Source organism: Ochotona princeps, chromosome 11 (assembly GCF_030435755.1).
Source record: "Ochotona princeps isolate mOchPri1 chromosome 11, mOchPri1.hap1, whole genome shotgun sequence".
In the NCBI taxonomy this organism is placed as follows: domain Eukaryota; kingdom Metazoa; phylum Chordata; class Mammalia; order Lagomorpha; family Ochotonidae; genus Ochotona; species Ochotona princeps.
The window spans coordinates 35,022,293-35,310,650 of NC_080842.1; the positions used below are offsets into that span (position 1 = coordinate 35,022,293).

At 39.1% G+C, this 288,358-nt stretch overlaps 3 protein-coding genes, 1 long non-coding RNA gene, 1 other non-coding gene and 2 pseudogenes across 18 annotated transcripts in view; 4 read left to right on the forward strand and 3 right to left on the reverse strand.

Annotated features, from left to right (window-relative positions):
• Positions 1-2,053, forward strand: part of LOC101518996 (histone PARylation factor 1) — a 23,597-nt gene extending 21,544 nt beyond the window's left edge. The window contains exon 8 of the mRNA XM_004579049.2: positions 1,826-2,053. Within this exon, the coding sequence (XP_004579106.1) occupies positions 1,826-1,957 (132 nt within the window). The 3' untranslated portion in view covers positions 1,958-2,053. The remainder of the gene's footprint in view (positions 1-1,825) is intronic.
• On the forward strand, positions 598-704 carry LOC118760094 (U6 spliceosomal RNA). The gene has a single exon (XR_004996570.2). It is a non-coding gene; the product is annotated as a U6 spliceosomal RNA (small nuclear RNA).
• A 5,575-nt stretch (positions 2,054-7,628) lies between the features above and the next one.
• Positions 7,629-97,046, reverse strand: CLCN3 (chloride voltage-gated channel 3). Of its 6 annotated transcripts, none has more exons than XM_058670000.1 (14): positions 96,799-97,046; positions 84,906-85,081; positions 50,152-50,309; positions 44,702-44,801; positions 42,908-43,095; positions 39,704-39,826; positions 38,458-38,664; positions 32,216-32,296; positions 30,898-31,443; positions 28,063-28,249; positions 24,730-25,128; positions 17,142-17,358; positions 12,251-12,326; positions 7,629-10,550 (listed from the first exon to the last, which is right to left on the reverse strand). In XM_058670000.1, exons 2-14 carry the CDS (start codon positions 85,063-85,065, stop codon positions 10,392-10,394), a joined length of 2,601 nt encoding a protein of 866 aa, XP_058525983.1. In that variant the 5' UTR covers positions 85,066-85,081; positions 96,799-97,046; the 3' UTR covers positions 7,629-10,391. The 6 variants fall into 6 exon arrangements, with proteins under 6 accessions (XP_058525983.1, XP_004579107.1, XP_058525984.1 ...); XM_004579050.4 differs by having other exon boundaries at positions 96,486-97,046; XM_058670001.1 differs by lacking the exons at positions 84,906-85,081; positions 96,799-97,046 and adding exons at positions 68,693-68,736; positions 68,931-69,304.
• Positions 97,047-102,956: 5,910 nt separating this feature from the next.
• On the reverse strand, positions 102,957-105,381 carry LOC101520152 (WW domain-binding protein 11-like; annotated as a pseudogene).
• A 3,255-nt stretch (positions 105,382-108,636) lies between these two features.
• Positions 108,637-241,098, forward strand: NEK1 (NIMA related kinase 1). Of its 8 annotated transcripts, XM_058670009.1 has the most exons (35): positions 108,637-109,218; positions 113,945-114,093; positions 114,501-114,597; positions 119,255-119,352; positions 121,505-121,588; positions 124,619-124,686; positions 124,795-124,881; positions 125,941-125,995; positions 128,143-128,343; positions 131,968-132,028; positions 135,889-136,040; positions 147,197-147,256; positions 147,573-147,626; positions 147,713-147,760; positions 147,910-147,984; positions 153,736-153,893; positions 153,974-154,105; positions 170,127-170,229; positions 175,421-175,504; positions 175,908-175,991; positions 176,155-176,232; positions 176,771-176,866; positions 181,250-181,387; positions 183,654-183,719; positions 183,803-184,022; positions 194,175-194,327; positions 204,740-204,901; positions 209,797-209,917; positions 219,981-220,069; positions 221,002-221,249; positions 227,914-228,065; positions 233,682-233,890; positions 235,084-235,214; positions 235,337-235,469; positions 240,850-241,098. In XM_058670009.1, the coding sequence occupies exons 2-35, from the start codon at positions 113,977-113,979 to the stop codon at positions 240,861-240,863; spliced, it is 3,828 nt and encodes a 1,275-aa protein (XP_058525992.1). In that variant the 5' UTR covers positions 108,637-109,218; positions 113,945-113,976; the 3' UTR covers positions 240,864-241,098. The 8 variants fall into 8 exon arrangements, with proteins under 8 accessions (XP_058525992.1, XP_058525985.1, XP_058525986.1 ...); XM_058670002.1 differs by lacking the exons at positions 227,914-228,065; positions 233,682-233,890; positions 235,084-235,214; positions 235,337-235,469; positions 240,850-241,098 and having other exon boundaries at positions 108,637-109,014; positions 109,095-109,218; positions 220,999-221,817; XM_058670003.1 differs by lacking the exons at positions 183,654-183,719; positions 227,914-228,065; positions 233,682-233,890; ... (1 more) ...; positions 235,337-235,469; positions 240,850-241,098 and having other exon boundaries at positions 220,999-221,821.
• An 18,522-nt stretch (positions 241,099-259,620) lies between these two features.
• Positions 259,621-260,212, forward strand: LOC101530427 (large ribosomal subunit protein uL6-like; annotated as a pseudogene).
• A 6,660-nt stretch (positions 260,213-266,872) lies between these two features.
• On the reverse strand, positions 266,873-270,490 carry LOC131481438 (uncharacterized). 2 transcript variants are annotated; one of them, XR_009246334.1, is made up of 3 exons: positions 269,111-269,139; positions 267,780-268,119; positions 266,873-267,224 (listed from the first exon to the last, which is right to left on the reverse strand). It is a non-coding gene; the product is annotated as an uncharacterized LOC131481438 (long non-coding RNA). The 2 variants fall into 2 exon arrangements; XR_009246333.1 differs by lacking the exon at positions 269,111-269,139 and adding an exon at positions 270,181-270,490 and having other exon boundaries at positions 266,874-267,224.
• Positions 270,491-288,358: the final 17,868 nt, after the last annotated feature.

Below are 288,358 nucleotides of genomic sequence, written 5' to 3' on the forward strand. Positions count from 1 at the left end.
GAGGTAAAAATTAGGCAATAATGTATAGTGGCTGTAACATGCTTCTGTTGCTAAATTGATTGTAAGTCACATCTTCCCCCAGCTGTATTTCCTTGCTTGTCACATGTGTGCATATATACATGCGAATCAGTTAATTCATGGAAAGAGGCAAATTATCTTCTCCAGGTTCACCAAGAGTAGGGTGTCCAGCTGAGTAGCCCCCAAGCTGTGAAGTGGCTGTTAATCACCTGGAGGTACTGTTGAGGGCAGCCTCTGTTTCAGCAGGTCTGGGAGGAGGGAAATCTGAGACCATGAGGCTGCCTGGTGATGGAAACCTGCTGCTTTACCAACCACACTTTGACCAGCAAGATTAAACCAATAGCGCCCTCACTGTGCTGTGTTTCAGCAACATGTGGAGAGCAGGTTCAGAAATTGGGGCTTCCCCCCAGTAAGTACAGATGTAAAATGTGAACCAGCAAAACAGCAAATCTGATGTGAGAATGAAAGGTGTATGAGTTATGGAAAGGTTTAACGCATGGTAAATATTAGATGCTTTTTATCAACAAAAAAGTATAGCATTGCTTGTTGTTCTACCAGTAATCCAAAAATCACTTGATAGTGCTCGCTTCGGCAGCACATATACTAAAATTGGAACGATACAGAGAAAATTAGCATGGCCCCTGTGCAAGGATGACATGCAAATTCGTGAAGCGTTCCATTTTTTTTTCCTCTGCACACCCCTCCCAAAAATGTTCACCTAAACTGTTGACATATGTCCTGTTAAAGTTATAGAGTTGGACAAACAACAGAAAAACAACCAGGTTCAGCAAAATCATGCTTCAATGCTCTAAAATGCTAAATACTAACATTAAAATAGACAAGAGACAGCTGAATAGCAATCTATAGCCATTTTAACGTATATAGAACATGGTTGAATATAAACCAAAATTGAAATGTCTATGAAGAAGTCACAGGTTGTGGTTGAGAACCTGCATTTCCCTAGCAACATATTGGTTAATCAGTACCATGTCAATTAATGCCATAATGTCGTAAATGGTTGTAAATATTATGTTGGGTTTTTTTACCTGATTGGGATGATACTCTGCTGGTTCTACCTTCAGACCAGAGATGGTCTCACCAAGAAGCCATTGAACTTACCAGGACAATAAGATGCTGGACTTTATGATTGGTCAAAACCTCCAATGAAAGAATCTCAACTGAATTTGAACTATGGAAATGCAACAAGGTGGAGCAATCCACCGTGGGGGGGGGGGGCGGGCGGAAGGGTTTGGGGAGGGGCGGGGGAAATCCCAGTGCATAAAAAAATGTGTCACATAATGCAATGAAATTAATAAAATAAAAAAATATCACTTGATAAGCCTAAGTGACTCCTAGAAAGGAATGGTGGGGTATTGTGGTGAGGAATAAGACAGAGTAATTTGAGGATAGAGGACTGATTTGAAACCCAAATTCAACATTCCTACTCTTCTGGAATCAACAAAGGAAAATAAATCTTAACATATTGCCTGTTAGGAATATAAAAGAAAGGGAAAGAAATTATTTGAGGACATAGTTGGGATGAAGTTGAAAAGATTTCAGGGAATAGGGAAGTTGATTTTCTTTGGATTTTCTTCAAGTATGCCATTGGTCTTTTAGAGTAACAAGATTGTCCTTGAATAGAATGCACAGTACTTACCCCAAAATGCACTGTTCACTGATAAGTTGAGTGAATAGTTAAAATGATTTGGAAGTATATTTTGTTAAACAAGTGCTTTTTCAGTGTGCTTTCTGCTACTTAGGACATTTGCTATATTCTCTGCTTAATGTCACTTTTATTTTTCCCCAGTACTTTCATAAAGTTGCTGGCCAGCTTTTACCTCTTGCATATAATCTGTTGAAGAGGAATCTGTTTGCAGAAATCATTGAAGATCATCTTTCAAACAGAAGTAAAGAGAATGTAGACCAACTTGTCGCATGAGTAAGAGTTGGCTTGTTTGATGTACAGCATTACTTTTACACCTTTTTTTCTTATTACAGGAAATAAATTGATGGAAACATTTACTAAAAACTTTTATAAGGCTCTTCATCCCTTTCATGTGCAAAAAATCATCTAAATGGTGATATTTAGAAAAACTCCATATTTTGGAAAATAGCCAAAGTGATCCTCTAAATGTCAAAAAATATCCCTAATGCTTCTAGCTAAGCAGCGTACCCTCTCCCTCCAGGAAATCCTTTTTTAATATTCATCATGTGGGCAACTAAAAATTTATTTCACAGTTCTGAGTCTTGAGTTAATAGCTGTAGCTTTAGGAACTAGGTTTATGAGAGCTAAAAAGGAGACACCGAAGAAAGAAACACATGACGGTGTGACTAGCACTGTCCCAGAGTACCTGACCTCAGGCCTTCCCAGATGAATTTTAACAAATCTTCAAGTGACTTATAGTATTCCAACAAATAGTAATCCCATGAGAAACATCCTTTAAAGCAATTTTAAGTTTTCTGAGTCAAATGAACGAATGTGGTATATTGAAACAGTACATAGTATTCTAGTACAGCACACTAATCCAACTGGTATTTAGATGTTATTTTCCATTGCAAATTATTTGATTGGATCTGTAGTACAAATCTGGGAAGCTGCATTTTTTCCAGCTGCAGACCCTCCTTGACAAGATGGCCTTCACCTTGAAAAGTACACAGCAAAGTATAAAATACAGAGTAGCAGTTTTCATGGATCAGGCTAAAGAGCTTTCATAGGCTTTACAGCCTTTCTCCTTCCTATGAAGTTCAAAATAGAAAAGCTTTCAGGTCAGTTGATGGGACCTCCACATTCTGTAAAGCATCGGCTTACCCAAAGAACTTCAGTTGTAAAGAACTTCAATTGTAAACTCGGCTGTCTTCTTAGAATAGATTTGAATAGTTCATTCTTTTTCATGCAAACTAGGTTTAAGTAAACTATTAGCAACACTTAAGCTTAGATTTTTAAATGGGTAACATTTAAAGTAGCTGGAAAACTATCCTAATGAGATGAATTAAGGATTCTCAACTTTTCAAAAATTTCATTTGCCAGACCCCAGATCCATTCATTCTCTTGCTGAGGCCCATGCCACCCTTGTAGAGAGCTGTTTTCTTCAAGGGAGGTGTAATTTGTGTAATAGCCAAAATGAACCTTCATTTACACAGGAACATTCACGTTCTGACCAGGGAGGTGTTAGAGAGCTTAAGGGACTGTCATCTTAGTTACACCTGGAGCTCCAGGGCCTAAACCTATTGGCATGCATTATTAACTGCTTGGTATTAAAAGTTTACAGAAACAATTAGCTCACACTTTGATTAGGAAAGGTAGCCAATTCACACTGGTTAATACTTCAGAAGGTAAGTTTTCTCCTCATATTGCTTTAGTCTCAAGTGTTCCCTCACTGTTTCTAAATTAACATTCTAAATGATTCCAAATTTTTAAAATTCAGTTATCTTTGAGATACGCTTCATCAGAAATAGTGTTTTATTTCTGCATTTAGTGATCCAGCAGTCTCAAATACACAATTTGATTTTTATATACAAAAGGATTTATCAAGGAATAAATGAAAGGATACAACAGGCTACTTTTCTTCCATTCCTTAAACCTAATAGCTGCATATCACTTTCAAGGCAGAGATGAATGTCGTAACAAGATTATGCCAGCTATAAGTAGATAATATACTTGGAGTTGTTACAGTGTTTCCTGAAGGCAAGTAGTGTAGATTTGCAATCTCAAAATCCAGCCAGTTGTGTCCAAGGGCTAGTAATATTTTTCAAGTGGTAGTAGTCTTCCAAGACTAAATGTTAGTTGAAGAGCAAGCCCCCTACATTACCTTACCATCTTCCTTAATGGTCATGGCTGTTTATTAAATATTTTTACCTGTGAAGGACCTGGAGACTCAAATGCTGTAATAGCTCCAAAATGGGACTGCTTGTGTTGTCTTGAGAACACTCATTGCCTTAGCACTTTCACGATGACAGATGTTGACTCAATCAGGATTTAACCAAAATATTGCGGCTCATCTTAGATTTAAACTTGGAGCACAGCGCAGAAATTCTATCGAACCTCAAAAACATGGATATAGAATGTGATAGAGGAAAGGAAAACTGAAAGATACCACCATATAAAGTACTTGGAAATGACATTATATCCTTGCAGTCATTTAAATGTTGACCATCCTGGCTTAATATTCTATCTAAACTTTAGTCATAATTTTTGTTCATTTCAGTATATATATTGATGAGCCCTCTAATACTCTGGCCTCTCAGCTCCTTATTTTCAGTGATGTAGGTTAGGAGGGCAAAACTAGTACCTTACTAATCCCAGTAATTGAAACTTACAACTACTATCTGGACATCATTACCCATCTTTCTTCTAGCGTCCAGCAAATTTTTAATTGATCATATGCTACAGATTATTGATATAACCACTCTATTAATTTTGCACCCACTGTACATTTCACTCTTTCCCCAATCTTCAGCTTTCCATTTCCCAATTTAGAATCACTCCCATATCCTCAACTCCATTTGTTTTATTTACCTGTTAGGACCATCAGCAAATCATATTGCAAGAAAAAAAATGCTTAATCCTGGCAACTGGAGAAAACAAAACAGAAGCATGATGGCTGGCCTTCTGTTAAGTTGGCCATACAGGATAACCATCAATCCTATTTATGCACTCCCATCTTCTTTCACTGAACAGTCAAACTCTCACCATCCTACCAACTGTCCACTATACTCTGCCTTCCCTCGGCTCAATGAGTTTTGTGTCATGACCCACTTTGTGTCCTCTTACCTTCTCATGGGTCTCAGAGCTTTCATTTCCCCTCTCAAATATTCGAAGCAGCAGCAAGAGCTATAAAACCCTGCAATTTATTTGAAAGAAAAGAGAGGAGAGAGCCCTAACAGCCAGAGCCAGACTGGTCTGGAGCTGGGAGCCAGGAGCTGCTCTGGGTCTCCAACCTGTGTGCAGGGGCTTAAGCACTTGAGCTAGCCTCTGCTGCTTTCTCAGGCACATATACAGGGAAAAGCACTGACACTGAGCCAGCCAGGACACCAGCTGGGGCTTATGGGAGGCCAGCACCAGGTAAGCTTAGCCTGTTATGCTTTAGCACCAGCCCCAAGTCCTTTTTTGGAAAACTTCATAGGAAGAATTATAAGCTTCAGTCTATTTGCAGTCACCTTCAAATCCACTCCAAGTTTTCACCTGAATCCACCCTGACAACTATTCACTGGGCTTAAAGCAAACTTCCTTAGTTTAATGGTGCTATTTATCACTCTATCACACTGGTGACTCTTGTACTGATTCTGTATTTCCCCAAATCCACACAAATATGCATCAATGCTCAATTCTACCTCTGCCCCGTGCCTAATTCATGGTTATCTTACCTAGCCTCAGAATGGTACCTGCCCTGGATAGCTGAGCCTGAGTTCCAATCTCATATATACTTGGACCTGACACATCCACTTGGAAAACAGAAGTTATTTAAAATTTGTCATTTTGTTTTGAGAAGTAGAGTATGAGATCTTATCTGTTGGCTCACACCCCAAATGTCCACATAACCAGGGCAAGGTCAAACTGAAACCAAGAATCTAGAAGTCAATCCAGGTCTGACACTGGGAACAGGGATCCAACTCCTTGATGCAGGCGCTACTGCCCTCTTCACTCTAAGGCAGAAGGAAGCTGGAGTGAGTCAGGAGTCGGGGCCAGGTGTTGAGCCCAGGCACCCTTCTGTGGGACATGGGCATCCCAACAACTGTCTTAATCACTAGGCCTCATGCTTATTCCAGGCATTTATCACGATGTCCAAAGCCAGGATTTCTCACTACACTTCCTCAAGTCTAGTCTTTCTGAAGTCTCCCAGCTCAGTGCCATCATGACTAAAACCAAAAACTTTTAGACACCTTTCCTTTCTCAACACCTTCCATTCAGTCCATTAGCAACTCTTATCTGGAATTAAACCAATTTTTGCTACTCCACTGACTTCAATCAGGTTCAAAGCTGTTATAAGACCTGCATTATTCAAAGAGCCTTCCAACTGGCCATCCAGCTTCCACATGGTCCCCTGCCATTTTTGCCCAATAAGGAACTCAGACCATTTTACATCAGATTATGCTGCTGTGTTTTTCCCATTTTTATTTAGAGTAAAATCAAACCCCAATACCCTTTACCTTTGTGACATGATTTACCACTCTTTCTGCTTTCTAGTCATGGGGACCCACCTGCTGTTAGCGGTTGGTTGGCAGTAATGTTCTACCTTGGAATGTTTGAACACAGAATTTTCTCCTCTCAGAATATTGTTCTCGCAGAGGCCATTCCGTTTAGGTTTCTGCTCAAATGTGACCTTATTCCGGAGGCCATCCATGCATGTCCAACTGCATGTACGTTATGTTTGTCCTTCAGATAACCTCTATTAGAATGGAATGTTTTTGTTGTTTTGGTTTTTTTAAAGATTTATTTTACTGCAAAGTCAGATATACAGAGAGGAAGATCTTCCGACCGTTGATTCACTCCCCAAGTGAGTGCAGCGGGTCATCCTGGACTGCTTTGCCAGGCCACAAGCAGGGAGCTGGATGGGAAGTGGGGCACTGGCATCCAGATGGGATCCCAGCGCGTTCAAGCAAGGACTTTAGCCGCTAGGCCACGCCTCCGGGCCCCCAGAATGGAATGTTATGTTTGATTTTGTATGCTTTTCAGTGTGTAACATATAGGAACCTTTGGGAATAAAAAAACAAATAAAACCTGGGCCCAGCACAATAGCCTGGTGGTTAAAGTCCTCACCTTGCATGCACTGGCGTCTCTATGGGCATTAGTTCATATCCTGGCTGCTCCATTTCTCATCCAGCTCCCTGTTTGTGGCCTGGGAAAGCAGTCAAGGATGGCCCAAAGCCTTGGGACTCTGCACCCATATTGGATACCTGGAAGAGGCTACTGGCTTGGGACTGGCTCAACTCTAGCATCTACTTAGGGAGTGAACCAGCAGATGGAAGATCTTTGTACCTGCCTCTCTCTGTAGATATGCCTTTCCAATAAGAATTTTAAAATATAAAAATTTTAAAATTGAAAAAAAATCTGCTTAACTGATACTATCATCTGATACACAAATGTTTCTTCATATAAGATTGTCAGCTTCAAGAAGAGAACAGGCCTGGCCACAGGAAGTATTTAATAATTAGTGAATGAATTATCCTTTCTGGATCTTACCCTGAACTTTTCAAGTTATGCTTTTTACTAAAAGTTCAGTATTAGAAAACCACTGAAATCTCATTCAAATCTCACTTACTGCCCCTTTTTATAAAGGCATCCCTTTAGCAAATTTCCAAAGTATATTTTTTAAAGCCATAATCATTTATCTGTTTTTTTTCCTTCATGCTAATACGACAACCTCTAACAATCATATTTTTAAAAAGTGAGCTTTAAAGCAATCATTCTGCTGATTTTGCAGGTAGTCTGTTATGTTCTGCTGCTCCACCTGGCACCTTCCTCATTCGCAGTCTAGAAGTGGCTTTTGCAACCTGGGAGAAGTGTCGTAGTCACCACCCCTTTGAGGCTGCGTGTGCCAGACATGGCATCCTATACTGCGTAGGGCAGTTGTAAGGGGGAAGGACTGCTACACAGTAAAGGCCAAACCACACATTGTCATAGAGATTTTAATAGATTTTCTGATGAACTCATCACAGTAATCATTTTTACTGTAATGATATGCAACTTTACTACACTAGTTTAAATAAAAACAGATAAATACAGCTCTAGGCAACATCACAGAATAACAAACTAAGCATTCTTCAAAAACCAAAACTGAAAACAATGTTAATAAGAAGAAATGCTGACACCCTTGCCCATTCTCATCATACCTTCTCAGAAAGGGTACTCAAATAAGGCGCTATTCCTATGTTGGTCAATCAGTTTGCCAATTATTCAGGCACATGTATTTCATGGTCTCCGTTACTTCATCATTTGGCTGAAAAGCAGACACACTCCACTGTTTCAAAAAGGAAAATGGAATAGCTAGTAACATCAAAGAAAAACTACTGAATGTGTTGAAAATGCAGCACTTTTTTCCTGTATTTTGGGCATTTAGACACACAAGGGCTAGAGATCACTTTTAATATACATCCTGAAATGTCAATCTCTGAACCAAGATGGTAATGAAAGCAGGACCTAAAATCAATAAGCGGAGACGTGGAAAATGAAGTCCATGTGCAGGTTAACTGGTGAAGCTATTTGTAAAGAAACCGGTTTGTCCTCAGAAAGCCTGCAACTCGGCACAAGCCTCAAGCTATCCCTTGGCCACACTGAGGCGTGCAGACCCCCACAGTGCTCACAGACTGCAAAAACGTTTTAAGACAGGCAAAAAACTGCCATGCAGCAATGATTTCACTTGGAGGACCAAAATTACTTTGAAAGGCTACAAAGACAGCCAAAGGGAGTGAGTTACAAGGGCAAAGCTTTCATTTTAGGCAGACAGCATGATAAAAATGATACGTCAAACTTCTAAATTTTGCCAAGCTTTCAACTACTATGTTACTATGGCTTTATGATCTCCTAAATCTTCACAATATTACAGATCTTATGTGATTTTACAGATTTCCAAGTGTATTATGAAGAACCAGGAAGTGAAGAACCATGGCTCATTACCAATTGCTTTTCAGAAAATTTCTGCAAAAAGTCATTTTGCTATCCAAAATGCATTCTCTTAGACTATTTAGGCAAGTCCTTAGAATAAACTGCCTTTACCAACAATGACTTTAGAACATGACTGAAACAGACATTTCAAAAAAAACCCCAAAAATCCCAAGTAAATGCCAGTACACTGTAACTCATCCAGCACAGTACATGCTCTGTTCATATTCAAAGCATTGAGGAACACTTCAAATATGGATGGGACCTATCTCAAGACTTAAAGGTTACCCTGAAATTAAAACCTAACTGCTATCGTTGCAATTCTATGCTTTCAATTTTTTGGTAGCTGATTTAAAAAAAATGGTTAACATTGCTTAGCTTTTGGTTTTAACCTACACAGTAGTAACCTGTAGTGTTTACACGTTCCAGTTAATGGGTCAAAATGAGATCAGAAGACATAAATCAGGGGATGATAGTGAAAGATCAGAAAACACTTTATGTACAACATTGGATCATAGAGAAATAATCACAACCTCTTAAACCCTTACTCCCATTGTAAACTTTGTTCATATCTCCATATTTGTAATTCTGAATTAGTCTATAAAAATCACATTAAAAAGGTAAAGTTATTCAAGTGCGATATTAACTGATCTGTATTTTATAAATTTTAATCCATAAAAATATAAATAAGAATGGTAAATTTTTAAGAAAAGAATTATACATTTAGTGCAAGTTATGAATTACATTTCTTCTTCAGTGTCAGCAGTGAAATATCTTGAGGAAAGAAAAAAATCATTGATCTAATTTCAAGAGAAAATTCCAGTGTTTTAACATGCAATTGAGAGCACATACAGCTCAACAGAATACTTTCTTATCCTTACTGTCAAAGCAGCAGCATTTTGTCTATGCGGAACAGCACTTGTATCTCATAATAGTTTCAGAAATAGAAAATCTGCGTAAGACCAGATCACATTATTCATACAGTCTGAGATGGGGAAAAAATCCTGCTATCCTTTAACAATTTTCATTGCTTTTGATTCTAAATCACACAGCACAGAGGCTGAGAGATTTCATTCATGCTTGAGATTCTACCTGTTTGATCAGCCTTTGACGTGGTGCATGTGTGCTGTTCCCAGCAGTTAGTGACGATACAAACTACATGGTCAACGGCACAAGAAACACTCCCTTCTTGTGATGAAACCTCAGTAAAATCACAGTACATCTCAATATGAGAAAGGACTGCTTCAAAAGGGTACACCAATTTAAAGAGGCTTTGTTACAGCTCAGGGGTAGGGGAGGGAGGAGAGAGAGAGACGGAAATAAAAGCTCTTCTGGAATGTAGAAAGGTAATGCTCAACTGTACAATTTCATGGATTAAACAGAACAGTTTTGTTTAAAAAAAAAAAAAAAGGGCAAGACCTTGCAGTCTTTTAGATGGCTCAATTCAAAGTAATCCCTCCAGAAATAGGGACTGATAACGTGTCTTTGCAATGGTGGAAGCACAGGCCAGGTGCTCCAGGACTCCAGTATCAGGGTGCCATCTCCATCGTGGTTCAAGCCTGCACTATCATGGCACAATCTCAGGTGAATGCATCCAGTGCAGAACAATAGGAGTCGATCGCTGCTGTCACTTAGAGATAGAGCTCTTTCCTTTCCCTCCCCAAACAACTCCTCCATTCAACCAGCACCTTTGCAAACCATGTTGCAAAAGCCTGGTTTTTATATTTCCTTTTCTTTTGTAAAGAAGGAAAAAAAAAGTAGACGAGTCCTCCGGTTAAACAGTTGTGCTATTCAACAGATGAACTTCCTCTTCTGTTTCCTCTCTCTCCTCATCTATGGGATTCAGTTGAACATTATTGAAGCGGGGTCTTGGTTTGCCGTCTGGGCCATATGACGGAGGATATCTTTTTTTGTTATAATGCCAAGGAGGCGCCTGGAAGGGAACAGAACATTGCTATTAAAATAAATGAAAGAAGAAAAAAAGAAGCCAAATCTATAGCTAGGTTCTTTTTGTTGAGAGGAATATAGAGCAAAGCAAGCAGCCTGATTTTGTATGTTCAAAAATACTTTATTGGTAAAGGTAACAAAATTATCCAGCAACCATCCTCTGCTATGAACAGTTTTATGGTCACTTCCAGTCTACTGTCCTTTCCGCTGAGCCTAAGGGCTATGTACCTCACTGAAGTAGAGCTATTTTCATTAGTGTATGCCAACAAAAAAGTAACAAATATGGGAGAGTGGATGAATGGGAAATGATACTGATCCCATTTGATAAGGGAACATTCATTGTCATCACACCAAGGAAGCAGCAAAATGCCTGATGACCAAACCCACTCAATAGTTCATTTTTTGTTAAACCAAAACTATTTAGTTTAAAATAAAATATAAAGATTACCCAGTTGTATGCAGAATTTTCATGAAAGCACATACAATTGAAAAAGAAATGCATTTTAGAAGGTCAACACTAAACTTCTATTCCAAACTTCAAGACCCCAAATATAAATCTGTACAATTCAAGTTTCTACTATACTTCTCAATGTTTTCATTCTGTTATTTTGGCCAAAAATTAAGATACAGTGCTTTTATGAGAGTCTTAGTTGTTAATGCTTACATTAAAAGATAAGTGGGAAAAAATCAAGCAGTCCTCAAAGATTACTGGTGAAGCAGAAAGCAGAATGAGTGAGCAACTACCATATTAATCTGGTTAGTAGTTTTTTAAAAAGGATGCATGAAACACTTGTGAAATATTAGCATACAACAGAAATACATAATTGGCTGTGTACTTCAGCAAACTGGGAAAGATTTCATATAGACATGACAATTGCAGGATAAAATAATTCAGGCATTAAGTGATAAAGCCAGACAATTTTTCTGTTATATAGTAAATATAAATAACTCAAAATTTATCTGTAGTTATAAAACCACTAGGACATAAAAACAGTTAAAACAAATACATTTGACTCCAAAAGCTACTTATAGCATTCCAGAGATACCATACAAAAGGGGTACATACATGATCTAGATACAATTCACTAATGAGATGGCAGGACACACATTCTGACTTTGAAGTTATGCAGGGCATAGCAGAACTAATACTATGATCACAAATACACAGACATCACATGCTAGGAGTGTGCCCGCTAAAGTAATCATCAAAGTGTCAATGATTCTAATTGCTAAGCTCAGTTAAAGTCATTTAGGAGCTTAGATTTGACTACAGAACTACCACATATTAGGAAACAAAAGAGAAAAAGGGCTTGGGGCGACAAGCAAGACATTGTTAACCAGTCAGGAATCTTCCAAGACTGGAGCATTGGCTTAGTAGACGGATTAGTTGTGTTGACTTCAAAATGTCCAACAATCTGTTCTCCTTCAACTACCAAACTGTTCACAGTTCTTAAGTTGTAACCAATGATTCTGATGAGTGATGTTAACCTTTACATACTTCCTATAAAATGAATTATACACATGCTAATTTAACCTTACAGACACATCAGTACAAATGTAACTGGCAGCATAGTCGGTAAGACTGGTTTTTGTTCAGCAGGTATCTGGGAAAACTGAACAGTTCACAAGTTTCATGCTTCCTGACTTCTAAGGTGTCTAATGAGGAGATCTGATATATCTAATCACCAAGGGCTCCACGTGCTGCTTTAGTTGCTCGAGATGCTCTAATATGTTCTTCTTTGTGATGATCCCCAAGACAATCCTGAAACAGATTATTATGCTAATAACTGTGTGAGAAATCAAATTAAAAGAGGTTCCAATCATAATGATAAAGAATGAAAAAGAAAAAAAACATGAACTATAAGAATGCTTCTCATGAACTTTAGGAAAAACCAAAAATCTAAAATTCCAGGTTCCTTCTGTATAAATTCTACTTCCAAAAGTGACAACATCAATACTCCTCAATACTGTTGTACCATTTTCCTTAACTTTAGAATTAAGATGACAACAAGAAAAAGAGTAAAAGAAACTTAATGATGACCACAGTATAAGCCTCTGAAATAGTTTCATTTTTAGTCTTCTCAACTTGGAGATAATGCAGGAGCTATTAGCTGAATCCATGCCAGCAATACCAAAGGCTTATTTACTCATTTAATGTCTATTTAAAAAATCTCCTGAATTCTGCCATTGTTTGACATTTAAACTTAAAATAGTGCACACTAAATAAGTAATATTAAAACTCCTTAATTTTCAGGAACCATGAGTGCTTATTATAATAGAACATATTTATTAATAAGGCTCAAAATGACTTATGCTTTGCTTTCCCCCCATATCTTAATGAGTATTTCTTTCTTGACATGTCATGACATGAAGCAAAATGACAGACATTAATTTTCAAGAAGATTACCTGAAATTAAGCAAAACAAACAAAATTCTGGTCACCGATTTTATAATGGAAATTAATTAATTCAATTGCCATATGTAGCAAGACAAATGTAAGTCAACAACTTTTTAAAGCAGCACTTTAACCTTTAAACCCTGGAAGCCCATTCAGAATGTCCTTTAGGGTAACTGGGCATGTTCCTGATGAGCTGGTTGAGGCAACCTTCCTGTTACGCTACCCTAGAACATTCTAACTTTTAAAGAGCAATCACAAGGGACTTCCAAGAGTCTGTCTTAATAGACATATTCTTTATTAAATAGTTCTTTAGATGGCAGCTGGGATAGGATTGGGGAAACATACAGGACAAAGAACTGGAAAAACAGACCTAAGCTGTTTGGTCACATTTTCTCATTATTTTTATAAAAACGGTGTATTGAACCTTCAGAATAAGTTGAAAAATTCTCAGATTATGAGAATAGCTTCCTCCTCGAAAACACAGTTTATAAAAAGAGCAATCACTCAGTATAGATATACTTCCCTCACTAAAACTTTCAGGCTTAAAACAAACAAATAAAAAACTGTTGATGCACTTAATTTCATGGTTTTCTAGAGCCAGGAAAAGTAGAAATCTTCGCAATTATAACTCCAATTTAAGTCTTAGACTTTTCTATCTAATTGCATGGACATAGTTCTAGTTAACCACCTGAATTAGTAAACTCTGGAAGATCACATATATACACAGTTAATGAAGGCAGTTACAGACTTGTAAGAACCAAGTTGCAAATGTAGAAATTTAGAAAATAATCTGTGAATTTATAAAGCAATAGCTCTGAAAAGGGAGAATTACACATTGTTCTCAAAAGGAAAAGGAAAGAAAAGAGAAAAAAAGTGATTTGGGAATAGATGAGGTTCAGAGCTTCATCTATTTTTTAGTTTTTAAAACTTTTGCTTTAGCTTTAGCAGGTAGAAAGAAAATGCAAAACGTGACTCACAAATGGGGGACTGATTTTACCCAAAACTCAGGAATTAAGCCAAAAGGTGAAATAAGAAAGTTAAATAAGCTTTTTCATCACATATCATAATATTTTCACAGAGAATAACATTTACATTTGTTAGTGCATAACAAGGCAAACTGGGCACAAGTGTTTAGTCCAGCTGTAAGATACTCAACACCCCCTCTCCCAGAGTGCCCAGAAGATAGTCTGGACCCTGGCTCCTGCATCTAGCTTGCTGACTGCCAACAGCAGAGGGAGGGAGGGAGGAAGAAGTGATTTCCCAGCTACTGGCTGAAGTCACCTGCCCAGCCTCATCCTTTGTAGACAAGAATGAATCAACAAGTTTACCTATAGCTCTGTCTCAATAAAAAGGAGGATGTATACCAGACACAGAGAAAAACTAGAAGCAAATACCTTATAACAACCAAGCACAGATTCCAACTGAGCTACTTAATAATTAAGGGCCTAAAGATCAGCAAGGCTCTATGAAGTTATCCCATTTAAATAATAATTGCTAAATTTCTTAAAACAATATGCTTTGATAACATTTTAAAAAATGAAATATTAAAATAGGGACAGCAATATTTTCTAACATGTATCTCGTCCTGCAGTCAGTATCTATGATATCTAATAATCCCAAACTCCCTATTAATTAAGAGAGTTATCACATGAATATCTGAATTCATATTTCTGAAGTTAATGGTTACCATATTAAAAAAAAAGCCTAAAGCATGCATATAGTTCTCTGTTTATAATTACAGAAATACAAATGTTTCTATTACATTTATATTCCTAACACAATATATTCTAATACATTGGTTGAAGAAAATATTTTATGGGCCTTATACAATATCTCATTGGCTAAATCCCTGCCTTGGATGTGCCTCTATCCCATATGGGTGCTGGTTCATGTCCCAGCTGTTCCACTTCCCATCCACTTCCCATCCACTTCCCTGCTTCTAAGGCCTGGGAAATTAGTAGAGGATGGCCCAGAGCCTCGGGATCCTGCACCTACACGGGAGACCCAGCAGAAGCTCCAGACTCCTAGCTTCACCTCACTTCTGGCCATTGTGGCCACTTGGAGAATGAACCAGCAGACAGAAGATCTTTCTCTCTGCATCTCCTCTCTATAAATTCACCTTTCCAATAAAAGTAATAAATTTTGAAAATATTTTATTAATTTTTAAAATCACAGAGTCAATCAGTGTTCAAAAGAACAGCAAAAGGATGGATTTTAAAAATGAACTGGGGCCTGGCACGATACTCAAGTGGTTAAACCCTCGCCTTGCATGTGCCAGGACCCCATATGAGCACTGGTTTGCGTTCCTGGCTGCTCCACTTCCCATCCAGCTACCTGCTTGTGCCTTGGGAAAGCAGTCAAGGACAACCTAAAGCCTTGGGACGCTGCTGCTACCGTATGGAAGACCCAGAGGAAACTCCTGGCTTTGGATCGGCTCAGCTCCAGCCAAAATGACCACTTGGGAGTGAATCAGCAGATGGAAATCTTTCTGTGTCTCCTTTTCTCAGTAAATCTGCCTTTCCAATAAAAATAAATAAATCTTAAAAAATATGTACTGTATTTATTTAATAGGCAAATACATAAAGAAAGGGAGAAACAGGCAGAGAGATAGGAAGAGGAAGAAAGCGAGTGAGAGCTCTCATCTATGGATTCACCCTTGAAATGCCCGTTAACATTCAGGGACTGGACCAAGCTGAAGCTACGAGGCAAAACTCAGATCTTCCATGTAAGTGAGAAGGACTTCAGTACTTGTGCCATCACCTATTGCTTTTCAGGGTATACGTCAGCAGGAAGCTGGGATCATGAGCGGACACAGAACTCAAACCCATGCACTGTTAAAATGGAATGGGTGGGTCACCCAAGAGCATCGTAGCTGCTGAGCCAACTCCAAGAGACTGGGTTCTAAAGTAGGAAGACACTTTGATCCTAATTTACTGACTGTATGACTTTTGCCAAACGACTAAATCTTTTTGGGTTTCAATTATTACATCACAGGTAGGGATATCACCACTGACTTTGCTAAAGTTCTGCAAAGGTAAATGAGTAACATGAAGGTGTCCAATAAACACAATAGCTTCCTTCCAGTTCCTTCTCTCTGCCTTTCCCTAGACATGGGTCATGTCTCATCACCCATGTAATGAGGTTAAGAAAAACAAAAACGCCTTTGTGATCCTTTAAACCTTTTTACCCAGCTTTATGTTGTTCAGGGAGTTTATTGAAAATCCAAAAATACCCTGTGTTTCTCCTAAGGATGTTAATAAGGAAAAGTAATAATGAGAACAGAGTTCTAAAAAAACAGTGTGTAGGGAAACAGTACGTAAGTCCAGGAGAAGAGGTGAACAGTGGAGACAAAGTTCAAGTATGTTGGCCCAGGCATCTGAGCATTAAGTCTCTACAATCCCTCTGGTATCTGTCACTTCCCTATATTTCTAATCTGCAAGAACACTGCAGTTTAGGGGCAAAAGACAGGAAAACTGATTACCAGTGCATACATTCAAAATACCAGTGTTCGTCATTGTCAGTTTACATAAATATTTGAGAATGACAAAGGTAGAAACAAAACAATGCATTCTATTAAGGGAGGTTTTTAATTAATTTACAGAACATTAAATTATTTGAGGGACTTTCAAAAATTCATGGAAATTATTTAAGAGATACATTTTGGCATAAAAACTTGAACTCCATGTGTAAATTTTTCTCTTAATATGCATATTCTATGATGTTTTTGAAGAAGCCTTTTCTTGTCTACATAATAAACTAAATATTGGATAAAATGCGAACAGAAAAATAACTGGAAGGTTAACAGTATGCTCGAACATTTTAAACCAGAAATAAAATACTTGCAAAAACAAAGAAGGTTCTGCAGTGCTCCATACCAGGTAGGTGGACTCTTCTCTAACAGCAGAAACACTCTGCGCAGCAGGCTGCTGTTCATGTTTTGGCACCCCTTTTTCCACACTGAAGTACAGCATTTCTTACGCTTCAGCAAAGGGCAGACAATTGGCATCTTTCTTTTCATTTGCTAAGTGTGAAATTTCACTGATCCTTTATTTATGACCCCACTAAATGACAAGACTTACTTATGAGGGAGTTCACACATTCTTCCCTAATAACCACATGAAGATTGCACTAACAGAATTATTCTGCTGAGTGAACCAATTTCTTCAGTACCAAACTTACCCATTGTGAGTTACAAGGCACTGCCTCAGACCCAGCTTTCGGAAGATATCCACCACAATCTCCATTGGGGTGTGGTCTGTCACTGTGAAAGGGCTCATGTCAAGAATGCTTCGAAGTTTGAGGGGCCGAGGACTTTCAGCTGGAAGAGATGGGGTGTGCTGTGCAAAGCACACTCGAGAGCTACCTACAATGCCTTCTTGTTTTTTTCTAGCACTTTCTGAAAGAGAAAAACAAAAGATCAAAAATTCAGATTGCTACGTTTTGCTCTTTTCGTGGATAACTTATTTGTTTGGAGACACCAAATAAGTATTTACTATAACTTCTAGTCCTTCTAATTTTGCCTATCTTCCCCTTAAAAAAAAAGGTAACAAGTGAACAGCCATTTACCAATTTCCTGTATTTGAATGAACTGTAATCCACCAATATAAAAAATCTTCATATAAATATTTTTGCTATTATTATACACTGGTACAAATTTTATTTCCTGGGACTAAGGTTGTTTTCTAAATTTATTTAAAGATTTGGGTAGGGCTTTTTTTTGGGGGGGGAGTGGAGATTTAAGGAGAGTCCACTCCCCTCTCTCCAAGTAACCACAATGGCCAGAGCTGGGTCCTATTGAGGTGCAGGTGCCCAAGGACTTGAGCCATCCTCTGCTGCTTTCCCCCGCCATAAGCAGGAAACTGGATCAGAAGTGAGGCAGTTGGAACTTGAACCAGTGCCCGTATGGGATGCAGGAGACACAAGTGGAGGTTTAGCCTGAAACGCTACCATGCTGGCCCCAATACAGGGTTTAAAGCCATGTATAGATTACTATAGGTAACCTTCACTGAATGAAATCTACAAACAGTGTCACTCTACATGTGAGACTACCAAAATCATCCTCCTTGCTTCTTACTATGATGCAAACCGCACCCTTCTGCATTAGTTAGCGCCTTCTCTTTCCCAAAGTTGAAGTATAATTTTCTAGATGAGAAATGAACATTACAGAGTGGTCAAAACCACTACTACACTTCATGGACACAGAGGGTTTTCTGGGCTTTTAATTTGCAGAAGTGCTGCTAATTCCTCCATCTTCTCTATGTTCTCTGCTCTGATTACTTCTTTATTTTTTCTCATTAAATTCTTTTTATCATTATTAATTATATTGCATTATGTGACACAGTTTTATAGATACTGGGATTCCCCCCAAGGTGGATTCTTTCACCTTGTTGCATTATCACAGTTCAAGTTCAGTTGAGATTCTTTCATTGCAAGCATATACCAAGCATAGAGACCAGCACCTTATTGTCCAGATAAGTTCAACGGCTTGTTGGAGAAATCATCTCTGGTCTGAAGGTAGAGCCAGCAGAGTATCATCCCGATCAATTAAAAGCCCCAACATAAAATCGGCAACAATTTATAACGTTATGGAATTAGTGGACATAGTATTGAGTAACCAATATGTTTAAAAAAAATGCAAGTTCTTAACCACATCCTGTGACTTCTTCATTGACATTTCAATTTTAGTTTATATACAACCAGGTTCTATACACCTTAAAATGGCTATAGATTACTATTCAGCTATCTAGTGTCTAATTTCATTACAGTATTTAGCATTTTATAGTGTTTAAGCATAATTTTGCTGAACCTGGCCTTTTTTCGGGTAGTCTAGACTGGCTTATAACTCTAACAAGACATGTCAACAGTTTAGGTGCAGAACAGTTATAGGAGGGGTGTACAGAGAAATCTTCAATACCCCAGTGAGGAATAACTAATCTTTGTGTCCCACCTAGTAAGGTATAAGTGAATCCACGCTGACCATTTCCTGTCTGATTCTAAGCTTTCCTTGTTGTTCTCTATCTATTCTAGATTGTTTGTTTGTTTGTTTTGAGGGGTTTCCGGAGCGATCCTGATGGTACTTCTGTACCTCCTCTCCTTTCACTCCTACCTTTAAAAATGCTGGATAAGAGACAGAGAAGATAGGAAAGAAAGGGCAGAGACCACATGAATAAGAACGCCCACAAAATAGAGAAAATAGAAACAAAATGGTCATTCAATTTTAAATTTGTTTTTATTCAACATTATTTTGTATAATCTAGTGACTGTGGTAGTGAAACATTTTAATTTGAATTTTGCAATAAAAATACTTAAGCAAAATACTAAGCATCAGTCATAACTGAGGAAGTAGCTATTGCTGCAGCCATGCTTTCTACTCCTTGTGACTAATGCTACCGTAACACCGTCCAATTGGAAGGCTCTAAGTGAAGCTCCTAACAGCTAGCACTTACAGACTATCTTACAAACATGACAATGGCATGGAAAGAAGTCCATCAGCAACTGACACAAATGATTTTTGGGAAATACTTATTAGATGATTATATCCCAGAAGATAATGTAGCTAATGAACTGTGTCTGACAACTGAATGGTAGAGTATAAAATCTGTTAGCATGAATCTGGAATGGGTACACAAAATAAATTGTGAAGCAAAACACTGGTGACATAAAACATGGAGAGTTAAAAAAAAAGAACAAAAAAACTTTTGTATGTTAACAAAGCTGTCATCAGAAATACTTAGGCAAAACAAATTTAAAAGAAATAATAAACATATAAGCAAATCAGAATATCCTCCACGTTAAGAGGGGGCCTGGGAATCCTTTTAAACTCTTGTATAAAAGTTAAAAGACAATAACAGATACAGGGCAGAGGACATTTGGCATAGTAGTTGAGTGGCTACCTGGGCAATCAAGTCCCTTACTGGTAAGAGTGCCTGCCTGTCAATCCCGACTTTGTTCTCCATCTTGGCAGGAGGCAGCAAGTGATGGCAGCCACTCACATTCAAGACCTGGACTGAGCTCCTGGCCCTGCTTTCTGGCCAGCCCAGCCCTTACCTTTGCTGACATTGGGGGATGAACCAACACATAGGAGATCTCTATTGGGCCATTTGGCTCTCTGGTGTGCTTTCTCTGTTTGTGGGGCAGGCAGCAGGGGAGTCAGTCTTGACCTTTCAAATGATTAATTTAAAAATTTTAAAAGATATACCTATTATAATTCGCTGGCAAATACACATTTTATTTATCAAAACTATTAAGTATTTAGCTATAATGCACATTTAAAATGCTATCTTTAAAAGGCTATCTTAGGGCACAGAGTGGTAACCTAGTTACTAAATCCTCAACTTGCATGCGCCAGGATCCCATTTGGGCACCAGCTCATGTCCCGGTTTACCACTTACCACCCAACTCCCTGCTTGTGCCCTGAGAAAGCAGTGGAGGATAGTACAAAGACTTGGAACCCTAGATCAGGGACTCCTGGCTCCTGATCGGCTCAGTTCTGGCCGTTGTGGCCACTTGGGGAGTAAGGCAGCAGAAAGAGGATCTTTCTGTCTCTCCTCTCTGTAAATTTGACTTTCCAATAAAAATAGAAATAAATAAAAACCTTATTTTAAAAAGGCTATCTTAGAAAGTTGAACTATTAAGTAAAAAAACTGATCATCATCAATCCTAAATACTCATCAAATAAAGAATATTAAAAAGATTTGTAAAATAAACAAATAAAATATTTTCAGAAAAATATTAACTTTCTACTGTAATTTTTCTTTGACATACAAAATAGCAGCAGTGAATATCCAGCCTCTCTGAATTAAATCTATTTTTAACAATATCACTTACTCAAGTTTGTTTGTTTGTAAGGTGGTGTAATAGGGAGAGAAAAAGGGAAAGAGCTCTTTTATCTATAGGTTCATTCCTGAAATGCCCACAAGAGCCATCCCGGGGGCTGGTGCTGTGGCTCAACAGGCTAATCCTCCACCTTCAAGTCAAGATCCCACATGGGCACTAGTTCTGGTCCTGGCTATGCCACTTCTGATCCAGCTCCCTGGCAACAGAGGAAGGCCCAAGTCGTATGGAGCCTGCATTCACATGGTAGACTTGAAAGCGGGCTCCTGGTTCCTTTTCAGTCAGCAAAACTCCAGCTGTTGCTGTTATCTGGGGAGTGAACCAGTGGATGGAAGATCTTTCCCTCTCTGTCTCTCCTTCTCTCTTTAAAAATGTGCCTTTTCCAGTAAAAATAGTTTTTTTTTTTTTTTTTAAAAAAGAGCCATACTGGTGCAGATCAAAGCCAAAACCCAAGCACTCCCTCCTGATCTCCCACGAGTGCAACAGCCTGAAGTATTTGGGCCATCTGTCGTTGCCTTCCCGTGTACACTAGCAGGAAGCTGGAATGGAAGGAGTACAGCAGGGACTTGAACTGGCACGCCAAAATGGAATACTGATATCAAAACCAGTGACCAACATGTTGTACCACAACCTGGCTTATAAAAATTTCACTTTTATTTGAAAATACCTAGAAGAGCATATTTTAAATATTCACTCCCCCTCCAAAAGCATGTAAGATATTAGCTGATTTGATAATTCCAAATGCATCTGGACATCAAAATTTATAATTTGTGTGAATGAAGATTTTTAAAACCCAGTATCACTTTTATATGAATATAGTAATCACGATTTATTCAGTTCTAAAAAATCATTATTATTGCTATTTATTTACTTGAGAGGCACAGGGACGGGGCGGTGGGATGGGTTGGGGTGGGGAATGGTCCCATCTGCTGGTTTTTGCATGAATTGCCTGCAGAAACCAGGGACCAAGGGTACGACCCAGGACTCCCGGGTGCAAGGAACCAAGCACGAGAGTCCTCACTGCTGCTCTCCAGGATATGCATCAGCAAGGAGTTGGAAACAGGAGCAAAGCCAGGACTCGAACCCAGGTATCCCAATATGAAAGCTGGGCACCCCAAGCAGTAGCTTAATTGCTATAGCAAATAACCATCAGACTTCTTAAAATTAGTTTTGATGCCAGTCATTCAAAGGTCTTTAAAGCAAACAGTATCATATTTTTCATTTTAAAAAGATTTATTTTTTATTTTGAAAGGCAAATTTTACAGAGAGAGGTCTTTCATCCACTGGTTCAGTCCCCACATGGTCCCAACAGCCAGAGTTAAGTTGATCTAAAGCTGGGAGTCAGGAGCTTCTCCCAGGTCTCTTACATGTCTACAGGGCTAAAGGATTTGGGCCACCTTCTGCTTTCCCAGGTCTTAAGCAGAGAGCTGGATGGGAAATGGAGCAGCTGGGACATGAACTGGTGCCCATATGGGATGCCAGCATAAGAGATGGAGGATTAGCTTGCCAGGCCATCATGTCAGTGTCAGTTTTCATTTACTGATGGGATTCAGACATTGAGTAAAGCAGTCCTGGGACATGGGCATCCCACATGGGCCCAGCCAGTTTCAGTTATGGCTGCTCTAGTTATAGTCCAGCTTGCTGATACTATGCCCGGGTAAGCAGCATAGGATGCACCAAGTGCTTGGAGGCCTGCATCCACAGGGGAGACCTGAAAGAAGCTCCTGTCTTCTTGCTCCTGGCCTTGGACAGGGCCAGCTCTGGCTGTTGCAGCCATTTAGGGATTGAACCAGCAGATGGAACATCTGTCTCTCCATAACTGTGCCTTTCAAATACATAAATAAATCATTTTTTTAAAAAAGTCCTATCGCTGGCCCTTGGTCTTACAACTGTCAGGATCCCATATAGACACTGGTTCATGTTCTGGTTGTTCCACTTCCCATCCAGCTCTCTGCTTGTGGCCTGAAAAAGCAGTAGAGGACGGCCCAAAGCATTACGACCCCGAATCCCTGTGAAAGATCTGGAAGAAGCTCCTGGCTTGAGATGGGCTCAGTTCCAGCCACTGCAGCCACCAGTGTCCCAGGTAAATGTGAATAAAATAATCTTTCTGTCTCCTCTCTGTAAATCTGACTTGCCAATAAAAATAAATCTTGAAAAAAAAATCTCATCACTTCTGCTTTAATGACGTTAAGCAACCTAAAATCTCTTGTTTAGATTTGATATTCTATAAAATTCTGCTCTGGTATACAAAGAGAATTGCGGGCTGAGGGTGGGGGAGGAGGCAGACTTGTAGCATAGCAAGTTAAGCTGCTACCTGCACAGTTGGCATTCTTCATAGGAGAGCCAGTTAAGAGTCCAAGCTGCTTGGCTTCTGATCCAGCTTCTTGCTAAAGCCCTTACGAAAGCAGCAGCTGATGGCTCAAACACTTGTCCCTTGCCACCACTATGGGAGACTACAACACAGTTCCTGACTTCAACTTGGCCCAAACTTGGTTATTTCAGAGATATGTGGGAGTGAATCAGTGTGTGGAAGACCTGTCTCTTCCTCTTTCTGTTCTTCCTTTCAAACAAATACCTAAACCCAGCATGGGTAACTTATATGATTTAGCAGACTTCAAAGATCTTATTTTGTGAAACAAATACTACTATAGCTATATCCTCTTTCTAAACTGAAGAGGATTTTCACTGTAGCATCTTATTTTCTCCTATTCTCTTCTCTGCTTTAACCTTGATTATCACATACAAATTGAGTTTCCAGTTTGATTTCAGAAATATTCCATCTGTAACTGTGAAGTCTTCTCTCTCTAAGTGGCACAAGAATTATCTTATGATCCGTTAGCAATGATCACAGAGGTAAGGAAAGGAGATGCCAGGCCCACAGGAATGCCTTATAGGGACAGGTCAAATGTTTGACATTTCCCCCTCACTGTCCTGTACTAGATACTGGGAAGTAACAAAGCAATTACTTGATGGCTGTACTCTATATTAGTAGCAGGAGGAGTGTCACATCATATTGAAAATGAATGAGAGGACCTCTGCTGTTGCATAGCAGATAAACTTGCTGTCTGAAGTGTCAGCATTCCATACAGACACTTGTTCAAGCCCTGGCCTCCCTGCTTTTGATACAGCTCCCTGCTAACACACCTGGAAAAAAGTCAAAGATTGTGCAAAGGCTTGAGCCTCCACACCCATGCAGGAGACCCAGGAGACCCAGAAGCCCCAGGCTCCTGGCTTAGGACCAGCCCAACTCCACTAACTGAGGCCATTTGGGAAGTGAACTGCTGGGTGGGAAACCTAACTCTGCCTTTCAAGTAAGTAAATAAATCTTAAAAGAAGAATAAAGCCTTACCAGTATTCTCTTCTAAATCACAGGACTGTTTCTTTTAATTAATCTTTAAATAATTACATTATTTGAAAAGCAGAAAGACCATGAGATCTCCCATGTGCTGGCTCACTTCCTAATGCCTGCCAGCTAGGACTGAGCTAAAAGCCAATAGTTAAGAACTCAATCCAGATCACCAACCAAGTGGCAAGGACCCAAACAACTCAGCTACCACCTGCTGCTTCCTAGCCTCAAATCAGGAGTGGACCTGGCAATTAGGCCCCACATTCCATTATGTAATACAGGGGTCACAAGCAGTAACACAGCCTTAACCGGATGCACATAATGTCTATGCCTCTAGCCAATTTAAGTACAAAGAAAAAAACATTTGCCAGTAAAACAATGCAAAACAGCATAAATTCCTTTCCTAGAGAACATGAGACATTCAGGGACATAAAATAACATCCCTTGCCCAGCAAATTCAACCTTTTCAATGTTATTCCTTTCTTTTCTTCCACGGAACTATCATAAATACACACATACACGACACACACACACACACACACTCTCACTCTCTCTCTCTCTCTCAACAATTTTTTTTAAAAAACGTACCAATTGCAATCGTCAGATCTCTTCTGAGAGCAAATCCCACTAATCTCTGAGACTCCTTTGACATTATCACAGGAAAGCCATTGTAGCTGGTTTCATTGATCATGTTTTCTATGTCATCCACGGTCATATTGTCCTGTGTCAGAACTGCCAAGGGTGGGTCATTCCGTCGAGGTCTCATGACATCAGCAGCAAGGGTAGTATGAGTGAATTCTTCCTTTGCATCCAGGAAAGGGTATCCATTTAATCGGATGTGAGCTTCATAAATGCCTTCCCTACCAAAGGCATCTCCAACCCATTTACTTGTCATGACTGCAGCCATGAGTGGAACAATATATTCCAAGCCCCCAGTAAGCTCAAAAACAATAACCACGAGGGACACAGTCATCCTTGTCACACCACCTGAAAAAAATAAGCACCCACTAGTCAAAGGAGGATAGGAGCGTCAGTATTACATGTTACAGAAGCTTCACACCACAAGGCTGAACTTAACATTGCAAACAGAACCTAGTAAAAGGTGTTATTATCAAAACACTATTCCTCCTCCCTTTGCACAACAGTAAAATGTAGAGAATTACTGACTTTGATGTATAACATTGAAATTATTAAAATGACATTCTGAAACTCATTTATCTCATATGAAAAAAAATCTCAGCTAACCAAATTAGACACATTGCTATTCTCATTTACTGTTGTGGCAAAAGACTTAATTTTACCCAACAACAGAGCTTATTATTAATTTCTAAGGAATCTGATGGATAACTTGTATGATATAAACTTAAAAACTAAAATCACATCCAGGTAGATCATGAATGAGTAATTTCTCCTAGTCTTTACAAACAAAATATTTCCATACCTTGTGATTTATATAAGCAATGTAAGAAATAATCCCTGGTCTCACAGAAATCTTATTTAACAAATCATCACTCCTGTATATGATCTCTATGGCAATGCTTCCTTGCCCACATCTTTCTACTTATTTTGTTTTTGTCTGATGTCTTAGATAATGAATATCATATATAACTGTTGTGTCTGTTTCAATTTTAGAGGATTTCATGACCCACTGTCACAGAAAGTATACCATGCACTTAAAACCAAATTCTTCGTTTTCCTCAGAGATACTCATTCCAGCTTTCCTGAGTCCAACATGGGGTATCTCATTTTACTAGCAACCCAGATAGTCATTCTTGGTTCACTCCTTTACTTTATTCCAATGTCTACATAATCACCTAGTCTCATCTGACTTCTTCTACTAAATACTACCCATGTTCTGTATCTGCAGGATCTGTATTCACAAATTCAACCAGCCCTGGACAGGAAATACTAGAGGGAAAATCCATCTTGTAGTAAACATGTATATACTATTTGCCATTGTCTCCTTGATACTCATTGTATTTAGTATGTATATTGTATTAGCTGTTATAAATAATTCAGATAACTTAAACCACATGGGAAAATATGTGTGGGTTATCTGCAAACACTCCTCCACTGTGGATTTCAGCATCCTTGGATTTTGATATTTGCAGGGTCTTCCAACAAAACCCTCAGAAATACTGAAAAATGACTATTTGTCTCCATTTCCTTTTCTCAGTATTCTCCCTGGTAAGGGCCCAGTCCAAGACCTCAACACTTTGTTCCTTAATTTTAATACCTTTTAATATTACCTCCTTCACTTCAAACCCCATTACCTTCAATCCACTTATAAGCATGTTCCCAAGTTAAGCTTTCCTAAGTACTACTTTCACTATGTTGCTCCTTTGCTCAAAAGCCTACCAGGACTTGAAAGTTCATACTGTATTAAGCTTAAACTCTTCCTTTTTGTTTTTTACCTAAATACAGAAGGATAAAGGGCCTACTATATATTATGTAACTATTCTCTTCCTAGCATGTCCTAGTCAGCATACAAAGGCATTTTAACTAAGCACTTATTTTACTATCAGACAGTACTTTAACAGCTACACATAATTTTTATTCTATATATTCGTAAAAACAATCATAGGGGATTAAAAAAACTGTTATTTTCAATGTAAAAATGAGAAAACTAAACATGAATAAAGTAAAGAAACTTTCCCAAAGTTATCAATGAGTCTAAATACAAATCCATCCTAATAGGTGTCTGATCACAATCTGCTTCTTCTCACCAATCCAAATTCATTTCAGAAAAAAATATAATAGTCTCTTCTACTTAAATGTAGTTTCTTCAAAGCCCAAGAACACTAGATTTATTTCTATTCAAATTCCTTTTATCTCACGTTATAATCATCAACAAATTTAAATTCTACTAAACATTTCAAAATTAAGCTCACATTCTATCTTTCCTGAACAATTTCACCTCCTTGTTCCTCTGGATTACTACAGTATTTTCACCATTTTAACACCATGCATCTTCTCTGTATATTGCCGTCGTTTTCTCTCTGTTCCCAAAATGACTATAGTTGAGGTTGGGCCCATGCTTGTATTTCTTTTTGTATCATTCACTGTGTCTAGCACAGAGCTAACAAGAAAGTAGATGCTTTATAATTACCTACTATGGTAAAAAAAAAAAAAAAAGATTCTGTACTATCATTTAAGACTACACTTTCCAAGATAATTATATAATTGTAATTCATTGAAAAAAATAAAGTCAAGACACCACCTATTGCGTATTATAACCAAAGTTTAGTTGAAATTTTAAATAAAGAAGTTACTAATTTCCACATCAGAGAGGACAATAAATACATTTGTAAATATTCAATGCAGTCATTTTGCTTTTCTTTCCATCAAAATGAGTAGCGACTTTCTCTTTTTCAAATTCACACACCTTAGATGGTGTTAATAGATGGAGCTTAATAAATATATATATGTTTATATATATAATATACACATTATGTTATATGTTTAGTAAATATATATTATGTGTGTATATATAATATATATACATATATTTACTAAAGATTAACAAAAAATTACTTTAGAGCCCAAGGTAAAACAATTCTGAACTGTTTTAATGCTACTCATAATAAGAACCATGCTAAACTTGTTATAGGTTCAGTCGTGATGGTTGGCAAAAAACAAAATCAGTAATCTCTTTAGACAGCATTCAGATATGTTCTAAGATGGTTTCTGTCATAAGGCAGCATGTGATACTGCCGATATGTTAACTACTATCAAATTTTTGGATTAACAAATGTTCTGAGATAGAACATTAAAACTTGCACATGGTCGAACTACCATTTTATTTATACTACAGTCCCTCTTCCCTTCTTCTGCCATCAGCCCTATCATCAGACCTATCATCAACTGCTCATGAATACAGATGGGCAAACATCCATACATGACCACACACAATTTCATTACCTAAGCATGCAGCAGCCCCAACCATGGCATACAGGCCAGGTGTAATGCAATCAGCCCCGACTTCACACCACTCCTTAAATATAAACCAATCGTGGTGATAGTAGGCAAGCTGCTCCACTGCAATCCCCACAATCCTCCCAGCAATTGCGCCAATGGCCATGCTGGGGATGAACAGGCCTGATGGAACCTGGAACAACAAGGAGATCTACTCACATGCCCGAAGCTTACAAATCCACAGATCTGTCCAACATTTTTTAGCTTTTTCACATTTTGTTCAAATAAGATTTCTAATACAAATAGAACTAGCAAAACTTAAACTAACACCTTAGCAATTCCATAAATTCAGTTATAAAGTAACAACTACAGTGTGTAGAACAAAGAGAAAATAATTTAAGGATTATTTATCTTTTGCTATGGATTCCCTAACGTCAGTCTGTAACAAAATTTCCATTAGTCCATAACGTATCAAGACAAATAGAGAGGACAGTATAAAGCAATTTTAATAAAAGCACATCAATTCAAATTATTACACTTTACTATATTTTAGTGTGCTCTTCTTACATATAAACAAATGATGGTGACATTTATATAATATATATATAAATTAAAAATAATAATACTTGATTAAATGTAGCAAGGGTAACAGGAATAGGGAACACATTAAGCAAGTTCTGCAAGACTAACAACTCCACACTATTCTGGATATGCAAATAAGTCGAGCCCAGAATGCAGATGTAAGTGAGTATTTCAGGATTACTAAGGAGTCACATCATTGAAAGGATCAACGAATGTGCTACACTCTCCTGCCTGGTATGTATGATCTTTTAGCCAGTATAACATGAAACTGAACAAATGTCTATCAACTACTTCCAGTTTCCCGCAGTTCATCTGATAATGAAAATGCTGCAGTTAACAGAAAAACAACTTTATATAAAAGGATCTTTAATATCTCCTTTAGCTTGATTTATTAAAGAAAAAAGGTAAAACTCCAAGGTTTTTCTATTTTTTAATCATAATACTTAGCAAACTAAACAAAAAACAAATCAAAAACTAACATCACTCCAATTTCACTGAAATAAAGACGTTATTCCTCATGACATATCTGTGAAAGCACACACCACCAGCATATACTAATACATGTACTATAAGCATAATTTAAAAAAGAAACTGACATATACTTCCTCCTACACATCACTGATAATCACAAAAGTAAATTATATTTACTAATATATAATCAATGAGTGTTATTCCCTTTGTCATAAGTTCAAGGGAAGCCGAGTCCCAGAGGATAAGGCCCAGTTGGCTTCACTTCTTGACGGAAGAAGCTTGAGTTTCACAGGTCTAGTAATGTAATGTAAGTCTGCAGCAAGCCTTCAAACTTTAACGAACTAACTGCCTAGAGCAGTATGACAAGTTCTCCAGAGGCAGCCATATTCTACTTCCTAGAACTTGTAACCTGTTGTGTAATTTGGCAAAGAAAAATTAAATTTGAAAGAGATTTAAGGTTGCTAATCAGTTGACCTTAAAACAAAAGACTATTCTATATCATCTACATGGCAATCAAATAATCACAAGAGTTTTTATATGTGGAAGAGGGATTTTGCAAGTGTGAAGAGACAAGGGAAAGACCTGACCAAGCATTTCTGGTTCTGAACATAGAAGGAGGAGGTCATGAAGCAGGGAATGTAGGGTCTTCAGAAAATGCTAAAGGTGGGGAAAAAACCACTCATTAACATCTTGACCTACCCTTTTCAGACCTCTGATATCCAGAACTATTAAGGTAATATATTTGTGTATGCGTATTTCTATAAGATTGTTTTTTAATTGGAAAGGTAGATTTACAGAAAGAAAAATACAAAGATCTTCCACCCGCTGGTTCATTCCCCAAATGGTCACAGTGGCTGGAGCTGAGTCAGTTCAAAGCAAGGCGGCAGGAGTTTCCTCCAGGTCTTCCATGCAGGTGCACAGGGTCTCAAGGACGAGGGCCATGCTCCACTGATTTCCCAGGATGTAAGCAGGGAGCTGAATGGAAAGTGGAGCAGAAATGACACAAATTGGCGCCCATGGGGGTTGTTGGCACTTGTAGGCTGAGGATTAGTCAACAGAGCCATTATGTGCTGCCGCCATTTGTGTAGTTTTTAAGCCCTATGGTAGTGGTAGTTGATTGCAGGGACAATAGCGAACTAATACATGATTATGCAATTGTTTATGCTTCATTCTCCTGAACCTAGCTGGGTAATTCTGAGTATCTCAGTAAACACAACTGAGTATCTCAGTAAACATTATTGAAAGGGAAGTTACATGATAGAACTCCTTTACCTAGGGTAGAATCAGCCATCTGGGACACCTGCTTTTAAGACCCTGTATTACTATGTAAGACATACAAGTATCCTGAGCACATTAAGCTGGAACACCCAAAGAGACAAAGAAAGAGAACATGAGAATCTATGGGACCAAATGTTCCAGCCTCAGTTGTATGAACCTTCTCAGCCCAAGCAATGAAGATACAGGAATCAAATCATGAGCCGTAACCATGTCTGATGATGAGATTACCAGCAAGAATACCTGGTTGGTGGACCCTTTCCCAAATCATTCACCCATTATCAAGAACAAATTAGTTACCTTCAGCTGCTACATTTTGCAGTAATTCGTTGCACAGCATCTTCAATAGTATAGCCTAAGGAATGATTTTTCTTACATAAAATTAGACTCCAAGATAACAATCTTTTCAGCCTACATTCAGGAAACAACCTTCAGGTAAAAAATCCATCTCTCATTTTACATGCAAGCTTTGAACATATCAAAATTACTTAAACATCTCACATTAGCTCTTACCTTAATCCCAAAAGTGAATACTGTCATTATGATTTTAAATATGAGTGCTAAGCACAACTGCCATATAGCTGAATATACTCCAATGCCCGCTGGACGATCAGGAATATCATCAACAATTTTACTGGCATTCATGTCGTTTCTGTAGTCACAAAGAGAAGACGATTCCAGGGGGCCACAGTCTGTAAAAAGCTCTTTAATCAGTTCACTGGTGTTGAGCCTAGTGTATGGATTAGGGAAGGCGATCACAGCTGTAATGGCTGCAACAATAATGACCTCAAGAACAGGATACTTTCCAAATTTCGTGGATTTACGTCGACGACACCAGGCAATATTTGCCCTAATGAAAAAGGCTCCCCAAAGCCCTCCAAATACCCCTAGGAGAATAAAAGGAAACAGTTCAAAAAGGTACCATGGTGTGTGATACTCCACATAAAAAAGGACCAGACGACTGTTACCAAATGGATTGATCGATCTCAAAACAAATGCAGCCACTAAAGCAGCAAAAAATGATCTCCATAAAGTTTTGAGAGGAAAATAATAGCTAACCTAAAGAAAAGGAAAAGAAAAATGTGATTAAAAGGTTTTTCCAATATAATTTAACCAAAATTATGATGCAGGTAAAATTTACAGTTAGTGGATTTCATACAAGTAAAAATATTTTAATACATTTACCTATTACATTACCACCAATTTATAATATCAAGTGAAATTAGTGTCTAATAATTCTTTACAATATCTAGCATTTTGAAAATGAGTGTCACATCCATTTCTAACAGGGAAATTAAAAATAAACATAATATCACCAACTCCTGCTTACTGCAAAGGATGTATCTACTTCTATACTAAAGAAAATACAAGAAATTGGAACATAACAGTAAATTTGAAACTATTTCTCATGTTTTTGTATACATATTTTTAAGTCTTCACACCAATGAAAACTTAAAACCAAACTAATCTACTGAAGCAACTACAATGATTTCCTTAAACAATAACCATATCAGAAATTATCACTCAAAATAACATTAAGACAATTCATTTGGCCACTAAACATAGATGATAAAATTCTCTTCGATCTTAGTTTCAAATGCAAACAGTGTAAAATGAAATTTTTAACTACTACGACAATTTACACAAGAACAGATTCAAAATTTTCTCTGCCGGGCACAAAATCCATATAGTAACTTTTAATATAAAAATGAGTGGAAACTTTCATATAAAATTTGAAACAATAACAAAATCTGAACCTATTAAATGAGCTATAAAGTTGACATGTGTATATTAGTAGTAATAATATATAACTGCTGTACTTTTGACCTACCTCCTCCAGACTAAAAAGAACTCCTCCAATTGGTGCTCCAAACGCTACAGAAACCCCTGCAGCAGAGGCAGCTGATAGTACCTAGAAAAAGGATATGGCTGATTTCATACTTTCTTATAAGTCAGAAAGAGCAAATAAACATCCTTCATCTACTTGAATTTTTCAAATGTCTCTTCTAGATTTGATTTACATGTCTCCTTCCTCCCCAAGCAAAGAGCAAGTATTCATTCCCTCTAACAACATTTTTCACTTTTCTGCTTTAATTCAAAGGTCTTTCTTACTTTCAAGATTTGGTCAAGACATTAGTGCCACACATACCAACTTGAACATAACAGAAAGAAACCAAGGCAAGGGAATACAGACAACATTCAAGATGTTATGTTATGTGGCCAAGAGAATAGAGTATTAACTGGGATTTGGGGAAGAGTTTTGCTTACTTAAAGGATATTGTTTCTTCAGATTTTAGAGCACACTATTCGAACATTAATAATTATTCTAAATCCCAGCAGGATTTTCAGAGAATTAAAACCGATTCCATTTCCTTGTATTTTTATTATCCCAATCCTCTGAAAACATGCTATTGTCAATACACAGGGTCTCATTCTGGAAATATAAAACATAGCTCCTCAAGGTACAGTTTCATCAACTGAAAGAAAAAGAAACATCCACACACTCTTCTGGACTCCAACTGCACAGTCTTTCCCTTAGTCACTGCCTTCATCCCAGCATTACAGCATCAAGCACAAATACAACTTCAGTGAGCATTGTTTGCAATGACTTTCTAGAGTCTTTAATCCTTCCAATACTTTAAACCAGACAAACATCTGAGGCTACCTAAAGCACTTTTTCATATGGCACACTTTAATATTTATGAAGGAGAAATCAGAAATAGTAAAAATTAAGCTGTAAATGACAAAGAGCAGGAACTCCATAGTCAAACTGCTGTGTTACAAATCCTGGCACTGCCACTTGCTAGTTATTCAACTTCATGCTATGTACCTTGGCTTCTCCTTCTCTGAAATGGCAATGTGATATTACTGAGCCCATAACAGTGAAATAAATGCATACACAGTGCTTAGAGCAGCACCTGGCATTCAGTAAGCACCTCATCAAGTCTGGTAAATCAAAAATTAACTGGAATTTGTTTTAAGTGCAACTTATTACAGACGAGGGTTCTATTTGAAGCAGGAAAGGAAGCACATTTAACTTCCACTTTTCTCCACCAATAGGATCCCATACAAAACATTTATTGAATGTTCTAAATTTATACTTTGATACAACGGAATTCTATAATCAAGCCAATAGCATGTATCTATAACTCACACATGTTTGAATTTGCTTCAAGTTTAAGTAAGAATCACTTTTAAAGCAGGTCAAAGTAGGTACGGAAGCACATCAAAATATGGGGCCTACATGTTTTCAACAAGTAAAATCTTGCCATTTGTTTACTACAATGATTAACAATATCATAACATTAATTGATGAATATACAGCATACACACTAAATTGTAGGTATACTCATTTAACTTGTGTAACTTTTTCTAACAAATTACATTTTAACTTTTAAAGATTTATTCATTTATTCATTTACAGACAGATATACAGAGAGGAGGAGAGACAGAGAGGAAGATCTTCCATCCGATGATTCACTCCCCAAGTGAGCCGCAACGGGCCGATGCGCGCCGATCCAGAGCCGGGAACCTGGAACCTCTTCCGGGTCTCCCACGCGGGTGCAGTGTCCCAATGCATTGGGCCGTCCTCGACTGCTTTCCCAGGCCACAAGCAGGGAGCTGGATGGGAAGTGGAGCTGCCGGGATTAGAACCGGCGCCCATATGGGATCCCGGGGCTTCCAAGGCGAGGACTTTAGCCGCTAGGCCACGCCGCCGGGCCCCATTTTAACTTTTATGACATTAAAAATTATTCACAAATATTTCAACATGAAATAGGAGAACCGAATTGGGAAAGTAAATGCAACAGTTTTAAGCAACAACAAAAAATACCCACACAGTTGTAGCAGTATGGTAATGGTAAAGAACAGAAACTGGAGTAAAGAAAAATTAATTTGAATCCATGTGCTGCCACTAACCACTTGAGACCTTTTGGCAAACTCGTCCAACATTTTAAACCCTGGCTTTCTAATCTATGAATAACAATGCCACACTACTAGAATTGTTATGGTATTAAATTCCAAATTGCAAGTGAAAAGTAACTTTCATAGTACTAGATACATAGTGAGTAGTCAATAAGGACGGCTATTTTTGTTACATAGCAAAGTACTGGAATCAATTATTTAGAGGTAGTACTATGATGCTCTGAAGTGTTCCCCTTCTGAAATATCTACCATCAATGCAAGGATGATACATTTATGCTAATTTTAAAGAGTAGCAGAATTATTTCAACTGAAAACTTATTTTTATAAAACATCCACCTTTTGGCTGCAATACACAAAGAAAACCATCAGTCTGAGAGGTTCTATGCTGGGTCACACACCTTTGAGTTGTCTCCCTGAGATAAATAAAACATCACACCTTAAGAACCCAAAGATCTCTGCCCCACAAACGGAAAAGCAATTTTTATTTATTTATATATATATATATTTTTTAAAGATTTTATTCATTTTATTACAGCCAGATATACACAGAGGAGGAGAGACAGAGAGGAAGATCTTCCGTCCGATGATTCACTCCCCAAGTGAGCCACAACGGACTGGTGCGCGCTGATCCGATGCCAAGACCAGGAACCTCTTCCGGGTCTCCCACGCGGGTGCAGGGTCCCAAAGCATTGGGCCGTCCTCGACTGCTTTCCCAGGCCACAAGCAGGGAGCTGGATGGGAAGTGGATCTGCCAGGATTAGAACCGGCGCCCATATGGGATCCCGGGGCTTTCAAGGCGAGGACTTTTGCCGCTAGGCCACGCCGCAGGGCCTTATTTATATTTTTTTAAAGATTTTGAAAACTGGGCTGGGCACAGAATCCTACTGGCTAAATCACTGCCTTGCATGTGCTGGGATCCCACATGGGCACCGGTTCATATCCTGACTGCTCCACTTTCCCTCCAGCTCCCTGTTTGTGGCCTGGGAAAGCAGTAGAGATAGGCCCAAAGCCTTGGGACCTTGCACCCACATGGTAGACATGAAGGAGGTTCCTGCTCCTGCCTTCAGATCGGCTCAGTTCCGGCCATTACAGCCACTTCAAGAGTGAACTAGAGGATGGAAGATGTTTCTGTCTCTCCTCCTCTCTGTAAATCTGACTTTCCAATAAAAAGAAATAAATCTTTAAATTAAAAAAAAATAATAAAAGATTCAGAAAACTAAAAGGTATGGGTTCTTTAAATACACATACGTGTATGTACAGTATATATACCATATACATATAATATATATGTATAGTATATATCATATGTGTATATGTTGGAAAATGAGTTACAGAGAGAAAGAAAGGGGTGGGAGATCTTCCATCTACAGTTTTACTACCTATATGGCTGGCAACAGAACTAAGCCAGGCCAACCTCAGGAACCAGGAGCTTTATCCAGGTAGCTATGCAGGGACACAGGTACTTGGCCCACTCACACTGCTTTCACAGGCACACTGGCAGGGAGATGGATTAGAAGTGAAGCAGCCGGGACATGAATTAGCACCCAAATGGGATGCTAGTACTACAAGCAGTGGCTTTGCTTTCTGTAGCACAATGCTGGTCCAGGTACTGGATTCTTGAAACCTGGACCTAATGTAGAAAATGTCAAGAGCCCACTTTCTCCTAGAAAACTTTGATCAATTGATAAACATAGGAAAGTCTATAAAATATATGCAAAATTTAAAGACCTACATTTCAAGCTGGTCTTAAGAAACAACAATGAAGAAAACTGCCTTAAACAGCTGAATAAAGAGGATTTCCAACATCCCTCTTAATGCAAATGCTGATTTAAACTCCAGGAGGTCCTAAAGGTTCTGAGAATGAGCCACTGTTGCGGCATTGCTTTCTACATTATCACACACCACCTCCACTGGCCTTAGTCACTATCAGCAGGACAAAAGCACATTAAAGTTTCCCAATCTTGGAGATACACTAATGTTGGTAAAGAATACTAAAAGTGTTATGCTTGAAAGCCTGTCAGAAAAAAAAGGTATGTAAGGCAAAATCAAAACAAACAGAAAAGATCTTTGTAAAGTTTACCTATAACTCGACAGGAATCAGCTAATCCATCCAAAGCTTCTCCAAAATACAGGGCAGACACTAAAGGAACTTATATTCCCAGAGAGGGAGATACATCCAAGCAAGACTGAAAGATCAGCACTCCAAAGCCACTCATGAGACTTCCCCAATCTCAATTCCAAAAACCCCAGTAAACTGAATGGCCCTAGAAAATCCCCAGCCGAACTCTCTTACCAACATAAATGATTCCAACATGAAACTGATACAACAGGATCCAGCTACCTTTGGGCAAACAGAACGCTCTTTGTGACTCCTCAGCCACACCTTCATCAACATGCATGATCCCAGCATGTATTTGACAGCACAGGATTCAGCTAACCACACAACGCAGTAGTAGTATGAAAAATGCAGCACATTTCATACATTAAGAGCATGAGAAGAACTGAAGGGTATTTTATCAACTGAGTCATGTGCTCAAAGAAAAGACTCCAGTAGGAATTAGCCTTTGAAACTTAACATAGGGGGGTCAACAAAGCGATTCAGAAACATGATTCTGAGGAAGCAGCAATAATAACCACTAATGCAATCAAGCCAGATCTTTCCAGCCAAGAATATGCAACCCTTCACTCAAAACCTTCGCCAATTATTTTTTCCTTCACAGCCCATGCTTTCAGATTTCCAAAGCTATCTTCCTCCTCAGTCCAAAACTTCCAATTTGGTATGGGAGTCTGTCTCCACTGAAAGTCACACAAGTGATTTCTATATGCAAGACTCTTATATATAGAGTTGGCAGCCTCAGCACACACTTTGCACTAAAATCGTGCAACTGCAGTGTTCCTGATTAAAAGGAGATATCCAGATAACCAGTTCTTCCGTGTGTGTATCACTGTCTCTCACTCACAAGGGTCTACCCTGAAAGAGTCCTTCTCTCAGCATTTTTTAAACTTTTTTTAAAAAGATTTATTTTTATTGGAAAGTCAGATATACAGAAAAAAAGGAGAGACAGAGAGGAAGATCATCTGTCCGTTGATTCATTCCCCAAGTGGCCACAACAACCAGAGCTCAGCCGACCAAAGTCAGGAGCCAGGAGCTTCTTCCAAGTCTCCCACACAGGTGCAGGATTCCAAGGCTTTGGGCTTTCCTCAATTGCTTTCCCAGGCCACAGGCAGGGAGCTGGGGAATTAGAACCAGCTGGGGATTAGAACCAGCATCCACATGAGATCCTGGCACATCCAAGGTGAGGACTTTAGCTGCTAGGCTACCATGCCAGGCCCCTCTCAGCACTTTTGTTTGTCCAACCATATGTCTATCTCCAAGACAAATCTGGTTATTATCACAAGCCAAGGGTTTGGAAGCCTACAGTCTAAGACATAGCATGGAATTACAAAAACAAAAAAACCCCAGCAAGGTAGACTTTGATTTCTGTGATCAAGTAACTAGTAAATACTACACTATTTAGGAAAAGGTAAATGAACAAGTAATGTATAGAGGTAACTGAGCAGTACTGGAAGAGAATTCTAAAAAGACATTAGAAATTATTAGAAAAAGAACCATAAACTAATGTCAAATGTAATCTTCAATCTAAATAAAAATTTAACCAAAAAAGCAAAATGCACTGTTGCATGAGGAAAGTCTTTTTAAAAGTTTTTTAAAGGTTTCTTTTGTTTTTATTCATTTGAAATGCAGATATCTACTTAAAATATATGTATATATAAACATAGAGGGAGAGAGGGAGAAAGAGATTGTATACTTCCATCCAATCGTTCACCTCCCAAATGCTCACAATAGCTTGAACTGGGCCAGGCTGAAGCAGGCAGCTTGGAATTCAATCAGTGCCTCCCACAGAGCTTGCAGGCACCTCACCACTTGGACCATAATCTGTTACCTCCCAGGGTGTGGTCAGCAGGAAGCTGAAATGGAAGTGCAGTAGCCAGGATGCAAACCCCACACTCCAGTATCGGACATGGGCATCTCAGGCAGTGGCTTAACTGCCACATCACAACACTTGTCCCAGAAATTCTTCACCAATATAAAGTCTATATGACAGCTTTTTTTTTTTTTGTCAATGAACAAAACAAAGACACACTTACCTCCCTTTTTTTAGCTTCATTTGTGCTATACTTTGGGAAGAGGTAGGAAAAAATATTTCCGCAGCAACAGGCAACATGGACCAGGGGACCTTCTTTTCCTAAACTCAAACCTGATGCCACAGCCAATACTAAAGTGATGGTTTTAATCATCAAAGTCCATTTTCCCAAGTAACCTCTGATGATGAATCCACTCAAAATGGTTTTAATCTACAAAATAAATATTAAGACAGATTAATTTCCATTAAGAAAAAGGATATTCTAACTAATCCATATATATAGATTATATATATAACAAATATGTTTATATATACGTATTTACATTTCTCATAAAACTGTCTTGTAAATTTTGGCAAACAATGGGAAAATTCACAATTTTTAAAAAACTAGTTTGCTACATATAATAAGTGTATCATGTTTTCATTCTAATGAACAAAATCTAAATATCAAGCCATGTTAAAATGAATACAGGCTTTAATTAAAAGGGTTATAATTATACATCAGGAAGAGTCAAATATGAATACCTGTATTATAAAAATAAGCATGCCATAATTACATACATTTCCTATACTCTGTGTCAAAAATAAAAACATAACGCCTTATGTAATTATTTTCTACGTATCAAGAAAGACAATAAATGAGTATACACGATACTGATCTTTATTAAAGATGCTAATATAGCCTTTAAAATTAATATAATTTAATATTAGACAAAGAACTAGTAATTTGTTCAAGAACAGAAAAACAAAGAAAGCAATTCACATAAAGTTCAATCCTGAGTAAAATCCCCTGTTGTTTTTGATGTAAAGTATAACTCAAAACTTGGCACTATTAATCCAATAAGATCAAATGTTTCCTCAAAATATAAATTCAAGAATCATTACCTTATCTAATCAGAAGATAGTTAGAAAAAAGACAAGGAATGTATTAAAATCAGGCTTCTAATACGAAAACATCAAATAACCCATCAAAGCACTCAGGACAGTTCTTTTCCAGACCCTTTCCTAAGAATCTGTTTAATCATGTGCTAAATGACTGGTGAGAGGAAAAACAAAGCAATCTCTAAAATAGCGATGAAATAATTATGGAGAAAAAATTTTAATGACATCAACAACCAACCAGCTTTTACTTTTGAAAATTTTCTTTTGCATATTACAAACCAACCATCTTTCCAAAACTTGTTTTTTTCTCAAAGGCCAAAAGTACAGTGCTATAACAATTATGGTTCAATGACACTGAAATGGCTTACCTCTGGAATCCCAGAGCCACAGGCATATGGAGCAAATACTTTTACCAGGGAAACTGCAAGAAAGGCAAAACTCAAGGCCCAGAAGATGTACATTATGTAGTTCATGATGTAAGAACCAGGACCCTAAAAAAGCAAATAATTCAATAGTTTTAATTGAACTTACAGAGTAAGCACTCTAACACAAGTGCTTGCCAGGTAAACTATGCATATGGTTTGTTTCTTCTTTCCTTCCTTCTCCTTCTCTTTTTTTAAAGATTTACTTGATTTATTTGAAAAGCAGAGTTACAGAGAGAAGTCTTTCATTAGGTTCACTCCCCAAATTGCTGCAAATTCAGGGCTGGGCCAGGCCAAAGCCAGGACCAAGGAGCTTCTTCCAGGTCTTCTACCTGGGAGCACAGGTACCACGCACATGGGCCACCTTCTGCTCCTTCTCCAGGCACATCAGCAAAGAGTCAGATTAGAGGTAGAGCAGCCAGCACTCAAACTGGCACCCTTCCAGGATACACTTAGAACACTACCCATTAGTGTCAGACCCAAGGGTCCTGTTTTATTTACAGAAGAAAAATACGTACACCTCTGCTTATCTACAAACCATTTTCTTGAAACAGTTGGAGGAAAAAAGTTGCACTGGCACTCAAATTTCATTCTACTGCAATTCTCCTGAATACCAAAAAACTAAATTCAGTTCAGGTAAGCAAGATGACAAATAGCACACTACACATCTCACCAGTAAATATATTCTTGTTCTAAAGCTTAGATCACAAAAGTTTAAGTACACACATATGATCATGTAATAGTATGTATTATATTCTGAATTCTAATATATTTTCATTATACACCATCACAAAAGTAAAATAATCACTAAGTATAGTATACCACAATGCAAAACATCTTAATTTCTTTAAGATACATCTATTTAGGGCACCAGTGCCAAGGTGTAGCACACTAAGCCTCTGCCTGTGGTGCTAGTTCATGTCCTGCCTGCTCTACTTCAGATTCAGTTCTCTGATAAAAGGCCCAGCAAGCATGACAACAAGTCCTATTAGAAGTTACAGACCTGGAAGAAGTTCCTGGCTCCTGTCTTTAGGAATGGCCCAGCTCTGGACACTGCGGCTATTTGGGGAGTGAACTAGAAAATGCAAGAACTCTCTCTGTATTTCCTTTTCTCTATATAACTCTTTCAGACAAAAATAAATGAACCTTTAAAAAATAATAATGAACAGATATATCCATTGAGAAGGCTTATTTTAGGAATGAGAATTTTGCACAAGACTGAAGAATCTGTTTGGGACACCCACATCCCACATTAGAGTGCCTGGTTCAAGTCTTGGCTCCCCTTCTGTTTGTGACTTCTTGTTATCCCCAGCAGGTACCAATGATGGCTCAAGTGTTTGGGCTCCTGCAGAGCAGAGACCTGGACTGAGTACCAGCTTTCTGGTTTTCCTGGCTCAGCCCCAACTCTTGTAGGAGTCTGAAGGTGGTCTCTTTCTATCTGGTCTCTTTCCATCTTTCAAATAAACAGAGTCAGAGGCAAGATGGCAGCTTAGGGTAGAGACACATTTGGTGTGACGAAGAATCTTTAGACAGGGTAAAGCTCAATAAAGGAAAAAATATCTGAAAATGAGGGAGAGACAGAGATCTTCTATCCACTGGTTCATTTCCTAAATGGCTGCAACAGCCAGGGCTGGGCCAAGCGAAGAAGTCAGGAGCTTCTTCCAGGTCTCCCACATAGATAGAGGCCATACAGATGGCCTAAAGTCTTGTGTCATCTTTCACTGCTTCCCAAGGGACACTAGCAAAGAGCTGGATCAGAAATGTAACAGGCAGGACATGAACTAGCACTCATTTAGGATGTAACTACACAACACCAACCCTCAACATTTTTTACAAAGGGCTATTCTAACTGACTGACTCATAATGCATATTTCCTAATTTTAGGGATGTAAAGTTTTTTTAATTATTATTTTTATCGGAAAGGCAGATATACACAGAGGAGGAGAGACAGAAAGGAAGCTCTTCCATCTCATGGTTCACTCCCCAAGCGGCCGCAACAGCTGGAACTGAGCCAATCCGAAGCCAAGAGCCAGGAAGGCTTTGGGCTGTCCTTGACTGCCTTCCCAGACTACAAGCAGGGAACAGGATGGGAAGCAGGGCTGCCAAGATTAGAACCAGCGCCCACACGGGATCCTGGCGCATTCAAGGAGCTGACTTTAGCCGCTATGCTTTTACGCTGGGCCCGGGACGTAAAGTTTTAAAAATGGGACTTTATGTTAACTTTACACAGATATTTGCAATATATCCAATGAACTTATGTATATGACTATGTGGTTAATAATAATAAAAAAAACTTGAGGGTCCAATGTGGTGGCTCAACAACTAACCCCTTTCCTTACAAGTGCCAGGATCCCATATGGGCACCAGTTTGCATTCCAGCTACTCTATTTCCCATGCAGCTCCCTGCTTAAGATCTAAGAAAGCAACAGATCGCCCAAAGCCTTGGGGCCCTGTAACCATGTGTGAGACCAGAAGGAATGTCCTGGCTCCTGGCTTTGGATCGGCTCAGCTCCAACCATTTCAGTCATTTGGGGAATGAACTAGCAAATGAAGGTCTTTCTGTCTCCCCTTCTCTCTGTAAATCGGATCTGCCCTTCCAATAAAAAGTAATAAACCTTTTTTAAAATGCTTTTTGAAATAATACAGATTGAGTATCCCCTCTTTAAAATGAGTAACAATGGAAATGTTTTAGATATTTTTTCTTATTTTGGAATATTTACATATATATACATCAGATATTTTTCACAAAAATACGTTCATTTATGAAATTCACTTGTTCTATATATATTTCCTAGATCTGGCCTGAATGTCATTTACACAATATTTTTAGTGTATATGCATTTTGACTTCAACTCTTCACATAGGTAAGGTGTGCAACTTCCCACTTGAGGAGTCACATCAGGATTCAAAAAAATTTAAATTAGGGAGCATATCAGATTTCACAGTTTTCAAATTAGGGATATCTACTTGTGCCATTTCTTTCCCATTGCAACGTATTTTCATATTTTCCGTTCTATTCTGGGTTTCTTGTTTGTATTTTTCGTTTAATACAGGTTACAGTCACTATAATATGTGGGTTCCATAATTAAATGATTTGGAGACTCTGCCATTGTCAATTATTAATTTATCTAGAGACAAAGCAAGTCTTACCTCTGCTTGGCCTATGATTAATTCTGCCCAGGTTTTCCACTGTGGACATTTATCTCTCTCTTCAAATGTTGTTTCATTAGACCCCCAGCAACACTGTTCATGGTTGTACCATAATGCACTAAGGCAAATGCCCTCCTTCAAGTCAGTCATCCAGTCAGCAGCAATATCTATTAATCCAGCCAAGGCCCCTATAAAGACATGGTAGAGGTGGTAAACTATTAACAACAACAAAAAATCCAGTTTTGTGGTATCAATGATCTAGGTAAGAAGCAAAAAGCAAGCGAAGAATTCCCTATAAGTAAACAAAGGGTCATTATGAATTGTTACATAAATTGAAAATTTTCTATATTAATTTAAAATCTTTATATGACTTCTTAAAACAGCAAGTAGGTATTCTATTTCCTGTATATTCCTTAACTGTAAACAGTTATTTTTTGGAATAAAAATCAGCCAAATCAATCAAACAACTTGCTATTTTAAAAAGGTATTTAAAAGGCACTAAAGTAGCTATGAAATGTTACTTAGGAGATTCATAAATCTAGCAAATTTTAATCCAAAATCCAGTTAACAGAATAAAATTTAATGTCTATTAGAAATAGTCAATCATCTGGGATGATACTCTGCTGGCTCTGTCTTCAGACCAGAAAGGGTATACCTAAGAAGCCGTTGAACTTGACTGGACAATAAGATGCTGGACTCTATGTTTGGTATACGCTTGCAATGGGGGAATCTCAACTGAACTTGAGCTGTGGTTATGCAACAAGGTGGAGGAATCCACCATGGTGGGAGGGTTTGGGGAGGGGTGGGGAGAACCCAAGTACCTATGAAACTGTGTCACATAATACAATTTAATTAATGAATTAAAAATAATAAATAATAATTTTTAAAAAGAAATTAAAATAAATAAATAAATAAATTTGACTGTCCAATAAAAAAAAAAAAAGAAATAGTCAATCACAACATTCAAGAATTACTGTGACAGATAAGCAGTTTTTTCTTAAGCAGCAAACCACAAAGACAGAGATTATTTTACTGGTAGAATCCAAAAGATACATACAAACTTCTTATCAAATCTGGGTCCTTATCACATGAAAGATTCATGGTTCATATACACAAAAGCTATAAAATTCTTAGGTATGCCAATTACTACTTCCTTCCATAAAAATTTAACATTTCATGTTCTTCTGCAGTCTTCCACGATGGAAGGTGAAAGTCACTGAAACCATCCTTAATATTTGCTTTCAGATACTCAACTGCTGTTTCTTATAGTCTCAAAAATAGTGACATCGTGGCCACTCTACATAACATGATGATTAAAGGAGCAGGCTCTTGAGCCAGACTACTTGGGTTCAAGTTCTGCCACAGCCATTCACTAGGTATATGACCTCAGCTGAGCTATTTATTTCCTTGTCAGTTATTTAAATCCTGCTCCAGTCTCTGTATCTGTAGGATGGTTATGATGGTACTTCTACCATAAGATCACCATGAAGTTTACATAATGCACATGTGAATTTTTTAGAACAGTGCAGCTCAAATAAATTATTTTAGTTTGGAGGTTAAGGCCTTTAACAATCAATCAAGTTGTTTTAAAAAAGAGATCTGGAAACCTCCCACATTGTAGTCTTACACTTAAGATTTTTTAATGGAGAAAAACAAATGTTTTGAAATCCAATAATAAAAATAGTGATTTTAAAAAAGATTCAACAGTACTTGAAACAAAAAGAATTGTGTGAGAGGGAGAACTACTTATAATTACTTTAATTAAAAACAGATTGCTTTTACATTCTTCTTTACCTGATGCCAATCCCGTTAGTGTTACTACTAGCCATCCCGACCACGCATCATATAAGCTCTTTGTCATTTCCCATGCTGATTCTTTCTTTTTGCTGTTGATCTGAAACAAGAAATGTTCATGCTTCATTTTTCAAACTACAAACAGAAGCCACAACTCTAGAATCTAGCAATTTGTCTCAGTTTTTAGACTAAAAGCAGTATTTTCTTTTTTTATATAGATCTATTTTATTTTATTTTTTACTAGAAAGTCAGATACACAGAGAGGAGTTCAGACTGAGAGGAAGATCTTCCGTCTGCAGATTCACTACACAAGTGGCCGCAGCGGCCAGAGCTGAGCTGATCCAGTGCCAACAACCAAGAGCCTCTTCCAGGTCTCCCATGCAGGTACAGGGTCCCAAGGCTTTGGGCTGTTCTGGACTGCTTTCCCAGGCCACAGCCAGGAAGTTGGATGGGATGCGGGGCGGCCAGGACTAAAACCGGCGCCCACATGAATTCCCAGTGTGTGTAAGGCAAGGACATTAGCTGCTGGCTACCACGCCAGGCTCAGATGCAACATTATACAGAAAAAAAAAAAAGATGATTAAAAGTATACAACTGTTTTATCTAAGAAACTAAAATGAATATGTAACAGGTTTTCTATGTATAATGGAGGGATAAAGCATTAAGCTGGAAATATAAATCATTATTTATAAATGGAGGAAGACAATAGGTTGGAAGGAACAGATACAGAAATTTCTTTTTATCAATTTTGTACATTCAACTTTAAAAGCACTGAAATAATTTTTATATAACTATCGAAACTAAATCTGAAAATAATGCTTAAAACGGTAAAGAAAATTAAATGAATATAAAATGCACCAACTGGTAACATAATGACAGTCAGGAAACTATTCCATGAGATTTTTGTTTGTTTGCTTTATTTATTTTGATTAGAAAGTCAGATTTATACAGAGAAGGAGAGACAGAGAGGAATATCTTCCATCCACTGGATCACTCCCCAAGTGGCCACAATGGCCAGAGCTGAGCTGACCAAAGCAAGGAGCCTCTTCTGCGTCCCCCACGCGGTGCAGGGTCCCAAGGCTTTGGGCCATCCTCGTCTGCTTTCCCAGGCCACAAGCTGAGAGCTGGATGGGAAGTGGGCATCTGGGACATGAACTAGAACCCATATGGGATCCCGGGGCATGCAAGGTGATAACTTTATCCACTAGGCTACCCCACCTGGCCCATCCAGGGGATTTTAAAACAAAATAATTTCCATTTATAATCAATATCGGAAAAATGCCAGACATAAAGTAAAATAGAAAGAGAAAACTTAAACATTTTGGTAAGTACAGTGTTGGTGATGGTGGCAATCCATGTCAGCTCAAACATCCTCCCTTTAACAGTATTGTGTGTACTTCAGGAAGTCAAATATCTGCTATAGCAGAGATTCAGCCTATCATCATCCTGTGAAGTACTGAAATAATATGTCAATTTGCTTCAAAATCATCTTTGAGTGGAGAGCTACAATTATGATAAAAGCTTCTGACAGGACAGACATTAAACCTAGAAGTGAAGAGGCTCATGGGCCATATCGGAGAGTGTGGGTTAAGCATCAGCCTCTGGCTCCTGACTCCAACAGCCTACTAATGAAGATCTCTGAATGCAGGAGCAATGGCTCAAGTAATTGGGTTCCCACACCCACTTGGGAAACTTTATTGCTGTCAGCTTCAGCTCAGCCCAGCCATCGTGGGCATTTGGGGAACAAACAGCAGCATGGGAGCTGCTTATCTGTAACTGCCTGTCTTTCAAAAGAAAAGAAAAGCTCTGACAAATAATAAATAAGTAAACAGATAAATAAACAGATGTTAAATTAATAACAGTAAGAACATAAGAAACTTCTCAGCATTAAAAATGATTTACATTTATATAATCAAGAATCATAAATTTTAATAACTTCACTAGAGTCGGTACTGCTATGTGGGATGCCTGCATCCCATGCTGGAGGGCCGGTTCAAGTCCCAGGTGCGCTGCTTATTGTTTAGGTCCCTACTAGAGCACCTTGGGAGGCAGCAAATGACAGCTCCGGTACTTGGACTTGCCATTGCACGTGGGAGACCTGGATGGAGCTCTGGGCTCTCGGTTTTGGCCTGTCCAGCCTTGGTTGTTGCAGGCATTTTGGAAGTGAACCACTAGAGTGAAAATGCCTCTGTGTCTCTGTTTCTCTATCTCTCAAGTAGATGAAAATTACCATTTAAAAAAAAAGAAACTTGGCTATGCACAGATGATTAATATGACTAGTAAAGGCACATAATTGATTAGGTTACTTCATAGATTGCTATACTACTTGGAATGTTTTCAAGGACTGTAAACAATCAGAAGAAAGGAATTTTTTTCTTTCTTTTAGTCTCAATTTTCTCTTAAGATTTTGTAGACACTTAGCCTAACAGTCTCAGGGCACCACACTTTTTTTTTTTAATCTTACTTAGTTTATTAGGGAACAAAGTGTCAAGGGCTACAGGGTGAAAGTGGGTAATACCATTGTTTCCACAGCAATATCATTTTACCCTGTATCTGGGGTCAGGGAAAAAAACAAAGGGAAAAGCCCCACCCAACCTCCCTCCCATCCCAGATCCCAAACGGGAGGCACGCTCTGAGGGTCCTGCTCATACAGTTTTGATTGTTCATCAGTTCTGGACTGCTGCCAATATCTCAGTTCCAATCGCAATGAACCCTATTCAGAATCCACTGGCTAACAGTCTCTTCATGGTTGGGGTTCTAAGATCAGCAGTTCAGTTGGAGGGATCTCCAAAGAAACTTTATCTGAGATGATCCCAGGCCTGATTCTTGCGCGAGTTTGCTAGTACAGAGTCCGACAGCATCCGTCACACCAATCAGCTTTTGCTCATGCTGGTCGTTGGGATTACTGGGTTCGTTCTGTTTCCAGCCCTGTCTTCCTCGTGAACCAACGGGTGTTGTAGTCCAGTTCGATTCTGCCCACTTCATACTTGGTCCTCACACAAACCGGTTGGAGCTGCAGCCTAGTTGGGGTGACTCCCCATAACTCCCACCAGTTCTGCCCCCTACCCTGGTTCCCATGGTTGCCAGTACACACCGCAGGCTTGTCAAGTCTGTCCCACATCCTGCTTAGCTCTCGCACGTATCGATGGGCATTGAAGCCCAGCTCAACCCAACCAACCTACTATCCAGCCCACACACCTATGGGCAGGAGGGCACCACACTTTAAAACACATTTAACCATCACCCCGAATATCATTAATGCCTCCGAATGAACACTTACACATACAATTATATTTACTTTTTAATCACAAAAGACAAAGAATTTACATTTTGTCTGACCTCAGCACTTTGAATTAAAACAACAGCTTCTCAAAGTGTCCCCGAGATCTTGTAAGGAATCTGTAAGATCAAGACTCGTCACATAATTACACTAAGATACTATGAGCCCTTTTCACTGTGCTAACATTTTTACTAATAACAAAAAGCTATGACAGGGCCCGGCGGCGTGGCCTAGCGCCTAAAGTCCTCGCCTTGAACGCCCCGGGATCCCATATGGGCGCCGGTTCTAGTCCCGGCAGCTCCACTTCCCATCCAGCTCCCTGCTCGTGGCCTGGGAAAGCAGTCGAGGACGGCCCAATGCATTGGGACACTGCACCCATGTGGGAGACCTGGAAGAAGTTCCTGGTCTTGGCTTCTGATCAGCGCAGCACCAGTCCGTTGTGGCTCACTTGGGGAGTGAATCATCGGACGGAAGATCTTCCTCTCTGTCTCTCCTCCTCTGTGTATATCTGGCTGTAATAAAATGAATAAATCTTTAAAAAAAAAAAAAAAGCTATGACAAAACGTCTAGCTCCTTAGGATAAATCAGGTAGTGGAATTTAAATGTACTGGTACTTGCTGCACTTTGGACTGCCAGGCCTCCAATTTCTGTTTGATAAAAAGCCAATTTTACTTAAAATCACCTTTATGAAGCAGTGAAAATTATACAGTTCTTGTCTTTTTAGTATTAATAGTGTTAAATATAATTAGAATAAGAATTACACATGTAGCACCTTTGCTGCCTACAAACATGACATCCCAAGGAAAATGTGCTTGTGACTTTTGAAGTACAAAATAAAGCTATCCAATTAGTGGAAACTGTATGTTAACTTAAAGAAAAGACTGAAACCGACTACAGGTCTTCTGACTTGAGAATGGGACAAACTAAACTACAGCTCTTCTACCTTCAGAATCCGACAGGCATCTTCTTAGTAAAGAATCAAGTAATTCCATGTTTCAAGCAACCTAAATATGTATAATCATGTACATGCTACTTAATAATAGAACAGATATGTATTTGTTTCTAAATGACAGAATTTGAGCTTTCAAATAAATATTAAGATTTTGGGGCCGGTACACTGGCTCAACTTAATAATCTTCCACTCCAAATATCAGCATCCCATATGAGTACTGGTTCGTGTCCTAGCTGCTCCATTTCCTACCCAGCTCCTTGGTTGTAGCCTATGAAAGCAGTAGAGGATGGCCCAAAGCCTGAAGATCAAAGTGGGAGACCAAGAAGAAGCTCCTGGCTCTTGGCTTCAGAATGCTGCAGTTCCAGCTACTGCAGCCATTTGGGGAGTGAAGCAAAGGATGCAAGGTCTGTCAATCTGTCTTTCTAATAAAAATAGTTAAATCTTATATATTAACATTTTTTTGGAAAACTTGCAATCATCATTGTGAAGATGCTAGTTTCCCAATATTTAGCAAACTTACTAAAGAGATTAGAGGTAATAATGGTAGCTTAATATTAAAATCAGTGATTTTTTGACATTATGTGATGGTATTATATAGTGAAAATTATCAACATTTGAAATATCTACACAAAGTGGTGACTCCCTGCTTATGGCTTGGGAAAGAACTGGAGGATGGCCCTAAACCTTGGGACCTGGCACCCACATGGGAGACTTGGAAGAAGTGCCTGGCTTCAGATCAGCTCAGCTCTGGTCATCTGGGGAGTGAACCAGTAGATGGAACATCTTTCTATCTCTCCTTCTCTCTGTAAATCTACCTTTCCACTAAAAACGAATAAATCTTAGGAAAAAAAAAAAGGAGCTATGCATGAAGTTTCCTCTTTTATCTTAGCTTCTGGGCTGCTCAAAGACAAAAAAAAAATTACTTTCAAATTAACTTGATCTTTTCTAAACTTCTATTTTGTTTTCTCCTTTCCCTCCTATTCTGTCTACTTACTGGATTTGTTTCTAGTCACTTCAAATCGTTTCCAGAAAGATACTGAGTTATAAACAATAAACACAAAAAACATAAAGAAAAAAAATTACGTATGAAATGTAAAACTATCTAAAAATACTTTGATTTGTAACATATACATTGGTAACCTGAGAGCACTAGCAGAATTACATTATTAAATGAAATAATTACATATTATAGAAATAAGAAGTATAGAAAACACTTACACGTCTATGCCTTTCTCTGTCTTTACATTTTTCTCGTACCCAATCAATAGTATGGAAGTCATCATATGTACCAACACCTGGAATTGGTTCATCCAAAAGATCCAGTAGATGTGTAGAACTGTTAATGCTGCCTCCATTTGTCATTGTATAATGAGTTCCTACAGAGCAATAAGGGAAAGATAAATATATTTTGTGTGAGACAATAGTGAGCAATGTAACTTTCTAAAAGTTCACTTTTAAGGCACAGAAATATAATAACACCATTAAGAAATAAATAATAAAGCACTAAAAAAGCCATCCAAACACTGAAAATAAGGCAAGATCATCACATCCTTTCAATGTCACAGTAAAGTACTAACATTGTCATCTCCTACGCTGGGGAAGACAATGTTGTGTGGCTCACTCTTTAGTAGTAACTAGGGGATAAATTCCACATATTTTAAAAATGCCTTGTAGAAGACAAACAGAAAATGGTAATTTTCATATGTCAAATGCAAATAATGAGCCAGGGTAGACACATGGTACAATATCTCATACAAAAGTGCCTGGAGCTCATCTCCACTCCCAATTCTGATTCCAGTATTCTGTTAATGTATACCCTAAGAGGTGGCAGGTGATGACAAAAGGACATGCAGAAGACACAGACTGAGTTCTAGGCTTTGGACTGCCCATTACCAACTGTTGAGGGCATCTGGGGAGTGACTCACCAGATGGAAGATATTCTCTTTTAAATTTCTGCACTTCAAATAAATATAACAAAAAATACCAACCAACAGATTGTACCCAGTAAACAGTTAACACTTAAAAGATGATAGTTTGAGTCTAGAAAAAATTCTTTCACAAACAATATACATTTCAATCTTACATATTATCGACTTTATCACTGTGATGTTCTCATTAGAATTGAATCAATTTTTGGGCCCGGCGGCGTGGCCTAGCGGCTAAAGTCCTCGCCTTGGAAGCCCCGGGATCCCATATGGGCGCCGGTTCTAATCCCGGCAGCTCCACTTCCCGTCCAGCTCCCTGCTTGTGGCCTGGGAAAGGAGTCGAGGACGGCCCAAACCTTTGGGACCCTGCACCCGCATGGGAGGCCCGGAAGAGGTTCCTGGTTCCCGGCTTCGGATTGGCTCGCACCGGCCCGTTGCGGCTCACTTGGGGAGTGAATCATCGGACGGAAGATCTTCCTCTCTGTCTCTCCTCCTCTCTGTATATCTGACTGTAATAAAAATAAATAAATCTTTAAAAAAAAAAAAAAGAAATCAATTTTGACAAATGTTCTTGGCATATCCAATATGAACACAAAAACAAAGTTAATAGCAGAGACAATAAAAGAAAACTTAAGGAAAAAACCCACAAATGACTTCTAAATACAAAAGTTTAATCCAGCACATACAAACATAAATAAAACCAACAGCATAATTTTTCTTCATCAGATTGGTAAGAATAACCAAGTGTGAGTGCATGAGTTAGCTATGTGATAGAGAAAGGGGACCTGTCACTAAGTAGGTATAATCTCCTTGGAAAGAAAAAGGTACCAAAATTAGTATGCAGATACTTCCCCCCACCCCCAGCTAGCAGGATAACTTTGAGGAATTTCCCTGCAGCTTTGCTTGTGCATATTTTTGAATAAATATATAAATCATGCAGAGTTTGAGTAAAACACATTACTATTTGCTCTACAAAGAAAAAATATGCATTAATGCCAAAATGATTATATTCCAAACAGGGGGTAGCATATGGTCAGAGTAAATACTTCAAATTTTGGAAGCCATGCAGTTGCAATAATTCAATTCTATCACAGTAGCACAAAGCAACTCACACACAATATATGAATGAATGAGTATGAATATATTCCAGTAAAAAATTATAAAAAGGGTATGAAGGGCAGGATTTGGGGTACAGTTTGTCAATATATAACCTAGAATCTGCCCAGCACAAATCAAAATGAATAAGACATTTATAAAGAAGACATTTATCATTTTTAAGACATATTAAAACATTTATTATCATTTTAACATAAATGATACTCTTCTATATAGTATATGATACCAAGACAATCAGAAAAAAACACTGTCCCTGACTTCAAGGTACAAGTTCTAGGTTCCTGTTCCAAATTATATTTTAAAGCAAAGTTCTAATACTGAAGCACTATAAAACTGTTAGCTGTCACACGTTTATTCTATTGCAAAGAAATCTTAAGACCGTAATATCTAGGATCCAGGTGGGATTAATTTAAAACATCCTTAAAAATGCAAATTTTCAATAAAAATTAGACTATGACTTCACAATGAGAATGACAGCTACATATTCTATGTCAGATATCTTTATGCCTGTTTCTAAAAAAAAATAATGTGAACATGATTGTATAGGATAATTCCTATTACTATTAGAAAAGAGTACAAAGGAACAGAAAATAAAAGTTCAGGTAAAAAAACACTGTATTTGCCAGTCAGGAGAAAGACAGACTGAAATAGCTATGGAGGCACAACGGAAAAGATCTATCAAAACATATTTCTACTTTTTAGGAATTGATTCAATATTTAATATTTCATGGAAACATTATTTACAATAATGAAAATTCAGAGCAAGAAAAATGTCCCGTCCATTGATGAGTAACTTCTGTACTCCATTCCATGGATGCCGTGGAATACGTTGCAGCAATTAGGATGACGTGGATTTAATGTGCAAATAAAGAAACTGTATGTAACACATTACAGTTTTAAAAAGACCACGTGTAAATCAGCGTGTCTAACATGACACAGTTTCTACTATTGACTCCCCCTCACATGCTAGCACATAGACCACGTTCTGTTTCAAACCTTCCTTATGCCTACATGACCCTCAGTCTTTAAAGTGCTTTGCTGTTAATAAACTTCAGCTATTGACCATGAAACAGTAGTCCTTGTGTATGATGACTGGCTCCTTGTACTAAGTTCCTAACTGCTGGACAGCGAACAAATACAAGGAAAATCACTTTTCTAAATGAGGACATAAACCATATTTTCACAGGCTCATGAAAAGGACCTTGAAAATAGAGAAATTTTAGTAGCATCAATCATCACACAAGCGAAAAGAGCAAAAACTGTTCCCCTAATACCCAGACTCCACTTTGGGGCACTTGAGTGACGTTGGACAATTCATCTTTAAATACATCTGAGAAGTGAACCCAGAGATCCAAGTAACCTCTCCCACCACTGCATATTTTTGTAACTCTGTCTTTCAAATAAAGCTTTTTAAACATTTTAATAACATTCTGAGACATAAATGATCTAACAATATCTTTTTTATAAGATTTATTTTAATTGGAAAGCCAGATCTTCAGAAGAGAGACAGAGAGAAAGATCATCTGTCTGATAATTCATCGCCCAAATGGCTGCAATGGCCAAAGGTAAGCCAATCCAAAACCTGGAGCCAGGAACTTTTTCCACGCAGGCGCAGGTTCCCAAGTTTTGGGCTATCCTCCACTGCCTCCTCAGGCCACAAGCATAGAGCTGGATAGGAAGTGGGGCAGCCAGGGCTCAAATTGGCGCCTATCCAGAATAGGGGTGCATGCAAGGCAAGGACTTTAGCCACTAGACTAAGTGGACCTCTCTTAAAATATTTAAAAGAGTTGACTTACCAGGAAATCATATATGGCTCTTCTAAAAAGGGGTTCTAGGAAACAAAGATTTTCCAAGATGAAAAAAATAAATGGCAACTTCACTGCTTCCCTTATTAGACCTTTCCGTGAACTGGGCTAAAGTTATTTCACAGCTGAATTTAACTAATTTTAAATGAGTGCATTTACTGTGCACATCTCATTTCTTAAAAGAGCTCTTGGGCCCGGTGCAATGGGCCAACAGTTCAATCATCCCCTTGCAACCACCGGGATCCCATATGGACATTGCTTCATGTCGTGGCTGCTCCACTTTCCATCCAGCTCCTGACTAACGGACTGGGAACGCATAAGAGGATGGCAAAAAATCCTTGGGACTTTGCACTCACACAGAAGATCCAGAAAAAGCTGCTGGCTTTGGATCAGCTCTGCTCTGAGCATTACAGCTATTTAGGGAGTGAATCTGTGGATAATATATCTTTCTGTCTGTTCTCTCTGTAAATCTGATCTGCCTTTCCAATAAAAATAATAAATCTTCAAAGCAGCTCTCACTCACTCACTCGTGATGATGATGATGGCATAACACAGAATTTCCTTTGCAAAAACAAATCAAGGTTCCTAAGCCTGCCTATATTATCTCCTTACACTTTCTGGCAACATTCTTTCAACCCAATTCAGTCAGAGATATCCATTAACACAGGAAAGGAAATGAAGAGCAAAACAGAGAGAATAAGATTTTACATTCCAGCACACACACAAATCTGAAATTTAGGCTCTAAAACCTTTAGAAAAAAAAATCCTTTTTAAAAAATCAGCTTGTACATTTGAAGACATGGATTTTGGGGCTGCAAAAGGCTTTAAGTAAATGTGACTTCAAAATAAAATAAGCCAGAGGAAAAATCTATTCTACCCATCTACATGAAGCTTGCTGACAGAGGAAGAAGAGAGAACTAAATAAATGAGTAATAATACCGGCACTAGTATCTCTTATGAGCATCAGTTCATCTCCTGGGCCTGCTCTAATTCCCAACCAACCTCTTGCCAATGTGCCTAGGAAGGCTTGGGCCACTGCATCCATGAGGGAGACCAGAAGATCCTCCTGGTTTTGGACCAGACCACCTCCATCCAGCTTCTACATCATGTGGGGAATGAAGCAGTGGATCGAAGATCCATTTACCTCTGCTCTCTCCCTCCCGCTCTCTGATTTCACCTCTCTGTCACTAACTCTGCCTTTCAAATAAAGAAGCAATGCTTTAAAAATTAGTCAAATTGGTGAATAGTTTTAGCCTTTTCCTTTAAAAAAATTTATTTATTTTTACCAGAAAGACAGATTTTACAGAGAAAGGGGGAGAGACAAACCGTATCTTCCATTCCCAAATGGCTGCAATGGCTGGAACTGAGTTGATCTGAAGTTAGGAGCCAGAAACTTCTCCAGTGTGTCCCACGTGGGTGCAGGGTCTCATGACATTGGGCCATGGCCCACCACTCTCCCATGCTATAAGTAGGAAACTAGATGGGAGGTGGAGCCACCAGGATACAAGCCAGAACCCATACGGGATGTTGGCAGCTGGGCAAATGTACCAGCCCCACACATTTTTTTTTAAGGATGAGGTTAGTTACTGTGATGTATCAGCTGTTTTTATGAATCAATGAAGTATTTTTTTCATTCATACTCATAAAAACCACTATGGTCATTAAATGCATATACATATATTCAGTGACTTCAGATGGATCCATCATAATTTAAACCATTAGGCTGGTTCACTTTAAAATTTTTTAAAAATTTATTTTATTTTTATTAAAAAGTCAGATATACAGAGAGGAGGAGTGACAGAGAGGAAGATGTTCCATCCAATGATTCACTCCTCAAGTGACCACAACAGCTGGAACTACACTGATCCGAAGCCAGGAGCCAGGAACCGCCTCCAGGTCTCCCACATGGGTGCAGGATTCCCAAGGCTTTGGGCCAACCTTAACTGTAACCCAGGCCACAGCAGGGAGCTTGATGGGAAGTGGGACCGCCGGGATTAGAACCGGAGCCCAGTTAACTCTGAGGTTGGCATAGGTTTTGCTCCCTTGAAGGGGAGTCTTCGGTAATATTCATTGTGCTTTTGTCTCTTCTTTTGCTCTTGGTCATTGCACTTCTGGTTAGCAGAATCTTGAATTCCTTGGGGCAGGTTTACAATGCGATTTTACTTATTGCAGTTGGTACACAACTTTTTCCTTGCAGCCACTTGTGCCACAACCTCCAGCAAGTTCCAGGTCTGGGTTCTTACGTCAGATTTCCACCGTGGTCTCCACAGCCCCAGCTCTTGGCTCACCACTCTCCACCTCCTGTGATACTGTGCTGAGGCTGCACTGTTGTCTCTGCAACCTTTCTCCCACTTCCGGATGGAGCAGGTCCCAGGATTAGAGAGACACCAGATGTCCTACATAATTAGGTTGTTGGTGGCGCTGATCTTGCTGGAACCTGTTGGACTTTAGGTCTGGGTACCACACGGACCTATTTTGACCAGTATGCTGCCAGAGTGAGTATTATTTTCCTGTGCGACCAGTGCAATCACGGACCTCAGCAAGTTCTCACGAGATCAGCACATGCGAGGTTCACTATTGTCCTCTGCAGTCCCAAAGCTATTACCACAGTGCCAAAAATGGCGCCTGATATACAACCACTACAGTTCTTGATCTGCTGGCCATCAGATCCGAGGGCTACCCAGACCTGTCCTGGGTGGAACCCGTAGAATGCCACGTCGTTGCAGTTCACTGAGACAGAAATGAGCTCACTCCCAGCTCTGCGCATGCTCCGTCCCTTTCCTTGCCCTTTCCTCCTTACGCAAAATGGCGCCCAATTCAGCTCTAGGGGGCTGACTGGGCTGTGAAATCCATTCTGTTCTCGCACTGCCCGTCTGAGATCAGCTGCTCTGTCTCTATTCCTGGTCAAATTAAACAGACCAGCAGAACGGACAGTTCTGAAGACATCGAGAAAATGGGGCACACAGAATCCATAAGACTCATTTTAAAGATTCTGATCAACAATGAGAAACACAAACAAGAGTTCAAAGAATTTAAGGAAGCAATAAAGCAAATCAAGGCTGGTATATCAGAAATTAAGAACACAGTAGAGCAAATTAAAAGTACAATGGAGAGTCTCCAAAATAGAATGAAGCAAGCAGAAGAAAGAATCTCAGAATTGGAAGGTATTTCCTGTCATCAGGGGAAGCAAACAAAAAGCTGGAAGCAGAGCTGGATCAGGCCAAAACAAGTATTCAGCAATTGAAAGACACTATTAAAAGGCCAAATATAAGAGTTATGGGAGTCCCAGAAAGTGCAGAAAGAGAAGCTGAGTTTGCAAATGTATTTAATGTAATAATAAAGAAAAATTTCCCTCATCTAGAGAAAGACTTGGGAAACAAGTTCCAGGAGGGGCACAGAACTCCCAACAGGCTTGATCAAAAACGATCTTCACCAAGACACATGATTATCCAGCTCTCTTCAATCAAACATAAGGAAAAGATCCTGAAATGTGCACGTGAAAAAAATGAATTGACATATAAAGGAATGCCAATTAAGCTCACAGGAGATCTCTCACAGGAAACTCTACAGGCCAGAAGAGAATGGAGTGACATATTCCAGATTCTAAAAGAAAAAAATTGTTGGCCTAGGATAACATATCTAGCAAAGCTTTCTTTTGTCTTTGAAAATGAAATAAAATTCTTCCACAGTAAAGAAAAGCTAAAAGAATTTGCCTCTTCCAAACCTGCCCTACAAATGATACTTCAAGATGTTCTCTTGACAGAAAAGAGGAATAGCACCTACCAAAACCAAAGGCAAACGGGAAGAACATCCCAGTAAAATGACAACAGAAGACTAAACCAATGAACAACCCATTCCTAAAATGACAGGATCAAGGTAACACCCATGTATATTAAACTCTGAATGTAAATGGCTTAAGCTTAATCAACGTCATAGATTAGTAGACTGGATTAAAAAACAAAACCCATCTATTTATTGTCTTGAAGAGTCACACTTCACCAACAAAAATCAATGGAAACTCTATCTCATGGGTTTTGTTATTTTTTGTTGTTTTCATCTCTTCAAAACACTTCCTTCGGATTAAATCATTCAATGACTCATAGATCATAGAGTAGAATCATTTTCTTCAAGAAGGTTCTTGATTTACACATTAGTCATTTAATACCATGTTATTTAACTTCTTGATGTTATTAACTTCTTTTTTCTCCCAGATGTTGATTTTGTTTTGTGGCTCTTCATTTAAGGGGATGTATAGTAGCCGTGTAATGGAGACTGTCATATCTAGTAACATGTCATTTAACTTCAGGCATTGTAAATTTCTATTTTTCTTTTTATTGTTGATTTTGTATCATGACTTTTCATTTAAGGGGATGAATAGTAGCTGTGTAATGGAAACTGTCATATCTAGTAACATGTCATTTAACTTCATGGCATTGTAAATTTCTTCTTTCTATTGTTGATTTTGAATAATGACTTTTCATTTAAGGAGATGTACAGTAGCTGCGAAACTGAGATTAACATTCAGATGTGAGGATGTAGTGTGGTACGCATTTCTACTTCCAGACAAAGATGGACTTACAATGAAACTGTTTACTGTATCTTGACAATAGGATTCTGGACTTTCTGCCATTGTCTATGCCCGCAATGATAGACATATGACTGAGTATGAAGAACTGTATGTTAGTAATGATATAGAGGAACTTGGGGGGAGGGAACTGGGGAGGGGATAAGGGAATATGAAACTGTATTATAAAATAATAACAATAATAATAAAATGTTTAAAAAAATGAAAAAAAAAAAAAAGAACCGGAGCCCAAATGGGATCCTGGTGCGTGCAAAGTGAAGACTTTAGCCACGAGGCCACTGAGCTGGGCCCTAGACTGGTTCACTTTCACAAACAATAGCTGAAACATGTACCTCTTTTACCCAGGGTGGGGGGCCTCATGTTACTGACCCTGGTCCTTGTCCCGCCCGTGAGTAAAAAGGACATATCTGTGGATGCAGACCCGGATGCACAATGGAGAACATGGCAGCCATTTGGTACCATCGCAGAGGAAGAACAGAGCAAATTGGACAACTACCCTTGCAGATGACGACAGCAAAAATCTGGGTGAATGGAGACTTGAGGTTGACTACGTCAGCCAATGGACACTGGGAGGACTGCATCACCCTTGGATCAGTGAAATCGACAGCAGTGCAGACCTGTCCAAACCACCTGATCAGAACCCTCGGAACATGTACTATAGTGGGAACCTGGGCTGATATCGGGTGGTAGTTCCCCATCCCTGGGTGCTGGGACATTTGGGAGGCCTAGTGTGGGCTCCCTCTTTGTCTCCCCACTCCCCTCAAAGATAAGAAGCAATGGAGGCAATGATTTCACCCACTTTTCCCTGAGTCTCGATCTTTCCCACCCTGGCCAACTGTAATTACCGTCAAATAAATTTTTAAAAAATAAAATAAAAATTAATTAATAAAAAACAATATCTGAAACATGTATTTGTTAATTCGTCTGCTTTTCCTGATTAAGTTTTAAAAATTGTAAGGATTTTCTTAATTTTTCTAATCCCCCTCCTATATATTTAATATTAACAACCAACTATAATTCAATATAAAAAATAACTTATTCAATAATTACACTCAGTGTTACTTGTGTAGTGAGCCCTTAAATTATTATTTTTTAAAGATTTATTTTAGTTTTATTGGGGATTAGAACTGGCACCCATATAGGATTCAGGCGCATGCAAGGTGAGCACTTTACCGCTAGGCTACTGCGTTGGGCCCTACTGCATTTATTTTAGGAAACTTTAATCCCTCACAGCATATAATTTTGTTGTTGGGGTTAATCCAGGTCCTCTCTTCTCCCCAACTACTAAGGAAAAGGCACAAATTCTAGCTCCTGAAAATGAAAATCAGAGCATAGTGACACAAAGACAGATGGAGCCAATTAAGTGCTGCAATGGAATTTAAAATTTTTTGCTACATAGATCCACAGATTTTCAGACAAAAAAAAAAAAGGTATGACCTAAATGTTAGTATTTCAACCTTATTTTTTGAAGGATTATCAGATACCAGTGACTGTCATTCCTCTCATTCTACTTCCTGGCCGAAAAATAACAAAAAGACTGGAAACAAATGTCACTTTCCTTCAAGATAGGTCTAGGAAAGAAACTCAAGGTTCTTACCACAACTTGAGGTCAGAAAGACCTAGAGTCAAACACCAGCTCTGCCAACTATTAGCTCCAGCACAAGCTACCCACTAACACCTCTGGGGTACTATAGTTCTCTCAGTCACTTTGAGTTAGATGTACAGACTGAAAGTAAAGCTTTTAACACTATATTGGCAAGCAGTAATCAATGAACACAAGCTATTCCTGCTCAAATACGTTAGTGTTTAAAGTCTCAAGGCTTCATTATATTATTCATATATTAATCTTAACCACAATACCAATAAAAGTCAAAGACAGTGGAAAAAAGGTATCATAAATTAAGACAGTATGTTTTTCTTATAACTCTATATTGCATTAAAAAATGCTGTGGATTCCTTTATCCCAGTAATGGACACAGAAATAAATTCCTAAATGCATAGTAAATACAAGTTTTCATGGTTCTTGTGTCACTAACAATAAAGTATTTCAGTAAGTAGGCAAAAGATTTAATCAATGAAGGGTAACAAGCTTGAAACTGTCTCAGAAACAGTAAGAAGGATTGCATACCTGTTTTTTTTTTTTTTTAAAGATTTATTCATTTTATTACAGCCAGATATACACAGAGGAGGAGAGACAGAGAGGAGGATCTTCCGTCCGATGATTCACTCCCCAAGTGAGCCGCAACGGGCCAATGCGCGCCGATCCGAAGCCGGGAACCTGGAACCTCTTCCAGGTCTCCCACACGGGTGCAGTGTCCCAATGCATTGGGCCGTCCTCAACTGCTTTCCCAGGCCACAAGCAGGGAGCTGGATGGGAAGTGGAGCTGCCGGGATTAGAACCGGCGCCCATATGGGATCCCGGGGCGTTCAAGGCGAGGACTTTAGCCGCTAGGCCACGCCGCCGGGCCCGCATACCTGTTTTATTATTGTCCAAAAAGAAACTTAAAAAATCAATCATATGCATAGAAATATAAACCCACTATTTACTGGATTTGTTTTATTATAATCAAAAGACTTAAAATGTAGAAAAATAAGTTTGAAATTATTCAACATACTTTTAAGAAATATTTTACCCAAGAGAAATATCATCTCAATAAATGATGCTGGGACCACTGGCTATCCACATTAAAATAATAGACCTGGACCCGTTCGTCATCCCACACATTAAAGTTAACTCAAAATGGATCAGACGTGAATACAGGAGCTAATACTAAGAAATTCCTAAGATAAATGTAAGACTAAATACTTGTGACTTTGGGCTAGGCAATGATTTCTTAGATTTAACACAGAGAAAAATCGACAAAAGATGAATAAACTAGACTGCACCTATATTAAAAATATTCTCATCCACAGAGGACAGATGCTTCAATCTAGCTACAGACAAAATAAATAACTAATATTAAGTATTTATGTGCCAGACATTGTTCTTAGTATGTTATATAATATTAGTTCACTTAATCCTCACAATGACTCATGCAATAGTAGTTTCACCTTATAAATTTGAAAAACAAAACACAAATAATTAGCAAACACGCACAGGGTCACACAGTCAGTAAGCAGTGGAACACAAATTCAAATTCAAGCAATCTGAGTCCATATACATGTCTTAATCCTTATATAATAAAGCCTAAGAATTCATTCCATGGTAGGTTTATGTGTATACTTTAAGCTAAGTTGATACTCATTTCTTAGAGTGGGTTAATGTTTTAGTTGATACCTTATCCCCTATCAAATGTTTGTGTGCCCTGCTTTTGGACAATACATACAATTTTCATCAATATTCCTCTTTGCATCTGGTTTTAGAGAACTTTTTCCTATACTACTTAGGAAGCTGAAATCACATTCTGTCAGTAGCCATGGGCACTCTGTTGCTCCATCACTCACATTCCTCTGCTTTAGCAAAGACCACAACAAGGACACACCGCTATTTTCACTCTCACCTAGATTAATCTTACCCCACACACAGAGTATCTTCACCCTAAGCACTGTTAATTCCCAGTCTAAGGATATACTTAGAAAACTGTTTTCACAAACTTTTATGACTGTGTCCCACAATCACAAAGTCTTCTTTTTAAAAATAAACTGATCAGCATTCAAATCAGTTCATCACTTTTTTTTCCTTTTTAAAGATTTTTTTTAAGGTTTTTTTTTTTTTTTAAGATTTACTTTTACTTATCTGAAAGACAGAGGGAAAGACACAGAAAGGTCTTCTATTCACAGATTCACTTCTGAATGGCTGCAACCGGCAGGGCTGGGCCAGGCTGAACCCTGGAACCAGGAATCACCTCATCTGTGTCTCCCACAGGGTGCACGTGCCCAACCACCTGGGTCACCCCAAGTGTGAATCTGAGCATAGTGACACAAAGATAGATAAAGACAATATGCCAGTTTTTCCAGGCACATCAGAAGGCAGCATGTTTGGAAGTGGAGCAGCCAGGACTCCAAGTGACACCTTTAGGGGATACAAGCACTATAGTAGGCATTACTCATTATGTCACAAAGCCAGTCATAACAAGAAGCATTTCTTTTTGACATTGTGTGTAAGAGTGCTCCCAGGTGGAGTTAAAGTTCAGAAACAAAATATTCTTACTACTTAGTACATATTTTACTTCCTATTTTCTTTCTGTTTTAAAATATTGGCCACAACCAAACTGATTTCAAGACAAACATTCTTTTAAACCTTCAGCTTGAAAAAAGACTGAAATTAGAAAAAAGCAAACATTAATGAAGCTATATGCTCATCCATTAAAGAAAAAACCTTTATATACCCAACCATTAACCCTTAACATGTACTTATTGAATTTTTAACAATTACTAAAATTTAAACTAAGTTCCTCAGTAAATTTCTCATCAAAGGAAATATTGTTTTGCATGTAAAAACAAACAAAAAAAAGGGATATGTAGTTCTTTAGTAAGACTGCAATTTACTAGCTCTGAGATTAATCTCCAAAAACTAGGAGTAATGATCTTGATCTTAATCACTGAAGTTCACAATACAGATTACAGTTCTCATACAAACGTAAAATACATGCATATTCTTTTAAAAAATGATGAAAGAAGGAGGGCAAGACTCAAAGTTCTAAGTACTTCCAGACAATGTAGTTGCTTCTCTAAACTAAGATCAGGAAGCCTAGTCCCTACTGAATATATTCTTTCTCCATCTGGGCCCTTACTGATAAGAAATTGTCGTCCTGGTACTGGAGGGGAAAAGTAAATGGTAAAAATTGATAGTGAGGACAAGCCTGAAATGCCAGCATCCATTGTGGGCACTGATATGAGTCCTGGCTGTTCTACTTTCTATCTAGCTCCCTGGTAATGTGCCTGGGAAAGCAGTGGAGGGCGGCGCACATGCTTGAGTCCTTGTACCCTACAGTGGAGATCCAAAAATACTCCTAACTTCTGGCTTTGTACCAGCCCAGATCTGGCCAATGCAGCCATTTGGCAGAGAACCAGCATATACAAGATCTCCCTCTATCTCTATGTATGTGTCTCTCCCTTCCTCTCCCTCTCTCTCTCATAATAGTGCCTCTCAAAAAAAAAAAAATTAAAACTAAAAAAGCTAACTTTGGGGGGCTGGCATTGTGATATAGGATAGGTTGCTAGCCTAAAACAACACCATTCCATATGGGTACTATCTGGAGCCCAGCTACTACGTTTCCAGTCTAAATCCCTGCTCATGCACCCAGGAAAGCAGCAGAAGATGGCCCAAGCACATGGGTCCGAGCTACTCACTTGGGAGAGCCATGCGCAGCTCCTGGCTCTTGGCATCTGCCTGGCCCACCTGGCTGTTGCATCCACTGTGGAGTAAGACAATGGATAAAACATCTCTCTTTCCCTCTGTGTCTCTCCCTGTTTCTTTAACTCTGCCTTTGAAACAAATCTTCTTTTTAAAAATACTATCAAGAGCAATGGTAGCTAACGAAAATGAACTAAATAAGACAGTGCAAATGAAGTATATGATGGTCTCAATTTTTTTGACACACACAGTCACATATAACAATTTAAACTGGAGAAACTTGGAAGTTCATATCAAATTCCAATGAAGCTGACCAAAGATACAATCATTAGGAATGCTGAAGCCATCACCCAATCCACAGTTTTCTTTTATGTTCTATTGTCATCCCCAAATAAAAAGCCACATTATTTGTTAAAGATAATAAAATAGGTATCAGGATGGCTGTATAACAGAAACAAATTCCAGGTTCATTTATTATCCCCGCATATAAGATGATAAAAAATTCACAGTATTTGTGAAATTAACTAATTTCAACTAGCAGAGTTGTAAAGGATTGCCTAAAAAAAAATCTGGGAATTAAACTAACTGGAAAACAAAACAAAACCAAACTTGAAATCTGGGAATTAAATTAACTGAAAAACAAAACAAAACGTTAAAGTATAATTTTAGATATTTATGTAAGTACAATGCAGAAAATCTCAATGCTGGGAAAATAGCCAGAATCATTAACTTAATCAATATTTACAGGAAATCACATCATATTTTGGGATCTTGATACACAATGTTTACTGCAAACCACAAGATGGTATAAAATTAATCACAGTAAAGTATAATCTAGGAAAATACAGCTAGGAACAGTAAAAGATTTTACTAAAAATTTTAAATTTAGATTCTGTAGGTAAAATAAATACGGTTCTTAAAATGGTCTACTTATTTATTTGAAAGCCAGAGGGAAGGGCAGACAGAGAGAAAGAGAGATCTTCTATCTATTGGTTCATTCCCCAAACAGCCTCAACAGCCAAGTCTAACTGACCAGACTCAAAAGACAGGTCTCTCAGCTGGGTGGCAGGAGCCAAAGTACTTGGGTCATTCTCCACTGCCTTCCCAGGTCTATTAGCAGGAAGCCAAATAGATGGGACTTGAACCAGCCCTCCTTACACAGGGTGTCAACAACACAAGCAGCGTTTAACCCTGCAAGCCACAAGTCCCGTATGTAAAATAAACGTAATGGCAATGTCCTGTTTTACACTACTGTTGTAGAATATAAAGAATTAATGAAAAAAAAGGAAAAAATTAAAAATACATATATAAAGAATGTCTAACACCAGTAAAGGACCATTATTTGTTCTTTTAATTAGACACTTAGATGGATCAGCTTTTAGAAACAGGCTTAACTTTCTGCTTGAAAAATGGATAAGAGAAACGCAACAGAATTTGAGTCCTAAAATGACTTAACAAAGAGCCTACAGACAATGTCTCTTGTATAACTCAACACCACGATTTCCAAGTAGCATGCAAAAACTACTGCTACTAAAAACACTACTGACACTTCGGGGAGAGAAGAAAAGTGAACAAATTCATCTATGTGTACAAGAATAAGAAAGCTGGGTCTGGCACAGTAGCCTAGTAGCTAAAGTTCTTGCCTTGCATGTGCACTGATCCCATAGGAGCGCAGGCTCATATCCCCACTGCTCCACTTCCCTTCCAGCTCCCTGCTTGTGGCCTGGGAAAGCCCAAAGCCTTGGGAACCTGCATCCGTGTGGGGGGAACCTGCATCCGTGTGGGAGAAACCTGGAAGAAGCTCATGGCTCCTAGATTCAGATCAGCTCCGCTCTGACTGCAGCCACTTGGGGAGTGAACCAGCAGATGGAAGATCTTTCTGTTTCTCTCTCTGTAAATCTGACTTTACAATAAAAATAAATAATTTTTTTAAAATGAGTAAGCTTTATTTAAATGTATCATCTACCTGCTGAATATCAAGAAATAACTTCAAGTGAAAATTTGAAAGAATACTATCCTAGCCTGTTATTTCAAAGGCAAAGCAAGGCTGCCCCTTTGTGGTTATGACCCCATTAGAATCTGGCACATTTTATCTTTCTGTACTATTGTCTTTACTGACTCACAACAAAACTACCGGGTTGGTTTTGTTATATCGAAATTGTTTAGTGAACAACATACAACACATTTGCTCTCCTCGGGGCAATATTCACTCCACTATCTGCCAGCAACACTGTCCTATCATATTCCTGGATGTACTTGAAAAAAATCCTATTTTAATAACACTTGTCAAAAAGAATTTTATCTCTTCTCCCTCTAAAATCTCACAGAACATGTATCCATAAGATTCACTGAAACTGATTAATTTCCTTGGGGTTTTATTTCATTGTTTTCAACTTGGGAAGCCTTCTGCCACTATTTATCTTCAAACTTATTTCAGAAATCTACACACAGTAAGATGCATTATATCCTCATAACAGAAGCTAAACATTTGAATGGAGTCCTAACCTTTGCTTTACATTTCTTTATCTCAGTTTGGGCAACTGAAACAACAGAAACTGTAACAGGATCTAATACACAAGTTGTGATAAGAAATTAAGATGATTTGATACATTTAAAGCACCTGAGTTTCTGACAAACACCAAAATTCTACCAATAGTCATTACTACTGTTGCTCTTATTCCCAACCATACTCTCTACAGTGTCTACAATAGTGACACACACACACACACACACACAAGCTCCAGAAACACTTTGAATAAAATATTCAGTTTTAAGACCCTTCACAGAATATATGAAGGTTCGAGGCCCAAAAGGGTTGACAGAAGAAAAGAATTCAACCCCTCAAATCACTTTAAAAATTACAAAGAAATGACTGAGAGCTGCATATAAAACTCAACAATCCAAATAAACTTAGCTCATTTTTAAATTTCTGCTAAGAAAGAAAGAGTTGTTCAGTGAGGCAGCCTTCCTATTTCTACACAGGAAACTTCATTGCAAAGATGACTATTTCCAAAATATTATCTTATTTTCCAATTTATCAAAAAATATTGACTAATTCTATTTTTAATCTACATATGCTTCCATCCTCTATATTATTCATTAAAGTAACAAGCTTCATTACTAACTATCTTACCTAGAAAAAGCAATGGAGTATTAAGTTTAATTTATCAAAGGTAATTGCTTGCTCTAACACTTACGGATTTAATAAACACAAACACATTTACTTTATTGATACTATTTACAATTTTATGCTGTATTTGTCCGTCCCTTCACTATCACACTAAAAATCTATTTCTCATCACTGAAGTTTTGTCCTCCCAGGAAAGGTGCTTGGCTCTCTTGATTAATGTTAGCTGCCTACCTTCACACCACCAGTTCTTTGTGTTGACCTACAACTACAATGGCTCATAAATTATGGAAAACAAACCATCTCTTACCCATAGATATCAGGATACTACAGTATGTTTCAGGTAATACAGTACAGTCAAGCAAACCTGGTAATGATCTGTACTACAAATACACAGTGCTACTTTTAAATAACGCTAACACATTAATAGGCTAGGCCTCATGAAGTGATACAGAGTCTATCTAATGTGCCAGGAATATAGGTCTGACCTTAAGCACAATTCCTACGTGCTCATTTATGTAAATGCAACACAAATAAAAACACTGCGTTATGGTAATTACCAGTAATCATGCTGACTCTCACTTAAGTTTGGCTTATTTTACTGCGTTCGTTAAACAGAGATCTATAAGTTCTGCCATAGATTCTCCAAAGGAATTTGAATTTCTCAAGCTCAGGTCTCGTGGCTTCTCATTATTAACAAATCGATGTTGTAATGGTCAGAGAAAACTCAGCCTGGCCTGTTTCACAGTTTAATCACTGATTATCAGAAAATATGACATTTGAACCGTCACTACTCATTCACCTGGTTTCCGGTTCAAGGAAATTCCTGGCAGAAAACTGATGATCTAGATATGATCAAAAAAAAAAAAAAAACCAGAACCTATCGTCACAATAGTAAGAACTAAAATTAAAAGACAAATTCTCAGCGGGGAGATAAGAAATTATTTTCTTCTTTATGCTTTTAGGTGTTTCCCCAAATGTTCTAACACAACATATTGAAATTTCATAAAGGCAACACTATAAGCAAAAGCACAATATATAAAACCATCTGCATAAAATTGTTTTTCAAAACATAAAGAAACCTTTTCTAATTATAGAACATCACAAGATAAATATTACAACTTTTCAGAGGCTAAAATAGTATCAAGCAGATACAACACAACCAAAACAGGTGTCGACTTCATTAAAACTTTAAAATTGCAAGACGTTAATAGTTTTAAATCAATGTCATCAGAATACAAAGCATACTGGAAGTACTCATAAAATGGAGTAAAAATGTTCAAGTAAATCATGACTTCCTTATTTACTTCATAAAGTTTACATTAAGCCATAAAGTTTATAATATCACAAAGTAATTCATAACTATATGGCTTGTAAAGTTCAATTGTTTTCCACAGTAGCAAATGTCAGTCTATTTTTGGAATAATCAATTTAAGAAAATGAAAAACCAGCAGTCTAAGCAACATACAAGCAATGTCTGCCAAGATTCACATCTGCACTGGGTGCTTTTCCATATTTCATTTACTGACTCCTATTTACTTGTAATGTGTACAAGTTGACTAAATGTATTTCATCATATCAAATTTCACAAGATACCTGAAATGCATATTAGATGAAAAATATTAACATAAAAATGTGTTCATCTTTATTGTCATTTTTTAATGTTCTCAAATGTAAACCAAACTTTCACTACAAATTTATTTTGCGGTATAAAATCTACAAAGTAACTGGCAGCAGGTAAAATATAAGAGTACACAGACACTTGATTTCTCTTTAAAGGAAACATAAGTTTTCTGAAAGACGAAAAACATGATGACTCTTTGGGTGCCAACTGACACAACTTCGGTTAGCTGTAAAAGCAGATTAATTCATTTTTGTGGTTAAACAGAAAGAGGATTTTCTCACAGAAGATGGAGTCGGAGGCCGATGTGATCTGAAGCAGTACTAATCTGCACAGAGAAAACAATCAGGCACTATAGCGCCGGTTCTGACGCTTGCATATTCCCCTCTGCTAAACAGCCTGGGCAGGCAACAACCTACTGCAGTATTTAAAAGACAAACAAGAACCTCTTTAAACTAGAGACCCGCCCAGCCGCATGCAAAACATACCAAAAGAGGATTCATAGCAAGGGGATGGTATTACCTCTTTGATGTAATTCCCTCAGGGGAATATTGTCTCCTCCCCCGTCATAAGGCAAGTAGGGATCAGAAGAAGAATCCATGATTGGAATTTTTTAAAAGGAAAAAAAAAAAAAAGGAAAGAGAAAAAGCCTGCTAGTTTAAGAAGACAGTGGCATTTCTTCCAGCCCTGCTGCAGCAGGCAAGGGAGATGCCATATTTGATGTGGGTTGGAACTGTAGTTCCACACGCTGAAGCAACTGGGTTCTTCCACAGTGAATGATGTCATCAAAGGGAAATTATTGCAGCCTGGTTGCTAGTGGCTACAATCAGGCAAGGCTTAGAGGCAGAATAGCCTTCTTAATCAGGTCCTGCTACGTAAGATGATGACTAAGCTCCAAGTATAACACACAAAACTGGTTTGAGAATTTTAAACCATTCACAAGGTAGCTTCTATAGCCTGAGTAGGAACAGAAATGAAACAATAGGAACATTCTTTCTTTTTGATTTTTAGATAAATATACGGAAACAAAGTAACATAGAAATGTAGAAAGGAAATTCTAGAGGTAGACAATGCCCTTTTATATTTTCTAACAAGAAAACAGGAACAACACTCTAATAAGGTAGAGAATTTGTAATATAAGTACTAACTTTATACAGTAATGGTAGGAGTAATTATGATTAAAAACTAGAACATTTCAAAGAGTTCTCCAGAGAATTAGTTTCTAATAATTCTAATTCTAATAGAACTAGTCTATTCATCTCAAATGTACAGAAGGTTCCTACTGAGGATTAAAAAAAAAAGAAGAAGAAATAAAAAGCACTCCTGAATAATCAGGAAGTGAATAGTGTTTTATCTCACTCACTAATCCTGTCCAGCAGCCTCTTATTTCCTTCCTTCAGGAACTATTCAGTAAGAAAATTATTGCTTTTAAGTAGGAAAAAAAAGTATCAACATACCAACTAACCTGTGGTGTAAGGCAACTTTGCAAAAAAGATTGATTAGATCTTTCTTTCTATTTTTCAAAGATTTGATGCTTTTAAAAACAACTTTCACTAAAAACTCTGAAAATGAAGTACACCATTGTATCACTGCTAGAAATTCTTACAGGATAATGTAAGCATAATTCCAAGACACACTGACACACATACGTAAGCTCATAGCTCAGAGTTTTACAGATACCTCTGAGGTGATTCCTTTACATTTTCTCTTCCTCAAACGCCTATTAGGCAGTGCCACTAAAGAAAAAAGCGCTGTTCAGCAAAAGTAAAAGCCAATTCCATAAACTTAGGAGTCCTGCAAAATGTTTTCTTAAGTACTGCTTCAATTCAATGCAATAACTTAGAAGTTACGCAACTTCTAAGGTCCACTAAAAGTCAAAGAATTTACAAGAAATTATATGACAATTACAGCTGAAGGAAGGAAAAAGAACTCAGAAGACAAGAAAAAGAGCAATTCTACTTCATTCACTTAAGTACATTTTAGTTGTCAAGAATTTTCACAATTGTATACGTTACATGAAGTTTCTGTATTTGAACCTCATAAACATAGCATAAGACAGGGCTAACAATTCTCCTTTGGGCAGCACTTATCGATAGGTTTTTGTCTTTTGGATAAGAATAGAATTACTGGCACAGGAATATTCTGTCTAATCCTGATTGTAGTTATTAACATGTATTACTGAAAAGCAGGTTGACAAATTCTTTTTCTAATTCCAGGAAAGAGGGCATTTAGGACTTGGCAGGAGGACTCCACCCACATTCCACATCCAAGTAGATTTCAGTCCTGACTCTGTGCTAATGTACACCCTGGGAAATGGCATGTAATGGTTCAACCACTTGAATCCCTGACCTCCTGTGTGGGAGACCTACACTGAGTTCTCATATCCCAGCATGGGATTGTGTCAGCACTGGCTATTTTGGGCATCTGAGTAGCAAATCAGCAGATGGGAGATTACTGCCCCTACTCTTTCAAATAAATAAATTTTACATAATATAAGACCAGGAGAAGTTTGTTTAAAAGAGCTAATTCAACACATAATATAGACATTTATGGTTCTTTGGTATATTCTCAAACTACAAGATTTCTCTAAAAATATATATTGTGTGGCATGTATAAATGATTTGTCATAACTATTTTCTTTCATGCCTTAACATAAAATAAAGATCTATCAATAAGGTTTCTGAATCTTGTTCTTCCTGACCCAAAACTGGTAACTCATAACAACGGTGGCTAGCACTAATAGCTAAAGAGGATTACAATAAAGTCCCAGTAAAACACACAGACAACAATTGCAAAAGGTTGAACTCCTCTAAGAATGTCCCCTACAGGAATGTGCCCTTGAAGAGACAACACCCACCCTCTTATCTGTCTTACTGCAATGTCGCCTTGCCAGTCTTTTATCAAAAGTAATTCACTGAATGAAGAGAGCGGTACAGCTGGCCCTACAAGGTTCTAATCAACAGACTACAGAAGTCATAGGCTTATCCAAAAGACAAAAACTTGTAGACCAGTACTGCCCAAAGGAGTCTGTTTAAGGGAATTCCAGGTATAGACAAGGAAATGCCAGATCTGGTGTAGATGGTACCTGCCACTAGATGTAACCCCACACCCTGGCCACAGAGCAACTGAAACTCACCTGGCCATCATAAACATTTAAGAGCATGGAATCAAAGGAAGGTCATGAGCATCTCTGACCAACCTCGAACTTGGACACAAGCTGAACACATACCTCTCAGCTCCAATTTCAATCTGAAGGAACCTTTACCTCTAACTCAGGAATTAAGCAATAGGTACCCAGCTTCTTGCTCCATGTTAATGACTGGCTTCCAGCATTTTCAAAAAGCTGACACACATTTGGGATCCTATAACAACATTTCCAATTAATCTAAGGGGTTCTTTGGCAACAAAAATACAAATATTTCGTAGCCACATGTGAATCAAAACCGGTGAATATACAGATTTGCATTTTTATGCAAAAAATTTAGAATGAGATCAGTCAAATCCAATAATTCTTATCACTGAGGAATGAGCTAGAAGTGGGAAGAAGGGGTACATTGTTTATACAGTTCCAAACAGTTTTAATTATTTTTAAAGACATTATTCTTGAAACCAAAATATGAACTTTTTTTACAATTTCTAAACACATCTCTCATATTTACAGGACCCACAGGCACCACTTTCAGGAGACACAATCATTGCTCAGCTTAAAATACCTTCTAACTACATCTGGAAACAGACAGCATATATAGAAGGTGTGGCAAATACACTTTGACATAGATTCCGTCTTACAGGGCCAATAAAATCATTACAGTGAGGGTGAGGACGGGGCTGAAGTGGAAGGAGAGCGGAAGGCAAATTCTAAAATTCCTGCGCATAGCTCCAGGAAAAATATTCAGGCTGGATCCTCTGAGCAACCAAAACCACTGACATGATAACACACAAAAAGGAACTGAAAATTTCAGAGCAAAGGCTGTATCAACTTACAAATGCCACCACGATTATAATTTCAACTTCATATCACATTCTGGATAAACCACAATCTATTTGGCATGTACTTCCTTATCTCTTCCCTATCTGTAAATGAGTGAGGCAAAATATATGACAATAGTTCAATCTTGAATCTGTAACACTTAAACCTAAATAAAGAAAAGAAAAATGAACTTTGGATCTAACTTCCAAATTACAGTAAATACAAACACAGAGAGGGATGTTAAATAACACCAAAGGAATGCAATCAGAAAAGCTAAAAAACAAATTAGGAAGCCAATCACCTAATATCCTACCAAAACAAAACAAACAAACAAAAAAACCCTCTTTCTTTGAAAGTGAGAAACAGAAAGAATGAGAGAGAGATTTTTCACCTACTGCTTCATTCTCCAGACAGCTATCATGGCTGAACTCTAGCCAGGACTCCAGTGCCTTCCCAGGTATACTAGCGAGGAGCTGGATTTGAAACGGAGCAGCCAGGACTTGACTGCCATATGGGATGCCAGTGTGACTTATGAACCACCCCTCATGGGATGCCAGCTCTCACAAGGGACATGATCACTTGATCCACTCTGCCACAATGTTGATGCCTCAAAGGCCTAATTTCTTTCTTTTTAATATTCTTTTTATCTTGATAATCTTACATAGTTGATTAGGGCACAAAGGGTCAAAGATTATAGGAAAGTGGGTAAGACCATTGTTTCCACACTAATATCATTTCTCCCCCTGTATCTGGGGGAAGGAGAGAGACAAGGAAAGCAGCCACACCCAGCCTCCCACCATCCCAGGTCCCCATTGTGGGGCATGCTCCGAGGGTCCCGCTCAAGCAGTTTTGATAGTTCAACAGTTCTGAATTGCTGCCAATCTCGCTGTTACAATCACGATAAAATCTCTTCAGAATCCACTCGCTGACACAGTCTCTTCATGGTTGGGGTTCTGAGATCAGCAGTTCAGTTGGAGGGATCCCAAGAAAAACTTTTGTCTGAGGTGATCCCAGACCTGATTCTTGTGTGTGCTTGCCAGTACAAGGTCTGGCACCGTCCAATCGCCCCAATCACCTTATGCACATGCTGATGGCTGCAATTGCTGGGTCAGTTATGTTTCCAGCCCTGTCTTCCACTTGAACCAATGGGGTGTTGCAGTCCAGCCCACTCCTGCCCACTTCATACTCTGCCCTCCCGCAAACCTGTGGGAGCTTCAGCCTAGTCAGGGCGACTCCCCAAAAGCCCCACCAGGCCTGCCCCCTACCCTGGTTCCCATGCCTGCCACTATGTACCACAGACTTGTTCAGTCTGTCCCACATTCCATTTAGCTCTCGTACATGTCAATGGGCATTGAAGCCTAGTTAATCCAACCAACCCTACTCTATCCAGTCCACACACATAGTGGCGGGTGCTCAAAGGTCTAATTTCTTCAAAAAATCAAAAGGGGAGAGGAGTAAGAAGAACTTACAAGGGGAAAAATGACTTAACAGAGATATCAAACAATTCTGATGTATAAATTTTAATCAAGCAATTAGCAAGATGTGAGATGTTTGATTTTAAGGAATTACTCATATTTAGGTATAACAGTCTTTAAAAGAAATCTTGATCTTTTTGAGATTTACAATGAAATACCTATCTACCTATATGGAATATGAAATTTCAGATTTACTTCAAAATAAGCAAGGACAGGAAGAAATAGTTAGCTATGAATGATCATTATTTAAGATAAATGATGAGAACAAGAAGGCCACAATGCCTTTCTCTATATTTTTAAGATTTCAGTAATAAATGTTTTACATAATTTTACCAATAAAATCACTTGAGAAACACATTAATAAAAATCATACCCTTATTCTTCAAACTAAATACATTGCTAGAAGTGGCAGGTTAACAACTGTGACTTATTGTCCTAAGTATAGCTGCCTCACACTTACATTTGGACATACTGTTTGGCACTATATTCTAACTTTAATTCAGTTATTCTCACCTAAGAAAAACAACAGGAAGGTAAAAAGGGCAGAGAGAAGACATAGTGAAAGTTTCAAGAGCAATCAACACAAACTGCACCATTAGCTGTAAAGCCATTATAGCACTAAGAAAGAAGAGATGGGAATTCTAAGAAATGAGGAGCCAGAAAATAAATTCAAAAGAAAAAAATGGTTTTGCAGAATTTCTACTTCACACCCACAGAAAGTTTTAATTCACTGCTTGGCTGCCTAGTTACCAGAACAATATATCACATGGTTTAACTATATGAAGACTTTTTTTCACAAACATCACAAAATGCTCACTTTTTAAAAATCAAAACCAAAAAATACCCAATATCTTTAAAGCTTAAACAACATCATCTCAAACAATATGTCACATAAAAAACACTCAGGCAGTGCTGGCATTACGCACAGCCAAGTTAGGCTACCCCAGCAATGCCAGCTTCCCATTTGGATGTGACTTCAAATCCTGGCTGCTCCACTTCCCATCCAGTTCCTTGCTATTGCGACTAGGAAATCTTTGAAAGAATACCAGAAAGGTGGCATGTTCATCATATCGCATATCCGGGATACATGATATCCATTTTACATCACTGGTGATACTAATGATCATCCTTTGGTTGCTAATAACATGCTGGCCATGTTTCTTCACTATAAAGTTACCTTTTTTATTGTTTTTCCTTATTCCTTGGTAATGAGTCACTAAATCAACACTGTTTTTGAGGAAGAAGGAGGTAAAAACTAAGCTTCTACACAAGGATATATACATTGTATTATTTTAAAAGGGAGATTTGTCTCTTTTGCCATATGTATTTCTTCAATATTTTTTGGTCTGTTATGGGTTCTTTTTAGACTTTAGGTTATAATTCACACTACATCCTTAAATTTACTGCTTTGATTAATCCAGCTTTGACAAAAGAACTCTTGCTTTCAGGTTAACTCCTGTTTCCCACTTACATGGTTCCATCCCTTCGTCCTCTAGCACTTCTTCCTTACTTCTGATGCTGCAAGATACTCCAGACCCATCTTTTGTTTTCTCTGTTCCAGACTCATTCATTTTTACAAACCAGTTCAAGTCATAAGTTCTGAAGTTAACCATAGATTGCTAAGAATCCAGGATAATGTATCTGAACAGCATGATATAATCTTTTGATGGATCAAGAAAATAAATGCAAGTTAAACCTGAGCTCAATGAAAATTGCCACAAAGATTCTTTTGCCCAATACCACTATTACTTTTATCATATTCCTTTCCAGATAGGAAAATGAAGTAACAGAAGTGATGGCAACGGTTACTATCAGGCAGTTGGGTATTAGAACAGCCATTACCTTCTGTAGCTTTTCTCCTTCAGTCAAGCACACTGCTTTTCCTGCTGGAGTATGCAGGTGTGTCTCTGTCTATATAGTTACAAATATACAGGAGTGACATAACTCACGCTACTCCAGTAAATATTCTACCAACTTCATGAGTGTTCAGTTAAATCAAAACTTTTCTCAGGGCCAGCACAGTAGCATAATAGGCTAATCCTCCGCCTGCAGCACCAGCATCCAATATGGATGACAGCTCCTGTCCCAGCTGCTCCACTTCCCACCCAGCTCCCTGCTTAGGGCCTGAAAAAGCAGCACTATATAGGAAATCCAGAGGAAGCTTCTGGTTCCTGGTTTCAGATCAGCTCAGCTCTGACCACTGTGGCCACTTGTGGAATGAACCAGCAGATAGAATACATCTCTCTCTAAATCTGTCTTTCCAATAAAAAAATAAATCTTTCAAAAAATTTTTAAGAAAAAGACTGCTAAAGGCTATAAAATGTGCTGAGCTAATATGCTAAGTGGATGAACATTTTATAAAATAGCAAACTTTGAATGAGCTCCTACTGTGTGCCTGCCAATGTATTCATTAGTCACTGTTAAGAAAGGAGGATAAGTGAACAACAAATGTGGCTGCCTAGGGTGCACTAACATTGCTTCCCTACAGAGCCTGGAAATAAGGAAAACAAGATCGCTCAGACTGAATCAGAATGTGCAGTTAAATCATAATGGATCAACTTAAACTATATTATGAACTTAGAACAACATAAGACCAACAGGGATTACTAAAATTCCACTAAGAAAGAAAAAAACTGTCTGGCTTATTATAGGAGAGTGGGCTAAAAAGAAGACAAGAATAAAGTAAAGAGAGCCAACACAGTAGAAACACAGTTTATTGGGCCCAGCGGCGTGGCCTAGCAGCTAAAGTCCTCACCTTCAACGCCCCGGGATCTCATGTGGGCGCCGGTTCTACTTCCGGCAGCTCCACTTCCCATCCAGCTCCCTGCTTGTGGCCTGGGAAAGCAGTTGAGGACGGCCTAAAGCCTTGGGACTCTGCACCCGTGTGGGACACCTGGAAGAGGTTCCTGGTTCCCAGCATCGGATCGGCGCACCACCGTTGCGGTCACTTGGGGAGTGAAACATTAGACAGAAGATGTTCCTCTCTGTCTCTCCTCCTCTCTGTATATCTGACTTTATAATAAAATAAATCTTTTTTTAAAAATTAAAAAAAAAACCACAGTTTATCAACCAGGATATCTCTTACCCCCACCTTGAGAAGTAAGATAAGGATTCCTAGAGAGGCTGAGGGCCAACTTGAGAAAAGTACTTGGGTATTACACAGAAACATGTACAACAAAGACCTGGAGGAACAGCAGTCAGGCCCTAGGAAGTCAGTACTAAAGAAGACTCAGTCGCTGTGAAGTTAAATACATAAAAGTTATAAATTAACTTTAAAAACTGTTAGCAAAGTATGTTCAATCTTCCTACACTGATAACTATATTTTATAGTGATCCAGAAGCTGAGATTCCAGCCACACTGCAGTCAAACTGTTGACAACTTGAAAAACACTTTTAAAAAGTAAGAAAAAAAATATTTTAATTTTGTCACCAAGAGAAACAAATTATTTTGTTATGTATCCCTCCAATTTTTCTTGGTCATGTGTGTTAAATTAACACTTAAAGAAAACTGAGATACAGACTTTACAATTTACATACATCTTCTGCTCTTAAATATAAATCACCTTATTCTGCTACCCAGTATACATTTGGCCAGCTGGGTTACACCAAAAAAGAATTCTCAATAGTAGGGTTCAGTTTGATCTGTAGTCATACAAACTCTAACATCCGGAGAGTTTTTTTAGGGGCTCTGTGAGGTTAACACATTTTCCAATTACAGCAAGGTATTCCTATCAGTTTCCCAAAGCTAGTGTAACAAACTTCTTTTCATATGGCACTACAGACTAGCAATCCAATGTCACAGTGTCAGCAGGGCTGCACTCATTTTATGAGTTTCAGAGAACAACCCACTTCCTTGATTGACCCAGCCCTGGGACAGGGGACAAAGGGGAGTGCACCAGAGTATGGAAGGCCTGTCTTGATCCATCTCTGCCTTTCAAGCAAATTTGTAAATCTAAAAATCTTGAGAAAAAATGCCCTCTTGATTTTTTCTAATAAAATACATGAACCCTAGAAAGATCTGCATAGATCTGCTACTACAGACTAAACTATGTACCGTCCAAATTAATACCGTAAAGCCATCACTTCTATTACTCAGAAAGTGACTGTATTGGGGAATAAGGTACAAATTATCACTTTTAAGAATTCTCACTTCTTAAGTGAGAATATTAAGGTGGGTTCTAATCATACATGATTGGCTTCTCTTAAGAGGGTATCACAAGCATACACAGAGGAAAAAACATGCAAAACTCAGGGAGCAAATGGCCATCTATAAGACAAGGAGAAAGACCTGAAAAAAAATCAACTCAACTCGAGAAGTATGAGAAAAGCTCGAAATGTCAATGAAGAAGTCACAGGATGTGGTTAACAACTTGCATTTTTTTTAAAACATATCGGTTACTCAATACTATGTCCACTAATTCCATAACGTTATAAATCGTTGCTGATGTTATGTTGGGGCTTTTAATTGATCGGGATGATACTCTGCCGGCTCTACCTTCAGAACAGAGAGGGTCTCCCCAACAAGCCGTTGAACTTATCTGGACAATAAGACACTGGACTGGGCCCGGCGGCGTGGCCTAGTGGCTAAAGTCCTCGCCTTGAAAGCCCCGGGATCCCATATGGGCGCCGGTTCTAATCCCGGCAGCTCCACTTCCCGTCCAGCTCCCTGCTTGTGGCCTGGGAAAGGAGTCGAGGACGGCCCAATGCATTGGGACACTGCACCCGCGTGGGAGACCCAGAGGAGGTTCCAGGTTCCCGGCATTGGATCGACGCGCATTGGCCCGTTGCAGCTCACTTGGGGAGTGAATCATTGGACGGAAGATCTTCCTCTCTGTCTCTCCTCCTCTGTGTATATCTGGCTATAATAAAATGAATAAATCTTTAAAAAAAAAAAAGATACTGGACTCTATGCTTGGTATATGCTTGCAATGAAAGAATCTCAACTGAACTTGAACTGTGGCAATGCAGCAAGGTGCAGGAATTTACCATGGAGGGAGGGTTTGGGGAGGGGTGGGGGGAATCCCAGTACCTATAAAACTGTGTCATATAATGCAATATAATAAAAAGAAAAAAATTTTTTAAAAAAAATAATTAAATAAATAAGAAAGAAAAGCAACAACATCTGAAATCCAAAATGTTCCAAAACCCAAAACTTTTCAATGGTGACATGACACCATAAATAAAAATACCTAACTTCATACAATGGGTTGCAGACAAAATGCGTGCTTGAGTCTTGATGACACGCCTGCATCCCACATTGGAGGGCCAGCTTTGCATCCTAACTATTCCACTCCTGATCCAGTTTCCTGTTAAAAACGTGCATTGTGGAAGGCAGCAGAGTGGGTCCCAATTGAACGTGTGATATAAGTAGACTGAGTTCCAGAATTGAGGCTTCAGCCTGGCCCAGACCAGAAGTTGTGACATTTGGGGGAGGTTTGGGGAATTAATCAGTGGATGGAAGATGTACTTATGCCTTTCAAATAAAGTGAAAACAAATGAAGCTTCAACAATGATCATCAGATTACGTATATGAAGTATATATATGAGACATAGATTAATTTTATATTTAGATTTGGGCCCTCATATTCGAAATACTCCACAACACAAATGCAAATATTCCAAAATCTGAAAAAAAATCCAAAATTTGAAGCACTTCTATCATGCTTCATACTTCTATGCTTTTGGATAAATGATACCCACAGCGTATACAGGAAATAGTGTAATCACCTATGTAATATCTCTGTGATCCATTCATAGTTGTGATAATCCCTAAGATCTTTAAAAAATTACAACAGCTTACATTTGCATTTTACCAGTTTGGTTTATTTGTTTGTTTTAAGGCTATCTGTTGGCCCCAACACAACGACCTAGTAGCTAAATCCCCAACCTGCTGGTGCCAGGATCCCTTCTAGACATCAGTTTCTGTCCCGGATCTTTCTGTGTCTCCTTTTCTCTGTGTATCTGGCCTTCCAATAAAAGTAAATAAATAAATCTAAAGAAAATGCTATCTATTGAAAAATAATTGAAATAACTACAAGTGGGCTCTTCAATACAATCTTCCCTCTCACATTTCTCTCTGCCTACACACACAATCTACAAAACAAGGAGTGATTCTATATACTGTCAAACATTTAGGACAAGAACAAGCACTACAGTGGCCTAAATTTAAAACTTGTTAAAATAATCATGTCTAGTCAGGTTCAACAGCTTCTTAGGGAGACCCTCTCTGGTTTGAAGGCAGAGCCAGCAGAGTATCATCCCGACCAATTAAAAGCTCCAACATACCATCAGCAAAAATTTTGGACGCTATGTTTGGTATATGCTTGCAATGAGGGAATCTCAACTGAACTTGAACTGTGGTTATGCAACAAGGTGGAGGAATCCACCATGGGGAGAGGGTTTGGGGAGGGGTGGTGAGAATCCCAGTACCTATGAAACTGTGTCACATAATACAATGTAATTAATGAATAAATTAAAAAATAAATAAATAATCATGTCATATGTCACCAACAAAATTTAACTATTGAAAGCTGATGAGCTGACTAGCTTTCACTCCATCAACTTCAGTAACTTCTTCTATTTCACCCAAAGTCAGAACTAAGAATAGCTCCAAAGTTGAACTTATCAAGTCATGTGCTTCGTTTTCACTATGGCAAAAGCCATATGATCCTCCCTTCCTATTACCTGCAAGGAAAATTTTCACATTTTCCAAAGAATCTAAATTCTTAAAATGACTAACTCAAATTAGATAATATAAATGCATACCAAGTCTAAAGTTTTCAGCTTTTCAGTAGCTTAAATCTTTGATTTTATAATGAGTCATCATCAAAGATAAATTCTAGTTTTTAAATGATAGTTTATTCTGACAGACTGAATCCATTATGCTTTGTTGATGTTGTTTTGGTTTGGTTTGGTTTGGTTGTTTTGTTTTGTTTTAAAGATGTATTTATTTACTTGAAAGGCACAGTGAGAGAGAGACTTCCATTCTCTGGTTCACTCTCCAAATGCATGTAGCAACCAGGGCTAAGTCAGAACAGGCTGAAGCCAGAAGCCTGGAACTCCATCTGGGTTCCCCACATGTGTGGCTGGGACCCAAGAACATGGGACATCTTCCATTCCCTCCAAAGTACATTCGCAGCAAACTGGAGAGTAGATGTAGCACATCTAAAACTCAAATTGCACACTTTGATAAGGGATGCAGGCATCCCAAGCACCAGTTTAACCCACCACAGCATGCATGAATGCCAACTGACTCCATTTTCAAGAGTACATTTATTTTCAAATAGGAGCTATGCAATGAACAATTCATGTAACTATAGGAGGCAGTGGAGTTAAACAAATAAAGTTGTTTCTCTGATAGCCTAAATCCACTTGTCATATCTGAGAGTTGAATCTATACTCTTCAGTAATATTAGAAATCTACTGACATCTGACAAGAATGACAACGTAAAAGGCAGTATCTTACATGAAAGTAGGGTGGAAAACAGAGTTTAACATATTCAAAGGCAAAGTCATACAAAAGAAATTGCAAATAAATATAAATACAGTTTTCTAAGTTCTCACCATGAACCACTCTCCTATGGATTCTATATAAATCATTTATATGTTAAGTTCTATACATGGGTTGGAGTTATGGGCAGGTTAAGCCACCACCTGCAACAGTGGCAACTCATACTACACTGCTGTTGAGTCCTGGCTGCTCCACTTCCAACTCCTTGCTAACATGTCTGAGAAGGCAATGGAGGATGGCTTGAGTACATGGACTCCTGCCACTCACAAGGCAGACCTGAATGGAGTTCCTGTCTCTGGGCTTCAGCCTGGCCCCGGAGCAACTGTTACAGCCATTTGGAAAGTGAATCAATGGCTGAAGGATCTCTTTCTCTCTGAACTTCCTTCTGTCAGTATGCCTTTCAAAGTAACACACTATATAGATATATACAGACGTCTACATACACTTAATTCGCACAGCAATAAATTTTGTATTTTTTTTTAAAGATTTATTTATTTTTATTGGAAAGCCAGATATACAGAGAGGAGGAGAGACAGAGAGGAAGATCTTCCGTCTAATGGTTCACTCCCCAAGCAGATGCAACAGCTAGAGCTGAGCCAATCTGAAACCAGGAGGCCAGAATCTCTTCTTGGTCTCCCACGCGGGTGCAGGGTCCCAAGGCTTTGGGCCATTCTCCCTGCATTCTCAGGCCACAAGCAGGGAGCTGGATGGGAAGTGGAGCTGCCAGAATTAGAACCGGCACTCATATGGGATCCCAGCGTGTGCAAGGCGAGGACTTTAACCACTACATTATCATGCTGGGCCCTGTACTATTTTTTACACTGGAAAAAACTGAGACAAAGTGACTTGCCAAAGTTTCCAGAGCTAGTTCACTGACATAAATTCAGATCTCCAACCTGAAAGCCACTCAACATCACAGACTTCCTTCAAACACATAAACTAAGAACATTATTGGTACTTTCCCAGTAACAGTCCTTTTAGGGGATGAGGATGATATGCTAAAAAAAAAAAAAAGCCGACTGCAAAGTATTTAATATTCAACTACTGTATTAACTCCCTATTTCCATCCTCCCCAGATATCGAATAGAACTGAGAGCTCTTGCCTTTGATATCATAGACTATGATGCTATACCCAATTTGAATTCTCCACTTTTCCCAAGATACTCTCTAACTGGTTTTATTACTCTTATTACTTCCCTTTAAAGGCAGATTTTACATGGAGGGAAGGAGAGACAGAGAGAACGGTCATCCATTCACTGGTTCATTCCCCAAATAGGCACAATGTTCAGAACTAATCTGGTCTGAAAATGGAAGCCAAAAGATTCTTTCCAGTCTCCCACATGGGTACAGGGGTCAAAGGACTTAAGCCACCTTCTGTTGCCCTCCCAGGCCATAAGCAGAGCTCTGGATCAGAAATGGAGCAGTCAGACACAAACTGATACACTTCTGGGATGCCACCATCAGCAGGCAGAGGATTAGTCTACTATGCTATAGTGCTGACCCCACCTGCTACTGTTAATGGGACTACATCAGCTATGTTGAAAGAAATAATTTTCACTAACTTTTTTTTTAAAGGATTTATTTTCATTTTATTAGTAAGTCAGATATACAGAGAGAAGAGACAATGATCTTCCTCTGTCTGCTGATTTACTCCCCAAGCAGCTGCAACAGCCAGAGCTGCGCCAGTCCAAAGCCAGGAGCCAGGAGCCTCTTTCAAGTCTCCCACACAGGTGCAGGGTCCCAAGGCTTTGGGCCATCCTCAGCTGCTTTCCCAGGCCACAAGCAGGGGGCTGTATGGAAAGCGGAGCAGCAGGTATACATACTTGCACTGGTATGGGATTCCAGCACATGCAAGGTGAGGATCTTAACCACTAGGATACCGCATGGGGCCCAGGAATTGTCACTATCTTTCAAAAGAACATTCAAAGGGCCTGGCACTTTAGCCTAGTGGCTAAAGTCTTCTCCTTGCACATGCCAGGATCCCATCTGGGCAACGATTCTAATCCCCGGGTGGCCTGGGAAAACAACAGATGATGGCCCACTCACATGGGAGACCTGGAAGAAGTTTCTGGTTTCTAGTTCTGGATCAGCTCAGCTCTGGCCATTGCGGCTGCTTGGGGAGTGAAACAGAGGACAGATCTTTCTCTCTGTATCTCCTTCTCTCTGTAGATCTGCCTTTCCAATAAAAATAATAAAAAATACATATTCACTATCTCACAAACAATACATATTCTCAGTGTTATGCCTCATACCTTATCTCCCATTGTATAAAACAATGTTTCTAATTCTAAAGATGTATCAAAATAGCACCCTCTTTTTCTTGAGTTATAACAGTTACAGTCTATGCCACCCAGTTTTTAGTTGTTGCCAATTGCTGTTCTGCAGCTGTATCTTCAGCTACAGTAACTTCGGATGTAGTGGCAGGGAAAACTTTGAACCTATATAGAAAATGCCAATGTTGAGAAAAGAACCTTAATTTTGTTTGATGGATAATTTTCCTAATTCTGTGGAAGAACTTAACGACTATCCTAACCAATCCTAATCCTATTCCTCTTTGCTTGTGATCAGTATTATTGAAGGCATGTGACCCACCTCTGGTAGGGTTCTATGAAAATCACCCTTTCTTGTAAGAACAACACAAGAAGATCCTTTTTGAGTCTTGTTCCATCCATCATGTTTGGCATACTCCCCTTTCCATGACTATCAGTGAATACATCACCACCACAAGATGGCAGTGGGCAAAGAAGAAAAAAGCTAAATGGTATCTCCTTCCATTTCCTCTGCAAATAAAGAGATCTATTCAAACACAGAAAAATAATGCTTGCTACTAACTTCACCTGACACTTAAGATTTCAAAACCAAACATGATTTTCTGATTTATCACAATGTCATCAAAATAGGGGAAAAGTATCATTAATGCACACAATAAGGGACTACTAATAATGAAATATACATTGTTTATTTATTAAACCAAATAACATTTAAGGATATCAGAATCTGAGGCACCAAGATTCCAAAAAGGAGTAAAGCAATCATTTTTGTCTTGAGCTAATTACCGCTTCCAAGTAGAGTTTATAATCGGGAGGTTTGGTAAAGACCGAAGCTTTAAACAGCATCAAAAGGTCAAGAAGACAAAATGTGAAGTTCAAAACCACCAATGCAATGCGGACTTGAATGAGAAAATTTACTCAATGTAGCTTTTCTCCTAAAAAATATTTATGATTCTTCAAAGCCCTGGGCATAGGCTCAGAAACTAGGAAAATGCTTGCTAAGAGACTAAAACAATAAGCAGGCCTGAAACCAGATGTATTGGTGATTATGTTAAATGTAACTGGGCTACAGGTTAAGAAAACATGAATTTAAAAAACAAAACTCAAGTATATAACAAATATCACTGGAATTTACAAATCAAAATATTTAGTTGTCATGTGATCCATCTCAGGTTAAAAAAAAAACAAAAAACTAAAGCCAAAAACTAGCCTCAACAAAAAAAATTATGAAATACCCACGACTAAAAAATTGAGTTTTAACATGGAACTTACCAACCACTGTATCACCATCTAACAAATTGTCATCTTCAGAAGTCTGAAAGTCCATAATAACACCTGCTCCATCTAAAAGTTCCTCATCACTACTTGCACTTGTTATACTGTTGTAGCTGTTTCTATAGTATCCTCTATGGAACAGCTGCTCAGACTCCATTTATCTTTCTGATTATCTGAAAAAAAAAAAAAGCAAAAAAATTGTTTCAATATTTTCCTAACATATAATAAAAAGCATCCACTTTAGCGTAACAAAAGTTAAAATCATTTTATTAAGAGATACACTGTTCATTCACTGTATAACTATAGCTACTTCTATTAAGTATTTGAATGATTTAATAACTATAGTCTCACGATGCAACAGCAAAAAAGAAAGAACTCTTGAGGCAATAATATAAAACAATTTCCAAGGGGAAACGTTAAGTTTACAGTGCAGAACATGAAGGCCAGCGCAATGGCTCAGCCAGCTGGATCCTCCACTTCTAAGTGCCAGCATCCCATATGATTGCAGATTCATTTCCTGCTGCTCCACTTCCCACCCAGCTCCCTGCTTGTGGCCTGGGAAAGCACTCAAGGATGGCCCAAAGCCTTGGGGCACTACACCCACATGGGAGACCCGGAAGAGGCTCCTGGCTCCTGGCTTCAAATTTGCTCAACTTCAGCTATTGAGGTCATTTGGAGAGTGAACGAGCGAATGGAAGCTTGCTCTCTCTTCGTCCATCTCCTTCTCCCTGTAAACCTGCCAATCAAATATATAATTTTTTTCAATAAATGCAGAATACACAAAAGCATATATAATATAGTAGAAGATAGGTGGGTTTTTACTCCCAGAAAAGGGAGGACAGAGGGTATAGAGATACAGTATGTAATTACTCGTGGATGTACAAGCTATCTCCAGATAGTTTTCCAAGATAGCTGCCCACAGGGAAAGGAATAAGGCTACTGAAGTACCAGGTTTGAAAAGACTATTCCTTTTAAATATTTTACCACGTGTAAATACTACTTAATTTTTAAAAATGAAAAAAAATACTAATTTCATTTTCCTTTCACCATTTTAAAATCTGTATCTTCAGCGCCTACAAACATAAGCCTTGGAAAACATAACAGGTAACTTTCTAGTTTTTCAAAGTCAGTAAGAGCAAATAAACATTTTCATCGTTCTCGTTCTCTAACAACAAGATAGGTAGTTCACTTTTTAAGATACACCTACTTACTTGCTCAACATCGAAGTAAGAATTGAGCGTAAGTACAGTGACAACAGCAAAACACCTGAAAAGTACAGGTCACGAAAGTAGTCAAACCAGCAAGCCTTGTAAAACAGGACTTTCTAGGCAAGCCATGTTAAATATACACTTTAAGATAAGAACAAGCACACTGCAATTCTAAAGTTGAACTCTAACTGTGACTTATAACACTGAATATTTAAGACAATCTCCTGTCCTCAGTCATGTTCCCTCCTGCATGTGAAAAAAAAAAAATACCCTCAAGGAACTTAAATAACGAAAAAGCAGTTACAAAGCTTTTACAGTTTTTTTTAAATTATAAAATACTAAAAATAAGCCTTTTCAACAGAGTCATTATATAAATTTCCTAAATAAAAATCATCCTGAAGAGACCGAATTTTGAGAGCTGCTTCTGAGCACCCTTCTATTCTCAGTATCTGGCACAGGAACTGTAATAGTATACAGTAATAAATGTCAAACTGTTTATTCCATCAGTGAGGTAATAGAAAGCAGGGTGGGAGGAGAGTCTGGCCTACCACTAAGATCCTGGTCAGGGCATTCATGACCCGCATCAGAGAGCCTATGTTCAACTTGCAGCTCTGGCTCATAATTCCAGCTTCCTGGTAATGCAGATTCTGGGAGGCACTCAGTTCCTGGCTCCCAGCTTTTCCAATTTAGCTCAAAGTCATCCTTTGTGGACATTTAGGGAGTGAACTGAACCATAGGAGCTCGCACTTCCTGCTTCTCTCTCCAGCGTTACCTCTCAAATGTGAAAAAGAGAACACATTCAATTAAAAAAAATTCTTCCTTGCATCAGTATCAAACTAATCTAGAGAAAATAATTCATAATTAGAATATAAATCATAGAGAACAAATATGTACTGATTTGAAAGAAAGAAGGCTTTATAATTATCTCTACCAAGGATAGATTATAATACGCTGAGATTTGGTAGGGCACATTAATTAAAACAAGTGTTATTCATATTTGAGTTAGACGTTAAGATGCTAAAATAGAAAAGTAGGAAGATACCTGTTCATGCTAAAGTATTACTGAAATTTTTTTCTGATTTCTTTAAAGAGACAGAGAGAGAGAGAGATGCCAGCTGCTATTTCACTGTCCAAGTGCCCATAAAGGTTGGAGCTATACTGGCCCAGATGAAGCTGGGCATCAGGTACTCAATTCAGGTCTCCTACATGTACGGTAGAGATAAACACTTAAGTAAACATCAATAAGACTGTGAAACCAGAAGTAGAACTGAGACTTGAACTCAGGCCTAAAGGTAGCTAGAACTCAAACCCAGGTACTCTGACACAGGCTACAGGTATCCCCAGTAGCATCTTTAAAATACATGTGGGGATGTGTGTAAGTGTTACAAAGAGAAAGACTTTCCATCTGTTGGTTCACTCCTCAGACGACTCAATGGCCAAGCTTGACCTAGCCAAAGCCAGAACCCAGGACCTTCATCCAGGTCTCCAAAGTGGGTGGTAGGGGCCATGCACTTGGGTCATTTTGTGCTGCATTTCCATGATACATAAGCAGGGAGCTAAGCTGAAACAGTTGGGTCACCAATGAGGCATCCTAGGATGTGGCTTTACCTGCTACACTACAATGCTCGGTGCCATAATAGCATCTTCTTTTTTAGAAGATTTATTTTTTATTATTTTTATCATAAAGTCAGATATACAGAGAGGAGGAAAGAGAGGAAGATTTTCCATCCGATGATTCACTCCCCAAGTGACCACAATGGCTGCAACTGCACCAATTCAAAGCCAGGAGCCAGGAACTTCTTCTTGGTCTCCAAAGCAGGTGCAGGGTCCCAAGGTTTAGGACCATTCTCCACTGCTTTCCTAGGCCACAAACAGGGAGCTGGATGGGAAGTGGAGCTGCCGGGATTAGAACTGGCACCCATATGGGATCCTGGCTCATTCAAGGCAAGTACTTTAGCTGCTAGGCCACCACGCCAGGCCTAAGAAGTAGCATCTTACAAGCTACCTAAAACAGTCCCTGCTAAGAAATCTGCAATTCTATAAAATCAACTAAATTAACCCATGAATAAAAACTGACTCCTGAGTAAACAACCAAAAGAATTCCTTAAAAAACACTAATGTTCTCATATTTTATAACCCAAGAATGACTTGCACTTTGAATTATCAAAACCATGTTTGCTAAGATTTTGCAAAGAATACACATTATATCCTTCACCTCTTAACACATAATACAGGTGACAACATATTTCAGTGAACATGAGCTACAGGTTTACATAGCATTGAGAAATCTCTCTAAAATAAACCTTTCTTTTTACTGAGATCTCCATCAGAAAATCCCGTCATATCTCCTTTTATTTCAACCCTAAACTACTCTCCCACACCAGTAAATAGTAACTAGAAATTTAACTTTGGGCCCGGCGCAAAGGCTCAATGACTAAATCCTTGCCTTGTAAGTGCTGTAATCCCATATGGACACCAGTTTATGTCCCAGCTGCCCCACTTCCCATCCAGCTCCCTGCCTGTGGCCTGGGAAAGCAGCTGAGGACAGCCCAAAGCCTTGGAAACCTACACCCACATGGGTGACCTGAAAGAAGCTCCGGGTTCCTGGCTTTGGCTCAGCTCTGGCCATTGCGACCACTTGGGGCGTAAACCAATGGATGGAAGATTTTTCTGCCTGTATTTCCTTCTCTCTATAAATTCTATCTGCCTTTCCAATAAACATCAATAAATCTTAAATAAGTAAATTTAATTATTTCAAACTATTAAAAAACAATTTCATGATACCGCTGAGACTTTCAGAGTTTCAACCTTTCTTTATAACAGCACACAATCCCAGTCCAAATAAAACTCATGCCTTGGTTATTATTTGTATAAATCTGATAGCTTAAAAAAATAAAACGCTCATTAATCCAGAAACGTTTAGAGCTGTTTGACACAGCAGACTTCTGAATCCTTAAAACATAGCTAACACACTTGGAAATGCATCTAAGTACAAAATACCTACTGGATTTCAAATATCTTATTAACAGCTTTATATTGACTGTATCTTGAACTAATGTTTTAGATATCTTCAGTTAAATAAAATACATTATTAAAATGAATCCTGCCATTTTCTTTTTACCATTTTAATGTTACCAAAAAATTTAAAATTACACATGTGGCTCACACTTGTAGTGCAAATATTTTTATTGAACAGCACTACTATAAAACATTCAAATTTCTGTGGCAGTATAAAAGACATATGACAGAAGCAGGCCTGAATATGGTGCTAAATCTCTAGATGTGAAGCGGAATTCCCAAGCTTGTCCATAAAAGGCTATTTATTTAAAAGAACAAGGCAGCCAGTTTTGCACACTTAAAAAAGAAAAATATTAAATCACCTTTTAAATTGTCAAAAAATACACCTGAAATCATTTCATAATGCTCTAATACATACACAGTAACCTAAAACATATTGTTGCAGCATTAAGAAGACGGGCAATAACAGAATTTTCCAGAGATAAAGCCTAGGTTTTCCTCAGTAAATTGCTAAATGATCTATGTACAATCACCTTGCCCCTGTAATCTGATCTTCACCATGGTATTCTGAAAAAGCAAGTCAGATCAGTAGTCTAGCTCCCACTCCATGAAGTAAAATCTTCCAATCCTTTCTCACCTCCTTAGTAGATACAGTCTCAGAAAGTAGTCTGGACCCTGCCAGGTTGCTGTTTCGCACTGCAGTGTGAACGTTCTTTAGTTCTCCAAGCTCACTCATCTTTCAGTCTCCATCCAACCACCCCTTCCTCCTTCTGGCTTCTTGCCCCAGGCCACTGGCACAGCACCCCTCTTCATCTGCTAACTCTAGTACTCATTCTCCATAGGTTTTGCTGTTTGTTTAAAAAAAAAATTCTCCTTTTAATTTGTGACAGATAGTGATGGAAATTTCCCATGCACTAGAGCACACCCTCAAACGTTCACAGCAGCCAGGAGGCTGGGGGTGGCACTAAAGCAAGCATCCTGCAACTCAAGCAGGTTTCCCATGTGGCTGGCTGGACATGCACACCACAGCCCTCACCGCTGCCTCCCAGGGCCTGCATCAGCACGGAGCATTCAGGAGGCAGAGCCACGGCCTGAACCCAAGCACTGACAAACTCTTACAGAGGTCATCATATACTGGGCAATATACCAAGTGCTTTACAACTTCTTTTACTTAATGTTTGTTAGTATAATCACAACCTTAAAGGCTAGGTGCTACTATTATTCCTGCTTAACAGCATCGGTCATTGAAAAACGTATTTTTCCTTGCAATGAACTGTTTTTGAGCCTTTTGCCAAATATTCATCAAAAATATTTACATATACCTACATGTAAAAATCTACATATATCCAGTTCTGCTTTGTGCCACTAGGTCATAGGCTTAAATCTATATTCATAAAGTCTTCATTATTATAGCTTACAATAAGTCTTCAAATACAGTAGAATGCTTTCTCACATATTTTTCTTTCAAAACTATTCCTTAGCCATTCTGGCTTCTTTGCCTTTCAATTAAATTTTAGAATAATCTTGATTTTATCTTCAAAAAAAACTTGCTGGTTTAATTCAATCTATATCATGAGTCAATAATAGATAAATGGTAATATCTAATTGGATGTTATATGACTACGTAAATTCTGTTAGACTTAAACATACTTATCTGCCACCAAGTGGCTTGCCCTCCTACTTTCCCTGTTTTTACTGGATCACCACTTACCTACCTAATATCACAGCTAGCTGTTGGTGGGGGGGCAGTTGTTAATTGACTCAACAACCATTTACTGAGCACCTACTATGTAGCAGACATAAAGTCAGGTGTAAGATGCTATGGTATGAATACTTCTTCCAAAACTCATGCTTAAAATTTAATTATCATGATCACATTAGGAAGAAGCAGAAGCTTTAAGATGTGACTAGGTCACATGCTCTGCCTTCATGAATGATTTAATGTTGCTTCTGTGGGAAGGGATTAGTTATAGTAAGTGGGTGCCTAATAAAAAGGATGAGTTCCTCCATTTTTCCTTCTGCCTCATGTGAACGTGCATGTTCTCCCATATTATCATGCAGTATGCACCCCCAATAAGATGCTAGTGTCATGTTCTTTGTCTTCCCTACCTCTAGAACCTTGTGTCAAATAAATTTTTCCTTCATTAATTACCAATCTCAGAAACAATGGAAAACAGACTAACACTGAAGGCAACAAATGACTGTACACTGTGGTATGGCAGGGAACAGTGGAGAGCTGTATGTATATACACATACATATATACACATGTACTCATCTATACACATGGGAAACTATTAAGGGTTTAAAAAAGAAACCACATGATCAGATAGGAGCTTTAGCAAGCCAACACTAGCAGCAGTATGGAACATGGGTTAGAAAGGCCACAGACTGTGGATAGTGGGAGGAGTCAGGTGTGAGCAAAACATTGAACAATTCTGAACATGAGATGATGAAAGAACCACAGAAATAAGACAGTGCAATACAGAGAAGTAGATAGAGTTCTGAGAAATACTTACTAAGATTTGGCAATTAATAAAAGATGAGAAATCATAAGAAATTTATTATGGCTACAAGTTTCCAAATTGACTGACTGAAGGCTAGCAGAATCAAATTTTAGTCTCCTACAAAACTCCTAAGACTCTAGGTCAAAATGTTCTTTCTAACTTTAGGATTGTACATCCAGGCTTTAGTTTCTATTTCAAGATCTGATTATCTTTAAAGGTGTGGTTACCTTCAATATTTGGACCTAGCATAAACACTAAAACATAATCACACCACCAGAATAGGGTGGGGTAGGGGAAGGGGAGAAGAAACAGAATTACTCAAGAAACAGCTAAGGGACACACAGCATTAGTAGGCACATTAACTTTTCCTGGTTTTAAACAAAGTTTTCATTCTCCCAGAATGGAAACTTGGTAGAGCTGAGGATCACAGCTAAGTCTAAAGGTGTGTCAATCAACTGGGAAGATCATGGATAATATGACTTAAGAAGAAATGAAAACCTTCAAATCTGTAACTACAAAGACAAAATATCACATGAGCAATGACACCAAGGAAGTGAAATTCAGACTGATCCAGCCATTAAGGGGCATTCTCATATACATGATGTAAAGACTGCGCTAGCGCCCATTGCAATAGCCTAGCAACTAAAGTCCTCACTGTGCTTGCAATGAGATCCCATATGGACACTGGTTCTAATCCTGGTGGCCCTGCCTCCTATTCAGCTCTCTGCTTATGGCCTGGAAAAGCAGCTGAGGACGGCCCAAAGCCTCAGGACCCTGCAGCTGCGTGGGAGACCTGGAAGAGGCTCTTGGCTCCTGGCTTGGGATTAGCTCAGTTCCATCCTTTGTAGCCTCGTGGGGAGTGAATCAGCAGACAGAAGATCATTGTCTCTCTGTCTCTCCTCTTCTCTGTATATCTGACTTTCCAACAAAAATAAATATTTAAAAACAAAAAGACTGTGCTAAGTACTAGTCACAGAATAAAATGTCACGATAGATTTCAACATAATCACTATTCATTTGCTGATATCTTTGTAACAGATATGAATTATTAGAAATTGTATTAAATACGTAATTTTATTGTATGGATCCCATTGTATTCATATATGCAGACCACTTACAGCTTTCAATAAATTTCAGGATATATTACATACTGTCCTCAAGCAAGATATATTTTCCTATAATACATATTCCTATAATAAAAAACACGTGATAAATGTAACAAAACACACCAAAATAATTGCAATAAAAGCCCAGGAAAAATATCACATCTGTGATTGATGATAAGAAACATTTATTGGAAGAAATATTCCCAAATCGAAGCAAAAAACATACATGGGGTTTTTGATGGGACAGAGATGGAAGAGGAGCTTATGTGAAGCAAAATTAATGGCATGAGTCAAGTTATGGACTGATAAAGCAACAAAAATATCTGTAAGTCAGTAAATATGTGTACAGAACACTAGTTCTATGAAGGGCTTCACGGTTAATAAATTTGAGTAATACATCATACTCCTGTTTAGAATCTGAAAGCTAAGAGCACAAAAAAAAGGTTCTTGAGAAAACTTCAATAAACATTGATTTTATAAAAAACAAGTATGGAAAGCTTCTCAGATTCACTTTACCAGACAATGACTCTTCAACTCATAAAACCATCTGTTATTTCCTATGGCACTAGTACTGCTTAGGATACATTTGGGAATTCTAGAACCACATGACCATGCTCCAATGCTCAGGTAAGGATGCAGTGAGAAAGCCAGAAAAAGAAATGAAAGCCTAGCCTTGAAAGAATCTGACAGATTATGGGGAGCCAGGGCTGGTTAAGCAAAAGAACAACAGAGGCAAAGCTGGGCTGTAAGCAGATAAAGTGAAATTTATGTAAGGAATATATCAATCAGAGGAAACTAAAAACAGAGATAGTACTTAGAAGTATGGAGCTGTTTCAAAAAGAAATAATAAGGTATCTAATGCCACAGAGAAAACAACAGAACATATATTCAGGGGTCATAAACAAGATCAATAAATCTGAATTTTGACGTACTAGAAAATGCATCAGTGAATCTAAAATTTGTGATACTTTCTCTACTTCTAACAAGAAACTCCGTGTCTCTGCAGAAGTTGGAAAGTCAGTAAAAAATGTTAGTTGAGGAAAAACGCAAATCAACAGACATGCTACACATGTGATGATCTCAGGGTACTGGAGAGAAGTACCTACACAGCAGGCAGCTGGATCCAGCAGATCCCCATTCCAAACAGGAACCATTTAGTTTTTCCCATCAGATCTCATAAAGAAGGAAAAAAACTCTTCTCCTTTCTTAACCAAGTAATAACAATGCAAAAGAGGTGTTTAAGATAAAATCAGAGCTATTCATTAACACTTGATAACTAAACAAAGCCAGAGGAAAACCAAAATATGTCTAGTAACACACATTTTAAAATCTATATTCGAATTCATTTGAGATGTATAAAATTGATGAGGCAGGCAGCAGAGTTTGTAAAAAGTATGTATATGTAGCTGAAGAAATGTAATTCTTATATAACCTAAAGACACTCTAAAACTGTCAGTTGTGGGAAAAAGTGAATTCTAAAAACATATGAAAAGACAGACTAAAAATGCTCTATTATGTCACAGGAATGAAGTACGGTTCACTGATTACATCAGCACAGAGCTAGGTCCACTTTAAAACAAGCCATCAAAATAAAATTAGCATAACTAATACATCTGTTATATTGATCCTATCTTAATTTCTAAATGCTTATTCATTTTTCTTCTTTTACTTATTTGAAAGAGCAACAAAGAGAGAAAGAAAGAAACAGAGAGAAAGAAGACAAAAGACAGGGACACGGTCTACCTTCTGGTTCACTCCCCACATGCCCACAACAGCCAGGGCTCAGGCAGGCCAGAAGCCTGCAGCTAGGAAATCTATCTAGGTTTCCCACAGGGGTGGCAAGGGTTCAAGTACTTGAGCCATCACCTGCTGCTCCTAGTCACATTAGTAGGAAGCCACTTCAGGAGCAAATGAGCTGGGAATTCCGACTCCAGTCTGGTCTACATTCCCTAATCCAGCCAATGCAGCCATTTGGCAAGTGTACTAGTACATGCAAGACACTTACCCCTCTCCCCCCCCCCGCCCCGTGTGTGTGTGTGTGTGTGTGTGTGTGTGTGTGTGTGTGTGTATTCTTCTATTTTTAAGATTTATTTATGTATTTCAAAAAGTTACAGGGAGAAAGGAAGACACACACATACACACACACACAGAAATCCAGGCTTCTCTTACTTCAGACAGTGTGCTGTGCAAATCCTTTATGCCTCAGCTCCCACATCTGTAGAATGGAAAGAATGAAGGACCCAATTCCCTGCGGGTGGCATGAGAATCGAAACATTCCGCTTAGATGCTTAGAAAAGAGCTGAACCATAGAATATACTATGTTTCTGTTTCCTGCTGACAAATTTGACATAAATGAAGTTGGAAGTTCTACAAAGCAGAGACAGTGGCAAAAACCCACAGGAAGGAGCTTTGACATATGACCCTCCGCAGAGATCAAATCTAGCTTCCTGAGTGGTCTGAGAATTATTAACCAGCATGTCACAACAGGAAATGGAAAGCTTATTCATCAAGGTAACCTGGAAAACAGCCAATTCACTAATATCCTAAAGCCATAATCTCAAAAAATCTGTTTCCCAAACTACGTACATCCAAAACTAGATTAAAAATTTACATTCCTAACAAGGTAGGCACAATTGCTAACACACTAAGTAAGGCTCAATTTTCAAGGAATGTTGTAGGTACTATAAATCCACAGATTACACAGAATAATCTGACTTAGAATTAGTCTTTGAGGTGCAGCAAGAGAAGTATGTTTGAGGAAAGGTATGTAATCTGCCATGGATTCTGGCCACAGCATTGTCCCTAAAAACTGCAATTTGGGCAAAGAACTACAGGTCACACACATGGTTTGTAAGCCCTACTAGTAACTACAGAGCCATCAGCAGCACCTTGGAAGCCAGCCGGCAACAATACTTAAGCATTTTCACTCGCCTATATGGTTAAGAACTAGTATTTTGCAGAGGTGATGAATGGGCAGCTTAAAAATATTTCCAAGTTGATCTTATCAAGAAAACAATCATCTCAACTAACTCATCAGAGATGAAGGGAAAAGCGTTTCTGGAAAGACTCAACACTCAAAAATTCAAGCCATAATAATGATGCTGCATTAGCTGAACTACACGGAACTAAACTGCAAAACTGTAGGAGCTAGACTGTAAAACAAGCTCACATCTGCACACGCGAACTTCTGACACACACGAGATAAAGGTGTGGTCACTGTTGGTTCCACCATCACAAAGAGGAACCTGACCCAAAGGAAAACAGAAATCTTGATCTCTCTTGTGCATCACGTACATGTAATTAGGGCCACATCAGTATCGCATGTCACAAGCGAAGTTCATTTCTGGGATTTTAAAGGAGCTTCTGCTCCAAGTTTAAGACCAATATGCAAATATCTTAAGTACCCAAAATATTTATTGCATATACATTTAAATCCAAGGAGAAAAAAAACTGAATGTTATTTGAAAGTTGGGGTAAACTGAGCATAAAGTAAAACCCACTCCCTGCGTTTACAATGGATCTTTTCTTGGAACCTACTTCCATTGTACTCAAAGGTCCTTCCACGGTTCCTGAGGGAAATCGGTGAAATTCTAATGAATGACCGAGGAGGGTATATACAGATACATAACCAGGATGGGCTTAACACGTAGAAACATGACTGAAGAGAAACCAAGATGAGAACCCTGGCCTCACAGTTGACCCGAAATCCGTGAACATGACAACTAACGAATACAACTCACCTCGCAGCTCAGAGGCATAGCAAAAGCGGTGGCTGGTTTTTGCGCTGCCTTTGGATTCTGCATCTGTTTTAAACCTAAAACCTAGCTACGCTCGCAGCTTCCCCTGAAAAACGCCAGACACACAACGAAAACTACCCCGATGTAAATGCACCTGGTGTTTTCTACCAGAGGTTACATAAATGTTGCCAGGTGGGGCTTTTTTTTTTTTTTTGTCTTCCTTCAAACACGGGAACAGCATTAAGTTAAACCCTCTTGCTTGGGAGGGCCTTGGAGTACCTGCTTGTGCCCAAAATTAAAAATAAAAAGCTCCAACCTCACTTCTCTCGGAAAACACTCTAACTGGATCCATGCTCCAAGCCTGGAGGAAAGCAGGATGGCTTTCAAACACCACACTCTCCTTCCTCCTCCTCCTCCAGCCCGATTCCGAGCCGCGGGCGTACTAGGACTCTGACACGGCGGCCGTGGCTTTCGCACCGCGCCAGCCCCAAGCCACGGAACGGGAAGAGCGGCTGCAGGAGTCCGGAGCCCGACAGGGACGTCCCCAGCGTCAGCTCGTGACGTCACCGCGCAGACGTGAACGGCCGTTCGGCGTGCGGCCGCCCAGGCTCCGCCTCCCAAGGCCGCGCCGGCGCCCATTGGGCAATGGGAAGTGGTGGGCGGGCTGTGGTAGGTCACGTGACGGAGGCGGAGCCGAGCCCGGCCGCGGACTCTGAGGGCCGTGCCTAGGGAGCGGCCTTCTCCGGGCGATTGGCTCACGTCGCTCACGCGCCCCCGTGTGCCCGACGGGTGACCTCGCGGAAGGACGGGAGGCCGAAGGCGCGCCCTCCCCAGGGCCCTTGCCGAGCTTCAGTGCCGCCGGCCGCGTCGGCCTCCCGAAGCGTCGGCGGAGAGACCGGCACCCAGTACACCAGTACGCCCAGTCCTGCCCGGTGCGTGTAGGTCGCGGGCAGGGAACGCGTGTCTGTCACTGTGCCTTGTGTGTCGTCGTCGGTTGCAAACAAAATTCAGCCATCACGCCTTTTTTCACAGAGAACGCGTGCAGATTCATGATTTTGCAGAAAATACGTCATTTGAGGTTTCTACAACGGTCGGAATTGTGTTTATATCCGTTAGCCTCACATGAGCGATCTCCTATCCCGTCAGTCCTGACCCTGCATGGCCAAGGTTCTACTTACAAGTCGGGGTGGGTAGACAGATGGTGTAGGAAGAAGGCCTGGCGAGCCAGTACAGACTAGATAGTTTGAATGTCACCACTAGGTGGCAGCAGTAACACCTTTGATTACTTACTGTCTCCTGTATATTTAGTATTTAGTGAATATATACTGGCATAAACATCGAATGCTTCTTGTATACTTAATGTCTGACGAACATTAGGTATATCTGGGTCTTTCCAGCCGTTTCTATGTATATTCGCATGTCCCGCACACTTTAGTCAACAGTTAGTGACTTAGGTGTGTGTTTCACACTTGAGTTAGACCCATCTCTTATTATTTCTTGGGCAGAATTAAATGTTCACAAGGCGATACAATCCTAACCTTCAGAGTTGCTGATGATGCAGGTCCTTACATGTGCTGCCAAGCTTCTTCCGACCTGTTACATTACTTTTAATAGAGTGGAATTTGTCCAACTATGGTCATATTAAAGAATGATTTTCTATGCCCTGGGACACTAATGGGAAAGTTTCTCGGGCCTTTCAGAGGATATTAGAAACCAAGCAAAAACATTTCTAAACAAAGAAATGTACACAACAGATTTGCACACATCATATTTTGTTTTGGAAAAAGGAACATAAATTTGGAAAACCATAAACTAATCACAGCGTGTTAGCAACTTTTATTAGCTTTCTATGAAGCTTAAAAAATTCTTTTGCAGTATTATCTTAATCCTTTGTGAGGGGTTATTCCAAGAGTCTCTTTGAAATGGAAAAGGAATGTTTGTGTATTTGGTTTTACGTAATATTATTTACATTTACAATATGTACTACCATATCCCTTTATGAGAACTAGCATGTTTTAATACTCATGGTTTCTGGCATCCATAACCCTTGCCCCAGTAGTTCTCAGTCTTCACTTTGCATTAGAACTCTCTAGGGAGGCTCCATTTCCTGAAACTGTTTTCCTTATTTCGAGGTTGAGCCTGAGCATCCCTGTGTTTCATTCATCCTAGCTGGGGTGTGGAGCTGAATCAGAGACACTGCATTAAACATGGTGTGACTTCTTTAAATAAAGTGCTGCATGATCCCTTAGAGCTAAAGCAATGGATTGCATCTGGGAAACAGCTTTGTTTGTGATTCCTACGATATTTTTGTTAGAGAAGTTGGTGGTGTTAAGATTCATCTTCATCAGACTTGGTACAAGGAAGCATAACCTCCAAGCAACAAAACCCACCAACTCTCAAGTAAAGGGGGAAATAACCACATTGAGAAGACTTCACCTTGTCCCGCTGGATTTAGGATGCCACATGCTCACTAGTCCTGCTAGGGTACCCTGGCAAGTACAGAGAAGTAGGTGATAGGCATTACCTGGGAGTGGCATGGCATAAACCTGCCTCTGTGCCACTCTGGGGTGGTATGTGGTTAGGTGCTATTTTTTAGACCTGGCAAAAGAAATCAAAACGTGGGACTCATTTCAGTTTCTCCAAGATTCTTACCTTATGAACCCAGTCAGGCTGATTCTGTCTTTCCTTTGAGGAAGGGGAAGGAGAAAGAAGAAAAAAACTTTAACATACGTAACAACTTTTTAAAAAGATTTTTTAATTTTTATTGGAAAGTCAGATATACAGAGAGGAGATACAGAGAGAAAGATCTTCCAACCAATGATTCATTCCTCAAGTGACCACAATGGCCTGAGCTGTGCTGATCCAAAGCCAGGAGACAGGAACTTCCTTGGGTCTCCCACGCGGGTGCAGGGTCCCAAGGCTTTGGGCCATCTTAGACTGTTTCCCAGGCCACAAACAGGGAGCTGGATGGGAAGTGGGGCTGCTGGGATTAGAACCGGCACCCAGATGTGATCCTGGTATGTGCAAGGGGAGGACTAGTTTATTGTGCTGGGCCCAAAAGTTCTTTTTCTTAAAAATAAATTCACAGGGCCCAGCAGAATGGCCTAGCAGCTAAAGTCCTTGCCTTGAATGCGTCAGGATCCCATGTGGGCGCTGGTTCTAATCCCGGCAGCTTACTTCCCATCCAGCTCCCTGTTTGTGGCCTGGAAAGGATGGCCCAAAGCCTGGAGACTCTGCACCTGCATGGGAGACCTGGAAAAGGTTCCTGACTTCAGATCAGCTCAGCTCTGGCCGTTGCAGCCACCTAGAGAGTGAATCATGGGATGGAATATCTGCCTCTCTGTGTGTTCTCCTCTCGGTATATCTGATTTTGTAATAAAAATAAGTAAATCTTAAAAAAAAAGAAAAAGAACTTTTTATGCATATCTTTCATACGGAAAATGGAATGAAAGAAATCAGGATGTTTTCTTGGTGAAATAGTAGGTAGTTCCAGTGTAGAATTTCCTCCTGAGTCCACCAACATCAGAGAAATGGTGAAAGATGTCCTTTCCTTGTCCTTGTCCCAGAAGACAATGTGAACTTATCTCAGGTTGTAGTTGAGGCCCTTCATGTGCCAAACAGTCTTCCAATTGCGTGTAATTCTGTCCTACAAAATGTTCGTACCTAAGCTCAGAGAGCCTTGATAGTCTCTGAGTTATTTCAACCAATCAAATCCTCAGCGATATTCCATTTTGAAAAGAAAGGCCAACACCAAATTTTTAGTCATTATAATAAAACTTGGATATTCAAGTTGGTTATAATGTTATATGCTTTTCAGCAAGAAAAAAATGAAAATTCCTTCAGACATTGTTAGTAACAGTAGTATAATATGGCAAGCAAATGGACTAGCTGATCTGAAGCCAGGAGTCAGGAGCCTCTACCGTGCCTCCCACGCGGGTGCAGGGTTCCAAGGCTTTGGGCTGTCCTCGACTGTTTTCCCCTTATAATATACACAGTTGAAACCATGTGGAACAGAAGAACCACAAAGGAGAATGCTGCCTGATTCTCTGGCTACAAAACTGTGTGAGACAAGAAGGTACAATTGGTGTAGACCATTTTATTAGAGAGTAGTTTGTTAGCCTAGCTGTATATAACCCAAACACAGGAATATTTGTTCAAATGAAAAAAAAATGGTTAGTTCTATTTCAGAAAATTTACTTTTTTTAAGATTGATTTATTTTACTTGAAAGAGCTAGAGAGAGAAATCTTCCATCTTACTAGTTCTCTTCCCAATTCCTGCAGCAGCCAGGGTTTGGCCGGTCCAAAGTCAGGAACCAGGAACTTCCTCCGAGTCTCTCACATAAGTGCAGGGTCCCAAGAACTTTAACTAGCCTCCACTGCTCTCCGCAGGGAAGCAGATAGGAAGCGGAGCAGCTGTGACTCAAACCAATACCCTTATGGGATGCCAGCACTGAAGGCTGAGGACCAGCCAGATGAGTCACTGTACCGGCCCCAGCAAATTTAATTTTAGGGATCACAGAGAAATAGTATCGTTGGAAATACTAACTACTGAGTGGCTACTGTTGAATAGATTTTTGAGTACATTCATCTCTTAGAAAATTAATATTATTGGCAAGACTGAGTGTTCTCTGGTGAAATGTTTATGATAACATAATTTTTTAAAAAGTATTGGTTGCTATTGCAAGCATGTGGCTTAGCATTTAGGATGCTGTGGGGGATGCCTTCATCCCATATCTAAGCACCTGGGTTTGAGTTTAGCTCTAGTTGTTGATTCCAGATTCCTGCTAATGCACACCCTGGGAGGCAGCAGATGATCGTTCAAGTAGCTGGGTCCCTGTCCCCACTAAGGGATACCAGGATTGAGTTCCAGCTCCCAACCGTAGCCTGGCATAGTATCTGCTGTCAATAGGCATTTGGGAAGTGAAGTAGCAGATGGGAAACCTCTGTCTCTCATTCACATTCTGTATTTTAAATAAATAATACAAGTTGCAAATAATTATATAGTATAATTCCATTTTAAAATATTAAGACAACACCCAGCTCAGTGGCCTAGTGGCTAAAGTCCTTGCCTTGAATGTGCCAGGATCCCATATGGGCACTGGTTCTAATCCCAGCAGCCTCGCTTCCTATCCAGCTCCCTGCCTGTGGCCTGGGAAACAGTCTAGGATGGTCCAAAGCCTTGGGATCCTGCACCCACATGGGAGACCCGAGCAAGAAGTTCTTGGATCCTGGCTTTGGATCAGCACAGCTCAGGCCTTTGCGGTCACTTGGGGAATGAATCATTGTACAGAAGATCTTCCTCTCTGTCTCTCTTCCTCTCTGTATATCTGACTTTCCAATAAACATAATTACATCTTTAAAAATATTAGGACTAATATATATTGAAGGTCTATGCTATTATTATAATGTAGAGGAAAACAGGGGTGTGGGGGAAGAGGGGAGGGAGAGAGTAGAAAGAGAAATCCCTGAGACTAATGAAATGCATCATGAAAGTTAAAGTTAAATAAAGGGATGAAAGGAAAACAAAACCAAATCAAAAAGATCAATATATAAATCCTTATGTATGCTTTTATAATCTTTGAGAAAAATGTACATGGTGTTATAACATTGTTAATATTAGTTTTGTAGAGGTGTGTACAGAGCAGTGAGCTCTGGAGACTGGAGAACTGGGCTGCCGCACAAAGCAAACATGCTTTTGTTCCAAAGAAAATCTAATGCAATTTTAACAACAAGACACAGAAACGTTCTTGTTGTAAAAATTGTTTAAAAAACTGCATAGTCTTTTAATAGTATATGTATAAAAAGACTTCTTATCTTCATACAAAGCTAATAAGACTAGCTGACAGACTGTGATTACAGTTTACTGTTTTCAAAATTTATATTCCTCAGCTTGGTACAGTAACCTGGTGCCTAAATCCCCGCCTTGCATGCACTGGGATCCCATATGGATGCTGGTTTGTGTCCTGGTTTCTCCGCTTCACATCCAACTCCCTGCTTGAAGCCTAGGAAAACAGTAGAAGACAGTCCAAAACCTTGAGAAGCTGCATCCGTGTGGCAGACCCAGAAAAAACTCTTGGCTCCTGGCTTTGGATCAGCTCAGCAACTGTTGCAGCCATAGGGAGTGAACCTCCACAAATCTAATCTGCCAATAAAAATAAGTAAATCTTAAAAAAAAAACTGTATAGAGGTATATAAACCAGAAAGCAGAATCATTCAGTAATCCTCTTTTTTTTTTTTTTTTAGGTCAGCAGCAAATAATTTTAATCAAAGACTTGTACATTTTCTTCCCATATATTTGCATTAGGAAATGACATTGTGATTCATTTTACTACAAGTAAAATATTATCAAATATTTGCAGGAAATTATTCAATATAACTTGAACAAAAAGGCAAATTCAGATACATTGATTTTCTGGGAGTCTCTATTCCAGTGGCACAGCACACAAAAGTCAGAACAATGAACTAAGATTCCCGTTACAGTAGCCCTTCGATCTCTTTGATGAAAGCCTCATAAACAACATGTCAGTTTGTGTGGTCACAGGAGCAGCAGGACCAGACTTGGGGACTACTTTGGCAAGAGGTACAGTAGCATCATACTCTGAGATTTTTTTTTTTTAAGATTCATTTATTTTTATTGCAAAGTCAGATATGCAGAGAGGAGAGACAGAGAGGAAGATCTTCCATCTGTTGATTCATTCTCCAAGTGCTTCAACAGCTGGAGCTGAACTAATCTGAAGCCAGGAGCCAGGAACTTCTTCTGGGTTGCCCACACAGGTCCCAAGGCTCTGGGACATCCTCAGCTGCTTTGCCAGGCCACAAGCAGGGAGCTGGATGGGAAGTGGGGCCAGTGGGATTAGAACCGGCGCCCATATGGGATCCCAGCGCATTCAATGTGAGGACTTTAGCTGCTAGGCTACTGTGCTGGGGCCATCCTTTGACATTCTTTAGGGAGCAAAAGCCCCTTTATTCTCCTGATGCATTCTCAGTGCAGTGGGAATAAATAGAGTAATTTCTGCCTTCCGATTATATATTTCTGGCTTGGCACTGATGGTTGCTCTGGCTTTCTTACTGGTGGCTACAGTTGTATCATCTGCCTTGGGTTGTTGAATCAAAGTGGGTGGGGCACTCAAAATCCCTGAGTAGGTCAAGGAAGCTGGTGGGAAAAGCTCAGGTGGGGCAGGTCTGAGTGGAGGCACCAAAGGTGGGCCCGTCATACCAGGACGAGGTGGAGGGATTCCTGGAGGTGCAGGGGAAGGTAGCATTGGTAGGGGTCCCTGAGTCGGAGGGACAGAAGGATGACCTGGAGTTGGAAGTGGGGGTAAAAGTTGGGGTAAATGCCCTTGGAGTCCTGGTATTGCTGAGGAGCCCCTGGTGGTGGCCAGTAGGTGGTCCAGAAGGTCCTAAGCTGGGCAGATGCTGGTCCAAGAGGAGGCAAGCTGGCATGAGAGAGGCCTGCATCTGAGAGGGAGGAGCCTACTGGAGAGGAGCCTGCTGCTGAGAAGATGCGCACATGCTGTCAGAGTGGGAATCTTCTTCACGTTGTTTTTGTAATTGCTTTTCTGCTGCTGAATCATCAGAATTATCTTCACCATCATCCTCTGAATATTCCTCCGCTTCTCTCCCTCCTTGGGGATTTCCTGACCTGCCATTTGGAACATCATGGCTTGAAGTGGCGTCAGCTGCTTCATGTTCTTTTTCTTCCTCAAATTTCCTGGTGTATCAGCAAATTGTATACTCAGACTTGATTTTTTTTTTTTTTGCACTGTTTCCTTGTTCATTATCATCATGTGCGAATTCATCCCCCCGACTCTCTCCATCTGATTTGTCAGTGTCACTGTCATCATTTTTATCTTGACCAATGTCCTCAGGACAGCCATCTTCTTCACTCACGCTGGAAACATAGTCATCGTGACCCTGCTGAACAAGTTCAGGGCTATACAACATATTTTTGTCTCACCTACGAGGGGGAAGATCCAGGGCAAAGCCCATTTGGTGGCTTACATCTGTAAGACCTGAGGTGGCAGTGGACCTGGGGGAGGGCCAGGAGGTTTCTACAAGGGGACAAACATGGATCATCAAGAGGCATTATAGAAACTACCCAGGTTGGATGTCCATAGGCTGAAGTTTTCTTAAGGATGGAGGGTGGTTTGGCACCAGGGAGTAGACTGTCCTGGATGAAGATGTTGGAAGGAGCATGTGGCATATCTGGCAAGGGAATATTCTCCACTTCCACATGCCGAGAGTTCGTAACAGCAGCAAAATACTGGCTAAGTTGAGCCATTTTTTGTTCATATTCTACTTGTAGTTGTCACAATTCTTTACATATATATTTTTTTTTCATAAAGTTGGAGAATACATTGAAAGGTTTCACAGCTTTTTACGCTTGTCTTTCAGTACTTTCTCATTTAACTGTGGCTGTTTCACTGGGTTAAACTCCATCTTGTACAATTTTTTCATGTCCTGGATAATCTGCTTGGGATCCTTCATCTTCAGAGCTGCAGCTCGCACCATCATGCATTTTTTGCTGTTGTTGCTATATTTTATTTTGAATTTTTGAATTTTGTGGTACAATTTTGTATAGACTGGGATTCCCCCCCACCAAACTCCAACCCCCGACAGAATTATACTATTATTGTTACAATAGTATAGTCCTTCATAAGGAGTCATAATTCTATCAGTCTCTTATTTAAGTGTGCCCCAATATTGCTGGTACAGACAATGTCAGATAGTCCAGCATCCGTTGTTTAGATATGTCCAACAGTCTCATTGGAAGTCCATCTCATCATGCATTATTTTTTTTGGTTTTCTTTAATTCTCTCTTCCAGGCTTCCTTTCGGGCTTGGTCTGTGGGGTTCATAAATGTTCCACTTTTGGTGGATGAGATAGATCTTTGTCCCATATTGGCAATATGTATGGGTTATGTTTTCACTCTGTGGGGGGTCTCTATCGTTGCATTTTCTATCTGTTTTTAAGTCCCTATTCACAGGTGAACTTGGTGTATCGAGCCAAAAGTCTTATGTGTGGAGCACTGACTAATGGTGAATAGCCAAGTGTTCCTCCTTTTTTTTTTTTTTTTAAGATTTTATTTATTTTTATTGAAAGGTCAGATATACAGATGGGGAGGACAGACAGAAGAAGATCTTCCATCCGATGATTCACTCTCCAAGTGGATTCAGGAGCCAGGAGCTTCTTCCGGTTTCTCACGTGGGTACAGGGTCCCAAGGCTTTGGGCCGTCCTTGAGTGCTTTCCCAGGTCACAAGCAAGGACCTGGATGGAAAGCGGGTCTGCCAGGATTAGAACCAGCGCCCATAGGGGATCCCAGCGTGTACAAGGCATGGACTTTAGCTACTAGGCTATTGTGCTGGGCCCAATGTAATCATCTTAATTTGGGTAGAACAGGCCACTTCCTTTACTCAATAGTGTTTCAAAGGGATTCTTCGCAATAAATATGAAACTCACTTATTTTAATTGCTTTTGAGTATCACACATTTGCACTGCTTCTAGTTTTTTTGATTATATGCAATAATGAATATCCATGTTTATACACATTTGCCTTGTTTAATTGCTGACTCAAAGGATATTCATATTGCTAGGACATCTAGAAGCTTTGTAATCATGTATAATCCCACCAATAGTTTATGACAGGAGGTTAGAGTTATAAGATAAATGACTAGTCATCATACTACAAACAACAAAAATGAATGTGCTTACATTAACAATCAGCAATAATTTTTGTGTACTTTTATTGTGGAAAGGGTTGTAGATAGAATGAGAGCTATTGTGCATTCAGATGCCAAACTTCCCACTCCCTGGGAGTGGGTGAGACCACAGAAGGTTAGCCTATGGAAGGAATAAGGAAAATAAAGTCTTTATACTTGTCTGGAAAATGAAGGGAAGAACACCCTGAAGAGCTGCTCCAGTTTGCCCAGCTGGATGACTTGCAGTGCCTCCTTCTGGCAAAGAAGCCAAGAACAAAACTCCTGGGGTAGGTGTCAGGGGTGGGGGGAAGCCTGCATCCAACATCAGAGGGTCTGAGTGGAGTCCCCATTCCACTTCATATCCAGTTTCCTACTGGTATGTCACCTGAGAAGCAGCAAGTGGCGAAGTATTAAGTACTTGGATCCCTGCTACCTATATGGGAAATGTGGATGGAGCTCCGGGCCCCTGGGCCAGATCTGGCTGCTCTGTGCATTTCCAAGTGAACCAGAGGATAGGACATTGTCTCACCATCTCCCTTTCTGCCCTTCAAAGAAATAACAATAATTTTTAAAAACCAAAAACCCTTTTCAGTTTCTACATTAATGTCACTGGCAAAGGTTGGTGGGTTCTTTCCTTGGCTTAGTATAGAAATAAAAAGCCAGGAAATAAGTACAAGCATAACAGAGTCTATTCAAAGCAAAGCACTGCCTCATGAAAAAGTAAGGTAGTGGAGTGTCCGACTGGATGCTGGCTTTAAGGAAACGGCTTGGGCTTTTTCAAGTTTTTTTTTTTTTTTCCTTTCATTGAAATAGGAAGGGGCATAGGAGGACCTGGGTGTCTGGGCTGATATAGAGGTGTCTTCAGTGAGTATTCAAGCGACTGTCTTGTGCAGTTTTGGAAACCTGGCCTGACTCTCCAACTCCGTAGGTCTGGGCAGAGAAACAGAAAGGAAACTCCCTTTGCTTGGGTGTCTTGGCAACTCCAAGGTCTTGTTTTGCACAGCCAGCTCATCTAGTATGTGCAGACAGTAAACTGAGATGGGGCCCAGTGACTGTGCACCCTTCTCCAAGGCTGTGGACCCAGCTAAGTTGGTTATAGAGCATTTCCTAGTACTACAGCTAAACCAAAGACTGGCATGAAAAATCTGGTAAGTTGACTTAGGTATGTGGTGTGTTGGTGAGGAAATGGATGAGAGGGAGGTAATTTTTTTCCTATTATTTGTATCAAAATAACAGATTTCATGTATTTCATGTGTACAGGTTTTTAAAAATATATTTTTTTAAAATTGGAAAGTTAGATATACAGAGAGGAGGAGAAACAGAGAAGATCTTCTGTCTGCTGACTCACTCCCCAGTGGCCACAATGGCCTGAGCTGAGCCAATCCAAAGCCAGGATCTTGAAGCCTCTTGCAGGTCTCCCACACACGTGCAGGTCACAAGGCTTTGGGCAGTCCTTGACTGCTTTCCAGGCCACAGGCAGGGCGCTGAATGGGTAGTGGGGCCACAGGGAACATGAATTGGCATCTGTATGGGATCCCGGTGCAGGCAAGGCGAGGGACCCCAGCCACTTGGCTACTGCTCCAGACCCATGCACACAGTTTTAAGAATATAGTGATACTTCCCAACCTCTTCCCTCCTTGCTTCTTCCCATTTTTGACAATAATATGCTTTTCACTTACAACGAGAAGCTTAATTGTCCAACAAATTAAAAAAATGAAGAAGCAGAAAGATCACTGTTCAGCAGGGAGATTTCTTTGAAGCAAAGATCCTAATTTTGATGTGGGTTCTCTCCACCTGGCTACATCTAACAGGTGTGCAACAGCTACAACGCCAAGCGCAACTAAGTCACTCCTTGGCCTTCAGCGTCTGTTCAGATCCTCCAGTGTTGTGGGGTAGGCAGTCTGGCAGGTGTAGGGCAGCTAGAAGCTACCTCATTGAGAATGCCTCTAGAGACTTGATTTCGGTGCAGCTTCAGGGAATGTTCGGCAGGAGGCAAAGCCGCCGCTGGCCCACACTGCGGAATGCAGACAAGTAACGTCTGTACACGTTGGATGTAAAGCGCAGAAAACCATATGAGACCTTTTTGTCTGTTTTAAAATTTCAAGCCTTAAAAATGCTTGCTTATGTCATCTACCATGACATGCACAACAGTAAGAAAATGGCTTGCTTTTTAGGGCAAAAGCCCTTCTCAAAAAAAAAAAAAAGAAAGAAAAGAAACAGTGGCAATCCCTCTTGGCAGAAAGGAAAGTCCTTCCCTGCGGAGAATGTAGGATATGCCTCATCCCAGATTCATTTCTCTCGATGAGCTCTCACCATTTCTTCCCGCTCCTGGAGTTCACCTTCTCCCACTCTCTCCCACTTGCGGTGCCCAGCTCGCGCAGGCTCCGCCCAAGGCCCGTCCCCGACCCCTCCAGCTCCGCGGCGCGCTGACGTCACACGCCGGCGCCGGGGACGCGCCAGCCGCTGCCGCCCTCTCACCCGCCCCTTTCTCCGCACTTACTCCGCGCTCCCGGCTTTGGGGACTGCTTGCGTGTGGGGTCCTCATCTCAAAGTTTCGAGCGGCAGTGCCTGCATGCTGGACCCTAGGGCTGACTTTGCGAGGAAGGAGTTCGAGGCAGTCAGGGAGCGTCTGAGACCCAAGTGCTGCCCGTCCCCTTCCCCGCCGAGGCCCCGCGACCTCTGCCAAGTTGGACAGAGGCGGTGACCAAGGCGCTCTCGGGGCCTCCACCCTCCGTCTCCCAGGGGGTCGGGCAGCGGTCGGTTTGTTTGCTCGGGCTGCGGGCGTTGCGCGAGGCAACCCCGGAGCCAAGTGTCAGCCACAGACGAGTGTCAGGTGTGGGAGACTGCGTGCCCCCCTTCCACTGGGTTGGCTGTGAGCCGCTACTGGTTAGACAGTCTGGGTTTCTCTTTCAGGACGTCTTTTTCAAAATGCACAATAGTGCCTCCGCCTCGTTAAGTGCCGTAGGAAGACTGCAGTGTCTAGACTGATGCGTCTTGAGCATCACCGTTATTCCTACTAAAGTCCCGTATTCTTGAGGTGAGTTGTATTTTGGGGGAAGCAAGGACGGGCAAAATAGAGGAGTCGTACTGGACATGAGGAGTCCTGCTGGTTCAATTGCATGGGTATTTTAAGTGTTTGCACGGAAAAGGCCTTCCTGTTCCTTAAAATGTATTTATTGCCAAGTAGTCCTTGGCCAGTATTTGAAAAGCTAGAGTGAAAATAGAATTAGAAAGTATTTGAAATGCTTCCCTGATAGTTGTCTTCTGTGGTGAATGACATACTCCTGTTCATTAACAAGGGATGAGTAGCTGTGAACTGGTTAACTTGTTTCAGTCTTTCTGAGTTATGGTTTGCATATTTAAGGCGTTACAAATTGTCCTACTTCAAGAATTCATTTTAATATTTGTTCACACATTCCTTTTTATTATTCTCTCCTGTAAGATCTCCAAGTAGCAGAATATTTTTTTATGCTTCGATAAGTCGTGGTAGAAATGTTTACGAAGGTTTAATAGTAGTATCTAGTCTAAGCTGATAACGACGTCTCATGATGCAGCATTATTGTGAGATGACAGGGGTGAGCCAAAGATGAGGAGAAGTAGTTCTCTGATTCTAGTGTAGATTGCATTGATCTTAGAAGATCAACAGATCTGTTTCGTTGCCTGTTCTTGTAGGTGAACAGTAAGAAGACTGTTTTGTGGGAAAACAGGTTTTTGCACAAAAGAAGTCGCTGTCAGGAATCTAGTAAGGGTTTTGGAGCTTGAACACAGTTCTTTTGAGGTCATGATAATAATACATTGACACTGTATTCCCTTCTCTTCCCATCTAAGTCATGAATGTGACTCTTTTCACAAATATGACTTCATCTTTGACATGTTAAAAAATTTCTTTTCTTTGAAAGATGAGACATATTCTACACACCCTCTCTCTCGCTCTCCTGTCTGCTGACTTACTGACCAGATGCCCCAGCAGCCAAGGCTGGGCCACGCCTTAACTAAAGAGCCAGAAACTGTGGCTGTATCGGCTTGAGCAATCACCTGCTGCCTCTGAGGATGCACATTAGCAAGAATCAAATTGGGAACGAAACTAGAACTTAAACGCAAGTACTCTGATAATGCAGTGTGGCTGTGCCAAGCAGCGTCTCAAACCCTGGGCCGCACCCTTGCCCCAGTTCTTTTTCCACATGGCGGCAGTGTCCATTACAGAGCCCATCCATGTCATGTGAATGGATTTGAGAGAGGAAGAATATTTTGTGCAGACACTTGGAGGGCAGAGACATTTCTCTCTCACCCACTTTTGCCACCTGACCCTCCTCATCCCTGAAGGTAGCCCATGGATATCTGTGAGTGCCTAACACTTTAAATAAACTTTATAAATTAAAAAAGTCTGATAATATAAAAAAGAATGGTTTGAAATAAGCCTGATACAAATCTCATTTTTTTAAAGTGAGAAATAAAGAAGGGACTTTACACCATGAGAAGTTACACCAACCTAGTCCCATGATTGAATTTGTGTTGATTACTCTGGAAAAACTGCATGAATGGATTATAGCTGCAGACTACCAAGGCTTTTTGAAATGGGTTCACATTGCTCTACTGATGCTTCCTTCCAGGATAACGTGTTCATCTGACATCCGAAAGAGCTGAAGCAAGCTTAATGGCTGTCAGCATGTGTTCCAGTTTTATGAGACAAGTTCTTCATTCACATACTCTGACATTTTTCAAATGTGAAATACAAATTTTCATTTTATCAAACATTGCTGATCTGTGGCTTTGAAGAAATTCTTAGTAAAAGCTGAGGAAACATGTCTAATTTGTCTAGAAACTATTTTTTCAAGATTTGTCTATTTTATTGGAAAAGTAGATTTATTTGGAGGAGCGAGAGAAAGATCTTCAGTCCACTAGTTCACTTCCCAGGTGGCCGCAACAGCTGGAGATGAGCCTATCTGAAGCCTGAAGCCAGGAGCCAGGAGCTTCTCCCTGGTCTCCCATGTGGGTGCGGGATCCCAAGGATTTGGGCCTTCCTCTGCTGGTTTCAAGCAGGCCACAAGCAGGGTGGGAGCTGGAGCATTCAGTACTTGAACTGGTGCTCATGTGGGATCCTGGTGGTTGCAAAGTGAGAATTTAGCCACTGAACTATCCTACTAGACCCAAGCTAAGATTTTTTTTTTTCTGGAACAGAGTTTACATACATGAAAAGAAGATTGATGCCATAGAAAAACTTAACATGTAAATATTAGTGGCCAGTGCAATGGCTCAGTGGGCTAGTGCTCTGACTGCTGGTGCCAGCACCCCTTATGGTCACTGGTTCATTTTCTGGCTGCTCCACTTCCCTTCCAGCTGCCTGCTTATGGCCTGAGAAAGCAGTAGAGGATGCCCCAGGCTCACATGGGAGACCCAGAAGAAGCTATTGGCTTTTGACTACTGAGTTCAGGTTAACCTGGCTATGGCCATTCTGGCGATTCAGGGAGTTGAACTAGCAAATATAAGATCTCTCTCTCCTTTCCTGTCACTGTCTGTAAATAAAGAAATCTTTAAAAAAATGTAAAGTTCAGGAATTTGAAAATGGGGGACTGTTCAAGGATTTTAATCAGATCAGCAGTTTTAACTAGCATTCTTATTGTGTTTAAGTTTTATTTCATTTCTAGTTTTAAGTAGATAATATGGCCCCATACTTTTAGAATTCAGAAATTATGAATGGTTAAAAAACTGTTTGTACTCACTTCCCTTCCCTGAAGACAATTAGTATTGCCAATTTGTTGTATTACCCTCCAGACCTATAATTATACAGTTACATGTATGCATGCAAAAATATATAAGTAAATATCTATCTATTTATGTATGTATGTATGTGTGGGTGTATATATATATATATATATATATATATATATATATATATATACTCTTTTGCCACTTATTGATAGTATGTCACGTTTGGTATTCTGGTTCTTTTAAGAAATTTAGCAATTTTTTTTTAGGAATTTGCACAAATAAAATATTTGCTTTTTTGTTTGTATATAAACTTTGCCATTGGAAGCTGCTGCAGAGGATAACTTCATGTGTCACTTTCATACAGTTAAAAATATTTGTAGATTAACCCCACACCCATTTAAAGATTTACATGTTTATTTATTTGAAAGACAGAATGACAAAGAAATCTTCCACCTGCTGATTCACTCCCTAAATGACCTCAGTGGCCCTGGTATGCCAAAGCGAGAATGTGATCCAAGTCCAGGTACTTGGACCAAGTACCTGGAGCAGCATTTGCTGCTTTCCCAGGAGTATTAGCGGGGAGCTGGCTCAGTAGCAGAGCATCTGAGCCTGGAACCAGCACTCCAATGCAGGTTGTCTGCATCACAGGCAGTGGGTTATTAATCTGGCTCCACAGCATCTCTAATAGGGTGAATTCCTAAAATGAAATCACTGAATCAGAGGGTACATATATAATTTTGGTGGACATTGTCCAACTCTTTTCTTTAGTATGATTTAATTTGTACCACCATCATATTGTTTCCTATTTAAAATCTGTTGGTCATATTGTACAATGATAAAGTTCATCGATTTTGCCATTCTGATAGGTAAAAAAATAATATCTTTTATTATGGTAACATGTACATGATGATTTTTTCTTCCACCTTGTTATTATTTCTAACTAAACATCTTTTTAAAAAAGGTTTGAGAAGGAGAGAGAGAAAAAAAGAGACAGAGCTCCCATCTGGTGATTCAGTTCCCAAATTTCCCCAGCAGCTGGGGCTGGGCTAGGACAAAGCAGGGAGCAGGGAACTCAGTCCAGTTCTCGGATATGGATGACAGGCTCCCAACTTCTTGAGCTGTTGCCTCCTGCTTCCCACAGTATGTGCATTAGCAGGAAGTTAGAATCAGGAGCAGAGCAGGACTCAAGTACAAGCATTGTTCTGTGAGATGCATTGTTTGAAAGCTTGTGTATTAATTTGGAAAGCAGAATTCCAGAGACTGGGGAGAGACAGAGATCTTCCACCTGTAAGTCTGCTCTCAAAGTGGCTGCAATGGCTGGGGCTGTGCTGGGCCAGGCTAAAGCTGGGAGTCTACTTCCCTGCCGTAAGCAGGGAAGTAGATGGGAAGTGGAGTGGTCAGAAGATGAGCCAGTGTCTGTATGGGATCCTGGTGTTTGCAAGGAGAGAATTTAGGCAGTTGAGCCATCGTGCGAGCCCAGAGAAATTTTAAAATTGTTTCAGTAAAAGCTCCTTTTCCTAAGGGGGGAAAAAAAAGATACCGTTGGAAGCCTACTTGTTATGAATAAAAATAAATCATAGTGTGTTGGGCAAATGAACTGTTTTGGATTGACATAGTGACTTCATGTATGTCTGTAACAACCATGGTCTTTTCAGTAGGTTGTGCAGTAGGTTGCTTTTATGACTTTCTTGCTCTTTGCCCTCTACTACCCAGCACATTGTACTGTATTTTCTCCTGAAACTGCCACTATCCTGAAATTTACTATTACTAAAGCTACTAAGTGCTTTAGCTATTTTTATATAGTAAGGACCTAAGTATGATACTATAGCAGAAATATTAAGAAAAAATGAACAAATTTGTTGCTTTAGTTGTAATTAGATTAAATGAGTAAAATTGAGACAAAGTTGACTTAATTTTCAATAAAAATGTTAAATATCTTTTTTAAAAAGTTGGCAAATCACTAAGAAATTAGAATTTGAGTGAAAAATTATTATAGAAGAAGGCATACTGTACCTCTTGTAATGGCTACTCTTTTTGTTTTTTAAAATGTCTAGCATATTTATAAAGATGCCTTAGAAAAAGAACCATGGATAAGTATGTTAAACTGAGGAAGATTGGAGAAGGTTCATTTGGGAAAGCTGTTCTTGTTAAATCTGTAGAAGATGGCAAACAATATGTTATCAAAGAAATTAATATCTCAAGAGTAAGTATGTTTTTACTTTGATTACAAAAGTAATTTGGTAACAATAGGGCTAATTCTTACAGAATTTTTAAAATAAATTTCTTTCCTAAATTTAAAGTGAAAGACTGTCATAATTACAGAATACCACTCATTGCAGAATATATCCTTTTAGGTTTTTATTTTTCCCCTATGATGGGTGCTTGTGTGTGTGTGTGGTTTTTTTTTGTTTGTTTTTTGTTTGTTTGTTTTGGTAGGAAACTTAGTTCGAACATCTTACAATGTTTAAAATTATATTTCACTAATTCTTTTTTAACTTCTAGGTATATATTGTACATTTGTACAGTTTCGTTTTAACCACTGTCTATTTGATGGACTTTTAGTTGGGGTATCAGTTTTCTAGACTATTACTGTTTTCCTCCCATTTTTAGATGTCCAGTAAAGAAAGGAAAGAATCAAGGAGAGAAGTTGCAATGTTGGCAAATATGAAGCATCCAAATATTGTCCAATACAGAGAATCATTTGAAGGTCAGATATATTTTGCAAGAGCTTTCAAAATAAATTCTAAACCATCAATGACTTTTGGATATTCTCATTGTAGAACTTATGACTTGTATTCTCAGGGAGCAAAATGAATGTGTTTTTTTTGTTTCATTTATACACATATGAATATCAGCTTGATTCTGTTATAATACTGATATCACACTGTCCCTGGGTTGTTTAATAGTTTCTCACTATTAATGTTTTTCAAAAGGAAGCGGTATAGTAAGTGGAAGAATTTGGATAAAGATAGTAACTTACATATTTTTATTTTATTTATTTTTTTATTTGAAAGGCAGAGTGACAGAGCAAGAAGGAAAGGGAGAGAAAAAAAAGGAGTAAAGATGTAAGCTTGGTTTGCTATGCCACAATGATGACTCCGACTTAACATGTTTGTTAAGCCTAACTCCCATTAAGTTAAAAATACTATTATCATCTACAGCCATACTACCCTGAATGCACCCAATCTCAATCTCATCTGATCTCGGAAGCCAAGCAGGGTCGGGCCTGGTTAGTACTTGGGAGAAACACTGTTATCACTGAGACAATGTTCTAACTTTTACAAAATATCCTACTCATTAGTATTCTCTCTTTAATGGTGAAATATATTGAAAGTTTTCTCAAGTTGTTAAAATGTAGGGTTCTAATTACTATTTTGAACTATATTGTATACTACATTTGATAATACAGGAACTAAGACAAGGCAAATATAAAGGTAGGACAAAGTGATTTACTGTCATTTTACTCCGATATCATTCTTACTATGATCATAAACTTTTATAAATTAAAAAACAGAAAGTTAATCTAGACTGAAAAGAAGAGGAATGTGTGGCCTACATGACATATAAAGCCTGCAAAATCATTTGTTCTGATCCTGCCAAGACAACTTCAGGGACTTCAAAATTCAAGAAATCTTTAGTAAAATTCAAGAAATCAAAGCTACTTTGGGGGTTGGGAATTAAGTCTTTACTAGATAGTTACTGTGGTCCTGCAGGGTCAGCAGAGTACAGCAATGGCCTGAAGAATGCTGGTCTCTGTTGAATACAGTAAATAGGATTGATCAGAAAAGCTGAGAAACTGGGACACTCACCCCTAGTCAGGAAGTAGAACTAAAAGGCCTCAGTCACATGCTGCTTCTACACCTCCAGGCTAATTTTTAAGTTGATAATTTTGTGTGATGTTAGAAATACACAAAATTCCTCACCCCTGTTAGAAGGTAGTTGAAATGACTCTTTCAGGATCTTGCCACATACCCGAGTTTGAATTGGGCCAAAGTTACTTTTTCCCCTTAGTTGAGCATGATATTGAAGTTAAACATACTGTGTTAAAAATATGGCTTTCATATTGTTTGTTGTGGTAGTGTATTAGGCTATTTCTCTGCCTGCAGTGTTGACATCCCACACAGGCACTGGTTCGTGTTTTGCCTGCTCTGCTTCCAATCCAGTTCCTTGCTAATGGACTCAGAGGCAGTGGAGGATAGCTCAAGTCTTTGGGCCCCTGCACCCACTTGGGAGACCCAGAAGCTCCTGACTCCCAGCTTTGGGCAAGCCCCCAGCTCTGTCTGTTGTGACCATTTGGGGAGTGATCAGCAGTTTAAATATCTTTTTATTATTATTATTAATAGTAGTAATAGTATTACTTTTTTTTTTGATTGAAGGGCCAATGTGACAGAAAGAGAGAGAGAAAGATCTTCCATCTGCTGGTTCACTCCCCAGGTGGCCACAAAGGCCAGAGTTGAGCCGATCTGAACCCCAGGAGCTTCTTCTGGTCTGGGTCTCCCAAGTGGGTGCAAGGTCCCAAGGGTTTAGGCTATGCTCAGATGCTTTCCCAGGCCACAAGTAGGGAACTGGATGGGAAGCAGTCGGACATGAACCTGCGCCCATATGAGATCCCGGAACATGCAAGGCAAAGATTTAGCCACTAGGCTATCATTCTGCGCCTAGCAGTTAGAATATCTTTTTCTGTGTTTCTCCCTTTGTTTTCTCTGTATTTCTTTCAAGTAAAATAAATAAATTAAAAAATATACATATATGGTTGGCACAGTGGGTTAAGCTGCTGATTGCAATGCCAGCATTCCATACTTGAGTGCTAGTTGAAGTCCTGGCTCTTCTACTTCCTATCCAGTTCCTTGTAAATTCTCCTGGGAAAGCATCAGATGATGATCCATATACGTGGGCCCCTGCAGCCCATGTGGGAGACTAGGATGGAATTCCTGAATGATGACTTTGACCTGGGCCGGGCTTGACTGTTGTAACCTTTGGGGGAGTAAACCAGGAGACGAAAGTTACGTGTTTCTTCCTGTTTCTGTTTCCCTGCTATACAAATAAAGTTTAAAAAAATCTTAGAAAAGGATTCTATTAATACATTATATTATAAAGTACTCAGTTCAGATATTTTTTAACGATGGCAGTGAAATGTCGATGTATGTCTTACATGAAAGAGATATATGTCTTACATATTAAACTTTCCTTTACAGGGTCTTGAATTTCCTTTTTTTATCTTTCTCCTGCTATCTGACTTAATTTCTTTGTTCTTTTCCTTTTTTTTAAAAAGATTGATTTATTATTCATTTGAACGGCAGAGTGATGGGGGAATGTACAGAGATACAGAAGGGAAGAGAGAGAAATATCCCCCATCTGCTAGTTCATTCTCCCTAAAAGGCCACAGCAGCTAGATTGGACTAGGCCAAAGTCACATACCAGAAACTTCATCCTTCTCTCCTGTTAATAGCAGGGCCCAAATCCTTAGACTGTCATTGCCTGCCTTCCCAGGTGCAGTAGCAGGGAACTAGACCCAAAACAGAGTAGCTGGAATCCATCTGACACCCCTGAGTGACATACTGCATTCTAATAGGAGCTTAATCTCACTGTGCCATAGTGCTGGTCCACTTCTTTTTCTTTTTTCATCACCAGTATTTTATTATTTTAAAAGATTTGTTTATTTATAAACAAACTCCCTCAGTGTCTCCCACATGAAGGGCCTATTCCCAAGTGCACTATGGTTATTTCCCCACCCTCCTAGGCTCTTTATCAGGAAACCCTATCAAAGTGGAGTATTCCCTCCCCCCCCCCGCCCCGAAAAAAAGTAAAACAAAACAAAACAAAAAACAGGGCAGAGCAGCCAGGACTCAAACTGGCACTCTGACATGGGACCCAGATATTGCAAGCAGTGGCTTAATGGGCTGTGCTCCTCAAGTTCTCTAGCTGCAGCAAAGGAGTTCATTATAAAATTCATATTGGTGTAGGGACTAGCATCATGGTACAGTAGTTTAAGCAGCCACTATCCCATATCACAGCATTGGTTCAGGTCTGAGCTGTTCCACTTCTAATTCAGCTTCTAGCTCATGGATCTGGGAATGCAACAAAAGATGGTTCAACTCCTTGTGTCCTAGATCCTTGTGGGAGACCGGGAAGAAGTTCTACGATCTTGGTTTCAGCCTAGCCCAACTCTGGCCTTTGGGGTATTTGGGGAGTGACCCAGGGGATAGAAGATCCGTGTGATGTGTGTGTGTGAGACAGAGAGACCCTATATATAATAAATAAATAAATATTTTAAAAAGTTACAAGGCATAATTTTATCCGGTGAATATATATTTTGTCACAGTCCCTTCCTAGTACCATGATCATTTTCTCTGAACTTCTGTTTAAATTTTTTTAAAAGGTTTTGGGAATTAACTAACAGAAATACTTAATTACAATCCTCTTGAATAATTAAAAATAATTTATACAAGCATTTAAGATCTAAAGTAAAAATAACAGTTTAAAATGCAAATTTTAACATTATTTTGAACATCTGTCAAAAGACAAGGAAGTTACTTTTATCTTGGCATTACTAAAAATATATGTATATAGAAACAGCAGCTGTTGGGTTGAACCTATTCTTTCAAGGTCATATCGATTTATTTAACGTCATTGGTGGGCCATATAAAATTATCAACTTAAGGATTACCTGTTGCAGATTTATTGAATTTTAGTCCCACCTGCACTTGACTTGGCAGCATCAGCTGAAGTGATTTGGTGGGCTTCATGTGTTTGCATACCAGACATTCCCCACTCCTGCTTTATTCAGCAAGCAAATGCGAATGCTTTTCTTGGAAGCCGTTTTTCAGGTTTAAAGGGCATTGAAATCAAAGAAAACTTCATGAAAGTAGAGATTGTGCCTTCTCACTGTTGAATCCTCAGAAGTTTTTCATAGCATTTATTATTTTGCTTGATAAATAATTGATTAAACCAGGTTAAACAGTGAGGAAATAAATGATCATGTGGAAATTAAGATAACCCATCTCTGACTGGTTGGTAGAGAAACATGATTTTATATATGACATTTAAGGAAATGTACTATTGGTTAAGGTAAAGTCTATCTGTACGTTTTGTCCTCATTCCAGACATGGAGGTCAATGTGAACACCTCTATCTGATAGGATGGCATGTTTTTGATAGAAAAAAAATCATTGCTGATGGAGTTTCATATTAACCTCAGTCATTATGCAGATAACATAACTGATACATTTTGTACCCCATTCTTCTGAGTATGGTTCAGTTTTTTCTGTTTGGTTGCTGCTTTTTAGAAAACTCTGAGTGCCTTTAATTCAGTTATGCTTCTAATATGTCTTTATTTGTAGAGAATTTTATGATTATGTTTTGCAGAAAATGGTTCTCTGTACATAGTGATGGATTACTGTGAAGGAGGGGATCTGTTTAAACGAATAAATGCTCAGAGAGGAAATTTATTTCAAGAGGATCAAGTAAGTTAAAAATGTGGGAGGTTGATTGCTAGTAGTTAAAGTATTTTTATTTGAGTGTGCATTTTTAATCATAAATGCTAATTATTTGAGCAGTTTGGTGACATGTCTGAATCTTGGTCACATTTCTGTGTAGCTCCCTCCTTTGTTCAGTTTTCCATCCTTCATTTGTGCTATGTAGTAATGAATGGTAGATGCACATGTATGTAACTTAATTATTCATCATGACTGGTTATTTATTATGTATCTTATCTTGTCAATCTAACTTATTGCTAACAGATCATATCTTCCTAAAATGAGGCTTTGCTTGTTAACTCTATTTTTTTTTTTTTGAGATTTATTTTATTTTTATTGAAAAGTCAGATATACAGAGAGGAAGAGACAGAGAGGAATAACCTCTGTCTGCTGATTCACTCTCCAAGTGGCCATGGAGGCTGGAGGTGCGCCGATCCGAAGCCGGGAACCAGGAACCTCTTCTGGGTCTCCCACGCGGGTGCAGAGTCCCAAGGCTTTGGGCCGTCCTCGACTGCTTTGCCAGGCCACAAGCAGGGAACTAAATGGGAAATGGGGCTGCCGGGATTAGAACTGATGCCCATATGGGATTCCTGCACCAACAAGGCAAGGACTGTAGTTTGGGCCCACTTGTTCAGAATTTTTGTAACTACTCATATACTGTGATTGTTTTCATCCTCTAAATTCCTAATGTATTTTCCATTTTTAAAAAAAATCATTGTTTTTTTAAAGATTTATTTATTTTTATTACAAAGTCAGATGTACAGAGAGGAGGAGGAGAGACAGAGAGGAAGATCTTCCTTCCGATGATTCACTCCTCAAGTGAGCCACAACGGCCGGTGCTGCGCCGATCCGAAGCCGGGAACCAGGAACCTCTTCCAGGTCTTCCACACGGGTGCAGGGTTCCAAAGCTTTGGGCCGTCCTCCACTCCTTTCCCAGGCCACAAGCAGGGAGCTGGATGGGAAGTGGAGCTGCCGGGATTAGAACCAGCGCCCATATGGGATCCTGATGTGTTCAAGGCGAGGACTTTAGCCACTCGGCCACGCGTCCAGGCCCGTATTTTCCATTTTTATTGTTCTTAATTTAGTTGCCTGCTTTTTTCATCCAAGGAAAGAAGTGCTGAAATAGAAGTGCAATGCTCATTCTTTGCCAAATGATTAGTTTACCTTCTCAGAACTAGCATGTGAAAAGTTTCATTTTTTCATATCTTGCCAGCGTCGTATATTATTTCATTGTAGTTAAGTTAAAATGATACCCTGTTTTAATTTGGAGGGAGGTGTGTATTTTGTGTTTGTTTGTTTTTTCCTTTTCTACACTTCATATTTCTGCTGCCAGTATTTCTCTCAGTGACTTGGAAGAACATTTTCATATAAAAGAAATAGCAATATATCAATCATGTTGTGAGTTCTTTCTCCAATTATTATTAAACTTGATAATTTTGTCATGGAGATGTTTTAAATTACATGTCATCGACTTTTTCAGTCTCTTTCATGAGATGTGAATGATTGCTGTCATGCTTTGAAAGTCCTCCTTCAATCAAAGATTATAGGAAAATAATCCTTATTTTCTGTTTGTTCATGGTTTAATACTTATATATATATAGAAAAGTCATCCATTTGGAATTACTTTGATAATGTTTGGTTTTGAGTTAGATATTAAGTCTTTTTACTTTCAAGTTACCACTTCTTCAAAGTGTTTACATATCATAAAAATGGAAAAATAAAAACATTAGAGATGTTTACAAAATGTCAAGCTGTAGTTTTTTCTGTATTTTGATTTTATTTATATTTTTAAAAGTGTTATAGAATTCTATTAATGAAGAGTCACCTACTGTCATATTGTTATAAAATTTCCATTTTTACTCTTGAAGGTCTTTTGTCTTATTTATAAAAGATGCATTTTACCTTTAGTTTAGATTTTTTTTTTTACACTTAGTTTAGATTTAACCACACATTGTTTTGGTTGGCTAGGAGATCTTGCTAATGTTAGTGCTTACAAAATAAAAGGAAATCAAGCCGAATCTTTTTTTTTTAATCTCGTTCCCTTCAAGCCCAAATATACCCAAATCATTTTAATGGTCAGAAAGGTTGCTGTAAAATGTTAATGTTATGTAAAATTACAGATCTGATTTTTCTCCTATAGATTTTAGACTGGTTTGTACAGATATGTCTGGCCCTGAAACACGTACATGATAGAAAAATTCTTCATCGAGACATAAAATCACAGGTATGTGTAATTTTTTTACAAGATTTATTTATTTTTATTGGAAAGTCAGATATACAGAGAGGAGGAGAGGCAGAGAGGAAGATCTTCCATCGGATGGTTCACTCCCCAAGTGAGCCGCAACGACTGGAGCTGAGCCAATCTGAACCCAGGAGCCAGAATCTCTTCTTGGTCTCCCACACGGGTGCAGGGTCCCAAGGCTTTGGGCCGTCCTCGACTGCTTTCCCAGGCCACAAGCAGGGAACTGGATGGGAAGTGGAGCTGCCGGGATTAGAACTGGCACCCATATGGGATCCTGGTGTGCAAGGCGAGGACTTTAACCACTAGGCTATCATGCCGGACCCAGGTATGTGTAATTTTATCATTGAAAAACTTAGTCTGTGTTGCTTTGGCCACAAGTTTGAAACTTATTCTGTATCTGTCAGATGACCTGTCTTCTCTTTCCATTGTTTCTCCTAGTCCTGGAAATCTTTTTCATATACATCATTAGATTTTCTGCTTGTTTTTCACATGTTCCTCTTGGTTTACTTCCAAACTATGTTAGAGTAGGTCTGAAAAATAGATCAGCATATTTTTGGTAATTTTGAATGTTTAAAGATGACTTTATTTCATGCTCTCATTTTATTGGTCATTTTAATATAAATTTTGTAGAAGATTGCCTATGGAGTTTTAAAGATACAGCTGATTTGTCTTATGTGTTCCAAAAGCCATTATGATTTTTAAAAATGTTTATTTATTATAAAGGCAAAGTTAGAGGGAGATGCATAGAATCTGTGTGCTGTTTTACTGCCCAGATGGGCCAGATGGAAACCTGCAGCCAGGAGATTCATCGTGGTGTCCCACAGGAATGCAGGGGTCTAGGTACTTGGACTCTCTTTCACTGCTTTCCCAGGCACATTAGGGAAATGGATGGGAAATGCAACAGCCCTGGCTTGAACTGACACCCATATGAGATGCTAACACAACATACAGTTGCTTAACTCACTGTGACACGATGCCAACCTGGACATTCCCTCTATCGCCCCTCCCTCATCTCTCCCATTGTGATTTTTTCCCATGTATATTTTCAGTGGAGTATTTTGGGAACTTCTCTTTGTTCCCATTAAACTGAAATTTCACGGTGTCGTGCATTGGTGAGGCTTGATTTTCAGTCAGTGTACTTTTTTTTTTAAAGATTTGTTTATTTTTATTTGAAAGGCAGATTTGCAGAGGGAAGGAAAGAGAGAAATCTCTCACTGATTCATTCCCAAATGACCACAGTGGCCAGAACTGAACTGATCAGGAACCAGAAGCTTCTTTGGGTCTCCAGAAGCTTATTTGGGTCTCCTACATGAGTGCAAGGTCCCAAGGACCTCAGGTATCTACCACTGCTTTCCCAGTCCACAGGCAGGGAGCTGGTTTAGAAGTGGAGCAACCGGGACTAGAATTGGCATCCATATTGGATGCCAGTGCTGTAGGCTGAGGATTAACCTTTTGAGTCACTGTTCCCCGCTCCCAGAGTATTTTTAACATACCCAGAAGAAATATCTTACTTGTTAGCAGCCATAGCTCATTATTCATCCATCAAGACTGTGGCATCCATTAGGCTACTTTTTCTGTGGATTGCCTATACTGGAAATATTGTATGAATGGAAGTCAGTGTGTGCTTTTTTCCTGTTTCTTTTAATTTATTTCAAAGACAGTGATCTTTCTTCCTGGTTCACGCTGCCAATACCCTCAAGGGTAAGAGTTGGGGCCATGCCAAAGCTGGGAACCAGGGACTGGATCTGGGGCTCCCACAGTTTGGCAGAGAGCCAAGTACTTGAGCCATCAGCTGCTGTTTGCCAGTATGTGCATTAGCAGGAATCTGGAATCAGAAACAGAACCAGGACTTTAACTCCATACTCTGATGTGCAATACAGGCAACACCAGCCATGTCTGAACGACTATGCCTGCTGATTTAAAAAATTGAGTTGTTTGCATTTTTGTTGTTGAATTTAGGGTTGTTTTTCTGGGTGCAGGCATGTGGCATAATGGGCGAGGCTGCTACCTATGTTGCCAGCATCCCTAATGAGCACTGGTTGGAGTCCTGACTGTTCACTTCTAATCTGTTGTTGTTACTTGTTGTTGTTTGTACTTTCAGTGTCAACTGGAAAAATTACCTAATTAAAGGGCTTAAATCTTTATTCCTGTGTTTTCCTCTGGAAGATATATTGTTTTCCTTTTAATTTTTAGAGCTAGAATCCATTTTGAGTTAAATTTTTGTGTATGGCTTGAGGTAGAGAATAATGCTTCTTTGCATGTAGATATTCAGTTATTCTGACATTATGTTTTTAATTTTCTTTTCAGTTTTGGGGATTACCAAGTAATATTCCCATAGAAGTTTTAATTATGTTTGTATTTGTTGGATAGGAAGAGACAGAGTGAGCTCCTGGTCAGTGGTTCACTCTCTGGGTGCTTCCTGTTAGCCACAGCTGGGCCATGGGCTGGAGAAAGGAGAAAGTGGTGTAAATAAGGTCTCAGATTTGTGACAGGAGCCCATTTACTTGAGTCCATCACCTTTGCCTTCAGGGTTTGTGCTGCTAGGAAACTTGAGTAAGGAGTCAAATCTGGGAAATGAACGCCAGCCCTCCAATATGAAACATGAGCATGTTAACTGGTTCGCTAAACACCCTCTCCTATTTTTTTTTTAGGGCTGTAGTGCAGTTTTTCAGCACATATATACTACATAATCTGGCAGTTGCATAAAATGCCAGGCAGTTAGCCATTTTCTTTTCTCTGTGTTTGAAGCCCACCAGCTTCTCTCTTCTAGTTCTTTATGCTGAATTTTTATACTGGATACTTTATTATGAACTGTAGTCCATGATGCTATGCAATACCAGAATCTGTTATCTAAACCTGGGTACATTTTGATGCTCATTGGCTTGTGTCCTGTCCATGCTTCACTCTCCAGCATTATTTTAACTGGAATAATGTTCATGAAAAATGTTGTTGACTGAGGCCTGGACTATGGCAGTATTATTGTGTGTGTTTTTTTGTTTTTGTCTTCCACAGAATATATTTTTAACCAAAGATGGGACAGTGCAACTTGGAGATTTTGGAATTGCTAGAGTTCTTAATAGGTAACATATCATTGTATGCTTTGTTTTGAAATGCTGAAATTTTAATCTATAATGGATATGTAATATCTTTTAAGTATCTTAAGCTTCTCCAACAATTTTCTGTTCTAGTACTGTAGAGTTGGCTCGAACTTGCATAGGGACTCCATACTACTTATCTCCTGAAATCTGTGAAAACAAGCCTTATAATAATAAAAGGTATTTAAAATGGTATCTATTATATGATGCATTTCCTTTTAATCTTTTGTACTATATTTATTAATCTTTAGAATACTAATATAAAAATGCTGTCTTAAAACCAATAGTATGCATATGTAGGCATATATACCTGCCTAAAATATTTTTTATATATAATTACCCTAATTGTCAAAAGGTTTTCTCTTGCTGATGGAACTGTAGAAAGAATCATTACTATATAAGTTATAACTGGAAATAAGAGTGCTTTCTTTGGACTTTTCTCATTGTAACAGTTAACTTTCTGTTGAATTATATGTATTGTGTACTAAATATTTAATATATTCCAGGCACTGGTGTGAGTATTTTTTGTGTATTAGCTCTTAATAGTTACAGTGTGAGATGTAGCCATGAATCATTCCTCTTTTCGTTAATGGAAATTCGGCTGCAGAGCACGGTTAAGTAACTTCTTTTTAATTCCTCAGCCCAGCAAATGATAGAATCATGTATAATCTACAAGAGGTTGCTGGTTCTCAAATCCATATTCCCAGGCAGCCAACTGATAGTATGTAGGAAGCATTCAGTATAGCTGACACATTATGGGATATGTGGGTGGAAGAGCAATGCTCTATTGAATTTCTGTCACTCTTTAATTTTCTGTCTCTTTGGTTGAAAAATCCTGATCAAGAAGCATTTGTCTGTTGACTATTGCAGGTTTCTTTCAAATTTGATTTCAGTAAGTTAATATGGTTGCATTAATTAAAATATTATATTGCTAACATAATACTTTTGACAGTAGAATTTTGCAAATAAATGAAGCAGTTTGATTTCTGCTAAATAAAAATTTTCATGTTCTTTCGAGTATCGTTTCTTTAATAAAACCTTACAGTAGCTGCTTGAGCAACCACCACTTTTCTTTTCTTAGGCAGCTGTTTTTAACATTGGTTATGATTAAGATTTTGAGTGTTATAGGAAACGTTTTTTTGGAGCACATATTCTAAAGTATTTTGTGCTGTTTATGTTTCCTTTAAATGAAAATCTTTTAAAGTAGATCCTGACAGGGAATTTCTCTGCCTCTTTCAGTGATATTTGGGCTCTGGGATGTGTCCTTTATGAGATGTGTACACTTAAACATGCAGTAAGTACAAGTTGTGATACATTTATAATTATTTTAAAAAGTTACTTCCATATTTTTATAATTGAAAAAATTATATCATCTTTCAGATGTCAATATGTGCTGGAAATTCTTCTAGGTCAGTTTTTAAAATTTCTTTTTTGTTTTCCTAATCAATGTCAGGTAGTTATTTGACAGTATTTCACAATTTTACCCAAAATTGTTCCTGGGAAAAGTAAATTTGCTGTCTTACTGTTAAATCCATTTATGGGTTTGATGTTTAGCTTAAAAGGTTTTTTAAGTGTGGAATTTAAGTGACTTAAAAAACTTTGTGCAACATACCCATCTTGGCATTTTATCAGTTAAAGACATCATAATTTGGCATATTTAAAAATTTTTCCTTTGAATCCTTTTTGAAGTAGCTAAATGACATGAAAAACAGAACTCTTTTCTTAAGTATGTTAATCACTTTATATTTGAAAATTTTTTATGTTTACTTCCATTAAACCATGTTTTCAGTATATAAAAATTCAGAATATACATAAAATATGAAGAAGAGAATACATGTTTTTACTGATCTATCTTATGCATATTTGTGTTTTCCTTTTCTTATTTTAGTTATTTGAAAGAATTAGTCCATTTTCTGTAATTAATTATTTTCTTAAGTCTTTATTCTTAAAGATTTATTTCTGTTTATTTAAAAAAGCAGAGTTTTAGAGGGAAAGAGAGTGAGATTCCATATGCTGGCTCACTCCTCACACTCCTGCAGTGACAGAGTCAAGCCATGCCAAAGAGCCAGGAATTCCAGGTTTCCCGTGTTAGTGACAGGGGCCCAAGCAATCTGGACATCTAGCAAGTTTGGAAGGCTAGCAGCTGAGACTTGAACCTGTGTCCATATGGAATGCCAATTTTTGTAAGTGGTTGTTTATCCCACTGCACCACGATGCTGGCCCCTAAATATTTTTTTATCAACGTTGTTCTGATACCATTGCTTCTGAATTTTGGATTTTTATCCGTTAGTGGACACACAAAATTGAGTAAGTTACCTGCCTTTCTGAAGAACTAATCGCTTGAGAAACAAATCAAAGATCATTAGAGTAAGGGATTAAAGAATCATCTTTCCTGCAGTTGGGATTCCTTTTCTAGGCAAAGAGATATTTCCACAAGATTGAATTTATTCTAAAATTTTTATGAATGGAATGAAATTTTAAACATGTTGAATAGTTTAGCATGTAACAGCTGCTTTATAATTGCAGTAATCATTGTAGCCTAATTTATAGCAGTGTGTTTTCTTAATGTGTATATTGAGAATATAGTAGCATTACATAACTGTTTACTACTGTTTTAGTAGAGGTGTGAGAGCATGATTTCATATTCTTTCAAACTGACATCTGACATCTTTAGATTTTAAACTATCTCATCTCTTTTTTCTTTTATTTCCATTAGAATTTATATATTGCTTAATGTTAAAATATGTATGTTCATGCATTGCTTCTATGTTCTGTCTGATATACCACAAACTAAGTCACCTCACTGTCATTCAGTGCTAAATGTTACAGGACCACTGTTGTCTATGTGGTCTGCATTGAGAGACACATCATTTTGGGGTACGTGACTAAAATGCTGTTGATAAAATGCTGTTGATCTTTGGAATATTTTCTCTGTTGTTGATACAATAGCTTTTAGGAGAATCGTATGTAAATAATAATAATAATCACTATCTAAAGGAAAAGCAGTGGTTTTATTATGTTTTGCCCAGTTCACTAGTTAATTTCGTGTTCTCATCATTAGAATAGGGGCACAGGTCAGTAAGTCATAAATGAAGACTTTTAGGTGGTTGTTTTTGTTTTTGTTTTTGTTTCCTTTCTTGTGGTGCTTTGACCCTAATGTTGACTCTAATTTTTATCATAATGGCTTATAAGTTCTTTAATTAATACTTGCATGCCATCTTTCAGCATCATGAATAAATAGAAAATACTCTTATGACATATTAGAACATTGTGTTTTTTGAGGCATAATAGTCTCTGTGAAATACATTTATAAATAACCAAATACCTTGCTGTAGAGAATAAATATTGATTATTTGGAAGAGGATTGTATTTCTCATTGCTGAAATTCCCAGTTTCAATTTATGTGTGTTTCTTATATGTTGATATATTTCTGCATTTTAGTTTGAAGCTGGCAATATGAAAAACTTGGTACTGAAGATAATATCTGGATCTTTTCCTCCTGTGTCATTGCATTATTCCTATGATCTCCGCAGTTTGCTGTCTCAGTTATTTAAAAGAAATCCTAGGGATAGACCATCAGTCAACTCCATATTGGAGAAAGGTTTTATAGCCAAACGCATTGAAAAGTTTCTCCCACCTCAGGTATGGTTGTTTTTATTTTATACATTTTTATCATTACAATCAAACCGTAGGTTTATGATGTTTAACTAGGACATGTCCTCCGTTTCTGAGGACATCACATCTAAACTCTACAGTGGGATATCTTTGTCACTTTCCCTCCCATTCTTATGTAACTGTTTTTCTTCTTGTTTACTTTCCAGTTATGCATCATTCCTTATAGTCATTCCCCTTTTTCGTACTTCACTTTCTTTTTTTTTTTTTTTAAAAGATTTATTCATTTTATTGCAAAGTCAGATATACAGAGAGGAGGAGAGACAGAGAGGAAGATCTTCCGTCTGATGATTCACTCCCCAAGTGAGCCGCAACGGCTGGTGCTGCGCCGATCTGATGCCAGGAACCTGGAACCTCTTCCGAGTCTCCCACGCGGGTGCAGGGTCCCAATGCATTGGGCCGTCCTCGACTGCTTTCCCAGGCCACAAGCAGGGAGCTGGATGGGAAGTGGATCTGCCAGGATTAGAACCGGCGCCCATATGGGATCCCGGGGCTTTCAAGGCGAGGACTTTTAGCCGCTAGGCCATTGCGCCGCCGGGCCCTCACTTTCTTTTAATTGTGAGTGTCCAGATTATAAATGTAACTATATAATGAGATTGTCAGCATAAAGTGTGAAACACAGAAGTTGTTATTGTCTCACATAAGTGCTCAAACTATTCATTGTGTATTAGTAACAATATACCAATTTATTATGCTAATAAATATGTTAAATTGCATGATTGTATTTCACTTGATAGAAAATTACTGGAAAACATTGTTAAATGGCCATAGGTAACTATGTGCGTTAGATTTTTGAATGATGATTTTAACCCTATGAAATCCATGCAGTTGTAAAAAGTTCATGGAAAATACATAGCAGGAAAAAGCTATGAATATGTTCAAAACAATTTTTTTGCACTCATGTCTTTTAATTTTGTCTTTCGTTTGTGTAAACTCATGCAAAATATTGTGGAATTAAATTTTAATTTTACAAGATTCATAAAATGCCTCATCAAATCAATTGAACTAGTCCTTGATAAAATTATGGCCCCTTGAAATTAGAATTATTTTGGTTTCTTGCTCAGCTTTTGCTAATATAATTGCTATTAAACTGCATAATTATCTAGGGAAATTACTGTTTATTATGACTTGTGTATGTTTTGAATAAGACAAATGTTATATGTACAAAAAATAATATTTTGTGCACAAACACTCCAGGAAATTAAGATTTGGATTGAACTATTAAAATTTGGAGCTTAAAGGTTACTAGTACAAGTACATAGTGAACTTGGAAATGTGGGTGTCTCTTAAGACTCCCTTGTTACAAGTAACATTTGGAAATGCAGTTTGTCATGCAGTGTACTAATATATTTTTGGCAATTACTAGAGAAGAAGCAATAATTTCATTTAGTATCACTGAAATTTTCTTCTTTTTATAGCAACAATTAGAGCATTCAGTCTAAAGGCGGAAGCGCTGGAATTCAACTTGCTAGCAATGGAAGTATTCATGCCTTAAATATGCAAAATTTATGAGCAAAGGCAGCTTATAATTATGAACAAGTGGAGTTTTTGACATTGCATATTTAGCATATACATAGTCACCCCCTTTTGATATTTAAGCACCTAGATTTATTCTTCATGAAAACTTGTATCTGTTGTTCATAAGATTTATTTTCTACTATATATCATTTGTTCAATATTCAGATAAGAAGGTTTGTGGTACATTTTTAAGGACATAACTTTGAAACAATTTTTGAGCTTTATTATATCACACAAGTGATTATTCCCGCTATCCCTGTGAAACTCTACTCAGTGCTTATTCTTGATAACTCAGTTCTCTCAATATTGTCTGCCAGGATTGACTGGGCCTCAAACTCAGTCTTCAGCAACTGCTTTCTGGATGTTGTTTGACAAATCTTGGGTAAATTCTTCTCTTAGACTTACTTTGTCCAGTGATCATCAACACATTAGGATGAGAAAAACATTCTGTGCAATAGCTGCTGAACACCGGAAATGTGGCTGACAGGCTGAGTAGCTGAATTTTTAAATATGCCTATTTTAAATTTTAATTTAAATAGCTACTAATGGTTATGACTATTGTCTTGGATAGTGCAGTCTAGGGGATGTGGAATCATTTTGGATTCTTTATTGTCTGTCGCTTAAGTCCCATGAGCAGCCTTGAAAAAACAAAACAACAACAACAGAAAGATTCATTCTCAAACAGTGGAAGAAAGTATTCCATTTTTGGACAAAACTAGAGGTCACACAGCCCCTTTTCTTTTTCTAGAATGGAAAGGGAAAGTACAGGTGTTGATAAAGAAAGCTTGTTTATACAGTGACTGAATTGTTTGTGAACCTGGCTTTCACCACAGAGAGGGGTTCTCATCAGGATCATGCAGAACATATCACTAGGTCTAGCCTTTGCAGTCTGTGGTTCAGTAATCTCCAGGTGGAGCTTAAGAATTCACATATTTTAACAAATTCTAGGTTCGTATAGCTAATCAGCTAATTGATACTGCTAGTGTCAGCTTTTGGAAAACACTGAGTTAAGGGGTTCATCAATGCAAAACAGCCATCTCAAAGACAGTTTGTTAACTACTGAGATATCTGTTCTGTTACCATAGGCATATTTTTCTACCAGGCCTCACATCTTTTGAAGCAAAGAGAAAATCCCCTCGCCTTTTTTATCTTCAGCCAGCCAGTAAAACGGAACAAACTTAAATTGAGTTAAATGTTTATGCCATAGTTCTGCACTTTAGAAGGCAGGAGACAGAATAAAGAGAAAATTACTTGTAAATGATCTTTGTTTCTCACGATATGGGTAAAATTTCTGGGAATAAGTATCAGAGTGTTTATTATAATTTTTTAAAGGTTTTTTTTAATTGGAAAGGCAGATATACAGAGAGGAGAGAGAGGAAGATCTTCCTTTCGTTGATTCACTCCCCAAGTGACCACAATGGTCAGTACTGCACCGATCCGAAGCCAGGAACCAGTAACCTCCTCTGGGTCTCCCACGCGGGTGCAGTGTCCCAAGGCTTTGGGCAGTCCTCAGCTGCTTTCCTAGGCCACAAGCAGGGAGCTGGATGGGAAGTGGAGCTGCCGGGATTAGAACCGACACCCATATGGGATCCCGGGGCGTTCAAGGCGAGGACTTTAGCTGCTAGGCCACGCGTCCAGGCCCCAGAGTATTTATTATGATTTTTAGAAGATACTCGTTAAATTATGTCAGACTGTTTATCCAATAATAGGTATTTATAGTTGTAACTGTAAGGTGGAGAGGATTGGGAGTAAAGTTAATGTTTGTGTGAGAAATTGTTTTGAGAGATCTCTCTCTCTTTAATATAACAAAGTAGTTCCAGAGCAGTTGTGAAGTAAATGAGGGGTGTCAAAGCACACAAACTGCAGAGATTATTCCAGAGAGGTAATGACATTAAATTGCCAATGTGGGGAGCAGGTAAGTGGCATATGAGTATAATTTATTGAATAAAGTACTTGTTTTTAATTAATACAATTTTATCAATAGCATAAATAGTGACAATAAGTGTTGTGATTGAAACATGATGATTAAAATTTTATTTTGGAAATTAACAGCTTTTTTCTTTCTTTTAATCTCAGCTTATTGCAGAAGAATTTTGTCTAAAAACATTTACAAAGTGTGGAGCACAGGCTTTACCATGTAAGTGAGATTTAACAGGAAATCTTTGACTTATTTGCGATATTCAAGTCTAATCATACCAGAAACATGTGCTGATGTAATAAGTTCAGATAATTGTTTAGGGTAAATTAAATTCAGAAGAAATTCACATTGAAATTATTATGACACATTACAATGACTAAAATGCATTTATGATCAATATATAAATTCTGTTTATCTATTTTGGCCTAATAACTGAAATCTTGCTTGAAATACATGTATCAGATACTTAGCTGGTGTTTTGAGAACATTGTTATGACCTTTTCTTAAAATGTATAATTCAGTTGTAAGCCCCTTTTTAATTTTTAAAATGTTTCACATAGTTCAAAAATTAAAGGGAGAGAGGTGAGGGAAATTAAAAGGCAGTGAAGAACAAATATCATTATTATATCAGAATTCTATCTATGGACTATTTTAAATGTGTCAAAAACTAAAAACATTTTTCGCTGAGAAACACAACCACTTTTAATATAAGTAATTTCATGTGAAGCCACGCCCTTCACCAGGATGAATTTTCTTTTAGAAATTAGAATGTTTATAGGATTGTAGATGTTATGTAGTACATATATATGTTATGTACATGTATCTGTGTGAGGGAAGACTTCTTTTTTTACTTTGAATTCAGAATGGATTTTTAGCATCAATGGAAGATATTTAAAATGTGCAGCATGCTTATCTAGCATTTTGAGGTTGAATAAATTCACTAAATTACATGTCATAAAAATGAGTCCATGTAAGCTTGAAGTGGTATGGGAATGTTTCTGAGAAGACCACCTGGGGCTGGCAGAATGACTCTGCTGGCTAATATTTTATCTCCAAGCACTGGCATACTACATGGTGACAGTTCATGTGCTAGCTGCTCCACTTCCCATCCAGTTTCCTACTCGTGGCCTGGGAAAGCTGTGGAGGATGGCCCAAATCCTTGGGACCCACATTATTGTGCAGGACCCAGAACAAGTTCCTGGCTTCTGATTTCACATTGGCTCAGCTCTGGCCATTGTGGTCATCTGGCAAGTGAACCAGTGGATGGAATATTTTTTTCTCTGTCTCTGCTTCCTTGTAAATCTGCCTTTCCAATGAAAATAAACAATTTTTTTTTAAAAAAAGACCACCCATCCTTTAAAAAATTAGCAATTTATTTATTTATTTTAATTGAAAATGATGAACATCTTCCAGTCACTGGTGAACACACCATAGGTTCATAAAGCCAAAAACTCACTCCTAGTCTGCTATGTCTGAGACAGTAACCCAACTAGTTGGGTAAACATCTGCTACTCTGCTAGGGTAGGCATTAACAGGAAGCTGGGATCAGAAACAGAGCCCAAGTGCTATTAAAGGGTCATGCTAATGTCCACTCCTTCTCTTCCTGGAGACCCTTACTTTAGACTCCTTTGTCATTTTGCAAGACCATCAGTCACTAAGAAATCAAGTTAATTTGAACAGACTTCAGTAGCAACTAAGACACTTGACAGAATCGGCAGGATCTCTTAGCAGTCAAGCCTCCTTAGAAGTCAGATACTCACAAAAACCTTCCTTATCGCAACAGCCAGGAACTCCCGAAATTAACACATTCTTCCCACATATCATAGAAAGTAATTATTTTTGCATGAATGACATATTAAATAGCAAAGGATTAAAAATAGGAGTGATAATGCTTATAAATGCTTAGTAGACCTGAACCCTATATATTAATTTTCATGCTGGAGGCATCCTTGACACTGACTTGAAATATGTTAAAATAATATAAATAATTTTCCTTCTTTGGGAAGTAGATGAGAACTACATATTTATGCCTGTCTCCTGGAGGCTTTTATTTTTTTGCCTTTTTGCCTCTAACCCCTTTTCTGGTATTCATAGCATAGGAATTTATTAATACAGTTAGCCAGATCATGTATTGTGTCTTAATTTTTTAATGCTAATTTGGACTTTAAAAGGGGAATTTTGCTCACATTTTCTCATGCCTGGGTCAATATCTGTTTGGAAAATCTTACCCTGCTATAGTGTATAATTTTTTTTTTTAATTGGGCTCGGCATGGTAGCCTAGTGACTAAAGTACTTGCCTTGCATGGGCTGGAATCTTATATGGTGCTGGTTCTAATCATGACAGCCCCGCTTTGCATTTGGCTCCCTGCTTGTGGCCTGGGAAAGCAGTTGAGGATGGCTCAAAGCCTTGGGTCCCTGCACCTGTGTGGGAGACTTGGAAGAAGCTCCTGGCTTTGCATCAGCTCACCTGGGACCATTGTGGTCACTTGGGGAGTGAATCATCAGATGGAAGATCTTCCTCTCTCTCTCTCCTCCTCTGTGTATATCTGACTTTTCAATAAAAATAAAGCAAGTTAGAAAGTGAGAAACAGCGGTCTTCCATTCTCTGGTTGACTCCCCAAATGGCTGCCATGGTTAAAGTTGGGCCAGTCTGAAGCTGAGAGTCAAGAGCTTCTTCTGGGTCTCCCACTTGGGTGCAGGGCCCCAAACACTTGGCCATCCTCCCTTGCATACCAGGAACATTGCAAGGGAACTGAATGGGAAGAAGAGCAGCTGGGACATGAACTGGTATCCTTCGGATATGCTGGTGTTTGCAAGCGAAGTCTTAGTTTGCAACACCATTTTGCCAGCCCTAATCTTATTTTTCTAAGACTATGTTATTCACACCCAGTAAGTAAATTAAATAATGAATGCTGCAGAGTTTATCTTGCATGTAAATTTTTGGTTTTGATTTTTTGTTTAAAATGAGTTGCTAAATACTGTGTTCTTTCAACCTTTTTATTTAAATTTTGTATGAAAAGCAGAGAGAGAGGATAGAGACAGAGACAGAGATCTTCTATTCTTGGTTCATTTCCCAGATATCCACAAGAACCAGGACAAAGCCAGGAGCCTGTACCACAGTCTACATCTCCCCCAGGATGGTAGGGACCCCAGTATTGAGCTGCCTTCTGGTTTTGCACTAGCTTGCTAGAGATTACATTGCCAAAAAACTGGATCAGAAGTAGATGGGCCAGGAGTTGAACCAGGCACTTGATATGTGATGTAGTCTGCCAGGTTGGCTTGACTACTGTACCAGCTGCATCCCTTATGTTTTTATATACAGAGTCCTATCCAGAAAGTTTCACTAATTTGTATTCTAATCCAACAATATAATGAGATACCCGTTTCCTGGGATTTTTAACTATACTGATTGTTTTAAGGGGTTCTTCAAAGGTTTGTAAGAGTAAATACCATTCAGGCTGCATGGGAGGAAAAAAGTTTCTCATGTTGGAATTGATGTTTGACAGTTGATCTTTTGTTTTGTATTCTTATTTAGAAATTAATTGTGAAAATTTATTCTTAAAAATTTGTTTTAACATCAATTATTGATGTGTAATTCACATACCATGCAATTTGTTCTTTTGATACCTGCCATGTATCCACACATGTGTACAGTCATGCTGTGGAGTCAGTTTTAGAAATGTCTTATTTTATATAAAAAATTTCAGCATCTTGGAAGAGTTTGCTTCCTTCAAAAAGTGGCTCCAATGTAAAATAGCTGTGGTGTTGATATATGCTGAGGAGTAAATGGAAAATTAGATGAAAAGTCTTAAATACTAAGAAAAAAGGAGACTAAAGGCAGTTGTCTCCACCACTTTCTACTATTTCTTGACACTCCTAACCCTAATTGGCCGCCCATATGGGCGTACATCCTTCTTACCTATATGAACACCATAAAAATAATAAATTTATCATATTAAAAAGTCTTAAATCCTGTCAATGATTATAAGAATGGAAAAGTGCTAGGTTAAAGAATTTCTCAGTTAAGGATTTAATTGAAGAACTGCTGGAATAAAAGTTGTTTGTATCTTCTCATGTAGCAAAGAGACCAGCTTCAGGACAAAGCTTGGCTGCTGTTTCACCTGCACAGAAAATTACAAAACCAGCTGCTAAATATGGAGTACCTTTAACATTTAAGAAACATGGAGATAAAAAAATTCTTGAAAAGAAACCACTCCAGAAGTACAAACAGGTATGTGAATTATTAAGATTCAGTTTAACTTAGGTGTTACACCTTAATTCAATGGATTATTTTTATTAAGTTTCCAAGGAACATTGCTGTTTCTGCTTCACCAGTATTCTCAAAATTAAGAAGCCTGAGAGGAGCTATAAAAAAAGTAAGTATAGGGCCCGGCGGCATGGCCTAGCGGCTAAAGTCCTCTCCTTGAAAGCCCTGGGATCCCATATGGGCGCCGGTTCTAATCCCGGCAGCTCCACTTCCCATCCAGCTCCCTGCTTGTGGCCTGGGAAAGCAGTTGAGGACGGCCCAATGCATTGGGACACTGCACCCGCATGGGAGACCCGAAAGAGGTTCCTGGTTCCCGGCTTTGGATTGGCGGGCATAGACCCGTTGCGGCTCACTTGGGGAGTGAATCATCGGACGGAAGATCTTCCTTTCTGTCTCCCCTCCTCTGTGTATATCTGGCTGTAATAAAATGAATAAATCTTTAAAAAAAAAAAAAGTAAGTATAGATACTTAGTAAATGGTGCAATAAAAAGTAAGTGATGCTATGAAAGATACCACTTTGGGACAGCTTAAGCAAAACCATTTGATTTTCTTATTATTTATTTATTATTATTATTTTTATTGGCAAGTCAGATATACAGAGAGGAGGAGAGAGAGAGAGGAGGATGTTTCGTCCAGTGGTTCACCCCCAAGTGGTTGCAACAGCTGGAGCTGAGCCAATCCGAACCCTGAGCCAGGAGCTCTTCCGGGTCTCCCACGTGGGTGCAGGGACCCAAGGCTTTGGGCTCTCCTTGACCGCTTTCCCAGGCCACAAGCAGGGAGCCGGATGGGAAGTGGGGCCGCCAGGATTAGAACCGGCGCCCATATGGGATCCCGGAGCGTGCAAGGCAAGGACCTTAACCACTACGCCATCGTGCCGGGCCCTGGTTTTCTTATGTTTAACAGAAATAATACACATGATATACTTGATAAGAAGCCAAGAAAATTTTGTATCTGAGAGTTCACATTCAAATAAGTAAATAAAAATTATAACATAGGTATAACAATCTACTGGCATATTTCAGATAAAAAATAGGTCTTATAGCATTTGAGTGACATGCCTGAGAATACATAGTTTTAGTTAGGGGAATTTGGTATTTTCCTCATGTCTTTATGTATGGAAACTGTTTTGTTTGGGACTACATATGTGCACACATACATATACATGTTTGCATAGATACATATGTATGCATCATATTGTAAGATAAATTTCATAATGGGGATAATAACTGGGGGAAAGGATGTCCCGGGGTTGTTACTTAAATGATAGGTGAAATAGAATGACAGAGTCAGAGAGCTGTGACTTCCTTCCTGTGACCCTAAGTTTGCTGCGTAATTGTCTGATTCTGATGCTCATCTAGTGAATCCTTGTTGTTGGCCAGCAGCTTTTTGTTTAGTCTGTACTCCTGCATCACCTTGATTGCTCTATGATGTTGTACTCCAGCTGTGCTCACAGGGACTCTTCATTTTTCTTTCTGTGTAAGTTTGAAGCTCTCTTGGTTGTCCTTGTCTACCTCAGCATATTTGCAGGCTGAGGTGCTTTTTGTAGCCCTTGGCCTAAAGTGGTGGGCCACTTGCTTTTCTTTACGCCATTTGCAGAGGTACTTGAGGTCTTGTATTGGATCAGACAAGCTGATTGTCTTGTCTTTCATGTTTATCTGGATGTGGTGTTCATCCTTTCTCTGGAGTCAACAATAGAGGTGACTCAGGATTGCAACATATGCTCTATGGTCAGACTATACATCCAGAGATCCTGTCAGTCTAAGGTGCTCATGCGATTCAGGGCATGTGGTATATTTCCTTAGTGACAGGATAGATGATTGAAAAATTAGTTCTGAATCAACAGGGATTCTTTATATTTTAACAGCACTTATATGACCCAGTAAAACCTTTGGTTTTTATTTTTTAAGATTTTTAAAGTTTATTTGAAAGGCAGAGTTAGAGCAAGAGGAGAGGAAGAGTTCCTACATCTGCTAGTTTACTTCTGAAATGGCTGGAGCTGAGCTAGTTTGAAGCTAGGGCCTAGCCCTTTTTACTTGATTTCCACATGAATACTTGGCCCAAGAATTTGCTGCACTCCTCTGCAGCTTACCCAGGTATTTTAGGGAGCTGGGTGGAAAGTAGAGCAGCTGGCAGCTGGGATAGGGTATATGCCGGGCTGGACTAGACCGTTACCCTCACCAGCTGGGATTGAGGGCGGGCCAGGCTATAGCACCCACTAGCAAACACCGAGGTGAGGTGGGTCATGCCAGACTGGGCTGCAGCGCTAGTAGGAACCAGGGAGGGAGGGGGTAAAGCTGGTAGGGGAAATGTGGAGGTCCCTCCTGCTGGAACACTTCGCCCACTGGAGAGCATGAGCTGGGATGGGGCAGACTAGACTAGGCAGGGCTACAACACCTATGGGCCTCACGCGAGCCAGATCAGGAAAGAACAGACTTGGTTGACTGTCCCTACCGGTGCAAACATAAAGCAGAACGGGTGAAGATTGGTTAAGCTTTGCCACAGCATCAGATAACAGGTGCTGGCACCAGTGGCTAATCTGTCAAGTTAAACTCCAGAACCATCCGGGAAGTACATGATCCGGGAGTGAGAGTGGCATAGGAGGGAGATAGTGGGCACCTCCCTCTTGGGTTACCACTCCCAATGGGAAGTATGAAAACCAGGACTGGAGCTGGGGTGGCTAGACAGAACAGCATTCACCAGTATGTGTGTGGGCTGGATAATAGGGCAGGTTGGGTTGAACTAGGCTTTAATGCCCATTGACATGTATGGGAGCTGAATGGGATGTGAGACAGACTGGACTAGTCTGCTCTATATACTGGCAAGCATAGGAACCATGGCAGGGGGCAGGGTTGGTGGGGGTTATTGTGGGTTGCTCCGACTAGGCTTCAGCTCCCACAGGTTTGTGTGAGGGCTTCGTGCATGCTGGGCAGAATCAGGCTGGACTCCAACACTCATTGGTTCCAGTGGAAGACAGGGCTGGAAACAGAACTAACCCAGCAATTACAACCACCATGTGAATGAGGCGATGGACTGTGTCGGCCCTGTACTTGCAAGTACACACAAGAATTTGGTCTGGGATAACCTCAGCAAAATTTCTTTGGTGATCTTCCCAATCGAACTGCCGGACTTGGAACCCTATCCATGAAGAGAAGTGCAGGTTCCATGGTCTGACCAAGAAATGCAAGTGTCAGAGCCAGGCCTCCTCAGAGACTCAGATGGAACAGTGGACAACATATCCAGGTACACATGGAGGATATGGCAGTCCATTGGAACCTGCAGAGGATACTTGGCACCACAACAGAGGACAGAACAAATCAATCAACTGCACCAGCCATATGTTGGCAGTGAAAAACTGGGAACTGGGCAAATGGAGACTCTAAGGTGGACTATGTCAATTAGTGGATTCTGCAGTGACTTTATCATGCTTGGAATGGCGAGATTGACAGCAATTCATAACTGTTGAACTATCAAAACCACTTGCATAGTGCCCTTGGAGCATGCCCCACATTGGGGACCTGGGATGGGTGGGAGACTGGGTAGGGCTTCTCTCTCTATCTCCCCCTTTACCCTACATACAGAAAAAAAATGTGGAAATAATAGTCTTACCCACTTTAAAAAAAATTCTCCAACTGCCAAAAAAAAAAAAAAAAAGAAAGTAGAGGAAGTAAAGCAGCTGGAACTCAAGGATCTTCAGCCATATAGGATGCCGGTGCTGTAGGTAGTAGCTTAATGTGCTGCACCATAGTGCCAAGCCCAAGCTTTTATTCTCAATGCTTAATGGTAACTACTTCACAGTAACAGTGGTGTATTTATTTTCATGTCACTAGATCAATAAGGAATACATATTTAGTTATCTTGGGGAAATAGAATTGTACTGGCCAGCAGGGTGGCTTAGTAGGCTATTCCTATGTCTATAGTGTGGACATCTCATTTGAGCATCAGTTCATATCCCTGCTGCTCCACTTCCAATCCAGCTCTGTGCTTATAACTTGGGAAAGCAGTGAAATATGGCCCAAAGTCCTTTGGCTTCTGCACCCCATGGGAGACCCAGAAGAATATGCTGGCTCCTGGCTTTGGAACAGTTCAGTTCCAGCCATTGTGTTCTTTCCTGAGTGAAAAAGTGGATGGAAGATCTCTGTCTCTAACTGTACCTTGAAAAAAAATGTAGAAGTACAATTGTCTCATCTCGTGACCCTTTTAGCTTCTTTGGAGATCAGAACTGCAGGTGAGACCAGATTCATGATGTAACAGAAGCTGTTTAACCTTCAGACAGGATTGGAGGCGTGTTTATGATCTAATTTTTCAAATAGCTGGTGGAATCAACAGTATATTGGTTTTCTTAATGTTTCCTTTATTTTTAGTTAATACTAAGTGTACAAAAACAGCATGCTTTGGAACTTTCAGCTTCCAGTTATTAACATATTGAGTAATAAATGTCTCACATATTCTGAATGACATACAATCAATTTGGATGGTAGCTATAAATATTTTGAACATTAGGCAAGGTTGTTGCCCTCAGCCATTCTTTTAGGCAATCAAACAATTTTCTAAGCCAGACTATTAAGGATTCAATAGTAAATCAGTTGTTAGAGTATCTGTCATGCAGCCTATTTTAAGCCCAATTTACTTAAACCTAGATTTCTGTGCGTAACAGTATGAATCTGCCAAATGCCACAGAACTGGACACTTAAAAATGGTTTCAATCGTATATTTCATTGAATGTTTTACCACAGTAGAAAAGACATGAGGAATAAACACACAAAAAAAGAAGACGAAATGGCAATCAAATGTGCGGAAAAAAACCTCTTCGAATATCCTAACAAGACAATTAAAATGGAAGAAAACACCAAATTGCTAAAATATTTTGAGTATGACTTTTAAAAAAAGGTTTATTTTATTTTTATTGGAAAGTCAGATTTATACAAAGGAGACATAGAAAGATCCTCCATCTGCTGGTTCATCCCCCAAGCGGCTGCAATGGCTGGAGCTGAGCTGAACCAAAAACTAGGGGCCAGGAGCTTGCTATGGGTCTCCACATGGGTGCAGGGTCCCAAGGCTACTGTGCCGGACCTAGTATAACCATTAAAACAAGTTTCTCTTTAAAATTTTATATGCTGTTTTTAAAAAAATACTCCTCCCACCCCCAAACCTGAAACTCTAAAACATCTTTTAGATTGATATTGATGAATTTTTGAAATTTTAGGATTTTAATCTTGCTAATCATAAATTTGTGAGGAAATTTTTAAAATTTTATTTTTTATAATGATTACATGGTTGGTTGTTCAGGGTGGGAAGGATTGAGATTTAGGGAAAATTGGGTGAACCCATTGTTTCCAAATTTGCTATTTCTTCTTGTTTCTAGGGGAAGGGGAGAGACAAAGGGGGAAGCCACACATTACTTTCCACACGTCCCAGTACCCAGGGATGAGGAACCGCCACCTCATATCAACCCAGTGTCTCAATGTGTACATATTTGGAGGGTTCTGTCCAAGTGGTTTGGATAGTTCTGAAATGCTGTTAATTTTACCAATCCAAGGATGATGCTACCCTCCCAGTGTCCATTGGCTGACATAGTAAGCCTCAGTCTCCATTCACCAAGATTTTTTGTTGGCATCGTTTAATTGGGGTAGTTGTCCAGTTTGTTCTGTTCTCCTTCTGCTATGGCACTAAATGAGCTGCCATATTCTCCTTTTACAACAGGGCCTGTGTCCATTGCTCCAGCTTTTTCACTAAGTAAATCATGTTCTTGCAGGTGAGCCCAAGGACCCCGGGCCATGTGTTCCAAGCCTCACCAGACCCCCACCCCTAGGGCTCACAAACCCAGCACCTACCTCACAGACGGGCCCCAGGCCCCGGGCCTGGTGATGTGAGCCTCGCTGGATCCCCCATCCCCAAGGCTCACTCAGCCCAGCATCTACCTCGCAGATGGGTCAAGAGACCTGGGCCCAACAACCCAAGCCCTACCAGACCCTTCACCCCTGAGGCTCACAAACCCAGCACTCCCCTCACAGGTGGGCCCAAGAATCCATGCGAAGTGACTTGAGTTCTGCCAGATCCCCCACCCCTGGGGCTCACAAACTCGACACCCACCTCACAGGCAGACAGCAGGATCTGGACTAGGTGACCTGAGTCCCACTGGATCCCCAACCCCAAGCGCTCATGAACCTGGCATCCACGTAGTAGGCCCCGGGACCCAGGCCAGGCAACTGGAGCCCTGTTATATCTCCCACTCCTGGGACTCATGAACCTGGCACCCTCCTCATAGGTGGGCCCAAGGACTCGAACCAAGTTACCCAAGCCCTGCCAGATCCCCCACCTCTCAAACTAGCACACCCCTCTCAGGTGGGCCTAAGGACCCAAGTCAGTTGACCCACTCCCTGCCCAATCCCCAAAACCTGGGGCTCACAAACTGATACCCACCTTGCAGGCAGGCCCCAGGACCCGGGCCAGGAGACCCGAGCCATGAGGGGTCCCATGCCCCCGGGGCTTACGAACCTGGCACCCACCTCCTAGGCGGGCCTCAGAATCTGGGCCAGATGACCCAAGCTGCACTGGATGCCCCGTCCCTGGGGCTCAGAACCCGACTCCACCACCACGCAGCTGGGCCCCAAGACTTGAGCCAAGTTACCAGAGCCCTGTCAGATCCCCTGCCCCTGGGACTCATGAACCCGGCCCCTGCTGGGCTCAGGGTGACTCGCCTCATCTCAGCATCCATAATCTTATGGTACAGCCTGGCCTAGTCTATTCTGTCTTCTCTTCCAGCTCCTGTTGGTGGGTACTACAGCCTGTCCCAGCCCAGCCTGATTGCTGTCCTGGCCCTAATGTGAACTAGCTGGTGTTGTGGCTTGATCAGGCTCCCCCTGTCTCCTGTCCTGGTTCTCAGATCTGCCAGTGGGTGTTATGTGCTGGCCCAGACTGGTCTATCCCCAGACCTGACCCATTTGTATGCTGGCGGGTTCTGTGTTCTCGTGTGGTCTGGGCTGCTCCTTGCCTTGCTTCTTGTGCTCATCTGCAGTGGCTACATCCCAATGAAGGAGTTTCCAAAGCTCCTTCATTGACTCTCTGCCCAGCAGCAGTTGTCATGCACGCGAGTGGGTCCTTGGCCCACGTTAACTTTGTCCACCTCTGGCAAAAACAGTGGTCTTGCTCAACCAGCCACACCCATTCTGGTTCTTGCTGTTGGATGTTGCAGTCCAGCAATACCTGATCCATGCCAAGACACAGGTTTCATGTGGTTCAGTGGGAGTCAAGACCTAGTCTCCCTTGTTCCACACCAAACCTGGCTCTCACAGTACCAGTGGGGGCTGGAGTCTAACCCAATTCTTTGCTCCCCAGACCCAGTGCACATCTGCGCTGGAGGAGGCTGTAGCTATGCCGAGCCCAGCTTGTTGCCCCCAGTCCTACTGTCGTCCTCACCACTGGGAACCCCATCCCAGCTGGGGCACCGCCTTAGCTCCCCAGCACGGCCTGTTCCCATGCACATTTCTTTGACAAGCCAGCAGAGAATGCAGTTCCACAGGGATGAGCCCACCCATATTTCTCCCACAGATTCTACTCTCAGGCCCGCTTCTGTCACTCTTATTCTTCACACCAATTTGGTGTCAGTCCCCTATGTACATGTTGTGGACTTGTCTATGGAAGTCCCTCAGCTGTAATTCCTAATCTGGGCATAAAACCACAGGTCATCACTCACTGCCACCTGTGCAGTCCCGTTATCTCCCTGTAAATCCAAACTCCACAAACCACCAGGGCACACCTGGGCTATTCCAGAGGGAGCCATGCCGCCTGGCTGCATGCACCCGTGTGGGTCAAAAATCTTCCAGGATGGGGTGGTCTCTGAAGCCCATTGAGCATTCTCCCAGGAAGCCAGCGTGCTCAGCTGTGTGTACCTGCGCCAGTTAGAAAGCCTCCAAGCTGGGTTCCTGAAGACCTCCTGGAACACTCCTCCCCCAAGGGAGCCACGTAGCCCAGCTGCATGCACCCGTGCGGATCAAGAAACTTTTAGAACAGGTGGAAGCCCACTGAGCATCCCTTACCCCCTTCCCCCAGGAAGCCAGTGTGCTCAGCTGTGCATACCTGCGCCATATAGCAGTAATTTTGTTTGAGGATGTATTTGTTTTTATTGAAAGGGAGATATACAGAGAGACAGAGAAAAAGGTCTTCCATCCACTGGTTCACTCCTCAAGTGATAACAATGGCCAGAGATGTGCCAATACAATGCCAGGAACCAGGGGCTTCTTCCGGGTCTCCCACATGTGTGTCAGGTCCAAGGCTATGGGCCGTACTGGACTGCTTTCCCAGGCCACAGGGAGCTGGATGGGAAGTGGAGCAGCTGGGATATAAATTGTTGCTGATATGGGATCCCAAGCATGTTACGCCCTAACTTTATTCTAGGCTACTATGCCAGGCCACATGAAGAAAATCTTAACTAATTATTGCTGTTGTACATTACATTGTAATCACCAAATATAAACCAATGCTTATTAAGTTGTTACCTTTTAATCAAAATATTTGCTTCTCAGAAGACTGATTTTTCAGTTGCTGTGATAATCTGCTACTTTTAGACTTGGTAAAAGAAATGATTATTATTTTTTTATTAATTACGTTGCATTATGTGACACAGTTTCATAGGCTCTGGGATTCCCCCAACCCCTTCCTGTGTCCTCCCTCCATGGTGGGTTCCTCCACCTTGTTGCAGTATTACAGTTCAAATTCAGTCAAGATTCTTTTTTTGCAAACATATACCAAGCGTGGAGTCCAGCATCTTATTGACCAGATAAATTCAACGGTTTCTTGGGGAGACCATCTCTGGTCTGAAGATAGAGCTGACAGAATATTATCCCAATCAATTGAAACCCCCAACACAACATCAGCAACAATTCACAACATTATGGAATCAATTAACATGGTATTGAGTAACCAATATTTTAAGAAATGCAAGTTCTTAACCACATCCTGTGACTACTTCAAGTCACTAGAGGGAGCTCCATGAAAATATATCAGTATTTTGATTCCAAATTTAAAAAGGAAAGCAGAATAAATTAAATTTCTAAGTACTGATGTTTATCATAGTTTTCAGTGTGGAAATATTGCTGTGAAAATCCCTATGTAGTCTCTTAGGAATATCTTGATATTTTAATTTCCCACGTATACTCTTTTGTAAGTCAATATGGAACAACAGAATTAAACATGATTCTTGCTTTTGTGTAACTTAATAAAGCATATGTAGATATCTCCATTAAACCTTTTGGTTTTGTTCCACATTAGTGTATAATGTATGTAAAAACTATTATTTATTTTGAGTTGATATATTATGTTTATATTTTTAATTGGTATTGTGGTTCATAAAGTTTGAGACTGATGCTGGACTGGCTATCCAAGAGTTAACTTGGAGCCAGTGTTGTATCACAGTAAGTTAAACTGCTGCTCGTGATTCCACAGGGCTCATGTCTGAATGCTAGTTTCAGTCTGAGCTGTTCCACTTCTGATACAGCTTCCTTCCTTCTAGTGCACCTGGGGAAGGGAGCAAAAGATGGCTCAAGTGCTTGATAGCTCATGTGGGAGGTGGGGATAGTTTCTGGCCCCTGGCTTTATCCTGAGTCAACTCTGGCAATTTTGACCATTTGAGGAGTGAAATAGTGAAGAGAAAGTTTCTCTGTCTATCTATCACTTGGTCTTTTTCTTTAACCCCTCTGTCTACTAATCTGCTTTTCAAATAAATTTCATTTAAGAAAAAGTTACTTGTGGAGCTTTCAAAATATATATAATAGTGCTCTGTGTTCAAAGATTATTACTCAGCAACTCTTAGGAATATGTACTTAAAGCACTGATTGAGTTGAAAGAGTTACAGAGAAGAAGAAGCAGAGACAAGGAGACCAAAGTTTTCTATTCACTGATTCACTTTCCAAATGGTCACAACTGCCACAAGTGGCCAGGCTACAGCCGGAAGATAAGAACTTCTTTCAGATTTCCTATGTGAGAGCAGGGACACAAGCACTTGGGCCACATTCTGCTTTCCCTGATACATTACAAGGGAGGCATATTGCTAATGTAGTGGCAAGGTTTGAACTGGAGCCTATATGGGATGCTGGTACTGCAGGCATTGGCTTCACCTACTGTGCCACAGAGCTGACGCTAGATCCTCGGAATAAATACTTTGTAAAAAGCAGCTTTATGGGGCCTATTGTGTAAGCCCAGTGGCTCAAGTCCTTGCCTTGCATGCCCTGGGATCCTATACATGTTTTAGTTTGTATCCAGCTGCTCCACTTCCCTTTCAGCTCCCTGCTTGTTGCCTGAGAAATCAGTTGAGGATGGCCCAGAGCCTTCAGACCCTACACCTGTATGGGAGACCTGGAAGAAACTCCTGGCTCCTGGCTTTGGTTCAGTTTGGCTCTAGCCATTGCAGCCACTTGGGGAATGAACAAATGAATGGAACATGCTTGTTTTTGCCTTTCCAGTAAAAATAAATAAATATTTTTAAAAATCCAGCTGTATTGATATAAAATTTACGTTCTATATAATTAACCTAATAGAAGTTTGCAGTTAAATTTTTTCAGAAGTTACATAACCATTTCTATCATCACCTAAAGAAATCCTTTGTCGTTTAGCAATCATTCCCATTCTCCCTCACACCAACAGCGCTTGATGACCACTTACTTTTTTTACTTACTTTCTCTGGGTTTCTTTTGGTTTCCTGTGTGAATGCTCTGCTGCATACCCAGGCTATAAGCAGAAAGCTGGATGGGAAGTGGGGCAGCCAGGACACAAAGTGGCGCCCAGAATCTTGGAGCTTGCCAGCAAAGGATTAACTAACTGAGCCATTGCACCAGGCACAATTATTGAACTTTTGAAATAAGGTTCTTTAATAGTGTTAGAATACCTAAAATTGGTGTCAGTCTATAGGGACAAAGGTATTTAGTTGATGACTGAAGAATCTTTTTCTTCTGTTGCTCTGAAGTGAATGTTTGTCTTTGACAGCCTATCAAACCCTATGGCTTTATGCTTATGTTGAAAGGGAGTTACGGCAGTCTAAATTGTTCTTTTTCTTTGTTTTAAATTTGAAGATTTTAACTAAACACCTCAACATTTTTATCTAATTTGTAGTTTTACTTTTTGTCCAGACCCATCAAACTGCAGTAAAGAAAGTTAATCCTGGAGAAGAAAGGAAGAAAATGTCTGAGGTATAAAGACATCTGTCTGCTTAAATTTAAAGCTTTGCAAAAGTAATTTTTTACAAAAATAAAATGTTGAACAATGCAAAGCCTCCAAATCTTTCCTTCTTATTTCTTTCAAATGCCTGTTGATTCTTCCCTCTCTCCCTCTCTTCCTTCCTTTCCTCCTTCCTTTTCTTTTTTACACTCTCTTTTTCCTTCCCTCCCTACCTTGGGATACTTCTGCCATTTGGTGTATTTACTTTACTGATGAAACTGGAAAAAGTAGTAACTGTTACTGAGAAAAGATTCTTAAAAACATAAAAATAATTATTTTTAATTTAAGGAAGTCCCAAGAAAAACGAGGTTGGAATTTCTTGAAAAAAAGCACAAAGATCAGGTAGTTCTTTGTTCTTATTTTTCTTTCTTTGCCAAGTTGTAGTTGGTAAATATTTTATGATTTCTAAAAAGTTTCTCTTGTTACAGATTAGTCTGATGAAGCTTGAACAAATGAAAAGGCAAGAAAAGCAAAGGGTAAGAAGATGATCCACTTTTCAGTGATACATTCTTCACTGCTCACATTCAGATTGCGTTTTAAAAAGTACTCTAATTCATTTTCATCTTGTTGGTAAATTTATTTAAATGAAATATTTGAAATGTGTTTTGTTTGTTTTCCCCCAAAGTTGGAGAAAATAAATAGGGCCAGGGAACAAGGATGGAGGAATGTGCTCAGTACTGGTGGAAGTGGTGAAGTGAAGGTAGGCTCCAGTTTTACTTGCTCTTTTTCCATATTGTTCATAGTCATCTAAAGTTACCCAGCGTTTATTGTGAATTCTTAGCTTTCCTGCTCTTACTTGAGCTATAGTATATTTGGATAACTTATGTGTGAACTTTTAAAATTGTTTCTAAATTTTTTTTTTTAAAGATTTATTTTATTTTTATTACAAAGTCAGATATACTGAGAGGAGGAGAGATAGAGAGGAAGTGGAGCTGCCGGGATTAGAACCAGCGGCCATATGGGATCAAGGCGAGGACCTTAGCCACTAGGCCACGCTGCCGAGCCCTCTAAAATTTTTTTAAAAGATTTATTTACCTATTTGGAGAGGCAGAGTTACATTGAGTGGAGGGAAGTAGAGAGGGAATTCTGCATGCTGATTCTCTTGCCAAAGGGCCACACTGGCTGGGCCTGGGCCAGGACAAAGCCAGGAGCTCAGAATGCCATCTCATCTTCCTTGTGGGTGTCAGGGGCCACACACTCAAACCATCTTCTGCTGCACTCTCAGGATGTATTAGTTGAAGCTGGATTGCATGCAAAGCAGCCGTGACTCGAATTGGTACCCAAGTGGGATGCTGGCATTGCAGGCAGCTGCTTAACACAATGTCATCCCGCTCTTCTAAAGCAAAGTTTGTGGGAACAAACCGTTTCAGAGCAATTTCAAGTACAGTCAACTGTAAAATCAGCTTATCACACCTTTGCTAAAATCGTGTACTTTATGTAACCTTAAAGATTAAGTCTTCCAAAGATCCTTTTTTTTTTTTTAAGATTTATTTATTTTATTGCAAAGGCAGATGTACAGAGAGTAGGAGAGACAGAGGAGGATCTTCCGTCCGATGATTCACTCCCCAAGTGGCCGCAATGGCCGGTGATCCGAAGCCAGGAGCTAGGAACTTCTTTCCGGGTCTCTCACGCAGGTGCAGGTTCTCAAGGCTTTGGGCCGTCCTCGACTGCTTTCCCAGGCCAAAAGCAGGGAGCTGGATGGGAAGTGGAGCTGCTGGGATTAGAACCAGCACTCATATGGGATCCTGGTGCGTTCAAGGCGAGGACTTTAACCATTATGCTATCACGCCAGGCCCCCAAAGATCCTTCTTAATCTGGTGTCTGCCAGTCTCCAAGTTTATCTCCATTTCCTTTTATACACTATATATTCCACTCATGCTAAACTAAATAACCATATTTGTAGTTTCATTGCTATATTTAGCCTGCTGAAACTGTCTTTGTGCTCCTGTTTGTCTTTAAAGCATCCCTCCTCATCCTCACTCCTAAATTCCTTTAACCTAGATAGCCAATTGCCTAGATAACCACTTACCTAGATACTTTACTTAAATACTTCCTTTGGGGAGATTCAGACTACTTATTTTTAAAAAGTTAATTTTTCTGAAATGCAGTTTCTTCAGTTTTTTTTTTTTAGTAGAAGATTTAGTGATTTTCTTTTTTCTATCTTCGTTCTGCCAATATGAATCTTGTATTTCCTCTGTTACTCACACAAGCATTTTATATGTATCTGTTGATGGTAAGCCAAATTCAAAGATTTCCAATGCCTGGTATACATACCTTGTATTATTTCCTGTCCTTGAATGTGAGTGGATCATGTGAATATGATAGCATAAAAAAATTCGCTTATTTAAGTTATGTTGTAGTGAAAGTATTGCTAAGATAGTGACTGTTATGTAACATAAGACTTCCTCATGACAGACTGGAAAACAAAAGAAATCAGAAATACATACTTCTACAGGCTTAGAAGAAAACAAATATTTCTGTAGCAAGAAAGTTTTAAGGTGGCCTTTTAGATTCTGTTAGTGCTCTTTGATCAACAAGTGGTAGAAGAATGGAGACTAGTCATAAAGCCACAAAAAAATGAATTATTCTGGTAACTCATGCCCTTGGAAGGGCTTCTGAGCCCCAGGTGAGATTTGTAAGCCTGAATGACACATTGATGTTTGGCTGATGAGATACTGGACTAGGAACCACCCAACCATAGTCAGGGCGACTCCCAACCATAGTCAGACTCCTGAGACAAGAAAACTGAGATACCTACAAGGTGAGGACCTGAGCCACTAGACTACCTAGCTGGGCCCAAATGTCGATTTTTTAAAATTTGTATTTTATTTGTTTGAAAGGCAGAGTAATGGAGTCAGTGACATACTTACACCCACATACACAGACACATACATACACAGGAAAGAGAAAATCTTCCAAATCTAGGAGGTTCTTCTGTGTTTCCTATATGGGTTGCAGGGTCCCAGGTACTTGGGACATCTTCATGTCTGCCTTCACAGACGTATTGGCAGAGAGTTGAATGGAAAACAGAGCAGTGAGAGCTTGAGCTGGTACTCACAGGTGGTCTAACTCACTGCTCTACAACCCCAATTCTTAGTTTTAAAGTTTTTGTATTTATCTTCTGCATAATGAATGTTTTCGCGTATTATGCATACTTTTAATACGAAGAGTCAAGTTGGTCAATGTTTGATAGCTTGTTGAATTTACTTTGATTTGTTCAGGGTTTGTAAAAATTTACAATGTAGTATAATGTGAATCAAACTAAACGGATTTGCTACCAATGCTTTGCTACTATGACAGGTAAAGCCAGTGTCTGCGACACCCGCATCCTATTAGAGTCCCAGCTTTTTTTAGGCTGCTCCACTCCTGGTCCAGCTCCCTAGTGTTGCTCCTGGGAATGTGATGGAGGGTAGTCCAAATGCTTGCATCCCTGCATCTATTCGGGAAACTCTGATGAGGCATCCAACTTTGGCTTGGTACAACCCTAGCCTTTGTGGCTGTAAGCGGAGTGAAACAGTAGGTAGAAGATTTTCTCTCTTTTCTATCTGCAATCTTTTAAATAAATAAATCTCGAAAAAATAAAGAAAGAAAGAAAAGGAAAAGAAGGACAGTCCTCAAAACAAAATGAATCAGGGATATATCTCAAAATTAACACTGAATGATATACCTCTAAATAGTAAGTATTGTTTTCCATAGCATCCATCCAGCTCTATTTGATTAAATCAGCATAAAAGAATTCTTTGCTTTTAGTGTATTTTATAAATGCTTTTAAGTAAGATTATTATATGTTCCATATATGTAATTTGATCTGGTGGTGGTCATAATATAAAAGAAGTATCTCTATTATTTCAAAATAAATTTGAATACTGTTCAGCAATAAGAAGGTTATTTATGCACATGACAGTGGGAATGGATCTCAGAAACATAGTGTGAATGAAGCTAGATAAAGAGTATATATTTTATGATACCATTTATTTGACATTATGATTCACTTGACAGAGACAGAAAGCAGATGAGGGGGTTGTTGGTAGGGAAGGGGCATGTACTGCAGAAAGGATATAAGGGAAATTTGTAAGATAATAGATAGCCTTCTATTGTGGTGAAGATTGCATAAATGTATGTGCTTGTCAAAATTTATCAACCTGTGCTTACAATTGGTGAATATTACTGTATATAAATTATGCCTCAAAAGATCATATTGCTTCAGTATTCTAATACTGTAATTCAACATTTTAACTATACCTTCAGAGATGTTTATATAGTTTTGGTTTTGCTAAAGAGAAACATTAAGCACTCAAAATCAAATGAAGATGCTGTCTCCACTCGGCTAAACTCAGAAATAACCAGTTTCACAGGAGGTATAAAATCTTTTAACAAGATTCTGATTCTTGATAGAAAATGGACATTTTAAAGATGTGTAAGAACCCCACTGATGGAATTTTCTACCTGATTACCTTTCCTATTTCTAGTGACTTTCATTTTGTCATTTGAACATTATTAATCAGTTTTCTATATTTATCCTGAACTGAAATTTTTATTGCAAGTTGCTGGGCCAAGATGTTAATACAAATTTATTTATTTGGATTACACAGAGATTCTTTTCCTTGATCCGAATATTTTTGTTTCTGTCGTTTCTTTTTTTTTGTTTTTGTTTTTGTTTTTGTTTAAGATTTTTATTATTATTGGAAAGCTGGATATACAGAGAGGAGGAGAGACAGAGAGGAAGATCTTCCATCTGATGTTTCACTCCCCAAGTGAGCCTCAACGGGCCAGTGTGCACCAGTCCGATGCCGGGAACCAGGAACCTCTTCCGGGTCTCCCACGCGGGTGCAGGGTCCCAAATCTTTGGGCCGTCCTCGACTGCTTTCCCAGGCCACAAGCAGGGAGCTGGATGGGAAGTGGAGCTGCCAGGATTAGAACCGGCGCCCATATGGGATCCTGGGGCTTTCAAGGCGAGGACTTTAGCCGCTAGGCCACGCTGCCGGGCCCTGTTTCTGTCATTTCTTCACCAGACTTCTCCCTGAAGGTATTATCATCTGGAGGCTCTTTCTCTTTTATTATTCTAGTTTCTAGTCACATCAGTTCAGGAAAAACAATGTGGTTTTGAAAGACTGTCAGTCATCTTTAGTCATAAATTTTTGTCTTGTTTTCAGTGCTGTTGACCCCTGCACTTGATGATTTCTTTTCAGTGAAGTTCTTCTACAATGACTTCTGTAGCTATTACTTACTTGTTAGCTCTCATGATTTTTAGACATTTCTGTTTTCTAAATATTCCCTGTGGTTGAGTTTATGTACCTCTTTGTTGGAAACTTATGTCTTTGCCTTTATTCTGTATTGTTATAACTGAGAATTCTTATATCCATTCATGATTTTCCTTTTCCCTTCAACCTTTCTTTATGTCTAGGCTTCTTGGTTTTGGGTCATTGCAACAGCTTTCCAATTACTTTTTGCCTTTATCTCTCTGTTAATCTGTTTATCATGTATAGTCTTGGATTGACCTTTTTTGCAATACTGTTTTGGAATACTGTGACAGCTAGGTTGTTTATAGGATTTCTTTTATTTGTCATGTGAACGTTAACACCCAGAGCTGATAGCTCTTAACTCTACCAGCCTCTTTGTGCCTCGCTAAAAATGTTGTTTTCCTCTTTTCTGTTTGTGTCTGTCGTCATGCTTCCTTCCTTTACTATCTGACATAGTGCTTATTTTTACTTGAATATCTTGCTCATCTTTACGCTCTCTCTCTCTCTGTCGCATTGCCATTCAGTTAGGTTAAACTGCTTTCTCCAGTTTTTATTTTTTTAAGAGAGTTTTTACTTTTGCTAATTTTTTTCTTGTTCTATAAATTTTCTTTGTACTTACTAATTTGGCATGTTGCAATTATTCATTTCCCACAGCATTAAAATGTTTTTCTGGCTTTGTGCTTTCTTTGCCAACAAGTTTGGAAACTAAGGTAGAATGTTTAGCATCTTTTCTCTACGCACTGAATATGCCTCAGTAATGCTTATCTCTTCTTATCTACTTGTTGAATTGAAGGATTTAGAGTCCAAAGTAAATAAAATCTTGAGTATTATGAAAGCCGTCTCCTCTTACTTATAAGCCATACATACTTAATAGAATAGAATTACATAAAATGTATACTAGAAGATTCTTTCAAAACTTTAAACTAGATTTTTTTCTGTATTTATGTAAAATTAGTGGCGTTTTACTGTTGTTGAAGATGTGAAATTATGTGCTTTCTTATTAGTAACATATTATGCTATTTCTTGATTGTTAATATTTATACTATTGTGAGAAAACATGTTGCTTTAAGCTGTTTGCTTACTAATCTTTTCAAATTAGGTAACTGCTTTATGAAACTTAAGCATTGAAATTTACTTTTTCTTTTGAGAGCAGTACTGTTCTTTGAGGCCTTCTAGGATAACCATGTGAGAACTCTCTGTTTAATTCCTAGGCTCCCTTCTTTGGCTGTGGAGGGGCTGTAGTTCCATCATCTTACTCTTCTCGAGGACAGTATGAACATTACCATGCCATTTTTGACCAACTGGAACAACAAAGAGCAGAAGATAATGAGGCTAGATGGAAAGGAGAAACACATGGTCTTCCGGAAAGGTAGGTCTACATTATGCAGAAACTACTTACACTGTGCTTCAGATGAAGTAATGAAAGTCACTGTGCATATCTATCTACAGAGGAATTACACCTGGAGTTTGTCCAGGATTTCCTAATGGGGCTGCAGGTCATCACCATTTCCCTGATCCTGAAGCTCTTAGAAAAACTTTGAAAAGATTGAAGGCTGTGTCTAAACAAGCGAGTGCAAACAGGTTGGGCTATTTGTATCCGTGAATTCATCTTTGTGTGTAATTCTGTCTTTCGTCATATGGAGTTTAGTGGTTACATAGAATAGTCTTTGCTTCCTGGATGCAATAGTTTCCTAAGGTGCAGATTTGACCCTTGTTTATATTATATATAGCAAGCATGCTTTACAATTCAACTTGTTTGTTTGACTTGTTTCAACTGAACATATTATTTGAATGACCGTGTGATAATTTTCACCCAAAATATGGCTGTAATAATTTAATTCCCTTTCTTTAAATAAATCAGAATATAAATTTAAATGGAATGATACTTTATGCAAAAATCAAAAGCATGTTTTTTCTCTTTACCTTGTCCTTTAGAAACTCACATTTCTTTGTAGTCTCTGTGTGCTTTGTCTTCCTGTTCATCTTTTGAGTTATGCCACTGTGATTTTGTTTATCAGATATTATTTATCCTTTCACTGAATTTATTGATGGTAATTGTCAGTAATAGATTTGTATTTTTTTTCTTTTAAATATGCATGTCTTTTGTTAGACATTTCCGTTCTGTAAATCATTTGGGTGAGTTAACAAGACATATAATGCTTTATGAAATTTTTCATTAGAGAAAAAGAAATTGATCTTTCATCTGCTGGCTTACAAATGCCCACAACAGCTGGAACTGTGCTAGGCAAAAGCCAGAAACGAAGGACTCCATCAGCTTTCTACATAGGTTACAGGGACTCAAGTACTGGAACCAACACTACTGCCTTCAAGGGTGCACATTAGCAGGAAGCTGGAGTTAGAAGGGAAGCCTAGGCACTCTGATATGGGATATGGGTGTCCCAAATGACATCTTAACAAATTCTTCAAACTTTGTCCTTCCTATTCCCACTGTAAAGATACTTCAGCAGAGATACACAAAATTTCAGGTAAACTTCAGCTGACACTGGCACCTGCATGGAATGCTGACATTGCAGGTAGGCAGTAGTGGCTTAACCTGCGAAGACAGAGCGCCAGCATCTACGCATGTTTTTTTTCCCCCCGATTTATTCAAAGGCAGTGTTACAGATACAAAAAGCAAGAGTGAGAGAGAGAGAGCAAAAAGAGAGATCTTCCATCCCCTGGTTCACTTTCCAAATGCCTGTAAGAGCTGGAAATGGCCAAGTCCTAAGCTAGGAACCAGGAGCTTCTTCCAGGTCTCCCACATGAGCAGCAGAACCCAAGTTGGGCTGTCTTCCATTGCTTTTCTCAGTTACATTGGCAGGGAGCTGGATTGGAAGTGGAGCAGCTGCGACTTAAACTGGTGCCAGTATGGGATGCTGGTGCCACAGAGGGAGGCTTAGCCTGTTACGTCAAAAGACTATAAAACATATAAAAGGATATCTTATGAAGATATAAAAATATCTGAATTAAATATATTTTTTGTTATTGAGTTTTTAGAATTCTTACATTCTTAAATTTTAAATAAAATTTCAAAATATAATGTTAATATTTTATATAATATTATAACAATCATATAATATTTATAACATTCCTTTGTCAGTAGTGCCTTTTGCAAAAAGTTTTCTCCCTCTCTGGCTTGTCTTCTCATTCTCTTGATACTGTCTTTCTTTTTTTTTTTTTTTATATATATTTATTTTTTTTTACTCATTGATTACATTGTATTATGTGATACAGTTTCATTGGAACTGGGAATCACCCCCCTGCCATACTGTCTTTCATTTAGGTTTCTTTTATATTTTTCTCCAGGAATATATCTCCATTGTTTTGCTTTTATTTGATATATTTCATCTAAGTTTTATAAGCTTACTTGTAAAGATCTGTGCATATATTTTAGATTTGCATCTAGATATTCAGGGCATTTACTAATTAAATAATTTTTTAATATATTATTTTATAATATAGTTCATAGGCTCCGGGATTTCCCATCCCTCTCCCTAAATTCCATTCTCTGCTGTTGATGTCTCTTTGGTATTACAATGGTAATATTTCATGAACAGCAATAGTCCATCATTCTACTATCAAAGTGCTTCCCAAAATTGCAGGCATGGACAGTGTCAGAGAGCCGAACATTCTTTTTTTTTTTTAATTGATTACATTGCATTATGTGACACAGTTTTATAGGCACTGGGATTCCCCACCACCCCACCCCATGGTAAATTCCTCCACCTTATTACAGTACCACAGTTCAAAATCAGTTGAGATTCTTCCATTGCAAGCATCTACCAAGCATAAAGTCCAGCATCTTTTTTTTTTTTAAAGATTTATTCATTTTATTACAGCCAGATATACACAGAGGAGGAGAGACAGAGAGGAAGATCCTCCGTCCGATGATTTACTCCCCAAGTGACCCGAAACGGGCCGATGTGCGCCAATCCGAAGCCGGGAACCAGGAACCTCTTCCGGGTCTCCCATGCGGGTGCAGTGTCCCAATGCATTGGGCTGTCCTCAACCACTTTCCCAGGCCACAAGCAGGGAGCTGGATGGGAAGTGGAGCTGCCGGGACTAGAACCGGTGCCCATATGGGATCCCGGGGCTTTCAAGGCAAGGACTTTAGCTGCTAGCCCACGCCGGGCCCAAGTCCAGCATCTTATTGTCCAGATTAGTTCAACAGTTTCTTGGGGAGACCATCTCTGGTCTGAAGGTAGAGCCGGCAGAGTATCATCCCAATCAATTAAAAGCCCCGACAGTACATCAGTAACAATTTATAACATTATGGAATTAGTTGACATGGTATTGAGTATCCAATATGTTAAAAGAGAAAAAAAAAAAGAATTCCAGTTCTGAATCACATCCTATGACTTCTACAGTGACATTTCAACTATTTATATACAACCGAGTTCTATACACCTTAAAATGAGCCCAACATTCTACTGTCAGGATATATTCAACAGTTTCACTGGGAGTCTATCTTTGGTCTAAATGTAGAGAGACATACTGTACTGTGTCATCACATCTGGACATGTCAGTCTCTGCTACACTTTTATTATACATTCCATTAAATACAGAGTCAGAAAACACCTTCCACAAGAGGGAGAAAAACAGAAAATTTACGTCAACATGAAGTTAAACAACCTGCTACACAATGACCAATGCATCGATGAAGCGATGAAAAAGAAAATCAAAAACCTTCTTGTAAAAATTGATGCTATTGCATGACCCATGAAGCGCTGAAGAAATGACAATAAAAGCAAGAACATCAGTGCCCAAGAGATGTAGTAAAAAAGAGTTGAAAGGACATTGACAACATTATGTGCTTACAAACTATCAATATGTCTTTTATGCATAATCTATTAATGAATAACAAGGACTTATTGAGAAAGACACAAATGAATAGGAAGTACGAAAAAGTAAAATTCACAGCAAAAATAATTTGATTTGAAAAAAAAAAACCTGCAAATTGAAACAAGAGCCATTCCCTAAGAGGATGAACAATACAATCCCTCAGCCATATTAACAATAAGCATCATTAGAGGACAACCACATAAAATTAGAAATGAAAGAGAAATGATTCCAACTTTTTGCTCTTTATGTGGGTCATGTCACTGTTGGCATAGGCAATAATAAGGATTGTAATTTTTTGTTGTCTAAGTATATTTAGAAGTTTCATTGGGAGTCTACCTTCATTGCTTCATAGAGATGCATTCTTCCTTGAGTCTTGTTACTCTGGTTTCCATTATATCCTTCATTTGTGGGGTTGCATGTGTGTGTGTATTCTTATTTATTTATTGTATTTTTGATGGAAATTTTCTTGTGTTTAGAGCAAACATATGATATTTGTCCTTTTGGGATTGGCTCTTTTCACTTAGCATTATGGTCTTCAGTTTGGCCCATTTGGATGCAAATGATAGAATTGAATTCTTTGAATAGTTGAGTGATATTCCATAGAGTAGATGTACCGTAGTTTCTTTATCCAATCCTCTTTCAGTGGGCATTTAGTTTGTTTCTGTGTTTTTGTGATTATTGATTGTGCGGCAATGAATACAGGGGTGCAAGTTGCTTTCTCCTGTGTCAGATCTTTTGAATATATTTTCAGGAGTGGGATTGCTGGGTCACATGGTAGGTGAATTTTCGGTTGCCTAAGTATTCTCCATACCAACTTCCATAGTGGCAATACCAGCCTGCAATTGCACCAGTGGTGGAGTAGGGTAAAAATATTTTTTAATTTAAAATTTTTCTTATTGATGGTAAATCAAAATGCAGACAATTTTTATGTATTAATCAGTATGCTAACAGTATTCCATTAATTATGTGTTAATTTCAGGAGTCTTTGAGGCTTTTTTTTATATAGATGTAATATCTGTAAACAAAACCAGTTATTTCTTCTTTCTCATAGGTATTCCTTTTGTTTTCTTATGTTAGCCAAAACTCCCAATATGATGTTGAAAACAGACCCATAGCAGGAATGGTTGAAGTTTATTCCTGCTGAGTATCATATCAGCTGTGGATTTGGTAGATGTTCTTTATAAAGTTGTGAAAATTTCTATTGCTAGCTCCTTTTGTCAATCCATTGCATTCTGTTGAAATGTCCCTAGCGTTTAAACTGGACTTCTTGTGGATAACATATAATTGAATCTGGTTTTCTTTTTAGTCTACTTTTTTTTAGATGAAAAAAAAAAAGATGTTTTTAGATATGTCTTTTAGCCCATTGTTGTTTAAGGTGATCATTGATATAGGTGAGGTTAGTATCTGTGGTGTTAGCTGCTGTTTTCTCTTTGTTCCTATTTTTCTTTGTTGTTATTTTCATTTTCCTTATATTTTCTGCCTTTTAGTTTTTAATTGAAGTTTTTATATGAACCCATTTTCTCCATTTTCCTAGCATATCAGCTGTATTTGTTGAAATTTAACCTTTCTAGTGATTATCCCAGAGTTTGCAGTATACAGTTACAACGCATCCAGATGTGTTTTCAAATGACTTTATGCTATTTCATGAATATTCAAGTACCTTGTATGCCTAATTCCTGGGTTATGAGCCTAACCAGTAATTTTCAGTATCTTCTTCTATAGGAAAGATACATGGCTAGAAAGGGCTGGGGTTGTGTATTTTCCTTCCTCCACATGAAAGACTAGATTTGGTTAGAGATGGATAATTACCTTCCTGTAGAAAGATTAAATTGATAAAACCATAGCAGGCTAGGATCAGGTGAAGTATTATTATTTTTTTTTAATTTACTTTTATTGGAAAGAGAGATTTACAGAGAGAAGGAGAGACAGAGAGAAAGATCTTCCATCTGCTGGTTCACTCCCCAAGTGGCTTCAACAGCTGGAACTGAGCCAATTTGATCTGAAGCCAGGTGCCTGGAGCTTCTTCCTGGTCTCCCACGTGGGTACTGGGTCGAAGGCTTTGGGCCATCCTTGACTGCTTTCTCAGGCCACAAGCAGGGATGGGAAGTGGGACCACTGGGATTAGAACTGACACCCATAAGGGATCCCGGCCTGTGTAAGGCTAGGACTTTTGCTGCTAGGCTACCCAGGCTGGGCCCCATAGTTTCTTTTTGTGTTGTTGAGTACTTAGTGATGAACTGCTCCTGGCCAGTGGCTCAAGAATGACTAGTCCTGGCAAAAGCAACTCCCTGCAGTGTGGCAGCTGTAGGGAGTGCCCCAGCCAGACCAGACCCAATGCTGGGGACTCAGGCCTAAGTCACTGCTGAAAGGCTGTGACCTAGTCCTAGGCTTTCTCCAGGCCCGAGAGATCTCTTCCCTCAGGGTAAGTACACCATGAGGGAAACTTGGGAACTGGATTAAGGCCCTGGCTCCGCCCTGCCACTAACATCTTGCAGCAGGAAGAGTTTGGGCAGTGTTTGGCTATGGGGTTGGGGCAAAAGCAGCTGCCTGCAGTGTGGCGGCTGTAGGGGGTGCCCCAGCCAGGCTGGACCCAATGCTAGGACTCAGGCCAAAGTTACTGCTGACAGGCGGTGACCAAGTCCTAGGCTTTGGGCAGCCAGTGTGGCTATTGGGTGCTAGGCTCTGCCTGCTAGCCTCCCAGTGACAAGGTCTGGGGCTATTAGGGTATGTAATTGCTGCCTAGGGAAACCCATTGATAAGGCCAGTGGGAGTGTAGGTGAGGGATGAATTCTGGGGGATTCCCAGCATCGGGGGTCACAGAACTTCCTGGCAATTGTGGGAACTAAGACCTGGTGGTTTGGAGAAGAGAGTCCATAAGATCTATTTGGGCCAGCCTGATTCACCAGCCCAATGGGAATCCTGAGATGGGCTGTTAGTGTAGAGCATCACTGACTGCCACACACGAGTCCACACGAAAGCTATATCTGAGGACCTGTCTTGCAGGGCTAGGTACCAGTAACTGACTGAGTGGTGGAACAGTGGATGAGTCACATCTGGCAGGGTCAGGACACTAACCAGAACATGAGAGAACCAGGTCCTGGGGTAGATTCTGTGGGGGAAATGTGGGCCCAACCCTGTGGAGATACAAGTCCCGCTGGTTAGCTCACGAGTTGGGTGGTGATGGGCTGAGCTAGGTGTGACCATGGAACCTGCCATCTCTTACGGGTAAAGGTACCAACAACAGTCTGGGCAGGTCACGGCAGCATCACCCGAATGTGCATCCTAAAATAAGATGTGGGGTGGACCGAGCTGCAACTGGAATGGGGCGGACTGGGCAGGGCCAAGTAAACCTCAACTCATAAGAAAGAACAGAAATCAGGATGGAGCACAGGTCATGCTAAACTAGGCTCTTACACCTACAGTTCTGCATGAGCCAGGAATACTAGGCCACAGCATTGATGACAAAGGCTGAGACATGTGATGGGCTAAGCCAACTGGGTCAGAGCAACCACTGGCACGCATGTATTCTAGGGCTTGGAATAGCCTCAGTTGGGCAGCTAGGAGAGTACACCCTTGCTGGGTTGGGATTCCCATGGAAGAGTACAGGGGCCAGAGTGGGAGCTGTGTTCTGGTGTCGATATAGCTGCAATCTCCCTTGGCCCAAATGTGAACTGGGGCTGGGTACACCTAGTCAAGCTAGACACCAGCACCATATAGTGCTCTAGAGAACCTGGGTAAATGTAGGACGGACTAGGCTAGGTCTCTGCCCCTACTGAGTATGTGTGAGCAGTGTCTGGGTATGGACAAGCCTTGGCTGGGCTGAAACATCCAACAATAAGAACCGGGATGCATTGAAGGCCAGCAAGGAGGCCTGGCCCACAGACCCACCAGTATGCACAAGATCTGGCATAGAGAGAGGTTCTGATGGAGGAGCTTGGGAAACTCCTCTGTCAGGACACAGTCCCTGCGGGTGAGTGCAAGAACCATGATAGGCAGCAACCCAGACCAGCCAGAGAAAGATACCCATTGGTATAAATTTGGCATAAGTCGGGGGCAGACCAGGCTGAACTAGTTCACATCACCCACTGGCGAATCCGAGCACCAGAATAGAGTCTAGGTCGGGCCAGGTTTGGTTGTGACACAAACCAGTGCACATTACGGAATGCCAAGGTGAGATGAGTTGTACCAGATGTGGCCCCAGTGCCTAAATAGCACACATGAGAACCAGGGGGAGAGGGACAAAGCCGGCAGGGGGAATATAGGCTCCCCTGCTGGACAGCCACTCCTACTGGAGAGCGTGAGTGGGATGGGGCAGAACAGACCAGGCAGGGCTACAACACCTGTTGGCCTCATGTGAACTAGATCAGGGAAAAGCCAGATTGGATGACTGTCCTGACTGGTGCAAGCAAAAATTAGAGTGGGCAAGGGTTGGTTGGACTTTGCCACAGCATCAGCTGGCAGAGACTGGCACTGGGGGCTAAATCTGTCAAGTTAAACTCCAGAACCACCTGGAGAACGCATAATCAAGGAGTAGGAGTGGCCTAGTAGGGAGATAGTGGGCACCTCCCTCTTGGGTTACCACTCCCACTGGGGAGCATGGAAACCAGGATTGGGGCAGGGATGGCTAGACAGAACAGCACCTGCCAGTATATGTGAGCGCTAGATAATAGGGCGGGTTGAGTTGATCTAGGCTTTAATGCCCATTGACATGTACGAGAGTTAAATGGGATGAGGGACAGACTGAACAAGTCTGTGGTATATAGTGGGAAGCATGGGAACCAGTGCAGGGTGCAGGGCTGGTGGGGGTTATTGGGAGTCTCCCTGACTAGGCTACAGCTCCCACTGGTTTGCGGGAGGGCCAGGTATGAATTGGGCAGGATCAGGCTGGACTGCAACACCCATCGGTTTGCGTGGAAGACAGGTCTGGAAACAGAACTGACCCAGCAATTGCAACGACCTTCATGTGCATAAGGTGATTGGGGTGATTGGACGGTGCCAGACCCTGTACTTGCAAACTCACAGAAGAATCAGGTTTGGGATCACCTCAGACAAAGTTTCTCTTGGGATCCCTCCAACTGAACTGCTGATCTCAGAACCCCAACCATGAAGAGACTGTGTCAGCGCGTGGATTCTGAATAGAATTCATCGTGCTTGGAATGGCAAGAATGGTAGCAATTCAGAACTGTTGAACCATCAAAACTGCTTGAGCGGGACTCTCGGAGCATGCCCCACAATGGAGACCTGGGATGGTGAGAGCCTGGGTGAGGCTTCTCTCTTTGTTTCTCCCCTTCCCCCAGATACAGGGGGGAAAAAATGACATTAGTGTGGAAACAATGGTCTTACCCACTTTCCTTTAGCACTTGGCCCATTTATACCCTAATCAACTATGTAATATAAAAAAAGAAAGTAAAAAATAAGATAAAATAAAATTAAAATTAAAAAAAAAAAGAATGACTAGTCCCACCTGTTCTGAGCCTGAATTAGCTGGTCTTCCCAACATCTGAATGTCTGCATCCAATAGAAATCAGCCTTTTTGAACAGATTTTAACGTTAAGTTGTGTTTTTTTTTTAAGATTTATTTTTATTGTAAAGTCAAATTTACAGAGAGAAGGAGAGACAGAGAAAGATGTCCGTTCACTGATTCACTCCCCAGTTGGTCATAACTGCCAAAGCTGAGTGATGTGAAATCAGGAGCCAGGAGCCTCTTCCGGGTCTCCCACATGGGTGCAGGTTCCCAAGGCTTTGGGCCATCCTTAACTGCTTTCCCAGGCCACAAGCAGGGAGCTGGATGGAAAGTGGAGAAGGCAGGAGACGAACTGGTGCCCACATAGGATCCCGGCACATAGAAGGCACCAGTCTGGTATGTGTACTTGTATGGGTACTAGTCTACCATGCCAGGCTCTAAAGTTCAGTTTTGATTCCCGTCTGTTGATCACTATTCAGAGAGCACTGCCCAGGGACCTTGTCTTTGGGTCCAGTAACCACTGTCATCATCACCTTCACTGTTACCAACTATGATCGTCTTAAGGCTTTTTTGTTATTATTATTTGTGTGCATTGATACAGTAGGCTTCAACACAACCTTGTCTTACAATAAACCACTCTGTCATCAAGGTAGTTTTATAGCTTTTCTGAAAAATTATGTCAAAATGACTTCCTTTATTGTGAAATATATGCAGAAGTATGTTCAAGTGTAAAAGAATTTCAAAAATTAGAAGCTTGAAACATTTTAGAGCGATATCATTTTTCTAAAAAGTCTGTGATACAGAAACTTTGAAGCTAGTAGGATTATATTTTGTAATAGAAATAAAAATGAGCTCATATCTTCTGTAGTTGATAATCATTGTTAAGAAAATGATTTAACAAGTAAATGCACAACATTCTCCTAATCTCGTGTGTACTAAAACTTGTCTCATAATTCACTATTATGCCTTTCCACTGTCATGGCTCAGCAAGTTTCATTACTTGATTTAGCTGAAGCAGTTGTCTTTGTTTGTAGATGTTTGGCTGTCTTCTCTTCATCAAAATCCCTTTTAATACTTGCTGAGTTTGGCAACGGGTAGGGGTATCCTTTTTCTCCTGGTGAACACAAGACGAATGTAGAAACGTTACTCTCCCCTCCTTTCGCTTCTCTACCCAGTCTGTCTCTGAATATGTTTCTATGATTTCCTCACCCTTTAAAGAAAGTTGACAAAAAAAATGGAAATAGTTAAATAATTAAACATGAAGAAAATGTTTTAAAATACTTGCTGAATTCAAGAATGCTTCTGTAACTCTGTTTAAAAGTAATAACTGCTAACTGCCTTAATATTTTCAGTTTATTTAGTGTTATCATTGGATTGTCCTTATCTCGTTTTTCTCTTTTAAAAGAAAAGCTGAGAGATAGTTACATGTAACTTTTAATTTTGTCTTTCTACTTACCAAGGTGATAAAGGTTTGTTTTAAAATTTGGAATGTGTGGCCTCGGCGTGGAGACCTAGCAGCTAAAGTCCTCTCCTTGGACGCGCCAGAATCCCACATAGGTGCCAGTTCTAGTCCCAGGAGCCCTGTTTCCCTTCCAGCTCCCTGATTGTGGCCTGGGAAAGCAGTTGAGGATGGCCCAGTGCTTTGGACCCTGCATCCGCATGGGAGACCCAGAAGAAGCTCCTGGCTTCGGATTGGCTCAGCTCCAGCCGTTGCGGCCTCTTGGGGAGTGAACCAGAGGACGAAGGACCTTCCTCTCTGTCTCTCCTCCTCTCTGTGTATCTGACTTTACAATAAAAATAAATAAATCTTTAAAAAAATTCGGAATATTTGTAAGAACGTTAGAAAATCATTCCTAAACCCTATAGAAGTAGCACACAGTGAAGACCTTGTTCTGCTTTCTTTTACTTTCTAGCTTTTTTGCTCCCGAGATTGTGAAGACCAAATCATTCGTACAAATTTATGTATTTCTAAAAATTTCTGCTTTTAACATGTCTTTTTTATTTTAAAAATTGCTTTTGGTATAGGGCATTTTGCCTAGTGATGAAGCCAGCAGCTGGGAGAGCTGGTCCCATCTCAGAGTACCCACATGCGATTGCTTTCCTGGTTGCCTACTAATACAGAGCCTGGAAACCAGCAGTGGTAGCTTGAGTGATTATATTCTTGACACCCATATGGATTGTGGGCATTTGGAGAGTGAACCAACAGATGGGATTTTTCTCTCTCGTCTTAAATATAATTAGCTGGTACTTTTTCCTATTGTCACTATTCACTCTTCAAGGAGCTGAAGCTGGGAACTGTGCATTGCTGCTGCTTCTTAGGGTCTGCATTAACCGCAAGCTGGTATCAAGATGGTCCTAGACTTGGGAGTTAAACCTTAGCTTAAAGTCCAGTGTGGGATGGAGATGTCCTAACCAGCTTCTTAACTGTTAGGCCATTTATGAATGCTGGCCTAATAGCTAAAATTCAGTCAGTGTTTTTGCCTGAAACTGTTCTGGCAATTTGCAGAAATGGCCAGTCCTTACTATGCATAAATTCCATGTTTTTTTAATTTGCATACTTTCTATAATTCATTTGTATTTCCAATATCAATGCTTAACACTTTTATGGTCATTTATGCTCAGAGCAGCACACAGTTTGAGTGGCCTAGTGCACAGGTTCCTACCAGCTGAGGTTTAATTAACAAGGTTATGTTCTATGTTTGGTTTCAGCTGTCATACTATAAGCAAATGTCTTTTTGTGATTTATTTAGTGCCACATCTTTTCTATTTTTGTGCATTTTGTTTGATATCTTTTTAAATTTTTTTTCAATGTATTTTTTTATTGTATTTTTGTTGACAATCTTTACATAGTTAATTACGGTAAAAAAAAAAAAGGTTCAGGGGGTATAAGGAAGTGGGTAATACTATTATGTCCATATTGTTTCCATCATGTATCTGAGGTAAAGGGGGATATTGACGGAGAAGCCCCACCCAATTTCCCACGCACCCTAAGTCCCGGATGTGGGGCATGCTCTGAGATCCTTGCTCAAATGGTTTTAATAGTTCTCCAGTTATGAATCGCTGCCAGTTTCATTCGATGAGATCGTCCACTGATTGACACAGTCCATCATAGAGTCTTCATTAGCCCAGTATTTCGCTGCCAACATATAGCTGAGGTGGTTGATTGACTTGCTCTGTCCTCTGTCTTTTCTTGGCTAGGGTTCTGAGTCCAGCAGTTTGATTGGGGAGATCTCCAAAGAAACTTTGAGGTATTCCCAGACCAGATTCTTGTACGCTCTAGTAAGCACAGGGCCCGGCACAGTCCGTCACCACGATCAGCTGGTGGTTTCAATTTTGATATTTTAAAAAGCCCCCTATTTTTGTGCTAAGCTGCTGTCCATTGTTCCTAAGTGGGAGAAGGCAACAGAATATTCATAAGTGAAGGCTCTCTTATATGCCTCAGGGGCTAAATGTGATAAAGAAACTTCATTTATGTGCTGATTAAGTGCTGTTGGCTGTGAGTTCAGTGTTAATAAATCAGTGGTATATTGAAACATGATTTGTTTAAATAGAAGTAAACCTAAAACCATTTTTTGGTACTAACCACTTGATAAAAATGTAGCAAGAGCTAGGAATCTAATTGTACTTCTCATAGAAATAGTGGCTCAATGTTTGTTGATTTCATGTTTGTTGATTTCATAGCTCTATAGAATGTTAACTACTTTAATTCATTTAATTGTCATGAGTGTTAGAAGTCAAACATTACTGCTGTTCTATAGATTATTATAATTTTGCTGCTCTATAGATCATTAAATTGAGGTGCTGCATGATTTAGTTGTTAACTGTCATGTGATTATATCTGTTTATCAGTAGAAAGCAAGAGTTGAAACTATGGTTTTGTTTCCAAGTTCTGTGACCTAACTGTTGTGCTATAATGACTTTACTAAAACTTGAGACATCTTATAAGAGGAGCTGGTGTCTCAGCCACAATTGAAGATAATATAGTTAAAGGAGCAAACTTGGAAGAATTCTCTGGCTTGTCATGTAGAAAAAGAAGCTTTCATTATGTTTTCACAAAGTAGAATTAAAACCTGTGACTAAAAGAAGTAGAGAAAAAGATTTTGGCCCTGTACAAGGACTGTTCAAGGAGGGGACTACTATGGATTGAGTGAATATCTTCAAACTGCAGGTATTACCCAGATACTTACATGACATGTGTCAGGTACATTTATTTATTTTTAAAAGCTTGCTTGTAATTATATATTTGAAAGTTAGAAAAACAGAGAGAGGTTAACAGTGATTTTCTACCTTCTGTTTCACTTCCCTATTGCCATCCATAAGCATGGCTAGTTCAGGCCAAAGTCAGGAGCCCAGAGTCACAGGGACCCAAGTATTTGATTGAGTCAGCATTTGGTGTTCAGATGTATTTGTATGAGAATAGAGAAATATTTCAGTCATTGAAAAGTTGGGCTAGTTATTATCCAAGGTCTCCTCTAATCTGTGTAATTCTTTTAAAAAACTCTATCTATCTATCTATCTATCTATCTATCTATCTATCTATCTATCTATCTATCTGAAAGTGTAATCAAGATCTTCCATTTGTTGTCTCACTCCCCAGATGGCTACCAACAGCCAGGGATGGGCCAGGCTGCAGCAGGAATCAGGGGCTTCATTTGGGTTTCTCATGTGATTGCAGGGCCCAAGTACTTGGGTCATCCTTCAATATCCCAGTTGCATTAGCTGGGAGCTGGATAGGGAGCGGAGCATCCGGGACTTCAACTGCTGTCCCATAAGGGCTTCCACCCAGTAGGCAGTAGCTTCTCCTGCTGTGCTTCTTCACCCACTCCTGTGATTATTTTGTCTTGCACATTTTGCATCATAAAACATAGTCTTCATAACATCATAATTTTTGGTTCTTACTATACTCTGTATGTTATTACCATTCTTGCTTATCTCTTTTCCCTGATTCAAACTGGGCCAGCAAAGTAAAATCTGAAAGCATCTAGGACTCAAGAATTCTCTTCTCCTGAATTTTGGGTGACTCATATTTGCCTGTTTCTTCTTTATGGTATCACTTACCTTTTTCTTTCTTTCTTGTCAGTAATTTTAGCTAGACTGACTTTGTATAACACTTTAATTCATTATATGTTTGCATTTTACTATCCAATTTCCTTATTTCTTACTGTGTACTTGTGTTTTATGTGGTATTATCACACTTTTATTACTCTAGGTTAAATTAAAACACTTTTTATTTCAAAGACAGTTACAGATAGAGAAAGAGACACAGAGAGATACAGAGATCTTCCATCTGCTTGTTCACTCCCCAGCGGCCACATTGGCCAGGCTGAGTTAAGGCAGAGTCAAGAGCCTGGAACTCTGTTCACACTAAACACTTTTTTAAGACAGCTAGAGAATAGGATATGTCTGCTGCAGAGGCATGAACACATTTCTTCATTATTCTCAACCTGCTCAAGCTAATATGGGTTGAGGGACATATATTTCTGAATTAATCATAACATGCATGAGAGACAGAGATAATAATCCTAGTTAATTCCTATGATGAAATTTCCCAAAAATCTGTTTTTAAGTGCTGCACGAAATAAATGAACCTTAAAACACTGTCATTCGTAGCTCTGTGAGCAAAAACATTTTAAGTTTTTGCTGCTTAATTTCTTACATAATGTTTCCAATGTTTTAGGTAGTAGTTTATACCAACAAATGTAAAGAAAATGATTATATGGGGCATGAAAGAAGTATTTAATTCTTACAGGAAGACATGAAGAATCTTATATTTTTCATATTATCTTAGGATTTCAGAGAGGCTATAGAAAATTTGTATGTCGTCTTATCCAGAATCCAAATAGAAGTTCAGCCAATTACTCATTTACCTCATTGTTCGCTTCCCAAATTAACCGAAGTTGATAGTGTGCATGATTTCTTTGATTACTGGCATTGGGTTCTTTTTATTTTTGTGTCATCCGTACTTAGCATGGTAACTTGGCACAGTACATATTAGATGCCTAACATATCTTTATTATAACTATTTTTGTTGATATTCCGAGCACAGCATGTTTACAAGCTATTATAATTGATAGATACAGACACAAATAAAATTGGAAGAGAAAAATCATTAACTGTACTTTAAATTTCTTCCTAATTGATCTGTTTTAGTTTTTCTAAAAAAATTATTTTATTTATTTAAAGATAGAATAAAGGAAGGTGGGTAGGAGGGAGGGAAGGAGGAAGAAATAGAGAGAGAGAGAGATATCTTCCATTTACTTGTTCACTCCCCAGTGCCCATAGTAGCCTGGATTGGGCCAAGCAGAAGGCAGGAGGCTAGCACTCCATGTGGATCTCCACATGGTGGTAGGCGCCCAAGCACTCTTGCCATCATCTGCTACTTCCTCAGATGCATTAGCAACAAGTTGTGTTGGAAGTGGAACAGCTAGAACTGGAATGGCACTCTAATATAAGATGCTAGCGTGCTAGGCAGTAGCTTAACCTGGTGTACCACTATGCTTTCCCCCCATTTTTAAAGTAGTTGGATATTTAGGAAAGTCAGGTATGCTTTCTATTGCAGTTTTGAAAACACTGAAGTAGAATAAGTATAGTTCTCATTTTTATTTTTCTAAAAATGTTGTATATTTGAAAGGCAGAGTTAAAGAGAAAGAGATTTTCTGCTGGTTTACTTTTCAAATGACTGAGTGACAGCTGAGGCTGGGGCAGCCCAAAGCCAGGAGCCTCAGTAGTTTCTTTCTGGTCTCCCATGTGAGTGTAGGGACCCAAGCACTTGGGCTATATTCTACTGTTTTCTCAGGCCTATTAGCAAGAAAGTGAATTTGAACTGGAGCAGCCAGGACTTGGACCAGTACCAATATGGGATGTCAGCACTGCAGGTAGCAGCTTTACATTCTGTGCCACAACACTGATCTCTATTTTTAAAATTGCTCTTATATTACTTTCATTTGGCTTCAACACTAATTAATGTTTACTGCATTTGAGTTCCAATATAAGCTAGAAAATTAATTAGAATCATTTAAAAGTATAATCATTATTCTACATGTGTCTAAGTAGTATAGTTCAAATAAATGTGAAAGAAAACTTAGTCAAATTTAAGAGTGATATTATAGATTCTGCATCCATTATTTGAGTGTGATTTATATAGTAGATATCTGTATATAAGTGTAGATAGTGATTTTTTTGTTATAAAGATTCTATTTCATGTAAGCATTCCTTTTTGTTGAAAAAAATGTAATTTTCAGGTTTTTGGAATATTTTATAATTAAAGTTTCTGACTTTGTAATTTGTCCTTATTAGGCAAAAAGGACAACTGCATATAGAAAGAGCTAAACAAGTAGAAGAATTCCTACAGCGGAAACAGGAAGCTCTGCAGAATAAAGCTCGTGCTGAAGGACATACGGTATGATTTTTTATTGTAGTTTTAAATGTGTTACTTGAAATGAAAGTCTAAACTAAGGTACGTAAAATGATAATCTGATATTCTATACTTATAGGAAACAAAGTAAACAATTTAAAGGTTGTTTGTATCTTGGGAATTCAGTTCTAATAAAATGTAGCCTACTTAATCTCTCCTGTATTTTTTAATACTAAAGATAAAATTCTATTGTTTCTTTGGATAATTGCAGTGCATTCATGACTGTTTCCTTTAAAAAGAGTAGAAATGTGTATACCAGCCTCATAATTAAGGAGTAAGTTCTTTTATTGTTGGGTTTTTTTTTTTTTTTGCTTGCAACAATACTTTTGGTATTAAATACTTTGAAGTAGTAAAAAATTTTAAAGGCAAAATGGGAAAAAATACCTGTAGAAATACAGATGTAATTCTGCATTTACTCAGAAACAAATTAGAAACAAAATTATATTAGAGCCTATAATTATACCAGTCAACCAAATTAAGTTAAATGTCTAAAAATATTTCTCAAAAATGTCAATAATTAAAAGTCTTAAAAAACCTTTTGTTCTTTTGTTTGTGAACAGCTGATGACTGTTCTGACAGCTAAGCACCCCATGAAGCTTCATACTCAGATAAGAATTACATCCATTAAAGGATAATAGATTTTTCTTAAACTTATTTTATGTCCATTCTAAGTTCATAAGTGGTGTCTGGAGTTACTGTTGTTCTTCAGTGTTGTATATTTTTTCTTAACATGATGGCATATAAGATAGTTAAATTTTATAATGATTAGCATTTTTATTTTTAACACATATACTTTAGTATTTCTAAAATCTGGAATTAATCTGAATTACCCTTATCCTTTTTCTAGATAGATAGAAGAACCTCCTTATTTCTTTCCGGAATTTTAGTTACTATTTTTGTCTTAAATATTTGTATATGATCATTAGACGTCTAGATTACTTTTTTCCTCACCGGTGCTCATTACATGCTACTCTTCTGCCTTCAGTTTGATTTTCTTCCAGTAACTCTTTTGGAGAAACATTTGTCAGGTTGTGTTGGGAAGTGCCCTTATCTCGTCTTCACACTTAAACAATATTGTTTAGTATTGTGGTGGTCTGCTGGTAAATGGCAGACATTTGTATATCTGTGACTGTTTCTGACAAACGCAGTCGTTCCATACTTTAAAGATGTGTCTCCACTAATATTCTGGCATGTCTGGTTCCTGGCAGTTGGGCTTCTGCTGTACTTAACCTTTTCTTCTGTATGTGATATTTTTTTTTCTCTGACCTCTTTTTTAAAAAATCTATTTTGTATATTTGAAAGGCAGATTTGCAGAGTGGGGGATGTAGAGAATGATCATCTATGTGCTAGTTCACTTTGCAAATGACTCCAACAGCCTGGGCTGGGCCAGAATGGAACCAGGAGCCTCTTTAAGATATGACATGTGGATCCAGGGACACAGGTACTCAGGCCATCTTCCTCTGCTTTCCCAGGTGAATTAGCAGGGCTCCGGATTGGAGTGGGAAAAGATGTGAGCCAGTGCCGATATGGAATGCTGGCATCACTGGTTGTTTCTTTACCCATACACTACAGTGCTGGCCTCCTCTCTGAATACTTCTAGTTTTGTTTGATGTTGCCTGTGTAATTTTCTTCATATCTATTTTATTTCTGTTTATTGTTCATATATTTTGTTAACCCTTTCCTAGAAAATTACTCATCCTCTGGTTTGTCAAAGAAGTTACACAGCATTTGCCACTATTCTCAAAGTAGCTGGCCGTAAAAACTGCAGCCCTGCATTCTTCTGGAGGGCAGCCTGGGTTAGGATAAAAGGAGACTAATTTTTCCATTCTTTTCCACTTCGTGGGATTTCAGGACAGGCAACTTGACCTTTTTCTCTTATGCTTGTTCTTCTTGGTAGTGATGTAAAACTTCTTGCTTTTCTTAGCACCTTCCGAAAGAAGTCTCAATGCAAAATGAAGGGTAGACTCATTTTGAATGTTGTAGTCGAGGTACATCCTCCAGTTGCTTGCCAGTGAATCAGAAGAATTCCTATGTATTAAAATTATTTCTGTGTATAGTTAATATTTTGATTTTGGGTGAAAGTTAAGTATCTTTTTTTCTGTTGTCCCTGCTGTGGATTTTTAGAGATTTATTTATTTAGTTGAAAGACTGAGTTACAAAGAGAGAGAAGGAGAGAAAGAACTTCAGTTACTGATTCAATTCATAGATGGCCACAGTGGCCAGGGTGTTGGGCAGGCCCAAACCAGAAACTCCAGTCAGGCCTCCAGTGTAGGTATAGAGATCCAAGGACCTCAGCCTTGTCTACTACTTTTCTTAAGCTATTAGCAGAGAGCTGGATTGGAAATGGAACAGCGTGGACTTGAACCAGTACCCACATGATAATGTGGCACTATAGGCAGTGGCTTGACCCATTTTACTACAACCCCACTTCGAAGGGTATGGATTTTTTTTAAAAGATTTATTTACTTTTATTGTGAAGTCAGATATACAGAGAGGAGGAGAGGCAGAGAGGAAGATCTTCCACCCAATGGTCCACCCCCCAAGTGAGTGCAACGGCCGGAGCTGAACCGATCTGAAGCCAGGAGCCAGGAGCTCTTCTGGGTCTCCCAGGTGGGTGCAGGGTCCCAAGGCCTCGGGACGTCCTCAACTGCTTTCCCAGGCCACAAGCAGGGAGCTGGATGGGAAGTGGAGCTGCCGGGATTAGAACTGGCACCCATATGGGATCCCAGCATGATTAAGGCGAGGACTTTAGCTGCTAGGCCACCATGCCGGGCCCCATGGGTATGGATTTGAAAGTGGCTTATTCTGTTTATGATTGGCTGGTTTCCTGAGTTTGTAGGTTTCTGCTTCACACAAAACTTGTGATGTTTTCAGTCATTACTTATTGGAAGGCTTTTCAACACTGTACTCTTTCTGTTACTACTCTTATTCTTTAATAACATGAATAGATTTTTTGTTTTTCTTCCACAGTTTTATAAAATTCAGTTGAACTTTCCCATTTTTCTGTTTGTATTCTGTATTGGATGATTCTGTTGTTCTATATTCCAGTTCACTTCCTTTGTCTCTTGCATCCTTATTCTGCTTAGTTAATCCATCTAGTTAGTGTTTCATTTTGATAACAATTTTTCATTTCTTATGTTTACATTTGGTATTGTTTTTGCTGATACTGTTTCAGTCTTTTATTTAAAACTGTATCCTGCTTTTGCTGAACCGTAAAGTCTCTGTCATAGCTATCTAACTTTACATAATAACACAAAAGGATCCCTAGTCTTATATATAAATGAATGGGTATAGTTCTGTTCCAATAAAATTTTGTCTACAGATGCTAGAATTATAATTTCACTTCATTTTATATGTTATAGAATAATCTTCTTTTCCCTTTACACTCCAATAAAAACAGAACCTAAAAATAGACCCGGAATGAAAGCTGTGAGTGAAGATCATGGAGTCCAGAGAGGAATTGGCACATTTTAAGTGTGAATGACAAGTACTATCAAACTGAAAAGGAAACATCTTTAAGAATGAAGGGGAAATAAAGACAGTCTTTAATGAAAGAATAAGTTTTTGGTAATGCAGCAAATTAAGAAAATAAAGATGTAAATTGAGACATAATGACATAAGAATTAGTATAATAAGAAGTTATTGCAATTTTAAGTATGTATACACCAAACAATGTAGCTTTGAACAGATTGGAGAAATAAATACTTCTATGCTTATATTATTCTTCAACACCCCAGCTCTACTAAACAGAAAATCAGCAAAGATCTAGAATAGTCAACCCTGACCACTAACCACTAAGAATTAAGTTGTACTTGAAGAAGACCATTCCAATCACTAATGGCAGAGTACATTTTTTTCAAACAACCCTGAAGATTTACTAAAATAGATATTTTAATAGATGATAAAACAAACTTTAACAAATTTAGAAAACTTGGCATCAGCATCTCATATGGGAGCTGGTTTGAGTCCCAGCTTATCTGCTTCTGATCCAGTTCCCTGTTAATGTGCCTTGGAAAATGGCTGAGGACAGCTCAAGTGGTTGGGCCCTGGCACGCATGTGGGGGCCCCCAGCTGAAATCTCTGTATTCATACCTCAGCCTAGTCTAGTCCTGGCTTTATCACCATTTGTGGAATGAGGCAGCAGGTGAAAGATACCTCCCTCCCTGCCCCTCTTTGTGCCCCTTTCTTTTTCTATAAACTCTGCTTTTCAAGTAACTAAAATCTGTCTCTTAAGACATTTTTAGGAGAATGATTATCATATAAAGTATTGTCTTTGAGCATAATAGCATCTACTTAGAAGCCAATAACAGAAAGATGACCGTAAATATTCCAAATATTTGAAAATTAAAGTTCAAAAATTGATCCATTTGAATTGTAAACTAGGTTACCATTGTTAGAAAGTTTTCAGAAGCCTAATGAAACCAGAAACCAGATTGTGGTAGGTTAAAAATGAATTTTTAAAATATCGGTAATGATTCTGAAAAGAACACTTTCAGTAAGATAATAAAAAGTCATGAGAGTGAAAAAGCAGTGCTAATAATTCTTTTAAATTAGGAGGGACCTGAAATATGCTTGTACACTACAGGAGAAAGATAAATTTGAAAATCTACTTTTTTGCTGAAGGGAAACCCTAAGATCTAAGAAGATAATTTCATATTATTAATAAAATATGTTATCAACTTGTAACTGAGTTAATCATTTGCAGATAATAGGACATGCCCAAATGCAGTTAGTTTTACCTAGATGTTATTAACAAACAGTAAATACGTTGAATTCTAAAGGAGTGAATTCACGTGTGTCCGTGTATGTGTGTATGAGAGAGAGAGTGAAACAGAGAGAAATAGACATGAAGAAATAATTTGATCCATTGTAAAGGAAAAACCCTACCTGGATGTTTATCCACTTCCTTACCAGTTGTAAGAACCTCTTAAATACATTAAATATATGTACAGCTGGTATCTGTTTTCAGTAGTGTTTGAAGTTTAGTTCCCTCTGTTTTCACTGAATGTGTATGTTAAAATGATGTGGAAAAAGCCAAGGTTTCTTAAAATTAGAGTTTTCCAACTTAATGATTAGTGTTTTTCAAAAGAAATAAAGTGATTCCTGGGTATTCCTACATAAAATAATAATGTAGCCTTAGTCATACTTTAAACTTAGTACATTAAATGATAAACAGGGCATCCTGCAAAACCTGGCAGCTATGTATGGAGGCAGGTCCAGCTCTTCAAGAGGAGGGCAGCCCAGAAACGAAGAGGAAGAGGTATGCATCCCGCATGTTTGCTGCCTCCGTCACATAGCCATTTTGAGTTTATTGCCTTCTTTTCTTGCATGGTTTAAATATTTAACAATTATTTGGAGTTTTATAGGTCTATAATGACCTGTTAATATTTGACTGACATGCTGCGTCATAATTTTTCCCAGTAACCGCTATTCAGTTTTCTGAGTTCAATTTCTTTTTGCCTATCAAAAATTTGTGGTTATATTTTTTTCAGAAATAACTTGATCCAAATTAAACACTTGAAAACTAATATTTAATTTGCATTAATCAGATTTCAGAAGTTTTATTTCTTACATTCAAATTAACACTTTTCCCTAAATTAAAAAAAATCAGTAAAAATGTAACTTTTGAAAATTTAAATGTTATATATTTTTTTTCTTAATAGGTTTATCTGGCACGACTGAAGCAGATAAGACTACAAAATTTCAATGAACGCCAACAGATTAAAGCCAAACTTCGTGGTGAAAAGGTAAGTTATTTTTTTGTTCCATTTTCCATAATGTTGCTGGTTCAGTTTTAGCTTATTTCCAGTTTTATACTTTTAGGCATTAGTTTACTCCTAATATTTTTCATGAAGCTCTGCACTGAGTTTGATGGCTCTTTCCTCCGTGGTTTCTCTACTTATTTTGTAGAAAGAAGAAGATAGTTCCACAAGACAAGAAGGATGTGAAGAGGCTGACATGAGGCGCAAAAATAGCGAAGCATTTAAGGTATGACTGAAAATGACACAGATTTTCTTACAGAAAATTGAAAACTATAATAGAAAATTTTCTTCTTATGTTTGGCATAGTTAAATCACTATTGTCTTAAATTTTTTTCTTTTTTGTCCTTTAGCTTTATCTTTTTGAGAAATAACATTTTCCATCCCCTTTAGGTCCAGTTTGTGAAGAGCAATTAGATGTAAGCATGACAAGTGTATAAAGCACTGAGACATAAGTAACTTTAAAAAGGAAAATAAAATACTTACCTGGAAATGAGAGATACACTGATTTCTGTGAAGACAAATGAAGTTTATGTGTAATAGTCATTTTAAATGTTTATAGTTGCATTTCCACTAAAATGGACCTGCATTTATTTTCATTCAACAAATATTTATTGAAACTCTCAATTTATGGGGGCTGAGCATACATTTTTTAATTCAGCAACCACATATGCTTCCCATTTGGCAAAGTAAATATCTTTAACGATCTAGAGGAAAAATAATATGTTCACCTTATGGATGAATATATTTTATTGATTTTTTTTCAGACTCAAGTAAATGCACATGCTGCTATAATAAAAGGAAAAATGGAACGAAAGAGAAAGGAAGCATATGAGAGAGAAAAGAAAATGTGGGAAGAGCCTGTAAGATGTAGCTCATATTTTTGATACTAGTCGTACTAATGCTGTTGTGTTTCTTGCTGAGTAGCCTAATAATAATGTAATTTAAAGACATACTATCTCTCTTCCTCTGTGTGTGTATCTCTGTCTCACATCGATGAACAATCTATAGAAATGTTATTTTGGAATTTAAATGAGAACCCAATTTATTTTGTCTATTTAAATTTTTTTAAAGATTTATTTATTTTTGCAGATTTACAGAGAGAAGATTTTTTTACTTAGTTATTACCAACAGCTTAATTCCCAGTATCATTTATAGACTATATATCCCTTCTGCCACTGGTTTATAATACTAGATTTCAAGTTTATGAAATGCTTAAATATTTTTAAAATTTATTCTTATTTCATTTGAAAGGCAGAGAAACAGAGATTTTCTATCTGCTGGTTCTACAGAGAGAAGATTTTTTTACTTAGTTATTACCAACAGCTTAATTCCCAGTATCATTTATAGACTATATATCCCTTCTGCCACTGGTTTATAATACTAGATTTCAAGTTTATGAAATGCTTAGATATTTTTAAAATTTATTCTTATTTCATTTGGAAGGCAGAGAAACAGAGATTTTCTATCTGCTGGTTCAATTGTTTACCCTTAACTGTGGCAAAGGAAAGCCAGGAACCCAGAAATCAGTCTTGAGTCACTTCATCCATCACCTGCTGCTTCCCAGGATATGCTTTAGCAGGAAGCAGGATCAAAATCAGAGGAGACAGGATCAGAACCCAGCTGGATTTGGCATACAAGCTACTTAAATGTTGACAACCGTTGAGCCAAATGCCTACCCCCCTACATTCTTGTATATGGTAGAGAATGATGTTATACAGATAACATAGCATTTGTATTTGTGCTTTTTTTAAGGAGAGGTAAACTGATAATTTCATATATCAGTGAAATTTTAGAATTTTCTTTTGGTAGAACTGCTGGCTAATTTTTAACACCGAATTAACATATAAATAGAGACAGTGATAAGTAAACACTTTTGTGGGGCTAGAATATGGAAAAGTCTTAAATTTATAAGCCTTGGAAGAAAACAGCTAAAGCTTTTTTTTTTTTTTTTTTTTTAATTATTTGTTTTAGTTGAAAATTTCAGAGATTGAGGGAAAGAGACAGAGAGGGAGAAATCTTAACATCTACTGCTTCAATTCCCCAAATGACTGTAAGAGATGTAGCTGAGCTGATCCAAAGCCAGGAGCCAGGAGACCCCTTGGAGTCTAGGGTCCCAAGTCTTGGACCATTCTCCTCTTCCTGCCTTTTGCTAGCATTTGGGGAAAGAATTTGCAAGTGGAAAATTTCTCTCACTCTCTCTGTGTCTCTCCTTGTGTTTCTCTGTCTCTTCCCTCCCCTACCTGCCACCCTCCCATTGTTCTGCCTTTCAGATGAATAAATAAATGTGTCCTTTAAAAGTTCACGGGAATAGAATTAAAAGAAACAATTATTTTTAATTATCTTTCATTAGATTGTTTATTAGATTGTTAGCTTTCAATGAAATATATTGTAAATTTTTATAATTATTTTTATTTGAATGACAGACTGCAGAGAGAAACAGAGTTCTTTGGTTCATTGGTTCACTCCCCAAATGGCCAAAATGGCCAGAGATGGGCCAATCTAAAACCCATTTGGATGCAAGGGCCCAAGGAGTTGAGCCATCTGCTTCTGTTTTCCCAGGTGCATTAGCAGGGAGTTGGATCAGAAGCAGAATGGCCAAGACTTGCACTGGTGCTTTTATGGGATGCTTGCACCACAAGTGGAGGTTTACTTTACCACAGCGCCAGCCCCAATATATTATAAATTTTTAATAATATTGTCTGAAGCATTTTTTTTCATTTTAAAATATGTTTGTTCATTAAAAGATTTTCTTCTGTAGATATAAGGATGAATAATATGAAGCGAATTTGATGGAGACCTTTTCTGTACTCACATTATTTCTATTTTTATGAATTTAGCTTTGTTTTACAATTTGTAGCGCCTTACCATTTTTATTACTTTGGATTTAATATGAATATTAATATAGATATATTTCCATCTATTATATTTTAGTTAAGAACATAAGGTCAAGATAAAGTATTTCAATTCCTTTGTGTTACTTTTGCTATGCTTCAATTGAGGACAAATTCTATTAAGTATTCCCTAAAGGTATTAAAATTTTTTCTTAGGCCATATGTCTGTAGCTTCAGAGAGTTGTGCCAGAGTGATGTTTAAATTTTATAAGAATTACATTTGCATGTGGATAAGAAAGAATTCCAGAAAGTATGGATAAATGAATTCTAATTAGTTGGACCAGTGGGTGTATGTAATTGTCTGCCCAATAAATTTAGAAATAATTTTTAATGTAGTTCATAAGTATTAATGAAATTGCATTGAATTAAAGGAAATTTGGTGTCATTCTTATTTTAGTGAAATTAGATAAATACACATCATCTCTCCTATTTAATTACTCATACAAATAAATTACTTTTTTATCACATTTTGAAAACCTAAGTTTTCTTTGAATTTATAATATAAACCATTTGACTTTCAGCCTTATGTTTCTTGTCAAAGTCTGTGTCCTTACTCTTTATGCAATGCCCAAATCTTAAATTCTGATCATGCACAGATGGAGATACTTTTTTTGTTGTTTTTTTTTTCTGCATTCTGAAGATCACAAACTTGCTTCCTGCAAGTTAATTCGTTTGTCATGAACTAAAACTAGATTTTCTGTCTGTTTAAGCCAAATAACCTTATGTAATAGAAAAATAAGTAAATGTTGGTTAACTATCTTTGTTAATACAAATGAAAAAATGTACTATTCATTTATTAGGGAAACCACTATGTGCTTTACATGAAGGGCTTCATTTAATTTCCTCAAAAAGTAGACAAACAAACAACTTTCCCACTTCAGGGTAAAATAATTTAAGATTCAGAGAGAATTAAAGTATAAGTCATAAGACAAGTAAATGAGTTTTGGAATTTGAGTGCTAACAATCTTACTTCAACTCTGTGGCTTCCTTGGAAGGGAATAGCTGGCTAGTCTAGGAAAGCTGCTCTTACTGTACCTTTGTTCTGGCTTTCCTCAGTTTTCTTTTATTTTTATTTTAAATTTTCCTCAAATCATTTAATATATATCTTTATTTTTATTTCTTTGTTGTCTATTGTGTGTTCTCTTTCTCTTCCAGTTTATAATCCCTTGAGAGAAAGCCTATGTCTGATTTAGAGTATTTGTTATCTAGAACTCTGTTTGGTACTGAAGGGGTACTTAATAAACTTTTTTTTTTTTTTTGGATTTATTCATTTTATTACAGCCAGATATACACAGAGGAGGAGAGACAGAGAGGAAGATCTTCCTTCCGATGATTCACTCCCCAAGTGAGCCGCAACGGGCCGATGCGCGCCAATCCGAAGCCGGGAACCTGGAACCTCTTCCGGGTCTCCCACACGGGTGCAGTGTCCCAATGCATTGGGCCGTCCTCAACTGCTTTCCCAGGCCACAAGCAGGGAGCTGGATGGGAAGTGGAGCTGCCGGGATTAGAACTGGCGCCCATATGGGATCCCAGGGCTTTCAAGGCGAGGACTTTAGCCGCTAGGACACGCTGCCGGGCCCTTAATAAACCTTTTAATTTGGAAGTCTGGAAGCCTAAATATTTTGAATGCATTCCTAATTTATTTTTAGAGGACAATGGTAAATCTTACATTTGAAATGTATATTCCCCAGGAATTTTTATTTACTGCTTTGAGAAAGAGTGGAGAAATAGAGTGGACTTGCAGCCAGTTATGTTAGCATGCCTGTAAAAGCCATTTCATCATACTTACTCAAGTTTCAGAATATTTACATCTTTTTATAGTTTAAATGACAGAATGAAAATGAATACACACACACACACATATATGAATATAGCATTTTCATTGGAGGCTGTCACTTCTTTTAGTTTCATTGTTGTGACATTTTTAACACAAATGTTGTCTTGTGTTGGGTGATTTATGTTCAGACTTTAAAAACGTTTGTACCAAAGCTTGAAGAAGTTGTAGAAGCATTTATTTAAGATTGATAAATAAGTTTGTTTCTTCCTAATAAATGTTCTAATAGATTAAAATTAAAATGAAATCAACATTGAATCTTTTAGAAAACATTTGTGGTTATAGGATCATTTTATGACACATTGATAAGGCAATTGAAACAAGTTATTTAGGATTATATAACGTGGTTATGTTTATCAGAGATGTTTCTTTTCCTAGCACCTAACATGGCAACTTGTTCAGTCAATAATTGAGCAATGAGAAAACTTCTGTGGATACATTTGGTTTTATGACAACAATTTCATTTATTTGTACAAATATAAATTATCTAATATATTTTATTTAACTTATTTTTGTAGTTGATGGCTAAAGGAGTAAAGAGTTCTGATGTTTCCTCAGCTTTGGGGCAGCATGAAACAGGTGGCTCTCCGTCAAAACAACGTATGAGTACTGCTGTTTCTATTTCTATGACTTCAGCTTTGAAAGAAGTGGGTATGGTAAGTTTCTTATAATTTGGAACTCCTCAAAACTAGGTTGTTTAAAAGAAAATGATGTTACATTAATTTCTAATGTCACTAAAACCTAATGTCAGGTTTTCGAGGGAAAATATTACTTCCTACAATTTTTAGGTCAGCTGTGAATAGTAAAGTCCCACTGCTTATAGATTATATATCTAGTCATTTGATAGCTAAAAGTACATTACAATGACTCCTTTTGGGGCTGGCACTTGGTGTTGCAAATCAAGCCACCTGCAATTTTGGCATTCCATGTGGACACCAGTTTGAGTCTTGGCTGCTCTACTTGCAATCCAGCTCCCTGCTAATGTGCCTGGGAAAGCGGCAGCCTCTGCACACATATGGGAGACCAGGAAGAAATTCCTGGATCCTGGCTTTGGCCCGGCCCAACTGGGCCTTTGGGGCCTTTGCAGAATGAACCAGCACTTGGAAGATATATCTCTCTGTCTCTCTGTAGATTTGCCTTTCAAATAAATAACATGAGTGAAAAGATATTTTAAAGGCTTCTTTAACTTAAAAAAATTAATGAAGCACTTAAAGTAGCATCAGTTGTTAAAGAACTTGCTTTTTCCATTGTTTCTTCTGTGTTCTATATTTAAAGCTTCTATCATCCAATACAGTGAATAAAATAAAGAGACATGGGCAAATAAAACGTTTTAGCCCAGAAGTATGTATCTAAAATGTGAAGAGTGTTCTGGGTTGTGAGAAAAGGATCATAATGTGAAGTTTTTGCTTACAATCCAAATGACAAAAGGAAAAAATCTGTTGATCATTGTAGTAAAACTTTAACCTTACCTTCTTCTTTCCTAGTAATTGATGTCTGTGTCTTTTATTTGCTGAGTTTCATTAAATTTTGACAGAGCATATTAGTATGTCAATCTTTACAACCTTTGTGTTTGTCTTGGACATCAAAGTAAAAAAATATGTTTCTTGAGCACCCTAAAGATCCTCATAGAAGAAAATAGGTTTAGTTTTTTTTTTTCTTTTTGATAGTGACTTTGCATATACTACGTTTTTCACTTCAACTTTAGATAAAGTGTTGGTTCCCTTCCTGGTACCCAGTCTTACATCTCAAGTAGCTGTTCATCTTTCTGGTTGTAGTGACTGCTAATTCCTGACTACTTTATTGGGTAAAAAGTTCTTTGTCTCATTTATATGTATTGCATTAAAACTGACCACTATCCTCTTTCATATTGTATTAAAACATTGCAAAATTTAAGGTAATCTGTATAACTAATTATTTTTCTTTCTGTGTTGTGCTAATAAACACTGCTCACTTAAAACTTTGAGAACTGCTTATATTGAGTTTTCTAGATGCCTCTGCTTTCATAACTATTAATTTCTAAATGTATTTTAAAATTCAAGGTGGTCTAAATTATTTTGATTATACTAATCAGCAGGCAAATTTTATATTATTTGTAGTACAAATGACTCAGAACTCGTTCTTGCTATTCTTTTCCTAAGAAAGCCAGTTCTCAATTATGTTTAGAAGTATGACTTAACAAGAATAAACATACATGAAACGTTATGATAGTTTCCAACTGATGCAGCCTATCTTGAATTACTTTATCCATCAAAACTTTCCCTTACACTAATTAAGGGAGATTATGAATTAATTTTCTCTGTATTTCAACTGTTGACTTGAAATTGCCAAAAATCATGTGCCAGGGATGAATGAGCATGAAGCTTGTGGTTTATTTAGCTGATATGTTCCATTCCTGTATTGGAATGCAGATCAAGTCCTACTTCTGCTGAAGTCCTGAAATCTCTGCTGTCCGGGTGGGAGACCCACGATTGAGCTTCTAGCATGTGACTTTGTCTTGGTCGAACCTTGACTGTTGCTGGCATTTGGGGAGTGAACTAGTGGATGGGCAATCCCAATATCTTTCTTTCCCCATTAGCTTTGCTCTCATGTCCCTCTCTCCCTATCTTTCAATTTTTTTTAAAAAAGTTTTTTTTTAATATTCAGGTGCCAAAAAGAAAGAGGATATAATGAAATACTTCAGCAGTAATCCAAAATAGGACAAATAATTGAGAATTGACCCTTTTACCATATTAAGTCTGTTATTTGAGAATATTTAAATGCTTAGCATTGGTGATAGTGAAGGACTTTGGTGTAAACATTTTATGGGAATTAAAGTTTATAAAGGAGCAATTCAATGAAAAATAAGTAACAAAAATACCAGATTATTTAAGGTGACTTTTAAAGTAGCAATAATTTTTACTGTGTAAATATGTGTTTTTAAAGGACAGAAGTTTAATTGATATAAAGGAAACCACAGAAGAAATGCAGAAGACCAACAGTGCTATTTCAGTAAGCACAATTATCAAAATTTCTCTGCCAATCATTTTACTTAATATTACTTGTATTAAACTATCCCATTGTAATTATTTCAGAGTAAGAGAGAAATATTACGAAGATTAAATGAAAATCTTAAAGCTCAAGAAGATGAAAAAGGAATGCAGCATCACTCTGTTACTTCTGATATACTTCCTCATGAAGAGCATGAAAAAGAAAAGCCGATTTCATCTGATCGCAAAAAGTGGGAAGTAGGAGGTCAACTTGTGATTCCTTTGGATGAGTCAACACTGGATTCATCCTTCTCTGCAACTGAAAGTATGTGGAAATATGTTAGTATCTATGTGGTGTGACATACCCAAGAACTTGGAAAGTGGTCACTCTGAAAGGATCAACTCTTTAGAATGCTTGAGAGAGGCTGGGACAATTTAATATATTTTCCTCTGGGCGACTAGAAGTACCTCTCTCCCCTAGTGAAAAGTGGAGACTGGAAAAAACTATTTAGCTCTGTTAATAGCAAGTCTTTTTGGTATAAAAGTTAATAGTGTAAAAGAATGTCCTGGCACAATGGCTCAGTGGCTAAATCCTCACCTTGCGTGTGTGCCAGGATCCCATATGGGTGCCAGTTAGTATCCTGACTGATCCACCTTTCATCCAGCTCCATGCTTGTGGCCTGGGGAGCAGTAGAGGATGGCCCAAAAAAGCCGTGGGACCCCGCACCTGCATGAGAGACCTAGAAGAAGTTCTTGGTTACTGGCTTTAGATCAGCTCAGCTCTGGCTCTTGACTGCTTCTTGACAGGGTTTAGTAATTTCTAATTGTATTCCTGACATTTTTGAGTATCTAGATTTTATAATTATATTGAGAATGTTAATGTTTTTGCTTTAGCATGCGGTCAACCTAGTTTGGGTTAGCCATAAATTCCTGTACACCTTCTATAGTTCATAGTTCTAGTAATATTTTTCAAAGCCTTGTCAGTACTGTTGGACACCAACATGAACACCACTCCTTGATTAGACTATAAGAACCCCAGTGGCAGTCTGTTGGTTTGGTTTTCTAGCTTTTATATGCTGAAAAATATCAGATCCATGCTTGTCCATATGGAGGATAATCTCAGATAATAATAAGCAGCTTTATGAAGTCACTTTATTGTATTTTATTGGGTTTAGTATGACATGATGTTGTCTGGTTTCCTGAAACTCCTCAGTCATGTGGCCAGAAAGCTGAGGTTGTCTTCATTTGTTTATGCTAATGTTCTGAGGGCTGTGTGGCCAGACTTTAGAGAAACATAGTTCCAGGACTTGGCGCCATCCTTATAATACTGCATCTGTGTAAAACAGAAAGGAAGTTTCCCCTCCTCAGTTTTGTCTCCTTTATTATTTTGGTTTTCTCAGTTCCAGAGGATGTGTAAGAAAAGAGATAATAAAGGAAAGAAAAGTACTGAGGGATTTTTGTTGTTGTTCATGGGTCAGGAATTCCTTTCCCTGTTCTTTAGGCCAGAACAAAGCTTTTTCTAGAGCTCGCTAGTTTACCATCTGCTACCTGGCACTGGGAGTCTTATTGCACAGTCATGACTGGGAAATGCTGAATATTTCACCACTGGTTTGATGTACTTTGAATTTCTTTTTCAACAGTGTAGTTGCTGTTTGCTTTTAAAAGTATTTTTTTGTACAAAATTTTTTCTTAAACTGTATAATCTTGTAAATAATTTGTTTTTTTAAAAGATTTATTTATTTTTATTACAAAGTCAGATATACAGAGAGGAGGAGAGACAGAGAGGAATATCTTCCGTACGATGATTCACTCCCCAAGTGACCACAATGGCCAGTGCTGCGCCGATCTGAAGCCGGGAGCCAGGAACTTCCTCCCGGGTCTCCCACGTGGGTGCAGGGTCCCAAGGCTTTGGGCTGTCCTCGACTGCTTTCCCAGGCCACAAGCAGGGAGCTGGATGGGAAGTGGAGCTGCCAGGCTTAGAACTGGAGCCCATATGGTCCCTGGGTGTTCAAGGCGAGGACCTTAGCCACTAGGCCATCCTGTCGGGCCCTAATTTGGTTTTTGCTTCTGTTTTTTTTTCCGTGTGTGTGTGTGTACTGAAACTACCAGCGTATAATTTCAATAAGAATTGTTTTTTATTATTATTTGGAAGCTGATAATTGCAATAAATGAATGGAAGTGTAAGAAAATTTTCAGTAGACTGACAGTTCAATAGAATGAGAGTCCTTTTCATATGACTTTTTTTCCCTTAAAATTGACATCGTGTTCTACTTTCATTTTTATTTGCTTTGGAATTCATTGAGTTTCTTGGATCTGTGAGTTTATAATTTTTGTCAAATTTGGAAATTCTGCAGCAATCATTTCTTCAGGGTTTTTTTTTGTGCCTTTTACATCTTCTCCTTTAAGAGCTTTAATATTTGTGCCGTACGTCAGTGATACTGTATAAATTTTTTAAAAAATTTTTTTGTCTGCTGAATTCTGGATGGTTTCTATATCTCTGTCTTTATCAAATCGATAACACTCTTTATGAAATAGCTAATTGATCATATCTAATATATTTTTAATTTTGATATTATACTTCTTATCCCTTGAATTTTGTTTTTTTTAAATCTTTGTCTACTTTTTTGATTATGTAGAATGCAATTATAAACACTGTATTAATGTCCTTGCCTGTTAATTTTAACATCTGCCTCAATCCTGAACCCACTTATTGATTGCTTTTTCTCTGCTATGGGTCGAGACCTTTGACTCTTTTGATTAAGTGCCAAATGTTTGGAGTTTTAACTTGTCAGGTATGAGATAAGAGAATACTTCATAAAGCTCATAGAAAATGGAATTAAGAGGTAAATTAATTTTTTGGTGCAAGTACTTGCAATCCATGCCTTGTGTGTGTGTGTGTGTGTGTGTTGTGTGTTTTCCAAGAACTTTTTGAAGTACTCTTGTATTTTTGTGTTTCTGTAATTACCCTGAAAATTTGTTCTGAAATGCAATTAATGTCTTGGACTCAGTTTAATCCATACATGACTTGTTTTTAATTTCTGTGCAGTGAAATCAGAGACATGTTTAGTCTAGTGCTATTATTTTGCTTATTCTTCACCAGAGAAATACTACCTTGTTCAGTACTCAATTGATTCACTAAGAATTATGAGGCTTCCAGTCTAGCCAACAGAAATAGGCACTACTACATGTCTTGTGTCCCCTGTATCTTTTTGGTTCAGTTCTTTCCTTGGGTAGTTTTGTCACACATTTGTTCTGTCACAGTAGTGCTACTTTCTGTAAATTCCTGGAATTCTCTTGCTTTGGTCTTCCAAGAATCCCATTTGTGGCTTCTGAACTAAGGCAGTCTGATGGACTCTATCTGGATACATTATTTGCAGTCTGGAAACTCTAGACAGCCATAGGGATCATCTCATTTTTTTTTTCTTTCTTTCTCAGATACACATATTATTTTGTCACCTGTCATCAGTTTGTTGAAACTTGTGTTTTCACTTGGTTGGTTAGGGACTAGTATAACCATGATAACTATGGCTACTCCATGACATCTTAGAATTGGAAGTTATTAAAACCAGTTTTTATGCACTATTATATGGATCAAGACAAAAGTTATTGATGTAGGAGTAGACATTTATTTTAGCAATTAAGATGCACATGTGCCACATCAAAACACTTAGATTGTTTTCTTGGCTCTAATTACTGATATCAACTTCCCACAAGTACACACTCAGACGCTAGTGAAAGCTCAGGAAATCGGATTCCTGCTACCCATGTGGAAAGCATTGAATATCTGCCTCCTGGCTGTAGCCCCTGGTTTCTGTAGACATTTGGAAAATGAACAAGCAGATGATCTCTGTTCTGTCCCTAACCCCAAATGCTGTTGCTTTTTTTTTAAATTTTATTTTTAAAATAATGATTACATGTTTGATTAGGGTAGGGAGGACCAAAGTTTAGGGAAAATTGGGTGAACTCATTGCTTCCAAATTTGCTACTTCTTGTTGTTGTTCCTGAAAGAAGGGCAGAGAAAAAAGGGAAACCACTCATGACTTTCCACATGTCCCAGTACCTAGGGATGAGGAACTCCCACCGAATATCAACCTAGTCACTCAATGTGTACATATTCTGAGGGTTCTGTCCAAGTGGCCATTTCACATATCTGAGGATGGTGTCATCTTCCCAATGTCCATTGGCTCCATTTGCCGAGATTGTTTTTTTGCTGTCATTGTTTGGGGTGATTGTCCAGTTTGTCCTGTTCTTGTTCTGCTATGGCACCAAATGAGCTGCCATATTCTCTTTTTACAACAGGGCCTGTGTCCGCTGCTCCACCTTTTTCATTAAGTAGGACATGTTCTTTCAGGTGAGTCCAAGTACCCAGGTCAGGCAACCCAAGCATCACTGGATACCGCTCTTCTTGGGCTTACAAACCCAGCACTCACCTAGTAGGCAGGCCCCAGAATCTGGGCCAACTGACCCAGACCCCATCAGTTCCCTTGTCCCCAGGGCTCACAAACCTGGCACCCACCATGCAATTGGGCTCCAAGACTTGAGCCAAGCTACCTGAACCCTATCAGATCCCCCATCCCTGTGATTCATGAACCCTGCCCCTACTGGGCTCAGGCTTGCGTGACTCTCCACACTTCAGCCTCTGCAATCTTACTGCACAGTCTGGCCTACTCTATCCTTTCTTCTCTTCCAGCTCCTGTTGGTGGGTACTACAGCCTGTCCCAGCCCAGCCTGATTGCTGTCCTGGCCCTAATGTGAACTGGCTGGTGTTGTGGCTTGATTTGGCTCCTCCTGCCCCCTGTCCTGGTTATCAGATCTGCCAGTGGGTGTTATGTGCTGGCCCAGACTGGTCTATCCCCAGACCTGACCCATTTGTATGCTGGCGGGTTCTGTGTTCTCGTGTGGTCTGGGCTGCTCCTTGCCTTGCTTCTTGTGCTCATCTGCAGCGGCTACATCCCAAAGAAGGAGTTTCCAAAGCTCCTTCATTGACTCTCTGCCCAGTGGCAGTTGTCATGCACGCGAGTGGGTCCTGGCCCAAGTTAACTTTGTCCTCTTCCTGTCCTAGCAAGAGGAGTGGTCTTGCTCAACCAGCCACACCCATTCTGGTTCTTGCTGTTGGATGTTGCAGTCCAGCAATACCTGATCCATGCCCAGACACAGGTTTCATGTGGTTCAGTGGGAGTCAAGACCTAGTCTCCCCTGTTCTACACCCACCCTGGCTCTCACAAGTACCAGTGGGGGCTGGAGTTAGCCCAATCTGTCACTTCACAATTCCTATGCACACCAGTGCCAGTGCAGTGTGTAGCCATATACAGTCGTACCTGCTGCCCCCAGTCCTACTGTCGTCCTCACCACTGGGAACCCCATCCCAGCTGGGGCACCACCTTTGTTCCCCAGAAAGGCCTGTTCCCATGCACAGTTCTTTGACAAGCCAGCAGATTGCAGTTCCACAGGGATGAGCCCACATTTCTCCCACAGATTTTACTCTCAGGCCCACTTCTCTCACTCTTGTTCTTCCCTCCACACCAATTTGGTGTCAGTCCCCTGCTTATATACACATGTCGTGGACTTGTCTATGGAAGTCCCTCAGCTGTAATTCCTAATCTGGGCATAAAACCAAAGGTCATCTCTCACCAACACCTGTGCAATCCCATCATCCTCCTGTAAATCAAGACTTTCTAACTGTAGGTGCACTTCCGGGCAACCCAAGGGTCTTCACCCAGCACCTCTGTTGCCCAGGAACTTCTTGGGGAAAGCACAGATCCCGGCTAGAAGCACCCCTGCAGGTCAAAAAACCTAACCACCACGATGGGATGTTTCTGGAGGCCCGCTGAGCTTCCCTCCCACAGGGAGCCAGTCTGCTCAGCTGTACATAATTGTGCTGGGTTTGAAAAGTCTCCAGGCAGGGCATCTTGAAGGCCAGTAGGAGTTCCTTTCCCCCAAGGCAACTACATGGCCTGGCTACAGGCACCGATGCAGGTAACCCAAATGCTTCTTAGAAAAAAATGTTTTAAAGTTCTGAAGACCTTAACTAAGTTACTGGAAGGTTAGAAAGAGTACTTTATAAAAATTCATGGAAAATTTGTATTATAAGAAAGATTTACCTGGATTTCAAAATATTTTTATGGCAAAATTAATTTTTAATTCCATTTTCCACAATATGTTTTGAAATTCCCTTGTATGTATATATATTGAAAAGTACAGTTCAAAAAAGGTATATATTTTCTCTTATTTATACTATGTATGAAGTTATATTGTACTTTTCTGGACCTTATTTTTACTGATACATATATTTTCTATTTATTTATGTAAAGTGAATAGATTTCATATTTTCTGCCTTACAGGTTTAGAAGTGTAGCAACACATCACATGCTATCACCTCTCCTTCCCTGACTCGACCTTTTATTCTTCCCTAATTTTACAAGGGCAGAGTTGTATTTCACTTTATAGTTATAAGATTAACACTTCAAGAGAAAAATATCAACACATAGCAAGTTAGAAGAAAAAGATAGAAAAGAAAATCTTACTATTCCTCAGGAATGTGAATTAAGGCTGTAAAAATAATTAAATCCCAATGCATTAATCTTGCTCACACTGATTACCTTTTTTTGTTTACTTGTTTTTATTTGAAAGTCAGATTTACAGAGAGAGAGAGAGAAGCAGTGACAGATAGAGAGATCTTTCACCTACTGATTCATTCCCTAAATGACTGGTATCAGAGATTGGCCTGTCCAAAGCCTGGAGCCAGGAGTTTCATCCAGAACACCGGGGCCCAAAGATTTGGCTGCCCTCTGCTGCTTCCCCAGGAACGTTAACAAGGAACTGGATCAGAAGTGGAGTGGTTGGCACAAGAACCAGCTACCCCCAGTTAAATTCTGTTTATACTCTGTATATTAGTTATCACAGAAAGCATGTTTGTCTTTTTGGAACTGATTTATTTGATTAAGTATCATGATTTCCAGTTGAATCCATTTAGTTGCACAAGACAAGATTTCACTAAACGTAATGAGTTGCAGTTGTATCCTTTGTATTGTAAAAACCAAGGTCTCATTCTTTGATGTCTGAGTAGCATTCCATAGTGCATTACATATGTATGTATATGTATATATGTATGCTGCATTTTCTTTATCTAGCCATCAGTTGATGCGCATCTGAGTTGCTTTCATATCTTAGTTATTGTGAATTGAGCTGCTATAAGCACATGGTTATAGATAATTTTCTCATAGTGCTGATTTCCTTATAAATGTTTCCTATAGTTCTTTTTAAAGCACTACGTGAAAAATTCCTGTATTCTTTTTTACATTTGTGTAACTAACTTTTCCCAGCATCTTATGAAAATTTTAAAACATATGGCAAAACTGAAATAATTTCACAGTGAATACTTTATAACTTCTATTTAAATTCTACCAATAACATTTTAGTATGCTTTTTTTTAAAAGAAAACTTATTTATTTATTTTTATTGAAAAGGCAGAAATGCAGAGAGGAGGCGAAACAGAGAGGAAGATCTTATGTCCTTCGATTCACTCCCCAAGTGGCCACAGTGGCCGAAGCTGAGCTGATCTGAATCCAGGAGCCAGGAACTTCTTCCAGGTCTCCCACGCGGGTGCAGGGTCCCAGAGCTTTGGCACCAAGGTCTTGGGCTGTCCTTGACTACTTTCCCAGGCCACAAGCAGGGAGCTGAATAGGAAGTAGAGCAGCTAGGACACAAACTTGCTAGGACACAAACTTTTGTAGGATCCTGGTGCATACAAGGTGAATTTCTTTAGCCATTAGGCTACCATGCTGGGCTCTTTAGTTTACTTGTTATGACACATGTAGGTAGCTATGTACCCTTGTATATATCTTATTGTTTTGATGAAGCTCAGAGTAACCTTTGAACATTGCTACACATTTCCCTAAGTACTTCACAACATACCAGCATTAATTGAAGTTCACTTTTTTGTCAAAAGGTTTTTTTTCTTGTATGTCCAATTTGCAAATGATGCATACATCATTTGCTCCTAGGCTCCCATAGGCAGCTTTTTGTTAATTTTTTTCTATTTTAGATTGATTTGCCCTGTTATGGAACGTGTAAGCAGATTCTAACTGTTTGTACTGTTTTGTATCTAGTTTTATTCTCTCATCATAATGACTTTCAGAATTCATCTTTGTTGTAATTATAGTTTGCTCCTTTTTAAAAATGTGTTTAGTATTTACTTTGTTGATTTTTTTTCACCATGAGTGTGAGGTATCTTTTTAAAGATTTATTTTTTTTATATTGGAAAGTTAGGTATATATAGAGGAGGAGAGACAAAGAGGAAGATCTTCCATCCATTGATTCACTCCCTAAGTGATTGCAATGACCAGAGCTGAGCTGATCTGAAGCCAGGAGCCAGGAGCCACAAGCTTCTTCCAGGTCTCCCAAGGCTTTGGGCCATCCTCAGCTGCTTTCCCAGGCTACAAGCAGGGAGCTGGATGGAAAGTGGGGCCTGCTGGGGTATGAACTGGAGCCCATATGGGATCCTGGCTTGTGCAGGGCTAGAACCTCAACCACTAGGCTACCATCCAGACCCATGTTATGCAATATATTTTTATACTTATATTCCCCTCTCATTCTTTATGTACCTATATATTTAATTCTTAAAATTCTATTTGTTCATTATATATATTTGAATATAAGAGCAACAGAGAGAAAAACAAAGGGATCCCATGAACTGATTTGCTCTCTAAATACCAGAGCTGGGCCCAGCTGAAGCCAGGTTCCAGAAACTCAGTCTTGGTCTCCCATATGGTTGCAGGTACCCACATACTTGAGTCATCACCATACTTCCTGGGGTGCACATTAGCAGGAAGTTGAAATTGGAAGTATTACAGCTAGAATTCAAATCCATGAATTCTGATGTGAGACCTGGGTGTTCCAAACAGCATCTTAGTGATTGTGTAAACTCCTCCCCCATGTGGTTTCTTGAAAGAAGCATGTTTTGGGTTCGCTTTTTAAAACTACTATTAAAATTGTTTACATGGTAATTTTTGACCATTTGCGTTTAATGATTATTGATTTGGTTTTATTTAAATATATAATTTTTATTTGTTTTATTTGTCCCATCCTTTCTTTCCTTTCCCTCCTGTTCTTCATTGTGGGGGAGTTAGTTGAGTCTTTCTGTGATTCTGTTTTATCCCTGTTGTTGGCTTATTAGCTAAAACTTACTATTCTGTTATTTCAGTTTTTGCTTTGGAGTTAATTATGTGTGTGGATATATTTATATTTATCACATCCAATTTCCAATGATTTATTATGTATGCTTCACTTGTAGTATAAGAATGTTACAACAATGTATGACTACTTAGGCTTTTCCCTTCTAGCATTTGTGCTATTGATCTGGGATTTTGTTTTTCTTTTTTCTAGCCATGCCACAAATCCCGTAATGTTTCAAGCCATTTATCTTTAAGAGGGTTTAAATAATAAAAGAAATGTTCTTTTTCTTTATCTATTCATGTAGTTAACATTTCCGGTGCTCTGTATTGTGTGTGTGTGTGTGTAGACTATGTTTTATTTATTAGTATTTTTATTTTGCTCGTCATATCCCCTGTAAGATTTCTTGTAGTACAGGCCTGCTGGTGATGAAGTTTTTCAACTTCTGTAAGTCGCTAACAGTTTTTATCTCATCATCTTTTGCTTGCATACAGAATTTACTGAATACAGAATTCTGAATTGACTTTTCATTACTATTTTAATGACATTGTTGTGCTGTCTTCTAATTTACATTACTTGTGATGGGAAGTCTTCCACATTTTTATTCATAGATCTGTTCCTTTCTTTGTGATTTGACTATTTTTCACTAGCTGTTTTCAATTTTTTTTCCTCATTGCCATGGTGAATTTGATTATAATATCTTTTGCTATCAATTTCATCAAGTTTGTTTTACTTGAGTATATTCTGTTTTACATGTTTTTCAAAATTAGTTCCCTGTTGATAATCATTTTGGTTATCCAAATTTGCATATACTTATTTCATGGAACAACTGGTCTACAACATTATCATTATCTTTTTGCTTATTCAGTGTCTATAACTTGATATTTGATAATACATGAAATTGTATTCATTGTGTAACTGCTCAGTATCTATATGCTTTATGGACTATTCCTGATTATCCTAACAACTCAAACAGCAGCTGGTAATTTGTTACTCTTTGCTTCACTAAATTTTATTAAAATGACTTTCCAAATTTTATTTGCAAGAGTATCACTGACCTCCTTATGATATATCGGACAAAATAAGACAGATTTTCTTAGAACTTAGAACTCAAGTTCCTCAGCAACTTAACCCTGATAAACATTCATCTAAATGTTTGTTTTATATATGTTGTCTGTCATATAGTCCCTTTTTTTTTCTTATGAAACACTCATTTGGATAAAGAATGCAAACTCTTCCATACAGTGAAGTGCTCTTATTATTTCCTACTACTGAGAACTATTTCTTTGTATTTTCTTGGTTTCAGAACATACAGTGGGAGAGGTTATTAAATTAGATCCTAATGGATCTCCAAGGAAAGTCTGGGGGAAAAGCCCAACTGATTCTGTTCTAAAGATACTTGGAGAAGCTGAATTGCAGCCTCAGACAGAACTATTGGAGAACTCCATTGTTAGAGATGGTAAGCATTTCTTTTTCCACATTAGAGGTAATGTTAGGGGCAAGAATTGTGGTGCCGTGTTTTAAGCTGCTGTCTCCAGGCAAGCTTTTAATATGATTATTGGTTCAAAGATCAGCTATTTTACTTCTGTTCAAGCTCCCTGCTAATGTGCCTGGATCCCTGCCACCAGTGTAGGAGACCGATGTGCAATTCTTTGCTCTCAACTTTGGTGTGGACCAGCCGTGGCTGGTACAACTTGCAGATTAAACCAATGCATGGATGATCTCTTTTTCTGTCACTATAAATATGTCATTCAAACAAATAAATGCTTTTTTTTAAAATTAAATAACATTATTATTTCAGTTGAATTATGCTTTATACGAGTTTTTCATTTTAATTGTTTATAATAGATTATTGCTATGTTGTGCGATGATTAAGATGCTGCTTGGAATGCATGTATCCCATACAGTGATGCTTGAGTTTGGGTCCCAGCTTTAACCTGATTCCATCTTCCTGCTAGCGTGTATGCTGAGAGGCAACAGCTAGGGCAGAAGTACTTGAGTTCCTGTCACCCAAGTAGAAGTCCCAGATTGAATCCTGAGCTCCTGGCTTTGGCCTGGCCAAATCTCAGCTACTGTGGATTAGCAAATTACTAAATGGACAGTTCTCTTTCTCATCTCTCTCTTTCTTCCCTCCTGTCTTCCTCTCTCTCTTTCTCTTTCTTCCCTCACATCTGTCTCTTACTTCTTTGCCATTCAAATTTTAAAAAGTAAAAATATACTTAAATACACCTAAATATTATATATTTGAAATTTTTATTTTTTATTTTTAAAGGCAGAGAGGAGGAGAGAGAGAGATCTTTGATTTGCTGGTTCACTCCTCTAATGGCTGCCGTGGCTGGGACCGGGCCAGCCTAAAGCCAGAAGTCAGGAGCTTCTTCCAGTCTCCCACGCAGGTGTAGGGCCATCCACTTGCACTGTCTTCTGCTGCCTTCCCAGCTGCAGGGAGCTGGCTCAGAAGAGAACAGCTACATCTCAGACGGGGACCCAAATGGAATGCCGTCATTGTGGGCCGAGGTTAATCCTGCTATGCTATGGTGTTCGCCCCAGACTTAAAGTGTTTTGAAGATCAGTTGATTTTTTTTTTTTCAGTCCTTATTAGGTGAAGAAGAATTATATATTCTGGTGCTGTTGTCCTAGTAGTGGTCCTGAGTTTTGACCTGACATGTCTTAGACAGAATCTAAAAAAGACGAAAAAAAAAAAGAAGTATGTGAGTCGAGGGAAGGATAAGTCAGAATACTGTTCATGAAGAACAGACAGAACAGTGCCTCCATAGACTGACTAAAAGATATCTGTAGTTTTGTTGAGTTTTGCTATCACAGCTGTGCTTAAATTAAAATGTTCATGTATGAAATAGGCATTTTCAGATTTAACAGCATGTTCAACTGATGAGGAAATTGAACTGGTTTTCTTCATTTTCAGTTACGTCTATGCATGAATTCCTTTTTGTGTCAGTTGTGTGCTCTTTCTCTCTACATCAGTTGCTCTTTTTCTCTTTCCTTAAAGATTAGGATCTGAATACCTGCATCTAATAGGAAAATAATGTGAGAGGCGAGACTGCTGATGTGATACACAGTGGAATTAGCCAGATGTGAGGAATGGTAGCCTGTGACACAGACCTAAGTGCGTGTTACAAAAGTGGTGAAAGTAGATTGCTAGGTCCTTATTAAGGGTGAATCTCTTGACCATTTATCTTTCTTTTACTTTACTTAATCTTGTAGGAAAAACAATTTAAGTAAAAAATTTATTTATCCATTTGTTTGGAAGGGGTAAAAACACAGTTTACATATTTATAGTTAATTTGTTTATACTCGTACCAAGAAATTCATCTATTTGTATGCCATACACTAATCAAAACCTAAAATATTGGTAATTTAATATTTTTACTCTTTAGTCTGAGTTTATTTTTAAAATGTCATGGAATTTTTTTAGGAAACAAATGCCATTAATTGTAAGAATTCTTTTGATTAATAAAAAATAGTTGTAGATTATTTTGTAGAATGAAAATTCAATATACTTATGTTCATAGGAAGCATTACTTTAGAAATATCAGATTCTTATTCCTTTTATGTAAAATTTTTATTGCTTAGTTATATGGAATTTTGGTTAATATAATATGTAGCATTTGGAGTTTGATCTAACAGTTCAGACACCAGTTAGACTCAGGTGTCCATTTTGGAGTGCCTTGGCCTGAAACCCAGTTCCAGCTAGTGCCACCAGCTTCCTGCTGATGTTGGACCCTGAGAGGCAGCAGCAGTTCAAGTTTTATGGGGTTCCTGTCTCCCCCATGTATTTAGTTCCCAGCTCCAGCTACCCAGGCTATTGCGGACATTGTAGATTGAACCAGTGGAAGCAAATGCTTGCTCTCTTTTTGCCTTCAAAAAAGAATGAAAAAATAAATACTTGTTCTGTGTAAAAGAAAGACTCTTAGACCTAGGGCAGTAGCAAAGCAGCTAAAGTCCTTGCCTTATGTGCACTGGGATCCCATACGGGCACCAGTTCATAATCCGGCTGCTCCACTTCCCATCTAGCTCCCCACTTGTGGCTTGGGAAAGCAGTAGAGGGTGGCCCAAAGCCTTGGGACCCTGTACCCACATGAGAGACCCAGAAGAAGCTCCTGGCTCCTGGCTCCTGGCTTCAGAGATGCTCATCTTCGACAATTGTGACCTCCTGGAGAGTGAGCCAGCGGGTTGATCTTTCTCTTTGTCTCTCCTTCTCTCTGTAAATCTGACTTTCCAGTAAAAATAAATAAATCTTTTAACACATTAAGAAAAAGAAAGCCACAATAAAATACATTTATAAAGACTCCCATTTTCCATATTTTTAATCAATCTGTATGAAGTTGCAAATGAGAAATAATTTATTGTATAATTTTTCCTTTGTATATTTATTTTGTCAACTGTTCATGGAATACATATCTGCTTACATTATTATGTATCACATAGTAAAGCTACAAAGTGAAAAACAGTTCTCTCACAGAAAGAAGAAAAAATGATAATGTTGCATGAAAGGGTCAAGAGTGAAAAGAATGCAGAGTTAAAAGATATTAGAGAATTTTTTTTAGTAGTTCACTTTATCTTGACTAGGCCACAAAGTCTTCCTAGACTTATCATCTATTCTGTTTTACTTGTTAATATTTATGTAGGAGAAAAAATGCATCATGTTGCATTTTAAGACAAAGGAATTACAGTTATTTGTATCATGGAAATCACATGACAAAGTCTTTGTGAGATATGTGTGAGATACTCTGTGGTTACCAGTGAGGAGGTTTTACTTGATAAATCATTAACAATTTCTTGGGTTGGGCAAAGCCAAAGAGAGAGCAAACGATTTTGCAATAATCTAAGTGCTCTGTTTTTATGTTATTTTTTAAGGTTCCATAGATAGAGAGAATGAAATTCAAAATACTACATAATTCTAGAATATGCAGAAGACATGAAGATGTAGTTAGTACGTATGTGGGAGCAGCTTTGTTCTGGAAATGGAATGAGTTAGGTTCCAGTTCAGGCACTGGTACTTGCTCAGCAACCATGATGACGTTCCTCTGACTTTTTCAGTTTCTCCATGTGTACAGTTGAAACGCTAGCATCAGAGGTGGTTTTGTGTGCTAAATGAGACATGAACAGTAGTGTACTCTTAGTTTTTCAATCCTATGTTAATGTCTCTTTAGTCAGTTTGGTTGCTTGAAGCTCTTTTTGTAGGATTTCTTTAGAAGCAATGTATTTGAGCACGACACCCAGAGGTTTTTCTTGTTCATAATAGTTTATATTAAGACTTGTTGTTAAAGGTCAAATTGGCTGAGTGCAAAACCCTTTGCATTTTTTTTCCTGAGTGCCTTAATATGACTCCATAGTATTCTGGCATAAAGCGTACCTGTCAGAAATTTTCATGATAGTTCATTTTCTTTCACTTTAAAGTGACTTAATCTTTCTGCTTGGATACTTACAGGATCTTTTTCCTTAATATCCAAGGATTTCTTGAAATGTATTTTGTTACTGGTATATTTTTCTAGTACGTGGTGTGTCCTCTTTAAAAGCTGACTTCTTTTCAGAATTGTTGTAAGTTCATAACCAAATTGAATGGAAAGTACAGAGATTTGCCAAGTACTCCTTCCTTCCACATTCAGCGTCCAACAACATAGTTGCACATTTGTTAGAGTCGGTGAACCAGCCTTGGCACACCATTCTCACCAGCAGCCAGTGTTCACATTACAGTTCACCCTTGCAAAGATAATGTGTAGTGCCATGTACTCTCCATTATGGGATCAAGCACAACATTTTACTTAACTAAAATCACCCAATGCCTTTTTTTCTGCCCAACCCTCCCTCTTTTGCCCACAAATCCCTGGTAACCCTGGGTCATTGTAGTATTTCTAGGCTGTGCTTTTTCTGGAATGTTGTAATGTTGTTGTATGTCTTCATAGTTTATTTCTTTTAGCAAGAAAGGCAAATAATTGAGTATGTACTTCACAGTTTATTATCCATTCTACTACCAAAGGAAATCTTGGTTGTTTCTGTGTTTTGCAGTTGTGAATATAGGTTGTAGAAATATCCATGTACATGGACTAGCATGGTGGCTCAGCAGATTAATCCTGCACCCTGTGATGCCAGCATCCTGTATGGGCACCAGTATGTGTTCCAGCTGCGTTCACTTCTGATATAGCTCTCTGCTTAGGGAAAGCAATGGAAAATGGCCCAAGTCCTTGGGCCTTTGGACCCCTGTGGGAAACCTAGAACAAGCTCTTGGCTTCAGATCTGCTTGACTCTGGCCGTTGTGGCCATCTGGGAATTGAACCAGTGGATGGAAGACCTTTTCTTTCTGTCTCTTCTCTCTGTAAATCTGTCTTTCAAATAAAATAAGTATTTTTTTTAATAAAAGAAATACTGGGCCTGGCGCAGTAGCCTGGTGGCTAAAGTCCTCACTTTGAACGCACCTGGATACCATATGGGCTCCGATTCTAATCCTGGCAGCCCCGCTTCCCATCCAGCTCCCTGCTTGTGGCCTGGGAAAGCAGTCGAGGACAGCCCAAAGCTTTGGGATTCTGCACCTGCTTGGGAGACCCGGAAGAGGCTCCTGGCTCCTGGCTTCGGATCGGCTTAGCTCTGATCTTTATGGCCCTTGGGGAGTGAATCAGTGGATGGAAGATCTTCCTCTCTTTCCTCCTCTCTGTATATCTGACTTTGCAATAAAAATAAATAAATCTTTTTTAAAATTTAAAAAAATAAAAGAAATATCCACATACAGATTTTTTTGTGTGAACATAAGATCTCAGGTCATTTGAATAAAAACAGAGGGACACAATTTTTTATTATACAGAAATAATATATTCACTATGAAAGAAACCAGCGAACTCTTTCAGAGTTGACTGTACCCTTTTATATTTCCACCTGCAGTGAACTGAGAGTTCCTGTTATTCTGCATCCTCTCCAGCATTTAGTGTATCAGTGTTTTGGATTTGAGTCATTTTAATTGATGTCTAATGGTATCTCATTTTAATTGCAAATCGGTAATGGGGGCTGGGCCAAGTCACCACCAGGAGTTCACAACTTAAGCCTGGTCTCCCACATGGGTGTCTGGAACCCAAGTATTTGAGCCATGGCCTGCTATCACCCAGGGTGCACTTTAGGAAGAAGCTGAAATTGGTAGCGCAGGTGGGATCAAACCCAGGCACTCTGATGCGATGCAGGCTCCTCAAGCAATGTTAACCTCTGTGACAAACACCTACTGTAAAGCTGGTTTGTTTTTTTTTTTTAAACTGATCTGTCCATAATGTTCTCTAGTGCGTACCTTTAGGCTGTGTTGGGATTCTCTTGACCTGAGCTCTGTCAGGCACACTGTTGCTTCATTCTGCTTTCTTTTTAGTAGATTTATTATTGTATATGTCTGGAGAGTGTCAGTCATCCCTGTCTATGATCATGGAAAACAATTAATAAGAGATGTCTGACTGTAATTTTCCTGCTTCATATGGTACTTACGACATTACCATCAAAATTTTGCTGCCTTGGAATGAAAATAGGTTAGAAAGAATTCCCATTTTCTGGAATACTTTTTCCTTAACTATTTGAAAGAATTCACCTTTGACACCATGTGAATCCGGAGTTTTCTCTTTGAAAGGTTTTTTGTTTTGGTTTTGGCTTTTTCTCGATTGTTGGTGGCTTTATTTATTCTTTTTCTTTTTAATTGAAATTTTTTTCCTCTATTTTATTTTTAATTTTATGATGCAATTCCATAGGTTCTGGCATTTCCCCTACCCCTTTCCCAAATTTCCTCCACCCAACTGATTTTCTCCATACTATTATAATAGCATAATTCCTCATAAGCAGTCACAAGTCCATCACTATCCCAGTATCCCAAAACCACGGGTACAGACAGTGGCAGACAGTACAGCATTTGGAAGTTTTTTTTTTTTTTTAAGATGTATTTATCTATTTGAAAGACTTACAGAAAGAGAAAAAGATCATTTGCTGAATCACTCTGCAGATGGCTGTAACTTCTAGGGCTAAAGGCTGAAGCCAGCTTCTCATTTTGTTGAGTGACATTCTGTGAGGTTAATTTTATTTTCAAGCAGTTTATTTGTTCTTTATAATTAGAAATTTTTGCATTTATTTAAAATCTTAAGTCATCATGATATTATTCTCCAGGTTGACTTCTAAAAATCTTATTTTCCTTTCACATTTAAGCCTCAGTTTACTTCACACAGATCTTTAAATATGATATAATGGAAATTTTTTTTCAAATTTAATATCCGGTTCACCCTGAGCATGTAATTTTTTTAAAATAATTTTATTATTTTTTGATACAATTTAGTTGGCTGTGGGTTCTTCCCTTCCCTAAAATTCCCTCCCCTCCCCTTTATTCCCCAGCCATGTAGATATATCAAGTTATTCTCCCATATAGGAGAATAACTTTTTGTTGTAGGTTAATTCTTGAATCCTGGGGCCCTAATATAGGTACAGTGAGGATTAGGCCTTCGTTGTTTATGGGCCATACCAATAACAGTTATATGTGGACACTGTCTATCTCAGGTGGTTATAAACAATCCACCTTTTGTGGATAGTTAATGGGTTACATCACAAGTTCTGGTTACATTAGGTACAAGTAAGTATGAAGTACCTTTGATTAACATGGAGTAAGACTCACATATGATATCTCTAGATTTGACATCATATTATATTAGAGCAAACATATGGTATCTGACCTTTTGGGGCTGGCTCGCCCTGAACATTTAATTTTTTAAATATTTTTTCTTTGGAAATCAAAGTTTGCAGAGAGAAGAGAGAGAGAGATCTTCTATTCACTGGTTCGTTTCTCAAATGGTCTTAACGGCCAGAGCTGAGCTGATCCGAAGTCAGGATCCAGGAACTTCTTCTAGGTCTCCCACATGGGTGCAGTATCCCAAAGACTTGGGCCATCCTCTGCTGCTTTCTCAGGTCGTAAGCAGAGAACTAGATCAGAAGTGGAGCAACTGGGATGCCAGCCTGTGCTCGTTTGGGATGCTGGCCCAGCAAGGCAGAAGATTAGCTTGCTGTACCATCATGTTGACCCCACCTTATAACATTTATTAAAAAACATCATTTCCCTGTTACTCTGCAATGTTATTTGTGTTGCAGATCAAGTATCTCTATATGTGTTTCTGGGATCTATATTCCATTGAACTCTGTTCATAATTGTGCCAGTATCATACTAATCTTAATTATTTCCGTTTTTAATCTTAAAATTCATAGATACTCCCTTCTTATCTTGTTCATCAAGAGTAATCTAGCTAGTCTTAGTACTTTGTAAATTCCATATAAATTTTAGGATGGATATATCAAGATAACTTTTTTTGTTTTATAATACAGCTTAATAGGCATTGGGGTCTCCCCTACCCTTCTCCAAGTTCCCTTCCCTTCCTTCTGTTCTCCCCTCCAGTCTTACAGTGGGTGTTTTTCATGAATTTTCACAAGTCCATCATGCTGCCACCTAGGTGTCTCCCAACAATGTAGGAGACCATCAGTCATTTTGTTGTGAGTCCATCCCTGAACTGCATGGATAAGGACTTCTCTCTATATTTCCACCTATGAACATACTAATTTCTGTTACATTTGACAAGGAGTATTTTGAATCTGTAAGTAAGAGGACAACTGAGTTTTACAATATTGACAGTTTTGATGCATGAATATGTATATCCTTCCATTTATGTAGATTTTTATTTCTCTCAATAATAGGCTATAGCTGTCTCCATAGAGATTTTTTAATTTAAGTAGATTTTTTTTATTTGTTACTTTATATATTTCATTTAGTAGCTGTGGCTGATTTATAAAGCTGGATGTAATTAATTTTTGTCTGTTGACTTTGTATTCAGCAACTTTAATGAAGTTTATTAATTTTAATCATTTATACATAGGTTCAGTGATTTATTGAGTAACCAGTGAGTAATGATAATCTTATTTCTTCTTTTCCAATTCTTATCCCTCTTGCTTTTTTCCTTCCGTTCTGTGGTGGTCAGGACTCTAAAATTTTTGAATAGGACTTAAGACAGAAGTATCATGTTCCTGATATAAAAAAAAAAAAAACACATTAATGTAAGAATTTTTTGAAAATACTCTGTTAGAATAAGCCATTGCTTTCTGGTTTGACTATATACAGTTATTGAATGACAGACCCCTTTTCTGAGTCAGTTGAGATATACTTTGATATTTGTCCTTTATTAATGTGGCCAGTTACATTGATTGATACTTGTATATTGTAAGGGCATTACTATTATTAATTATTGCCAGTGTTATAAGCTGTGTATTTCACAGGTTTCATTTTTGGTTTTCTAATGTTGATGAATTTCTTGTGTTGAATTCTGTTAACATTTTGACTTGCTTTGTAAATTGTCATTCATGGTTTTTATTCTTTTTATAATCCATTATCCTGTTTTTGCCATTTTAATGGTTCTTTTTTTGTGAGTGTAGCATACATACCTAATCTTCCCTTCTTTTCCCATACCTGCCTCTCTATAAAAAGTGTAAAATTTTATATTAATATGCTTCATTGAATTATTTTAGTAAATCTATGAAGTTTTATTCCTGGACATTTATGTATAGGTTCTGTTACCATCAATAAGAAAAAGTTCTGTATCCTATATTCTGAGAATCTCCATTCCTGTTGCACTTTTTTGACCATATAAAACAATCTTCAATCAATAGTAATGATACTGTCTGTTATTTTTATTTCTGACTTTAAAAGGCAGTGTGTTTTAGCAGAATACTGAGCAAAAACAGATTTCACCTCTATCACCGTCATTTTATTATGGCAAGAACAATTGAAGATCAATGAAAGGAATGATTTCAGAACACTTGATGCATCATAAATCTATTTTCTATTGTCAAGAAATACAGTATTCTTAACTCACAAATACCTTTACACAACTTTTAAATCTAAAGTTAGCAGAAACAAGACTGAACATTTCTTGTTAATCGAGTGTTAACAGAACATATGGTCTACTTGGTTTTGGAGATAATGAATTGAAATTAAGTTCAGTAAGCAGTGTTTTTGTCCATTCATTTCAACCACAAATGTACAAATACAGTAGATAGAAACTAGAATTTGTACATTGTTGGAATTTTACCATGGGAATAGAATGAGGTAAATCAGGGAGTTGAGGATGTATACAAGAGAATAACTAAGAACTTTATGGATTTTAATGTGGATGATAGAGAAGATCTGGCAGGAACTCAGTGCATTGTAGGTACAAGTTGCCTCAGGGCGAAATAAATTGAAATCTATGATGTTAGAAATTACAGGGTGGGGTAATTTAACACTGAAAATTGAGGTACTCCAATAAATAACAAGATGTCTAAGATACAACCATACAAGACTGACTATACAGAAAAGACAGAAGTAGGATAAAGATTAGTGAACTGAATGACCTAGATTTGGAAAATATACTAATATAACTGTAGATATCTTCTAATTAGTTATGTGGAAGTTAGGTTGTGATGAACTCTTTGATAAATGAATGAAATGACCTGGAGGTGGAAAACTGTGGCAAATTGTTCTGAGGGTTATTGTTCAGTCCTGGCACCAATTAAAAGCTTAGAGAGTTTCAGAGCAATATAAGTAACAATAGCTAATAATTAAAAAAAATACTTTTCTGATATTTATATATTAATTTTGTCAAAAGGAAAAATGTAAACCATGTTAACTGTTCAAGAAATCATGTCCTATTGAAATGAAATCTCGCCATTATATATCTTAATCACTTATTATTTTCTAGTATATTATATAATTAGCAATTACCTATAGCAAGAATACAGTTTTTGAAATTTACTCTGAATGTCATTAAAAGTGAAATTCAAGACATATTAAGAGCTAGCATGATTTTTTTTATTTTTCCATATTTACAGAGATTACTCCTGAAGGGGATGAGTGCAAAGATTCAGTTATTGGAGAAGAAAAAATGCGGTGTATTTCACAGGAAGTAAATACATCAGCTGTTGGTTCTACTCTTGAGACAGAAAGTTCAAAGTTTAGTGTGACTTCCCTACAGCCAAGAGAAAATTTAGAAGGTGTGTTTTGTGGATCAAAATGAGCCATAATTGGTTCAATAGTGCCTTAAAATCTTATGAACTGGCCTTTAATAGCAAAATCATAAATACATATGTGTATGTTTGTAAGGAATTCATCTCAAATTAGTTTCAATATTAACTCGCCTTTTTTAAAAAAAAATCCCTGCCTAACATATCACCTCAAACTTTGTTTTTATTGTATTTCATAATCTTACATATCAGAAATTAAGATAGGAGTTGACTAATGTTACTTTGATCAACTAGGCTGGTCTGAAGGGTCCAGGATGGCTTCATTGCTGTGTTGCAGTATGTATGGAAGAGTTGGAGCTAATTCAACTCACAGCCTCTTGGTGCTGTCTTGGGACCATTCTGTGCACTCTTGACAGCAGGATAGTCCAGCTTCTTATATTGGCACAGGGCTCAAGTAAGAGTTTTCCCCTGAGAAATCAGTCTCAAAACTGTCACCGTATTACTTCTCCCATACCCCTTAAGTCAAAGCAGCTACAGGGCAGCCTTGATTCAAGTGAGAACAAGACCAGCGCCCACCACTCAATGAGAAGAAAGTTAAAGAATTTACAGCACTTCTTAATCTGCCATAGTGTACCTGTTGAGCAGAAATTACTTGTATTTCTCCTACATATAAAAGGTATACACCCTTCAGAAAGCCTCGCTGCGTTATGTCATTAGTTCAGAGTCTAGAGTGAAGTTATCAAAGGAAGGCTTGTGTGCCAGTTGCTTTACTCAGGGACAACTCTTGAAAGTGTTCTTTGTCCAAAGATCAGTGAGTAAAAATACATTACAAATACGTTACCCGTATACTTTGTATACGATGGTGAAATAGGCCTAGAGACCCCTTTTCAAAAACAGGGAAGAAACTAGGGAAGCCCATAAAAGTCATTGGTCCATAAAATTTCTGAAATCCAGCCAGAAGTATTGTCAGCCTGCTTTTTGTGCAGCAAACGGTGGTACCTGCAAGGGTGGGTGGTGCTCTGCTGAGTTTTGTCTTTGCTTTTCAGTGCAAGCTGGTGGTGTTTCCACAAGCAAATAACTGTGTGGGGTGTGTATGAATGTATGAATGCATTCACTGCATTTGACAAAAGCCATTCATGTTTATTTGGGCAGGCCTTTCTCTACCTTCTGTTGCCTGTGAGGATGGTGAGAGAGAATTCTTAGAAATCCATTTGGCAAAATAGATATGCAAAGCATGCCTTTAAATCTTTCAGTGCTGTAACAGAAGGTCTTCTGGTCTTACCCTTGATTTTACCTTTACCTTGGGCCACGGTTTACTGCCTTGAATTTAATCTTTGTGTCAAAGGCTTGTCTTCCTTTGAGAATCATTTACTGCCTGGAAGAAGTTATCCTAGATCCTTTGTATCTGTTCTTAATTGCACTTATGATCAAAACACTTCTTTATTCAATTAATCTTTCTCATACCTTATCAGGGCCTGCCAGAAGATGGTTACTGGTACGTTCAGTGTTCTGGTTTGATAGCTCCTCAGCTCAGCCACTGAATCTGTAAACACGTTTTTATCTTCCTTTTTATTACAGGAGTCATTTTCTGCCTCTCTATGAAAATCCGTTTTTCTCCAGCCTTCAATACCCCTTTTGGCACTGGTCAGTCTCACCAATAATCTTGAAATCTTGGTTGCCCAGTCCCAATGACAATGCACATGTTTTAGGCTTTCATGTCTGACCTTTTTTTTAAATACATAATTCTGCTTTAATGATCTATTGTTAGAAAGTAAATTACTCCTAAATCTTAGTGATTTATGAATACACTTTTACTGTATCTCACATTTCTGTGCCACATTGAGCAAAGTTCTGCTTCATCACTGTCAAGCCTGGCATCTTGGCAGAGCTCAGCCGAGATTCTGCTCCTTCAGTTTTTTGTCTCCAAGGGTTGCTATGTCTTTCCAGGGTATTTACATTTCTTTCATGATGACTTAGGCTTCAAGTTTTAGAGGTTCACTATGAAACTGCCATGGTATTGCTTTTACTGTGTTCGTTAAAGTCAAAGCAGTCATTGTTCTCTTTAGATAAGAGACCTTGCAACAGGTGACCTTGCATAATTCACTATAGTGTCTTAATTAATATTCATTAGAATCATAATTACTAGTATCTTTCATGAACTAAGTATATCAACTCACACCCAAGTATCTGTATTGAAACCTACTTCCCAGTGTGGTGTATTTGAAGGTAGAGCCTTTGTGAGGTGATTAGATCATTACATGGAATTAGAGTCATTAAAGGAAGAGGCCAGGAAGAGGCTCTGTGCTGTTTGCCATGTGAGGATACAATGAGAAAGATTGTCTTCTGCAAGCCAGAAAGAGGGCCCTATCCAGAACTGACCACGCTGGTAGATTCTGCAGCTTCCAGAATTGTTAGAAATAAATGTTGTTTCACCTGCCCATTTTATAATCTTCTATAACAGCCTGAACTAAGATTCTACGTTACAAAAAAGCAACAATGAAGTATATCATATCAAGCCTAATGCAGAAGTTGGCAGACTTTTTCAGTAAAGTGGGTAGTAACTACTTTTGGCTTTATAGGAAATGCAGTCATAGAGTAAGTTTATGAAATTAGAGTAAGTCAATACTGATGGCTTTAAGTACTACAGAACAGTTATTCGTTAAAAGATAAAATGTGGAAGAATTTTATCCACCAAGTGTTTAACTTTGTGTGAATGAACAAAAAAGCTATTTGAACAGAGTATTGAAAACTTTAAACATTGGACGATATCGCTTGTCTTTCAAACTAGCAATATGTATTTGATAAGTTTAAGAAGGGAGAGTAGAAATGTATGTGGAATCCAAGAGAAAAAATAGAGAGGAAATGCTATTGGCCTAAACAAGATAGTATTAATACTTTAATTAGAAAATAGAAAGTCAACAAATGAAGAAATAAACTTTTTTCTTTTTTTTAATCTTTTTTTTAAAGATTTTTTTTCATTTTGTTATATTTTTGACTATCTTTACATAGTTAATTAGGGTAAAAAGGTTCAAGGGCTACAGGAAAGTGCGTAAGACTATTATTTCCACATTGTTTCCTTCATGTATCTGAGGTAAAGGGGGATATTAAGGGAGAAGCCCCACCCAGTCTCCCATCCACCCCAGGTCCCTGATGTGGGGCATGCTCTGAGGGTCTTGCTCAAGTGGTTTTGATAGTTCACCAGTTATGAATTGCTGCCAATCCTGCCACTCCAAGCACGATGAGGTCATTGAAGAAATAAACTTTTCTCATCTATATTTACTTTCAGAAACTGTCAGATAGGTAAACAATGTATTACCATCAGAAAATGAGTTAGCACTGTGGTTATTAATTTTTTCCAATCTAAAAACTAGGTTTAGAGAACTCCAGTTATGTTTTCAAGAATTTATTGTAAATGTTTGCATTTTTTTGGCAGTTAGATTTTAAAAATGGAAGGTTTTTTTTAGTTATTTTGTAATACCGGTGATACTACCAGAGTTTCTTCCATATTTCTCTCTCTCTCTCTCTCTCTCTTTAAAGATTTATTTATGTATTTGAAAGGCAGGCAGTGAGAGATGGCAAGAGAGAGAGAAAGAGAGAGAGAGAGAGAGAGAGCGAGCTCTGTCTGCTTTTTACTCCCTAGACGATTGTAATAGCAGGGGCTGGCCCAGGCCAAAGCCAGCAGCCTGAAAGTTCATTCAGGCCACCTGCACATATATTGGGGCTTAAGGATCTGCCCATCTTCTGCTGCTTTTCCAGGAACAGTACCAGGGATCTGCCTTAGAAAAGCGTTAGTTGGGACTCAAACCTATGCTCATATTGGATGCCAGTGTTACAGGCAGTGGATTAACTTGCTGAAACAGTGCCTGCCCCTGTTCTTCCATATTTCCAACCACAAACATGTTATTTTTTTAAATATGTATTTATTTTTTATTGGAAAGGCAGATTAACAGAGAGAAGGAAAGATAGAAACATCTTCCTTCCACTGAATCACTCCCCGTGTGACCACAATGGCCAGAACTGAGTTGATCTGAAACCAGGATCCAGGAGCTTCTTGTTCCAGGTCTCCCATACAGGTGCAGGTTCCTAAGGCTTTGGGTCATCTTCTCCTGCTTTCCCTGGCCAAAAAGAGGAAGCTAAAAGGGAAGTGGAGCAGTGGGACTACAAACTGGCACCCATATGGGATCCCAGTGCTTGAAAGGCAAGGACGTTAGCCACTAGGCCAGTGTACCAGGGCCCAAATATATTCTTAAAGCTAGATTTTGTAACTTTTTAAAACTCATTTACACATTACTAAAATGTTAATGAAGATAAAAACGTCACTATGGAATGCCAAGTCTGTATTTATTTTTAAATATTATTACTATAATGAAAAAGCAAAAGGAAAAGTCTTGCTTAAAAAAATGAGTAAAGGGGCCAGCATTGTGACATAGTGCATAAAGCATTTGCCTTCCACTCCAGCTTCCCAGATGGGCCCTGGTTCTATATCCTTGCTTCCACATTTGGTCTTGGTCTGAGAAGCAATGACTGCTCCACTTCCAGTCCTGCTCGCTGCTAATGGCCTGGGAAAAAGCAGTAGAAGGGTCAAGTGTTTGGGCCTGGACAAAGCTCCTGGCTCTCAGCTTGTGGTTGGCTCAGTCCTGGCTGTTGAAGCCATCAAGAGAGTGAACCAGGAAACGGTTGTCTCTCCCCCTCTGTGTGTGTGTGTGTCTGTGTGTGTGTCTGTGTGTATTCGTTTTTCTCTGTCTCTTTCACATAAATTAATAATTTTTTTAAATGACTAAAAAATTGAAGACCTATGTGTGACTTAATTTCTGCTATATTTAATGTCTAATTCTAAACCAGATAGTGATGATTTACAAAAAGTTTATTCAATTTTCCTTCAGTGAATTTTGCTTTACAATGTTTGTTATTCCTTTGATGTACAGAACCTGATGATTTGGAAACAGAAGTTCTACAAGAGCCAAGTATGACAGAGAAAGATGAGAGCTTGCCCTGTGCTGTTACTGATGTCTGGGTTACTGAGAAAAAAGAAACAAAGGAAGCTGAGTATGTCACATCTTTTTTTTTTTTGTTTAAAACCTGTGTCTCTCTTATTGTATCTTTTTAAAAACTAGACTGTATTATCGTAATATTATAGTGTATTATATATATTTCGGTAGATGTTCATATGCTTCAGAAATCAACATGTAACAGAATTACATAGTAATTTAACAGCATTACATAGTAAAAAGCCTTGCTTGCCTCTGTCTCCACCCAGTGGCCTGTTCTTTCAGATAATTTTACTATACATAGGGAAATTTAACATATAATCTTCTTTCCTTTTTAAATACAGTTAACATAATATTTGTTAACATAATATATACTTTAAGTCAGTAATAAATTTAGGAAATTCTTTCATATCCATACATAAAAGGCCTTTTCTTTTTTAGTATTTCACTGTTAAGATATACCACAATTCAGTTAAGTCTCCTACCTGGTGGATATTTATTGGTATTACAAATGATTCTACAATATGTAACATAAGGTGATTTCTTACCTGTATGAATCTGTGACATAAAAAGCTGAAGTATGATTTCAGTCAGTGGCATTTTTATAGATTATATTTGTAATTCAGTTTTTATTCTCAGGGATTATACTAATTTACATTCAGAAAGCTATTTGAAATCCTCTATTTTCCCTGCAATCTTACCAAATTCTTATTATCAAGCTTTGTGATCTTGCCAATCTGTTAAGATAAAAAAAAAATTGTCTCTGATCAGACTGTTTATAAAGCTATTTCTGTAGAGCTAAGTATCTTTTCACCTTATTTTATTTGTATTTCCTTGTCTTTGAATTCTGTGTATATTTTGGGGTCTATAAATATTAGGTTGTTGATCCTTTCTAAAAAATTATTTATTTTAAAGAGTAAATGAGAGACACACAGCAAGAAAGACTTCCCAACTACTAGTGATTCATTATCCACATGCCCACAACAGCTGGGCCTGGGTCAGGCTGCCACCATGAGGCATGAAATCCGTCTGGACCAGGTCTCCTGTGTGAGTGGCAGGGATCCAAGAACCTGAGCCCTCACCTGCTGACATGCAGGATATGCATTAGCTGGTAGCTGGAATTGAGGTTAGGGCTGGGACTTGAACTAGTGTGCTCTAGTATGGGATCCAGATGTCACCAGTGAGACCTTAACCACAAGTTATTTGTCTATTATAAATTAGTTGAAACTTTATAAATATTAGAGAGACTTGCCTTGATTGTTATGTGGATTATAGTTCTTGTTCCCCTATTGGTTGTTTATGTTGTTTTTTGTTTGTTTTATCATTCTCAAGTGTCTTTCTGTGGTGGTTGTTATTGTCATGTTGATCTCAGTTGTCATAATGTATTCATATAAACTTTCTTCTTGCTGTAGTTCTCAAAGAATTTTTCAGAGTTTCAGTGCTTCTGTGTAGAACATATTTAAATCTTTGATCTTTTTACAATTTTAAGTCTTTGGAATTTATCCTGGTCTATGAATTCATTTGAATCTGTTTTTACACTTTTTCCTGTCTATTGTCTGTCTTAAGTGTGGATATTATATGCTTTTAATTAGTAATTTATTAACCAAATTTTAGGGCTTCTTAACTTTCATTTTTTTTTGAGTTTTTTTGAATATTCTGTAATTTTTGTCATCACATTTAGAATTCAATTAAATTTGGGTCTCTGTTTTCTACATGTATGTACACAAAAAAAAATCAGTTGGTATTTTAGTGAGTGTTAAGTTCATTTATTGCCACAGCGAAAACCAACATGCTTTATTCTTTCTTTTCTCTCAAAAAACATGAAAGACCTTTCTTTTTGGTCAAGTTTTGAAGTTTTGTAGTTCTGTTCATCCAGGTTTTACACGTTCATTGGTAAGCTTATTCCTAGACATGTTTTTTGTTTGCTATTTTAAATAGTACCCATTATCCTGGAAGATCTTAAATCAAAAAGGTTGTGCAAAATTCATGCATACAAATTTTTTAAAAGTACAAGAAAACACAGATTGTGAAAATGCATGCATAAATATTCAGAATAAATTTATATTTTAATTCAGTTTCCATGATGTTTTTGTAATTCTTCATAATATTAAATGTATTTCTTTATATTGATTTTACACTTTGCATTGTTGATATGCTGCTGTTTATGTAGACACACTTAATTGTTATTTTTCAGATATCCATTCATGCCATATCAAATGTGTTCTTTTTTTTCCATCTTTTAAAACTTTAATTTCTTTTTCTAATCATAGTAGTTAACATACAATGCTATGTAATTTTATTCAATGTTAACTACTGGTACTAGGAAGCATCTTTGTCTTGTTCTCAGCCATAAGAAAGTCGATTTTGTTAATAGCTTTCATTAGCTTTCATTTTAGCTGTAGAAAGCTATCTAATCCCAAATAGGAGCATTTCCAGTGAAACAGTTAAATACACCTCAGCAATATTACTAGATTTTCTACCTTTCTCTATATCTACAATGTCATGACACACATGAATATCAAAATGTTAAACTTGTAACTGTTAATAAAGGACTTACTGCTGTAATAATTTGAGAGAAATAGTGGGAGGGGAGAGAGAAAAAAGGGAGAAAAGTGAGGGAGATGGGTATTTCCATACCTACAAAATTATAAAATGGAAAATAATAAAAACAATTTTTAAAAAGAAAGCTACCTATTCATATTATTCATGTTATAATTTATGGTTTTTAAAAATCAAGAATGAATTATGTTTGATGACTTCAGTTGGTGCAATGATCTGTTAATATAAGTTACCCAGTATTGAGCCGTATGGTGGCTTAAGTAAACTCTACTTGATCATGATATGTTATGACTTTAATATACTTCTATTAATCTACTTCTAAATTGCTAATACTTTATTTGAAATACTTGCAGCAAAGCTTGTGCAAGTCATATGTAGTTATGTAGCTCCTTTTGTAATTATAGGGAACCATTGTTGGGTTTTATTCTTGTACTTCCTTCACAAAAAATAATCTAGTTTTTTCTTCTCAGTACTTTATAATAGGGTTTGGCAGTTGTTTCCTGTTCAGAATCAGATTATAACTATTTTTAAGTTTTCAAACCATGTGGTTTTTGTTGCAACTATTCTTTCATTTTAATACAAAGTCAACCATAGCTAATATATAAACAAATGAAAATTGCTGGTTCTGTACAATTAATTATAAACAAGAGGTTAACTGGGCTTGGTAAACTTGTGCTGTAACTTGTCCTGGCACTAGAATTGTTCAAGTGTTGATGGAATTCATCTGGTTTTAGAAAGTTTATAGTGTATCTTCATGAGAAGAGAGGGCCTTGGATTGTAAGGAGGGAATAAAGGTGCTCGGTGACAGCCTGCTCTGTTCCTGTAAGATAGGATGTCCACATTCTTCTACAGTTAATGTTGTTAAATAAAATTTTGCTTGAAAATTATTTCATTTAAGTTTTTAAATTCACCTAAGATGGAGCAAATAATTCCTTATGCCCACCCATAAGTAATCTTAAAAGTGGATATCAAAAAATGAAAGATATAGATTATAGAATGTGCACATTTGAAACTTTAACAAAATTAGCAAATGGCTATCCACGTTGTTTCTTTCATTTTATATGTACACTTGGCAGTGCATCAAAGCACTTAATGTTTAATCGTTGACTAACTTTTAACATTAAAAGTACTTGGTGCTTCTGTGTGGATTGCAATCTTGAAATAGTGTGCAGCATATAAAACAGTAAAATGAGCTCATGTGTTAGAACAGGGTATCTAAAATATTCAGTGATAAGTGCAATGGTATAAGATTGAATGAAAAAAAAAGTTTCCATTCCCTAGAGTAATACTATAAAAATCTATGTGAGAATTGGGCCTGGTGCAATACTCTAGTGGCCTTGCATCTGCTGGGATCCCATGTGGGTACCAATTTGTATCCCGGCTGCTCTGCTTCCCATCCAGCCTTCTGCTTGTGACCTGGGAGGGCAGTAGAGGATGGTCCAAAGCCTTGAGACCCTGATACCCTTTGGGGGACCCAGAGGAGACCCCTGGCTTTGGATTGACTCAACTCTGGCTGCTGAAGCCACTTGAGGAGTGAACCAGCAGATGAAAGATCTTCCTTCTCTGAATGTCCTCTGTATATTTGCCTTTCCAAATAATAAAAAAAAAGTTATGTGAGAATTAACATAAATTCCAGAAAAGATTTATGTAGGTAGATTTAAAGGAAAATTCTGATAAGCTATACACTAAACTAACAATAAGAAGGATGAGTTACAGAGAAAAGGAGAGAGAGGGATTTTCCATTTTTCATTTCACTCCCTATGTGGCTCTAATGGTCTGAACTGAGCCACTTCAAAGCCAAGAGCCAGGAGCTTCTTTCTGGTCTCCATGTGGATGCAGGGGCCAAATGTCTTGAACTTTGCTGCTTTCTCAGAACATAAGCAAGTTGCTGGATTGGAAGTGTATCATCTGGGACTCAAACTGTGCCCATATGGGATTCTGGTACTACAGGTGGGGAATTAGTTTGATATATCACTGTCCTGACCCTGAAATTGCCTTTTCTTTTTCCTTCCTTCCTTCCTTCTTTCCTTCCTTCCTTCCTTCCTTCCTTCCTTCCTTCCTTCCTTCCTTCCTTCCACATATTTATTATTTACCATGATTTATTTTTGTTGTTATAGGAGTTTTTACGCCCCCTCCATTCCAAGCTCTCTGTTTCCCTCCTCTCCACTATTATTACCCAAATGATTAGAGTATATAGTCTCTTAGTTACAACTATAAGCTTAACTTTCTGCTCTTTAAATGTATCATGATGTACAGGTATATTTACATGCTGAAACTGTATTTCTTTTTTTAATTAAGTATTCATTTTCATTGGAAAGGCAGATTTGTAGAGAGAAGGAGAGACAGAGAGAAAGTTTTTCCCTTGGCTGGTTCACTCCTCATGTGGCTGCAACTGACACAGCTAAGCTGATTGGAAGCCAAGAGCCTCTTCTAGGTTTCCCACACAGGTATAGGGTTGCAAGAACCTTGGCCATGCTCTACTGTTTTCCCAGCCTATTAGCAGGGAGCTGGATGGGAAGTGGAGCAGCTGGGACATGAATTGGCACCCTTATTGGATCCCGGTGCATGCAAGGCGAGGATTTAGCCACTGAGCCATCATGCCAGACCCTGAAACTGCATTTCTAACATGCTTCCCTCTGTTGCTTTTGATGGAAGCCATACTTTGAGAGCCACCATTACAAAATATGGTGTGATTGGTTGTTTGTTGGCAACACCCTCGTCGCCACGTACCCCGAGCCGAGCGGAGGGACTAGGGTTGCAACGCAGACAACACAGAGAGACAAGACAAGGCAACACGCAGTACACCGAATGCCGGTCGATGACAGAATGATCTTTATTGCAACTCCAGACTTTCTTTTATACTCTGCTTAGCTCCTCCCAGTAGTGGCCACCCTAAATCCCTTCAGTTCCTCCCAGTGTTTATCCAATCCTCTAGTGGCCACCCTAAATCCCTTGAGTTTTATCCAATCCCTTGGCAGATAACTTGACAATAGGAAGCAGGAACTTGCGGTTAAGCCAGTGGCTATATGTATCAGGCCAAAATTACCAATCCTGTTATGCTCTGAGAAACAAGTTAAGCTGTGGAGTTAATCCTTGGGAGACCGGGGCCTGCATGTCCCCCTTTTTTTGTTTTTTTTTTTTAATGGACGCCTGTCTTAGGTTGTCCAGCAGTCGGTTGACGCCTTACCCATCATGGGGAGCCCCACCTGGGGAATCCCTGTCTTAGGTTGGTCATCAGCGCTGCCAGATCTTACCCGTCTCTGGCTGCCCATCACACCATGTTCAGCCAAACTTGAGCGCTAGGATTTTCCACAGCTAAAACCATCATGGTTTGTCAAATAATGACCTGCTCCCAGGCTTGTTGCCCGCATAGGCGGCAAAGAAGAGTAAACAGTACTGCAATCATGGCTACGACCATCAGCCTCATGGCCAAGATTCCGCTTTGTTCCTAAAGCATCCATGCTGCCAGTTAAATGCCATTTCACACCAGGAAGTTGCACCACTGCTGCAAGGTCTCCTATCCTGCAAGAACATCATTAGGAGTGGGATCATGTTGAGTTGGAGCCAAGGAGATTTGTCGTGTAAGTCTCTCGGGAACCCATCTAGGTGTTTCTTCATCCTGGGGAAAAACACAAACGGAGCCTCGCCCCCACGTTAGTACTGGATCTGGTCCTCGCCATTTATTTGTGGCCAGATCTTTCCATTTTACTTGGCCTTTATTCTCATTAGCAGGGCGAAGCCAATGGCGCTCTGTAGGAGCTACATAAAAGGCGAATGAAAGATGAGCATTCCCCAGTTATCTTTAAACTGACTTCACAGACACACAGGAGTTGAAGGGTCAGCTGAGCAAGCTGAACTTTCCAGGGCACGTTCGACAATGGCTTGACCCTGAGGATTATAGGGAATGCCTGTTTTGTGAGTTATATTAAAATATAGGCAAAGGCCTGTAAACAATGGGCTTCTTTTAATTTCTCTCAAGCTGTTCCTTTACCAATTCAATTGCAGCCTCTAATTTTTAACCCTGTCACAGACTGGTTGGGGGTCACCTTGAAGATGTCTGCCCAAACCTTTTCCAGGAAAGCATCCCTGTCTATTAAGCATATTTGGCACAGGCTGAGAGGTCAATACAACATTCATGGCACTCAACAAATCTCGTCCCCACAGGTTGATAGGAATATGTGGTAAGACATACGGCTGGAAAACTCCTGAATGCCCTTCTTGATCCTTCCACCTTAACAACCTGGCACTTTTCTGTGGCTGAGAAGTTCCTATCCCTTGGAGAACGGTTGGGGTGGCCTCTAATGGCCAGGAACTTGGCCACTGTGCCTGGGATATAACTGTACTGTCAGCCCCGGTATCAAGTAAACCTGTGAATTTTCTCCCTTCTATCTCTAACTGTAAGGTGGGTCGGGTTTGCATGTCGGAGACCCAACATGCCAAGGGGCCAGAATGTCCAAATCCTCCTTGTCTATCTCTCTTAAGAATGGGGTTGTCAGTTGGAACCTTGGGGATCAAGATCAGCTGGGCAAATCTAGCTCCAGGTGGAATGATTATAGTGCCTTTGGCTGATTCTGCCATGACCTCTATTTCTGCTGGAGTATCCTCATCTATCACTCCTGGGAGTACTCTGATTCCATGCATAGTAGCACTACTTCTTCCTAGGATCAGGCCCAAGGTATTCTTAGGTAAGGGGCCCCTGACTCCTGTTTTTATCCGTTGGGGTCCCAGGAGCGGGGTCAATACCTCTCCAGAGGTGGCACAGAGGTCCAGTCCTGCGCTACCTGGTGTTGCTCTGAGGAGGGTTGAAATGTCGGTGCTCCTCGCCGTGGGAGAGGGACTCTGGAAGGAGTCTGCGCTGTTCCGGAAGTTACAGGTGTCTGCTGGGCTCCGTACACCTGAGGTTGGGGGGCCCGGAGCGGGCCCCTGACCCCGTTTCCCGATAGGGGATTGCCTTGGGCATCATATCTGGACCTACAACCACTGCTCCAATGATAGCCTTTATGGCATCTTGGACAAAGATCTGGGGCCTGCAAGGATCTTGGGGGTGATCTTCCTTGTCGCGGAAGTTTGGGGCACTGTTTTTTAAAATGTCCAGGCTGTCCACATCTGAAACAGGTTTTGGGAGGTGCCCTAGGGTGGGGCTGAGGGTGTTGAACAGCTGCTGCTATCACTTGCCCAAGGGCATGGGTGGAGTCAATATGTCTGCAGATTTTGAGATAATCATGCAGGGACTTATCTCTGTGGGACCTGAGAGCATCCTGGCAATATTTATTAGCATTCTCAAAGGCTATATGCTTAATTACTGGCATTGCTGGTTCCACGTTACCAAAGATCTTACTAGCAACCTGCATAATACGGTCCACAAATTCTTGAAAAGGTTCTGTGGGGCCTTGCAAGACCTTGGAAAGCTGGTCTCCTGTATTAGCATTAGGTAAGGCCTTCCAGGCTCCAAGGGCTGCATTTGCTATCTGTGCATAAACTCCTAGGTCATAATTAACTTGTTGTTGGATGCCCTCAAAAGGTCCAGTGCCAGTAAGCATTTCAAGGCTTCGATCTGCGTGTCCCCCAGCCGCGTTCTGCTCAGCAAAAAATCTGCACCTATCTTGAAAATCCCCTTTCCATAGGAGAAAGTCACCACCATCGAGAGCAGAGCGGCACAATTGCATCCAATCACTAGGAGTAAGATTCAAACTCAAAAAGGATTCTATGAGTGCAAGAGTAAAGGGTGCCTGGGCACCATAATCTTTAACAGCCTGCTTTACATTTTTGAGGTCTTTAAATTGAAGGGGCTGATGCTCCCGGCGAGGGGGACCCCCTCGAACTGGGACCTCTATTACAGGGAAGCATCGAACCCCACCCACAGGCTGATCAGTGAGACCGTCACTCCATGGCCGCGTGGGGTAATTATTGGGTGAATGGCCTGCGGTTTCCTCCTCAGGAGGAGCGGTAGGGGTCACAAAATTAGGGACATATGGTGGTGGTCTGGAACTGGACAGTTTGCCAGAGGAACATGCACCTATTCCTGCTTTCTTTAACTTTCTTTTAATGTCCCTAATTTCCCGCTTTAAGAAAACCTTCTCTTTATCCTTAATTTTCCGCTTTAAGAAAACCTCCTCATCTCGTTTGTCCTCACTCTCTTCCGAGGAAGAGGCCTCGTTCTCATCTGAAGAAGAGGCTTCACTCTCCTCTAAAGAAGAGACCTCACTCTCCTCTAAAGAAGAGGTCTCACTCGGGGTGGTTTCACTCGAGGCCGCCTCGTTCCAGGCTTCCAAGGACCGTAGAACTTCCCACCCCTGGATTGCTTCAAAAGTAGTCTGTACTTCTCTTAACTGTCTCTCAACTTTCACTTTATCAGTAAATAATGAATCACGGACTAAGCGCCACAAAGAAAAGTTAACAATGGGGAAATTATCTGGGTCTTTTTGTAAACAGGATTGTAAATTGGCCTTAACCTGTTCCCAATCAGGAATATTCAAGTTGCCTGAAACAATAAACCAAGGACTGCTAGATTGAATGGCTTTAACAAAATTTCTAATCATTTTAAATTTAACTGGCATCCCCAGTTGACGTAGAAGTTCTTCAAGCTCGGTGGCCAATTTATTCCGCGAGAAGGCAGAACCCATTTTATCGTCCTTTTCAAAGGATAAATTAAACACCAAGACCTCACTATACTTCAAAATAAATCTAAAACCTGACTATACTTCTAAATTAATCGAAAACTTACAAAATAAATCCAAAACCTAGTTATATTTCAAAATAAGTCTAAAACCTAACTATATTTCAAAATAAGACTAAAACCTGACTCTATTTCAAAATGAAACTCCCTCTCCTACCAGTTTAGCAGAGACTTACAATACGTCCCACTTACCTGAATCAGCTGGCCAGACTCTTGGGACGACCCTTCGTCGTATCCTCTCTTTCTCAATCTCGGTGGGAACCTCCAGATGTTGGCAACACCCTCGTCGCCACGTACCCCGAGCCGAGCGGAGGGACTAGGGTTGCAACGCAGACAACACAGAGAGACAAGACAAGGCAACACGCAGTACACCGAATGCCGGTCGATGACAGAATGATCTTTATTGCAACTCCAGACTTTCTTTTATACTCTGCTTAGCTCCTCCCAGTAGTGGCCACCCTAAATCCCTTCAGTTCCTCCCAGTGTTTATCCAATCCTCTAGTGGCCACCCTAAATCCCTTGAGTTTTATCCAATCCCTTGGCAGATAACTTGACAATAGGAAGCAGGAACTTGCGGTTAAGCCAGTGGCTATATGTATCAGGCCAAAATTACCAATCCTGTTATGCTCTGAGAAACAAGTTAAGCTGTGGAGTTAATCCTTGGGAGACCGGGGCCTGCAGTTGTTGTGAATAATTAATGATTAGTGGGTATATGAACAGAATGAAAAAATACAGCATGGTGTGAGAGAATATGTACACAAAAGTGAGAAAAAGTACTTGAAATAGGGAAGCTAGCATACTAGTGAACTTAGATTTCATTTTCTGTATTTAGACCACTTTCATTTCTGGTAACCTGTTTTCCTGCTGGTATACCCACCTCTGACAGGTTGGAAAACAGGACCACCACTCAGAATAATGAAGTGTCTGAAGATGATAGTCCAAGGAATGTGGGCCCACTTAATGAAGTTCATATAGGTGAGTTTTCTGAAAGATGAAGTAACCTGTTTGGGCAACATAAAAATAGCATCTTTCACCAGTTTCAGTCACTTTTTTTTTTAAAGTCCAAAAAGGTTGTAATGAAGTGTTTTAAGCTGCCGCTTAGGACACCGGCATCCTTTAATAAGTTTCACTGATGAAACTTATTAGTATCAGCTGTTTCTCTTCTGATCCAGATTCCAGGTGGCACAGCAGGAAGTGGTCTGAGTGCTTAGGTCTCTGCCACCCTTGTGAGACAGGAATGGGGTTCTGGCTGCTGGCTTTGTCTTGTCTGAAACTGGCTGCTGCCCTCGTTTGAGTAGTAAGCCAGCAGATGGGAGATCCCTCTTTCTCAGTTTGCCTTTCAAATAAACAAATGAATGAATAATAATTTAAAAAAATGTTTTAAAGAATGTAGTGAGAGCACTGAAATCTGCATTACTAAGCATGAATTGTATGACAGCATGGGCTTTGTATACTTCGTAAGTTACTGTATTGAGTGTTCCAAATGAAAATAGTAACTTAGCAAAACAAAGCCTATGTTCTAAGGACATTAAATACATTGTCCTTTTTTAAAAACAGTACAAAGCATATTATTTCAAGTATAGAAATATAATTTTTTCTATTGGAGTAAATACAAATTGGAACAGAATATGAGAGAACAGTAAATTTTTTCACATTTCCTTGTGATTATCTCTATATTTTAGAAGTTCCAATAGAATGGAAGTATAGAAGGATTCAGAACACTTTGTTAAAGTAAAATATGTGCTATTAAAAATTGTTTATAAGATATACACACATATTTTCACTTTGCTTTTCTGGTAGATTCGGGGTGATGTGCTGGAATTGTTAAAGAATGCACTTTACCATAAGAAAAGGAATTTTATTTGCGAACTCTTGACTTTTCACATATTTTCCCCTCTATACAGCAGAACCTGGAACAGATGATCCTACAAACTCAAAATGTGATGTAGATAAGTCTCTGCAGCCAGAACCCTTCTTCCATAAGGTGGTTCATTCTGAGCTCTTAAATGTCATCTCTCAAGGTCACTCCGTTCATTGCTTTCCAGAAGAATCTTTTCCACTCCGATCTCGCTCTGATTCACCTCCAAAAATTAAAAACAAGAATTCTTTGCTGATTGGACTCTCAACTGGACTGTTTGATGCAAACAATCCAAAGGCAAGTATGGTCTTCACATAGAAAATCTTTGCTTTTGATAACATTTCTTACTGTTTTCCCTGAAAAACGTAATATTGAGTTTTAATCTCTTAGAAAAGCACAAATATACATGTATCAGAACAAACAAACAAAAACACCATTTTGAAAAGCTCATCCTTTCTACCGAAATTCTAAAGTTGCAATTCAGAGTACTGCTTGGATAAAGAACCATTGTTTGGCTCCCTAAACATAATTCGTTTTATAAGTAAGCTTTTGTTTAAGCAAAATCATCTCATGTACCCTCATGAGCTATTTCTCACTACCATACCTGCTTTCCATTTGTGTATGAAACCAGGCTTTCTATTAACGAGGCTTTAGATAATGACTCAAGTTACTGCGTTGCTGTCACATTGAGTTCCCAGCTGCCAAGGGACCCACGGCAGGCATCTGGGAAGTGAATCCGCAGATGGAAGTTATTTCATGTGTGGGCACTCACACTTGCATACTTAATCTCATTCTCTACCTTTCAAATACATATATATTGTTAAATATTTCCCTATTTTTATTTGAAAGGAAGATTTACAAAGAGAAGGAAAAATAGAAAGATCTTCCATCTGCTGGTTCATTCTGCAAATTGCTCCAATGACCAGAGCGGAGTTGCTCCAAAGCCAGGAGCCAGGAACAAGTTGTGGGTCTCCCACACGGGTACAGAGTCCCAAGGCTTTGGACCATCCCTCCATACTTACCTAAGCCATAAGCAGGGAGCTGGATCAAAAGTAGAACAGCTGGGGCACAAACTGATGCCCATATGGGATGCTGGCACTTGAAAGCAGAGGATCAGCCAGTTGAGCTATCCTACCGACACATCAAATAAATATGTTAAACAATAGCACTTTGGTATATTGTCAAATATTCAGCTGTATCTTTAATGACCACATATCCCACTGTTTACTTTTTCAAAAGACTTTAATAATCTGTTTCTATTGTTGGTCTTTAGGTTTCAGTTTTTGTTATTGTTACCACTTATACCTCCATGTCTGTGTAAAATTCAGTTATTTTATACATTTTCTGTAAATGGAAATCAAAAATTGTATTTTATATAGTCTGATTTCCGTTTTCAAAATAGTTGACAGAGCTGTTAGCAATTTATGAAGGTATTCACTCCTCATATTCAGAATAACACCCACTGTTATCATTTACTGACAGGTTATATGTTCAATGAGTGAGTAATGATATTAATTGGTTTAAATTTGTATCCACATTTATGGGTGAGGCTGGGCATTTTTAATGTATCTAGACTCAACTACATGAAAAATGTCCATATGTATTATGAATATAAATCATGAATTCTTTACTCTTACATTTCTAAAATGTCATTTGAAATTTGATTTTCCAGTTGAATATAGTTTTGTTTTGTGGATTACTTTGCTATGTTGCCTTAAATTTAGAGATTGTGAAATTCTTTATCTAATTCCATTAGACTTTCAAAGTTTTAAGTTGCTGAAACAAATTTCCTGTGTTTAGAGACAATGGCATGTTATGAGATGGACAAGAAGTATCTTATAATCAATGTTCTTTCTTTTATAATAAAGGTACATTGTTATCTTTAACTGAGACCTGTGTAATACATTAGTGCTGTCTGTGAAGTTAATAATTTTTCCATAGTATTTGTTGTTTGGTTTCCTTTCATAAGCTTAGTTCAGTGTTAAGAGAACATGCAGCTTACTTTCAGCCAACTGGAAGTAGCAATAGAGATTTCATGTAGAGGATTGGGGTAGAAGCAAGGAAAAAACACTTGAAAGGCAGAGCAATCTGAAGTCATTTAGGACAAGCACAGAAAGCCATCTTTGCCTGCTATATAAATCTCTGAAATTTTAAGAGTTAATCACTGGGCCAAAATAACAAATATTCAGTGTCCATAATAGTGTCTTTGAGTCATAAAGAAAAAGTCTCAATTGTAAGTATGTAACTGGTTAATACATCTTTTTTAAAAAAAATGGTAAATGATATTAGATGCATCTTTTTATTGTTATTTTACTTTGATGTTAACTAGGATGTATGTGCATGACAACCACTGACTAGGGTAGGGAGGGTCAAGGCCTCCCCGGCAGCCCACAGCCCCCACGTCTGTGAGTGCCCACCAGTCCCTGGGCCTGCTCTTCCTTTGGCTACTTCTTTCTTACTAAAAGAAGTCTTTCTCCTATACTTCAGATCCAGAACTCTCATTTATTTCAAGAAATGTACTCCATTACTTTTGTAATTCTAATTTGTATCATTGACTTCTTCATGACTTCAACATATATCCTCTCATTAATAGCATATATCTTTTCTGAAATTTTCGTTTGGGAAAGAATAGTGGAGGATTAACCTCCCATCTGAAAATCTGAGAATTTATTTTCAGAACTAATGTCCTCTCTGAAAAGTTGGGAATTTGTTTTCTTGTTGCAGCAGGTTGGGGAAAACAAGATTAACATGCAATTCCTAAATAGTAAAGTGCCTTAAATGTTCTCTTAATTTACTAAAATAGTCTTTCCTATAGAATTCTTATAATTTTTATATTTCATATCTGGACATAATCTTTGAATTAATGTTTTAAGTCCATTTTGTGTCGCAGCTAAAGTTGCTGCTTGAGACACCTGCATGCTGTGTTGGAGTGCCCAGTTCCCATCAAGACCACTCCACTTCATGAAAACTTCCTCTAATGCATTACCTCAGTTAGTAGGTGATGGCTGGAGTACTTGAATCCATAAGTGAAATGAGCATATGAGAGAATAACTTGTATACCCATGTTTATTTGAAGCTCAATTCACAAAAACTGAGATGTGGAATCAATCTAGATATTCCTCAAGAGATGACTGGGTAGAATAAATATGGTACATTTACACTATGGAATACCACTCAACTACTTAAAAAAAAGAATGAAGTATTTTCTTTTGCAACAAAATGAACAGAACTGGAAACCATTCTGTTAGTGAAATAAGTTAGTGCCAGAAAGACAATTTTTTTCCTTATCTACGGTACCTAATGCAGAGAATATTAAAAAATCTGAATCTCTGTGAACAAAATTGACAATTTTAATATTTGATTACTGTAAATAGTCTTGGTGTATACTGTTGAGAAACCATTTTTTTCTACTTGGCATTTGTTGAATTATTTACGTAATGGAGTGTTAAAGCTGTGACTTGAAAGTATGCCATTGCAAAAACTAAAGAAAATTTAAAAAGGAAAGGAGGAATATGAGCAGGAGGGAGGGTAGGGTAGGAAGTGTCACTATGCTCCTAAATCCATGTTGTGAAGTTTATGAAATTCGTTTTTCTTACATAACTGAAATTATTCAAAATATTTTAAAGAGGGAGAGACATGGGTAGTGTTCTAAGCTGCTGGCTTCAGCTTGGCACACTGGTTGGCTGTTATATTTGAGGAATGACTGATGAAGGGTCTCCCTTGTTTGCCCTCTGACCTTCAAATATAATGCACATTAGAGTACTTAAAAATGTCAGGAGGTTGGTGTTGTCAAGCAGATAAAACTACTACTTGAGACACCCATGGTCCATTTCATAGTGCCTGAAATTGAGTCCCACCTCTCCTTCCAATCCAGCTTCCTTCCTGATGCACCTAAAAGATGATGGATGATAACTCAAGTCCTTGGGTTTCTTTCTGTTACCGACTCATGATACCAAGTTCTTGGCTCCTGACTCTGTCTGACTATTGTGGGCATTTGGAGCGAACCAATAGATAAAATGTTTCTGTCTTTCTCTGTTACTCTGCTTTTAAAATAAATACATCTTTTTTTAAAAGGTGTTTTAAGGTTTCCTAGAATATTGTTTATGTGTTTGGTCTTCAAGTGATGCCAAATGCTAGGTATGTAAGTTATAATACAGAGGAACCTTAAAAAAAAACCAGTAAAGTATAACTGAGGTAAGATGTTATAAATGAGCTGCTATTCAGGAGGATTTCTGTGAATGTCAAAAGTGTAGAATATTGTTTAAAGAACATTAAAGATACTAGAATAAAAATGCTAGAACTGATGGTGTTCCTGCATTAAGAATTTTTGACTGAGATGAGTATGTTTTGAATACAAAACTTCACAATCTCTCGAGGATAGTGAACACTAAGGATGGATGGTAAATTCAATCCAAGAGAGCAATTAAAACAGTACATGAACTCTTGAAATTTATTTTTTTTCTTATTATTTATTTATTTGCAAGTCATTGTTACACAGAGAGAGGGAGATAGAGTGAGAGCTTCCAATTTTGGTTTACTCCACAAGTAACCACTCAGGTCAAGGCTGATCCAGACCAAACCCAAGAGCCATAAGTTTCTGCTGGGTCCACCACCCAAGTGTAAGGACCTAACACCTGGCCCAAACTCCCACTGCTTCCCAGGTTCAATAACAAGCTGGATCAGAAGTAGAGAAGCTGGGACTCTAACTAGTGTCCATGTGGGATGCCAGAGCTACAGACAGTGGCTTACATTACTAGGCTGCACAACCAGCCCTCACTTCAAATTTTATCCCGACTACATTGTTTTATGTTAGAGTATAAAATTAATTAGTAAAAGAAATAAGATAGAGCTGAAATTATTTTGTCATTTTAGCTATAATTATTTAGCTATAATTTGTCATAGCCTTAAAAAACTTTTTTGCAGTCCCCTCAAATTGAGGGGACTGCATATGTTCTATTTTGTTTTCCTTGGTCAGTGATAAAACTTCATGAGTACCTATTTTCATACTACTGGTTTATAACATATGTAGTCCAAAGTAGTAGAATAATGAACACTTAATGAATAAGTCAGGTGTAAATAGTTCTTACAATGTGAAATTCATCAAAAGATACACTTTCCTTGTCATGAAATGCTTTAACAACAGTGTGTCTTCCACTTCACAAACTTACAATTCATTACCACTTTTCCCTTGGGTGCTATAGTGTGCAAATTATGGTCAAATAATGGAAATCTATCCTTTTTATTGTTCTCAAAAACAGACTGTACCAATAAAATTGGCCAAGTGTATAAATTTTCATTAATGTGCTAAACATTGTATTTTCCTCGTGGTCTACCATCTGGCATAAGGTTCTTATCAGGGCCTTAGTAGTCAAGTTTTAAATATCACGAGTTCCTTTAGGGTGAAGCCAGCATGAAGATTTATGTATTTAGCTATTTGTTTCATAGCTGCGTCTATGCTTCTCATTCTAATTGATGAAAGGTTGGTGGACAGTGTCTATTATTATCCCTGTTCTGGTCCTACATACATTTACATTTTCAACATTTAAACTGCGTGGTTTTTTTTTTTCGTACCTCAAGTCAGTAAGCTGGGTTTTTTTTTTTTTTCCTTTTTCTTAAATACTTCTATTGGAAAGACAGATGTAAAAAGAGAAGGACAGACAGAGACAAAGGTCTTCCATCCACTGGTTCACTCTCCAAGTGGCTGCAACAGCCGGAGCTGCATTGATCCAAAGCCAGGAGCCAGGAGCTTCTTCCAGGTCTCCCATGCAGGTCCAGGGTCCCAAGGCCTTGGGCCATCCTCCATTGCTTTCCCAGGACACAAGCAGGGAGCTGGCTGGGAAGTGGATCAGCCAGGACACAAACCCATATGGAATCCTGGATAATTCAAAGCAAGGACTTTAGCCACTAGGCCACCATGCCGATCCAAGGCTGGGTTTCTTCTAACAGTTGCTGTAAATGATTATCAACACTAACATCAAAACATTTGTCCTTCCAGTAATTCCTTCAAGGGGAAAGGTTCCATTTATAGGACCCTTGCTCAGGAAAGCAGTTTCAGATTTCTCTTTGCACTGAGTTCATACCTTGTTTTGCCTAGCATTGTCTGTCAGCAAGAAACACCTATTATTAGGTGATAGACAGGAATGCCAGTTTGGTGTGGTAATGATTCCCTTAGCTTCAGACTAAATCCCTCCAGTGTTTGGGCAGGACTGTATGGGGAGATTTGGCCATAGGAAGAGAGAGAAAAAGTGAGACAGGAGTGAGAAGCAGAGAATGAACAATTGGTATCATCATCTGATTCCTGAGAGGTGTCCTATTTCATTCCATATATATATTTTTTAAAGATTTATTCAGTTTATTACAAAGTCAGATATACAGAGAGGAGGAGAGACAGAGAGGAAGATCTTCCATCCGATGATTCACTCCCCAAGTGAGCCACAACGGCCGGTGCTGCACCGATCTGAAGCCAGGAACCTGGAACCTCTTCCAGGTCTCCCACGCGGGTACAGGGTCCCAAGGCATTGGGCCGTCCTCGACTGCTTTCCCAGGCCACAAGCAGGGAGCTGGATGGGAGGTGGAGCTGCCGGGATTAGAACTGGCGCCCATATGAGATCCCGTGGCGTTCAAGGCGAGGACTTTAGCCAGTAGGCCATGCCTCCGGGCCCCTCATTCCATATATTTACCTAAAAAGACACCTCTCCCCAATTTTTCAAAGTGAAGTAAATCTCTGTGTGTCAAAAACTAAAGCGTTACTCAACAAGTTTAGTTTTCTCTAAGAAAAGCGGAGCTGAAATTCCAGAGAATTGGATTCACACCCCGGGCAAGTCAGCTCTGAGTTCCTTAGCTGTGTATATAAGCCCTACAATACATAAAGTAATAAAATTATTGTTAGTTCTCGTGTTTTTCTTTAATCTGTTCTTTCATATTCTTTGTTCTAACTAGTTCTTTGTTGACTTTTTTCTAGATGTTGAGAACCTGTTCACTTCCAGATCTCTCGAAGCTGTTCAGAACCCTTATGGATGTTCCCACTGTGGGAGATGTTCATCAAGACAATCTGGAAATGGATGAAACTGAAGATGAGCACATTAAAGAAGGACCTTCTGATTCTGAAGACATGTGAGCATAATTACCATAATTTCTCTAATTAAGTAAAAAGTTGCATAGAAGGGAGCTTACATAGATAGTTTTGAAAAATGGATCTGTAACTGACTTTACTACCACTTTCACTTTTCACAACTTACATAGTGAGGTTATACTAAATTTAATAATATCTAAATATATAGTAGCTTAATCTGTCTTGAGGAATTTAAGAAACTGGTTTCTGTTTGTGTTTTTTGTTTACTGTTTATCCACTAAACATCCAGCATGATGACCTGCACATGGTGGGCGCTCAACAAGTATTGGTTGAACGAATGGACTTTAGTAGGATAAAGACTTGTTTACTATTGGATCACCACCAGTTGACACAGGGATTGCAGTGGACAACTGTGAAGTAATTAATACTCTAACATTCCCAAGAAAAGTATCCAAAAAGCTCCACATGTACCTCTTGCCTTGTGGGATATCAAAACCATATCATTAGGGAGTTAGTAGGTAAACAAATTGTTTTATGTGTGGATGTATGTGCGTGCACACACATCCAAGTGCATAGGTGTGTGTTCTGCAGATATTTTGATTGTGTCCACATAGTTATGATTTACTGGAAATTGGAATCCAGGAGGGAAGTCTAACTAATAACAGTTTGAGTTCTGTGGGGAGTGAGGGCTATTTAAAAAAACAAAATACTTCAAGAGGTTCATGGAAAACAATGAAAGTTAAAAATAAGTTTATTTTTGATACAAGGTTTTTGAAATCCATGCATAGTTTTTTTCATAGTGCATATTTCCACTGAACTTTCAAAAATGCCCTGGTAATCTTCCATCATCATCTTCAATATTAGTCAGCCCTCTAACCCCTGTGACACGTGCTGCAAACTTTCTGGGGAAGTAAAACCAGACTACATAGAACAGTATGTTCAAGAATGTGTGTGCATTCAAATTACTTGAAGAATAAGCCATAAAATGTTAGAATTTATAAGATTTGTTCTGTGATTTTTTTTTTACCTCTCCCTTTTATATAAAGAACCTTCATTATAATTTGGTTAAAAACACTATATCAGTTTCACAGTTTTTCCCTCTGTAAATCAGAACCATTGTATCTGACACATTTTGTTTTACTTCAGTCTTGCATCTTAAATTTGCAAAGAGGCTGTTTTTGAAATTCTTTAATTTGGATTTTATAATATTCTGTACATTTTTGCTAGTAAACCTACAATTTGGAATAAAAATTAACTTTTTATTCTTTGTTTCTTCTGTTTGGGTGTGATAATTAAGCATATTACTTTTTTTTCTTTTTTTATTATTAAATTTATTCATTAATTACATTGTGTTGTAATTACATAGAATCTTGGATTCTCCTCCCCACCCTCCCCCCATGGTGGGTTCGTCTGCCCCGCTGCATAACCATAGTTCAAGTTCAGTTGAAATTCCCTCTTTGCAATTATTTGCCAAGCATAGAGTCCAACATCCTATAGTCCAGATAAGTCCAACTACTTATTGGGTAGACCCTCTCTGGTCTGAGGGCAGAGTCAGCAGAGTATCTTCCCGGTCAAATAAAAGCACTAATATACCATCTGCAACAATTAACATCGTTATGGAATTAATTGACATGGTATTGAGCAGTCAACATGTTAAAAATAAATGCGATTTCTTAACCACTTTCTGTGACCCCCCATTCACAGTTCAATTTTAGTTTATATACTACAAATGACATAATATCCATAACATAACATGATATGCTTAACATCATATCATATTAAAATAAGGCAAACATGTGGTATGTAACCTTTTGGGATTGGTTCATTTCCCTTAGCATTATGGTTTCCAGTTTGGCCCGTTTGGCCACAAAGAACTGCATTTTGTTTTTTTTAATAGCTGAGTAGTATTCCATGGAGTAGATGAACCATAGCTTTCTTATCCAATCCTCTGCTGATGGGCATTTTGGTTGTTTCCATGTTTTTGCAATTACTGATTGTGCTGCTATGAACATAGGAGTGCATGTTGGTTTCTCATAGAACAAGTGTTCTGGATATATTCCTAGGAGTGCTATAGCTGGGTCATACGGTATGTCGATTTTGAGTTGTTTGAATATTCTCCATACTGATTGCCATAGAGGCTGTACCAATCTGCAGCCCCACCAGCAGTGGAGTAGGGTTTCTTTCCCCCCCCCCACAACCTCGCCAGCAAGTGTTGGTGTTTTTCATGTGGGCCACCCTTACTGATGTTAGGTGGTATCTCATTGATGTTTTAATTTGGATTTCCCTTATTGCCAGGGAGCTTGAGCATTTTTTCATATGTTGATTTGCCATTTGGGATTGTTCCTTTGTGAAATGTCTGCCCATTTCCCGTGCCCATTTCTTGAGTGGCTTGTTTATTTTGGTGTTTTGGCTGTTTCGTAATTCTTTGTATACTCTGGAGATTAGTCCTCTATCACCTACGTAGTGTATGAAGATCTTCTCCCATTCTGTGGGCTGCTTTTTTACTTTGTTGATTGTTTCCTTTGCTGTGCAGAAGCTTCTTAGTTTGATGAGGTCCCATTTGTTTATTTTGGTCTCGATTTCTCCTGCTTTTGGTGTCCTTCTTAGGAAGTAGGGACCTACCCCTAGATCTTGCAAAGTATTTCCAACATTTTCTTCCAAAAGTTTGAAGGTTTCTGGATGCAGGTTTAGATCTTTTATCCATTTAGATTTGATCTTAGTATATGGTGAGAGATGTGGGTCTATCTTTGTGTTTCTACAGGCTATCAACCAGTTGTCCCAACAAGCATATTACTTTTGTGTCATTATTATCCCTATTGGAGAAAGCAATATTCATCACATTAATATTTGGTAGAGTGTAAATTGTTTTCGCAAAATTTTTATAAAATCATCGTTTTTTATCCACGTGAAGTATAATGTAGCTTGTGTTCTCCTAATTATTAGTTGATAACTGAATTTATTTTATTTTATTTATTTTTATTACAAAGTCAGATATACAGAGAGGAGGAGAGACAGAGAGGAAGATCTTCCATCCGATGATTCACTCCCCAAGTGGCCGCAACAGCTGGTGCAGCGCCGTTCCAAAGCCGGGAACCTGGAACCTGTTCCAGAGCTCCCACGCGGGTACAGGGTCCCAAGGCTTTGGGCCATCCTCGGCTGCTTTCCTAGGCCACAAGCAGGGAGCTGGATGGGAAATGGAGCTGCCGGGATTAGAACCGGCGCCCGTATGGGATCCCGGGGCGTTCAAGGCGAGGACTTTAGCTGCTAGACCATGCCGCCGATCCCTGATAACTGAATTTCATTTAAGTTTTTTAAAGTTGTATTTATTTAAAAGTCAGAGTTATAGAAGGAGAAGAGACACAGAGAAAATCTTCCATGCACTGTTTCACTCTCTAAGTGGCTGCTGTCTCCAGGGTTGGGCCAGGCCAAAGCCCGGGGTTAAGAGCTGTTTTCAGGTCCCCCAGTGGTTGCACGAACATTTAGACATCTTCCATTGCTCTGCAGAGAGCTAGATCAGAAGTGAGCAGCCAAGACTCAAACTGGCATCCATATGAGATGCTAGCATCACAGGTCGAGGCATAGCCCACTATGCACCAATGCTGATCCCTGAAATTTCATTTTAAAATTTAATTGAGGATCCTTTAATTATTTGAAAACCAATTTTAAAAGATATTATTCCCTATCCATCTAGAAAACCCTTTCATTAAATGTTTGTCTTAGTGAAATAAATTTGGCTTAAATTTTACTCAAAGTACAAGAATATCAATGAAAACATAAATTTAGACCAGAGTTTAAAGAATTTCAGATGGTTTTTAAAACTTATTGTATGGAAGATCTAAATCTTTTCATACTTTTGTTACAGTGATGGAGTTAGCAGCATCACACAATTGAATATCATCTGTAGAGAGTCTTAATTTTTCTGATCTAGCCACTTGAAAATTTTCATCATCATGACAATGTTTAGTCATTATAGTATTGGGACAAAGTAGGTGTGCATGGTTAGTATTATAATTAAATATTGTTATATGCCACTGATTGGATGAATCAAATGATTAGACTCATTTGAATTAGATGGTTTGCTTTTCTACAGTTGCTACAAGATAAAATTGTAGAAGTTAGTACATCTGGGCCTGGCGCAGTGGCCTAGCGGCTAAAGTCCTCACCTTGAAAGCCCCAGGATCCCATATGGGCGCCGGTTCTAGTCCCGGCAGCTCCACTTCCCATCCAGCTCCCTGCTTGTGCCCTGGGAAAGCAGTCGAGGACGTCCCAAAGCCTTGGGACCCTGTACCCGTGTGGGAGACCTGGAAGAGGTTCCTGGTTCCCGGCTTCGGATCGGTGCAGTACCGGCCCGTTGCAGCTCACTTGGGGAGTGAATCATCGGATGGAAGATCTTCCTCTCTGTCTCTCCTCTCTGTATATCTGACTTTATAATAAAATGAATAAATCTTTTTTTAAAAAAAGTTAGTACATCTAAGTATAAAATAAACACATTGTTTTCTACAAAAGGACATTTTGTTCTTATATCTTATATAATATTGATTATATTTTGTTCTTTAATAAATGCTTGAGTCTAGACTTTTAGAAGCATTATGTGGTCTTTCTGTTTTATCAGTGTTTTTCTGGTAGGCGAAATATGTAATCTCTTTCAGAAGTCTTCATGTATCTTATAAAACCTCAGTTAACTTAAATACTGAATCTGGGAACTACTATATGACATTTTAAAGAAAAAGAAGCAATTCATAAAAGGGAAAATTTTAAGTGCATTTCTTAAATGTTGTCAATGTGGTCAAAAAGCTGTATTTCAGTCCTCTGCCTTACGTTGAACTCTGTGGCCTTGAACAAGTGATTTAGACATTTTCATTTAGTTTCCATGTCTCTAAAATAGATTTTATGTGTATTAAATTTAAGTAGTAAGCTAGAATTATTTAATGAAGTACTATATAAATGTATATAGATTATTATATATAGATAAGTACATTCCAGCATTGATAATTCCATGAAAGTAGAACCCACATTCTGGTCCACGCTTTGAAAACAAGGTTCTCCAATATGATTATGATAGTTAGGATATACTATTTATGTAGGAGATTCTATTCATTATGTACTCTTGAAACATTTTTAATGTTAAACATTATAAATTAAGGTTTCTAATGGCCATTTTATTCTCTTTGTTCCAAATAGGAAACTTAGATGCTTCCATTTCTAGAAGTTCAAATTCCCAATAGGCATTTGTTGTGCCTTTTGTAAAGATACAAGTCTTACATATCCACATGAATAGCATGTTAAGTATTTTATATTTATTGTAGAAATCTAGTAAAAGACTTCTTGAATCTGAACTCTTAAAAATACCAAAACATTATCTCAGAATGTACGTGGTGGGTAATTTTAATAGCTATATGATTCTTGTTGGCAAATGAAGCAAATTTTAAGCACAGCATCTCCTGGTTTATGTATTTCAGAGCATGTGTCATGTCCTGTGTTTATCAGTTGAATTCATCCTTATTCCGTTGATTAAGACCTATATAAACTTTTTAAGATTTGTTTTCATTTACTCTTTTCATTCACTCAACATTTTAAAGTAGAATGGGATGAATATACATTGAATTGAAGTCAGAAGTCAGGATGAGATGTTAGTTTATTTTTTTTTTTAACTTCAGCGTGTTTGAAGAAACTGACACGGATTTACAAGAGCTTCAGGTCTCGATGGAACAGCTTCTTAGGGAACAACCTGGTGAGGAATACAGCGAGGAGGAGGAATCTGTCCTCAAAAACAGTGATGTGGAGCACACTGCAAATGGGACAGATCTGGTAGATGAAGATGACAATCCCAGTAGTGAAAGTGCCCTGAATGAAGAATGGCACTCAGGTGCGTAATCACAGTTGTGAGCTTTTTCCTTTTTCAGTGTGTACAGATGTTTCCAGGAGAGTGTATTTTTCTGATACGTGATATCAGCTGCTTCCAGCTTTAAGTAAACCTGACGCATGCTTCCATCAGTTTCTTTTCTTTTCATGAGAATGTGCAAACAAGTGTACATGTTCGATTCCTTTCTCATTATAACAGTGCTTTTGAGGGCATTTTGACTGTATTGTTCTCCATTTCCTGAGAATATTTTTTAGTAATAAAAATACTTAGTTTTCTTAGCGGTTTATATTACAAAGAACTTCTGTATATAGTGGTTGATCAGTGGGGTTATTATTGAAAAGAATTTTTAAATCTTGACTCTTTTTTAATTTGAAATCTATTGTGTTCATAGCATCATTCCTAAGATACCTAGAAATTTGCATCTTTTAATAAATATATTTGAAAGAAAAGTTAATGTGAAAATATTATTCAGTATTTCTCGCAAGTATCCTGAGCATGAACATTGCAAAACCTAATGAGCATGTATAAAGCCTTCTAAGTGCTTTCTTAAAATTTTAGGATCTGTGTCTTAGGGTTTTGCCTTCTGTATAGTTTCTTATGTTATAGCCCATGTCTATTGCCAACTTACTATAAAAGATTTATTTGCATAGTAGAGTTATAGACAAAGAGCGAAGAGATGGAGCTCTCCCATCTGCACTCCCGATGGCTGCAATGATTGGGGCTGGGCCTGGCCAAAGACAGAAGTCTGGACCTCCATCCTGGTCTCCCATGTGGGTACCCGGGTGCTAAGCACTCAGGTTATCCTGTGCTACTTTCCCAGGCAAGGTAGTAGGGAGCTTGATTAGAGCTCTGATGTGGGATGCCAGTGGCTAAAGCAGCTCAACCATAACAGTGGCCCCATCGGCTTTTTCAAAGAAGCAAAATTGGTTGCTTGATTCTTAAATAAAAAGACATCTGCAGGGGTGTTTTATTCTAACCTAATTTGCAGTTATATCCAGAAAAGATTGCTAAAATAATATTCTTTTTAGGTAAATTGTATCTACTTTGTTTGCCTATATAAATGATCAATATTATGATAAGAAAAACTGTTTCTATGGCAAATAAAATTTACCTATTTCAATGGCATCATCCACTTGACAGAGAGTCAGTTTATTATCTTCTTTCTTAATCATATCTTTTTTTGATTATGTTTTCAGACAACAGTGATGGTGAGATCACTAGTGAGTGTGAATATGATAGTGTCTTTAACCATTTAGAAGAACTGAGACTTCACTTGGAGCAAGAGATGGGATTTGAAAAATTCTTTGAGGTTTATGAGAAAATAAAGGTAAAACTTGCTGTAAAAATCTGATCTAACTAGAGAAAGTTGATGGCTTTTGTTCATTATAAATAACAATACAAAATTAAAGCATATTCACATATTGATTTATATTTGGTAATTTGGCACAGGCTATTCATGAAGATGAGGATGAAAATATTGAGATTTGTAAGACAATGGTTCAGAATATTTTAGGAAATGAGCATCAGCATCTGTATGCCAAGATTCTGCATTTAGTCATGGCAGATGGAGTTTATCAGGAAGGTAAGGCTTCCTCACATGTATTTATATTTTCAATAAATTTCAGAGAAAATAACAAATGTCAGTCAGTAAGCTTATATCACATGCACTGTAGTGAAATGTATTAGGTTTATGTCTGTTGGGTCTGGGGCAATAACCTAGTGGTTAAATCCTTGCAGTGCATCTGCCAGGATCCCATACAGGTGCTGGTTTGTATCCTGGCTGCTCCACTTCCCATCTAGCTCCCTGCTCGTGGCCTGGGATAGCAGCAGAGGAAGGCTCAAAGCCTTGGGACCCTTCCCCCACGTGGAAGACTTAGGAAAGGCTCTTGGCTTTCAGTCAGATCACCTTAGCTCAGTTCCATCTGTTGTGGCCATTTGGGGAGTGAACCAGTGGATAGGAGATCTTTGTCTCTCCTCTCTGTAAATCTTCCTTTCCAATAAAAACAAATAATTCTTAAAAACTCTGCTTATTTTGTATCTCTAAAAATTATAATTATTTTAAAAACATTACTTGTTTTTTGAAAGGCAAAGCAACAAAGAGAAGGAGAGACAGAGAGGTTTTTTCCATCAGGGCTTACTCCCCAAATGACTGCAACAGCTGGAGCTGAGCTGATCCAAAACTAGGAGCTAGGAGTTTCTTTCAGGTCTTCTATGTGGGTACAGGGGCCCAAAGACTTGAATGATCCTCCAGTGCTTTTCCACAAATTAACGAGGAACTGGATTGGAAGTAGAAATGGTGGGATCAGAATTGGTGCCCGTGTGAAATGCTGGCACCGCAGGTGGAATCTTAACGTAGTAAACCGCAGTGCTGGCCCCTATAGTAATTCTTTATCAATTGTTAGATTTACCCAACTGCCAAGGAGACCACGGGAAATTGCAATGCCTTCAGAGTCTGAGAACTCTGAGGTCATCCAATCCCGTTTGTATCTCCCACATGGGATAGAAGAAGCCCAAATCCTTGCTCGCAGGATACAATGTCATCGGAACAGCAGCTAGGAGCCAGAAGCGGTCCGCAGAAACAGAACAGTAAACTTCCTTTGGGACTAGGGAGAAGAGCTTTCTCTGGTCCTTACTTAGTTCCAACTTTAGATCCCTACCCTCTCCTGCAATGACCATCAGGGTTGCTCCAGAGCCTCCCCCCTAAAAACAAACACAAAAAATTAGAATAGTTAGACAGAGATCAACAAGGAAAGCTTAGAACCAGACAGGAAATGGTCAGCATGGACTCACATATACCTTACTAGGTAGGACACGAAAATAAATTACTCCTCACTGGGGTATTTAAGATTTCTCTGGACACCCCTCCTAAAACTGTTCTGTGCCTCAACTGTTGACATATGCCTTGTTAGAGTTACAAGCCAGTTTGGACTATCCTAAAATTACCAAGTTCAGTAAAAATTGTGCTTCAACACTATAAACTGCTAAATACAAAAATGAAAATAGACACAAGACAGCTGAATAGTACCCTATAACCATTTTAAGGTATATAGCAGCCGGTGGTGTATAAACCAAAATAGAAATGTCAATGAAGTCACAGGATGTGGTTAAGAACTTGCATTTTCTCACATGGGGTCACTCAATACCATGTCAATTAACTCCATAGTGTTGTGAATTGTTGATGTTGTGTTGTGGCTTTTCATTGGTCGGGATGATATTCTGCCAGCCCTGCAGCTCTGCCAGCTCTCTTGGGGAGAGATGGTCTCTCCCAGAAACTGTTGAATTTATCTGGACAATAAGATGTTCGACTCTATGCATGGTACATGCTTGCAATGAAAGAATCATGACTGGATTTGAACTGTAATACTGCAATAAGGTGGAGTAATCCACCATGGGGAAGGGTTGGGGAAACCCCAGAGCCTATGAAACTGTGTCATAAAATGATATGTAATAAATAAATAAATAAATAAATAAATAAATAAATTGTTACATTTATGCAGTAAAATTTTGAACAAGAATTCAGTTGAAGAATATTTGCAGAAAACTAATCCTGTTACTTTAAAGGCTTAATTCATATTGACAGATTTTGGGATACATTCAGCTGGCAGGTAAGTTAGAGTTGGTATGCTGCATCTCATATCAGAAGGCCTGGATCTCAGTCAGCCCTACTCCTGATCTCAGCTTATTGCTAATATGTACCTAGGAGGCAGCAGGTTGTTACTTAAGCACTTGTGTCCCAGGCACCCATGTGTGAGACCTCAGTGCAGTCACCTACCTCCTAACTTCAATCTGCCCCAGCCTGGCCACTCTGGGTGTTTAGAGTTAACAAGCAGGTGGAAGTGATCTTGCCCTTCCTCTCTTCTTGCCCCTGTCTGCCATTCTGCACCACAGATAAATAAAAAATAATTTAAAAGTAAATATTGATGTCTAATTTTACCAATACAAACTTCCATAAAATGTATATACATATATATATATATATATATTCTGTCTTTTAACCTAAAAAATTTTAATTGTATTAAAAATATCTAAGATAAAATTACGTTTTCAAGGAGTGGGAAAAACAATATGTCATATAAGTAAGCATAAGTAATACAGTATGAAGCATGAATACCAAGTTCATATTCAACACATCTCCAAACTTTCTAAAGAGGAATATGGTGCTGATCTTTGTAAGAATCTGATTAACTACATAAATCAGTGTTCACAAGACTAAACATGCTCAGAAAACAACTGATGTTGATTTGAAACCAAAAAGAAACATTTTTTATGATTCTTTAAAAGAGAACACTGTCATAATACTCCCCTAACTTTAATAGCATATAAATCCCTTTAGGGGAAACACATTTTTTTTTTCAGGCACAAAAATTCTAAGTATCTGTAGATGTCCATTTAAAAAAAAAAAAAAACTAAACTAGACTTGTACTCTGAAAATCTCAGTTGCACAGCCAGTATTGTGGCTTAATGGATTAAGCCACTGTCTGCAATGCCAGCATGTTTATGGACACCAGTTCGAATCCTGAGTGTTCCACTTGCAATCCAGTCCTTACTCACGCATCTAAGGAAAGCAGAGGAAGAAGGCCCGAGTCCTCGAGCCCCTCCATGGATGCAGGAGGCCCACATAAGGCTCTTAGCTGCTGGCTTTGGCCTGGCCATGGCATTTGAGGAGTGAAAGATCTGCCACTGTGTTCTTCTTTCTGTAACTCTGCCTTTCAAATAAGTAAAATAAATCCTTTTTAAAGAGACTCAAAATTCAACTAAAAATAAAAAGCCTATTATAAAATCTTAATAAAAGTCCATTTTTCTAAATATTTAAAATCAATTTTTAAAATTTTTTTAATTTCAAAATCAGAGTGACAAGAGAGGGAAAAATAGAGATCTTCCAACCACTGGTTTGCTTTCTAAGTAGACTAGGCCAAACCAAAGGCAGGAGCCTAGCCCTCCATTTTGACCTGCCCTGTGGGTGGCAGGGGCCCGGAATGCCTGCTGCTTTACCAGGTGCGTTATCAGGAAGAAGCACCAGGACTTGAATAAGCATTCAGATACAGGATGCTCACAATGAAGGCAGTACCTTAACCTGATGCACCTAAGTGCCAGCCTCAAAAGATTACTTTTTATCATCAAAAATCAAATTGTGTAGTTTGAACATTTTCTGGAACTTGTAGATTAAAGATTTTATTGAGATCTTGGACTCAGTCTTCTAAAATAGAATGCTGTAATAGGACAAAAAATATATCCTAAATGATTTTTGCAGTACTTGTGTTTCAGTAAGCTAGTTCTCGTAATACATCATGGTGTAAGTTAATGGCATGAGGACAGAGAATGAGTCCATTTAAGTTAATCTGTTGAAGAGTATCAGGCCAGTTCTAGTCATATTCAGACAGTTCTTCCTTCAGGGAATTCCCTGTAAGAATTGCTTTAGTAATATTTCCTAGTAATCAAAAACAATGTGGCTAGGGGATCAGTTTTGCTTGATTAGTATGTGGAAAGCTTTTAATTTGCTTTGCCCCTTGACTTACTGTAACAGTCCATTGAGCCATAAGTTAATAGGATGACACGGTCTTGACAGCCAAGTGGCTTCAAAAGGATACATGCCTCTGCAGAAAGCCATTCTTGCTGCATAGAGCCATCCACATGGGAGATTCTGGCATCTGCCTGGCCCACATATGGCTGCTGGGGGCATTTGATGTGTGAATCAGCAGATTAAAGATCCCTCTCTCCTACGGCCAAAGCCAGGAAGCTGGAACTCCACCTTAGTCTCCCATGTTAGGGGTAGGTGGTAGGCAGTGGCAAAGGCCAAAGTATGTGGGGCCATCTCCTGCTGCTCTAAGGTGTTTTAGCAGGGAGCTTGATCAGAAGTAAGTCAGCCACAACATGAAATTGCCCTCCTATGTATGAGAACCTGTGTCAGACAGCAGGTCAACATGTCACATCATATCCGTAGCCCCAATAAAAAAAATGATATGAATTTTAATGAAAGATCACTTTTGCTAGAATGTAAAAGACAATTTTATGTAAGATTAAGGTAAGCCATCTGTTTAAATTCATTCAACAATGTTTTTTAGAATAAAGAAAACTTGGGAGAAAAACAGTGCCTATAAACAAGGATGGTTAACTTAATATTTTTATTAATCAGATATATATATAGTTAGAATATTATGTAGGCTTTGGAATTCATGTGATATAAACCAATGTTTTTGGTTTTTTTTTCAGTATAAGTTCTTTGTCATGTGAAAAAATTGAAAAAACTTCACGGTGATGATCCTAGTACCCATTCTACCATTAAGTTTGCAGTCTTGCTCTATCACTTATTTTCCATCTTTCCATGTATTATATACTTGAAATGAAAACAATTAGGTCTCAAAGTCATATTTTTGTATGATTTTTAGAAAGATTTGTATATGTGTGCACATAGTAAAGCCATCTGAAGATTTATATGTAATTATAACTTTGGTCGTCTTTTGCTTATATGTGACTTTTACTTCCCATTGTATTCTTTATTTTTTTGAATTTTCATTTACTTGAAAGAGAACTCCTTTACTGTGGTTCACTCCCCAGAAGCCTGTCATACCCAGGGATGGTCCAGGTTGAAGCTAAGCGCCTGAAACACTAGCTGGATCTCCCGTGTGGGTGGCAAGGATCCAAGTATTTAGGCCATCACCTTCTACTATCTACAGTGTGTGTTAGTAGGATGAAGGATAGGAAGCAGAGGTGGGTCTCAAACCCAGGCACTCTGATAGAGAATGCATGGCATCCCAAGTAATGTCAAATGCCTGCCCCATTACTTTGCCCTTTATTCTTTATTGTATGAACATTTTAAATGAGTACATGCTATTATAATAAAAACTATTACTTATACATTAAAATGCTATCCACTGATCATAAAAAAGAATAAAGCTCTTAAAAATTAGCTGCAGCTTGGTTTGAAAGGAACTGATTTAATTTTACTGTTTTTTTTCTTACAGATAATGATGAATGATAGAGCATTCTTAGTTCTCCACTATATGAAAACATTTGGATTTGGCTCATCAGAACAACAAGCTTCAGTGGGAAATATCAAATTTAAGTTGGGCGTGCTTAATGCATGAAAAAGGTGGCAAAGAGCATTTTCAATCAACATTCTGGTATTTTACCTGCTATGTTTGGTTTATTGAGTTCTATAGTTTAATCCTATAGAATATGTACTTTATTGAATCACCAAACCAAAGCATAAGAGATATCAGTGACATAGAAGATTTACCATGCAATCAGGTAATTTTAACTCTCAATAAATGTCTTCAGGTTGAAGGAATCATCTATTTCTTGAAAGCCTGTCTATGGTTGTTTTTTTTTTTTTTTTCATGTAACTGTTTAAGTGTGAGTTTTCTTTCTGTCTAGTATTTGTTTTTATTTTGGCCAATAACTTTGTGTTGAATAACTTGTCAAGGGCTCTATTTAAATCACTAGATTTTGAAGACAGAATTTTTAGCCTTAAAATTTGTATATTCAAGCTCATTTTCAACCAATCTGTTTCCTGAACTGGCTCAGTGCACAGGCTATAAAAGCAGCATCGGAAAACATTGAAGGATTTGATTATAAAAGAATTGTAAAATCATATTTCCTAGTATTTAAAAAGTTGATTAATTAAAATACATTTCCCTTTAACATCCAGAACCAGGAATATCTGCAAATTGGTCTGTACACTTTGATGTTGAACTCTTTGTAGCTTAAAGTTGCTCATTTGTTTTTAAGTTCCTCTCATGTATGGACTTCAGGTACAATATGAGGTTAATTAAAAGGAAGAAAAAATCATTCTGGACACTGTGGTAATTAGTATCCCAAAGAGAATTATTTGCTCTTTTACTTTATTTCCATTGTAAGACAATTTAGTTAAATCAAGAACATGATAGTCTCACAATCTCAATTGCAATTTGCCACGTATACTTGATCCTATTAGAGATATCTGCAGTCTGATATTTTAATAATAAAATAAATTTTGAGCCTCTGTATACAAAGCAGCCTGATTGGCATAATCTGTAATTCAAAAAATAAAATCTCATCTTGCAGCATTATCAATACTATGTTGAATTTATTATGTATATTGTTTCTAGCATCTGAGAGTAAACACTTGATTTTTATATATATGCTTATTTTATAATACTATTAAATTTTAATTATCTACTTAAGTTATCCTGTTGGGTGCCTTTTCTTTGTTAGCACTGCTTCCATTAGAATGCTTGAAACAAATCTCAGGATATTTTTGTTTATTTTCATAAAAAACTATCACAAAAGTAAATAGCAGTATGACAAAGCAGAGAGAGTTGTTTTAGCCATATTTCAAAAGCCTGCATATATCCAGGAGTAGGGGTGGCAGGACCAGGGGCCCCACTGGCTCCTTAGTGGCCAATGGCTCTGCAGTGTTATTACAGAAAGGCTGCCTGTGTTGTCGGAGAGAGGAGCTGTGCTATTCAGTAAGGTGTGTTAGAGCTGCTGGTGGGAACACATGGAGGCATCTGTGGTAGTTCAGTGTTATCTCCATTTAACTGGCAAGGACACTGAGCTGTAACAGGAAAAGAAGTTACTAACAAAGGGCCAGGGTCAAAACAGTTCTTAGGTAACTTATACTGTTTTGTTACTTACCTTTTTTTGGTTTTTTGGTTTTTTAAATTAGCCCCTGTACAAAGTGAAAAATGATAACTTTAGGAGAAAAAAAACCTGTGCTTAGCATTTATATGTTAAAACTTCTACAGATATTTCATATTTCTGGGATAGCACACTTTTCTTTTTAACCTACATATTGAAACCCAGCTTTTTTTTAAGATTTATTTATATTTTTACTTGAAAGAGTTACAGCGGGGTCAGAGGAGAACACACAGAGAGATCATCTATCTGATGGTTCATTCCCCAAATGGCCACAGTGGCCAGAGATTGGCTGATTGAAGCGAGGAGCTAGGAGCTTCTTTTGGTTCTCCCACATAAGTTCAGGGACCTAAGTTTGGGGCCATCGTCTGTCTGCCTTCTCAGACTATTAACACAGAACTGGATCTAAAGTAGAATAGTCAAGATTCGAACCAGTGCGTATTTGTAATGCTGACACTACAGGCAGAGGATTAAGCTAATACAACACTACTCAGACACCAGGCAAGGCAGTGGAGAGAGGGGAGTTGTTGGGGGTTGAATAGGTAGAGAGAACCTAAAGCCTATGGAACTATACCATAAAATTTAAAATACCTGTTATTCATGCTGTGATTGATGTGGCTGTTATGAAATGATGTCAATCCGAAAAATAGTTAAAAAAAATGTTCTAGATATGAGAAAAAAAAATGTCTTTGGTATTTTGAGATTGCAATAAGCTTGTAAATTGCTTTTAGTACGATGGGTATTTTGATGATATTAATACTTTCAATATATAGGAATTTGATTTTAACAGATAATTTTGAACTATGAATGTTTACTGTTAGTACCAGGTGTGAGATATGGCTTTTTGTTATTGTTATACTTTTGTTTTCAAAAGATTAATTTTTCTGGCCGAAAGTATTAATTATTGTAGAGGTAATCTGTGACTACTTTGCCATGTGTGTGTTTTTCCTTTCTTCCTGCATGTTCCATGAGGAAGATATTCTAACTTTGTAGATGAAACATGCTTATGCTTTATTGTACAAGAACAAGCGTACAAGAATGTACGCTTTATTGTACAAGAAGTCTTATGTTTTTAAAGCAAATAAAGGTGTTTTTAAAAAATAAATAAATAAATAAATAAATATTTTATTAGATGTGTAGTAAAAATAAAAAAAAAGAAAATATAGGTTATAAAGATATTGATAGTATAGTGGCTAAATCCACCAGCTACAACATTGTCATCCTTTATGGGTGTCAGTTTGAGTCTCAGTTGCTCTACTTTTATCTGGCTCCTGCTAATAGCCTAGGAAAGTAACAGATGGCCTATTTACTTAGCCCTTCCACCCATGTAGCTCCTTGGCCATTGTGGACATTGGGGAGTGAACCAACAGTTGAAAGACTTCTCTGTGTGTGTGTGTGTGTCTGTGTGTGTGTGTATACACACACACAATCATAGCATCAGAGCTTTGGAGAGATAAGTAGATTATTGGAGGAAGGAAAAAGAAGCTACTTTTGATCTGAAATATGTCCAGTATCTCACTTTGGTGTAGTGGACTGATAGGACAAAGGGGATTACCAGCTAGTCCAAGAGCCAGGAAAATCTTTCATTAAAGCTGGATACACCCGAAAGGATTATATTTTCACAGGAAGAGAACTTCTAAACCCAACCCTAAATTTAGAAGCTACAAGAAGAAGAAAAGACAAAAATTGAAAGTTTGTGGCCACAAAAAAAGCCTTCATGTGGTTTTCTGCTTTGAGCACCAAAATGTGGGTGAGCTGTGGGACTGTATACTCATCATAAAATGAGATGGTCCCCAACCAGGGGTGTCTCCTGAAACTGGCAGTAAGCATGCTAGTCCCTCTGTGAAGAAACACACATTTGTTCTGTCTTGAGCACCATCAATCTGAAAATTGCAATAATGATATGAGTTAAAAAAATAAGGAGTCAGATGGTGGAAGTGGAGGATAACTGGAACAGGATCTGCACGGACTTTGGGTTTTGGAATTATCAGGCATGCATTATAATACTATGCGTACTGTGTTTAAAATGACCAATATATCTGAGAAGAAACTAAGTTATATAGAATTCATAAAATATGAAAAATAAGTTATTAAAAATTTAAAATTCAGTAAACATGCTCAGGACAAACTTCAAGGCAGAAGAGAGAATTAAAGAACTGGAAGAAAATTTTCATAACATAACAGTATAGAGAGAAAAAGATGGAAAGAACAGATTCACTGAGAAGATCTGATGTGTGTTGGATTGAAGTCCCAGAGAAAAAGAATGCTATAAAATAATTTGAAAAGATAAAGGCTGCTAAGTTTTCAGAACTATTGGGGAACACCGATTCACCAAGTGCATATGTTCAGTGAGCTTCAAGAATAAAAGAAAAGAAATGCACACCCAGTCTCTTGCAAGTGAAACTGGAAAATCAAAGACAAAAAGAAAATCTTAAAGGAAACCAAAGATAAAAAGGCATACAACTTCAAAGGAATATCAAAGACTAACATGACACTTTGCTTTTCAACAATTGTAATGAAGTAGCAGACTGATAGCTTCAGTGAAAGAATATAGCTGTGTTTCCAGAATTAGATGCTTTGTAAAAACATGCTTCCAGAATGAAGAAAAATGAATTCTGACTTACACTTCTGGCCATGATGAAGTAACAACATATCTGTCTCTAGCTTTTAGCCACTAAAACATCAGATAAAATACATGGAACAATTGTTTTCAAACATTGGGCAACAGGCAGCAAAGGACAGTGCTACAAAAGAAGGTAAACAAGTGAGGAGGCTGTGATAGCTCTAATATCAAAAGGTACTACACAGAAATAACTTGGGGTGCAGGGGCACAGGCCTCAGTGAAGTCCAAGAGTTGTCCTGTGGTGCAGAAACAGCAGTTGGAATTTAAGAAGTGAAGGCAGCAGAATTTCCAAGGCAAAGAAAGAAAGCTATGCAGGAAGAGAAAAAGCTGCAAAGAATTACTTTTGTCTCCGCAGTGCAGTTCATGAGGAAGCAACTTAATACCAGGAGACCTCTAGAAAGAAGCACTGGAATAATCTCTGATATTACGCAGAACCAAGAACAGTCTGTACTTCCACTACAGCATAGAGGACGGAAAGGTGTGTCAAAAATTAGTGGACCATATGAATCCTACATAAAGGCTATTCTGGTCCTGCATAACAAAATGTAAAACACAAACCTTAAAAGGATTATACTTAAATCTCAAAAGTATTTAAAGAAATCCCTGATACATCAACACTCAACAAATTAGATTTCATCACATCATGAGGCACACAAAGAAATGGGAAGATTTAGCTCTTGTTGCATAGAAAATCTATCCATGGAAACAATGCAGAAATGATGCAGATAATACAAGGATGCTAGAGAGTTTGGAAAATTGCATGAATTTCAAAAAATTGAGCAACAGCATAAAGCTACCTTTTAACTCCATTTTTCCATGCAGTTCTTAAAATGTCCTAATTTAATCAGTACTCAAGGATATTAAGATACCTACTATAGCAGCCCCCTTGCTTATAGTTTCCCAGTCCAAAATTTCAGTTACCCATGGTCAGCTATAGTCAGAAAGTATTAGATGGGAAGTTACAGAAATAGATCATTTTTAAGACATATATTGAGTAGTGTGATGAAATCTCTCAGTATCCCACTCCATCCTGCCAATGGATATGAATCATCCTTTTGTCCAGTGTGTCCACACTGAAAGTGCTACCCTCCCATTAGTCATCTAGTACCCATATGAGTTATCAGATGGATTCCCACAGAATTACAGAGTTCATGTTCCAGTAATACCTGTTGTAGGTAAGAATGCCCCTTAACAGCAATAAGTGATACTAGCAACTCACATATGCGAGAGAGAAGCCATTCAATTCTCGCTTCCAGTTAAAAGGTGAAATTTTCAACTTGGAAAGAAGAAATAACTGTGTGCCTAATTTTACCATGGATACGTTTGTATTGGAGACAACACAGTATAAACAGTTCAGTGCCATCCAGGTTCATCAGATTGCGGTCATGGAATGTGTCCACCACAAATGAGAGAGGACCACTGTTTATATGCCCCATCCATTTTAAGTGGCCCGAGAAACTGTGAGCATAAAAAGAAAAGCATGTCAGATTATATAACGCATTTATGTAAATCAAGCATAAACTCTGAGGATTAAAAAAATACATTATAAATAGCAGGTTAGCTACTCAAGGATAAAAAATTAGTGAACTGTATGTCCAGCTGGTTTTTATTAAAACACGCGAGACAAAATGACAAATACTTTCAGCTGTACAAAGCGTTTTTGCCAAAATACTGTTTTCAACCTAAAAGTGTAGAAAGAAATTTCAAATAATTCACATCATACAAAGTGACCATAGTGGAATAAAATAGGAAACTCATTTTTTAAAATGGTCTATAGAATATCCCCAAGTTTTTGGAAACTCATTTGTAAGTGACTTGCATGGAACAAATGAGAAACCACATCCAAAATTAAAGAATATTTTTAACTGAATTAAAATTAAAATGTGGCATTATCTAAATTTGTACGATATGTGTAAAACAAAACAGATTTATTGCATTAAATGCTTATTTTGAAAAAGCAATTGGGTACTATAAACTTTTACTTAAGGGCCAGTGTGCGGCAAAGCAGATTAAACCACTGTTTGTGATGCCAGTATCTCATGTCAGAGGGCTGATGTTAGTCCCAGCTCTTTTTGCTTCCTATCCAGTCTTCTGTTAATGTGCCTGGGAAGGCAACAGAAGACAACCCAAGTACTTAGGTCCCTGCCACCAGTGCGGGAGACAAGGATGGAGTTCCTGGTTAAGGCTTCTGCCTGGCCTGGACCTGGCTCTTGTGACTAGTTAAATTGTGAACTAATAGATGGAAGAACTTTCTGTCTCTGCCTCTCTTTCTCTTTCCAGATAAATAGCTAAATACTTTTAAAAAGTAGTTAAATAAATACATTTTTTTGCCTTTAAAGGGGGTAGCAGGGAGAAAAAGATGCATAATAAGCAGAAAAAATATTTTTTAGGAAGTTATAGCAAACAGTGAAATGTGAGCAGAAAATATCCTGAGAAGTAAAAGTTAGTTCTTTAACAGCATTAATAAAGTTAATAAATCTCTTGCTACAGTGAAATATCACTTGAAACATAGATTCGAAGTATCAGGAATCAGAGAGGAAAAGTCACTGAAGAAATATGAGACATTAATTGGGTAGCATGGGAATATTATGAATAATTTATACCAGTATGTTTCACAGCTTATTAAAATTGTGAAATTTCTTCAAAGAAAAACTACCTAAGTCATCTTGAGCTGACATAATAAAGTACCACAGATGGGGCCTTGAAAAACAGAAATCGATCTTCTCATAGTTTGGAAGACTGGGAGCTAAGATCAGGGTTCCACCTGCGAGGTTCTGGTAAGGGCTGTCTTCCTGGTGTGGGATGGCCGCCTTCTCAGTAGGTTCCCATGTGGGAGTTCCGGGAAGGTGCATGGGGAGGGCAGCATTCTATCTGACTGAATAAGAACACAAGGACAGTAATCTTGTCGGACCTCATATAACCTTGATTACTCCATAAAGGTCCCAGCTGCAAGTCCAAATGCACTGGAAGTTAGGGCTTTAACATGAGTGGGGGAAGGGCATGGAGAGTGGGGGACAGAGAAGCAACAGACGCTGAATTTATACAAAGCTAACCCAAGAAGATATAGAAAATCTGAATAGCCCTATATCCAATTACTAAATTATTTGACCTTTTTTTTTTTTTTTTTTTAACTTTCAAGCCTCTCACCAACAAAACGTTGAGCCCAGATGGTTGCAATAATGAATTCTATTAAACATTTCTGGAAGAAAAAGTACCAATTCTATGCAGGCTGTTCCAAAAGAGAGGACTATAAGGAACATCTGCCCCCACTTGTTCTAACAATTGCTCTAAAAGCACAGCATTACCTGTTACCAAAACCAAAAAAAGAAATTACAAAAAACTAGACTCATGCTTCATGAATATTGATGAAAAATTCTAAACCAAATTTTAGGACATCAAACCCAACAATATATAAAATCACTCTGCATCCTAACCAAATATAATACATGCCAAGAATACAAAAATGGCTTAACAATTGACCATCAATATTAACAGACAAAACAAAAACCATAAAACATCTCAATATTTTTAGGTGCAGAAAAAAAATGTTCAACAAGATCCAAATCTATTTCTTCTAAGATCTCTGCAAACTGGGGTTAGGAGGGAAATACCACACTATGACAAAAGTCATCTCAAAAATAAAGCCACAACAGAAATACTTAATGACTAACAAAATTTTCTAGTTTTTTCCCTAAATGTAAAACAACAAAAATATCTGCCAAACTGCTTGTACCCTACTTTGTGGTAAAGGTGCTAGTCATTGCAACAACTAAAAAACCAATGACTTCAATGCCTGCAGACCAAATAGAAGTAAAAACTGCCTTGATTTACAAAATGACATGGTGGTTGAAGTGGGAAATATTCTTACCTGTCCACTCAAAAGATGGACCCGGACTCAGTGCATTGAAAGCAAGACTTCCTTTGTGGTCTCTGAAGATGAGATGATGGGCCGACATACCTAGAGCTGTTACAGCAAGCAATTTATATTCCAGTGTGCAGCTTTCTCCCCTGGTTCCTCATTTGCTGGATATTATGGGATGTCTTGCCAGATGTCACGTCAGTTACAAAGGTACCTTCCTCTTTCCTTTGCTGTACTTGAGTTTTCTCTACTACGTGATATCCTGTTGGCCTAGTGAATTTTGCTGTAACTTCAAGTCAGCTGATAATTATTATCCATTCCATGTTGAAAATTGACCACCATTTTCTTACAGTTGTGACATGTGGAAAACCCTAAGGAATCTACTCAAATGCCACAAAAACTAAGATCTCAGCATAATTGCAGATACAATTTCAATATTAAAAATTTCTCTGCAATAGTGTCAAACAACCAAAAATTTAAAATTTTAAGGAACCATATATAAGATTAAAAAATTAAATACTTTGGGATAAATTGTACCTGAATGCTAAAAATTATAAAACATTACTGAAATAAACTGAAGATATAAAGTAGGCTTGCTATTTTGGCTCTTTTCCTGGTTCCAGCTTGCTGATACCGCAGATCCTGGGCTCAAGTGCTTGGGTTCCTGCCACCCATGTTGAAGGCCTGGATTAAATTCCTAGTTCTGGGCCCAGCATGGTAGCCTAGCAGCTAAAGTCCTCACCTTGCACACACTAGGATCTCATATGGGCGCCGGTTCTAATCCTGGCAGCTCCACTTCCCATCCAGCTCCCTACTTGTAGCCTGGGAAAGCAGTCAAGGATGGCCCAATGGCTTTGGGCACTGCACCCACGTGCTCCTGGCTTCAGATCAGCTCAGCTCTAACAGTTGAGGCCACTTGGTGGGGAGTGAATCAGCAGATGGAAGATCTTCTTTGTCTCTCCTCCTCTCTGTATATCTGCCTTCCAATAAAAATTTGTTTTTAATTTTATTTTTAACTTCCTAGTTCCTAGCTTCAGTCACCACCAGAGCAGTTGCAGACAGCTCTGGTCTCTGGGGCATGAACCAGAGGACAGGAACTCACCTGCTCTCTGTGCTCCTGCCTTTCTGCCTAATAAATAAATGACAAATGATGATGATATGATACATTATGTAAAATGAAAAAGCAGGCCACAAACCAACACATTGTTTACATTTATCTAACAAAAATGTGACATGCGTTATATAAAGAATACAGAACACAACAATAAGAAAAGCTAGTTTGAAAATTGGCAAACTGGGCCCGGCAGCGTGGCCTAGTGGCTAAAGTCCTCTCCTTGAATGCACTGGGATCCCATATGGGCGCCGGTTCTAATCCCGGCAGCTTCACTTCCCATCCAGCTCCCTGCTTGTGGCCTGGGAAAGCAGTCGAGGACGTCCCGAGGCCTTGGGACCTTGCACCCGCGTGGGAAACCCGGAAGAGGTTCCTGGCTCCTGGCTCTGGATCGGTGCAGCAGTGGCCATTGCACTCACTTGGGGAGTGAATGATCGGACGGAAGATCTTCCTCTCTGTCTCTCCTCCTCTCTGTATGTCTGACTTTGTAGTAAAAATAAATCTTAAAAAAAAATTGGCAAGCTATTTTAATACACACTAAATCAAAGGTAATGAGTGGGTAATAAATAAGATCATGGAAAAATGCCACAGTAGTTCCCCCTTCTCATAGGAGGTACATTCTGAGAGTCTACAACTCCAAGTGTAGGGCAGAATCATATACACACAGTTTTTTTCCTATACATACATATCTATGATAAACTTTAACTTATAAAAGGCAACCCACAGAATGGGAGAAGATCTTCGCACACGACATAGGTGATAGAGGGCTGATCTCCAGAATATACAAAGAGCTACAAAACAACCAAAATGTCAAAACAAACAAGCCACTCAAGAAATGGGCACGGGAAATGGGCAAACACTTCACAAAGGAACAAACCCAAATGGCAAATAAACATATGAAAAAATGCTCAAGTTCCCTGGCAATAAGGGAAATACAAATTAAAACATCAATGAGGTACCACCTAACGCCAGTAAGATTGGCCCACATGAATAAAAGCACCAACGACACTTGTTGGCGAGGTTGCGGGGAAAAGGGAACCCTACTCCACTGCTGGTGGGGCTGCAGGCTGGTACAGCCTCTATGGAAATCAGTATGGAGAATATTCAAACAACTCAAATTCAACATACCGTATGATCCAGCAATAGCACTCCTAGGAATATATCCAGAACACTTGTTCTATGAGAAACCAACATGCACTCCTATGTTCATAGCAGCACAATCAGTAATTGCAAAAACATGGAAACAACCAAAATGCCCATCAACAGAGGATTGGATAAGAAAGCTATGGTTCATCTACTCCATGGAATACTACTCAGCTATTAAAAAAAACAGAATGCAGTTTTTTGTGGCCAAATGGGCCAAACTGGAAACCATAATGCTAAGGGAAATGAGCCAATCCCAAAAGGTTAAATACCACATGTTTGCCTTAATTTAAGATGATATGATGTTATGTATAACATGTTATGTTTTGAATGTTATATGTTGTGTATAAACTAAAATTGAAGTATAGGTGAGGTGGTCACAGAAGGTGGCTGGGAACTTTTAACATATTGGTTACTCATTACTATGTCAATTAATTCCATAATGATGTAAATTTTTGCTGATGGTATGTTGGAGCTTTCAATTGACTGGGATGATACTCTGCTGGCTCTGTCTTCAGACCAGAGAGGGTATACCTAAGAAGCCGTTGAACTTGACGGGACAATAAGATGCTGGACTCTATGTTTGGTATACGCTTGCAATGGGGAAATCTCAACTGAACTTGAGCTGTGGTTATACAACAAGGTGGAGGAATCCACCATGGTGGGAGGGTTTGGGGAGGGGTGGGGAGAACCCAAGTATCTATGTAACTGTGTCACATAATACAATGTAATTACTGAAGTTAAATAATAAATAATTTAAAAAAATAGACACAGTGAAAGATTAGCAACACTGCTAATAAAAATAATAATTAAACACTATAATAAAATGTATGTGAACGTAGCCTCTTAGAACACATTTTTGTACTATATTTGGCCTATTTATGATATTGATGAGATGTGGAGAGCTGAATGAGGTCTGCATTGTGACGTAGTATTAGGCTGCTATTCACATTCTGATGATTCGCCAGGAGAATCATCTACCCTGGATGATCTTGGATCATTGAGCCATGATGATGTCTATGATTTGAAGATCTTTTTAAAAATTTTTTTAATATCTATTTTTATTTCTGTTGGAAAGTCTCTCCAACAGTTTATCGGCTAATTCGCTCCCCAAGTGGCTGCAATGGCTGGAGCTGAGCCAGTTTGAAGCCAGGAGCCAAGAGTTTCTTCTGGGCCTCTCACATGGGTGCAGGGTCCCAAGGCTTTGGGCCATCCTCTACTGCTTTCCCAGGCCACAAGCAGGGATCTGGATGGGAAATAGGGCTGCCAGGATTAGAACTGGCACTTCTATGGGCTCCTGGCACATGCAGTGTGAGGATTTTAGCTGCTAGGCTAGGTTGGTCCTGTTTTGGAGATCTTTGTTAGCTCAAAGATTTTGCCACAACCTCTTGAAAGAATGCTGTAACCAAAGTTGTTGTCCATTTAGAACTCATTACTGCAAAAGCTGAAATCCTTGGTAATCATATGGAGGACTTTGCTACTGCATTCTCTCTGATGGTCATATTCCATAATTTTGTCCTTTAGTATCTGTATAATTGAAAACATTTGGGCAAATTATAGAAAGGTATACATTGCTGCTTCTGCTTCAGTTTCTTTTTGATCTTTCTCTTCCTTCAAACATGATTCACCAATGTCTTGTCAATGATTCTCAGTAGCCTTCAGTATATATCCTACTTCTTCAACAAGGATGATGGTGTATCCTTCTCACCAGTTTGTCAGGTAGCATGAATGATTTTCCTAATTTCTCATCATTGCTTTTAAAACCATTTATAACTTCATTCTGCAACTTCTTCCAGCAGGCATTTAGTATTTCTAGTTTTAATTCATCCACTACAGCCTTCATGAATAAATTACTTCAGCAGTAAATGAATGAATGTGATGATACCAAGTAGGTGTAAATGGTTTAACAAACCATAGGACGCCATGATCAAGAGACTGAAGCAACCTGATTGTATCACAGGTAAATATACATCCTTGAACCTTTCATTTTCATATAAATTAGGCATAAGACCTCCAGGTCCATTATCTATTATTAATACAGGTTTGAATTACACTCTTTCTCTTTGAAGTATTTATTCACTTTTGAGATGAAGCATTAGTGGAACAATTGGATAAACAAGATGTCTGTCACCTATGCTGTATAATTGCCACAACCTGCAGGTAATTTGGTTTTTATTCTTGAACATGTGGGCTCTTTATTGTTCCCACTATGCCTGGCATTTATTATATGTTCCACATGTTGTCATCTGTGTTCATCTGTCCTTCCATGTTTCATGCCTCCCTTGGATTTTTTTCTTATCGATAAAGATTTCATAGGGCATCTTCTGTAAGAATTAATCCCAGTGGTGACTTCCCTTGGATGATATTCTTTCTCCTTAACTCTTTTACAAGCAAAATAAATAACTGCTTTTAAAACATTTATTTATTTTTATCTAAAAGTCGTATTTGCAGAGATAAGGAAAAACTTCCGTGCACTGTTTATTGCCCCAAATGCCCGCAATGGCTGGAGCTGAGTCAGACAAAAGTCAGGGATCACGAGCCTCTTCTGGATCTCCCACATGAGTCCAGGGATCCAAAAGCTTGGACTATCCTTCACTGCTGTCTTAGGCCATAGACAGGGAGCTGGATGGGAGTAGAGTGGCCAGGACATGAACTGGTGCCTATTTGGGATGCCAGTACCATAGGTGGAGGATCAGCATGCTATGCCACCATGACAACCCCCAAGGGGATTTCTTTAAAAGCTTGAAAGTCCATCAGCACATTTCCGAGCCATCTTTTTCCTAGGAATGAAAACCAAGTGCACATGGCAGCTTGTATATAAATTTTCACATCAAATTTATTCATAAAGGCAGTCACTGGAAACAGCTGAAATGTCCGTCAGCTGGTGAATGGATAAATAAACCCTATTACATTCTAATAATGGAATACTACTGAGCAATCAATAAGAATGGACTATAGTTAAAATATGGTAAAGTAACAAAATGTGTTGTATAAAGGAACTAAAACCAGAAGAGTACATTGAATAGAACTTGTTTCCCCAAAACGCATGCAACTGTTTAAAATCTGATGTCTTAATGTTAATGATTGATGGACTAAGGTGAGGACTTGATTTGACTATGGCATCTAGAGGTGGGTCTGGTGGGAGGTGTTTAGGTTATTGGATATGTGGTCTTGGTGGATGGTTCTTGTGAGAGGGTCGATTATTTGACTTCATGTTCCACCTAGCTGTTCTCTCTGCTCATTGGCTTACCATGCATTCATTCCTCTGCACTTAGCATGACGAGCCTTCATTGGACACTGATCATGGGGGCTGCCCCGTCCTGAACGGTCACCTCCAAACTGTAAGTTGAAATAAACCTTTTCCATTCCTTTTGGGGACTTTAGTTAAAGAAAACAAAAAGTTAGTTTTCAGGGTATTTTATTTAAAGTAACCTATCATATGATTCCATCCGTTTGAAACGAGAAAAGACTAATTTATAGTGATAGGCATCTGAACAATGTTTACCTGAGGCTAGTGGTGGAGAATATAGAACTGAAAAGTAGCAAAATGGAATTTCGTTGTTTCCACAAGTATTTGCATACAGCAGATTCACTAGTCTGCATATTTATAACACTGGGATGTATTCATTGCCTTGTATGTAAGTGACATTTTTAGCTATTTATTTCCAATGTCACATAATTACATTTGGTTGAATCACAGATGTGAAACCCAATTTTTAAAAATGAAATCTGTTTTTAAATAGCTTCATTTTCTATCCCTTCATGCATGATAGCTTATTTATACATTGTATGCCCAGCAACATGGATTAAAAATCATTCATTGGTTCCTCTGGCTCCGGGGTCCCACTTTGGTGTCCCAGGCTTCTGAAGCCCTCACTTTACCATGCTGTACTCCTAGGTCCCCTTTCCTGAATGGGGAAGCCTTCCTTGCAGTGCCTGTTGCTGCTGTGGGCTCTCCCAAGCGTTCAAACTGAGCTGCCTGCCCTTCTCTCCCAGGAAGAGGGTGAAGGCAGAGGTCAGGGAGATGCTGGGGCAAGTGCACCTGGAGCCTGCGTCTGGGCCTTTGGGAATCCCAAGTTCTTCATTCACTAAGGCAGGAATTGGAAACTTGGAGGGTGGGGTAAAGTGTCTTCAGTGGGGAAAGAAAGTTTTCAGGTTGGAGGGAAAGTGAAGTTCAGTGATACTCTTGATTTTAATCCCCACATCACTTTGATTTTAAATAAAGAAGCCTGAGACACTAATAAAAAATCATTCTTGAAGTTGTCATTTAAATACAATAGTTACATAAAAATATAATGACCAAATACATTTATACTGTCTTTTATCATTATTATTTTTTCTTGTGCATTTGTGTTTCCACCTAGTAGCTTTCTGTATCTACATGAGATTATCTCCATTATTTCTGATAAAACAGTTTTGATGTGATAAGACTCAGTTTTTATGTATCTGGGAATGTATTAATTTTTATGGGAATAATTAATTTTCCTTAATTATTAAAGGACATTTTTTGCATATATAGAATTCTTTCTGTGTAATTTTCTTGCAACATTTTAAAATTTTATTAAATTTTTAAGAGAGAGAAATGAAATTCTCACCCATCAGTTTATCCCCTACGTGCTCACAATGATGAGAACTAGGCAAGCTTGAAGCTGGGATCCAGGATCAAGTCAGATTCCTCCATGTCGGTGACAGGGTTCAGAGGACTTGAGTCATCAATGCTACTTTCCAGAGGATGAAGTAGCAAGAAGCTGGAGTCAGGAGCTGGTGCTGGGGGTAAAACTGAGGTATTCCAGAATGGGGTGTAGACTTTGAAGAGGTGCAAGCTCTACTTGGCCCCTCGGGTGGATGTCAGACTTCTGGTCATGGACAAGATTTTGGATGGTTAGTCTTCAAAGCTACTAGGGACCTGAAGAAGGGGGATGCTGTGTGAGTTAAACTTTCCAAAACACTCACTGTCCTTCCTAAGATTAAGTCATTTTTCAGGAAGAACACTTTCTGGGTTGTTTCATGCTTTTAATTATCCAGGGTTATGAACAATTGGTTTCAATGATTGTCAGTTTCATCATTATTTTATGAAGGAATAAATTTCAGATATCCTTCATTGTGCATATAACTGGCAAAAAAAATGTTTGCTATCATTTTGCTATGTAGTATACAGCAGAGAAGCCTACTCTTAACTGTAAAACAAGCGCCAGAACGAAACAGAGCACTCTAGAGCTCCCTATATAGTAACACAACAAGATATAAAAATTATACTAAGTTGTTTAGTGAAAAATAGAGAAAGAGGACAAGAGAAACAAAAAATAAAGAGAATAGAGAAGTAACATGGCAGATATAAACCCAACTATATTGAGAATCCTAAAAAGTTCATGACACAAGTGTTTTATTCAGAAGTTACAGATTAATTTAAATTTTTTCTGTGAAGAAAACTTTTTTAAAGATTTATTTATTTTTATTAGAAATGCTTATTTACAGAGAGAAGGAGACAGAGAGTAATATCTTCCATCCTTTGATTCACTTCCCAAGTGGCCACAATGACCGGAGCTGAACTGATCCAAAGCCAGGAGCCCCTTCCAGGACTCCCACATGGGTGCAGGGTCTCAAGGCTTTGGGCTGTCCTCGACTGCTTTCCCAGGCCACAAGCAGGGAGCTGGAATGGAACAACCGGGATTAGAACCAGCGCCTATATGGAATCCTGAAGCATGCAAGTCAAGGACTTTAGCTACTAGGCTACTGCACTGGGTCCTAAAGATAAGCATTTAAAAAAAAAAAAAAAGATTGATTTATTTTTATTGCAAAGTCAGATATACAGAGTAGAGGAGAGACAGAGAGGATGACCTTCTGTTCATTGATTCACTCCCCAAGTGCTTGCAACAGCTGGAGGCTGAGCCAATCCAAAGCCAGGAGCCTCTTCTGGGTTTCCAACATGGGAGCAGGGTCTCAAGGCTTTGGGCTATTCTCAATTGCTCTCCCAGGCTACAAGCTGGGAACTGGATGGGAAGCAGGTCTTCCGGGATTAGAACTGGTGCCCATTTGGGATCCTGGCGTGTGCAAGGCAAGGATTTTAGCCGCTGGGCTACAGCACCGGGCCCCTGAAGATAAACTTTTAATTCTGTTTTATAAACTTGTGAAGCTCTCTATATTAATAATCATATAAAATATTGAGATTGAAATACCCAAATTGTAAGGTAAGCACTTTTATTAGGTTAGGTAGAAAAATGAATTCTGTGCTGCCTAACAGAACCCAATTTAAACATAAGTTCATTAACAAAGTAAATTTAATAATAAAAACAGTTATGGCATGCTAATATCAATCAATAACATAGTAGTTTTATCTACATCAAAGTGGATTTCTTGGCAAAGATTATTACCCCAAGTATAGATCAATCTGTAATGGTAACAAGCTGCATTCATCATTAGTCGTGAATCTAATTATGGAACTTTGAAATATTTGGAAATTTAGCACAGAAGTTAAATAGCTCCTTGCTTCAAGTGCCTGTTTCAGTCCCAGCTGCTCTGCTTCCAATCCAGCTTCCTACTGATGTAACCCCTGAAAAGTAGCAGATCATTGCTCAAGTACATAGGTCCCAGTCACCTAGGTAGGAAACCCCAGCCCTCTGCCGTCCCGGCTGTTACAGACATTTGGGAAAGGAAGATCTTTCTTTGTCTCTGCCTTTCAGACAAAATGAAAATTAAAGTTTGAAAATACATGAAACAAAAGAAAACAAAACTGAAGTACGGTAGCAACAACCAAAATACCTGGGAGCCCGGCCTGATGGCCTAGTGGATAAATCCTTGCCTTGCACACACTAGTATACCATAAGGGCACTGGTTCATGTCCCAGCTACCCTACTTCTCTTTCAGCTCCGTGCTTGTGGCCTGGGAAAGCAATAGAGGGTGGCCCGAGACCTTGGTATCGTACAACCATGTGCCAGACCTGGAAGAAGCTCCTAGCTCCTGGCTTCAGATCGCCTCAGCTCCAGCCTTTGTGGCCACTTAGGGAGTGAACCAGCAGATGCAAAATCTTTCTCTCTATATCTTCTTTTCTCTGTAAATCTGCCATTCCAGTAAATAAATAAATAAATAAATAAATAAATAAATAAATAAATAAATAAATATTTTTTAAAACAGAAAGAATAGAAACTGATTGAAACCTTGTAAAGCACAAAAAGAATGTGATGCAAGGTAGTTAAATTGACATAGAGATTTGATGTTTATAACCCTATACTCTTGAGATACCGAGATTTTTCTACTTACTACTTGTTTGTTCATGTTTTTGGTGAAAGATTAATCTTGTGATTATAAAATAAATAAAGTGTTTAATTTAAAAACCTTTATAAACTAAGAAATGAAGGAGAAAGGAGAGTAGAATGGGCAGGAGGGAAGATAGGGTGGGAAGTATTGTGCTCTTAAATCTGTGTGAAAAACGAAGAATTTGTTCATCTCACATAAATAGAAACATTAATAAAAAAAGAAAAACCATGAAGAAAGTAAGGATACAGAAAATTTGAACAAAGTTATCAACCAATCAATTCATTATTTAAGTTTAAGCATGGGAAACATGAATCTCAAGTATACGTGGAGTATACACCAAGATGTGTTTTGGGTAAGAAAACAAATGTAAAAGGTTTCCAAGCATACAGACTGTATAATGGAATTATGTTAATAATAGACATCTGAAAAATTGGAAACTTACCTCAAGTTATACACTGATTAAAGAATAAGTTAAAAAAAAAAAGTAAAGGAGGAACTGTTTTAAGCTGAGTTTGAAAATACTTATTTGTATAGCAAAGTACCATTTTTCTATGGAACATATATAAAGTTTCAAGTCATTTTCATTTGGAAATGGAGAAAGTTCTCAAATCATGCCTAAATGATGTACAAAATGGGAAATAATGTTAAAGTAGTCAAAAATACATTATTAAAGCATTAAGAAGACATAAAATACAAAACAATTGAAAAATCAACGAAACAAAAACATAAATCATTTGAGAATATCAGTAATATTGATAAACCTGCATCCTACACTGAAATGCTTGTGTCCCATACATGGCTGCGACTCCTGACCCCAGCTTGCTGTGGATACGGACTATGAGACAGAGTGGTAACGAAGAGGGTTTTTTAATTTATTCATTTGAGAGCTAGATACAGAGAAAAAAGAAAGAAAATCCCATCTGCTGTTCACCTCGCAAACACCAGGCTGGGGCTTGGTCAATGCTGCAGGCAGGAGTTTGAGATCCACTCCAGGTCCCCCTCATCAGTGGCAGTCAGTAGCGCTAGATACCAGGGGAGTGACAACTACAATGCTCTCCCTCTCTCTCTACTTCCAGATGAATTAAAATCTTAAAGAGATGATCACCCCCTTCACATACATTGTGAGAATGAAAACCATTCTCAGAAATCAGACTGTCAACATTCCAGAAGATCTTGACATCAATTCAAAAGAGCATGCAGCTGTTTGGAAGGGTCCCACAGGAACCCTGGGTAGGGACTTCAATTGTGTTCATGTAGAACTCAGACTCCTGGGAAAGAAAAGAAGCTCAGGGTTGACAATCAAAATTAAGTGGCAAGCTTTGCCCTGTCTGTAGTCACGGACAGGCTGCTATCCAGGCAATAAAGTGGGGCTTTCATTTAAAGATGAGATCTGTATATGCTCACCTCCCCATCAAGGTTGTTACTCAGGAGAATCGGTCTTGTTGAAATAAGAAATTTCTTAGGTGAGAAGTACATCTGAAGCATTCTGATGAGGTCAGATGTTGCTTATTCAGTATCTTCAGCCCAGAAAAATGAATTAGGCCTCAAAGAAAATGACATTGAACTCGTTTCAGGATCAGCTGCTTTGATTAGCAGGCAACAACAGTCAAAAACAGAGATACTGGGAAAATTGGAAACAGTTCAGTGGATGATGAGAAAGATATGAAAGTTGTCTGGCTATGGAAGCAACAGTCTAGATTATGTTTTCTGGTATTTTAATAACCCAATAAAAGATCCATTGATTGTGGTGGTGGAGAAGAACTGATCATATCACCCAGACAAATATTTAAAAAAGGACAAGGGATAAAAACAATATACAAATGCCATTATGGTGATAAAACAAAAGAGGACGGTAAAAACCTTATGGATGGGTTGGGTATGCAAAGCAGAACTCCACTTCAGCAGCCAATCTTGGCTGATGAGCAGAGGAAGCAGCCCACCCCCAGCTGCTTTTTAAGCAGCCAGCACCATCTTTATTCTGCGAGTTGGGCATGCAAAGAACTCTGCTTCAGCAACCAGTCTTAGCTGATGAACGGAGGAAACGGCCCACCCATCTTTATTCTGCCAGTGGCCAGTGCGCCCATCGGATGCTGGGCTTTGCCTGCTGATTGCCTGCCAGTGAGCTCTGGGGACAAAATATTGCCTAGGGACATCCATGGATATGGACACCATATGTGCAAGTGAGGAATGAATCCTGAGGGACACCTAGCAACAGGGCCACTGTACTGGCTGGTAAATGAAGGAACTGAGATGGTGGTATGGAGGGGAGAGATTGGAAGATCTGAATGGGTCAGACTGATTCACCAGCCCACACGAGAGTCGTGGGATGGGCTTGTTAGTGCATAGCATCACTGACCACCACATGCCAGTTCACACGAAAGCTATGGCTGAAGGCCTGTCTAGCAGAGCTAGATCTAAGTACCTGATTGAGTGTTGGAACAGGGACAGGTCACAGTAGGCAGGACCATGACACTAATCAGCATGCAAGAGAACTAGGCCCAGGGTAGACTCTGGGGGGATAAGTGGCCCAACCCTATGAAAATACAAGTCCTGCTGGTTAGCTCAGAGTTGAGATGGTGACTGGCTGAACTAGGAGTGAACATGGAACCCACCAACACTCACAGGTACTAGAGCTGAGAATCCAAGCAGCAGCACCTGTATGTGCATCCTAAAATAGGGCGTAGGGCAGGCCGGCCCGCAACATCCACCAGCTGATACAAAGGCCAAAATGGAGGGGCAGACTATGCCTGGCAAGGGCCTAGCACTTGCTGGGGCATGTGAGATCTGGGTCTGGGAGTGGGTTGAGTAGGAACCTGGGAGACTCTCCTACTGGGCCATAACTCCCACTGGTGAGCACATGTTCTAGACCTAGGGGTCAGGCAAGCTGGGCAAGATAGCCCCACCCATTGGCAAGTGTGTGGGTTGGTTTTGGAAGGGGGTAGACCAGGCAGGGCTGAGCAGATCTTAGCCCACTGGCAAGTGCAGAAACCAGGTTGGAGTACAGGTCATGCACTGCCAGCAAGAGTTGGGACTGGGGGCTAGCTAGGTCAGGCCAGACTACAGCATCCGAAGGCAAAGGCTAAGATGAATGGGGATATGCCAGGCCAGGTCAGATCCACCCCTGGCAAGTGTGAGATCTGTGGAGGGGAGCAGGCATGGCTGGGGAGCAAAAAGGACACCCTGGCCAGCTTGTGATCCCCTTTGGAGAGCACGAGGGCCAGGGTGGGGGCTGCAGTCTGGTCTGGATGTAGCTGCAGGATTCCTTGGGTATATGTGTGGGATGGGTATGAGATGCGGCAGACTGAGCTAGAATCCAGCACCCAAGGGTGCTTGTGATAACCAGGGTAGGTATAAGAAGGGCTAGGCTAGGTCTCTGCCCCCACTAAGCCATGTGTGAACTGTGTCTGGGTATGGATCAGGTTTGGCTGGGCTGTAGCACCCAACAAGAACCAGAAGGGTGAGGGCCAGTGAGAAAAGGCCACTGTTTCCACTAAGACAGGAGGTGGACTGAGTAGGGCTGGCCCGTGGACTCACTGGTGTGTGCGACATCTGGCATTGGGAGAGATCCAGATGGAAGAGCCTGGGGAACTCCTCTGTCAGGACATGCTTCCTGCAGGTGCGTGCAAGTACCAAAACAGAAAACAGCCCAGACCAGGTCAAAATACAGTACCCACTGGCATGGATTTGGTGCAGGTCGGGGCAGGCCAGGCTGGGTCAGTCCATATCATCAACTGGTGAATCAGAGTGCCAGAATGGAGTCTGGGTCAGGTCAGGTCAGATCAGGGCGCAATACCAGCCAGTCCGCGTGAGGGCCGGGACTAGGGGCTGTTAGGGGGCTGGGCTGGGCTGTAGCCCCCACCAGCATGAGTTGGGAATTGGGGGTGGGCCTGGCCTAGACAGGCTACAACACCCACTGGCAAATGCCAAGGTGAGGGGGCTGTGCCAGACAGGCCGCAGCACCCAACTAGCACATGTGAAAGCCAGGGGGTGGTAGGGATGGCCCCAGTAAGGGGCTGTGAGGGCACCCCTGCTGGGCCACCACTCCCACTGGTAAGCATGAGAGCCGGAATGGGGGCAGACCAGGCCAGGCAGGGCCACATCTGATGGCCTACATGTGAGCTGGCTCAGGGAAAAGCCAGGTTGGGCTGACTGTACCTTCTGGTACATGCATAATTCAGTGTTGGTGTGGATTGATTAGGCTTTGCCACAGCATCAGCTGGCAGATGCTGACACAGGCACAGTCATGTCTTAGACAGATGGTGGCACCCTCTGGTGTAAGCGTGGTTTGAATAGTGGGGCTGCTTGGGATGAACTGGACTTCAGTGCCCATCAACATGTATGAGAGCTGAATGGCATTTGGGACAGAACAGTCTGCTGTACATTCTGGCAAGCAGGAACCAGGGCAGAGGTGGGCCTGGTGGGGGTTTTTGTGGGTCACTCCAACTAGACTGTAGCTCCCACTGGTTTGTGTGAAGGCCGAATATGTGGTGGGCAGGATCGGGCTGGACCTCAACACCTATTGGGTTTCATAAAACACAGGACTGGAGACTGAACTGACCCAGCAGTTACAACTAGTGTGCGTAGGCTGATTTGGGTGAAAGACTGTGCTGGACCTTGTATTGGCAAACACACACAAGAGTCAGGTCTGGAGTTACTTCAAATGAGATTTCTTTGGTGATTCCCCACCAACTGAATTGCTGGACTCAGAACTTCGTGCATGTTAGGATAATAAAAACAGAGTTATAACTCTAACAAGCCATATATTAACAATTGAGTAGAATGGTTTTAGGTGGATAAGCAGAGAACTCCCTCAACAACTTAGCAAGTGAGGAATATCTCTGCATCCTACCTACTGAGGTCTAGGAAAAACCAAATTGGGAGCCTAACCTGTAGGGTACAGGCTGAGCAAGTATAGGCCAGCTGACTTTTTCCTGTCTGTTCAAAGCTTTCTATATTAGTCTCTATATTATCTGTCTGAGCTAATTTTGGGGCTCCAGAATGACCCTGATGGTCAGTGCAAGAGAGAATGGGGAGCCAAAGTTAAAGCTAAATAAGAACCAGAGAAAGCTCCTCTCCTGAGTCCAGAAGGATATTTGCAATTCTTTTATCTCTGAGGACCACCCAGGGCTCCTGGCTGTTGTTCTGATGTCACCAGACTCCACAAGGAGGGTTCTGGGCTGCTTCAATCTCTTGTGGGAGATCCAATAGGGAATGACTGACCTCAAAGTTCCCCACCTACAAGGGCTTTCAAATTCTCTGTGATCTCCTTGGGAGTCAGGATATGGTCCTTGGTGCTCATACTGAAAATTCTTGATGAAGTATCTACTGTTTCTGTGGCGAAAGCACTTGGGAGGCCTCTAGGAGTCTCCAGGACTAGGATACAGCCTCCGTTTATCCTCCTGTTCCGCTCTGGAGTCCCCTCCTGCTCTGTAATGCTTTAACTTTCTAAAATCACATGTCATGCTCTTTAGTGGAATGAATGAGGTACATGCTAGGAAAAAGCACATAGGAGAGATGAGAATCCTGAAAATGTGGATCCTGACCTCGGCTGAGGCAAGAAACACCTATGTGAGGCCACCACAAAAATCAAGCATTTCAAGAAAAACACTGCTGGCAGACACCCCCACACCATCTGAGAACTGGTTTTTTTTTTTTTTGCCATTGAACTGACTTTTGCACTTTTAAAACTGTTCAGATTTAAGACTGTCCTCTCCTTCCTGAAGTAACTCCAGTTGTATGGACTTGGCATGCTGTGCACCTGCAGCCATCACAGAGGGGAGTCACTTCAGGACGGATCTCAGCTGTGTAAGTCCATGGGAAAAGGTAAATGACGCCTGAGCTGTTGTCAATCCCACATGACAAGCCAGCGGGATATTTTACATTTCAAATGTTTCATTTTTCCTGTTTCACAGATGCAGGGCTTGCTGTTGCTCTAAAACATACAAACCAAAGACCAGCACTCCAAATATGAGCTATTGGTTAGGCAAAAAGAAATGGCAGAATAGATGCAGGCAAAGTTGCAGCCTCTGTTAAAAGCATCAGCTTTTCAGCTGTCATCTCTGCGTGTCTCCATTTGCAATGACACAGCCACGTTGCCCACATTCATCCTACCTCCTCTCCATTGCCCTGGTGCCCACCAAGTTATCAAAGTTAATGAGCTAGCGTAGGTAAAGCCAAATAGCAGGGGCAAGTGCTGTCACAGTGGTAAGACACTGATTACAATGACTGCACTCCGTCAAAGTGCTTGTGTCCAAGCCCTGAACTTTGCTTCTGATCCCAGCTTCCTGCTGATGAACAGCCTAGGTGGCAGCAGAAGATAACACTTATACTTGGACCTGGGATTAAGTTCCTGGCTTCTGGCTTTGCCCTGACTGATCCTTAGTTGTCCCTCTTGATTAAACCAGCTGATGGGAGAGCTTTCTGTCCTCTACCTGTGTGTGATGTGTGTATGTGTATGTGTATCTGCCTTTTTAAAATCCAAAAAAGAATATGACTTACTTCATAAGCTTCACGGAAAGTGACATTACAAGATAAACTCAGGGACAGGTGTTTAGCCTAGCAATTAAGACATTATGTTACTGGTTTCAACAGTAAGAACTGGATTGGGTATGGGCCGATTGGTCAGGGACACTGTTGGTGCCAGAACAGGATGTGGACAAACTCCACATTGTTGTATGCAATATCTGCAACAAGGAAGTGAACTAATAGAAGAGCTTGTGGAACTCCTTTGTTAGGACAGAGTCCCAGCAGGTGAGCGCAAAAAGCAAGGCAAGGAGCATCCCAAAGCCAACCAGGCTACACTACTGGCCATCATGCATGTGGGTCAGATCTAGGGAGGCAGACGGGGCTGGACCAGTTCATAACAACCACTGACAGATCTGAGGACCTGGACAGGTTGCTGTGGGGACTGTGTCAGGCTGCAACCAACCAGTTCACACCAGGGCTGAACAGGGAGCTGGCTGAGCCAGGTCAGGCTGCAGCAACCTTAGCAGGAGCTGCAACTAGGAGCAGTCTTGAGTGAGCCAGGCTAAAGCAACTGCTGGTGGAAGCCAAGGTGTAGTGAACCAAACTAATTTAGAGGCAGTCGGTGCTGGGTCCATGGGCCCCAGGGTAGGTGGTCTCTCAAGGTCCAAGCTACCTGCCTGATTACCTGACCTGGCTGTACATATGTTGCTGGGTCTGTTAGCCCCTGTGGCAGTGGGTCTGGTGGGATCCAGGTTGCTAGGGTCCTTGTGTCCACCTGCACGAACTAGTCCTCATCAGTAAAGAGACAGTGTAGTGGACAGCTGGCCCAGATCCACATGAAGTTTATGGCAGCCCATTTGGGCTTTCAGAGGACACCCGTTACATAGCAGAGGAAGGAGAACAGAATGGATTAGATGTCTACCCCAGCTCAAGGATGACAACAAATATCTGGGTGAATGGAGATTCTTGGGTGGACTGTGTTCCCTCCTTTTTGAGTCGGTGAGACTGACAACATTTCAGAACTTTTGAAGCCTTCTGGGAAGAACCCTCGGAGCATATGCCACATCAGGACCATGGGTCGATATTTGGTGGCTATTGCCCATCCCTGGGTGCTGGGGCAGTTGGGAAGCAGGGTATGGCTTCTACCCTGCTTTCCCCCCTCCCACCAGATACAGGAAAAAGAAATAGATAACTTTGAAACGATCACACCCACTCTTCTCTGACCCTCAATCACTCCATAATTGATCCACTATGTAAGCATCATCAAAGAAAGAAAGAAAGAAAGAAAGAAAAGAAAGAAAAAGAAAAAAGAAAGAGATAAAGAAAAAGAGGCACTGGGTAAGGGGCCTCTTGCTGCAACTAGTGGCTAAAGTTCTAGCCTTGCATCCACCAGGATCACATATGTGTGTTGATTTGTACCCTGTACTTCCCTTCCCGCTATAGTAGAGGTTGATCCAAAAGCCTTGGGCCCCTGTGCCCACCTGAGAGACCCATGGAAGAAGCTTTTGATTCCTGAACTCAGATTGGCTTAACTCTGGCCCTTGTGGCAACTTGGGTAGTATGCACGCTTTTTGGAAAATGAGCAGTACAGATAGCAGACATTAAGCAACTTATTATCAATTTCATTACTAAGAAATGAAACCAGACTACAGAAAAATACAATGTAAGACAAGATTCAAGTTAAAAGTATATTGCTTTGGTTAAAAAATCACCCCATTTATAATATTCATTTGTAAATCTAAACTTATTTTGCCCCACCAGTCCAAAGTAATCTTCTAAATGCCGTTATACTTGTATTAAGACTTTGTTTGAGTCCGCCATTTATGGAGGTCACAGAGTCGTAGCAAAAATGTTTTCTCGAAGAATACAATTTTATAGTATTGATACTTTTTTACTTCAGAAACCTGACACATGTAGTTTTCTTCAAATACTGCATATCCAAACTTTTTATAGAAACCAACATTTTGTGGTAGACATTCAAGTGTAATCTTGTAACAGTTTTTTGTTTGGCAAAGCAAGAATTGTTAATAAGTGTACAGAGCTGCTTCCCTCTGCACTCATCAATAAGGACAAAATCTTTTACTCTCTCAGCACAGGAATGGATGAATATATGTTCTAGTATCAGAGTTGCTGTAGCAACAATCTGTCCAATAGTCTCATCTTCTACAACTGTTTCCTAATAATCCCCAGATTTCTTCATATGCTCAAAAGATGTCATAAACTGTTCAGGATTGATGACTCCAGTCTCCATCAGCTGGCCCAATACCTTAAAAATGAAACAAAACATAATGAAACAAAGCAAAACACGTGTATTGAAGTGAGCAGTACAAAGAGGCCTCAAAGGAAGCCTTATTCAGGATGTGTGGGGAAGATGGCTGGAGAAACTGTGGCTGTATTCTGACTCCAGTTTACTTCTCTGAGCAGGTAAGGACCTAACATGGGCATCTTATCAGGTGTCACTGTTGCAGTTAGATGAAGGAGGCCTGGTGGTAGGTGCTCCTCTCCAGGCACGGCAGACCCTGGGCTGCCCAAGCACATGGTAGAGGATCCGGATCTGGCTTCAGAGCCAGCCCCACCTCCTCCTCCTTCACCTGTGCTCATGCCAAGGCCATGGCAGGAACCCTGGTCTAAATGTGGGCAGTGCCAATGCTCCCACACTGCTCTGGCCTCCTGGCACAGCTCTGTCATATTCAGTGCAGACCCAGGTGCCAGTTGGGCCTGCGGGGGCTCTGGGAATAAAACATAAATTCTTGCGTGGACTTTTCAGATTCATCCTATGCAAGAATCAAAAGTGAAACTGTGCACCAAGAAGAATACTCACCTTGAATTCACTTCACAAAGACTTTTTGCAGTCCCTTCCGGGAAGCCTGCTTTTTAGCTTCCCAGCACTGCCGAAACTCTCCCGGCTCCTCAGCAGTGGCTCCTCTGCTTTTCGTGATGGAGAGTCTCTGGGCAGGAATGCTGGAAGCCCCACGTGCCCAGGAGTGACACCTGGGCTGATGATGAGCAGGCTATGCATGGTATTACAAGCTCCTCGGAATGGTTCCACTACTGCTCTGATTGGTAACGCATTGAAGCACTTTATAAACTTTGTAGCTCCTCCATAATTTTGAATCACTTTAAAGTGCTCATGCTCCAATCCGTAAAGTCTTCCTTAAGGGCTGCAGATATATAAAAGGCACATGATCAAAATGACAGTAATCAACTCCTTCAATTTTACATGTGAACGTTTCTGTGGGCTTCTCCCCACCCCCAACACTGTGTATTGGTTGTTCACCAAGTACAAACAAAATGGTCATAAGGACACAGTGCACAAAATATCCATTTTGCAACTGCACCAAGTAATCCAATTATAAACATTTTGTTTAAAAAGAAATCTTTTAGTTATCTACCTGTGGTAGATATGTGTGTGTGTGTGTGTGTGTGTGCGCTACACTTGCCCAGGAACCTGGTCAACTGGAGTCATCCAGAAGAGCCATTCAGGAATCTTGTGATGGCAAATCTTTGGGAATGCCCTTGAAATAACAGGCAGGCACCCACCATGCCAGGAGAAGCCAGAGAAGGAATGGAGCAGGAAATCAGTCATGCACTTCAAAGATCATGAAGTTCTTTCTGAGTTGAACTAGATCTGTAAAGGTTTAAACTAGTAACTGAGGCGCTCCCTAACATGGTCCTGTTAGCACTGACTGGCATTTGTCTTCAGATCAGTGACTGCATTCAGGTTAGGTCCTTCCAGCTACCCAATGATTCCAGTTCTGGTTGGGATCCTTCACAACTAAACCATATCAAACTCAGCACTGTTTCTCAACCAAAGTGTCACAGTGGTGTGGTGTAAAAAATGTTGCTACTTAGGGGACAAGTGCCATGATCTTTATAGAAACATTGAAGCGTCTAGCTTTGTTGCACCTCAAATGAGGTTTAATTGATAGAACACAGAAGATGAAATGCCTGTGTCAGGAGAACGCTTGGCGTTCCTTGTGCATTTCGGTCTGGTGCAGCTTGGTCTTCAGCTGACCAGCAGGTGCAGCCAGCTCAGGCTGCCTAGCAAAGAGTGCTGCGTATAGCCTGACTCTTCACCAGACGCTGACTTTCTTTGCTATCATGCCTGTGAAGACACACACTGAGGAAGCCAGTGAAAGCGTGGACACTTACTGTTTGGCATTAGGTGTCCAGGTAAAGATGTATGATCAGTTGTTTCAAGCATATTTATGGCTGAGTGTTCTTAGGTCCAATGAGGAGACAATCCAGGGAGAGCAGAAAAATCCTTCTGTAGAGGGATATTTGGTTTTGAGTCTCTGCAGTTACACAACATCAGGAGAGGATACATGCCAATCCACGCAGGATGTGATAGTTCCTGATGGAAGAAGAGAACACTGATTTCACAAGACTGACCAAGTTGAGGTAGAAGAGCAGGCTTGTGGTAACACTGTTCCATGTGAATCTCCCTCTGAGTTTGTGTGAGTCTAAAACTGTTAGGAAATCACGATGATATAAACTTCTACTCTATAATCCCCCGCTCTGGCAGCTGAGCTATCGAAGGGTGCACAGCATGATATAAACTTGAGACATCTTCATGGTCATGAGCTAGGTGGAGGTTTCTGACCTATAGGACACTGGGACATGCATGTGTGTTGCAGTATTTCATGAACATTTCTGTGTTTTGTTGTGTAGAGATTTTTAGTGGAGAGTCTCAGGTGGCAATAATGAGTAGGAAGTAGGGTACAAAACACTTTGTAAGGTATTGGGCCAATAAAGAATTTCCCCTTACAAGGCAGCAGTGCTTCAGTTAATAGATGCTGAGGCAAATACAGATAAAAGCTCAGAAGAACTATGCAAAATCATGAACTCTCCTTGATGTGCCTCTACTGATGCAAGCAGACTGTCCCTGTCCTAACCTAATTCCCAGAGAAGTGCAGATTATTGTGGGAAAAAGGGTCAAAAATGCATGTAGAGGCTGAGGGAACATAAGACCCAAGGCAGTAACATGTTCATGCTAGCGTGTATCCCTATTGCTGGCCCCTTCGTTTCTGTGCAAGATGTAGTCCTGAAGCATTAGGTGGCTGAGCCAGACAGGCATAGAAATGCTGGGAGAGCAAGTCCCTGCTTCTTATACCTGAAAGGGATGTCTCACCCCCAACTCAGGTGTGTGAGCCTAAGCCCTGAACCCCTACTTGCCGTAAGCTGGGAGACTGGAATCCTTGTTGGTTCTTGGGGTGACTTACGTGGCTACTTGGTTGCTGCTTTCTATGTGGTGGGCCAGTGTTGCCCGTTGCACCTGTGCCGCCTGGTCGTGCTGAGGATGTGGAGTCCATTGCTGATCTTTTTCTCCATTGTGGTACCCGCTCACTGCTCAGTGGAGCAGTGCTCACACCAACTCATCACTTAGGATGAGTATAAGGCCAACGTCCATAAACAATGCTTATTATGTAAATATTGCTCAGAGATAAAACATTTTAAAGTATTCCAGCAATAAAGGTATCAAAAATATTAATATTGATAAAAGATACCATGGAGCAAAATAGGTGTTAAGAATAACATTATGCTGTAAAAGATTTTTTAAATATTTCAGCAATAAAGATATCAAAAATATTAAGAAAAGATACCATAGAGCAAAATAGGTGTTAAGAATAACGGTATGGTGTAAAGGATTTTTGAAATATTCCAGCAATACAGGTATCAAAAATATTAATGAGAGAAGATACCATAGAATAAAATAGGTGTTAAGAATAACATTATGCTGTAAAGGATTCTCAAGTATTCCAGCAATACAGGTATCAAAAATATTAATAATGAGACAAGATACCATAGTGTAAAATGGGTGTTAAGAATAACATTATGCTGGACTTTATAGGTCTCTCCATCTTCCCCTTAGACACTTCCTCACTTCTCTGTAAAAAAAAAATGTAAATCTGAAAAAATAGATAAACCTTAAAAATAAATCAATGTAAAAGTGAAAATTCCAAGAAGAAAACAGAAAATGCAAAATGGAACAGAAGAAGAAATAGAAATTAAAAGTTTTAAAAATGTAAAGAAATAAAATGATGGAAATAAAAAATAAGTGACAAAACAGAATTTCAAAAATTTTGAGAAGGAATGAGGATGTGTAGGAAAAGAAATACACACTGCAAAAAACAAACTGAAATTAAGAGGGAAGAACAAAATTAATAACATAGAGAAGAGAACAAATGAACAAAATAGGCACAACTAAAACAGGTTAAAAAAAAACAAACGAGGTAGCTTAGTGCAGGTCCAAGAGCTCTCCAATGGAGAGCTCCTGGACAGAGGGCCCAGGCCCGGCCAGGGCTTTATATAGGGCTTTGGAATTGTGACCTGTCAATGGTTCTGTATGATGTCAGAGCAGGACATGGTCCAATCCCAGCTGGAGACAGTTGTGAGTGATTTTCGCAAGAAACCTGCTTGAATCAAAGGACCCCCACAAGGTTTCTCTGAAGTTAGGGATAGAGGGTAATACTTGTTTTTTTTTTTTTTTCAGATATATGGTCTAAGTAGTTTTGTCAGAAAGCAACCATTTGTGTGCACATAGCTGAATTTGTGGGTATCTGTTCTGTTCCATTGGTCATGCCAGTGCCATGTGGTTTTAGTTACTACAGCTTTATTGATTTTTATGTAGATTTACTGATTTTTATTGGCATGTCAGATTTACAGAGAGAAGGAGATAAAGAGAGAAAGGTATTCCAAGGCCCCATCCGGGACCTGGGGTGGGTGGGAGACTGGGTGAGGCTTCTCCCTTAAAATCCCCTTTTACCTCAGATATATGAGGAAAACAATAAAAAAAAAAAAAGCTAAATAAAAAAAATCTTTAAAAAAAACAAGTAGGATTTGGATGGGAAATGAAGCAGCCAGGACATGAACTAGCATCCATATGGGAGCATGAGCTTGAAGATGATGACTTTAGCCACTAGGCGATTTTACTGAGGCCCTCTTTTATGTTTTATTCAGGTAGTACTTTAACTCAACATATTATGTAACCAATCCAGGCACTTTTAAGAATCTAACACACTTTTCATGCAACACATTCTTCTGCAGAAAGAAGTACTTGTTACATTCAACCATGCTTTACCAACCATAGCATTCCTTCTTTCCTCAGTAAGAAAAGCTAATTGATTACCCTGTCACTTTGCTCAGGACAAAAAGGCAATGACTCAAAAACCACAAAAAATCCTCGCATCAAGAAACAGAGAATTGTACAGAGCATCATCACAATCAAATTTAAGGGCTGAACATGTTTCCATATGCTTTTGGTCAACTGTGAAATACCTATTCAAATGTCTTTCCCACTCTTATTTCCTTTTTTATTCCTTTAAAATAGTGTTCTTGAATATTAATTAGTCGGAGGGACAGGGAGGGTTCCCACCTGCTGGTGTGGCATGCCTGCTCGATTTGGTACTGCCCACTCTTACATGTTCCTTCTTTTTCAGATCTCTTTACTTCTCTACATGGGAGACAGAGAGGGTTCCCATCAGCTGGTTCATTCTCCAGCTACTCCTATCAGGCAGGGCTGGGTCAGGACAAGGCCAGTCCTCAGAGGGCTGGCAAGAACCCTGCCACTTAAGCCCTACCACTGCCTCCCAGGGTCTGCATTGGGAAGAAGCCGAGTGTAGAACTCAGGAACTCTGACATATGATATGCGCATCATAACCACTAAGGACTACCTGTCTCATCATTTACAAGTGTTGTACTTCAAACTGTGAATGTCTATCAGCTTCATTTTCCCCCCTTCTTATGAGCAGTTTTTAGTCCATATGAGGTCTTTTTCTTTACTAAAAAACTGTTAATAACTCAATTTGTAATAATTTGTTATTTATTTGAAAGATGGGATTGGAGAATAAAAGAGATAGCTTCTGTCAGTTGTTTCACTCCCCAAATGACCACAAAAAACTAGGAGCCTGGAATTTCAGGAGTGTGGTAGCGGCCCAAGCACTCAGGCTATTCTACTGCTTTCCCAGTGCATTAGCAAAGAGCTGAATTGGTAGTGGGGCAGTAGGGAACTCACCCTGGTGCTCACATGGGCTGTCTGTGCCGCCATGGTGCCACACTCTGCTGCACAACATCAGCCTCTACTTTGTGGTTTAAGAAACAGATGTATATTAACCACTAAAATCACAAAACCACATTAGGGTTTCAGTTTTTATGTTGAACTTTTGAATTTTGTGTGTAACATGATGTAGGAATTGATATTCACTTTTTACAATGGAGACATTTCATTATTCTAGAAGAAAATTTTGCCATGAATTGTCTTCCCTATTGTTTTGACAGTATTGTGCAAAGTAAAATTCGTCTGGGTCTCTCTTGAGGTCTCTCCTCTTCCTGTGATGGATCTGTGTACTCTCATACTGGTTATGGTGTTCCAGCTTGATAGGAAGTATTTCAATTTTCTCCATCCTAACACAAATTCACATTGCCATATACATTTAGAACCAAATAGCAAGTTTTACAGAATGTTTGAATGGCTGAATTTATATTAACGCTGTTGTTTTCCAATTCTTGAATATGAAATCTGTTATTATCTACAACTACACACCAATTTCTTTAGATTTCAGTGTAAATATTTCATTGAAAAAATTTCTCGGTTGATTTTTGACACCATTTTTGATTGTCATTTTTGTGTTTCCAACTGTTTTTTTTCCTGCTTCCTGAAACTTCTGTGTTTTTAGATGGAGTATATTCTCACTTCATGTTTTCCAAATACAGTACTGGCTTACACTTTTTTTTCCTGGACCATTTTATTTGTTAATTAATCTTCTAAGGGGATCATTTTTATCATTAGCTATTACACACATGGTCAGCAAGAATGTCATTGATTTTGACTGTATTACTACTTTGCTCTACTTTCCTTAGGTTTGATTAGCTCTTTTGTAGTTTCTGTGAATGGTCACTTTAAGCTACTGGCACTTCTAACCTTTGAACCCTCCCATTTTGATCACAGGTGATAGTATCAATATTTTGTATTCACCTCTGTCTCTCTAACAGTACCTATCAAACAAATATATACATGTTTAGAATCCCACTTGGACACCTGAGCTCCGTTTTTTAAATCTTAGTTTTTTTCACTTTTTTACTTTTTAGGATACAGTTCCTTAAGCTCAGGGATTTCTTGTCCCCCTCGAGTACCGTCACTGATTTTCCCACTGTTTACGTAATTGTATACTCCTTCAACAACAGTCACAATCCATCATTCTGCTATTTAAGTGTAGCCTGAAATTGAAGTTATAGATAAGGATAGAAAGTCCCGTATTGTATTGTCAAAATATCATTTATAGTTTTATTGTGAGTCCATCTTTTATTGGAAAGTAGAGATTGTTACTGTAATATATGTATATATATTTTTTTCTAGGAGACTCGCATACTGAGAAGTGCAGACACATTACAGTCTGTGTTCCATTTTGAAATGCATTGTTTTGAGTTCTAGCTTGACTTGTGACTCCATTTCTGTTGATGACCACTCTGGAAATTTCTGGTGATTGCTCAGGCAATGTGTCTCTTTATCCACATGGGAAATCTGGATTCAGTTTCAGGTCTCTGGCTTCAGGTTGGCCAACCCAGACTTTTGTGAGAACTTGGGGAGTGAAGTAGCAGATGAAAGATCTCCAACTTTTCCTATCTCTCTCTGCCCGCCTTTCACATGAAAGGAAGAAAAAAAAAAGATTGAGTACAATAAAAAAAGGAAAGGGAAGCACATTGAAGACTTTCTGTTATAGTAGAATAAGAAAAGGTGTAATAAGGCAAATTGAACTCCTGATTTTGGAGGTCTTTTGTTCTTTGAAATGGCTCAACTGGCTCTCCATGTCATCTTTTGGTTATATATAGCTTTGATCTATCTCTGTGGAAAAGAACGTGGAAATCACAACTGTGATGGAGTACCTTAAAGGATTAGAGAGTGTACCTGAGGTCAGTTGTTGCACATGCATGGGTGAGAAATGTATGAATAGAGGGAATTGTGGGAGAGAGATGACTGCTTGAAGAAGGAAGTCATCTAGAGAGATATCAACTGGAACCAAGGACAGATACATAATGGTTGATTAAAGTTCACCAGTTTCTTTGAGTGTTAATGTTAAGGTCCTTTTGGTTTTGTTTTCTTATTTAACCATTTCAGAGAAAGAGAGAGAGAGACAAAGATTGAACGAGACACACAGAGAGAGACAGGTTGATAGAGAAAGATTTAGAGATTGCTTGAGAAGACCGCAATCCCATCCATGTGTTCCTTCTCCAACTGCCCACCGTGGTTGGATCGGGAAGCTATAGTTGGAAACCAATCAATTGATTTAAGTCGGCTCTGTGGATAACAGAAACTCAACCACTGTTTACCAGGGTCTGCCTTAGCAGAATGCTAGTTAGGAGCTGGAGTTGGTCACTGGACCCAGGTATTCTGATATAGGACAGGGAGAGGATTCACTGGCTTCATAACCACTGACTTCAGTGTCTATAGGTTTTCTGGGTTCAGTTTCCAACTTCCTGCCCTAACTCTGCAGACTTCCTACAGTAGCTGCAATGTTGTTTTAGGTCACTCTGGTAGCTAGTAAAGAATGGGAGGGCAGCCTCTACCCCTCTTCCTTATTCTTTTCTTCTTGTTTTCAGAGTGAGCTACTTTGCCCTGTGTCTAGAATCTCTGAACATTCTATGCATATTTCTTGAATAAGAGTAAACTTTACTTGTTTTGTACATACTGCTCAGTTAGTTCACAGGGAGTAAGTTTCAGTTTTGGGATTCAGTAGGATAGCCTGGAAGTGCTGTGGATTCTGAATGGTTCCACTGGGCTCACAGGTTCTCATTCACTGATGTTGATGGCAAGCTCCTGCCAATGCATGCTGTCTACCCGAGCTTCATTCTCTGCCTCAACTCCCTGGACAGCTGAGAACAGCACTTCTTCATAGTTTCCCTTTCAGTACCTTCTTCAGCCCCACGTTTTTGCTCTTTCTTCCAAAGTGTCTGTTCCACGCCATGTACACAGATTTCTCTTAACAAACTAGATCCAAAATATCTCAGTAAAGTCATGCTGAGTCATATGATTTATGCATTGAAGCAATTATTGTAAAGTTTGGGGTTGTCTTTCATATGCAGCATAGAACTTGTCCTGTGTTTTGATGTGACAACCCAGGTTGTGTTTCTGATGAATTTTGGAAAAAATAGAAATTTCCCACCATGGTATAAGGGATCTCTTTTATCTTCTGGAAAGTGCACACATGACTTTTTTTTTTAAAGATTTATTTTTTTATTTTTATTACAAAGTCAGACATACCGAGAGGAGGAGAGACAGAGAGGAAGTGGAGCTGCCGGGATTAGAACCAGCGGCCATATGGGATCAAGGCGAGGACCTTAGCCACTAGGCCACGCTGCCGAGCCCACACATGATTTTTTTTTCCAGAAATATATATTGTATTTTCAATAAGTGATAAATAATATCTATATTGGTAATGATTTGGAAGGATCACATTGAGTTCTAGTTTGAAGAAAGATTTTCTGGAGGAAGGGATAATGAGAGTTTGAACATGCAGGGAAAACTGAAGAGGAGGACAAGTAAGCCAAAAGACAGACTGCCTGTATGTGCTAGTTGCTGATAGCCAGTAGATGGATGCCTGGAGTGGGGAAAGTGTTCATGTGCCCAAACTCTGTGCCTTATTGCATAATCCAACTGGGCCAACTCTCTCAGCCAAGCATTCACTGTTGTTATAAGATGGAGGCATTATTGTGCTTCATTCAAAATCACCAAAATTGATCATCATGAGTGTATACTAGGAGTAACCTCTCTGTCCTGCCACCTAGAGAAATTGGCCAGTTATCATCCCGATGTGAATGCATGAAGAACGCCCTATCCCATGCCTTAAGCATGACAATTACTTTGGTTAACTCATACATAGTCTTCCTTTTGAAGTAGTGAATAGGAAACTTGACTAACTACTAGACTTTCAACACAATGGTATGGGCCTCTGCTTTCGCAGGAGCACCCTGGCCTAAGAAAGGCAGGAAGTCAACTCCATAGCATGGTGTATGAAGCTGTACATATGCATTGCAAAATAAATAAAGCTGGATAAGACTTGGTTCCATTTGTCTGTTTCCCATCTATGGGACAAAGCAAATCCTAAGATTCATGGTGAAATGTCAGTTCATGACTTGATGGCTGTTTTTGAATAATTGCCATGTTATGAGCATGAAAATAATGAAGATGTTGCAAGTCCTTTTACTACTTATAGCTGTACCATATTTTGATTTTTTAAACTTCTGAACTCAGTCATATGTGTGAAACATAAAGCCTATTCACTTTCTTGATTTATGGGAAAACCCATTATTTTATACACGTATTATTATGGGAAAACCCATTATTATATACAGTTATTACATTTTGATCCAATTTTTTTTAAATAATGCTTTGAAAAACAACATATCAGAGAAAATGAGATGCCCAGAGGTCCTTATATGTAGTGGTCGAATATTTAGAAAAACATTGTTCCTCAGTACATGGAAAGCAGAAATTGTAAATTATGAACTTGGATAGTTACCTGAGGTGATTTCCAAGCAAAGTGTTGAAAGTGTTTCTTGATTGCCTGTAGCTGGTTGTAGTAAGATATAAGAGAGACAAATAGGACCTGGGAAGAACTGTTAAGTCGAAAGAATATAAAACCTGATTTAGAAAATTTTCAGTCCATCCAGATGATGAAAGATGCCAAAATTCAGAAATGGCTCCTGAAAGCGTTTTGTTGTAAAAAAAAAAAAAAGAGAGAGAGAGAGAGAGAGACCAAAGGAATGACTTTTCAATCCTTGGCTGAAACCTTGGCAGTATCACAATGTTGACTCACCCAGAAACAAACGGTGTGGCTAACAAGATTTCTCAGTCAGGTGCCAGGGCCTCTAAGAAGCCAGAAAGCACTGCACTCAACCATTTTCTTAGAAACAGAACATATGGAAATGTTTGTCCCGATAAAATTGCTGCTTTTAGTTCATAGAATGGTATGAATGTATTCAAGACCCACAGTGTTCTTGAAGAACTTCTTGCCAGCAAGGGCACTTCCAGTTTGAACAGGATGTTTACAAAATCAGTGGTTTTCAGATCCTGAAAACACCACAGAAGGAAAGCAAGCCGATGAACCCATGCAACTGAAAGGGTGGGCCCAGGAGTGCTGAGAGCGGATGTTAGAGTTGACATGAGTGAGTAGTCCCAGTCTGGGAAGCCTGATCAAGGAGATTGTGTGTCTCAGGATACATACTATAATGAGATGAGAATTCTTGGAGGACTTGGGGAAGTAGATCTGTGTGTTTTGCTTAGAGGATAGATATGGATTAGTGAAGGGCAGAGGACAGATCTCTGTATAGAGACTTCTAAGAATGATTCCTATAACCTTTATCACAGAGCAACATTCTTCTCCTTGGCTATGGGCAGAACATATAAACATGAAGTAATAATGCTATTGCCTTACATAGCAAGAGAAATTATGTAAGACTTAATCTAAACATCCTAAGCTTTTTGTATTTTTATTCATTATTATCATTTTATGATACAGTTCCATAGACCCTGGAATTACCCTTACCCCCTCCCCAGATCCCCTCTCTCCCACTGAGTCCCCCCACATCATTACAATAGTATCATTGTTCATACACAGTCATATGTCCATCACTGCGGGCATGGACAATGGCAGGGAGTCCATTGTCAAGATATATTCAACAGTTTCATTGGAAGTCCATCTTTGTCTGGAAGTAGAGATGCATACGTGTTATATCCTCACATCTGGATATGATAGTCTCCATTACACAGTTATTATGCATCCCCTTAAATGAAAAGCCACAAAACAAAATCAGCAACAGGAGGAAAAGAAGAAATTTACAATGCCATGAAATTAAATAACATGTTACTGAATGACTAATGTGTCACTGAAGAAATGAAAAAGAAAATCAAGAACCTTCTTGAAAAAAATGATGCCAATATATGACCTATAAGTCAGTGAAGAGCTTAGTATGAGAAAAAAAAAGTTTTGAAGAAATGAAACTAAAAAACACATCAAAATATATGATAAAGTTTTTGCTGATCTTTGTTGGTGAGATGTGTCTCCTGTAAGCAATAAATACATGGATTTTGTTTTTAAAATCCAGTCTACTAATGTATTGTATTTGATTGATAAGCCTAAGCTATTTACATTAGTGGTTAATGAAAACAAGTGGTAATTTAGTCTTGTCATTTTAGCAGTGGTTTGTTCATTTATTTAGTCTTATGTTGTTATTTTGCTGGGATGTTCTTCACATTTGTCTTTGGTTTTGGAGGTTGCTATTCCTGTTCTCTGTCAAGAGAACATCTTTATCATTTGTAGGGCAGATTTGGAAGGGACATTTTTTTTTAACTTTACTGTGGAAGAATTTTATTTCATTTTCAAAGGAAAGCTTTGCTGGGTACGATATCCTAGGCCGACAATTTTTTGCTTTTAGAATATGGAGTATGTTGCTCCATTCTCTTCTGGCCTGTAGAGTTTCCTGTGAAAAGTCAGCTGTGAGTTTAATTGGCATTCCTTTATATGTCAGTTGATTTTTTTAACCTGCACATTTAAGGATCTTTCCCTTATGTTCGATTGAAGAGCTTGATTGTCATGTGTCATCATGAAGATCACTTTTGCTCAACCCTATTGGGAGTTCTGTTCCCCTTCTGGCTATTTCCCAAATTTTTCTCCAGATAAGAGAAATTTTCCTTTATTTTTCCTGTATTTTTTCCTTTATTATTTCATCAAATACATTTTTAACCCAGCATCTCTTTCTGCAACTTCTGGAACACCAACAGCTCTTATATGTGGCCTTTTAATAGTGTCTCTTAATTCTTGAATACTTTTTTTAGCTTGACCCAGCCCTGCTTTCAACGTTTTGATTGTTTCCCCATTGTGGCAAGAAATATCTTCCAATTCTGCGATTCTTTCTTCTGCCTCATTCATTCTGTTATGGAGACTTTCCATTGATTTTTTTTTAAAGATTTATTTATTTTTATTACAAAGTCAGATATACAGAGAGGAGGAGAGACAGAGAGGAAGATCTTCCATCCGATGATTCACTCCCCAAGTGAGCCACAACGGCTGGTGCTGCGCCGATCCAAAGCCGGGAACCAGGAACCTCTTCCAGGTCTCCCACGCCGGTGCAGGATCCCAAAGTCTTGGGACGTCCTCAACTGCTTTCCCAGGCCACAAGCAGGGAGCTGGATGGGAAGTGGAGCAGCTGGGTTTAGAACCAGCACCCATATGGGATCCCGGGGCTTTCAAGGCGAGGACCTTAGCCACTAGGCCATGCTGCCGGGCGCTTTCCACTGATTTTTAAATTTGCTCTGTTGTGTCCTTCGTTTCCAATAATTTGGCTTGATTTTTTTCAGTATTTCTGTTCCCTGTGTGACATTCTCCTTAAATTCCTTGAACTCCTATATGTGCTTCTCATTGTTGATAAGAAGCTTTATAATGAGTTTTCTGAATTCTGCAACCCCCATTTTCTTGATGTATTCCTCAGTTAACTCTGAGGTTGGCAAATGCTTTTGCTTCTTTGTAGGGGAGACATCAGTAATATTCATTGTGCCTGCATCGCTTCTTTTGCTCTTGGTCATTGTACTTCCAGTTAGCAGATTATTCTCCTTAGGGCAGATTTCTAAGCTGTGCCACCCACAGGTCTGCAATTCAAATTTACTTATTGTGGTTGGAACACAGTTCTTTGTTTGCAGTCACCTATGCCACTCCCTCCAGCGAGTGGTGACCAGTACAATGCACTGAGCTTAGTGGGTTTGCTCCCAGCTCAGCACATTCACAGCACTCTGTTGTCCCTGCAGTTTCAAAGCCTTTGCCATACTGTACAAAATGGCCTGTGATGTACTACTTGCGGAATTATTGATCTACTGGCTGTTAGGTCTGGGGGCTACCTGGAACTATTTTGGATCGAACCTGTAGGATGCCATGTCTTTGCAATTCACTGAGCCAGAAATGAATTCACTCCTAGCCTATTGCATGCACATTCCTGTCCCATAACCTTTGCCTTCCTGAACAAAATGATGCCTGATTTGGCTCTGTTGGGTGTCTGGGCTATGAAATCCACCCTGTTCCCACACCACCTTTTTGGAGATCTGCTGCTCCATTTCTGCTCCTGGTCATATCAAACAAACCAGCAGGATGGGTAGTTCTTTGCCTGGGTTCACCTCCTGAGTTCCTGGTGAAAAGCCCTTTCCCACCTGACTGCTGGTGGAGCTCTGGCCAGCAGTGGAGCTCAGTTTGCTACTCAATGACTGCCACTGGAGTATCTGGTCATTGCAACACCACACAGTTGTTTCCACTGTTATCCCATGTCCATCAGCCTCCAGGTGCCACTCTGCCATTGGTTTGTCCTGTCCTATTTCCTGCAATGTGCCCTCTCTGCCTCATCCTGGCTAATGTTTGTCTGTTTAAATGTGTCCTTATCCTACTTTACCATCTTGATTCCCACCTTAAGCTTTTAAAAGCTGAGAAAAATTTTTGAAGATTTGTTTATTTGCTTATTTAGAGGCAAACTAACAGAGAGTAATCATTCATTTGCTGGTTCACTCCCCAAAAAGGCAAAAAGGCTTTTGGGCCAGGCCAAAGCCAGGAGTCGAAAACTCCATTCAGGTTATCCATATGAGTGGCAGGACCTAGGACCTTGGGCAATCTTCTGCTGCTTTCTGAGGTGCATTAGTATGTACCTGGGTTCAGAGAGGAACAGCCGGGACTCTGGCCAGCCCCTGATGTGGGAATTAGCATTCCAAATGGAGGCTTAACTCTCAATCCTACAATACTAGCCCCAAGAGGCAAGAATATTTTTTGAAAGATTTATTTACTTTTATTGCAAAGTCAGATATACAGAGAGGAGGAGAGATAGAGAGGTTGATCTTCATCCAATGATTCACTCCCGAAGTGGCTACAATGGTCCCAGCTGAGCTGATCCAAAGCCAGGATCCTGGGCCTCTTTCAGGTCTCCCATGTCAATGCAAGGTCTCAAAGCTTTGGGCCATCCTCAACTGCTTTCCCAGGCCGCAAGCAAGGAGCTGGATGGGAAACATAGCTGCCAGTATTAGAGCTGGCATCCATATGGGATCCTGGCACATGCAAGGTGAGGACTTTAGCTTTTGAGCTACCGCACCCGGCCCGAGACAAGAATTTTATTTGGTTATGGAAGAGTAAGTCACAGAGCTTCAAAGTATGAGAAGAATGCAATGTGCTTGATGATGGAGATCAATACAGAGGAATATACATGACCTCCAAGGCTGAGAGCAGCCCCTGGCTGACAGCCAGCATGGGCACAAAGACCTCAGGCTTACAATCACAAAGAATTGAGTTCTGCCAACAACCTGAATGAGCAAGGAAATAAATTCCTTCCCAGAGACACCCAGATAAGAGCCAAGTGGGGCCAACACTGATTTTACCCCCGGAGGACCCTAAGTAGTCATGTAGTGCCATACTTCTAACTTAAAAAATGGTGAGATAATAAATGGATGCTTCTTAAAGTACTAAGCTTATGGGAATCTGTTATTTATCAGCAGAAAACTAATACAGTACAACTGCATTCTTCTGCTTTTCCCTGAGTTCTGTAACTGTGTTTCGTGTATTTTGAAGTTCTCTTAGTAGGTGCAGAAATATTTCAGGATTGTTAATGTCCTCTTGATAATTTTATGCCTTTGTGTTACCAAATGACCTTCTCTGTTCTTAACACTGATAGCTATTTTGTCTGATATTAACAGAATCGCTCCAGCTTTCCTTTTGTGTAGTGTTAATTTTCATCCTTTAAGTTTACTTTTTTAGGCCCGGCGCAGTGGCCTAGCGGCTAAAGTCCTCGCCTTGAACACCCCGGGATCCCATATAGGCACCGGTTCTAATCCCGGCAGCTCCACTTCCCATCCAGCTCCCTGCTTGTGGCCTGGGAAAGCAGTTGAGGACGTCCCAAGACTTTGGGATCCTGCACCCGTGTGGGAGACCTGTAGGAGGTTCCTGGTTCCCGGCTTTGGATTGGCGCGCATCGGCCGTTGTGGTCACTTGGGGAGTGAATCATCGGATGGAAGATCTTCCTCTCTGTCTCTCCTCCTCTCGGTATATCTGACTTTGTAATAAAATAAATAAATCTTTAAAAAATTTTACTTTTGTTATATTTGCATGTATAAAATGGACTACTTTTAGGAAAGCATTCCAATGATGAATTCGTAGGGCTTTTGTATACCTGAAAGTATGTTTATGTCACCTTTATCTTTCAGAGTTATTTGTGATGATTATACAGTTGTAGTTTTGAGGGTTATTTTCTAGTACTTAAAAAAAATGTTGCCCACCTGTCCTCTGGTTGCCATTATCTCAGACAAGAAGTCTGCCATCACACTGCTTGTAAATAGTGTGTATTTTTCATTTTTCTGCTTTTAAGAATTGTCTTTCCTACTAAAGACTTTAAAATTTGTCTTTATTTCCTTTGTGTGTTTTCTTAAAAAAAAAAGACTTACTTGGGCTCGGCAGCATGGCCTAGTGGCTAAGGTCCTCACCTTGATCCCATATGGCCGCTGGTTCTAATCCCGGCAGCTCCACTTCCTCTCTGTCTCTCCTCCTCTCAGTATATCTGACTTTGTAATAAAAATAAAAAATAAATCTTTAAAAAAAAAAGACTTATTTATTTTTATTTAAAAGACAAATTTACAGAGAAGGAGAAACACAGAGAGAGAATCTTCCATCTGCTGGTTCACTCCCCAAGTGGCTACAGTGGCTGGAGCAGACCAAACCCAAAGACAGCAGCCAGGAGCTTCTTCCGGGTCTCCCACATGGAAGCAGAGGCCCAAGAGTCACCCGTGCTGCTTTTGCAGTCTATACGTAGGGAGCTGGGTCAGAAGTGGAACAGCTGGAACTTGAACCCGTGTCCATAGAGTTACCCCACTAAGCCACCACTCCAGCCCTTTCTTCCCATTTCTTATGATTGTTGGGGTTTGAATCTGTAGATTCAGAATTAGCACTAAATTTGGAAAATTTGCAGCTATTTATCTGTTTTGTTTATTGTGACAAATTATAGGTACATACAACTTGCCACTTTTATCAATGCAGTTCTGAGGCACTGAATACATTTTCATGGTTGTGCAACCACCACAACCGGCCATCTCCAGAACCTTCTGCCTCTCTCCCAGCTGAACCTTCATCTCCATGGAGCAGTAACTCCTCCATCTCTCCTGTCCTCAACCTCCAGTGAGCACAACTCTGCTTTCTGTTACTATGAATTGGTAGCAGGAACTCAATCTGTCTCCCACTGTGACTGCAGGAACACATCCACTGGTGGCATCACCTGTTACCTCCTGGGCTGTGCATAACAGGAAGCTAGCTGGAAGGGAGTACAGAGCCAGAACTTGAACTTGAACCCAAGCACTCTGATAGAGGGTTTCGGTAGCCTGAGCGGCAGCTTCCCTATTGGCACCAAAGGTGTACCTGTTTAAAACATTTTTCTTGGGACGATATTCTGCCAGCTGTACCTTCAGACCAGAGAAGGTGTCCCTAAGAAACTGTCAAATTTATCTGGACAATAAGATGCTGGACTCTATGCTTGGTATATGATTGCAACGAAAGAATCTAGACTTAATTTGAACTGTAATACTGCAACTAGGTGGAGGAATCCACCAAGAGGGGAGGGCCCAGGGAGGGGATGGGGGAATCCCAGAGCCTGTGAATCTGTGTCACATAATGCAACGTAATTAATAAAAAAATTAATTAATTAAAAAAAAATTTTCTTTCCCAAGGGTTGACGATTAGTAACAAAAGTACACAGAAGTCTTGAAAGCACAAAAATGGTCAAAAATGAACTCAGGGCAACTATTCTTATAAAACAGCCAAGAGTGAAGTGAGAGACAGGTCTTTGGTGCAATAATTAAGACACAATTCATGCTCACATTCCACACTGAAGTGCTTGCTCCAAGTCTCTGCTCCACTCCCAGTTCTAGCTTCTTGCGAATGTGCACCTGGAGGCAGCTTGTAGTGGGTGCCTACACAGCAACTCATTGTTTTTTGTTTTTTTAAGTTGGGCCTTTTAAATGACCCACCAATGATGTTAGAAATATCCTAATGGCCCTTGGCAGAAAAAAGCTTGTTTCTGAAGGGAACAAGTCCCATATCCTAGAGGCTGTTGTGAGGGCTGAAAACTGGCACCACCAGCCTCTCTTCTTGATTATGACGCCAGTGGATCATAAGCCAGGATCTGAGATCCTACCTTTGTGACTTGCTGCCAGTCAGCAGTGGTGCTGCTGCTCGCTCAGAGCGGCTCTGGGTGCTTGGGCCCAGGGGTGTCAGTTAGGGCGGTGTTGTCTATGAAGCTATAGGAGACTGTGTGTAAAGATGGATGCATGGCCTTGAAGTGGGCATCCTGTGAGGCCTGAGGTGCAAAGGGAACCGATGAGGGCAGGGCATCCCAGGCAGGACCACACCACTCCATTTGCCCGCAGCATTCCCCTCACTGACCCGTCCTGCAGTTGGGGCTGCCTGCCAGTAAGACAGTGGCCCTGGGCAGCAGTGTGGAATTTATGTGTAATATGTACAGTGACCCTCAGTCCCACATCCAGTAGCTCAAACACCTCGAGGTCAATGGCAGTAAGATCAGTCCAGACCTACGTCCAGATCTTGCAGGTAATCTCCAGCCTGGGCTACTGGGCCAGCATGGCAGGTTGGAGGCACTGGGCGGTATCTCCTGGGGCTCCAGTTGCTAAGTTAAATCTTCACTTGCAGCTTCTGTCTGATTCAGTCCCGGTTGTTTCAGGCATTCTGGAAGTGAACCAGTAGGTAGAAGAGCTCTCTTCCTCTCTCTTGTCTGTCTTTGCTTGTCAAATAAAATGAAATCAATTTTTAAAACTTTTTAATTAAACATTTATTTTAAAGACTAAAACTAATGTTTAAAAGGAGTAATTTTTGAGAGAAATATCACATATAAATTGGTAGAAATGATTAAATAAAGTAAAAGTTATTAATATACAAGTGGCTGGGCCTGGTGGCGTGGCCTAGCGGCTAAAGTCCTCGCCTTGAAAGCCCTGGGATCCCATATGGGCACCGGTTCTAATCCCGGCAGCTCCACTTCCCATCCAGCTCCCTGCTTGTGGCCTGGGAAAGCAGTCGAGGACGGCCCAATGCATTGGGACCCTGCACCCGCGTGGGAGACCCGGAAGAGGTTCCAGGTTCCCGGCTTTGGATTGGCGCACACCGGCCCGTTGCGGCTCACTTGGGGAGTGAATGATCGGACGGAAGATCTTCCTCTCTGTCTCTCCTCCTCTCTGTATATCTGACTTTGTAATAAAATAAATAAATCTTTAAAATATATATATATATATACAAGTGGCTGAAGATTCTACATACTGGTTTGTATATTTGCTTTCATGTATGGGCTGTATTTAGGAGTTGAGTTGCATTTGGTGATAACAATGTGATCTGTATGTTCTCCAGGCTTTCCTACTCTCTCAAGATAGTGTTAATTTCTCTTTTTCTGTAAACTCCGAAACAGTATGCGTTTGGCAAATTTCTGCACTAAACTACATTGTTTTAAGGTACTGATTTGGTATTCCTTTCCTAAAACTTGTATACTTCTCAGACCAAAAAATGCCTCTTATTCATCTTTGTATGTTTAGTATCTGGCATAATGTCTTTTTTCTCTTCCTTTAAAAAATTTTTCAGTATTTTGCCATATTCACTTAAAATGTAAACATTACATACACATATTTACTATTGTTTCTTGGAAAAGATAATGACTTCACAGAGAGAGGATTCACAGTAATGCTCTCACCGTGGGGAAGGGTATGGACTGTCAATGTATGTGGAAAGATTCAATGAAGCAGTATTTATAATTGAATAACAAATGATACATCAGCAAGACAAAAATAGATGTTCCATCTGCTGGTTCACTCACCAAATGGCTGCAATGGCTCGGGCCGATCTAATCCTAAAAGGACTAGGCCATCTTTAGCTGCTTCCCCAGATGCATTGGCAGGGAACTGGAATGGAAGTGGAGCAGACGGGAGTCAAACTGGCACCCATATAGGATGTTGGCACCACAGAGGTTTAACTTGCTGTGCCACAGTGCTGACCCCTTAGCTATACAATTTTACATTCACTGTATATGTTAACTTCTACAAACAAAACATTATACTTGTCTTTCTGGGTCTGGCCAATTTCATATAGTACAATGATCTCCTGTTTCATCTATTTTGTTGCAAATGTTAGGATTTCATTTTTTTAATGGCTGGGCTAATATTCTGCCATGTATATATACCACATTTTCTTTATCCAATCACCAGAAGGTGACATCTAGATTGATTCAATAGCTTTGCTATTATGAATTGAGCTGTGATAAAGTAACACTGATTTTATTTCCTTTAGATATAGTTCCAGGAATGGGATCACTGGGTCATATGGTATACCTGTTTCCTTTTCTGAGGATTATTCATCCTGTTTTCCATAATGGTTGCAACCAATTTGCATTCACACCCATAATGTAGGAGGACACTTTCTGTACAAGCTCTCCAGGATTCGTTACTTTTTAATTTTTAAAAATATTTTTTCATTGAAAAGCCACATATACAGAGAAAGCAAAGACAAAGAGAAATATCTTCCATCCACTGGCTCACTCCCCATGTGCAATAGTGTCTGGAGCTAAGCCAATCTTAACCCAGGGGCCAGGAGCTTTCTCTGGGTCTCCCACACAGCTGCATGGTCCCAATACTTTGGGTCATCCTCAACTGCTTTCCCAGGCTACAAGCAGGGATCTGGAAGGGAAGTGGAGCAGCAGGGACACAAATCAGTGCCCATGAGATTCTGCCAGGTGTAAGGAGAGGATTTAACCATTATGCTATCACGCTGGGCCCCGTTACTTCCTAATATTTGGAATTTTTGGTTTTTTTGATTTCCATTTCCTTTTTGGCTAGTGATCCTGAGCAGTTTTTCGTGTATCTTCTGGCCATTTGTATCTCATCCTTTTAAAAAATGACTGTTCATATTTTTGGCCCATATGTTAGCTGTATTGTTTGTTTTGTTGTTGCTAAATTTCTTGAGCTACTTCTATATTCAGGATATCAGTCATCTACCAGGTAGATAATTTGCAAAGATTTTCTCCAATTCTGTTGGTAGCCTCTTCATTTTTTTTTTTTTAAAGATTTTATTATTGGAAAGCCAGATATACAGAGAGGAGGAGAGACAGAGAGGAAGATCTTCTATCCGATGTTTCACTCCCCAAGTGAGCCGCAACGGGCCGATGCGCGCCGATCTGAAGCCGGGAACCTGGAACCTCTTCCGGGTCTCCCTCGCGGGTGCAGGGTCCCAAAGCTTTGGGCCGTCCTCAACTGCTTTCCCAGGCCACAAGCAGGGAGCTGGATGGGAAGTGGAGCTGCCGGGATTAGAATCGGCGCCCATATGGGATCCCGGGGCTTTCAAGGCG

Bases quoted from the DNA above. Each gene is read 5' to 3' on its own strand.
- CLCN3 (XM_058670000.1), bottom strand. From the start codon at position 85,065: ATGGAGTCTGAGCAGCTGTTCCATAGAGGATACTATAGAAACAGCTAC. The intron at 50,310-84,905 runs GTAAGTTCCATG...ATTGCTCTGTAG, and splicing joins AGATGGTGATACAGTGGTTG to GAACTCATTATACAATGACA. The intron at 31,444-32,215 runs GTAGGTCAAAAG...CCTTTTCTTTAG, and splicing joins TTCTTTTTAGTCTGGAGGAG to GTTAGCTATTATTTTCCTCT.
- NEK1 (XM_058670009.1), top strand. From the start codon at position 113,977: ATGGATAAGTATGTTAAACTGAGGAAGATTGGAGAAGGTTCATTTGGG. The intron at 119,353-121,504 runs GTAAGTTAAAAA...TTTCTCCTATAG, and splicing joins ATTTATTTCAAGAGGATCAA to ATTTTAGACTGGTTTGTACA. The intron at 121,589-124,618 runs GTATGTGTAATT...TGTCTTCCACAG, and splicing joins ATCGAGACATAAAATCACAG to AATATATTTTTAACCAAAGA.